This window comes from Cupressus sempervirens, chromosome 6 (genome assembly GCF_028749045.1).
Source record: "Cupressus sempervirens isolate cs-2001-9-10 chromosome 6, ASM2874904v1, whole genome shotgun sequence".
NCBI classification, from domain to species: domain Eukaryota; kingdom Viridiplantae; phylum Streptophyta; class Pinopsida; order Cupressales; family Cupressaceae; genus Cupressus; species Cupressus sempervirens.
Genome location: NC_143123.1, coordinates 476928464 through 477216821, shown reverse-complemented (window position 1 = coordinate 477216821; position 288358 = coordinate 476928464). Strand labels below are relative to the sequence as shown.

The window sequence follows — 288358 nt, the reverse complement described above, 5'->3', positions numbered from 1 at the left end:
CCTTCTCAAGGAAACTATTCCAAAATATTTATATATTGATTGATTCCAAGCCACAGAAGCTCACTTAACCTCACCTCACTATCTATCCTTCTCAATGGAAAATTATAAATCATTAAACCATTTTCATAATAAACTCTTACATCAGAATTTTTTAATCATAAGATTTTATAAACCTCTATCCTTAGTCCTATCTAGTATTGATCATATTGAGGTAGTTTATTGATTGTATTTAGGATCATTGATCATATAGCGGTGTATAGGAGAAAATGTGAACCAAGGAAGGTAAACCTAATTTAATCACATAACCATAAACACTCAAAAGGAAAGTCAAGGAAGTTAATCATTTCAATTTAATTTTTAGGTAACTAGATCTAGGAAGATTAACACCAACCAAGCGATAAAGGAGCCATAATACAAGCCACGATCTAGTGGTGATAGAATAAGAGAAGGGATGCAAAAGTCATTAACCCTAGATATAGAAAGATCTGTGAAATTAAGGTCCTATATATAGGAAATATATGTGCTAAAGTAATAAAGGTAATTAGAAGACCCACCTTAGGAATGAGGAACTTTGAAGTTGATTTTTTGACCTCTGCACAACTCCAATCGATGAATGATCTGAGCTCTGAAGTAGAAATTGTGACATCTCTAAAACTAAAAAATCATTTGGTTGTTTGACTTGACAGAGTCACCTTTTCTTAGAAAGGAAAAAAATTTCTTGTGCAAGGAATAAATACAACCCTGGTCAACAATGTCTAAACCTAAATCTAATTTTTCACTACCAAAGTTCTATGAAAAGGGTATTTGGATGTACAACGTACAATCTTTCTAAGATTTGCAGCCTTCAAGAAAAATGTTTTATTTTTTTGTTTATGGGGGGGATTTCCTTGGTCAAACCTCACTTTAGGAATTAACCTTGAATTGAAATAATTAAAATTATGAAATGTAAAGTAAATGTACAAATTCACCTTACAATGGTAAGATCTCTTAAATCAAATGCAATGGGCTCACTTTACCAATTGAATTAGATCAAGAGGAAGATGAATGAATTTAGAAGATGCAAAAAAGGAATGGATTGAGGGATATATTGAAATCTAGATAAACTACTTTAGTTTCTTGAATGTGTGAATCCTTGATCTTCAATGGAGGAATTGCTTGAATACTTGAAAACTTGAGTGCCTAAGAACTTAAATGCTTGAGTGTTAATGCACATGTGAATGCGATATGCTTATGTGATTATGGATGAAAAATGGAGAAAATTGAGGGGTTTATAAAGGGGTCAAAATTAATGTTCTCTTATAGGTTGATTGGACATAAAAATAAGCACCTCAAATCAATTCAAACATGGGACTTAAAGAGTGGACACAAGATAGGGGTCAGGTAGGGACACACTGTATCCTTGATTGGCCTAACAAAAATGCACTATATCTTGATTAAGCTGGGATGCACTATGTCCCTACCAAATAAGGCCTAGAACCCTCTGGATTCCCTTAGGGTCCCTAAATAGGTCTTGGATCCCAAAATTTAGGTGCAAAACTCAAGATATGATCGTTATGGTGCAGAAAATGGATTCTAAGTGATTGGATGCAGGAAAGGGGGAACTTAGATGGTTATATCCTTCTCTAATATTTACACCATGAAAATAGGAGAATTAAAGAGGATATATTAGGTCTTACCCTAATTTTTCCTAGGACAATTAAGAAGAAAGGAAGAGAGATGAAAAAAATGATGATTTGGCATCAAATATGTATTAAATCATCATTAAATTGAACTACTTCCAATTTAGGACTCTACACTTATCCCCCACTTTAGTGAGAAGGTAGAGTTGATCCAAAATCTTGGTAAAGAGCACAAGGAATAAGATAATATTATCACAATCAAGGAGACAAAGAATCCATCAAACCCCAAAGGAATTTATTCTTTTCTAACTCCAAAATCATAACAAGAGAGAAATTACTGACTGAGAGAAGCAGAAGAGAGAATGGGTGTGATTAATTCACTAATGAGAAATTTACATCCCATTGTGGATCACAAAAAAAAAAAAATTTAAATGTGTTACCCATGTATGGGAATTAGCATGTTGTACTTGAATGCATTACTTATATATGAGATTGAGCAAGCTTATACACATTATCCATATCTAAGTTTTAGCATATGTGTATGGAAATGTTACCTATAGATGATATTTAGCATATGTCTATGAAAAGGAGAGAGAGAACCAATCTCAAGGATGCTCTCTTCCTAAATTAAAGGTGAGTATGGAGAATACTTTCTTTTAGATTGTGAATAATCCATAAAGGTATTCACAAGATGTGTGCAAAAAAAGAGAGAGACGGTGATGAAGCACCAATACATAGATTCGAGGATAACCTAGAAATCATGCCAAGCATCCAAAGCTAAAGTAACCTAAGAGATACTCATAATAAATATTTACTACTCCATGATTGCAAGAAAAAATGAACAGAGCCTATGCCCCCACATTGAAGTCATTGCTAACACTTTAATAGGAGAAATGGCTTTAACAGAGTATACATACATCTACTAATAGATATTTCCATTGTGAAATGTCCCCAAGAGAAGACAAATCAAGGGAAATAAGCACATAAATTATAGAGAGCACAGAGGGATTTACTAACTTTGGGGTCAATATGATCATATGATAGTATCTATGTATGATATCATGTATGAAATAACATCATTCCCCAAAGGAAGTACAACTACAACACAATGGATGAAAGACACATAGGAATTACAAATAAGAGTCTTTTTGGACTACCATCATAGCGACAAAAAATTTTGGTGCTACCATAATATAAATCCAAGAAGACAAATACAAAGATATAGCTATAAACACTGACACATGTACAACATAACATATAACACCATATAGACTAAGTGAGATACAAATAGAAGAATAATATGACATTTTTATTCCTTGATCACCTTGCACCAACATAGAAACAAGGGTCATCTAAGGAAATATAAACACACATATAACAAGAACTGTATGAGGGAAGCACATCACAATAGGAAAACATATAAAAAGATACTATGCTAGAGCACTCACTCAATTGCATTTCCTTCCTCTCCAATCTCGGTTAATAGTATGTATAGAATGTGGAAAAAATTCAAGAGGAACAATATCCAACACAAAAGAAACAATAGATAAGTCTAAAGAAGGAGCCCCTTGAGAGTAGCTATGCTCAAGACTAGATGTACATATAAGTTGCATAGAAAGCATGTTAGTCAAATCAACGTCAAGAACAATAATCTAATGCTCATCATCATCTAATGCATCCTCTCCATAAAAATTAATAGCAATATAATCCAAAATATAAATTTCATAGTTATCTATCTTATTAGTCTGATTAACTCCCTCTATAGACATGGGTTGATGAGAAGTATGCATATGAGCTTGACAATTCTTTTGACATTCATGAACATGTTGGTTATATTTATTCTTGTTATACATTTGTTGAGAAGAAGAAGTATGAACAACCATAGGTTCCTTACCATCCTTAGATCAATTAACAAGAGGAACCACACTAGAAGGAGCATTAGATGCATGAGATGGTTGACCATTAGAAATGAAAGAATTAAAAGAAATATGTGTAGGAAAAAGACTACAAGTAATATCTCTAGGCATACTCAACAATATTTCTATATTTTTGAGCTTGATATGATTGGAAAATATAATTAGGAAGCATGGGAGGTGTAGTATGAATAAAAGGTCAAAAGAAATAAAGGGTAATACAATGTCTAGGCCTAGAAGGATGATAAAGACTATGATTGATTGTCTTAATCTCACAATCACAAGGAAATTTGACATGCTAATTAATAGAAGAATTATTGGTTTGTATGGAGGTAAACCAAGGTAACTAAGCTTCACATGGAATTGGTTGAAAGTAGGAATGACAAAAAATTACCATTCACCTCTTTACCATAAAGTTCAACATGTTATCCCTAGGTGACCTTGTGTAAGATGGAAATAACCTCCAAGTGTAGGACTTTCACTTTGAGGTTGAATCTATGGAGAAGGTTGACTTCCTTACTATCAGATGCATCTAAACTAAAACTTGAGAGGAAAAGGGAGGAGGAATACAAGAAATTAAAATGCTGAAATAAAAGTGGGTGATGCACCGGATTGAAATTTGGTTACTACCTCTGCCTACAATTGCACTAGATATCAACAAAACCCTCAAAACATACACAACTCTCAACTCTATTTCATTTCCTAAAGATTCATATGAAAATCCAAACAAATGAGACATTGCAAGGTATATGAGTTCACTTGTATAACATCCATAAGAAAGTAGATACATTATAAAAAATTGAGAGAATAAAAAAAGACAACATTTAGCATAAGGCAAGTAATAATAGATACAAAATAGTGAGAATAGGTTAAAAATAAAGAATTATATTACTATACTTACATATATAGAGCACAAATTCTATTGCAAAGAACCAATATAGAAGAACCTCAAAAATTATTTGCAAACTTTCCTTTATAGATCAGGTGTATGTCAAATGAAGCATTGAAGTTCAAACCCCAACCACAATGGAGTTAAGTTGTACAGGAGCAATAAATGAAAATAAAAAAGAAATATGAACATGAATGCAAGTTTCCCATTTGAAGTGATAGGAAAAGCCAAAAAGAATACACCCAACCAATAAAAGATCAAACCTAAAAAATTAGATCCTTACATTAGCACCATAAAACAAGGCCCAAAAAAGTTACCCAACATTAAAGAATTGGCCTTGAAGACATGTGTTAGACACAAAAGATCAAATCGTGCCACTATCAAAAAATACTAGAAGGGATAACTTATAGTGTTAACCCACCTACATACACTTGTAGAGTTGACCTGTGTGGAAAAGAAAAAAATTTCACTAGAAAGTGGTGGGTCATCAATGTAGATCTTTCCATTTAAAATGGACAACCCAAATACTGCAAGAATCTCCGAATGAACTATTAAAATACAATGGTTGATGAAGAAACCTTTTAATTTATCAGTCAAAACATTTCCCAATGCATAATGGAAGAAATAGAAAATACTTTTGCTATTTCATAGGCCATCCAAAATGACCTTTGCAAAATAGGGCAATGAGATAACACAAAACTCGACAAAACAATAGGTCAAGCTACTCAACCAAAGAATAGATTAAGCTAGTAACTGACCAAATCATCTCCAAATCATTAAAAAAATAATCTTCATTAGACTCTTCTTGCTCTTCTATAGTAAAATGCATAGGTTGAGGAACAACCTCATGCATATCAACATGTTCTTCCTCAAGGACAGAGTTATCCTTGTGATTCTCTTTTCTATCCTCCATATCATAGAGGACTGCTTGCTACAAAATTTGATCTTCCTCTTCCTCTTCTAGAGAAAAACCTCATTTTAGTCTAAAGGCTCAAAAGCCAACATTTGTCCCTCAAGAGAAGGAACAACCTTGTCTTCTTATTCCTCCTCAACAAAAGAGGGATGCTCTTCACATAAGAGGATCAAATCCTCTTCCTTATGCTCAACCTCCACCTCTTTTTCCTCCTTAATAGGCTACAAATCCTCCCATAGTAGCTTTTTTAGCTTTGTTTCATACTCCCAAAATGAAATATTAGGACCATCAAGAGTTCATACAATCAGTCCACCCTCAAAGAGTAAAATGGTAATAGGAACAGAAGGTTGGTAGGGCCATCCTTTTGCACAGGGAGTGGAGAAGCTAAAATGGAAAGCTCTTGTAATGAAGGGGGCTTCTTGAAGCTTGGAATGAAATATTTTGGAGAAGGGGTTGCCTCTGCTTCCTTGGTCTAAAAATGAGCCATCTTGAGACTCATTTCCTCTTCTTTTGATGTAGTAACTTACATAGCAAATTTCTCCTCAAGATGTCTATGTTTCTCCCTCTTTTGTTGTTGTTGTTGTTGTTAGAGATAGGCCTAGTATGACATTTACTCCTTTTGTCTCTCAAGCTCTTGTTGTCTCTCAATCTCATCAAGCTACCTATAATAGGCTAACAATTTCTCATTTTTTCCACAAAACCACATATATATGTGTCTACTCCTTTCATCGAACTTCTAGTCAATTTGCCTCTAGAATTCCAACATCATATCTTCAATCTTCTTATATGGGGGTATTGGGACTGGCAGAGTAGGGGTGGGAGGGTAGTAAGGATTTTAAGCATGCTACCTATAATCAGCTTGAGGCTGAGATTGAAATTGGCAATATGAGGGTTGAGGACTAAAATTTTCATGATATTGGGGGGCGGATAATAGTTGTTTCTATGAAATGGCTCCATGGTTAGAACTTCATAAAAGTACAGATTCATAGAAAATCTTGGAAATCACAAAAGATCAAGAATTATCTTTACATGCCAATATTGTTTCTTCTTGAAACTAATACATGTGTACTAGAGTCACCATGTGTTGGATGGAATGCCTCCAAAGATTGATTTCACTAATAATAACACCCAAATTTAAAATGAGTGCAGATTGAAATGGCTACCAATGGACTTATGTAGCTGAATTTTTTTGTCCCACTAGGCATACCAAAACTATTGACACAAAAGTATACACCCTTGCCTAACGTGTTATCCCTAGGTTACCTTGTGTAACATGGAAACAACCTCCAAGTATGGGACTTGTGCTCTAATGTTGAATCTTTGGAGAAGGCTGACTTCCTTACAATCAGGATGCATTTAAACTAAAACTTGAGAGTAAAGGGGAGGAGGAATACAAGAAATTAAAATGTTGAAATGAAAGGGGGTGATGCACCAAATTTAAATTTGGTTACTACCTTTACCTACAACTACACTACACATCAATAAGACCCTCAAAACATACACAACTGTCAACACTATTTTATTTCCTATAGATTCACATGCAGATTCAAACAAATGAGATGTTGCAAGGAATATTAATTCACTTTTATAGCATCCATAAGAAAGTAGATACAACATACAAACTTGAGAGAATAAGAAAAGACAAAATTTAGCATAAGGAAAGTATTATGCACAAATATAAAATGGTAAGAATGGGTTAAAAAGAGATAATTATATTACTATAAGGAATAAGGGAGTTACATACATAGAGCACAAATTCTATTGCAAAGAACCAATAGAGAAGAACCTTGAAAAGTATTTACAAACTTGCCTTTATAGATCGAGCATAACTCAAATGAAGTATTGAAATTCAAACCCCAACCACAGTAGAGTTAAATTGTAGAGGAGCAATAAATGAAAATAAAAAAGAAATATAATCATGAATAAAAGTTTCCCATTTGAAGTGACATAAAAGCCAAAAAGAATACACCCAATCGATAAAAGATCAAATCTAAAAAATTAGATCCTTACAAGCAATAAAGAGGTATGGGAATACATTAGTACCACAAAAAAAGGCCCAAAAAAGTCACCTACCATTAAAGAATTGGCCTTTAAGATGTGTGTTGGACACAAAAGATCAAATCATGCCACTATCAAGAAATGTGGGAAGGGATAACTTGCCATGTTAACCCACCTGCGTACACCTATAGAGTTGATCCATGTGGAAAATATCAAATTTTCCCCAAAAAGTGGTGGACTGTTGATGTAGATCTTTCCATTTAAAATAGATGGCCTAGATGCTGCAAAAATATCCCAATGAATGATTAAAACATAATCATTGATGAAGAAACCTTTTAATCTAATAGTTGACACATTTTCTAATGCACGGTGGAAGAAACAAAAAACACTTTCTCTATTTCATAGGCTACCAAAAATGACCTTTGTGAAATAGTACAATGGGATAATATGAAACTTGACAAAGAATAGACCAAGCCACTCAACCAAAGAATAGACTGAGCTACTTAGGAGAAGAACAAACTGAGCCACTTGGCCAAAGAACACCACACAAAAAAGTTAACTACCAACATATGTGTTAACTTGTTGGAAATATAAGAGGAGTAACTGAGATGAAAGGGGTGAATCAGTTACTACTAAAATAAATCCTAGATCCCTTAGATATCAGTACAAAAATTATAAATAGAGAACTTAATATTGTTGATGCTCGGTAAACACAAATAAAATGTTGTAACTTAGTAGTTACTGAATTTTCTAGGTAAATCCTTAGCATATAAACTTTAGATGTTATCTATGATTACCATTACTTGAACTTAGTTGCAAACACACAAAGGAAAATATCATGAACACATTTGACACCAGGATTTAACGTGAAAACCCAATTTGGGGAAAACTACCAATTACAACTAGTTACTATTTTCACTCTTCTAAAGTGAGCCCTCTTAGGAGCCAACCCTGTTAAAGGTTACAAAACACACTATTAGGTGTGACCCTGTTAAAGGATTTAATCACCCTATTAGGAGTGGCCTTATTATAGGTCTTTAGATAATTCAATAGAACTGCCACCTTGTTAGAGGATTTGCAAATAGTTGTTAAGACAACTTTGTTAAGAGATTTAGATCACTGTTACAATGGTTAGAAAGTAACAACGAGATGACCTGATTTGAATACAACTGAATTGCTAATTATAGATCTCTGTTCTAGCTTGTACTTGATTCTTCTAGATGGAATATAGCTTTTTTTCTCCACAAGGATGTTCTACTTATCCTTCAAATTCACTTCCTCTTCTCATCATTAAATCTTCAATCACATCTTCATTCTTGCACATCCACACTTTGAGGCTACAACTTGACCTTATACTTATATCCTTCATATTATCAAGTTGGCTCAAATACAAATTAGAATAATTAATATTTATCACCTTAGTAAGCTAGAATCAATAGATAAATTAATTGAGCTTAATATGCCAAAAAAAGAAAATCCTTCATTAGCCAATCCAGCTTGGTAGAAACTAACTTAAAAACAATTTCCTATGTTAACCAACAGAAGCTCGATTAACACTGTGAACTTGCAAAAATCCTTTGGCAATCAAGTGATCTTGGTTAGCACTAGTTTCATCCAACTTTCCTTCATTAACTGAGTGAGCTTAGTTAAGATTCATCTTCTACATAATTTCCTTTGACACTTGAGTGAACTCGGTAGTCACTGCTTTTTGATCTAGGCAACCACAGGAATGCTCAGTAGACACAAAAAATTGTCTTCACTGTCCGAGTGAGCTCGACATATACTAACTAATAATGATATGACATTTGTGTAACATCAAAGATAATACAAAATTAATCAATTGTATCCAACAATCTCCCTCTTTGGCATTGATGAAATTTTGGAATTTTTTCTTGAGAACTCCCTCTATCAGTATGAGCTCTTTCTTTCACTAGATTCTTCCACTATCTACAACAACTTCTACCAAGTTCATTCACAAAAATTTATCCCTCTTACAAAAAACTTCTCCTTCTTTGGAAAAACTTCTCTTATTAGTTTCTTACTTTATTCTCATTCCAAAAATTCTCAGATATATGACAGTAAACTTCTCCCTCTTTGACAACACATGCCAAAGATAATAACTCTATTAATACTAATGTACCTTAAGTACTAATTCTTTTGCAATGTGCCCTTGTCAATTCCACACCAACTAATTGATCTTGAACTTAGCTCTTGTTGATGCATCACTAAACTTTATTTAGTGGGCTTCAGATAGGGGAATGACCCCAGCTTACGTCTTCGATACAAAAATGTATCCTTAGGTAATGGCTTGGTGAATACGTCTACAATTTGTTCCTTTGTATTGACAAATTCCAATCTGACTTCTTTTTCTTGCACCAATTCTCTTAAGAAGTGATATTTTATTGCAATGTGCTTTGTTTTGGTATGCATCACTGGATTCTTTGATATATTGATTGCACTGGTGTTATCACAGTATATGACTATTGGATCCTTGATCTTTGTCCTCATTCCTTCCAACAATTGTTTGAACCAAACAATGTTAGAATAATTAATTGTTGTTGCTACATATTCTACCTCTATTGTGGATTGAGATGTACAATTATTTTTCTTGCTTCTCTAAGACACTAGCCTTTTACCAAGAAAGAATGCTCCACCACTAGTGTTTTTTCTGTCATCAATACTTCCTACCCAATCAACATCAGTAAATATCGTGAAGTCCAAATTTCCTCCAAGTTTATATCATAAGCCATAGTCTTTTGTAGCTTTCAAATATCTCATGATTCTCTTGATTTCCATCATGTGATTTTCTTTAGGATTAGCTAAAAATCTTGCCACTATTCCAACTACTAGAGCAATATTAGACCTTGTATGTACTAAATACTACAATTTTTCAATCATTGATCTATATGTGGTATGATCTACTTATTTGGAATAATAATTTTTGGAGAGCTTATGTCCAACAGACATAGGGGTTCCAAATGGTCTTGAATCCTCCATTCCAAACTTCTTTAGTATCTCCTTGATATACTTAGATTGAGTGATGTAGACACCATTTTTGTTTTGTTGTATGTGCAATCCAACAAAGAATTGTATCTCACCAAACATTGACATCTCAAATTCTTTACTCATTTCTTCAAAAAATGCTTTGCACAAGTCATCATTTCCTATAAATAGAGTATCATCAACAAATATCTCTTCCAACACAATCTTCTTATTTGGTCCTTCCTTGATATATAGACTACTATTATCATTTGTTCTTTGAAAGCCAATCTATACCAAGTAATTATGAAATCTTTCATACCAAGCTTTGGGAGCTTGCTTGAGACCATATAATGCTTTGTGTAACTTGCAAACCATGTCTCTTTTTCTAGGATCTAGAAAACCTTCTGGTTGTTCATTGTGGACTTCTTCATCAAGAATTCCATTCAAGAATGCAAATTTGACATCCATTTGATATACTTTAAATCCTCTATGTGTTGCATATGCTAGTATAATTCTAACACCTTCTAGTCTTGCTACAAGAGAAAATGTCTCACCATAATCAATACCTTCTTCTTGAGAATAACCTTTGTATACTAGTCTTGCCTTATTTCTTGAAACTTTTCCATCTTCATTTAGCTTATTTTTGAATATACACTTTGTACCAATTACATTCTTATCCTTGGGTCTAGGAACAAGAGTCCAAGTTTTGTTCTTTTTTATCTGTTATATTTCTTCATTGATTGCTTCAATCCAACTTTCATTTTCCATAGCATCTTTAACATTTCTAGGTTCAAATTCAGCAAGTAAACATGGAACTTTTAATTTTCTTCTTATCATTGCTCCATCATATTTGTTTCCAATGATCTAATTAGGTGCATGATGCCTTCTGACATATCTTTCTAACATAGGTTCTTTGGGCTTTGAATGAGTTCCACTATCTTTATTATGAATTTTATTTTCAAGCTTGGGTCCTTCTATCTATTACTCAAGTCCATCAGGTTTGGTTTGAACTTCTTTGATAGCCTCTGATTGTGACCCAAGTCTTTTAGACTGTAACTTGGGTTGCACTATCTACAACTCAGTAAATATTGGAGATTTTGGGGACTCAAGAGATGAAACTTCATTTCTTTCAAATAGATTTGGTAGGGTATCTGGTTCATAGTAAACAAATCTTCTATAATCCTTTGGCTCCTTGCTACTTTCCTTTTCACTCTTTTCTGCAAACTCATCAATTCTAACATGTGCACTTTCTATTATTTTATGAGTAGACAAGTTCAAAAATTTGTATGCTTTACTTCTGTAGGAGTATCCTAGAAATATGCCTTCATCACCTTTTACATTAAAATTTCCTTTTCTAGACTATCTCAAGATATAACGTTTGCTGCCAAATACTTTTAAGTAAATTGCATTAGGTTTGTAGCCATACCATAGTTGATAAGGAGTTTCGTTTGAATCTTTTTCAACTTTACTTTGTTCAAGGTATGGATTGTAGTGTTGATAGCTTCCTTCCAGTATTTGAGACCAACATTATTTTCCATCATCAGGGTTCTTGCACAATCCATGATAGATCTATTTCTTCTTTTAGCTATACCATTGTGTTGTGGTGTACTAGGGGTTAATACTTGTCTTTTAATTTCTCTTTCAATGCAAAAATTATTGAATTCATTGGAGATGAATTCACCACCTCTGTCTGATCTTAAGCATTTCAACCTTTTTTTAGTTTATTTTTCTACTCATGCTAGATACCACTTGAACTTTTGAAAAGCTTTTGATTTTCTTTTAGATACATTAATCATCATTCTAGAATAGTCATCAACAAAAATAAGGAAAAAAAATTCTCCATTATAACTCTCTATTCCAATAGGTCCACATAGGTTTGTATGAACAATTTCTAAGACTTCTTCTGACTGATAATTTTTTCTTTTAAAACTAGTCTTTCCCATCTTACCAATTTGGCAATTCTTGCATAGACCAATATTAGGATTCTTCAAACTAGGAATGCCTCTTACTCTTTTATGTTTGTTTATCTTAATCAGATTATCAAAATTTACATGGCATAGCCTTTTGTGCCATAACCATCTTTCTTCTACTTGAGCAATAAAACATGAACAATCACTGAGATCAAGATAAAATAAATTACCTTTTGTTTACTTGTCAGATCCAACCAGATTTCCTTTTCCATCTAGTAGTCTGGCTTGTTCATTCATGAATTCTACCTTGAATCCAATGTTATTCAACTATGACACACTCAGTAGATTATGCTTTAGTCCTTCAACCCAATAAGCATTGTCACATACAAGTTCTTTAGTCAATGAAATACATCCTTTTCCTTTTATGTTATAAGGTTCATTGTTTCCAAATCTCACACTACCTCCATCATAATATTCCATGTGCTCAAACTTTGTTTTGTCTCCAGTCATATGATGTGAACAGTCACTATCAATAATTCATATATAATTTTTTCTAACATGAGAGATAAGTGCCATCTTATCTCTTTCATGATCAAATTCATCTTTCATAGCAATATATACCATTTCATCTTCACTGTTATCAGAATCTTTAGCTATAAAACAAGATTTCTTACCTTTTTCCTTGTAGTTCTTGTAGTTCTTGGATTCCTGCTTGCCTTTGTCCATATTTCTTTTCTTTTCATCTTTGATTTCCTTATTTGGACACCTTGCTACGATGTGACCAATTTCTTCATAGGAAAAGCATATAAGAGGAACTTTACCTTTGTACTTTCCTCTAGCTTTGGAATACTTTCTTGCAAGTAGAAACATAACTGTTGATGAAGAAACCTTTTAATTTAACAGTTGACACATTTTCCAATGCACAGTGGAAGAAACAAAAAACACTTTCTCTATTTCATAGGCTACCTAAAATGACCTTTGTGAAATAGTGCAACGGGATAATATGAAACTTGACAAAAGAATAGACCAAGCCACTCTGCCAAAGAATAGACCGAGCTAGTAACTGAGCTACTTAGGAGAAGAAAAAATTGAGCCACTTGGCCAAAGAACACCATTAACAACATGAAAATTTAACTACCAACTGATGTGTCAACCCACCAAAAAATCCAACCCATTAAATATCTCTTAGATTAGTTATCAGTGATGGGCTAAATGAGGGCAAAAATAGCCAACAAGAATCATGAGGGGGATAAAAGAAACCATTACAAGTTTGAATCCAATTATTAGTTGAATCATAGAAATCATGATAAAAAATTTTAGTAAAAAATATATTCCTTAATGATAACATTAACCATGGAAGTAGGATCAACAAGACAACCATAAGAAGGATACTTAGAAACCCTAGTAGAAATATAGAGAGGACCATCAAGAGCATGAAAAATATCAGAATAAAATAGTAAGGTCTTTAGCATGCTTAGGATTAGTTTTAGGCTTAGGTTGATCATGATATTTAGATAAAACTTTCTTCTTAGGTGGAGGCAAAGGTTGAGGTATATGTTCCACAATGTTAATATGATCATTCTCTTCCCATAGTTTATCATAAGCGATGTTCATATCAAGGGAAGAAGAAGAAGGTTGAGAAATCATATTAGTAGTGTATTGAAGTAAAGGATTGGTATAGGTCTGAATATTTTGATTAGGAGGTACCACATATTTGTTTCCATTATCATGATTATCAATAGACAAAGTATTATAATCAATCAAGTCTTGAATCTTATGTTTCAAAATATAGCACACCTTAGTATCATGGCCAGGACCAAAGTGTAGACTTGATGTGGTAGAAGGAAGAAGTGATCTAACAAGAGGGAGTATAATAATATTAGCATTAACTAACCTTCCCACGATTGAATGTAAAGTCTCAAAAAGAGGAGTAAATTTACCATTCATTTTAAAATAGAGGAAGAAGTAGTGATGCCTTTGGATGCACCAACTCATCTATTGTATTTGAGGATTTTTTGATCTTGACATAGTTATCAAGTTTGTGGAATTTGTTGTGACTAGGTGCAACATCACTTGTATCAACAAGTATATGAGTAATTGGAGTGGTGCTCTCAAATTGACTCTCTTGTAATTGATAATGATGAAGCACTACACAAAGATGTAAAAAATAGGTAAATTTAGTAAGAAAAATCTTATCTCTAATGACTGTTGTGTTCCCTATCTAGGAATCAAATTTGATAAATAAACTATTTAAATCACTAAATAAAAATATAATAAATAAATAATGTATTATTAGTAATAGAATAAGTATTGACAATAATACATTTTCAATTACTTATTAGTAATAGAATAAGTATTGACAATAATATATTATCAATTACTTATTAACAACTATATAGATATATATTTATAATCTATTTTAGTAAATTCAATCATAAATTTATATCATATTCAAGATAGTAGTATTATCTAATTATAAACATATATATATATATATATATATATATATATATATATATATATATATATATAATCCCAATATACTATTTTATATTAAATGATTAAATAATAAAAAATAAACTTGATGTCCTTTGGGCTAAGTGGATTGCACATGAGCCATTGTGGCTATTAAACTAACCTCCCATCCATATTTATATGTCTCCCACTGTGTAGGGTGAGAGATATATAAAATACAACAAAAAAGGGAATGCAGGAGTATTAGAGAATAAAATATTATACTCTAAGAAGGATTAAGTCAAACCATAAAACCAACAAGGATCATAGTTTTTATAAGAAAGTAGTGAATGGATTAAATCCCATAAGGATATAACGAAACATATAAAAGGGTTAGTAAATAAAATATCTTAAGGAATGGAACAAGGAATAACATCCAAGATAATATTAGGCCAACCACCCCAAAAATAGTAATGTCATTACTATATGAAATAATATATAAGAAGAAGTTAAGAATCACTAATAAAAAATGAAAGATACTTTATATATTTATACAACCATAAAGATATATCCGTTTGCAATAGAGAGGAAGCTAGCATAGTTGTAATAAGTAATTGTGAGGAAAATTTGAATATATATGACAAAAATAAGGGGGAATCAATTAGGAAGAGGGGAAGATTTGGATATAATAAATTACACCTCATGACGAGAGGAATTTAGGCAACCGGCCAAGTATAGGAAATGGTGAGGTAAGCTTCCATGATTATACTATATTATACATGAAATCAAATGTATTTATAAAGGATAAAACACAAATATCAAGAAATAAAGTATAAGGGTTAAAGGTGGATAAATTTATTAGCACAGAGTGCTAAGAGTAGTAATTTCAAGGGAGATAAATAATTATGAGATCTATTAAATATATTTGAAGGTTAGTAAAAATAACTTTACTATTAGTCAAATTAACTATCCTCTAAAATATAGTTAAGAGTTATTTTTGAGTAATAACCGCACACACACATATGGCATTCTTATATGCTACATTATCAAGTAGTCATTCAATAATTATATTCGATAATTAGTCAAATAAACATTATAAGGTACCCTTTACAAGTGAAGTCCAAAACCCAAGTTGGGAATTAGAAATAAATTAAGGATAAATACCAAGGGGGCACATTACAAGTAGTATCAGAGCATGATCTTGTCATTCTATAGGGTTTACAACATGGTGACGAATTACAAATATTTCCTTTAAGACTAAATACATGAAAATAATAGAAAAAAATAGTAATATTTTATATGGAATTGAAAAATAAATTGAGTTCAAAGAGGTTATAAAAATGACAATGCCAACAATTTAAATTTTTGGAAAGAGTGGCAATTAAGGGAGAACCAGTAAGGGCACACTATTGTTAGCACCTTCCCATGACTGCAATTAAGGGAGAATCATGAGGGTATTTTATTACAATAGTATGTTAGGGAGAATGATGACAAGGGAACCCTACTACTTTGTGATTAAAGGGAGAATCTCTAGGGCACCCTATTATAGAAGAGACCTAGACTGCAGTAAGAAAAAATCATGAGGGTACCCTATTGTAGTAGCATTTTAGGGAGAATTTCTACAAGGGTACCCTACTACTCAGTGATTAAGGGAGAAACACTAGCGAATTAAGGGAAAACCACTAGGGAATCCTATTGAGAAAGAGACCCAAGCTACAATAAAGGGAGGATTGTGAAGGGCACCCCATAATAGTGAAAACTAAGGGATAACTATTATAAGGGCACCTTAGTGAACTATAAATGAGGGAGAACTACCAAGGGCACCGTGTTGTAGTAATAATTAATGGAGAACTGCTAATAAGGAACTCTAATATACTATGGATATGGGAGAACAATTAAAACACCCCACTACAGGGCAATATTACATCTCTGAAGTCCTAGGAGAAGTAATCTATCTTCTAGGAAGGATGGTTATACTAAACTTTGGATATCCATAAGAATTTAGGAAGATACATTCATAATAAAAAGATAATATAGCTCGAGGACCATTCTAGTTATCTAGAAACTAGAGCCACATGGATCCTATCAAGAAAGCTTGGAACCTTATTATTAAGCCTTACTCAACAAGGCTTATCATGGAACAAGCAAGGAAGGAAGTTCTACAAATCAAGATAAGTATTATCTTTTAAAGTTTTTTTAGTTGTTTTGATAAGTAAACGGTCAAGGATTTTTTTATTATATTGAAAAATAAAATAACATTACAATGATTCTCTATTCAAATGGGCACTGATAGGAAAGAATAGAGAAGAAAACCTCTAGTCTCGCTCGAGAATTTCGTCCTAGATACAAATTACACTTTAAAAGGGGCATACCCCAATTCATTTACAAAAAGATTGAATACATTACAATTTAGTAATTAAAATTTTTTGAGATTTTAAAGATAATTTCTTAGTTCCTCAGAAGAAAAGATGAGATGATTGATTTTGCCTTCCTTTACCTGCTAATCTATTTCTAAAACTTAAATGAGATATTAGTAATATCAAATTTTTTTTTTGCTTAGTTCCATTAATTTTTGGATTTTTGATCTTGATTTAATGACTGTAGTCTTATTTTATTTTAGATTTTAATGTTTGATTTGAATATTGTTCATACTACCCATTTTAGATTAAGATCTAAAAGAAAAGGTTAGAGATCAAAACCCTTCAAACAATAAAATTGAGGGGATATGTTTTAAACAACTTATAATATTGTTAACACAGAGAAAGAGAAAAATTCTCCAATACGAGATACATGGGTCCTCTAAGATAATCCAACATTTAATTCAAAGAAATGAAAGATATGTCTACTTTTAACACATAATACCAAAACCAAACTAGATTAGGATCTTACATGATGATCACTTAAAAGGTATCGATCATTGTTTGAATAGGGGAAAGGGAGAAACCCTCAAAAAAAAAAAAAAAAAATGTTGAAATAACTCTATTTACAATTAACATATTGTTCCAAACATGACAAAATAGAAACAAAGATATCCATCAAAAAAGAATGCCACATTCCACTGTCACCCCATGACAAATTGTAAAAGATTATAAAAAGAGTTGTATTATATATAGATGAATATTTATAATTTGAGCTAACTAGTGAAGGATAGAAACAAGCATCTATAAACTAATACCAAACCCTAACAGAACTAAGGATACTATCAACTATAAGAAGAAACCATATAACCCCCAAATACAAAGGGTCATCAATACTAAAGATACAAAATATTTATATTTAACAGAAAGAATACCAAGATCTAGCTAAAGGAAACCCAAAAAAGCCCTATGATCCAAAAACCTAAATCCAAAAAAATCCACCAAAACATCTAACTAAAGCTCCAAGCATTAAAGATCTAAACCTCATCCTTCTTCACACAGACTATAATGATTTCTGATGCTTCCTTAATATTTGACACTAGACACCTCGGAGGAAACACATAAGTCATCTTCTCTTTGCTAGACTTGAATAAGTTGGGGAGAATGAATTCCACATTTTCCAGATTGTCTAATTCCACCTCCAGCTCAATGTATGCAAAGTATAGGTTCAAGTAATTCTAAAGCCATTCCACATTTTTCTCATCCATGATTCTTCTCTAGTGCAAAAGGAAGTTAATATTGACTTCCATCTTTGGCCATGCTTGATAAAATATGACATTATCCCTAGTTGTCAAAATAGGATGCCCGCCTTAGCTTGCCCAAGACTACTAGGTGTTTGGTGTTGAAAATAGATTGATATAAGTATGAGAATGTGTTTCAATCATTATTTTTTCATTGATGTCAAACCTACTACTTGCTAGGAAGACAACTACTTAGATGATTTGAGTACTATCATCTATTTGATTGATGAAGAGGATTTGATCAAATGAGGTAATAAGAGCACTTAAAGGAAAGGTTGAGTTATGGCATGTAAAAGGAGTACAAAGACTAGTTAAGATAGTGATATTATAGTACATTGATTATCTACTTAAGGTTGCAAAGGATGGATACATTGTTTAAGTTCAGAAGAATAAATAAAATGAATTAAGTCTGACAAACTTGACAATCTGCATAGTACGTATCAAGTAATGTTAGTGTAAGCCGAGCACAAAATCAGTTGGAGCCAAGCAAAGTAAAATTTCAATGTATGCTAAGTGATACAGTGTAAGCCAAGAAGAAAACTAGTTGGAGCTGAGAAAAGTCAAATTTCAATGTATACCAAGTGATACAGTGTAAGCCGATTAAATTTTTAGTTGATGTCAAGCACTAGTAAACTTTAGTTCATGTTGATTGATTTGATAGTGGATGTCAAGCAACACAATATGTGCCTAGCATTAGAAGAAAGTTATGCCGAGTGATAACATTATGAGAAAGATCATGAATTCAATGAATCTAAGTCGACAAGTTTAATTTCTTGGATTGTGTGAACCATGTGGAAGATAAGCTTCATGAGCTAGTGGCATAGAATTCAAGATGAACCATTTTGAGGCAAATTCAAAGAGGATTGAGGGAGAATTTTATAAAAGGGAATGAAATGAAAAGATGGGTAGATTCATTAAATCCTACCTAATCCTACCTAACCCTAAAATGGACAATAGAGGATGTACGACAAAAGATCTTAATTTACTATTTATAGAGATGGTTGGTCATAAGCAAAATTTGGCATGTGCAAGAACCCAAGAAAGACAAGGAATCTAGGGTGTTGTTTCATATGGTGGCCAAACTATAGAGTTTAAAATTGGTAGGCAAAGTAAAAGGACTTAAGAGGATGAATGCTTGAAGGGTGAACAAGCTATCAGAGCTAAAGTTTGTGAAAGCCAAGCAGAATGGAGGATTGAAAAAAAAGATCTATAATTTGCAAGTTTGTTGTAAATTATTATTAGATGAAGCCTTATTATTACTTTCTTATCATTGTACCAGTCTAGGGTAAATCCTTGGATTAAGGTTGACCTAATAGTCATTTGTAAATCCTTTAACTGGGTGACATTCCAAGTGAACAATCTAAAGTCCTCTAAGAAGGCTCACTCCTAACAAGGTGATTGAAATCCTCTAACCAGGTCACATTTAATAGTGTGTCTTGTAACCTTTAACATGGTTGGCCTTTCATAGGGAATCACTTCAGGAGAGTGAGAATTAGTAGCATGTTACTGGTGGTTTTTCCCAAATTGGGTTTCCACGTAAAATCATTGTGTCAAATGTGTTATTGAATCTATTATGTTTCATGCTTACATTTCTGCAAATTTGATTTGATAGTAACCTACAGGTTTAAGTGATTGTATGATCCAATGGATGCATGCATGATGAATATGTTTTATGGATACATGGGTTCACTAATCTATGAAAAGTGTTATTTGTACATTTGGACCTTGCATAACTGATTCACCCCACATCTTAGTTATTCTAAGCTCATATAAAACTCAGGAAGAGGAATCCTCTATTGATGGTTGATACTAAAAACAATATGCTCTAAGTCCTCTAGACATTTAGGATAAAAAACATTATGACACAGACTAATAATCTTAGGATGACCTATGTTTGCCAAATTACTGAGTTGTTGGTGTGCCAAGTAATTTCATAATTGAAAAGTTTCTTTCCTAAGACCCTACTAACTACTACCCTAGATAATTCATCCATTGGGTTTAGGATCCTATTCCACCTTTCAAGCTTTGCATTGCCCCTAAATGCCATAGTTCTGGTCTCCAGGGCATGATAAACAACTACAACAGTCTCCATACTAACTCTAAGACATATACGATCCAAAACTATGAAGAAAGCAAAAAATTATGAACTAAAGACAATGACACCTAATTTATAAAGGGAGTCAGGCTTGAAAGATCTAGAAGAGCTCAAAATAGCAATGATTAAAATGTATTTATGTTTATGACCTTTCCCCACCAAAATTACCAATAAACTATTATGATATCAGTAATGATTATTAATTAAGCTCCACAAGTTAGTTGAGTCAACTAATCATAATTGATTAATAGATGAATATACTAATGATGATGAATAATATTAGATCTTAATTTTATAGGTATTGATATATTAATATATCCTCACCATCTGCTCCTTTGTTTTCTAGATAATTTGCTTTTTGATTACCTTCTTGAAATATATGCTAAATTTTTGTTTCTTTAATAAGATCAAATACTTTTAAAACTTCTTCTAGTTTCAAATTCAATACCCAATTCAAGGTATTCCTTTTCCTTAAGGCATTGAGAATGATTTGGGAATCCCCTTCTATTATTAGTTTCTCCATACCTAAACTTAAACTTAATTGAAGTCCATCTTGAAGGGCTTCTAGTTCTACTAAATTATTCTTAATAAATCCCGTAGGTTTGGCTCTTTTAGTGATCAATTTTCCATAATCCATATTAATGATACATCCTATTCCTGATTTTCCTAGATTACCCCTAGATGCTCCATCAAAGTTCAATTTTGACCATCCTCTAGGTGGCATTTCCCATTTACATTTTAACCTTGCTTCTTGATTGTTTTTGTTGTATATTAGTGGTGGATTAATAAATTTTCTCCATTTTATTTTCATTTCACTATCCCATTTTGTGAAGGATCCTTCCTCTTTTATTATTTTCCTTAAATGTGAATTCATGAATTCTAGTATGCATGCTTCTATTTTTTTAAGTAATGGTGTAATATTCATATTCGACTCACAGAAAATTTGCCTGTTCCTTTTTTTCTAGATCTCCCACATAAGAATGGATGGGATAATGTTCCAAAGTTTTCATAAATGTTATAAGAGATCCCATTAGGCCAACCTATCAAGTGGCTCTCAAGGTTTCCTAGCTGAGGTGATGTCCCACAAAGCTTTTTTCGAAGCTATTCCCAGCATTCCTTTGTATACAAACATTGAAATAATAGATATTCTATAGAATCATTTTCTTTTTTACATAAATAGCATCTTGAGGGTCCCTCAATACCTATTTTCCTAAGTCTATATATTGTTAATATCCTTTTTTGAAGAGTCTCCTAGAGGAAATTCTTACTTTTGGTAGGCAAGTTGTGTCCCAAAAGAGTTTGAGGGGCATTTTAATAGTTTTCCATCTTTGCAACTATATTATTAGGTTATATCCTTTTTTGACACTATATCTTCCATCTTTGGAGGCTTCCCATATGAGTTTGTCTCTTCTTTCCATTTGGTTAACCTTTCATTGTCGAAGCATTCCCTCAAAAGTCTCTTTTTCTTCAGGGTCAAGTTCTATGTTTTCTAATAATTTCCAAACCCACACATCTTTCCCATTTTCTTCTCGTAGTTGTTTATAATTTCTTACCTTAGTCCCCAATAACTTTACTAATACATTTTTTACATTAGCTAGTATCCCTAAGCTATCTAGGGAGGGAAGACTATCCCACAAATCTTTCCAAAATAATGCTTCTTCTCCCTTACCTATTGTTGGTGTTTTTTAGACTACCAGGCAGAATAAGGCTTGATACTAGGATTTAGAGGATTTATCTTAGTCTAAGGGCTAGCTACTTTTATGTTTAACTAAGAAAAACCTCAGATCTTGCTCCAACTTCAACAAAATCAGCAGGATTCTCCACTGTTCAAGCTCTACAAAGCTTAAGCAAGTACACCTTAGGGATACGTGGTTAAATAATTGATTATTTGATGATTTTCCACAATTCACTTAACTGATACTTCTCTTTTCTAGATCTATCCCTTTAAAGAAAATAATGGTCACATATCCTCTATACTTTACAACTAATCCTTGACAGTAATAGCTAACAATGACATTCAAGGTATTATTGCAAATAAGTGTTGATCAACATTCTAACTCTTCATATCTCTATGTAAAGTAAAATGATTTGATTTTATATTTCATGACTAATGCAACCTTATGACTTTTTCAACATGTAACTAAATGTATGATCAGTGTCATATCCATTGGGATTTAGAGTCTGCCTAGTAAAATATTTTTGAACTAATTAATTGCATTATAATTAATCTTATTAGCAATTGTGCCTAAACCCATTCTTATGAATATATGTGCTATATAACCCTATCAATTTATTGGAGCATTTACTTGATTCCTTGAATTAAAAGCAACAAAAAATTCATATACAACCTATCCTGGTTGCATTAAATTGCATAAAACTTGCTTACACAATCCTAACATAACTAGTAAATAACAATAGAAGCAGAATTCATAAACAAAAATATGGTAGAAATTCATCCTTTGTATTAATTTTCCATGAAAATTACATAATGCTAGTAAAATTACAAAAAAACTTCAAGATAAAACAACAAATCCTTCAATATTCACTTGTATTTTCAAATTTACAAGAGAATACATCATAAAGTTTCGCAAAATACTCAATGGACCAATAATAATAGCATAATTCTCAAAATTACAAAAAAATTAGACCTCTACTCCACATCTTGGAAATCCTTTTATAGAAAGAATTGCAACAAGCTTTAGATGGGAGGACACTTGTCAAAATCTTAATAAAAAACAAATACAAAGACATTCCTATTCTATTATAAAATAAAATATTTTTTGTATTTGGCCCAAAAAACTAAGATGCAGTTACAAAACTATCAAGTGGCACTTTTCAACAAATATCTCCTCAACGAATTCAATTTGTCTTTAGTTCCTATCACCATCCATGCCTTTTCTTTGCTTTTTCTATTTCTAAACTACATCTCAACTGCATCTAGTCACTGTTACTGGATGACAATGCCTTGATATCTGCAATCATCTCCCATATGGTGATGTCTATATCAATGTCAAGCCAGGTGAAATTTCTGATTGTATCCAAATCTTCTAGGCACTTGGTCCACTTGGCATCAGTTATGGCTTTTACCTCAACAACCACCTTAGACATCTTTGCCTCCAGCTTATAGAGCATATCTACCATATCATTAACAATAGTGGCACTTACTTCATTATTACAAAAAGATAAAAACTTGGGATGATCAAAGATATTTTCAAAAGATGATGAGCATTAACCTAGTTTTTTATTTTTCCCTCACTATCCAAAATTATAGGTACAAAATTTGGTCTACTTGGAGCAATTGTTTTCATCTTTTTTTGGACTAGTTGCATCTTCCCTCCAAAGAAACCATTCAAATCTCTCACTTTATGAATTGATTTCCTTGTGCTCACAATGGTTGTCTTTGGTAGGTCCTTTTTCTATGGAATTATAGTAATTATATTGTCAAATAATTGAATGTAAGGGTGCCATGTGTTGAACAGTGGAGATAACAGAGCAATTGCCTTTGCACATTTGTATTCCACTCCTAATGCAATGTAACTACCACACACATTCTAAGAAACTATTTTCAATGCATCGATCTTATGAATTAACATATTCTTCATAGCTTTGATCTCTACATCTTTACTAGGTTCCAACTTTTCTTCATTAATTTCCATAGCTTGGCCTAATGCTTCCCCTTTTTCAAAATTTTGGTCCTCTGTTTGCACATCTTTGTCATGAACTTCTGTGATAGTTCTAATATCTTTCTCTAATGATGCTTCCTCCATCTCCAACATAATAACATTTTCTCTTCATAACTCCTCCTTGTCCCAATAATTTTTTCATACATTTTTTCAAGCTGGGCCTGAAGTGTATCCATCTTGTACTTACTCATTAATCCCACTGAAGTATGCATCCCAAAAATCTAGTCACTGGAAGTAGACTACAAATGCCAAAATATAAGATTTCCCCTAGGGGATTCTTTGTTTTCCATGAGAGTGGGCTTATCCTCCTTTGGAGCTAAACTCCAAATTGCCATTGTTTGGGCATCTACATTGAACCTTGATCCCATCATCTCCCCCTATTGATTGTCATCCTCAAATGAGACTGATTTTTCTTGTCTTCTTATTTGATCTAGCAAAAAAGAAGAGCTTAGATCCCATCTTTGGAAGCTAATCATTCCACTCCTTGTTGCTAGATCTCTAGCCTTTTCAACAATAAGGATTTCACTGGTAGGGTCATACTCCTACAAATTTTGCACCAACCTAGCAATTACTTCATCTAAATCTCCAAGCTTCATCTACAACTTTAATTCATTCCTTTTTTATTTTGATTAGGAAGTATTTGAATTTATTTGACTTGATAAAATTGTCATCACTCATCAACTCCTTAACTTCAATGATTCTATCATTGATCATTTGAGCTTCTAGTTGTAGTTTCTGCATTCTTTGCTCATATTTAGATGCTAGGGACATTAAGAATATTCTTCTAACATCATCAAAGTATTTTCTCCCCTTTGGAAAAATTTGGAGAGCCTTTTGTTGAGCCTAATCTTGTATTTCTACCATTTTCTGCTTCTTATGTCTTTGTTATGCCCATGTAGAACTCTCAGGAACATCTTATCTAGGTTGGTCATCTTTATATTGATCTTCTTCATCATATACCTCCACTACATATTCATCATCTACATAGTTTGGGTCAATCTTCTTTCTAATTGCCTTTGGGACTTGAGACACCAACTCATCAAAGTTTTCTACACACTTATCCAATTTGACCCAGTATTCTTCATTAGGATAAAACCCTTTAAAAGATGGGTCTACCTTTCTCATTTCTAGTTCATAACCAACAATATCTCTACATTTAATCATTCTTTCCCAACAAACATCCTCACTCAATACATTAGCAATAACATATTCTTCCCAAATGGCTTTGTAGGGGGCAGATTATATCCTCTCATACTTTTTTAGGCATGCCTTACTACATTACAGGGGTCATAAGTTATGACCGGCCCAATTGGCATTTTATAATTTTGAAAAAATGAATTGGTTTGCTCAATGGCATATTTTACAATTTCAAAATCCCCCACCTTAGTACATCTACGTAGAAATGGTCCCTTTTTGACACCCTTTCCTAAGTATTATGTGTTCAAAGAAATCAACTACCAAAATATTTCTACTAACCCTAACCTCTCTGTAACATATTTAGGCAAAATTTGGGGTGGTTGAGGACATCCAAAAAATATTATAACAATATATTCTTCAAATAAGAAAACACTACCCCAATCATGAGTCAATTGTTTTCCAACATCAAAACACCACTTAGGTCTAACAACTTTCCTAACATTTCTAGGGACTCTTTCAATTATATCCTATCATTTTCAAAATTGGATGAACAAAATCATTATAGAAAGAGATAACATTTGAATATGGATAGTACATTTTCCATACCCATGTCCATCTTTCCACTGGAAACCTCTCTCCCCACTCTTTTGTTGACTCAAAAAAGATTTGATCAAAAGTGGTAGCATTCTTGGACAAGATAAGGTGCATTATCAGAGAGTAGTGATGGAACTTGAAATCCTTCAGCTCACCTTGCTGGGCAGTAGTGATTTCCTTGTGAATACTCTGAATGTTGTATTCTAAAAAACCATATCCAACATAATGATTTGGGTCTTGAATATTTAGAGCCATGACATAATATGCCCCTGAAGCATTCATGGTTCCATTTGAACCTAGGGTTTTGTCAATCCCAAACACAGTATTCTAAAAGTACCTTTGAAAGAAATCCAAGGGCATAATTTTCTCAACATCTCACTTCTTTGGAATCTCTCCTATATCCTTCTTCATCTTGGGAATGTCTTTGGTCATATTTTTACCCATGCAAAAACTTATGTTTTTTGAAATTCTCATTTAGCTCTTCAATATCAATGGGCAATGACATAGGTCCACTCAAATTGAATGCCTCTATGAATGTATCTTTATCCAATACTAGAAAAAAACTTTTATCCTATTGGTGTTTGAAAATGCTGGAAGGTTTTCAATTATCCCCATGACAATATGACATATCTAGGGGCAGCTAACTCCCATTCTCAACATATCATTTTAGACACATGGCCAACTATAAGGCTAGACCCTTCTTCACTTCAGGCTCTGCTAAACTAAGCGGGTGGACCTCGAATTCAATTGATACTGTACCAGTGCAAAAACATATCCCTGAATCTATTAAGCAGATGAGAACCCCTTTTATCTCCTAATAACTCATGCAATAACAGAGATCTACAATAGCTGAATGGAAATCTATGAAATGCAGAAGCTGAGTGAGGGTTAAACTGTTATAGCTCTTCAACATAAAATTGTAAAAATGATTTGAAATTGATTTTGATTTTATGTGGGTGGGTAAAGTGGATGAAAACTAGGTATGAAAAACAAACTTATGATCCTATAACAGATGAGTGCCTCAGATCCATTGGGAAATTCATGAATCTCCCTCATGCACTTTGGATATCTAGAGCACAATTCTCATGCCAAGACTCCAGATCTATCCATTTACCTTGTAAATTGGATATCAATGTTTAATTTAAATCTCATTCTTACCTGATATCCTCCTTAGTAGACCTGCAACCCTGTTGAATCTCTGAAGCATTTACATAATTCATTGAATTTAGAAATAATGAAGCAACATACAACCTTAAGGGACTGCAACTATGATCTAGGCTCTCTGTCAAAGACCATAAAACATCACAACTCAACCGAGAAAGGAGACAAGATTTAAATTGAAACTAAACACTTGTTGTTCCTTGTATTGATTTCATTGAAATAATACATAAAGATGCATGACATTAACTCACAAAGAACCTAATAAACCTGACTATTCAAAGAACAAATGTTGTCATACAAGAGAGGAAATGGCGGGAATGAGAAGTTGATGGGATGGGAAGGGGGTATCACAACCAAAGAAAAGCTTCATGGTCTGGAACCAACACATCCCAGGTCTTCCATTAAGAATTCATCAATTCCAGGGCCAATCCTACTAAATGTTTTCATTCCAGAGACTTTCCAATATTTTCCAACCCTTACAAAAGAGAAGAAGAAAGCATAAATAGAAAGGAAGCAATTCCTGAATTAAATTTGCAACTAACATGTGTCTCTTCAGAATTCCTTCCCAAGAAGATGAAAAAGCCTCTCTCTCCCTTCTCTTTGTAACTACACATCAAAAACCATCATTTGGCCTCTACAAGGCACAAAGAATCTCCAATATTTTTATTCAACATCATAACTGACTCTTGATGCTAAAGTGAACCCCTGGTAAAAGTGAAAAATAAGTTGAATATGGCCTTCAAAATGAAATAAAATCTTTTCCAGCTTATTTTTACCACATTCAGGCTTCAAATAGTCTTCATAACTACCCTCTAACCAATTCTGATGCCCCTTGACGAATTTTGCCCATTGTGCTGAGAATGCCTTGGATTTTACAAATTGGCTTATAGTGCAAACTAGTGAATACCTGTGCACAAACCAACTTCATATTTGGAAATTTTAGATTCTCCCAGTTTTTGTGGTATATTGGAGCATCCATTTTGGTTTAAAAATGCCCAAGTTATGGCCCTCTGAAGTTTATACCTTTGTCTCATGGCTTTACATTTTTAAAATTGCAAAAATTTAATTTTATCCTATAGTTTCAACTATATGATAAATCAAATTTCATTAAAAAATTTCTTGCACGTCGAACCTCTCAAAGACCTCTCAAGAAGAATAAAATAAATTTTATTTAGAACCTTTGAAGTTTTCGTTGCCCTTTCAATCTAGGTCAAAGTTAGTTTGACCATCCTGCTATGTGTCAACATATTATTGGTCCTGCTCACCGCCACATCATCAGGCCATCTGGATGCCACATCATACTTGCTATGTCGTTAGATTAACTGGTGTGCAACTTCACCTTAGTGACATAGCGAGAATCGTTAGATCTGCAATGTGGCACGATCTAGTACACTTCAAAAATCTGATTGCCACATCATCGCTGAGTCATCCAACCAGCTGCCACTTGGTGCTATTCGATTCGCTGCTCCATATCTAGATGTATCCAAGTGAGACCCATGTTGTATTTGACTTTTGCCAGATTCCTAAGTTTTTTGGTCATTCACTATGTCGCTAGCTGAAAAACTTTAGATTTTTTGGCTAGCGAGATAGCAACTAGCCAGATTTTCAAACTTTTCGACGAATTCACAATGCTGATGTCACCTCTTTCCAGGGCATATTTCCTTCAAAATTTATTGCTTTGTTTTGGGCGACTAGGACCCACAAAATCCACCATACATCACATGGCTTCCAAAAGCCTCTTCTCTTTAATACACAATGCATGGTGTAAAGAATAGTATTTAAAGATCAAAAAGTTTCACTCCCCAGCCAATGTGGGATATATGTTTTAGACTATTCTTTGCTTTATTCCCAGCTGCATCATTATTCTTCTTTATGCATTTTTTCTCTTCAAACATGGGAGTTCAGCACTGATTGTAAGGTCTACCTCTTCAAGCATTGATGAATTAAAAATCTCTTCTCTTCTCCCACATTATTTTCTTTGCACAAACTCCCTCTTTTGTTTTCACTGTGGCTTCTTCATTTGACTCGCAAATCTTCTTCTTATGCTGCTGCCTCTACTTCAAACTTAGTGGCTATGTGTGTTAAGAGACCCCTCTTCAACATAAGCTTTTCTATTTTGCACTAAGTCTCTACACGTGAGGCTCTGCCCTTGCTTTAATTTTGCCATTTTATTTGGCATCCAACCAAGCTCAAATTTTAGTGAGCATGGACTTTACTTGTGTGCAGCAGTATAGACAAACAAAAAGAAATATATATATATATATATATATATATGGGCTTTTCCTGCTATCACCATGCCTTGCCTCCTCATGTGGATGGCTTCTTCTACTCAATTTGATTTATTTTCCTGAGGCTTCCTTTGCCTACACGTATGTTGGAGACTTTAAACTTATGTCCAACATGTTACTCATGTCTTCCATTTATGCTGGTATTTTTATCAATTCCATTGCTCATCAATTTTAATTAAAACCCTCTGTCCATTTGGAATGTTGGTTGTTCTAAATGCATTCACGCTAAAATTCCACACCAAAATATTTGAGTCCCTCTCATTTGTATTATTACAAATCAATCCACTAACCATACTGAACTGACTAAAATAAGAATCAATCACTTAATAATCAATTAAAACATATTTTTAAACCCCTTTTGCAAACTGTGAAATTTGTGTCAGGAGGCCTGCCAACTGGCCTTCAAAACTGATTCAATCAAGTAACCAGGCCACAAAAATTGGCATGAGTGTTCAATCCTACACAGTCTATCATAATGCAAATTCTCAACCCACGACGAATTCCCAATCAAAAGATTTTAATTGTCGAACATCTACACTCCAAATATCTTGCAGGCAAACAATGTTAAAAAACATAAACTAGGCTCGGGTTCGGCATTATAAATTGAGTTATTGATCACTTGGGGTTCTAAAAACTAGGATATATGTTCTTTTCCATGAGGAGAATATAATTCTATGGTCTGGGCTCATGAAAAATCACAGGAAGCATTTGGCGAATTTCATAAAATAGGTACTTGAAAATTTTAACTGGGAAATGTGTCAAAAAGTAATTTTTGGCAAACGGATGAACATATGAAAGTATGCAAATGGATTTGTCATGACTTAAGAACTGGCATACTTCAAGGATTTTTAGGACACAACATAATGGTATAATCTATTTAGGCTCACCAATCACAGGATCAAAGTTATAATGTTTCGAACAAGGGTACAAATCAATCAGATACCTTAGCCGTAACAAAACAATGTAAACTGGGTTTTTAATCATGTTAGCAAACTGATCAAATGGATTCGTCATGATCTCAGAATTGAAACATATGAATTGTTTGACCCTTGGAACACAATACAAAAATAATTTCTTCATTTGGGTCAACTAGGTCAAAGATATGATTGGTCGAACAGGGCTTCCCAAAATTGTGAACAACTACACAAATGCACAGAACAGTAAATGACCAACTTTGAGGGGTTCAAAACCTAGTCAAACAGACTTGAAACAACTTGAAACTTGGAATTTAGGTTCTTTGGTATGGACACTAAGAACTCTCAAAGTGGCAGGTCATGACACATTCTTGGGTAAAAAATATTCAAATGCAAACTAGGCCTCTGGTCGCTATTTGACACTTGGGCAGAATTGCAAGTTTTGACACTAACTCAAAATGGGACTTCACAGAATGATTCGGGATAGAAAAATAACATTGTGGATCACATGCATATATCAAATGAAAGGTGTTAAGTCACTCAAACACCATCTAGGCCTCAAACTGACAACCAACTACGTATGCATAAAAGGCACTTTAGGGCATTGATTCTTCAAAATTTTCAATGTGTGACTGAAAATTGACCATGAAATTTTTAGTCCCAACATATCCTTCGTTAGAATGACTTATTAATAGGATTATAGCACTTGATTAATGTCTAGACCAAGTCCACATCTACAAATACTTCTGGCATGATCAATTTCCCAAATTTCTTAGCCAAGGGTTTCATATTGGAACTTCTTTTACTCCATTCTTGTAGAAAAACTAGAACAATTCATACCCATTTCTATCGGGGACAACTACATCTCTACACATTGCATACGGGTCTTTGAATGCAAGGTATTGGAATTTTAAGAATTCATGGAGCCAAGAAAAATGTGTATCCATTCTTCTAAAAATGTGTTGGGAGCCTTTGGTGGTGTTGTTGGTTCTTCAATTACTGCTTGTGCAATCAATTCACCTTCTCTTTGGACCATTTCTACAAGTAGTTTTACTGACTCTATGTACTGAAAACTAAAAAACACTAGGAATCACTCTACAATTCAAAATTTACCTTGGAAACTTTGAGAAGTTATGAAAATGATAAAGAAAACTTCTCTATCTTTCAAACTTTATATATTTCTGCAATGGGAGTGTAGCATTAATGACAATTAAAACCCATCACACTTGAAATCCTATCATGCTAAAAAAGCTGGTGAAGTCTTTACTTTTTTCAGATTTTTGTGCCTCCAGCTCACATTCTTTTATCTAGCTCAGATAATGGTCATTAAAACTATTTTTGTGCTTTAAAACTGGCAGTCAAAATGATGCAAAAAAAATAGCTCATTGCCTTTTTGCCATAACTTCCATGCTTTCCTTGATTTAGGTCATGACCATGCAATTAGGGCTTTCTTTCTAATGCTTCACATCCTAACACCTAATCTTTCTCATTGCTAAAAATGGCTTGCGATGTTGCGAACCTTATGTTTCTCATTTAATCATGGCTTTGCAGCTACATTTTAAAATACCTTTGTGACCACTGCAACCTTGTGACAAGCCCTTCCTTTATACACTTCACAACCTCACCATGGTTTATCCCTTTAAACATTTTATGCTTACGACCATGTGATGCTTTAGATTTCACCTATCACTCCTTTGCAACTCCAAAACTAGGCATTCAACTTAACTGTGCAATAGTGTGCTTTGTTGTCTAACTTAGCATTTCATTTACCTTGCAACTTCATAACTTATTTTTCTAATTACTTATGAAAGCTTGCAAATGTGTAGTTCAGTGTCAATCACCACTTTGCAGCTTAAAATGTTGACATCATTCGAAACCATACAAGGATGCAATATCAACTTTAACCACAACACATATTCTATTTGCATGCACACAACTCAACTTATTCCCTTTTGATTCTGACATGAAAAGGCATGATCAATGCTTTATTTGACTTTCAAGAGGTTTAAGCAGACATTGAGTTTCCTTACTCGTAATGATACAATCAAGTTCCTCAAACAATTCAAGATTATCTTCATTAGTATTATCAATCTGAATCTTGCCTCTTTCTTCTTCATCCCCTTTATTGGGATTGATCACACCACCTTCTTGAGCTAGTATTGTTGCCTCACTACTATGATCTAGAGGTACCTGAACTTGATTCTCCCCTTCAGCAATCACCTTTGACTGAGATACTTCCACTTGTTCAAATTCATTAACCACCAACATTCCCTTCACCAAACCACTTACCTCTTGGGTATTCCCTTCCTTGCAATTGCTTTTCTCAGCTCCACTCTGATCATTCAACCCTTTGCAAAACCATATTTTTTGCCCTTTTTGGGAGCTCCATTCAATGATGGGAATTTTTTAGACCAATGACCAGATTTTTTGCAATGAAAAAAAGCAAAGGGAATTGACTCATACTCTATTTTCTGCTTCCAGATACATAGTTTAGATTTGAGAGAAATAGCCTCTGGCATATCCGTACCTTGAAGAAATCCCACACAAATTCTAGCATAGGTCATTCTTCTTCTTGACATTGTGACTGGGTCCATAGAAAGGAGTTCACCAAAGGTATTAGCAATATCTTGAAACACATCCTCCATCCAAAACTCTAGCGATAACCCTATCAATCTAATCCATATTGGAGCTTGAATCCTAGATTCATCAAGAGAGTACAAGTTTGGTGCCCATTTATATAGAATAAAAGTATTTTTACCCACAATCTAGGGACCATTGTAGAAAATCTCTTGTTTATCTTCTTCATAAGAAAAACCAAAGGAAAGGCAACCTTTCATCAATACAAGAATGTCCACCTGGCCTTTTAAAGCCCATTTCCTTCAAACGAAGGCACGTACGACCTCAATGTTGGGCCTAGCACCTAAGAACCTCCCTACCAAAGTTGAGTCCACCTATAAATATTTGTATCAATGATTTGATCCAGGATTTCTAGAGTAAACATACCTTCATCAATCGAAGAAATATTCTTTACTGGCAAAAAGGAGGCCTTGCCTGTCGGTTTGATGCCGAGTAGATTGGACCACTTTTTTGTTAAAAAAATAGCCGACCTAGGACCCCCCTCCCCACCCCCCCCAGATCCTTCATTTTCCTACTATCATTAGGATCCTTCCCCTTTTTAGAGTTGTCCCAGTTGTCCCTAATTAAACTCCTGATCCAAATGATTTTGTCTCACTCCCCCCTAAAATTTTGAATCCATTCTTCCCGCCACCACACCTATTCTGCTCCCAGTTTTACTCACCATATTCCTTCAATTTTATATCATATTACTTGATTTCATGTTGTTTTCTTTCTCCAAGGATGATTTGGTTATTATGGTACCTTTCTATTGTGCAATCCTTGCATACTTGGTCTTCTCAAAGAAAATAATTTATTTTTTTTGTCTATCTTTCTCTCTTTCACCATGATTTTGTAAAATTCTACCTTGGTTTCCCTTGTTGATTTTTCACATTAGATCTGTCTGTTTTTGTGCATCCTTCCATGGGAAAAATTTCTTCCACCCTTCTTCTTCAACAATGTTTCTTTCATTATTTATAATTTTGAGTGTTTGAGGATTAGGGTTCTGTGTAGGCTTCCTACATATCTTTTGATGGTGTTCTACTATTTCTCTAATTGATTCTTCACGCCACTCAACTAAAATATCAAATTGATTTTTAAGGGAAATTTGTTCTGACTTAGATTTCTTCAGTACCGTAATGTTCATTGGTTTAGTAGTATAACCTAGTTTTCTTAGAGAGCATGACCTTTGTGATTTAGGGATACTATTATTACGATTTCCTAGAAACTTCTTGCTATTCATAATATTCACAATTTCCACTTTGTTTGCCATATTCGCAAGATAAAAACTCTAATTACAAATAATATTATTCTGTGTAATAGATAAAATATTTTTTAAAGTTATTTTTCATTTGATTAATAAGGTAAAATATTTTCAAGTTGATAATTTTATGAATATATTACATTTCTAACCTCAAGTTGAAATTTCCATTTCAGGATCATAGTTGCACCAAAGGATCTAACTACTTGAGGACAAACAATTTTGGAGAAATGAAGACTATCATTTCACCTATCTAGAAATTAAATTTGATAAATACAACATTTAAATAAATAAACAATATAATATAATAGATAAATAATATATTATTAGTAATAGAATAAGTATTGGCAATAATATATTATCAATTACTTATACAATAAATAACATTATTAATAACTATATAAAAAATATATTTATAATCTATTTTATTAAATTAATCATAAATTTATATCATATAAAATATAATAGTATTAGGTAATTATTATATAACTCTAAACATTAATAATTATTGAAGTTGATGAAAGATCAACCTCATAGCTCCCAAGGATCATTGTATGCAAACACTTACCACAAAAAGAGAGATGCAAAAGCTATGGAGGTTGGAATTCATATATCCATAAAGGAGACATTCTTGATGAGCAAAACAATAAATTGCTATTAATCAAAAGGTGTTTTATAATGATAGATCTATCCTTATAAAGGAGATCAAAACCTTAATAGGAATCCAACCTAGGTTGCATGATAATAATTAATGAAAGAATTAATTATTATATACCTAAAGTTTAGTTTAAGTAAAATAGAGTTAATAAGAAAACACCTCATTACTCTAACACTGACCCTTAAGATAAACTTAGGGAGTAGTTAAAAACCTACAAACTACTACTGAAAGGAAATTTGGGTCCCAACAACAAGGCCTTATGAGGTACCCAAGCACAAACAAATCTCTATAAAGAGTAGAAATAGAGAAAACCACATGAGAAAAATCCTACTCCAAAAAGAGATGGAAAGAATGCTAAAAGAAGTAGTGAAGGATGTTAGAAGGCTCTAGACTAGTGAATGTCCTAGAAGATAGGAACAAAAAAAATGATCATGAAGAATACCACATAAGCATAAAGAAGTTGCAAAGCTCTGTCAAAAGTAACTATTGATTTGAAGAATCTCCTCTAAAATAGAACTGAACCAGGTAGAGAAGATTATAATATTCATGAGTTCCCTCATAAGACACCACTTAAATCAAGAGGTACACAAAGGAAAACAACTAAACTCGAAGATACAGATGGTATGAAACACTAGTGCCTAAAGAGATGATAAATCAAACATGGAAGTTTTTTTCTAAAGTAGGAATGAAAATAAGAGTGTCTATATGGTAAATGATCCATCTCACCAAAATCCATAGGTACCCATCTACTACACTCATGTAGTACATACAAAAAATATTAAATACATAGCTCACTCCATTCAACCAATGAAGCATAAGAACCAACAGAAGAACCCCCCAAGTGTAGACAAGGGTGAGGTGACAAGAAACTAGAAAAGTGGGCCAATAGAACTGCATATCAAGGAACCATGATCAAGATGGATAAAAGAATAAATGTGTACACCAAGGTGATCAATCTCAGACACATCATGAGGCTAATGTCATGAAAGGAAAACCTACTAGACAAAAGAAGGTAGAAAATAAAGGCAAAACATTAACCCCCATTACACTTAATTAGAGTAGTACATGTACAATAAGGTACAAGATATAATGAATCCCAATAATACAATAAGATGCATGAGGTTCCTTAGATGCCACTCCTTGAATCAGAAGACAAAATAAGAGAAAACAACTAAAATAAAAATATAGATGGAATATGGCACTTTATCTCATTGTGTTTACAAAAATGCACATAAATGATGTCTACAAAGACCAAAAGAGACATGAGGCTAATATAATAGATACTACAACCCATGATGAATCATCTAAAGCAATAAAATTGACCCCTAGACCTTAAACAACCAAGTATCCACTAGAATGCAAAAATCCAAAAATTTGGATATAGAATGTTCCTGGGGCATAATTTGAAAAAAACAACTAGCATCATTTGAAAGAGTACAAAAGACCTTTCCCATGATATATAAAATTCCTAAATCAAAGATTAGATGCTCAAGATATTTCTCCCAGAGTACAAAATAGAACTCCCAACTTTGACAGAAAAAAAAAGCCACAAAAAACATCAAAACTAAAAAATAACTATATCGCTATGACAACCTCAGTACCAACTTTTTCATAATATCTTGTTTGTGGAAAACATAGTCTGTATGCCCAAGATCAAAGCTCTAGACTTTCATGACCATGTTCTCTCTATGAGAGATTTGGTAGTAGTTTTAAGATCTGGTTTTGCATAGGAATTTATTATTGGATCTATGGGGACCTTCATTTTGGGTCACTTTGAGTCTAAATGAGCATTGTAGTTGAGCTCAGAGTGCCCAAAAATCCCCATTTCCATATAAAATTTGTCCAGTTTGGAGAAAGTTTTTTATGAATGCTACATGTTTTTTTTGACAAAATAAAGTGAAAGGGAAAAGATACAAGGACCCATACAAAATTGACATCACATCCAGGTCTACGTCCTTCATAGTGGACCTTTTTTTAGTGGAGCATCCTACTCGTGTGCCAATATTTTTTATTGGGCCCAGTTTAGGGCTGCCTTTGTCCACCTATGTGTCTTGCGACCAATGTATGTGGCCAACATCAGTGTACATCTCCATGTGCATGGTACAAGGCATCAATCTTGGTTTGTACATGGTAGATGCCATCATTTACAAAGTTTCTTTGGAGATGAATTTTCTTGGGATTCAGTCCTGTGCAAGATAGGCATTAGGAAGGTCAAAACTTATAGTTCATGCAACCTTTTTTGGTTGGAGTTTATTTCCACCCATGTTGGCACTCCTTTGTCCTCTATCTTGGGAAATGTGGATCTTTCTACCCAATTTATGGCCTATCTGTGGTATTTTACATGCCCCCCTGCACCTATGATTTTCCTTGGACATCTTGACCCTTGTAATTCTCATACTTGTTGTTGGAAATAATTCTTCAATTGTATATTTTCATTGATGTTCACACAAATGTCAGTATTAACCAAGCAACGTCTTGTATATCTTAGTATTAATTGAGAAGTGAAGAAGTTTGCAATATCAACCTTACAAATCTTAGTATTGACTGAGTAGTACTGGAAAGAAGACTTTTCCAGTATTAACTGAGCAGTTGGTTAATGAAGGGATTCTTGCTTGCAGTATTGACCAACTGGTCAGGCATTAAAGGGGTTGTAGTATAAACTAAGTAGTCAGGCATCAAAGGAGTCACAATATTAATCAAGCATTCAATCCTAGTGATGACTGAGTGACAATAAAGTGCATTTGTCAAATATTTAATTAATTAAGGATGACTATTTGGATGTTTATTATTATTTTGGAAAGGTATTCAAGCTAACTTGTCCTAGCCTGTGATATATAATAAATCTCAAGTTGTGAAGATAAAATTAACAAGTGGAATGTGGAATAAAATGGCTATGTAAGTGAAGGAAAAGGTAAAGTAGGAAAGTGTGTAAGATAAGCTACAAAGAACATCTTATTAGGAAGGATCCAGAGGTCAAGCTAGAATAGATATCTAAATCTACAAAGGAATTTTCTTTATCAACCAGGTCAAAATTGTTGTTTCTTTCTAACCATTGTAGCAATAAAGAAATCTCTTAACAAAGTTGAATTAGTAGTCATTTTGTAAATTCTATAATAAGGTCACATTCAATGATTGAAGTGTTTAAAGACCTCTAACAAGGCCACTCCTAATAGGGTGATCTAAACCCTCTAACAGGATCATACTTAACAATATGTTTTGTGACCTTTAATCAAGTTGGTTCTTAATAGGGCTCACTTCATAAGAGTGCAAAATATTGTGACTAGTTGCAAGGTAGTTTTTCCCAAATTGGGTTTGCACATTAAATCTTGGTGTCATCTATGTTTATGCTATTTGCTTATGCTTTATGTTTCTTCAACTAAGTTACTAAAGGATAAAACAAATGAATAAATCTTAAGATTGCTTTGTTAACCAAGTGACAATAATATTCTAATGTTAACTGAGTTGTTCAGTATTGTACGATCAGTAAAAGTTTGTATTGACATCTAAGAGATAAGGAATTGTTTTTGGTGTAACTAATTCACCCCTCCCCTCTTAGTTACACTCTTACATTTCAAACAATTGGCATCATATTTTTTGGTGCTCGTAGGGAAGGTTTCAAAGACTTATGTTAAATATCAAGATGTCTTATAGAAGGGAGATTCCTAAGCTTAACAAAGGTAACTTTTCAACATGACAAGAGTTTATGAAGCTACATCTATCAAGAATTAGTGAGATTGGTCTATTCTACTTGGAAAACAGATATGTACTACCACCTAAACCTATGACTATGGAGTAGACAAAAGAGGCAAAGGATCACAATATAATGATGATTGATATAACTTCCTCTCTAAATCATTCTAAATTTGATGAGGTGAAATATTTGTCTACTACATTTGATATGTGGGAAAAGTTGTAGAGTGTCTATGGAGGAGATAAAAATGTGCAAAGAGCAATGGCAAAAATATTGAGAGGCAAGTTTGATTGAATGAAAATGAAAGAAGGTGAGAACATTGTCCAATATAGTGAAAGAATCAAAGAAAGCGTGAGTGTAATCAGAGGTATAGGAGGGAAAATTGATGATGAAACAATAGTTAGCAAGGCACTAAGAACACTTCTTCCTACTTATGCAATTAGATTTTGAGTAGTTCAAGAGATGAGATACAATCCTAAAAATGATATAACTTTGGATGCACTTGTGGGAAGATTAATCACTTTTGAGTTGGATAACTTTGATAACTTTGATTCTACTTATAAAAATCTTGAATCTGCATCCAAAGACAAACTAACCTTGGTAGAAAAGGAGGAAAATCAAAAGGCAATCAAGTTGACAGTAATGAAGAAGATTATTCAAATGAAGACCTTGAAGTTATTAAATCCCTACTTACAAAAAGAATATCAAAATGGAAAGGAAAATTCAAAGGTAAAATTTCTTTGATTTTTTTATCATGTGAAGAAGTTGGTCACATTGTTGCAAGGTGTCCAAACAAAGAAGACAAATATGAGAAAAAGTACAACAAGTTCAAAGGAAAGAAAGACTTCAATAGCTACAAGGACTACAAATACAAAGGTAAGAAATCATGTTACATTGCAAAAGATTTTGAGAGTGATAATGATGAAGATGAAGTAGTCTATAAAAAGTTGTTAAAGATGAATGTGATAATGAGGAAAATAAAAATATGGCACTTATCTCTAATGTTAGCAAAAATGATACATGGATCATAGATAGTGGTTGTTCTCATCACATGACTAGTGAAAAAAAAAATTTGAACATTTAGAACACTACGATGTCGAAAGTGTTAGATTTGGAAACAATAAACCATGTTATGTTAAAGGAAAAGGAATAATAGCATTAATAGAAAAAATAAAATGTGAAAATGCCTACTGTATTGAAGGATTGAGACATAATCTACTCAGTGTAGCACAACTGAACAATATAGGGTACAAGGTATAATTCATGAATGACAAAGCTAAATTATTGGATGGAAAAGGAAACCTAGTTGGAACTGGCAATCAGACAAAAGGATTTTTTTTAACCTAGATCCCACTAAAAGTACATGCTTGCTAGCTCAGATAGAAAAAAGTTGGCTATGACATAAAAGAATGTGTCATGTTAACTTTGATAACCTAGTTACCATAAGAAAGAAAAAAAGAGTAAGAGGTTATTAGCATGAATGTTGATGATACTATATTGGGGGAGTATCCTAAGCATTGAAGAGTATTGACATGTTGCATTCATGATTGTGTTTGTCATTGATGTCAACATAGCAATAAGTCTATAAAGACTACCAGAGTAACAAAGAGAGATCTTAGTTGTACGGACACGATTTTGTTTGTTTAGTGATGTGCGGTCATGGGAATGCTTAGTAAAATGTCTTGATGATGTGGTTCAATGTGCAACATGTAAATCAAAGATGTATGGAAGTTGTACTTGATTTACTAAGAGTAGTATAGAGACAGAGTGCTTGGAAAATAGTTTTTGATGTTTGTATTATATCTTTTATCTAAGATGTAATAAGAAGATGCACGGTCAAATAGTGACAAAGGATAGTCAGATGATGACATCAATGGATACACAAGCACTAGAATCGCACATGTGAAGTTTTGTATAGACTATGAGTTGACAGTGCTATTGTAATTGTAATTAATTAATTATCTTATTATAATCAATTGGGAAAGCCTCAAGGTTGACTCAAGGAATTATTTTGAAGATATGGTATAAAGGAAAGATGCTTTCCTTGTTTGTAAATGTATCTAGTATTGTATGAAGTGCAAAGTGCAAAAAGGAGCAGAGTGTTTACTGAATGTGAGTAAGAAATCCAAGGGATTATTGGATGTGATTTTTGTGATTTGGTTATAAGATCAAAAGGAACGGAGGTCGGGTTGATAGGAAAGAGGAAGGAAGTACTATTCATTTCTATTATTCTACAAGGAATAATATAGAGATCATTTGGATAGTGGGTTCATTGGTCTTAACCTTGAAGTTGTTTGGGTAGTGGGTCCAAGTGTCTTCCACAACTCCTAACATGTATTCAAAGTCTCCTAACAGGGATTGATATGTATTGAATGCTGTTATAGAATCCTAATAGGGTCCATCCTCTAATAAGGAATATTTATATTAGTACATCATCTTGTGGGTACCATCCCCATCGAGTTTTTCCCTCTGATCAAAGATTTCCCTAGTTAATATATCTGGTGTTATTGTGTATGAGTATCTTGTGGTGGTTTCTAATTATATTACTCATATGGTTAAGTTTGTTTAAAGTTGATAATTGTGATAATAGTTGGATAATTGATTCACCCCCCCCCCCCCCCCCCCCCACAACTCATTTTTATTGGTTGACTATATATTCTAACAGAGGCATACCTTGTCTAAAGAAACTTGAGATGGGCATGTGCAAACAATTTCAAATTGGCAAGATGAGTAAAAGAAGTTTCAGAAGTAAGTCGTAAAATTCTAAAGAAGTTTTGGAACTAGTTCATTTAGATATTTGTGGGCCAATAGGTGTGGAAAGCTACTATGGAGACATATTTTTCATTCTATTTGTTGATGATTATTCTAGGATGGTGATTATAATATTTTTGAAAAATAAATCTGATGCTTTTGAAAAGTTCAAATGGTATTTGGCTAGAGTTGAGAAAGAAATAGGGAGTAATCTAAAAGGCTTGAGATTAGATAGAGGACAAGAATTCATCTCAAATGAATTCAATGATTTATGCAATGAAATAGGAATCAAAAGATAGGTATCAACACCTAGAACTCTAGAGAAAAATGAAATATTAAAAAGAAGAATAGATATATCATGGAATGTGCAAGAACACTAATGACTAAGAAGAATGTTGCACCAAAATATGAGAGAGAAGCAATCAGCACAACAATTCATACACTGAACTGATTTCAACTCAAAAAAGGTACAAAAAAAACCTTATGAATTATGGTATGGGTATAAGCCTAATGTTTGTTATCTTAGAGTATTTGGAAGAAAATTTTATATCCTAAAAGATGTAAGGAAAGGAAATCTTGATGCAAAAAGTGAGGAAGGTACATTCCTAGGTTACTCAAATAAAAACAAGGCATACAATCTTTCTACTCACAAAGTCATTGAAAGTGCACACATGAAGATTGATGAGTTTGTAGAAAGAAGTGAATAATAGAGCAACAAAAAACCTAAAGACTACAGAAAGTTTTTTTATTGTGAGGAGGAACCTAAGACTTTACCTAAATTAGTTGTAGTAAATTAGCAGTTGGAAGTTCAACCCAAGTCACAAACAAAGCACCCAAGTTATAGATAGTTCAACCCAAGTTGCAACCACAAGTAGTGCAACCTGAGCCATAGGCAATATAACCCAAGTCACAATTAGAGGAACCTAAGTTACAACTAGACCATCCATAGGAGCTTGAGCATAAGAAAAAAGATCCTGGAACACCAAGTGAACCAAGTTCAAAATCAACAAATAAAGATCTAAGACTTGCTAAATATGTCAAAAGACATCATGCACTTGATCAAATAATTGGAGGAGAGATTGAACGCATACTGAAAAGGAAAAATTAAATAGTACATGTTTGCTTAGTGAATTTGAGCCTAGATCTATAAAATATGCTTTAGAAAAAGAAAGTTGGATAGAAGCAATGAATGAAGAAATTGAGAAATTTGTAGAAAAGAAAAAACTTGGTCTCTTGTACCTAGACCTAAGGATAAGAATGTGATTGGTACAAAATAAATATTTAGAAATAATTTGAATGAGAAATGAGAAGTAACAAGGAACAAGGAAAGACTAGTATACAAAGGTTATGCTCAAGAAGAAGGCATTGATTATCGAAAAACATTTTCCCATATTGCAATAATTGAAGGAATCAAAATACTTCTAGCTTATGCTACACAAAAAGGATTCAAAGTATATCAGATGGATGTTAAATTATCTTTCTTGAGTAGAGTCCTGGAAGAAGAAGTCTACATTGAACAACTTGAAGGTTTCATTGATCCAAGAAAAAGAGACATGGTATGTAAACTTCATAATGCCTTATATGGATTGAAGCAATCTCCTAGAGCATGGTATGAAAGGCTACATGGCTATCTAGTAAGAACTAGTTTTGAAAAGACAAATGATAATAGAAATTTATATATTAAAGAAGGACCACAAGACAAAATATTTCTTGTAGAAATATTTGTAGATGATATCATATTTGGAGGACATGAGATTCTATGCAAGTCATTTTCTAAAGAAATAAGGAAAAAAATTGAAATGTCTATGTTTGGAGAGATTAAATTCTTTATGGGTCTATAAGTTCATTAGATGAAGGATGGGATATTCATCACTCAATCAAAGTACATTAGGGAAACATTGAAATTCTTTGGAATGGAATATTCCAAGCCAATTGGAACACCTATGTCTACTGGACATAAACTCTCAAAGAATGATGATTCAAAGGAGATAGATTAGACTACTTATAGATCAATGATTGGAAAACTTCAATATGTAGTACACAAAAAACCTGATATTGCATTGGCAGTTAGCATAGTTGCAAGATTTTCTACTAATCCTAAAGAAAAGAACGTGATGGCAGTTAAAAGAATTTTGAGATATCTTAAAGGAACTAAAGAATATGGGTTATGGTATAAGAAAGGATGGAATCTTGAGTTAAGAGCATTTAAAGATGTAGATTGGGCAAGAAGCATTGATGAAAGAAAAATTACAAGTGGAGGAGCATTCTTTCTTGGAAAGAGGCTAGTGTCTTGGACAAGTAAGAAGCAAAATTGTATTTCTCAATCCACAATAGAGGCAGAATATGTTGATGTAGCAATCAATTGTTCTAACATAATGTGGATCAAGAAATTAATATTAAGGATAAAGGAAAAATTCAAGAAACTAGTGGTTATCTATTGTGATAACACAAGTGCAATCAATATATCCAAAAATCCTATGATGCACATAAAGACAAAACACATTGCAATCAAATATCATTTCTTAAGGGAATTAGTTCAAGCTAAAGAGGTGAGATTGGAATATGTGAACATCAAGGAGAAGATAACAGATATATTTACTAAGGCTTTACCTAAGGATGAATTCATGTATCTAAGAGGTAAACTAGGGGTTATTCCCCTATTTGGTGCTTACTAAATCAAAATATAGTGAAGCATCAACCAAGCTTTATTGAAGATCAACAAAGTTGATGCAAGTTGTCACACTTCAAGTGTGAAATGTAGAGCATATTGCATATGAATCACTACAAAGGGTACATTATAATTTTAGATTTTGTATCCTTTGGCATTTGATGCCAGAATGGGAGAATTTAGTAATGTCAACAAGGAAGAACAAGGGAGAGTTAATCAAGGAAGAGTGAAAGAGAGCTCAATGTCAGAGTGAAAGAGGGAGAGTTATTGTATTTCAAAAGAAGGGTATTCAGATGATGGAATGTACAACAACAATAGAGGCAAATCCAAGTAGAATCTTAGAGGGAGTTGGTATGGATGAGAAACATAATGAAACTAAGGATATTATCCAATTTATCATACTTTTATCGGTACATGTTGACATGTTGTATTTCCATCAATGCCAAAGAGGGGGTTTGTTGGAAATAGTTCTTTAATTTTATATTGTCATTGATGTCCACACAAATGTTAGTATTAAATGAGAAATATAGAGTTTGCAGTATTAACCTTGTATATGTTAGTATTAACTGAGTAGTGAAGAAGTTTGTAGTATTAACCTTGTAAATCTTGATATTGACTAAGCAGTCAGTTAAAGAAGACTTTTGCAGTATTAATTGAGTAGTTGGTTAATAAAGGTATTCTTGCTTGTAGTATTGAGCAAATAGTCAGGCATCAAAGGGCTTGTAGTATAAACCGAGTGGTCGGGCATCAAAGGAGTCACAATGTTAACTGAGTGTTCAGTCCTAGTGTTGACCGAGTGACAGTAGAATGTATTTGTCAAATATTTATTTAATTGACACCAACTATTTGGATGTTTATTATTATCTTGGAAAGGTATTCAAGCCAACTTGTCCTAGGTTATGATATATAAGAAAGGTCAAGTTGTGAAAATAAAATGAACAAGTGGAATGTAGAATAAAATGGCTATGTAAGTCAAGGCAAAGGTAGAGAATAAAAGTGAGGAAGATAAGCTGACAATAAAATTTGATCAAGAAGGATCTAGAGGTTAAGCTAGAACATAGATTTGAATCTTAAAGGAAGTTTCTTTATCAATTAGGTCAAAACTATTGTTGCTTTCTAACCATTGTAGCAGAAAAGGAATATCTTAACATAGTTAACTTAATAGTCATTTTGTAAATCCTTTAACAAGGTGACATTTCATGATTGAAGTGTTTAAAGACCTATAACAAGGGCACTCCTAAAAAGGTGATCTAAATCCTCTAACAGGGTCATACTTAACAATATGTTTTGTAACCTTTAATAGGGTTGGCTCTTAATAGGGCTCACTTCAGAAGAGTGAAAAATATTATGATTAGTTGCAAGGTGGTTTTTCCCAAATTGGATTTCCACATTAAATCTTGGTGTCATCTATGTTCATGTGTTATTTTCTTATGCTTTATGTTTCTACAACTAAGTTACTAAAGGATAAAACAAATGAATAAATCTTAAGATTTCTTTGTTAACTGAGTGACATTAATATTCTAATGTTAATCAAGTTGTTCAGTATTGTGTGATCAATGAAAGGTTGTATTGACATATAAGGGACAAGGAATTGTTTTTGGTGTAACTGATTCACCTCTCCCCTCTCAGTCACACTCTTACATTTCCAACACTACCTTAGAACCTGTGACTTTGCACATGATTTGAGGGGTTTACCCATTTTTTGAGGAAGAGGGAGAAATTTTCTTTAAGGCCCCATGCAACATAATTTTTCTTTAGCCAACATTTTTTGGTTTGTTAAAATTGATGAAAGTGTTGGCTCCTGAAATTACACAAAGTTTACACTACAAAATAACAACCACTACACCCTAGTTTAAACCCTATGAATTAGCCAAATTCAATAATGAGGAGACAACAAAATGGGGGTGGACCAACTAAAATATTTCTTACAAACCTTCTACATTTCAAACCCTGCAATACCTGTGGGGCTCCCTAACTCAATGATATTTCTCATACATTTAGCTAGCTCCACTATTCAACTACAACACACCCAAGATAAGAAAATTTGGCCAAGGAACCTTTAGATCTACATTTTAAAGGTAGAGGATGGAGCTAGAAATAACTTATAAATAAGTTAAACATGAAAGGGAAATGGTCATTTTGATAATTGAAGATTTTTAGCATGAACCAAATATGAAATACCAAGAACATACAATCTCCTAATTGAGATCAGTACATGATTATCCATTGGGTAATAAGAGTAACAAGAAATGTAGAAAATTAATGTAAACTTATGAAATAACCCTGATCTATGAAATGATGTATTGTAACACCTGACATTAGGGATTCGAATTCAACCTACTTATCAAATCCATATGTGATATCAATATTTCCATAATCTCTACCAATCATTTAATCAATACATTGGATTGAAGCATGACAAATGAATATGTATCTCAGAACAAGACACTAAAAGGAAAATAAACTATAATTCATTCATTTCAAAACCCTACTAATTTACATTGATCCAAAGAGCCAAAACTGAAATCCTTTTCATTAAAAACTATGTTATTCCTCAATTACAATGCATGCAAGACTCAACAAACTCACAAAACTACCAAGGAATCAACATAGATCCATAAATCTTCTCAAAGAAATGTACAACATGTTGTTGATACAAAAGAAAATGTTGAAGAATGGTGGAAGTGTAGGTTGGAAAACTTGTCCAAACATTTAGATCCACCCTCAAAAAACAAAAAAAGAGGATATAGAAAAGAGGAGAATACCATATTTGATCTAATACCACTTGAATCTTCCTCCACTTATAGAAAATTATCTCTCTTCTCTCTTCCCCTTTCAACTGAATAGTCAATCTCCATTATTTACCTCAACAAACTCACCAAAAAATCCTCAAATGATGAAGCAACTAACTGGAGGAAAGAAATAAAATTTTATGATAAAATTGTTAGCATTAATGTTGATGATATTCCTTTGGAGGAGTATCCTAAGCATTGGAGAGCATGTGGTAGTATTGATATGTTGAATTCATGACTATGTTTGTCATTAATGTCAACATAGCAGTAATTCTGTGAAGACTGGTAGAGTAACAAACATAGATTGTGGTCATACAGACAACATTTTGATGATCAAGTGATGCAAGGTTAAGGACATATTCCACACTGTGTCTTGATGATGATGTTAAGTGTGTGTAATATAAGTTGAAGAAATATGGAAGATATAAGTGATTTACAAAGAGCGATATAGAATCAAAGTACCTGAAAAGTAGTTTCTTATAATGATGTTAACGCGTACACAAGTCTTGAAGTTGCACATGTGAGAAGTTGTGTAGACTGTAGGCCAATAGTGTTATATGATAACAAAATAATTAATTATCTTACTGTGGTCCTATTATAATTAATTCAGAAAGACTCAAGGCTGAATCAAGAAATTGTTTTGAGGACTTGGTATAAAGTAAAGCATTTTCCTTGATTATAAAATGTGATTAAAATGCAAAGTGTTTTAAGGAAGTGTGAACAATATTAGAGTGTTTGGTAAATGTGATTAAGCAATCTAAGGGATTATTGGATGTGAAGTTTGTGATCTGGTATCGAGATCAGAAGGAATAGAAGTCTAGTTGACATGATAAAGAAAGAGGAAGGAAAATTACATTTAAATTCTATTATTTTGCAAGGAATAATACATAGATCATTTGGATGGTGGGTTCATTGGTCTTTCCCCTAAAGCTATTTGAAAAGTGGGTCCATTTACCTTCCACAACTCTTAACAGGGTTGGAATCTCCTAATAGAGGTTGATATGTACTGAATATTTTCATAGACTCCTAATAAGGTATATCCTTTAATAAGGAATATTTATATTAGTACATCATCTTGTGGGTGCCATCCTCACTGGGGTTTTCCCTTTGATCAAGGGTTTCCCTAGTTAACATAGCTAGTGTTATTGTGCATGAGTATCTTATTGTGGTTTATGATTATATTGTTCATATAGTTAAGATTTTATAAGGTTGAAAATTGTGATAACAATTGGATAACTGATTCACCCCTCTTAGTTATATTGGTGGACTATATTCTAACAAAAACCTCTGCCAAAATCCTACTAAATGATTTTCAAGGAAAAAAGAAACTAACAGGAACATTCCTTCCAAATTTGGAGACAACCCACTTCACCATTTGCCCAAAAATTCAAAATGAATTGCCATGGAAAAGCCTAAACAACATATTAAGAGTGCCCCATATTCACAAAAATTGAAATATTTTTCATCGAGTAAGACCTATACTCATTTAATCTATAAAATCATGATCTACACTTTGAGAGCTTTCCAACGGTATATGATAGTTGTATGTTTGGATCAAAATCATACCCCTGGCATCCATTTGAATCTATAGACTTGCATAATGAGCATAGCTCTTTGAAACATTCCAAATATTTCATTTATTTCATAGTTTAAGAAATATAATAAAACATCTTCATACAAGAGTATGCATAGGATATTTAAATGCAACATATCTCTAATAGGTCAACTTATTTCCATGTGGGCCCCACTTTATATTTTGCCTTCACCTTTAATCATTTCTATATGAGCACTCAACTAGGAAATAATATAAAGAAATATATTTTCTTTAACCTTTGAAATTCAAAATCCCTTCAACATAGTCAAACTTGGTTGACCACCCATTAGATGCCATGTGGAGATCTTTGATTGGTCAAATTTTCCTAATCATCTCTATTGGATCGCCACTATCTAGGACCCATACGCCACTTGTCAACAATGCATAACTGTGCAACCTTTATGGTGGGACTCACTCAAAGCCTGAAAAGGTTACACTTGCCTTCATTTCATACTAGGAACCATCAACCTTATACTACGAAAAATCATCATGAAGTTACCCTTGGACTACATGCGTAAGTGATCTGCTAATTTTTGAAGTTATGATCACCTCAATGTCTTCATTATGGCTTCAAAACCCTTTGGACTAACTACTAACTTTAAGCTATGAATTCACATTGAACTGGTCCTGCCTCAATTCAAGTGCCATGTGGAATATCCTATTTTCCTATCGAAGTCTCTATCATCTTTCATGTCACCATCAATCTCTGTCAAATGAATCATTAGTGTGCCAAACTAGTCTATGGGCCACATGTGCTAAAGGGTGTCTCCTATCATAAAGCACATAGCTTTAGAAACTTAATGGTCGAGGAAGCACATAAAGAAAAATATTAGTTCTCCCACACACAATAGATGTGGGATAATTGGTTTGAGCTTATTCCACAAAATTCTCTATGTGCCTAAGAAAAATTTACCATTACAAGTCTATAGGTGATCCCCACATTCATTTATATTAATCCTAGGACTCCCTTGCCTATCTGGTCAATTCCCCAATGTAAATTGATGCCCCCATGGCATCTGATTTCATATTATTCTCCTAATCAAGCTTCCTCAAGCTAATTATATGTAACTCATTTCCTTCACATCATGTCCCCTACACACTAAGAACATTCCTAGTCCATCTATGGTGTTGTTTTTCTTATGCTTGTACATCCAAGTCTGAAGGAATTCATTTAAACTATTTAAAGGAATCACATGTATTCAAGTTTTATCTATTGCATTTCCATAAATTCACCCACAAATAGCTTTTATTGATATCTTCATGCATGCAGTTAACATCTCCCAATCCATATCAAATTTTACACAAGGCTAAGGACATAGTCTACAATGGATAACTATTGAAACAATCTGTTTCAATTCTAGTGTATCACACAAGATTGGGGATATAATTTAAAAACAAAGGATTTTAACTTTGGTCACAACATGGACAATGCCTCTCTTGCATATGTACAAATCAAACTGGGAAACTACTTTAGGTTACAATGTTATTCATCCTTATCCATTGTAAATTTTTGTTGTTTCCATAAATTCATTCTATTACGTTTAGAATTTCCACCCCCAAATAAGACATTACATTGACAAAAACAACAGTCTTCCTATCCTAGACAAGTGCTTATGCAAATAAAACATGGGTGATATGAAATTATTTTGCCCCATCAACACCAAAATCTATCCATATTGAAATGGTGTCTTTGAAAACTTTAAAAGATATACTCAAAATTTTGGGCAAAAGAACCCCTGTATTCAAATCATGACATCTATATGCCATCCATCATGGAAACCAATTCAAATCACATCTCATTATTTCAAAACAAGAAACAATTCCTGCCCACTATGATTTTCATTGGAAATCTACAACTTTATTTAACAATGATAATGCTCCTCTGATAAAATATTATGACCATTCTATCATTTTTGCCTTCAAAATAAATAAAATTCTTCTATGAAATTTACAACCTTTCTCAATTTACATGGTCAAAATGTTGTGCCACTAATTTCACTTTTAAAGCACTCACATAAGAAGTCATTGCATTTTTTTTTTTTACAGTAGAATAGGAAATAATGTGAGTTCTTGACTTTGGTTAGAATCATGAGAAAAGTGATGTACCCTACCCTCTGGATTCAAGGTTTCATTCCACCATTGATGAAGATATCAAAACATATCTCATGAGAGCTTTTAGACAATAATTTTGCATGTAGAGCCATTGCTGATGTGCAAGCCTCGAGATCAACTTTAGAATGTTCAACTCTCTTATTGTTTGCTATGTGTAATTCCACATACCCATTTAATTTTGAATGTTGATATGTGAATACTGAAGGCTACTTTACAAATCAACTGCATTGACCACCTTAATTTTACTCATCCCTTTAATTTTATTCTTAATGCCAAATCATAATTTGAAATTATCATGCCCAAAATTTACAAGGCAAAACACAACCAACAATTTTATTTTTTTTGAAAGTTGAACTAAAGAATAAGACATGTAAACCTATACTTGTTATAAATATTCTATCAAACTATGGGTGGGTGTTGGAAAAATAACAACTCATGTTTTCTCAAGAACATTTGGGTATCACGTATTTGATCATCAAGTTGGAGGTAATGCTAATAAAATTTAGGAAAACTACCACCATATCCAAGGGTTCACGGTTAGAATTTCAAGACAAAGTTTGGGGATCATAATTCTAGTTAGTGAAGAAGAATTTGCTTCATACAGAATCCTAGACTTCAAGTTTTTAAGGGAATCAATTGGTTTGCTAGTATTTGTTGGTAATCAAATCTATCACCTAGAAGCTAGATGATGTTAGCATTTTGATAAATGTTGTGCTTAAAAATGTAAACCTTCAATTCTCATTTCAGTATGGGCTCCTCCCTTGATAATTCAGAGGTGTGTGAATTACCATATTATTCTAATCATTAGATTATTTGCAATCTATATAAATATATATTTATTTCCTTTCATCTATATAGCAACTTGGGTTAATTACTTTACCAAAGTTATTCTATTTTACAATATATACTCTCTCTTTTTTTAATGGACTCATATATCATATTTTAGTCATATGTGACCATGTTAATAGTTTGCCTATCACAAACTACTAACTAGACTTTTGATATCATTTACCAATCATTTCATTTCCAAACATTACCATATTTCATCATCATCTACTAACAACCTAATACTAACTTAATAATAATTTAATATAGTATACTTTTGAATTTTATCACTAACTAGGCTACCACTATCCACTAGCTCAACTAATCATAAAATTTTAACTACAAACCCACTAACCCAAAAAAAGAATAAAGGAAAACATTAATCTATCCTTAAACCCTTAACCTACTACCCATTCCTTTTCAAAGTACTAACATTTCTCTTTATCATTAACCACCTTGATGTCTACTCTTCTAATACTAATTCTATTCAATATTCCTAATGCACTACCATACACATCCTATCCCTATGTTTATTTTTAACTTAAGTTATTTTCCTAAACCCCATGTCCACCTAATAACTACTCCTCATAACATGTTTTTTTTTAACCTACCTTACTAGCATGTTGTCCTAGACGTGGTTCATGAGAGAGGAGGCACCTTGCCCATGTGGCCCCCCCTGGGCACTAAACCCCATGTTTGTAGAGTAGATCCTTGTTAAAGGATGTCTTGAATACTTCTTTTTTTCGTTTCCCAATCTCATTTTCCATTTTAATTTAATCTCCCTAGGTCACATGAATGGGAGGAATGGTCATGTCCCAAGAGGTAAACCTTGGCACGTGTGAGAGACTAGATGACAGACATCAACTTAGGGTGGTCGGCTTAGGTGAAGATTTTGATTGGATCCTTTTTTTTATATATGTTTTTTCTTAGTATATGATTATTTTTCCTGGGGTGGGTCATAATCCATCCCACTTTATTGCATTCTTTATAAACATATATGCATATGTTTTAAAATTATTATTATTTTGATGTGACTCGTGTGCTAACTTTGAGTCAAGCTCATTATAGTTTTATCCTTCTTATATATATATATATATATATATATATTGCATTCATATATGATATTAATTTTGATGTGACTCATTTCTCTAGTCCAATCATGGGTTCCTGACAAGACATATCACTTCTAATGCATTAATAATTTTATTATTTCTCTACCCACCAGATGCCAAAGAATATTCTCTTGCATATTTTAATGGTCTATAATAAAGGATGGGTTTATTTTCTACTCTCCATACAATTTCTCGAGAGGAAATGTGCATCTACAAGAAGTTTTCATTTTGTGTCATATGGCTTATACTTCCAATTTCTTTTAGAGAATCACAATTATGGAGTATCAGTGCTTTGACTTAACTTCCCTATCACTTTTATTTACAAGTTGATATCATTATTGTATACATCTAACCTATGAATTTATGGTAATCAAAATTTAACTCTTTGTTTTACATTACACAAAAATCAAATATAAGCGAACTGAGGGATGAGAGAACTCATATATATGAATTTACTTATACTAAAACCATATCAAATCATTTCCCCATGCATACATAAGAACCATTTAGAACTTGATATTTTCTATTGCACCAAAATACATACAAAGAATCTTTAAATGAAACTTCTCAAACTACATTTAATAGTCATTACAATATTCCTCCCACATTGAGAATTCCATAGGATTTAATTATTGATTGAATACAAAATCAAGGAAAGACAAGAAGCTAAACTACCTAACTTCAATATGGTTTCTACAATATTAGATCTTCTTTTACATGAAATGATCCTTTTTCTTCTTACTCAACTATGATAAGGACACAATCTCTCTCTTGTAAAGACATCTATATGCAAAATCTCAAATTTCACTTTACACAATTACAACAATGTACAATAGGAAGTAAATCCCCTTTTTATATTTCAACAACACAACAATAGAAACTTAATATCACAATACATTATGAGATGACATGGAAAGGATTTATCTCTTCACAAAATGCTTGGTTCTTTAACATTGCCAAAGGGTTCTATTCTCTCAAATCCTACAAAACAACACAAAACTTGGAACCATCGAGGCTCACCTCCCATCCTAGGCTTCTATGAAGCCACCCACCGAGCAAGGGAAATAAAGCCCAAATGGGATACACACATACAACATTTTCTAATGCATGAAAGAATACAACATGACACATAACAATCCCTTCCATGGTTTTCACATTGATTCACCATTGGAATCATGAACACATTGGGTGAAGGTGGACTCTTCAAAGAGGATAATGCCATATCCATAACACAAAATCAAATTGAAATTGCATTTTTCCCTCTCAAGGGCATCATAAAATATCCTCCTTCGTACACATACACTTATACCTCCAAAATAGAAAAAGGCATATGGCTTCAATAAAGCCCATACTCCATGAAAGAAAGAACAACTCCTCATCATGAGGTAGATTTTATCAACTACAATTTTGAGCCAAATTAACCCCTTCACCCAAGGCTTCTCTTTCCTCCCAAGGGTGAGTGAAGCCTTCACACCCATTAACAAATTTCAATATTCAAACAAACAAGAAAATCAGGGAAGAAAATCAAAAAATGCATGAACACAATGCACAATCACAACATAACACAAGGATTACAATAACAATACATGATCCCTTAACAACACTCCATACTTGTAGATTCATTATGCAATGCTAAAATAAAATGGTCTTGGTTTGAGCATCAACCTTGGTCCAAGCTAATGGAAATGTTACTTGATGAAGAGCTCCCTTAGCCTCCCTCTAAAACTCTAATTGTCTCTAAACTTAGAGAGCGGGTGAACACCTTGCTAGTTTGTCCAAGACTCTCTAAAAAGGCTTTCCCACTAACTATTTTGGCAAAAATACCTAGCTACTTCCTCTTACAAACTTGTCTCCCCCTAAGTTTCCTATATTTGACTTAGTGGAAACATGGGGAAGAACTCATGTGACAACTCCATTTTCGAGTTGGTGGAAGAATGCATGGGTAAAGGGGCCCTCTAGGCTACCTAGGCAATAACATGGTCAAATTTAGGTCCCTAATATGCTATACTATCATATGCGTAACTTATTTTCACACAAAAGACACTTTAGGACCACCTAATGACCCTTCAAAACCCTATGTTATAATATCTTATTGGAAAGAATGCTTCTGAGAGAGGGAGGGTGAATCAGAAGTACTAGCTTTTGACCTATTTTTTAAATCCTTAATAACATATCTTTGAAATGAACATGCATGCATATAAACATTAAGAAATCATGAGAAACAAATATGCATTACCACATAACACTTGAGATTTTGGTAACCCAAAAACCCTTCAAGAATAAGAAGGTAAAATTGGGGTGGGGATGATACCCACAAAATCACTGCAGTAATAATGTTTGACCACTTCTGATGATCTGCCCTATTAAAGGCTTTACACTATATCAATAGTGACCTAGTTAAAGGATTTACAAACACTTTACATGAAGTGTTACCCTATCAAAGGATTTAATCACGTGTTTAAAGGATCTACAAAACAGCTTTTAAGCTAACCTATCATCATAAGATTTCCTTTCTAATACAATGACTAAAGAGTATTAGGTATAATAAACCTGATAGCTTACAATCCTTGATTTCTGAATATAGGCACTTAATCTACTTTTTTCTTACCTTGATCCTCTGAGATCTGATACTCATTTGTATCCCCAACTTTGTTCTGATTAACTGGATATTTAACTATTGATCTCTTCCTTTAAGTCTTTTTATTCTTCACTCTAAACTCCACTAGTGTTTTTGTTTTCTCCTTCATCCATCTACATGATTCAATGAGATTTTTACTTCCTTATAAAGACATTCAAAGACTTAGGGTTAGACATGGATCTACGATCCATATTGAATCTTTGATTCTCGCTCATTCCTTGCACTTTTATCATTGGTTTCATGCCTTCTCCATTTTTCTTATTGGCTGCATGTAGATTGCATAGGAAATATAAATGATTTGATCTTATCACTTAAATCCTTCGAGATTCATCATATGTTGGCCATGAAAATGGTTTACATCTGAGTTTGTGAAGTTACAAACTCATATGTTGATTCTGAGTTACTCGGCACTTATAGATTCCTGATGGTCGACACCTTCTGTAACTCGGCTCTTGTATCGTTCCTATCTTGCTCGGCATTGTTTATGACTTGGCACCTGAATATTGCTCGGCACTTGGATCATGCTCGACACTTGTAGTCACTCGGCATTTGATCTTCACTTGGCACCTGAAGGCTTCTCGACACCTAAAGATCACTCGGCACCTAATGGCTTACCTGACTCGACACAAGTTGTGGCTCAGCATACATAGTGTACTCGACTTTAATGTAGAAAGTGGTTCAGTGTGTTGGCACTCAAGTGTCAAAACCATTCTTAGACTAACAATCTCCCCCTTTGACATGAGTGTCAAAAACACTTAATTAAGTATTATTTATCTGATCTTATGAGTATGTTCACTAATCTCAAAATTATTATAATTCCCCCTAAGTTGATCATGCCTTGTCATGTCATGAATTCTAATGTCTTGTGCCATTATGCCTAGTGTCCTCTTTAATATATCTTCACAATATTCACAATATTATCTCCCCCTTAGAATATTATCTCCCCCTTTTTGATACTGATGTCAAAGGGTCCTAAATAGTAATGCCATGCTTGGCCAAAAATGTCTTGTTGACCTCAAGGAGTATTTGGAGAGCTGCATCACAGTTATTTAAGGCAATATCCAATGACTTTTGTTGGATTGCAAGCTCTGCTACTAGATCAACAAGTCCTTCATGTGTAGAAATATTTGGATCCTTCTTCAGAACTATTTTTGCATACATTTTCTCCTTATGTAATACTTCCAAGTGAGGAGTGATGGAGGCTTGGATTTGCATCAACTTTTCTTTTATAGTGGCCTCTTCTGCTGATAATGTAGCTAATTCCCTCTAAGTGTGAAATGTTTGAGAAAATTTCTTTTCACTTTGTGCAGGATCTGAGGGTAGTTGCATGCTAGAGAGCTTTAATTTACTCTCAAGTTTCAAAATTTTCAGATTTATTTCTTGTGTGAACCTGGAAAAATCACACAATTTGCTATAAAGGGAAAATATGTTCCCTAATACACTCTTTACATTTTCCAATTTCTTAGCTAGGTCAACCTATCCCAAAATTATGTTATTAGCTATTTTCTAGTTGACTTTGCCTACAAACTTCTTTTCTGAACATTCCATTAGTTTAACATTAGTATCATGGTCTTCATTATTCACTTGGTCAACTGTATCAGATAGTTGCTCAAGTATTGGCCTATTTGCATCTAGAGGTTGAAGGCTGAAAGCATCCATGAATATATCTTTTATTCCATTCATTTCTTGCTTGTATTTGTAGTCTTTCCTCATTGCCTCTTGCCTCCTTCTCTTATCCAATGCACTCTGTATTTCATTCATCTTTTCCTCATTTAGAGTGCTTGAATCATAATAGGGTATTTTAATTTCTTCATCAAGCTCAGGAATACCATAATGAATGGTCTTGGCTACCCTAGTAGAGCTTGAGATTGGTGTACTGGCATGTAAGGTCATTGTTTCAGTACTCAGCTTATGACTGGGTTTGGTGGGAGTTCCTATTTTTTGTAATTCAACCAAAGTTTTTATTGCAGAATCCTCTTTATCTTGTGTTTCTTCTTCATCCTCTTCTTCTTGCTTGGCTTCTTCTTGTGTCACTGTTGTTGGAGGTATACTCGCTGTCTGAATTATTATCCCTGTGACTACCTCTGTTGTTGCACTCAGCTCCTGATGAGCTTGAATGGCTATTCATGGTGGTGATGGAGGTGGTAGAAATGTAAGCCCAGTAGTTTGAATGATTTGAGGTGGTTCTTGTGGTGACACCTTGGCTTCTTTGAGTTTGTCTACTAACTTTTAGAGATTATCCATACTGACCAATATAGGACTCGTACACAATTGCGCTTGAAGAGTTTTTTGGTCAAAGATCTTAGTAAGATCCTTTGCAGTTAATGGATTGATGTTTTGACATGTGGTGTCAACAACATCCTTAATCTTTACGATCTCTGTAAGTGTGGTAGTAGAGTGAGGCAGGCTAGGAGGTGAAAGTTGTGTTTCTTGCACACTTTGTTGTTCATTAGTACCTTTGTCTTCATCTTTTCCTTCCTCCTCTCTTTCTTTCTTGTTTTCCTCTTCTTCAACCTTTTTCTCTTCTTTTGTCTTCTCTTCTCTCCTCTTCCTTCTTTCCTCAGGTTTAGCAGCAGCTTCCTCTTTGTATTCCTCTTCAAGGACATCTTCAGTTGTCTTGTACAAGTTTTTCCAAACTCTTGTAGTTCTCTGTACAAATTCTTCAATTTTGTTTTGTAGGATGGAGAATGCCCTATATTTAGGTGTAAACCTTTTACTATGTCATTTGACTGCTTGAGTTACATGTTCCTTTGTTAAATCAAGTAGTAGGTTTGCTAGGGTTGATTCCCTCATCTATTTCTCCATCATTACACAGAAATGTCATCTGTCTTCTATAGTTTTAGACAATTCCTTTGGCAATTGTCCATCTAGTTCAAGAGGTGTATACTTGAACTGTGTCATTAATGCATAGACTGATTCTTCTATGCTATTTTGTTCCTCTCTACTGACTTATTGAAATCAATCTTTTTCATTTCACTTAAGTCTCCATTCCTAATCTTCTCACATAATATATCAACTGAAGATTTAGGAGGATGACTTACCCTTTCAGTCTGATCTTCTTCATCAGTATCAGGTTGGGCCACATATCTTTTCCTTTTCCTTGGCTCTTCCTATGCCTTTTTTACTGTGTTCTTCTTCTTTTTGGCTTCCTCTTTGGCCTTTTGGGTAGAGGTCCTTGTTGTAGCTCTAGTTGTTGGTTTCTTGGGCATTTTATTGGCAGCTTTCTTTGGTGAAGGCTGAGAAGCAGGAGGTGTCTTTGTCTTCCTTTTGATGACTCTGCCTTTGATGGGTGCTTCCTTGGTTTCTACTTCCTCAGAACTCTCATCTTTCTCTTCACCTTGACTTTGTGACAATTCAAGTGGCTCTTGTTCTGGCTCACCTTCTTCTTCTCCTTCACTAATCTCTTCTACTTCGCCTTCTACACTTGATTCTTCAACACCAAATTTCTTCTTTGTCTTCTTTACCAGCTTGTCCTTTTTCTTTACTATTGTGGTTGTCTTGAGTTCTGTAACAACTCTTGATTTGACAGTGTCAAATGTTCCAAATGCCTTGGCAGATTTGTCCATTTCCTCTGCAAGTAATGCTATGATGGCTGCAGAAGCTTGGTTAACATCAAGCTCATATCCCAATGGTCTAAGCCATCTTGTTCTTGGAAGGACTGCTTGAATGTAAGTATAATCAATATCAACAAGAAAACATATGTCATTTACATGCTTTTCTACCAATGAAACTGGTATCCTCATTCTTTTCTTCATTGCATTTTTGAAATCATCGAAATAGATAGACATTTGATCATCAAAGTTATCTCCCATTTGTGCAATGAAATCATTAATTTGATCAACAATGGTTCTATTCTAACTCCAGTTAATTTTGCCAAATGAAGAGAATTCCTTCATTACATAGAAGAACATACAAACCAACACTAAACCAAATTTATACTGTGCTCCCTTGGACTTTCTAATAGCTCCAAGATTTTCATTGATCTGTTGCAACAAGAGCTCTGCAAGGTCATAAGTGTGGTCTTTCTTTACAAGCTTATGTGCCACATCCACTACTATGCAAGGTACACTATTTAACCTGCTAGATTGATAAAACTTATGTGATATGATCCTTACAGCAAAGTCTAGAAGGGGATCAGTTATGGTATCTATGGTCGTGCCTCTATTGTTCCATTTTGCACCTGTGTTCTTCTCAATTGTTTCCTTCTTGTCACTTCTCAATGTCTTTGGCTGATCTATGGTTGGAAAACCTGTAACTCTATGAACCATTTTCTTGGTAATCTTGACTAGTCCTTGTTCTAACCAGAATGATCCATCATTGATTTTGCTGAGTATTATGTGTATCCACTTGTTTTTTAATATGATTGGAAAAACTAGGGCTTTGGTTAAACCCTTCTTTTCTATGACAGAAAACTCATCTTTCAGGATACCATTTTCATAGAGTTTTTCATAGGCATTAAAGATTTCCAAATCTCCTATGGCTCCTATTTTACAATTATAGCACTTTCGCACATCCTAAACCATAACAACTTTTTCAGGGATGGCAGATAGGGCACCAACAGGATCATTTTTGTATGCAACTTCTGGTATAGGTCTAAACTCAGGTTGCTTAACCTCGTTGTTGACAAGTTGAATCTCATGGATCACTATCCCTTGGGTCATCTTTGAACTAGATGTCATTTATATCTAAACTAGGGTTTAACGATTAAAGCAAACTTCTCAAATTGTAAAACTCGGCACTTGAAGGAAATAGCTGGATAAATGCTTAGATCGTTTGGGTAGATGTTGAATCGCTGGTTGAAAGCTTGAAAATCGCTCAGTTGTGCTCAAGGTAATCACTCTTCGTTTGAATGTCTCAAGAATGAATTGATTTTTACTTTTAAGCAACAAAAGAAACTTTACATTTAATGCATTTTAGTACCTGCACCTGTCACTCGGCTTCCAAATGTTTTTCAACTTGGCATCCACTCGGTAGCTATACTTACTCGGCATCTACTTATTTTTTTGATAACTCAGCATCCAAGGCAGTTTCACTCAGCATCCAAAGACAACTCGACATCATCTTTCAAGTTTAGTCTTAACATCTTGTCTCATGCAAATTTATACTTTGCATTACTTCTTCATGGTTTAGGGCTAATGTGTGATACTTCCTTATGTATCATCCCTATAGGCTTATCTTGTGATTAGTTAGATGAGAAATGATCACTTGACCTCATGGGTGAAGTGACCCTTTCATAGGATGTACTTGATCCATCTTTTTTCTACAATGTCTTCTTCATGTTTGTTCTTATGTGTTCCACATCAATCTTTTCTTTTCCCTTATTTACTTCAGTCTTGGATGCCTTAGCCTTTGTTGGACAATTTTTGCTGACATGTCTAGTTTTCAAGCAATTGAAGCAATTAGTCTGGTTCAACCATCTTTTATAGTTCCCCTTGAAATGTGTTCTTATGCAATTCTGGGGTATATGTCCATACACGTGATAATAGTGACAACTATACCTAGTTTTATAATCCCAATGGTAGTGACCTTCATTCTCTTTTGCTGGTTGATTTGATGTCCACATAGGCTTTGATCTGCATTCAAATGCCCTATGTCCATATTTCTTGCAATTATGACAATGTTCATTAAATCTTTGTGTCCTCAAGACTTTGGATCTACAATCTTGTGTCATATGTCCTTGCATGTTGCATTTGTGATAGTAACTCTTGCTTTTGGATGTGTTTGGTCGATTGATCCTTCTACTCCTACAAACATTAGTAGTATGTCCCTTTTTATTATAGTAATGACAAATGGGTTTATAATCCTTACCTTTGTCACTTCCTTGCTCAGCACTCTTTGATGATTCACCAACTTTAGTGTTGTTGTATCCAAGTCCTGATGTATCATGGGCGGATCTTGGGGATTTTAGCAACTATTCAAAGTACTTTATGGCTTCACTTGACTTGTTGAGATTCTCTGCCATTTCTTTTTCTTTGTTCAATTCATTCTGTAGTTGTTCATTCTGCATCCTCAAAGTAGATATCTCAATATCTTTCATATTAAGTTCATGATGAAGGTTCATCATTTGGGCAAGTGTATCCATTTGCATGTTTTAGATCCTTGTTAATTCAGTACATTTTTCTTCCAGTCTTTTTGCAAGATTCCTTTTGTCATCTTCCATCATGACTCTGTCCTCAACTGCTCTTTTCTTTTGTTCAGTGATTTCACATAACATTATGGCCTGTGATTCATGTTCCATCTTGAGAGATCTTATCTCATTTGCTTGAGCTTTGTTTTTCTCCATTAGTTCTGCTATTGTTGCATCAAATTCTTTAGTGTCTCCATTGGCAAACACTTGTGTGGTATCAGTCTCCTTGTAGTGTATATCATTTTCAGCTATCGCTATCTCCTTTCTTCTTTTCAAATATTTTCTTAATTCCACTCTAGCTTCCTCTACTTTTTGTAGAGCGAGATGCACATCTATCACCTAGTTCTCAATGATCTTTCCAAGTTTGAAAACTTCCATCTTTAGATCTTTTTCTTCAAGCTATTAGGCTCCTTCTTCAGAGAAATCTGCTTTGATACCAATTGTTATAATATCTTATTGGAAAGAATGCTTTTGAGAGGGGAGGGTGTGAATCAGAAGTACTAGCTTTTGACCTATTTTTTAAATCCTTAATAACATATCTTTGAAATGAACATGCATGCATATAAACATTAAGCAATCATGAGAAACAAATATGCATTACCACATAACACTTGAGATTTTGGTAACCCAAAAACCCTCCAGGAATAAGAAGGTAAAACTGGGGTGGGGATGATACCCACAAAATCACTGCAGTAATAATGTTTGACCACTTCTGATGATCTGCCCTATTAAAGGCTTTACACTATATCAATAGTAACCTGGTTAAAGGATTTACAAACACTTTACATGAAGTGTTACCCTGTCAAAGGATTTAATCACCTGTTTAAAGGATCTACAAAATAGTTGTTAAGCTAACCTATCATCATAGGATTTCCTTTCTAATACAATGGCTAAAGAGTATTAGGTATAATAAACCTGATAGCTTACAATCCTTGATTTCTAAATACAGGCACTTGATCTGCTTTCTTCTGACCTTGATCCTCTAAGATCTGATACTCGTTTGTATCCCCTGCTTTGTTTTGATTAACTGGATATTTAACTACTGAACTTTTCCTCTAAGTCTTTTTATTCTTCACTCTAAACTCCACTAGCATTTTCGCTTTCTCCTTCATCCATCTACATGATTCAATGATATTTTATCTTCCTTATAAAGACATTTGAAAACTTAGGGTTAGACATGGATCTACGATCCATATTGAATCTTTGATTCTCACTCATTCCTTGCACTTACAAACTTATATGTTGACTCTAAGTTACTCGACACTTATAGATTCCTGATGCTCGACACCTTCTGTAACCTGGCTCCTATATCGTTCCTATCTTGCTTGGCATTGTTTATGACTCGGCCCCTAAATATTGCTCAGCACTTGGATCATGCTCAGCACCTATAGTCACTCAACATTTGATCTTCACTTAGCACTTGAAGGCTGCTCGACACCTCAAGATCACTCGGCACCTGACGGCTTTCTTGACTTGGCACAAGCTGTGGTTCAGCATACATAGTGTACTTGGCTTTAATGTAGAAAGTGGTTAAGTGTGTTGGCACTCAAGTGTCAAAACCATTCTTAGAGTAACACCCTAGTTAGGTCTATATTCAAATTTCCTTTGATAATGACCCATCCTACCCCTTGTCAAGTGGGTTTACTTAATCATTAAAAAGGTAATTAGTTTTAGGGTAAAATGCAATCATGACCAAAAACCTAAATGACATTTCATTAACACACAAAATCCACAAGTGTCAAGTGACACCTAGAAGCACATTCCACATCATCATGACATGTCCCTAATGCATCTTCATGATTAAAAATTTAACACACAAGCAATCTTACATTTATGAAATAAAATATATCACAACAAGGCTTTTGGAATCTTCCAAAGATTTTCCTTGGCTAACCATGTTCACATAAATTTGGAACTTGTTTCTCCCAAAGATTTCCATGGTTCCACTTCCTACACACTAAAATCAAGTATCAATAATCCAAGGAGGTCATATAAAATACATATCATAAATGCATATGAATTTAAATGTTACATAATCCATATTAACATAATTCAATGGAATTCCTTTACTTAATCATTTCAAATAAGACATTCAAGACGTTAAAATATCAAAATTTGCACACCACATTTAATCATAAATCACCATAATCAATTTAACATTTCACATCACGTCATAATCCATTTCCTATCATAATGACAAAATGTTGAATCTATATTGCTAAATGAGCCAACATGAAAATTAGTTCCAATTACATACCTTAAATTAAAACCACCAAAATGTAATCATCACAACTAGTATACTTGATTTCACTGGATATAGTTTGATTACTAACACTATCTCCTTATTATTATGAGATATTACATGATAAGGAATATGTCTCTAAAATCACTAATGTCAAGAAATCAGGATGTTTTCATAATCATGTCTACATAGGTTCAAAATCAGTCATTAGGTAAACTCATTATATCTGTTAGTCAATATATCATATCTTCATCTTCATCATCATTCACTATAGCCTATCCACCTAATACTACTTGTACAACAATTGACTTATTATATTTACATCATGTCAAACTCTATCGAGTAGGCCTTTATCTAAATTCATAACATTTTCTATCTATAATAATTATTAGTACTCACAAGGGTGGGTGTTAATTCATCTTTTCACAATGACCACCTAAAACAACTATCCTAATAGATCATAACATACTATGAACCCATCAGCATAGTTTCTAAGTTATAACATCTCGAGTCTTTATTCCATAGGGTCTTAGCTTACCAACCTGATAAAATTTCAAATACGATACTTATGACAATAATGACTACAATGTATATCAATCTTAATAAGATCTTAGGTTCAATATTAATAAGAAGGATGTCAATCATGACATACCTAAATCCTGGAACCTACTTATCATTATTCTATCATAAGGTGTATGGTAATAGTCTATAACTCACATACCCTGCATGAGAGACAAAGACATGACATCACACCTCCTTACGCTTCCTAGTTCTAACCATATTCATGCTATTTATGGTTTATAATATGGTACTGGGGAAGGGGCCTTACAAAAATAATAATTATTTGAATACACAAAAGTTTTTTGCTCATAATTAGGAGTCCAAATTTTGATGATGCAAGCTAGGTCAAAAAGTGACCCGACTAAAAAATAATCTTGAACTCAATCACCTAACCTCATAAAAATGACCCAATAAAATCCTCATACTGATTTGAATCAAATTTTATTATTGGTTTATCACTAGAATATCATTTTTCACCTTTTCTACAAATTGTCACTTTTTGTGTTGAGAGGCCTTAAAACAATCTTTACAGACTAACAAAACCACCTAATCTAGCCCTACAATTCAACAAACTTAGTATCTAGTCTATAGATTTATCACCTAAAGAAAAATTCCCCATAATGATAATTAGGTGGAAATATATTGACCACTGAAGTTTCTCTTTCAAAACTATCCTGCATCCAAGCATGTCAAAAATAGAAAATTGCATTTGGATCTAACTTCAAAAACTAGTCAAACGAGCACTTATGAATTTGAAAAATTGGGCATAGATTCAATTTTATATGGATATTATGAAGGTTAAATTTTGGATTATGACTATAATCTAGCATGTTTGGAAAACATGCAAAGTTAGCTTCTGGGAATTGCAAAGTTGGGCAACTCATACAACAATGTTTTTTGGAAAAGATATGGATCTAGGAAAGTATGCAGATGGATTCATCAAGATTTAAAAATTGGCATTCTTGGAGTATTTTTAATATATAAGATATTGGTGTGGTTTTTTTGGTAATATCTATCACATATTCTAATTTATAACATCCTGAACAGAGCTACTAATCATTATGTGAATTAGGTCTACAGTAAAACTTTAGAAATTAAAAATAGAATAACACTTGAAATCAAGTCAAATGGATTCATCAAGAGCTGAAATATGTAGTGGAGAATGTATTTTATGAATTTAGTAGAAGATAAATTTCATTAATAGGGTCAAATGGATGAAAATTATAATTGCTCAAACACGGCTACTAGGTAACTGTCTTAATAAACAATTGGGCAGTTTTAAGTTTTTGCAAATGGAATTGGCTTGTGAAACTTATCAAATGGATTGATCAGGGATTCAAAATGTACATTGTGTATTTCATTTACAACTACAATACAATTACATGGCCATTTATTCAAAACACTCAACAGGTCATAAAATATTCATTGTCAAATAGGGCTTTCCAGATTAATGGACATATAGCAACATCATGACAACAATTAGCAACCAATTTTGGAAAACTCAAAACCCTATCAAAATTCATCATAGTGACTCAAAATATAAATCATAGGCTCCTTGATATTCATACAAAACATCCCCAAAGTGTTGGGTCATGAAACTTAACAGAGTACAAGATAATCAATTTCAAACTAGCCCTTTGAACATTGTTTACACAAATATGATAAGTGCTCAAAACAACACCTCACCAAATGATTTTGAATTGAAACCTAACATCATGGGACACATGCATATAATAAATGAAAGTCATGAAACATCTTAAGCACATTATAGGCCTCAAAATGACAACCAGATGCATATGCACTAAAAACATTTATAGGGGGTACTTGTGTGAAGTTTTCAAATATGGTACCCAAAATCCTCTTACAAATTTTGAGCCCCATCAAAAAGATCAACCCCATAGCTCCCAAGAATAATTGCATGAAAACACCTATCATACAAGGAGAGGAGCAAGGATATGTAGGATAGAATTCATAGATCCACAGAGGAGAAATTGCAATTGAATCAAATAAAAATATATTGAGAGAATGAAATATTACAAAGAGATCAATCCTTATAAAGGAGATCAAAACCCTAAAAGGTAAAACCTAGGCTGCATGATAATAATTAATAAATAAATAAATTATTATATGCCTAAAGTTTAGCTTAAGTTGAATAGAGTTAATAAGAAAACACCTTATTTCTCTAACACCCCCTTTAAGATAAACTTAGGGAGTACCTAAAAACCTAAAACTACTACTGAAAGTAAATTTGGGTCCCAACAACAAGGCCTAATGAGGTACCCAAGCACAAAAAAATCTCTGTAAAGAGGAGAAATGGAGAAAACCACATGGGAAAAACCCTACTCTAAGAAGAAATGGAAAGAATGTTGAAAGAACTAGTAAAGGACTACAAAAGCCTGCAAACTAGAGAATATCCTAGAAGATAGGAACAAAAGGATGGTCATGAAGAACACCACTAAAGCACATAGAAGCTACAAAAATCTATCAAAAAATGATTGTTGATTTGAAGAACCCCTACTGAAATAGAACATGACTAGGTAGAGAAGACTATAATCTGCATGAGTGCTTTCGAAATACACTACTCAAATAAAGAGAAACACAAAGGCAAACAATTGAACACAAAGATATACATGGCATGAAAAACTAAAGCTTGAAGAGCTAATAAATCAAACATGGAAGGCTACAACTAAAGTAGGAATGAAAATAAGAGTGTTTATATAGTAAATAATCCATCTCACCAAAATGCATAGGTACTTAGCCATTGCATCTACCTAGTACATTGGAATAGATATTGAATGCATAGCTCACTCCATCAAACCAAGGAAGCAAAAAAACTAAAAAAAGAACCCCTATAATGTAGACAAGGGTGAGGTGATAGGAAATTGAAAAAGAATACATATGTGTGTACAGAGGTGATTAATCTCAGACAAGTCACGAGGCTAATGTCACATACGGGATACTCAACAAACAAATGAAGATGATAAACAAAGGAAAAATATCAACCCTCCATGGTACTTTCATCATAGCAGTGCATGTATAATAAGAAACAAGATATAATGAATCCCAAGAATACAATAATCTACATGAGTGTCCTCAGATGACACTACTCAAATCATGAGGCAAAATAAGGGATAGACAACTACAACAAGAATACAAATGGAAAATGGCTCTTTATCTGAGTGCATTTGCAAAAATGCATGCAAATGATGTCTACAAAGACCACAAGAGATATAAGACTAATACAATAGATAATACAACCCATGACGAATCATTTCAAGTAATGAAATCAATCCCTAGACCTAAAACAACCAAGATATCACCCAAAATGCAAAAATGTAAAAAACTAAATTGAAAATACCTAGACCAAAATCTGAAAAAATAACCAACATCACTGGAAAGATCTTGGAAAGGCCTTTCTAACAATACAAATAATTCCCAAATCAAAGATTAGATGCTTAAGATATGTCTTCTGGAGTGCAAAATAGCACTCCTAACTTTGACAACAAAAAAGTCATAAAAAAGCATGAAAACTGACAAATACCTTTACCAATATGATAGGCTCGGAAAAAACTTTCCTAAAATATATCCTTGCCAAAAAATGAGTCTAAAGGAGTAAGATATGGCAAGAAAAACACAGATAGATCCAAACTGAGCCAGAAGAGCTTGCAAGGTATGTTGATGCAGTGTTAATATCAGTAAGTGATGAGCCCAACTTTGACGATCAAATGATCGTTGAGGCAAAAAAATTACCATAAAAATAATCCTCACTAGAAAAATAAATGTCATTGTTAGAAAAGTACCAAATCACTAGAAAAAGATGGTCAGTGTTAATAACAAAAAAATTGGTGGCCAAAAGTGTATGTGCCCGAAAAGGTCCATAAACTCCTAGAAAAAGATGTGTAAAAAATCACCAAGTTGAAAATGGCTATAAAAGGCCCAAAATTTCCCCCAAACCATGCATAATACAACATTCTATAAAGAAAGTGATGAGGCCTAAAAAATTGCCAATGATAATGGCATAGGCAAGTCAAGGGGGCGTGTGGGTTAGAGAGGACATCCTATCTTTGACTACATGGAAAAACCACAAAATCCTCTTTCCAAAAGGAGATTAAAAAACACCACCTTCTCCCAAAACATCTATCAAACTCCAAAAAAGGTGTGTTGAGCGAAATCATAAGTACTCCATGCCTATATGTGTACTTGCCCATAACCCCAAAAGTGGGTTGTCAAGCTTGGAAGACGCATCAAAGGGAGAAACATGTTAGAATGTTTACAATAATTGGTGGGGGGGGGGGGGGGGGGGGGGGGGGGGGAGGGGGGGTGAATTAGTTACTCAAGGTCCATAAGTACCATTTGAACAATCAAACAATGAGCAATATTTGTTTTGCTTATTCTATTGTAATTCGGTCTCTACTGTAAACTTAGTAACATAATTAACTAGTAGTTCACTATCCTAAGATAACTAACTTAGCTAAATGTAAACATGTAAATGTAAAACATAATAAAATATTCAACACAAGTTTGACACTAGAATTTAATGTGGAAACCCAATTTGGAAAAAAACCACCAACAACATGTCACCACTTTTTCACTCTTTTGAAGTGAGCTTTGTTAGGAGCCAACCTTGTTAAAGGTTAGAATGCACACTGTTAAATATGACATATTTAGAGGATTTAATCACCCTATTCGGTTTGACCTTGTCAAAGGACTTTGATCATTCCATTAGAATGCCACCTTGCTAAAGGATTTATTTAGACTATTAAGTCCTTCAATGATTGTTTGGTAAATCTTTGATTAAAGGTATTTCAATATAAAATATTTACAATGATTAGAAACAAAATAATAGGGCTTGATCTGTATGATTATAACTCACTTTTATAGTTTTAGATCTTTGTTTGGTTCATGTGTTGATTCTCTGATAAGCTTTTTCTATCACCTTTGTCCTTGATTTGCTTGGCAACCCTTCAAGAATTCACCCTTCTCTTCACAAAAAACTTAAGCCTTCTACTTAGATTTTCTTATCAACCTCAATAGGTTTGTTCCCTCTTTTTGGAAAATACACACAAATTCTTTGCTTTATTTTTTTGCATCTCACACTTCATGCTTATATCACCTTATTCATGCTCTCTCTCTCTCTCTCTCTCTCTCTCTCTCTCTCTCTCTCTCTCTCTCTCTCTCTCTCTCTCTCTCTCTCTCTCTCTCTTCATACAAAGTTTGGCTCTACACCTCCTTAAATAAGTAATTTTGGTCTTTTATCATTTTCATGATCACCATAGATCTTAGGGTTTACAATTTCATTAACCAGGCTCATTGTATCCGTTCATCTTCCTTCTATTGTAGAAACTTATCATCGAATTTGTTCATTAGATATGATACCTAATCCTCTCCTTGAATTAAATGATCCAACTCATCAATCTTATCTTTAACATGGTTTCCATATCCCAAGAAATCAACTAATTCAGTTGGAAATCATGATTTCACATATGCATTTGAAATACTATTCCTTGGCCATTACTGAGTTTTGACACTCGGTCATCATTGAATTGCTTGATTGTTGTAGAACTTGTAGCTTTACATCAACTTGTTTTCTCATTCGATACTAATGCTCGATCAACACTAAATTTTCTCGACACTTATTGTGGCTCAGTTGACACTAGAATCACTTGGCATGAACTTCAAAGTTCCTTGATCTTTTACTTTGTTGCTCATTCAATCTTTACATAAGTGATATATCTTAACTTGTATTGTAAAGACTTGAACATCAACATGATTTAAACAATCACTTTGTTTTGTCAAATTCTGACTAATAAAATTTCCATTGTAGCTTCCTTTTAATAACTCAACCTTTCCTCTAGGTGTTTTTGTTATGAGAAATTTTTTTAATCCTCTTCATCAATCAAATAGATATGACATTTAGGTCAGATAGAAAAATGTCTCATTAGTAGATTTGACATTAATGACAATACAACAATCGTTCCAATTGTAGTTTCCAACAATCTCCCTCTTTGGCATTGATGGCAACACCTCAAAACCTCTTTAAAAACTTCAAATATGTTGCATGATAGGAATGTAATCTCCCTCTTTGTTACTATGCAATCCAAAAGATTTTACTTTCATAAGTGACCAATATCCTTAGTTTATTTTCATTCTCATCTCTGCAATTTCAAAAACTCCCTCTAAGTTCAAAGTTTAAACATCCTCTTGTATCATTATTCACATTCAAATCTCTCCCTCTTTCATTATGTATCTCTTCCTCTTTAGTAATTCTCTGCCTCTATAGTACACCTCTCCCTATTTTACAACAATTCCAAAGACACTAGCTTTCTTGGCTTCATTTAGTGCATACATCTTAATTATGTAGATATTTGCATGTCTGGCTGAATTTTGTCATCTGTCTGTGACTAATCTATTATGTTGTTCTCCTTCTTCACTTGACTACCTTGGGCATCTCCCAAAGTATAACTACTTGTATCAATGTGTAAGGTATTATGATTAACACATTTGATGCAATGCACCATTTCTCTTTAAGTTTTCTTTGCTTAGGGGAATCACCCCTAGTTTACCTCTAAGATATTCATGAGCATCTTTAGGTAATTCTTTAGTGAATATGTTTGCAATTTGTTCTTTGGTATGTACATATTCTAACTTCACTTCTTTGTCTTGAACTAGTTCTCTCAAATAGTGATACTTGATAGAAATGTGCTTTGCTTTAGTGTTCATCACTATATTCTTTGATATGTTGATAGCACTTGTGTTATCATAATTGATAACCATTGGATCTATAATTTTTTCTTTCATTCCATTCAGCAATTGCTTGATTCACACAATATTTGAATAATTTAGAGCAGTTGTCACATACTCGGCCTTGACTATTGATTGGGAGATACAGTTCTATTTCTTTCTTGTCCATGACACCAATCTCTTTCCTAGAAATAATGCAAATCCACTTGTGCTTTATCTGTCATCAATATTTCTTGCCCAATTAGAGTCAATGAATACCTTTAGTTCAAATTTATCACTTCTCTTGTAACACAATCCATCGTATTTTCTCCCTTTTAGATATCTAAATATCCTTTTCACTACAATCATATGGTTATCCTTAGGATTTAGTAAAAATCTAGAAACTATCCCAACAACTAATGCAATATCAGATTTGCTATAAAAAATATATTGTAGTTTTCCAATCATTGATATGTATAGTCTTTGGTTCACATTAGCAGGTTCATCATTTTTATATAATTTATGTCCTATAGACATAGGCGTGCTTATTGGTCTTGATTATTCCATTCCAAAAAAATTTAGTATCTCCTTGATATATTTTGACTAAATTAAAAAATACCAAACTTCATTTGATATACTTGCAAACCAATAAAAATATTGATTTCACCAAACATTGACATCTCAAATTCCTTCTTCATTTCATTAGCAAATAATTTGCATGATACTTCTTTTCATCCAAATATAATGTCATCAACAAATATTTTAGATAGCAATACTTCATCGTTCTTACCAATCTTTAAGTATAGATTATTTTTATCATTTGTCCTTTCAAAACCAATTTCACCAAATAATTGTGTAGTCTTTCATACCATGCTCTTGGGGCTTGTTTCAATCCATATAGAGCTTTGTGCAATTTACATACCATATTCTTCTTGTCAGGGTCCACAAATCCTTTAGATTGTTCTATGTACACTTCTTCCTCAAGTATGTCATTCAGAAATGTGGATTTGACATTGATATAATACACCTTGAAATTCATGTAGGTTGAATATGCAAGTAGACTTCTAACTCCTTCCAGTCTTCCTATAGTAGCAAAATTTTCTCCATATTTGACTCCTACTTGTTGAGCATATCCTTTGCATACTAATCTTTCCTTGTTCCTTGTAACTTCACCTTTTTCATTCAGCTTATTCCTGAAAATCCACTTTTCTCCAATAACATTTTTGTCTTTTGGTCTTGGTACTAGGATCCAAGTGTTATTATTATCAATTTGTTCAATTTGTTCATTCATTTCCTAGATCCAATCTTCATTGTCTAGAGAATCCTTCACTGATTTGGGCTCAAATTCACAAAGTAAGCATCCATCATCTATGAGTTTCTTTCTTGTCATAACACCAGATTCTGCATCTCCAATGATTTGATCAGGTTTATGATGTCTTCTTACATACTTGGCTAGTACAGGTGGTCTCTTTCTCTATTCTTCAATAGGTTCATCTTGAAAAATAATCTCAAGCTCATCATTTCTTTCTTGTTCTAGTTATGCTTGTGGTACTACATGTTGGACATTGTCTATCTGATGGTTGAGATTGCTTGTCTATGACTCAACATCTTCTACATGTTTCTTAACAATTACTATTGGTTGCTCGAAAACCTATTGTTGCACTTCATCATTTCTCATCTACTGGGAAACTGTAGCTTGGTTTGCTTGTTCAATAAGACTGTTGGGAGAACCATCATCCACATATATGAATATACTAAAATATTTAGGTTCTTTGTTACATTCAATATCATTTCTTTCTATAAATTCATCAACTTTCACATTTAAATTTTCCACAACTTTGTTAGTGTTAGAGTTTAAACACTTGTAAGCTTTACTCTTGGTGGAATATCCTAAGAATATACCTTCATCACTTTTGGCATCAAGTTTTCCATTCCTATTATCTTTGAATATATAATATTTGCTTCTAAATATTTTAAAATATTTGACATTAGGAGCATATTCATACCATAATTCAAAAGGTGTGGCATCTGTACCTTTCTTGACTTGTACTTTGTTTAAGGTATAGATAGTAGTATTGAGAGCTTCTCTCCAATACTTCTATGATATATTCTTCTCCATTATTAATGTTCTTGCATAGTCCATTATTGATATGTTTCTCCTTTCAGCTATTCCATTTCAAGGATGGGTCCTTAGTGCTGACATTTGTCTCTTAATTCCTCTATCATTGCAGAATGTATTGAAATCATTGGAAATGAATTCACCACCTCTGTCAGATCTCAAAAAAATTAGTCTCTTTCCTATTTTTTTCAACTATGGTCAAATACCACTTAAATAACTATAAAGCATCATATTTATCTTTAAGAAACATCACAATCATCATCCTAAAATATTCATCAACAAATAGAATGAAATATTTATCTCCATAATAACTTTGAACATCAATAGGTCCACATAGGTCAATATGAACCAATTCCAAAATATCATTGGATGTGTATGTTTTGCTCTTGAAACTAGACTTTGTCATTTTTCCCAATTGGCATTGTTTACACACAACATTGTCAGGCTTCTTTAGTTTTGGCAACCCTCTTACTTTCTTCATTTTGCTAATTTTCACCAAATTTTCAAAATTTACATGACATAATTTCCTATTCCATAACCAAACATCTTCTTGTTGTGCGTATAGACATGTCTCATTAGATAAATCTAGATAGAACAAGTTATCTCTTGCCTCATCACCACTTCCAATCATCTTACCATCAGCGTCATAAATCTTTTCCTTTTTAAGAAAAAATTTGACACTATACTCTAATTTGTTTAACTATGAAACACTCAACAAATTATAGTTAAGTCCTTATACCAAGTAAACACTATCACACATTTTATCAATCAATTGAATTGTACCTTTACCTTTCACAACACATGGAATATCATTACCAAATTTAACACAACCACCTTTGTATGGTCCAATGTACTCAAATTTATTTTTATCACATGTCATATGATTAGAGCATCCACTATCAATTATCCATCTATCACTTTTGTTCACATATGAAATTAAAGCATTTTTCTCATCTTCATCAAAATCTTCTTTCATAGCAACATGGAAAACTTCATCATTGTTACTTTTAGATTCAGTGTCAGTTTCTTCTTCATTGATATAACAAGATTTCTTACCTTTGTCATCCTTGTTCTTCTTGTACCGGTCATCTCTCCTTCCTTTTTACTTTCTTTCTTTTCTCTCATCCTTTTCTTCTCTATCAAGACATCTTGTAGCTATATGACTGACCTTGTTGCATGAAAAAAAAATTGTGGTAATTTAACTTTGTATTTGCCTCTTCCTCTTCCAAATATTTTTTCAATAAGTTCATCAATCTCATCATTAGAGGTGTCACTGTCACTCTTCACATGTTTTCCTTTTCTTTTGCTAAGAACCAATTATGACTTGAAAGCAGATTCAATAGTAGTAGGTTTGTAGTTATCAAAGTTAGACATCTCAAAAGCAATAAGTCTACTAATTACACCTTCCAAAGTAAAAGTGTTACCCATAGTACATCTCAACTCTTGTATTGCATAAACCCTAATGGAATATGTAAGATGTAGAGCTCTCAATACATTGCTTATCATTATCTCATTTATAATTGTTCCATTTGCACCTCGAATAGCATTGAAAACTTTCTTGATTCTTGTACAATATTGTACTACGTTCTTGCCTTCCATCATTCTCATTTCATCAAATTTACCTCTTAGGCTCTCTAGTTTGGGTCTCAAGACATTGTTATCCCCTCCATATATGGTATTTAGTTTGTCCCACATATGTTTTGCACTATCACAATCTTTTATACCATCAAACTCAACATAGCTTAGGGCTGAAGCAATTTCCAACATTGTTTGATTGTGTTCTTCTTTTTCTTTTATATGTTGAGCAATTAGAGGAACAATTTTTATATTCACATATTCATTCTCCACAAATTTTATCGATGCATCACTAATACTAGATATGTGTAGCCTCATCAACATCTGCCATATAGAAAAGTTCTCCTTATTTAGCTTTGGTACCTTCCTTTTGTGTATCATGATCTTTAGTGTTAAGTACCTTCAAACTTCTCTTATAAGCACCATTTGAATAATCAAACATTAAACAATATATGTTTTTCTTATTCTATTGTAACTCAGTCTCTATTGTAAACTTAGTAACATAATTAACGAGTAGTTCATTGTCCTAAGATAACAGACTTAGTTGAATATAAACATGTAGATGTAAAACATCATAAAACATTCAACACAAGTTTGACACTAGGATTTAATGTGGAAATCAAATTTGGGAAAAAACACCAGCAACATGTCACCTCTTTTTCACTCTTTTGAAGTGAGATTTATTAGGACCCAACTTTGTTAAAGATTACAATACACACTGTTAAATGTGACCTAGTTTGAGGATTTAATCACCTTGTCAGGAGTGGTCTTATTAGAGGACTTTGATCATTCCATTAGAATGTCACCTTGCTAAAAGATTTACATAGATTATTAGGTCTTTCAGTGACTATTAGGTCAACCTTTGATTAAAAGGATTTAAATACAAACTATTTACAATGATTAGAAAGAAAATAGTAGTGTTTGATCTATATTATTACAACTCACTTTTACAGTTTAAGATCTTTGTTTGGTTCATGTGTTGATTCTCTAATAAGCCTTTTTTGTCACCTCTGTCCTTGATTTTCTTGGAAACCCTTCAAGAATTCACCCTTCTCTTCACAAAAAACTTAAGCCTTCTTTTTAGATTTTCTTATTAACCTTAGCAACTTTTTTCCCTCTAGGTACATATTATTTTCTCTGTTCTTTTGTGTCTCACACTTCAAGCTTATATCACCTTATTCATGTGCTCTCTCTCTCTCTCTCTCTCTCTCTCTCTCTCTCTCTCTCTCTCTCTCTCTCTCTCTCTCTCTCTCTCTCTCCATGTAAATTTTAGCTCTTCACCTCCTTAAATAGGTAATTCTAGTCTTTTTTCATTTTCATGATCACCGTAGATCTTAGGGTTTATAATCTGATTCATCAAGCTCATTGTATCCATTCATCTTCTTTATTTTCTAGAAACTTATCATTGAATTCATTTATTAGATATGATACCTAATTCTCTCCTTGAATTAAATGATCCAACTCATCAATCTTATGTTAAAAATAATTTCCATATCCCAAGAAATCAACTCAGTTAGTTGGAAATCATGATTTTACATATGCATTCAAAATATTGTTACTCAGTCATTACTAAGTTCTGACACTCAATCATCACTGAATTGCTTGGTCACTGTAGAACTTGTAGCTTGGCATCAACTTGTTTGCTTGGTTAATACTGATCCTTAGTCAACACTAAATTTGTTTGACACTTATTGTGGCTTGGTTGACACTAGCATCACTCGGTATGAACTTCAAAGTTCCTTGATCTTTTACTCTATTGCTCGATCAAGCTTTACATAAGTGATATATCTTGACTTATACTATAAATACTTGAGAATCACATGATTTAAATAATCAATTTGTTTTGTAAAAGTGCAACTAATCAAATGTCCATTGTAGTTTCCTTTTCATAACCCAATTTTCCTCTAGGTGTTTTTGTTATGAGCAACTTCTCAAATCCTCTTCATCAATCAAATAGATATGATATTTAGATAAGACAACAACATATCTCATCAATATATTTGACATCAATCACAATACAACAATTTTTCCAATTATAGTTTCCAGCAAGACATTGGGGTCAAGCAGCCTAGTTGGAGAGATGTGCATGTCCACATATGCAAAAAATGTCCTTCCTTTGATAAATTCAACACCAAACAAGAACAAATATTTACCAAAAAAATCTAGTAAATAGTGAAGTAGGTATTCATAGGGGTGTGTGAGGGTACTATTGGCCATTTTTGCCCCCATTAAGCTTAGTGTTGACAACTAATCTAAGAGATCTGCAATGGGTTGGATTCTTTGCAAGGGGATAACACAACTTTTTGGGTTAATATTGTGTTTAACAGATGTTAACATCATGTGTTAACCTGATCTTCCTTGTCCCAATTGGTTTAGACTTGTGTGCATCAAAAACTAATGCATTTTCATGAGATGGTCTTCTCGTCTCATGAAAATGTGAGATTGTGACACAGGCTGAAGAGATAACATCATGTTTATTGGCAGATAACATTTTTTGTTTTCCCACCCCTTCTCCCAAGCTCACTAGCTTGCAAATCTAATGACTTGTATTTTTGTGTACCATCTCAATTTGGCATTTCTTCATGTTACAATGCTTCTTTGATGTGATAGAATCTAGAATTGAGCCACATGGCAAAGGATTTAATGACTCTCATGTTTTCATGTGATATATGTCCATCCTCCAAAAAGTGTGAGATGTTATCACATGTATTCAAGTGGTCAATCTATGCTATTTGTGTGGGTGGTTGACTCGATGCGTCATCCAACATCATGGTGCCACATGTGTCTATTTTGACATTTCTTCATAATGTAGTGTTTCCTTGAGGGTCTAGAACCCATAATTGTGCCATGTCGTGGGATCCCACATTTCATGTTGTTTGCTTCCCTCTTTGCTAAGATCACCTTGATCTGATGGCTCTCACATTTTTAGGTCTCCATTGTTTCCCTTTGCAAAGATGTGATAGTCATTAGCTATGGTGCATCTTTAGGATCTCCTCGTTGCATCTTAGTCATCCATTTTGAAGGGAGAACCTTGATCCATGGTTGTGTTTTAATTTGTCATTGGGGGAGATCCTTGCTACATCTTAGTGGTCTATTGGAAATAAAGCTCATCTTGATTGATGATGGTGACTTAATCTCTTATTGGGGAGATTCTCATTACATCTAGGTCATCCCTTTTGAAGGGAAGATCTATATTGATGACCAGAATTTATTTTTTGGGAAATTAGATTCCCTCTACATGTTGTGGGTGGGTAACATGTCATGTTATACCTCCCCATATTTTTTTCTCTAGCAGCACGAATCAACTTCTTGCGGCCATGACACATTACCAAGGCCAGTCCTTCAATGTTGACCAACTTCTTGAGCCTTGTTTGCATGAAGCCAATGCCCTCCATGCCTCTTTAATGCATGAAATGATTAAATCTTTGGAGATTTGACATCTTGCAGCTAGGTGCATCATTCTTTGCTTTTCCTATCACTTCTAGCAGTGATTGCACTTCATGATCAGATCTCATTTTGATATTAACAAATCAACTCCACCTTGATTAGGGTTTGAACTCCATAATTAAAATTAGAGTTATGCCTAAACTCTTTAAAATGCGGCTCTAACTATTTCCTAAGGGTTCTTCTCTGCTTATATTTTGCAGTAGTGTTATGCTCTACAACTTTTTCCTTTTCATTAATGAAACTTCTCAATTTTACCTCTTCTTTCGATTCTACTATCTTGAGCATGTTGTTTTCCTTACAGTGAATGTTTCTTTTATAGTTTTTGAGGTTTGCATGTTGTGTTCAATTCACTAGTGAAGTGTTGTGTTGTGAAGTTTCTCCTTCCTTTTAACACCTAATTAGTTTCCAACCTGCATGTGAGTTATTTAAAGGTAGATCAGAGTTTGGATATGTGTATTAGAGTGTTTCATTGATATTTTGTGTAGTTGTGGGAAGAGTTGTAACTACAATTCTATCTTGGTGTATCACCCCCTTTCCCTTTCTACATTTTTAAATTATGTTATCCTTCTCCCTTTTCCTATCAAGTAGTAGTTTAGGTGCATCTTGATAGTAAGGAAGGTGGCCTTCTCTACAGATTCAACTTCATAGTGCAAGGCCACACTTTGAGGCTATTTCCATGTTACACAAGGTCGCTTGAGGGTCATACCTCAAGCAAGGGTGCATACTTTTGTGTCAACATTTTTTGGCACGCCTGGTGGGACAAACAAATTCAGCTACATAAGTCTACTAGTAGTCATTGCAAACTTTATCCATTGATAAATTGGGTATTTTTCTCAATGTCATCAGCCTTTAGAGGCATTTAATCAAACATTTTGGTGACTCTAGTGTAAATCTACTAGTTTCAAGATGATCCAGTACTGGTATGTAAAGGTCATTCTTGATCTTTTGTGAATTTCAAAGTTTTCTATGAAATTACATCTTTTTATAAAGCTCTAACCATGGACCCATTTCATAGAAACAACTACTAGCTCCCCATATCATGAAGAGGTTATTCCTCAACCCTCCCATCTTCTATCTCAACCACAACCTCATTATGACCAATATGATTACCCAGATCACCAAGAGGTTAATTTTACTCCAACCCATCATGTCATCTATGGCCATGAATATTTGAAAATTTCCCCCTCCAAGTTCATCATAGTCAAAGAGTTCCAGGAGCAGCAAGAGAAGAGGATCAAATCAGACCTCAATTCAAAGCTTTTTGAGCTTTAAGAGCATTTAAGTAGTTTGGGATCTGGGTTTGCTGACCTTTCCTAGTTTTTTAACTATGCTAATAATTCATACCTAGATATGAATTGTGGGATTTTTTCCTATGTTATGCTCCTTATTTCTTCTTGGCTTAAGGAGTTTCATGATGATAGGGAAATGTGGTAGCATGACCCTTATGTTTGCAACATGATGTCTGAAGCATTTTTCATTTCTAATGAGGTTCTCTAGGTCCTTCAAGGGTTGTGACAAGAGGAAGAGAGGGAGAAATAGAGATACATTGAGGAGAGACTTTTTATGCAAGTTGCTACAGAAAAATAAGAGGAAATGAGGCTCTAGTTAACTCATTTTTAGACCAAAGAAGCAGAGGCAACTCCTTATCCAAAGTATGTCATTCCAAGCTTCAAGAAGCCCCCTCCATTACAAGAGTCTATTGTTGTAACTTCTCCACTCCTTGTGTGAAAAACATGGCCCCATGAGCCTTCCATACCCATCACCATTTTACTCTTTGAGGGTGGACCATTCTTATGGACTCCTGATGGTCCAACAATGAAATTTTGGGAGAGTGTAACTTAGAGCTCACAAAGATGCCATTTTGGAAGTCGTAGTCTGATGAGGAGGACAAAGAGGTAGTGGTTGAGAAAAAGGAAGAGGATCCAATCCTCTTATTTGAAGAGCTACCCTCCTTTATTGAAGAAGAAAAAGAAGAAAAGGTTGTTCCCTCTTTTGAGGAACAAATCATGGCTTTTGAGCCTTTGAAAGAAAATGAGGAATTGATGCAAGCTAAGTAAAAAATAAGATCATTTGTTGTGGTAGATAGTCCTCCATGATATGGAGGATAAAAAAGAGAGCCTCGGGGATAGCTTTTTCCTTGAGGAAGAACATGTTGATATGCATTTGGTTGTTCCTCAACCTATGCATTTTACTGCAATAGAGCAAGACAATTCTAATAGAAGAATTTTTGGTATGAGCTAGAGATGTTTTGTTCATCCTTGGACATTAAGAAATCCACCTGTTCATTAGATAATCATGAGTTGCAACAGCAAAAAGTGGAGACTCACACCATACCAGTAGCTACTAAGGAGATGCTTCATGAGCAGCATGAAGAAGATGTAGAGATTATTTCTTCACAAAAGGAGATGGGGCCACTTCTAGACCAGCATAATACTACCATTATAGAGCACATTAGCATGGTCAAGGATAATTTCTTAGACCAAGTGTCATCAAGAGGATGCCCCATAACGCATCTATCTCTACAACACATCAGTAGGTTGCCTCGGGGCATGTTGTGTTCAATTCACTAGTGAATGTGTTGTGTTGTGAAGTTTCTCCTTCCTTTTAGCACCTAATTGGTTTCCAACTAGCATGTGCATTATTTGAAGGTAGATTAGAGTTTAGATATGTGTATTAGAGTATTTCATTGATGTTTTGTGTAGTTGTGGGAAGATTTTAACTGCAGTTCTATCTTGGTGTATCACCCCCTTTCCCTTTCTACATTTTTAAATTATGTTCTCCTTCTCCTTTTTCCTCTCAAGTAGTAGTTTAGGTGCATCTTGATACTAAGGAAGGTGGCCTTCTCTAGAGATTCAACTTCATAGTGCAAGTCCCACACTTTGAGGCTGTTTTCATGTTACACAAGGTTGCTTGAGGGTCATACCTCAAGCAAGGGTGCATATTTTTGTGTCAAAATTTTTTGGCATGCCTGGTGGGACAAACAGATTCAGCTACATAAGTCCACTAGTAGCCATTTAAAACTTTATCCATTGATAAATTGGGTATTTTTCTCAATGTTATTAGCCTTTGGAGGCATTTAATCAAACATCATGGTGACTTTAGTGTAAATCTACTAGTTTCAAGATGATCCAGTACTAGTATGTAAAGGTCATTCTTGATCTTTTGTGAATTTCAAAGTTTCTATGAAATTACATCTTTTTATAAAGCCCTAACCATGGACCCATTTCATAGAAACAACTACTATCCCCTTATATCATGAAGAGGCTATTCCTCAACCCTCCCATCTTCTATCTCAACCACAACCTCATTATGACCAATATGATTACCCAGATCACCAGGAAGCTAATTTTTCTCCAACCCATCATGTCATTTATGGCCATGAATATTTGAAAATTTCCCCCTCCGATTTCATCACAGTCAAAGAGTTCCAAGAGTAGCAAGAGAAGAGGATCGAATCATACCTCAATTCAAACCTTTATGAGCTTCAAGAGCATTCAAGTAGTTTGGGATCTGGGTTTGCTGACCTTTCCAAGTTTTTAAACTATGTTGATAATTCATACCGAGATACAAATTGTGGGAGTTTTTCCTATTTTATGCTCCTTATTTCTTCTTGGCTTAAGGAGTTTCATGATGATGGGGAAATGTGGTAGCATGACCCTTATGTTTGCACCATGATGTTTGAAGCATTTTTCATTTCTAATGAGGTTCTCCAGGTCCTTCAAGGGTTGTGACAAGAGGAAGAGAGGGAGAAATAGAGACACATTGAGGAGAGATTTTTTATGCAAGTTTCTGTAGAAAAATAAGAGAAAATGAGGCTCTGGTTAATTCATTTTTAGACCAAAGAAGCAGAGGCAACTCCTTATCCAAAGTATGTCATCCCTAGCTTCAAGAAGCCCCCTCCATTATAAGAGTCTACTGCTCTAACTTCTCCACTCCTTGTGTGAAAAACATGGCCCCATGAGCCTTCCATACCCATCACCATTTTACTCTTTGAGGGTGGACTAGTCTTATGGACTCCTAATGGTCCAATGATGAAATTTTGGGAGAGTGTAGTAGAGCTCACAAAGATGCCATTTTAGAAGTCACAGCCTATTGAGGAGGACAAAGAGGTAGCGGTTGAGAAAAAGGAAGAGGATCCAATCCTCTTATTTAAAGAGCTACCCTCCTTTGTTGAAGAAGAAAAAGAAGAAAAGGTTATTCCCTCTTTTGAGGAACAAATCATGGCTTTTGAGCCTTTGGAAGAAGATGAGGAACTGATGCAAGCTAAGTAAAAAGAAGATCATTTGTTGTAGTAGATAGTCCTCCATGATATGGAGGATAAAAAAGAGAGCCTCGGGGATAGCTTTGTCCTTGAGGAAGAACATGTTGATATGCATTTGGTTGTTCCTCAACCTATGCATTTTACTACAGTAGAGCAAGATGATTCTGATGAGAAGAATTTTTGGGATGAGCTAGAGATGTTTTGTTCATCTTTGGACATTAAGTAATCCACCTATTCATCAGATAATCATGAGTTGTAGCAGCAAAAAGTGGAGACTCACACCATACCAATAGCTCCTAAGGAGATGGTTCATGAGCAGGATGAAGAAGATGTAAAGATTATTTTTTCACAAAAGGAGATGGGGCCACTTCCAAACTAGCATAATATTACCATTACGGAGCAGATTAGCATGGTCAAGGCCAATTTCTTAGACCAAGTGTCATCAAGAGGATGCCCCATAAGGCATCTATCTCTGTAACACATCAGTAGGTTGCCTCGGGGCATGTTGTGTTCAATTCACTAGTGAAGTGTTGTGTTGTGAAGTTTCTCCTTCCTTTTAGCACCTATTTGGTTTCCAACCAGCATGTGAGTTATTTGAAGGTACATTAGAGTTTAGATATGTGTTTTAGAGTATTTCATTAATGTTTTGTGTAGTTGTGGGAAGAGTTGTAACTACAATTCTATCTTGGTGTATCACCCCCTTTCCCTTTCTACATTTTTAAATTATGTTCTCCTTGTCCCTTTTCCTCTCAAGTATTAGTTTAGGTGCATCTTGATAGTAAGGAAGGTGGCCTTCTCTAGAGATTCAATTTCATAGTGCAAGTCCCACACTTTGAGGTTGTTTCCATTTTACACAAGGTTGCTTGAGGGTCATACCTCAAGCAAGGGTGCATACTTTTGTGTCAAATTTTTTTGGCATGCCCGGTGGGACAAATAGATTTAGCTACATAAGTCCACTGATAGCCATTTCAAACTTTATCCATTGATAAATTGGGTATTTTTCTCAATGTCATTAGCCTTTGGAAGCATTTAATCAAACATCGTGGTGACTTTAGTGTAAATCTACTAGTTTCAAGATGATCTAGTACTAGTATGTAAAGGTCATTCTTGATCTTGATGGTTCATGAGCAGCATGAAGAAGATGTAGAGATTATTTCTTCACAAAAGGATATGGGGCCACTTCCAAACCAGCATAATACTACCATTGCAAAGCACATTAGCGTGGTGAAGGTCGATTGCTTAGACCAAGTGTCATCAAGAGGATGCCCCATAAGGCATCCATCTTTGCAACACATCAACAGGTTGCCTCAAGGCATGCTCATTCTAGACCATGAGGGTGAAGATCACAAGGAGGAGAAATTAAGATTTTCTCAACAAGGTAACACTGCAATGGTAGAAAGCTTCATTGTTTTCAACATTGGGAAGAAGGTGTTCCATGCAGAAACATGCTTGTCATATTTTCGAATTCATTTGGTTGCACACATGCATGGAAGGAAAAATCAACTTGTAAGGAAGGGCAACTATTTCAATAAGCCAGTCAATGGCTTTGTTTAATTTTTTTCTTGTAAATACTTGTATATAGTAGAGTAGGTGTTTTTATCTTTCCAAGAAGTGTGAAAGCACAACTATTCCCTCTCGGATATAGAAAGTTTTTTAGTTTTTTGGTTGTCGAGGTAGATTTTTGTGGAGTTGCAGGTGGGACAATGTGTCATTCTCTTTGGTGACTACATGCCCAATGGATTGATTAATGCCATTGATCTATTCTTAGCAAGAAAGCATCCCATCTAAGTCACCAAGGATGTGGACCTTTTTTTCCCCCCATTCAGCCTAGTGTTGGCAACCAATCTAAGAGATCTATAATGGGTTGGATTCTTTGCATGCAGATAACACAACTTTTTGGGTTAACATCATGTTTGGCAGGTGTTAACATCTCATATTAACCTGATCTTCCTTTCCCAAGTTGGTTTAATTTGCGCACATCAATGACCGATGCATTTTTGTGAGATGGTCTTCTAGTCTCACAAAAATGTGAGATTGTACCACATGGTGGAGGGATAACATTATGTATGTTAGCAAATAACAATTCTTGTTTTCCCACCCCTTCCCCTAAGCTGACTGGCTTGTAGATCTGATGGCTCTCATTTTTTCTCTTACCATCTCAGCATCCTCCCAAAAGTGCCAGGTGTTGCCACGCATCTTTATTTTGGTGTTTCTTCATGTTGTAGTGCTTCTTTAATGCTCCAAAACCTAGAATTGCACCACATAGCAGAGGTTCCAATGACTCTCATTATTTTGCGTGATATCTTCCCATCCTGCTGAAAGTGCAAGGTGTTTCCATGTGTCTTTGGGTGGTTAGTCTATGTTGTTTGTGCGAGTGGTTGACTCAATGGCTCATCCAACATCATGGTGGCACATGTCTCCATTCCAAAAAAAAATTTATACTACTGTGTTTCCTTGAGGCTCCAGAACCCAAAATTATACCATGTGGCAGGAGTCCCCAACATTTTGTATTATCTTCTTCCCTCTTTGCTGAGATCACCTTGATCTGAAGGCTCTCACATTTTTGCACCTCCGTTGTTGGCCTTTGTGAAGATGCGACAATCATTGGATCTAGCACATCTTTAGGATCTCCTCGTTGCATCTCAACCATCCATTTTGAAGGGAGAATCTTGATCCATGGCTACATTTTAATCTATTATTGGGGGAGATCCTTGTTACATCTCAACTATCCATTGGAAATAAATCTCATCTTGATCGACGATGTTGACTTAATCTCTAGTTTAGGAGATTCTTGCTGCATCTGAACCATCCATTTTGAAGAGAAGATCTATATCAATGACCAACATTTATTTTTGGGGAAATCAAATCCACCCATGGTCAACTCTGCATTTTGTGGGTAGGTAATATGTCATGTTATTCCTCCCCGTGCATTTTTTCTCCAGTGGTGTGAATCAACTTCTTGCAGCCATGACACAATACCAAGGCCAGTCCTTCAATGTTGAGTGACTTCTTGGGCCTTTCTTGCATGATGCCAATGCCCTTCACACCTCTTTAACGCATGAAATGATCAAATCTTTGGGAATTTGACCTCTTATAGTTGGGTGCATTGTTCTTTGCTCTTCTTGTCACTTCTGGCAGTGATTGCACTTCATGGTCAAATCTCATTATGATATTTAGTTATTGCTTCCTCTACATCTCAACTCCACCTTGGTTGGGTTTTGAACTCCATAGTTACAATAAGAGTTATGCCTGAACTCTTTAAAAGGACGCTGTAAATATTTCCTAAGAGTTCTTCTCTGCTTGTATTTTGTAGTAGTGTTATGCTCTGCAACTTTTGCCTTTCCATTAATGAAACTTCTCAATTTCACCTCTTTTTTCCATTCTACTATCTTGTGCATGCTATTTTCCTTGTAGTGAATATTTCTTTTCTAGTTTCTAAGGTTTGCATGTTGTGTTTAACTTGCTAGTGAAGTTTTGTGTTGTGAAGTTTCTCCTTCCTTTCAGTACCCAATTAGTCTCCAACCTACATGTTAGCTCTTTGAAGGTAGCTTAGAGTTTAATTTATGTATTGGAGTGTTTTATTGATATTTTGTATAGTTGTGGGCAGAGTTGTAACCATAGTTCTATCTTGGTGCATCACCCCCCTTTCCATTTTTGCATTTTTAATTTATGTTCTCCTTCTCCCTTTTCCTCTAAAGAAGTATTTTAGGTGCACCCTAATATTAAGAAAGCTAGCCTTCTCTGGAGATTCATCCTCAGAGTGCAAGCCCCACACTTGAAAGTTGTTTCCATGTTACACAAGGTCACTTAAGGGTCATACCTCAAGAAAGGGTGAAAACTTTTATTTCAACAAGTACTGATATATAGAAGTGATCCATCAAAATAGCATAACCCTCCAAAAAAAATTCCTCCACTTTTAAGAAGAAATGTATGCAAAATATGGCATCTTCAAAGGCATTGCATGATCTCTGAGTCCAAGCTCACACCTCAAGAAAAGCTCAAAGTAAGAGGTAAAAGTGCCTTAATTTGGTCATAGGGCCTTTCTAAATAAATGCCCACATAAACCATTGGCTTGTGTAACAATTGGGCCCCCTAAAAGGAATTGTCAGCTGATAGAGGGCTGACAATTGTCAAGGGGGTTGTATGTTACAATTAAGGCATGACACCCAAGGTACTAGCCTATGTGTCCCATGAAAACACCTCCCTTGTGTGTTTACTTACATTAGGTATGCAAGAATTTTGTTTGTAAAAATTAAAAAATTAAAAATCTCCTCAAAATTATTTTTTGGAAAAATAAAAAAAATAATTCTTGCATCAAATTTGTGTGCCTAGACCATATGACCCGGGTATAATTTTTTTTCCTCATAAACAAATTTGTCCAAAATGGAAAAACATTATATGGAAATGAGTGTTTTTAGGAGCTCCAAGCTTAATTGGTAATGTCTATTTGGGCTCAAATTGAGCCAAATTTTTTATAGATATAGTGAATCCAACAGTGGTCTTTCAATAAGATCCACAACAACTAGCTTTTATCATGAAGAACAAGCGACGGGATTTTGTGGCGCATATAGCCATTCCTCCTCCTTATGTAGATCACAAACAATCTCTCCCCCCCCCCCCCCCCACCAAGATTATCAAATGTAAGAGGTCATGTTGGGGAAGGCCACCAAGGATATGGCCAAATATTTGACAAACATGGGTCTTAAGCAAGTGTTTCATCATTCTCTTTGTCCTTCTTCAAGCTTGACACTTAATTTTTTAAATATTGTATTTCTTCGATTATAACTTCTAAAGGTGGAGTTTTAACCCTCTAGAAACTAGATGCTTGAATCATTGGTTACCTTTTTTCTCTAAGGTTTTTAGCATAATTTTTTGGCAATGATCATCTTGTTAAAATTTTAGGAGCTCCTCTTCAATAATTTCAAGATCTGGTTATTGCAATGTTGAGTTACATGTAAGGCATACCTACTAAGTGAAGATCTTGGAGGTGATTCAAATCCATTGTGTTGTGACCTTCGAGAAGATCTTGGAGGTATGTTATTTCCATCATTTCCAAAGATATTGACATTGAATTGTTCAGCCAACTAATATGCTTGTTCCTCCATGTAATATTTTCTCCCTACCTCAATTTGTCTTAACCTCTCATTGTGCAAAAAAAGTTCATTCAATCTCTTGTCACAATCTTCCCTAGACATGGCGAGAGATAAATTAATTTAAGAATTTGGTGAGGAAAGAGTTGTCTCAAAGGTACTAGAAAAGGTACTTCCAAAGTTATTAAAATGATCAAACCAAGTGTGAATATTATCCTCTTCCTTGTTAAAGATAGTTTGAGGTTCTATGTCTTGATGGCACTAATGTCTAGTTGGGAAAGGTAATTCTTCAAAGATAATTGGAGGTTCCCTTCATTAACCAATTTGGTATCTATTTATTACTAGCATGAAAGAAAATGTAAAGAGCTAATAAGATGACACAAGACAACTTGATGTCCAAGCTAGAGAAGCAAAGTGTTCGATTATCAAAAAGAGAAAGAGAGTAAAAAAGACATCAATATGACTTGTCACAAAGTGTCCAAGATGTGGGTAGATACCCTATGTATGGCACTTGTAGTGAAAATCAAGAGATAAAGCCAAAGAAAATAGAAATATAGCCAAAAAAGATAAACAAGTGAACAACTCTACTAATTAAGAAAGGAGCCAAGGTATCTAGATTGTCCTTTTCAGCTAAAGACACTCCCTATATTTATATTTTAAGACCAAGAGACCAAGAAAAGTTAGGTATAAGCTTCCTAAATCAGCTAAGAGAATATTTGAGGTAAAACCAACTTGGATCAGCAACTAGAAAATAAACCTCAATAAGATAGACAATAGTAGGACAATAGTGATAAATCATACAATACTTCATAGTAAATCCAAATGATAGTTTTGGATAGAATGATACTCTATTAATACATAGATGACAGTTCATAGTATAGACATATGATATTTCCCTAAATGGTAGATTATTTTCTAGTAGGTTTTATGTTATTTCTCACCAAAGTAGATGATGTTTTGAGGTGAAAGAAAACTTGAAAGTATAGTTTGACTATTTTTTACCAAAAGACCTAGTTTGAGTGATCATTTTACAATTTAATCAATGATGACTATGGTAATAACATTCAATCTTAGTTTGATAGCAAATTTGAAGTTTCAAAGCCAATTTTTCAAAGAAAATATCATAGATAGAGTAGTCTTCAAACAATAGACTAAGGAACAAAGAAACCTTGCATGATACAAGCACATGTGAGGTCTCAAAATGAAATCCCTAAAGCTATCATCATGTGTATGTTTAATAATTTCCATGAGTCTTATCACAAATGAAGACATGTAAAGTAATTTCTACCTAAAGGACATGACTCATTACTCAATACCTTGGTTCACAACTTAATGTCCCTTTGCCTCACACGAAGTGGTTTCCCATAATAGATATTGGCTTTGTCAAAGAGTGTTTTTAACACATCTAAAGGAACTGTGATGATTCGAATCTTGGGGTGATTTGGGTAGTCCACTAAGATAGATCTTTGCACCAAGATATTGCATGGCTAAATAAAGTGGCTTCTAATCCTAGGTTCCTAGTAAGGGTATATGTTCATAAAATCCCTCTTGCATCTAATACAAAATAGAGTCCTCACAGCCACAAGAGGATTCCAACTAGCAATTTCCCCATGGTTGCAATCCCATAAGCCTCCTCACTAGAGTGAATGAAGATACTATGTCCCCCAAGGATCTGGCCTTTATCAAGGGCTTTGCAATTATACCAGGTTGGAGAAGTTAGGTTCATGTTTTACCACTTGGGTCATTCCTATTGAGCTTTTTCCCCCAATAGAAGACCATCTAAAGGTAATAATCTCATAAGGAGACTGAACATAAAATGGATCCACACAAGAAGGTCAAGATTTGTGATTCACCTCAAGGAAGAAAATAGCATACTCTCCTACTCTGAATGTTTCTCCCAAACACACCAAGCAAGGTTAATTAGAGCCACTAAAGAGTGACCTCTCTGCTCACTTTCTATGATCCACATGAATGGGTCAAGATTTTTTATATCTTAGAACAATAAGAGCATACTCTCCTACCATAAATATTAACCCCTACCCATAATTTATTAGATGCCTAATGAAAATAAAATCTAATAACAACAAGAAAAAGATATAAGTAACTAAAACACAATAAAATCTTTTTTTTTTGCCTTTTTCCTCAAGGCACCTTCAAAACCACTTGTTAGTATTTAAGCAATGCAACTTTCCCTTAGCAAGCAATCCCTACAAAACCAAAAGTTAGGGAAAAAATAAGAAAATGAAATAAAGAACCTTACAAAAAAACTAGTTAGGAGTTGTTAGGAAACCAAAAAAATTGAAATACAAGGAAAATGCAAGCAAACTAGACTAAAGAACTCACACTATGCAACCAATCAAATCTGGGTGATACTTCACAATCTGTTAGAAAATTGTATGCTATACCTCTAGAAGCCAAATGATATTTTAGGTTTATATGATAGAATATACTAAACCAAGATGATACTCTATCATAAGATAGATGATACTTCATAAAGAACAAAGACGATATTGCAAAAACTAGTAAGTATCGTATGGTAGTTATGCGAAGTACCATACCATAATTACCTTATATGTCATAGAATTATCTTAGTCTACAAAACAATGATATGAACTTGTGAAAATAACATGAGAAAAATGCAAGAAATATAGCTACATCCTTGAGTCGAGCCCCACATTGAGCGCCAAAAATGTATACTGAAAATGGGTTGCACTTCTATAAACCATTACACTTGAGTGAACCCGTAGAATAGGGAAACTCGAGAAGTGGCTTATAGCTTCCTATGTATGATGTACAAGAATCTAAAAGAGTGTGAATGTGGCTCTCAAATGAACCTCAAATTGAGACCCTTGCAAGATGCCCCACAGAATGGAGGACTCAATGATAAGACAAAGAATATTAGTATCCAAGAACTTCAAGTGAATGCAAATGCAAGCTAGAATGAGAGTGAAAAAATAAGCTAATATGAAACACAATAAAAAATAAATTAAATATAATATAACAAGATGATATTCACAATCCTCCTAGTTAAGCTAGATTTTTTAAGCTAAATGCCATTTGAAAATAAAGTACTAAGTTAGTATACAAGTAAACTAAATGAAATTTCAAAGTGCTCAAGTGCTTAAATGAAAGTGCAAATACATAACAATAGAATGATAGTCTAAGATATGAAAGAGTGAGGAGAGAGCCTCCTCATAAAGAGAAATGGATGGTAGGAACTAAGAGGAAAAATCTGTAGTGGCTAAGCAATCTCAAGTTGACTTTTGTGTGCAAGATTCTCAAGAGGCAAAATTAATGGATATGTTTAAGAGGCAAAAAATGTGTGGAGGAGATTAAGAGGCAAAAGAGATTCCTCTCACCTTGGAAAGTATGAATTCAATGTGTAGACAAAAAGTCTTTTTCTTTTATTTCTAAATTAGGAAATTGCTTTTCATGTACACACATGTGATAAAGGGTGTTTTATTTTTAAAAAAAGGGTGCATGTTCTTCTAATGAAATAAATACCTAGGATAAGGAGGTCAAACCATAGGTTATAATCGAATAAATTATTAAATGATGATTTGATCAAAGATAATTGATTGATAAATTATGCAAAATTGATTAAGCGCAAGATATGTAGCCTAGCATAGAGATTAAAAATATTGAAAAGAGGGCTTCTAGTTTAGTAGACCATTTCTGGGTGATTATAGGTCCTACTAATTAACAAAGGTCTTGTGGTTATAAAAGATGGATTTGACCATGTTACAAAGGGTATGGTTGAGAGCCTTGTAAGAAATGAGTTGAAAAAACTATACACAATAAAATACTTATCAAAGTTAACAATTGAAATGTTATTTTTTATTTAACATGAGAAATTATGTAAGAAAGTTTTTGATTAAGTAAAATAAGTTTTTTAAAGGGGCTCCTGAAACCCACCAGTTAACAACATAAAAAAACTAATAGATTGAGTCTTGCTACTAAGCAATAGATAAAACAACAACGTTGACCTGACCAACAAACAAAAGCCAAAAAAAAAGGCGAAAAGCTAGGGAACAAGCAAAAACTAGGAACTGTGGTCAAGGAACTAGATCTTTAGCCCACTCCTAATTCTTTAACTCCTCTTCCTTAGCCTCATCGATCTTTGAGTGACTATCATCCTAAGAAGCCAACTCTTCCCTCTTTCTCTTTTCCATCCTGCTCTTTCTGCTCAGGTTCTCCTCCTGTAAAGACTCCTCCTCCTTAGTCACCCTAGTTCCCTCCATGTCCTTATCCTCCTTACCCCTTTTATTATTCCTCCATCATCTTGTGCAACTAAATGATGTTATCATTTAGACCTTTAATAGCATTAAGGCTCTAATTAGCTGAGCTATGAAGTGTAGTCTCCATCCTTTCCACCCTTTTTTCAACCTTTGAAACCCTAGCCACTAATTTGCCAATTTTGACATTCTCTCCCACCCCTTCCAACCTATCTTGTCCCTATAATCTGAACTGTATTTCCTCAATTTCATGAAATATCCATTTTATGGACCAAAAATTGTCCACGAGGTTATTTCTGGCATTGTTCAAGAAGTTCATACCTGTCTCCTAGGCATGTCACTAAGAATCACTAGGCCTGGATCAATAAGATCTTCCAGCTAAATTTTTCCATCCCTTCCCTAGAGAACCTTTGGGTTAATATGTTCTTTGACAAGCCCCATCTTCATCGTACTAGCATGGAAATTCCTCCATACAATTTTTCTTCCCTTTTCATCCAGAGAAATCGTAGTTTTTACCAAGCCCTCTTCATCCTTCCTTTCTCCCTAAGCTTTAGATCATGTAAGAAAGTTAACATTCCTATCATTGCAATTTTTGCGAATATTGTTAACAAGAGATGAAAACATAGAAGACCTACATTGGTAGAATAATGGAATTTATGATGACAAACAAATAGTTGATTTTGGTTCATTTAATAAATGATGAAAGAAAAAATCCTTAGATAGTTTAGGTCAACAAGGATAAAAATCCTTAGATGGTAGACAAAATAGCCAAGCTCACATCATTTAACAAAAAATAAACCAATGGTTATGAAGGCCCCTAGAGGACAATAATATAAATCTGGAAGAAGGTTCCTGGTTTAATCCTTACAAAGTTCAAAAAAGTGTGACAAAATATCTTTCTTATATAAAATTAATAGAAAAATAGAATAAAATCCACAAAATAAAGTAGAGGAATAAGAATGGCATACCAATGACCTAATTGGTTATCATTGTGTGCTTTCATTAAAGAGAGAAAATGTCATAAAATGAAAAGGAAATGGAAAAAAATTACAAGCATTTTTTCTCTAAATTAATTGTTACCTTGCATGTTTCAAGAATCTAACATCTCTAAGATCCGAAATGTCGCCTTTGGAGTGGATTTATTAATGGTGAGTGAATTTTTGGGCTTATTTTAATGTGTTTGAAGTAGAGAGAGGTTGACATCGAAGCCCTTTTGTGATATAGGAAGAAGGAAAAAGCTATATTTTTTTGTTTGGAAAGGATGAGCCAATGACAAGATAGGAAAGGAAGAAACACAATCAAGCCATTTAAAATTATTTCCTTGTTTACATGTATTTGCATTATGTCTTGTATACATTACCAACACTACACGATGTTTTACATGCAAAGGATACATCTAAAGACATAGTGCTTCCAGAAATATCTCCTATAACATTAGAATATTTTTATAGATTGTGGAAAATAAAAAAACCAGAAGGAAAACCCTGAAAACCCTGAAAAAAGAAATGAATGTGAATTTTTTTAGTTTAATAGAATAATTTTTAAAGACCATATGATAAAATAGTTGTGAATTATTTTCAAGAAATGAATCAATTGGAAAAAGTAGAAACTATTTTTAAGAAATGAATTAATTGGACAAAGTAGGATGAAAACATAAGTCTCCCACATTAATAGTACGGACTAATAATGTGATGTTCATTTTTTCCACTATTTTTAGTCGATGTAGAATTATAGGTAATTCATTTAAGTGGTAATCAACATTCACTCATTTTGTTCCTTTCTAACTTTGAGATAAATATCAAGCTATGATTTGATTAGTTAGAAGTTGTGTTTGTTATTTCTCAAGACTTGTATCTTAAGGTTGTGACATGGATTTTTATTTTTGAAATAAGAAATACTAGAAATGAAATCTACATAACATATTGTTAAGGCGGAAACGATAATCAAGGATATAAAACCCCAAGTTCATCACATTACCACACTTACACAACTCAAAGAGGGGGTCAAATAATTTTATCATTTCAATCCCAATTCTAAAGCACTATATCTAAAAAAAAGTGCTAGCTAAGTGAGAAAAGAGAACCAAATACAAGCTAGATAGAGTGGGGTGGGATAGGGGAAAAATACCAACATCCTTGAAATCCCCATGAAATAATGTGACCTAGCCTATATGGATATGTAAATGAAATAAGTAGATATGATGAAATGACAAAGAGGGTAGGGGGAAAACCTTTTAGATCTAATTTTATGATTGTTATGTTGCTCCAAAATAATAAATAATGATAGATCTAGACCTAAAATGCTAAAATCTACAAAACCCAAAAATCATTCAACGATATGATAGGGGTGACTTCCTTTTGCAAGGGTGACCTTGTGCAACCTTGAATTCAAGGGTGACCTATTTGACCCTATAAAACTATGTGTGATGTTGATTCTAATTTTTTAGTTCTAAAGAAAGTCAAAAAGGGTATATTAATTTGCAACTTTTTCGTCAAACCGAGATCCGCAACCTACAACAAAAGAGGGGTTTTTTTGTTGATGGGGGGGTTTCCTTGGTCACCCCCTAGTTTAGGAATTAACCTTGAACTCAAATAATTAAATTTAAGAAATGTAAAGTAGATGTAAAAACTTACCTTACAATAGTAGGATATCTCAAATCAAATGCAATGTACTTACTTCACCAATTGATTTTGATCAAGAAGATGAAGATGAATGGATGTAGAAGATGCAAAAAAAAACCTTGAATGGACTAAAAGAGATTGTTGGTGTTTGAAAATGCTATAGGTTTCCAATTACCCTAATGAGAATAAGACACATCTAGGGGAAGCTAAATCCCATCCTTAACACATCTTTTCAAACACCGGGCCAACTATAAGGCTAGACCCTTCTTCTACTTTAGGCTCTGCAAAACCTAGGTGGGTGGAACTCAGATTCAATTAATATGGTACCAGTGCAAAAACATACTCTTGAATCTATCAAAGTAGATTTAACCCTTATATCTCCTAATAATTCATGCAATAACATAGATCTATAGTAGAAAATTGCAATTCTATGATATTCAAAAGTTGAGTGAGGGTCAGACTTTTTTAGCTCTTCAACATAAAATGTACAGATGATTTGAATTTGATTTGATTTTATGTGGGTGGAGAAAGTGGATGAGAACTAGGTATGAATAACAAACTTATGATCGTGTAGTTGATCAGTGCATCATCCATTGGGCAACTAATGAATCTCCCTCATGCATTTTGGATATCTAGGGCACATATCTTATGCCAAGACTCTAGATCTATCCATTTACCTTGTAAATTGAATATCAATGTTCAATCTAAGTCTCATTCTTAGATGATATCCTCATCAATAAACCTACAACCTTGTTGATTTCCTTGAAGCATTTACATAACTCCTTGAATTATAAGCAATAATGAAACAACATACAGCCTTAAGGGGTTGCAATTATGACCTAGGCTCTTTGTTCAAAGATCATAAAACATTACAGCTCACTGAGAAAGGAGACAAGATTTAAAATGAAACACACATTTGTTGTTCTTTGTATTGATTTCCTTGAAACAATACATGAAATTCATGAAATTAACTCATAAAATACCTAATAAACCAGACTATACAATGAAAAAATGTTGTCATACAAGAGAGAAAATGGTAGGAATGAGAAACTGATGGGATGGGAAGGGAGTATCACAGCCAAAGCAAAGCTTCATGGTCTGGAACCAACACATCCTAGATCTTCCATTCAGACTTCATCAATTCTAGAGCCAATTTTGCTAAATGTCTTCATTCCAAAGAAACTTTCCAATATTTTCCATCCCTTACAATGGATGAAAGAAAGAAAGATATAAGAGGAGAGAATTCTTGGATCTGAAGTGAGAATGACAAGTGTCCACTTGGAAAACCTCCTAGCAGTGTTAAAAACATCTCTCTAATCTCTCCCCTCAATTTTCTACACATTCAAGCTTCAACAAGCTTTCATATCTATCTCCTAGCCAAATTTGATGCTCCATGATGAAATCTACCCGTTTTGCTAAGAATGCCCTAGAAATCACAAATTCGCTTATAACTCAAACCAATGAGCACTTGTACAAAAATTGGCCTCAGAAATGGATAGCTCGTCTCTTCCTAATTTTGACGATATATAAGAGTGCTCATTTTGGTGAAAAAATGCCCTTGTTATGCCCCTCTGAAGTTCAAGGTCCTTCTCATGGCTTTCATAGCATTTGCACAAATATTTTACCCTTTATAAAGTTTGAACTATGTAATAATCTCCAACTTTATTTAAAATGAACTGCACATAATTTTTAGGGAAGATATTTAAAATAACATTTAAAAATCATTTTTATTTTTTTCCACTTTGGGTCAACCCTGTTTGACTGAGGTGCCATGTGTCGTCACGTGATTGGCTTTTTTCTTGCACAGCTATCAGACCCCTCCAACTAGGACCACTTGTTAGCATCTGATTCATCCTTTTTTATACCACATCAGCACACCATGTCACTATGCCATGTCATCAATCGCTATGTCACTATCCTAGTCAACATCTGCCATGTCATCAGTGACATAGCGATAGAATGACATGTGTCACCTACTGCCACCTCAGCACCTCAAGAATTATGCCACATCTGGAACCTCCACCATTTGTCACTATCAAAATGGTCCACCTTGTCACTACATTAGCACCATTTTTCATCTTTCTATTGGGTCTCCATGTTGCTATGTTATCCGTTGAGCAACTTCATCTTGGTGACCTGGCGACAGCCATCAGATGTGCCACTTGTCACCATCTAGTTCATCTGTGAGATATGCCCACCACATCACAACCTTCCTTAAAATTTGTGCCACATGGCACCTTATGGTTGGTTTGATCATCACCACATCATCATCTTGTTACTGTACACACTGCCTGACTGCCACTTGTCATTATCTGGTTCGCTGACTGCATTGTGCGAGCCCCACAACTACTCTTGTCGAGATTCCAAGGTTTTTCAGTAGGTCACTATGTCACTACCAAAAAACCTTTCCATTTTCCAGTGGTGACATAGCACCTTGCTAGATTTTGCAACTTTTTTGGTGATCACATCAGCAATTTTTTGCATGCGTATTAGGTCAAAAATTTACTCCTTTGGTCGTCCACGAGCCCACCATTTGAGCAAGCCTTACAAAAGGCACCTTGTCTTAAGACATCAAACATATTGAGTCCAATAGCATTTAAACACTTAAAAATTTCCCATATAATCAATGTGGGATATATTTCTTTCATTGTTTTACCTCTGTTCATATGGCTTTTTGAAAGAAAATGCCTTCCTTTACTTGCATGCGAGTTCTCCTTCATTTCAATCTTATCATGATTTTGTCTGCTCCTAGGCCTACATTCATGGCATGGAGGCTCCTCCTTTTTAATTTATGGATCTCCCTACATTGGTTGTGAATTCCCTTCTCTGACTATAGGGTTGTCTTCACATTTATGCATTATGTATGGACTCAATGACTATTGAGGAAAACTTCCACAGTTAAATTTGGGCATGCCCAAAGCATTCCAATTCCCATCAATTACAAAGAATTTGCACTGAAGTTTTTTATATGTCAGTTTTCATGCTCATTAGTATCCACCTTCTATCCTTCCCTTCCCTCAAAACAAAACCATCCAACACATTTCCCAGATAACACAAAGAAGGCACAAGCCGCTTCTAGCAGAACAATGGGTGGAATGAAAAGTAGACAAATGCAATTGACCTGCCAAGTACAATATAGTTCTTTCCCACGTCTGAGGGGTCATCATCCATGCAGGGGAGATCCCTTTTTTTTGGATGAGTAAGGCGGCACAGACCATCTCCATTGCTTGTCACGGCTTGCTCTCAACATGCCCATGGAGACCTCCTTGGGTGTGGGGTATGCCTTCATTATGCTACCCATTCAACATGGAGTTCCTGCTGATGTCACAGGTAGCTTGGCATGAGCTCCTCTACTGTGGGTAGTCTCTATGCTTTTGCCCTTTTTTTAGCTATGGCTTCCTTGAAGAATGTTGCCTCTTCTTGTGGGCTACTCATCTTATACCAATAATAAAAAAAACTTTGGTGACTTCGCTTTGACCCTGACAAAAATAAAAAGTGTTTCAATATGACAAACCAATGATAATAATATAGCTGCCTACTCTCGATACAGTGCCTTGCACAAAACAAAGTCATGGTTGAAATTGCAACCAACAAAGAAACAATAAGTTTTGTTTTTGGTTTTTTAGCAAACATCAACTTGTAAAAGCCGATTTATTAGTACAGGCCTTTGTAGGTTCCAAACAATCTCTGAAGCATCCTTTAGTTATGAATTCATAAGTGAAAAGGGAAATGATTTCAAAAACTTTCAGAGTTAAAAGTGACCATTTATCAATACCAAAGCTTCTAATTTCAAGACCTATTGAATTCTCAACCAAACCATTATTTTTGGTGTATGCTCTAGTCAGCTATTGACACAAAAGGAATGCTATAGGCTTAAAAATATGAAGGATGACAAGAATTCAAATCTAGATTGACTGGTTCAGTTTAAAGCCAAAAGCTGAAAATCTTTGCTATGTACTTTTATCTCGGTGGGGTGTTAAATTCCTTAGGCATGGCAGCTTTATCTGTATGGACAATATAAATTGTAGTAGGCTCTAAGCTTTTACTTAGTTGCTTTAACTCTACAACTTCTGATGCTCTTTTCCCTTCTAACTGATGACGAACACTAAGAACCTACGGCTATCTGGTTTGCTTGAACTTTAGTTTTATTAAAATGCCATGTTTTTTGAATTCCATAAAATGCTCATCAAGTGTAACTTATCCAACCACTTAAAATTATTTGTGATCATCGCGTTAGGCAACAACCATAATTTCACCTTCATTTTTTAGTGCAAAACCATTACATGGATTCGAAAAAATCTTCCCACCTTGGTCTTCGAATTTAGTTGCATAGGGAACTACATTTGGAAGGAAGTTGAGATGTCTTCAAATTTCATACCATTCAAGATGTGAACAAAACAAATCTTCTTCTCATAACATGGATACTGATAGAGAAAAAGACCTCTTTTTAATCACTTACTTTTATTAATCTGGTGCAATTAGTCAGGCCCCAAAGTGGGTTTGGCTATATTAAAAAATCATTTTCAAACACCTAATTTCTCAAATTGACCCACTAAACATTTGATGTTGACGGGATTCAAATTTGATCAATGTTTTTCCATTAAAAACTCATTTATCATTGATCTACAAACTTGTGATTTTCAGCTAACAAGGTATGTAAACTACCTTTAAAAACTGACCCAAACAGATAACTAGGCTCTAAAATCAAATGCACTGAGTCTTTATCCCACACTATTGCACCCCATCGAATCTAATCTCAAGACGACATCAAGGTCAAAAGATATCGATCATCAAAGTTACCCCTTTAAAATTGCCTGCAAGAAAACATGTCAGAAAACAATAAATCGTGTTTGGAATTGGCTTTGAAAGCTAGGTAAACTAAGACTTGGGGAAACAAAAATTGGGGCGTTGATTCATTGTCACAAGGAGAGTATAAATCTAATATTTGGGCTCATGACAAGTAACTGAATGCAAATGGTGAGTGGTCAAAGTGGGCTACTCAGAATTTCCAGACTAGAAACACTGATAGAAAAGCATTTTTTGCAAATGGAATTGACCTGGGAAAGTGTGCAGACGGATTCATCAAGACTTGAAAACTAGCATACTTGAAGCATTTTTAGAGTAAAACATAGTGGTACAGTTCATTCAATCTCACCTATCACGAATCTCAAGATATGACATTACAAATAGGGGTTCCAACAAATTCACACTTCTTGACACCAGTAAAAAGTTACAAGTTGCATTTGGAATCGCATTTGAAAACTAATCAAACGGATTCGTCATAAGCTCAAACTTCAAACATAACATGTCTCTAACCTCTAGAATGCAACACAATAGGAATTTCATCATTTTGGTCAACTAGGTCAAAGTTATAACAATTCAGATAGGGCTTCCGAGAATTTAAAACAAATTACATCATCATGACATCAATAAATGACCAACTTTGAGGTCAAATAGACTTGAAATGACTCAAAATCTGAAACATAGGCTCTCTGGTATGGACGCTAAATACTCCCAAAGTGGTGAGTCATGAAACATTACTGGGTGCAAGATATTCACATGCAAACATGGCCTCCTATCGTTGTTTGACACTAAGGTAAAAATGTAGAATTGGAGAATTGCTTAAAACATAACTTCACAAAATGACTCAAACTGGAAGTTTATCTTCATGGGATGCATAGATGCATTAAATGAAAGGTTCTAGAAGCATTAAACACCTCATAGGCCTCACAAGGATAGTCGAGTACATACGCATCAAAAAGTATTTTTAGGGCTTAATTTCTTCAATGGTACTCAAAATCAAGGCTACAATTTTGAGTGCCAATAGAGATCTTGAAGATAAACTCCTTCAATTTCTTGAATGCTTGAATCCTTGATCTTCAATGGAGGGATTTCTTGAAAGGTGCTTGGAGACTTGAATGCTTTAGTGGTAGTGTGCGAGAGTGTTTGATCATAATTGCTTGGATATTGTAGATTGTAGGTTGTTGATGAAATGGAAAAAATGGAGGGTTTTATAAATAGCTCAGAATTGACTAACTCCTAAAGGCCAACCCACCTAGAAGTTAATATGCCAAGACTACTTGGACATGGGACTCAATTAGTGGACCCAAAGTAGGGCCCAAATAGGGATGTACTGCATACCTAATTGGCCCATCAGGGGTATACTATGTTCCCGATTAGATAGGGGCAAACTACAACCCTATCAACTAGGGCCTAGAACCTTCATGATTCCTTCAAGATCCTAAAATTGGTCCTAGATCACAAAAATTAGGTACATAATCCAAGATATAGTTGTTTTGGTGCAAATAAGAGATTCCAAGTGATTAGATGAAGGAAAGAGAGGACCTAAGAGGTATATCCTACCTCAAGCATTATACCATAAAAATAGAAGCTTTTAAACATGACCAATTAGGTCTTACCCCAATTCCACCTAGGAGAAAAGAGAAGAAAGGGGAAGAAAGGAGGAGAGATTTGAGGATAACATGGGATGCATACCAAGTGTCCAAAGCTAAATTACCCTAATCCATACTTAGAATCAATATTTACCACCCCAAGGTTTGAAAGCAGGATGAGTAGAGTGTATGTCCTCATGTTAAAGTCATTTCTAATACTTTAACAAGAGTAATAGCTTTAACAAAGTATATTTACATCCACTAAGAGAGATTTTGAATGTGAAATTCCCCCAAGCGAAGATAACTCAAGGGAAATGAGCACATAACATTTATAGAAAGAACAAAGGGATCTACTAACTTTAGGGTTAGTATGATCATATGATAACATGTAAATATTATATCAAGTATGAAATATCATCATCAAATCCCAACAGAAGTAGAACTACAACACAATGGAGGAAAGATCCATAAGAGTTATGAAGAAGGGTCTTTTTAGACTACCATCATGGAGACCAAAAATAATTTTTGCTACCATGCTATGCATCTAATCAGAAAACACAATGATATAAGTATGAATAATAGCACATGTACGACATAACATATAACAACATATAGAAGAAGTAAGATACAAATAGAAGAATGATAGAACATTTTTATTCCTTTATCAACTTTTTCCAACAGAGCAAAAAAAGGTCATCTAAAGAAATCTAAAAAAACATAAAACAAACATATTACAAGGGAAACACATGACAACATGCATTCACATTAAAAGATTTTATGAAAGAGCACTCATTTCAAGTGCATTTCCCTCCTCCCCTATCTCGATTAATAGTATGCAAAAAATGTGGACAACTTGCAAGAAGAGAAATGCCTGACACAGTAGGAACAATAGCTAAATCTAAAGAAGGACCCTCTTGAGAGTCATGCACTATATTAGATGTAAGCATAATTTGTTGGCCTATGTATCTTGAAGACTGATCGATAGAAAAATCGATAAACTTCGTCATCAAAGGTTTTTCATTGTTGACAACACATATAAAGGAATCAAGACCGATTGAGAGATATGACTAGAAAAGCACACTAATGTGTGATTCTAACTCACAAGGTTAATCACAATAGAGAATATGTGGAAACCTAGTAGAGGCAATGAAAAAGGTGATCCACTTAGACAAAACATGCCACATGAAGTTCACATAAGCATAAGCAAGCAAAGAAGAAGGAAAAGAAAACATATCTAGGAGTTGAACCAACTAGGTCATCATGATGAACATGAAGAAAGAAACCCATGAATACCTAGTCATGTAGCAGATAAGAGTGCACTCAAAATCACATTTAGTGGTGATGAGGGAAAGGATCAAGGAACAATTGAAAGAATTCAAAATTTTAATTCTTTCTAATAATAGAAATCCATCAAGAACACATGGCACCTATGACTCCTATAGGAGCATGCCATAACCTAACAAGAGAAGCACACAGATGCAATGGGAGGCCTAGCTAGTAGTAGGATGGGAATTCAAATTTTGATTTCTCATATCAAGTCTTCTAAGAGAAGAAAAAGGAAAATATAAAAAATAGATTTAGAAGAGTAAAGTTTAGATATCCAAATGAATAGAAAGAGAGCCAAAAGAGACGAGCTAAAGTGGAATTTCATAGAGTGAAGGAGAGTTATCAAAGAAAGGTCATCTTCAAGGAGTGATTATGCTAAGAAGAAGAGAGTGAGCCTCAAACATCATAAGGTATATTGTTTGCACAAGAAAAGAGAGCCAAGCACACAAGTTATCATAGTCTAAAGTTGCAGAGTTGAGAGAAGGTAGAGCCTAGTTCCAAACCACTCAAGAGAGCTAAAAAAGGATCTATGTGAAGCTAAGTTCAATATCTAAATTGTTAGATCATATTCTTTTGTTTACTAACCTTTACAACAAAAAATCCCATCAAGGCTGGACCCTAATAGGTTCTTTTTACAATTCCCTTAACAAGGTGACACATTAATTTGTGTTCAAAATGTTGAGATAATGGGTGTTGCACACATTGCATAATATTGTTATTTTATTATTTTATTTTATTATGTAATGTTGTACCTAGATGGACGTGCAATATGTAAAGATTCCCATGGAATATTCTTGATGAGTTGTATTGTAACATTGTGAAAATATTTCATGTAATTATTTAATATTGGGGAAAAAAGAATTAAATGCCCAATATTAAATGTGGGGTCAGTGGGTTAGGTAGCACATGGTTTTAGCACATGGTTTATGTAATACCACTTGGTGGTTTTGTGGGACTTGCTACTATATAAGCAGCCACAAGGGTAGTTGTTGTAGAGAGAAAAAGAGTGACAAGGAGAAGACAAAAGGCAAGAGTTGAGCGGGACAAGGCTTGACAAGTTAGCCAAGGGAGCATTTGTGAAGGTTGAAAGCATGGCATGGGATGTGTGGATTCATGCTTGTTCACATAGTTTGCTCGGTTGTGGCTATGGCCATGAAGGCTTCCATGGATGTATGAAAATGGTAATTTTTTGCTGAATAATACATGGTGATGGATGCTTTTGGAGGCTGGGTTTTTCCCTCAATGAGAGTTTCCCAGAGTATATCTTGTGTCACAATCTTGTGGGTATGTCATCTATTCTCTTGCATGTGGATTTTAATTCCGTATTTATTTCAGATCTATTATGGGTTATGTGGAAATGGTTATATTCTTTATTGTCAAGTTTCCTTACAAGTGGTATCAGAGCTATGGTTTTATTATTGTAACCCTAGATTGAATCCATGGGAATGCATGAGAGGATAAAAGAAAGGGCAAGATATATGAATGATTTATTGCAGGTCTGAGGGTTTTGGATTTGCTGTTATGATGGGATGTTAAAAGATTTGGGCATGTGAATTTGTTGGACAAAAGATTTTTTCGGATGTTTCATTTAAATGAGGGTTTTGGGGGGTAGCATGTAGAAATGACCTCCTGGGTAAAAACAGACCTCACCATTGGATCCGGGTCAACATTTCCATAAATTTTGATATATAATATGCCCTAGTTTGGCCATGTCTAGAAGAAATGAAAGAGTTTTTTGGTTTCAGCCCATGATGGCCGTCAAATTTAATCTTGTCGGAATTTTCGTCACTGAAAAAAAAAATGAAAAATCTTACTAAAAATGGTAAAAAGACTGTCTTAGTAAAATGGCCATAACTTTCTCTCAGAATATCGGATTTCAGAGTTCTTACAAGCGTTGGAAAGCTAATTCAGAGCACTACAACATGGTGTAGGTTTGGTTCTATGATTTTAAAATTTTGTCAGGTTTTCAGAGCCCTAAAGTCAGATGTTGTTTATTTTGAGCATGGATTGGGGCATAACTTGGGCATACAGAGTCAGATTTTGGACTTCGAGTAGTCAACGAAAAGCTATTGGAGAGCTCTACACATTGGTTCAGATTTGGTGTAGGTTTGGCATGATTTATTTATTGATATATTGATCTGAACAGTTTATAGGTATATTTTGACTATGGTAACAATGTGAGTTTATGGCATTGGAGATTTAAGTTTTGATGTCATTGTATATTCAATTCATATTTAGATTGGTCTCATGATGATATGGTTATCAGTGTTTGATTTGGATATGCATGATGACTTGTTGGGTCTACAAGTTGTGCAATGTTGTAAGCGGTCTATACTTACAGGTTGCATTTATAGCTTGGTTATGGGTTGTCTTTGCCCATTGATCTTTCATTATTGATGCATATTCAGATTGGTGGCTTGGATTTGGGTTGTCTATGCCCTAAGTCACATGATTTACTATTTTCTTCATGTAGAAGGGATGAGATGTTGTTACCAGGTACAGTCATGGTAGAGGATTGTGGTTGACTATGCTGACAGGTTGGACATATTGAGAGCCAGATGCTCGGTTCATGGATGTGATCATGGTGTCATGGATTTTGACATGAAATGATTGGTTATACAGGTACATCCTTGATGTTCGTTAGCTTGGATTTCTAATTTGGTTATGGTGGTATATCTTCTTGGTTGAGGATCATGGTTATTTGGTTTCTTTTAAGGAGCTCATGATGTGCACTTTGAGTTCTTTGATGGTTTGATGCCTTGGTTGATTCTCATGGTTAGAGGATGGGTTTTCATCATGATGTCATGGATAGCTTGGATACACGGTTTAGTGGAAGCTTGTGACAATGATGGGGTGATAGTGCAGGATTAGTTCCTAGTTTGGTTTGGATCTTCAAGTAGGAGATGGATTTTATGATGCCATAGGTGACTTGGTACCACGGTTGAGTGGGAGTTGTTGGCATTAATATATTTATTGAGTGTTTGCAGATGTTAGAGGTTTGTCTTAGATCCTGTTGCTACAGAAGCATCTTTGACATTTGCATGGTGCACTTGTTATCTTTATGGTGTTTGAAGATGGTTAGATCTTGAGGACTCATGGAGTTCTTGGTTATCTTTATGGTATGTGGAGATGGTTCTTCCTGGTATGTGGAGATGGTTTCTTCATGGTGTGTGGAGATGGTTGCATCTTGAGGACTCATAGGGCTCTTGGCAAAGGTGTGGTTTATGCTTTTATTTGGCATGTTATCCTTGGTATGAGGATGGTTTCATTATTATGTCATGGTATACTCTTGATACGTGTTTAGAGTTGTGACATGTTATGATGTGTTCATATGGAGCATGTTATCTCTTTAGTTGAGATGGTAAGATCATGTTGTCATGTTTATGTTCCTGAGGCCATGGTTGGAACTTTGACATTGATCTTGGTTTAGTTTCTTGGTATTGAGTACACTGATCATAAGCTAGATACTTCATGTTATTGCTATGTTGCATTTGGATTTGGCATGGATTGATTGGTTACAGGTGCTCATGGATACTTAGAGATGGTGGTGACGCTGATTTCTCTTGGATTAGAGAAGTATTTGTTGGGATGGTTGATGGTTTCAGCAGGAAGTTCAAGGGGCAGTCACCTAATATGGACTTGAGAGGAGATTGTTCTTAGATGAGTCTTGGTTGGAGACTTGGGTATCTTGATGAGAATTCTCATTCCCCACTCTTGGTCTACTCGGCGGTTTGCTACTTGAGAGGTATAGCCCATTATTTTTTCTCTCAGTTGCATTATATTTATTCTTGTCTTTCATGGATATGGATCTTGAGCTATGGTACATGAGTTAGTTCTGGAGGGTTCATTTGAGAGATGTTTTAGCATTGGTTATCTCCATGTGCATATGTTGTTATGTTGGTTGAGTTTGGGAGATGGTTTTATTGGGCACTATTCCTTGGTTTAGGAATGGTTTATTGAGTTTGATCTTCTTGTGAGAGGCTTACATCCATGATTAGTTATATGGTATGGTTTGGGTGTTGTTGAGGCTTCTTGTTGGGGTTTTATGGAGGAGATAATACTTGCACAGTTTACATCTAGAGGTGTGTGTAGAAGGACATGATACAATTTATGATTTGCATGGTTTCTCTGGTCTTGGTTATTTTCTTGGATGTTCAATTTTGCCTACATTGAATTTGAGATTGGTTGGAGATTGTGATCACTGGTTTGTGCTCATGTATGCCATGTGAGAGATGACATGGTTATTTCTTTCTCTTTCCTCTGTTGGTTGTGAAGAATTTGGGAGACTGTTGGAGACTTGTTATGAGAGTTTTTTCTTGCAGGATATTGGTCTATGTATTGTGGATGTCCTTGATATTACATGGATTCACTTCTTTGAGATGTGTTGAGTGGATTGGTTATAGATTTGACATTGTCTTTTGTAGTGGGAGCTTCTTGGTATATATGTGGTAGGTATTGCTTTTGAGGCTTATGATTACAGGTTGCAGGTTGGATATGTCAGTGATATAAGATTCACTTGTTATACCTTTGAGGTATGGATAGTTGGATGGGTTTGGCACTTTGCTGTGGGTGCTATTTCAGCTATGGATATTTTGACAACTACGGATACATGTGATTACCTTTGGATCAGGTTTTTGTGCTTGGAATTTCAGTTGGTACAGGATTTTATGATCTTCTAATGCAACAGGTTGGGTGGTTTTCTCTTTGGATGGCTTCTATGTATGTCCAGTGGGAGTGGCATAATAGGAGGTGAGATCATTCATGTTTGAGATGCTGGATACTTTGATTTTGTTGTGGGCACCAGGATGGAGCACTTGGTGTATTTTGATCCATGATGGTGGATGTGCTTGGAGGGATTGTTCCCTTGTTCATTTATGTGGCTACGGATTGACCCTATGCAATGTATACAACAAGTGGGAGATTGTTGAGATAACGGGTGTTGCACACATTGCATAATATTGTTATTTTATTATTTTATTTTATTATGTAATGTTGTACCTAGATGGACGTGCAATATGTAAAGATTCCCATGGAATATTCTTGATGAGTTGTATTGTAACATTGTGAAAATATTTCATGTAATTATTTAATATTGGGGAAAAAAGAATTAAATGCCCAATATTAAATGTGGGGTCAGTGGGTTAGGTAGCACATGGTTTTAGCACATGGTTTATGTAATACCACTTAGTGGTTTTGTGGGACTTGCTACTATATAAGCAGCCACAAGGGTAGTTGTTGTAGAGAGAAAAAGAGTGACAAGGAGAAGACAAAAGGCAAGAGTTGAGCGGGACAAGGCTTGACAAGTTAGCCAAGGGAGCATTTGTGAAGGTTGAAAGCATGGCATGGGATGTGTGGATTCATGCTTGTTCACATAGTTTGCTCGGTTGTGGCTATGGCCATGAAGGCTTCCATGGATGTATGAAAATGGTATTTTTTGCTGAATAATACATGGTGATGGATGCTTTTGGAGGCTGGGTTTTTCCCTCAATGAGGGTTTCCCAGAGTATATCTTGTGTCACAATCTTGTGGGTATGTCATCTATTCTCTTGCATGTGGATTTTAATTTTGTATTTATTTCAGATCTATTATGGGTTATGTGGAAATGGTTATATTCTTTATTGTCAAGTTTCCTTACACAAAAGCCTTTGACGAAGTTTCTCCAAATAAGGAAAGTCTTTAACAGGTCTTGTCAAAATCCCCTAATAGGATGACACCTTAAAATGTCGTTGTAATCTTTTAATAGGGATAAGCTCTTGACTGGGCACACTTCAAAAGAGTGCAAGCTTGTGAGGATCAACTCACATGCTATAGTTTTTACCCTAGTTGGGTTTCCATGAGATAAATATTATTTTATGTTATGTATTTTTCCTTAAACTTGACCAGTTGAGTTATAGCTAACACTAACTCATAGACAAGTGAGAAGTGTGATTTGAAGTAAAAAGTTGAGATTAGTGAGTATACTAATTCACCGCCCCCCACCCCTCGGTATATTGAGCAGTAGTAGGAATAACAATTGGTATCGAATCTTAGGTCCTCGAGAGATGAGAGTTTAACTCAAGGAAAAGATCAAGATGTGTAAAAGGGATGTACCAAATTTTTCTAGGGAAAACTACAACTCATGGCATAGGAATATGTGTTTGCATGTAAAGACACTTGGAGATGCTTAATGGACCCATGTAGAAGTCAAATATGTTGAACCAGTTGGTCAAATCAATGATGATCAATTGAAGGAGAAGGAAATAAACACAACCACAATAGATTCTCTAGAGAGCACACTATCACAATCTGAGTATAAAGATGTGAAGAAACTGTAGACATCATACAAAATTTTAGAGAAGCTGAAAGTTGTCCATGGTGGTGACAAGCATCTCATGAGGGCTAAAGTTGAAAGCTTGAGAGGAAAATTTGAGGACATGAGGATGCAAGAAGGTGAAGAGATTGAGCTTATGGCAAGTGGGTAAAAGACATCATGCTATCCATAAGAGCATGCAAAGGAATAATAATAAAAGATGAGCGTGTGAGCAAGGTGTTGAAAACCCTATTGCCCAAATATGCCATAAGAGTATAAACCATTCAAGAGCTAAGAACTATAGGCAAGATGGAGGTATCACACGATGCCTTGATAGGAAAGTTCCTTGTATTTGAACTTAGAAACTTTGACAATAGTCAACCACCTAAAGTTGAAATTGCATTCAAAGCCTTAGTTGCACCAATTGTAATATTGAGAGAAAGCAGAGAGCCAAGCACATCTAGGCACAAGTGAGAACTAGAGAGCCTTTACACTGAAGAGGTTGAATAAGAATAATTGGAGACTTTGTTTGCAAAAAAATGGTCAAAGGAAAAGGGAAATACAAGGTTAAGCTTTCTTTCAAATGTTTTAATTACAAAAAGGTAGGATATCATGTTACCAAATGTCCAAAACCTGTCAAAAAAGAGACCAATGACTCAAGAGAGAACAAAAACTCGAAGGATACCAACAAGAAGTGGTCAAACTCCAAAGCAAAGGAGAAGAAGTGGTGCTACATCATTGAAGAAGGTGTGACTAATGAAGAGTTAACTAACAATGAGGATGAGGATGAGGATGAAGTATCCCTTGTTTCCATTATAGAAGAAAGGGTAGAGAGAGCCTCGATAACTAGTACTAGTATCCACAACAACTGCATAATAGATAACAATTTCTCACACCATATATCAAGTAAAAGAGCAAGCTCCACAAGGTGGAAGCCTATAATGGAGGAATGGTGAATTTTGGAAACAACTCACCATGCACGGTGATATGTAAGGGTATTTTAGCCCTAAATGAACCCACTACTTTTGAAGATATGTATCTAGTGGAAGCATTAAATTATAACCTATTGAGTGTGGCTTAACTAATACACAAAGGTTCTAAGTTTGACTTTAACAAAGGATCTTGCAAAATATTTGACAAGACGGTCAAGCTGCTACCTATAGGAGAGCAAAGAAAAGGCAACCTCTTTTACCTCAATATTTGTGGTAATAATTATATGGTAGCTAGAAAAAATAATAGATGATAATGGCATAGGATCTTGTGTCATATAAATTTTGAGAGCATTTTTAGAGTAGGAAGGAAGAACTGTGTAAGGGGTCTACCCCCTAATATCCAACTTGACAATGTTATGTGTAAAGATCGTTAATTAGGAAACTTGGAAAGTTCAAGAGTCTCTAGCAAGTCACTTCAAAACATGTATTCAATCTAGTTCATACAGACTTGTGCAGTCCCATGAGGATGAAGAGTGTATCTAGTGACAAATAAATTATGTTGTTTAGTAATATTTTTTCGAGAATGATGTGAACATTTTATTTGAAGGAAAAGTTAGAAGCCTTCCACATGTTCAAAGTGTAAAAAGAAAAGGTAGAAAGAGAGACCAATGGAGCATCGAAGTGGTTGAGATCAGACTAAGGAGGTGAGTTCACCTAATAAGAATTTGAAATTTACTGAGGAGCATTGAATCAGAAGGTGAATGCCATCACCCAAGACACCTCAGCAAAATTGTGTTGCTAAAAGAAGAAACAAACTATCATAGATTGTGCTAGAATATTGATTATCTAAAATAATGTTGCACAAATATAGTGAAAAGAGGTTGTAAGAACAATTGTGTATACCTTGAATAGAATACAAGTAAAGAAGGTGGCAAAGAAGATTCCCTATGAATTGTAGTTTGGTCACATAGCATCCATTAGTAACTTCAAGGTATTCGAAAGAAAAATCTATATCAAGAGGGATGAATACCAAGGGAAGTTCAAACCTAAAAGTGATGAAGGCATATTTCTGGAATACTCCACCAAGAGTAGAGCATACCAGTGTCTAAATCTTTAGACAAAAAAATTATGGAATCTGTCAATATAAAGGTGGGTGAATCCTCGTAGAAGAATGAGGAAGACAATAAGAAGAAACAAGAAGATTACAAGAAATTTGAGTACATCTCACTAAGTGATACAATAGATAGAGTACCAGTTGAAGTAGAACCTATACATGAAATTATACCGGCTCATACCAAAGAAGCTCAACTTGAAGAGAAGAGAGTAGTGACACTCAAAGGAGAACTAATAATAGAAAATTATGTAAGAAGGCACCACTCAGCTAATCAAATCATTGGGGATAAGGATACTAAGGTAATAACTAGAAGAAAACTAAGAGAGACAGTGTGTCTACTCTCACACATGGAGCCTAAGGATAAAAAAGAGGCTTTGAAAGATCAAGATTGGTGAAGGCCATAAAGGAAGAAATTGACCAAATAGTGAAAAATGATACATGGACCTTGGTCTCCTGACTAGATGATAAGAACATCAATAGTACAAAATGGTTTTTCTAAAACAAGATGAATAAAGAACAATAAGTGGTTAGAAACAAGGAAATACTTGTTTGCAAGGGCTATGTGAAAGAGGAAGGCATAGACTCTAGAGAAACCTTTGCACTAATAGCCAAATTTGAAGGAGTTAGGATACTCCTAGCATTTGTAGCACACAAGAATTTCAAGGTATATCAGATGGACGTAAAGTATGCATTCTTGAATGGAGTCCTAGATGAGGAAGTCTACATTGAGAAGCCTAAGGGATTTGAAAATAAACAAGGTAGGAATCAAGTATGTAGACTGAGAAAATCCTTGTATGGAATGAAACATGCACCAAGAGCATGGCGTGAGAGATTATACTCATACTTGATAAAAATTGGGTTCATAAGAACCAATGATAACTGCAATCTATACTTGAAGTAAGAAAGAGAAACAAGTTTGTTGATTACATATATCTTTTTAGATGATATAATCATCGGAGGAAATGGTAAGTTAAGTGTTGATTTTTCTAAAGCCATAAGGAAGGAGTTTGAAATATCCATGATCAAAGAAATCAATTTCTTAATTGGACTTCAAGTCTTAAAAGGAGTAATCTTCATAGGGTAGACTATGTATGTGAAAGAAATACAAAATTCGTTTGCTATGGAGGAAACAAGACTAGTACGTACTCCAATGGCAACCAATTGCAAGCTATCAAAGGAAGATGAAAGTCTTGAAGTGATGAGACACTTTACTAATCCATGATTGGTAAATTATAGTATGTTGTGCACAAAAAATTGATCATAGCACAAGAAGTTGGGTTAGTGACTAGATTTTTGGCCAACCTAAAGGAATCACACATGGTAGCCGTGAAGAGAATCTTTAGGTATCTAAAGGGTACTAAAGAATATGGTCTATAGTATCCTCACAAAGGTAAATTTGAACTTAGTGTCTTCATAGATGTTGATTGGGAAAGAAACATAGATGATTGGAAGAGCACAATTAGAGTCACATTCTTTCTTGTAGGAAGATTTGTTTCTAGGACCAGCAAGAAGTGAAATTGCATATCATAGTCAACAACTAAAGCATAATGTGTTGTTGCAATAATGAATTACACTCAGATTGTTTGAATCAAATAAATTCTTGAAGGAATTTAGGAGAAAATGAAGGAACCAATACTTTTCAACTATGATAATACTAGTGCAATAATCATATCAAAAGATCTAGTTATGCACTCAAAGATAAAGCACATATCCATCAAATACCATTTTCTACGGGAATAAGTGCAAGTAAATGAAGTCAGGTTGGAATATGTACCAACTAAAGATAAATTGGTTGATATCTTTAGAAAGCCTCTTTAGAAAGATACTTTCAAGTATCTAAGAGAAAGGTTAGGGGTCTTACCCCTATCTATCTTGAACTAAGACTAGTTAGGCATGCATCAATCCATGATCCAAAGTAGACTAATTGTGGATTGATGAGAACAAGGGACTACTCCTTAGGAGAAGTAGTCAAGAGAGAAACATGTGAGAAAAGATTATCTCCTTTGACATTTCTATCAAAGGAGGAGAAGTTGAGAGGAGCAAAGGAGTTGCAGATGATCAAAGCATGAAAATGAACTATCTCTGGTGGAGACAGTGGAAAGAAGGAAGCAAAGAACCTACACAAAATAGAGAGTGCTAAAATGACTAATTATTGTTATCAATGCCAAAGGGGGATATTTTTGGTCAATATGTCTTCAAGATAGATCGGTAGATAGACTGATGGACTTAGTCATCAAAGTTGTTGTCATTATTGGCAACACATATGAAGGAATCAAGACTTGTTTAGAGACACAATTGGAAAAGCACACTAATGTGTGATTCTAACTCACAAGGGTAACCAAAGTAGAGAAGATATGGAAGCAAAGTAAAGGAGATGAAAAAAGTGATCCACTTAGACAAAACATGCTAAGTGAAGTTTGCATAAGCAGGAGGAAGAAAAGCTGAAGGAAAAGAATTCAGAGTAGTGAGTTGAATGGGCCAAGTCAACATGATGAACATGAAGCAAGAAACTCCTAATTGCCTAGTTGTGTAGGGGGTAAGAGTGCACTCAATGTCACATTTAATAGTGATGGGGTAAAGGATCAAGTAATAGTCAAAAGAAATCAAATTTTAATTATTTCCAACAATAGAAAGTCATCAAGAACACGTGGCACCCTTGACTCCTGTATAAACACACCATGACCGAACAAGAGTAATGTACTGCTACAATGGAAGAACTAGCTAACAGTAGGGTAGGAATTCAATTTTTTTAATTCTTCGATCAAGTCTTCTAAGAAAAGTAAGAGAAAAATATTTAAAAACTAGAGCTAGAAGAGTAAAGGTTAGGTTGTCAAATGAATAGCCAAAGAGCTAAAAGAGTCGAGCTAAAGTGGAATCTCACAAAGTAAAGGAGAGTGATCAGAGAAATGTCATCTTCAAGGAGTGACTATTCTAAGAAGAGGAGAGTGAGCCTCAAAAAACATAAGGTGTATCATGTGAAAAAACAAAGAGAGCCAAGTACACAAGTGATCAAAATCTAAAGTTGCAGAGTTGAGAGAAGAAAAATCCTAGTTCTAGACTAGTCAAGAGAGTTGAAGAAGGATAAATTTCAAGCTAAGTTTAGTAGCTAAATTATTAGATCATTTTATGTTGTTTATTAACCTTTACAACAACAAATCCCATCAAGGATGGACACAAACAAGTTAATTGTACAAATCCATTAAAAGGGTGAAAATTTGATTTGTGTTTTAAAGTCCTTTAACTAGGCTACTCCTAATAGGGCAAGACTTTAATAGGTCTTATCAAAATCCCCTAACAAAATAGCACCTTATAGCTTCATTATAATTTTTTAACAAGGATAAGCTCTTGATTGGGTGCACTTTAGAGGATTGATTCATACAACATGGCTTTTACCCTAGCTAGGTTTCCATGAGATAAATATTATGTTATGTGTTTCTATTTTCATGTAATGTATTTTTTCTTAATTCTAGCTAGTTGAGTTACAACTAGCACTAACCCATAGATAAGTGAGAAGTGTGATCTAAAGTAAAATTTAAGATAAGTGAGTATACTGATTCATTTCCCCCCCCCCCTTAGTATGCTAACTTGTGGTAGGAACAACATAAGTTTTTTAGAAAACATGTTAGGAAAATCAACATCAATATTAATAAGATTATTCTTATCATCATCTAAAGTATCTTCTTCATCAAGATTAATAGCAATAGAATCCACAATAGGAATATCAAATTTATCTATCTCATTAGTACTTTAAACCTCCTCTACAAATATGGACTGATGAGAAGTATGCATACAAGCTCTAGCACAAGCATGGTGAATCTTTCAACATTTATGAGCATGTTGATTATTCTTAATCTTACCAAAAAAGATTTGAGAAGAAGAAGGATCAACAACCATAAGTTCCTTACTATCTTTAGACAAGTTAGTAGGAGGAACAACAACGAGTTAAGAACTAGAAGGTGGAACCACACTAGGAGGAAGAACTATTAGAAAGTAAAGTTCACTAGGATAAGTAAGAGGGGGGTTGAATTAGTTATCAGATCAATATAACTTTTATCAACTATATTAAACATTAAACATGTGAATAATATAATTAACAACCATAAGAAGATATGCATCACAATAACACTAGCTATGTTCACTAGAGAAACCCTTGATTAGAGGGAAAACCTTGGTGGGGATGTTACCCAAAAAATGATGTACTAATATATAAGTTTCTTGTAAGAGGATGAACTCTATTAGGAGCTAATGAAATACATTCAATACATATCAATCTCTATTAGGAGACTTTGAATCGTTGTTAGGATATTCCAACTCTATCAAGAGTTGTGCCAACCCTGTTAGGAGTTGTGCCAACCCTATTAGGAGTTGTAGAAGGTAGATGGACCCATTGTCCAAACAACTTTAGGGGCAAGACCTCTAAACTCACTGTTCAACTAGTCGTTGTATTATTCATTTTAGAATAATAGAAATGAAACTAATATCCACAACCCAAACTCTTGCTCTGTCCTCTTAGTGTGTCAATACCACACCAAATACCTTCCCATATACCAATACCAAATCTTCAAATTTGCATTATACTAATCCCTTTGATCGCTTACAGACATTTACCAAATTCACATATCCAATACAAGTTCACTTACACTTTCATTACTTTTCATACATCATTACAAGGAAAATAACCTTCCTTTATACCATGTCCTCAAAATAATTCACTGAGTCAACCTTGAGGCTTTCCCAATTAATTATAATAGGACCTCATTAAGATAATATAATTCATTACATCTTTTCACAATTACAAAACACCGTCAGCTCACAGTAATTACAACTTTTAACATGTGCGACCTCAAACCTCGTGGACTCACTCACATCATCATCAAGCTATCTATTGTCATTGCCTAACTTCGCTCATCATGATTATATCCCTCTTAAGAGATACAATTCGAACACAAAAAATTACGTCTTAGGTACTCTGTCTACATATTGTCTTATGTAAATCATAAATAACTTTCAGATGTCTTTGACTTTCTCCATGCACACTTTTCCACATCATCAGGACATACTATATAATATATCCTCAACTACACTTAACCTCATCATCAATACTCAATCCATAAGACCCTATTCTTTGTCTTCTACTTTGTTAATCTTTACATAAATAATATTGTATTGATATCAACAACAAAAAAAAGTCATGAATGCAACATGTCAATCATGCTAACAATCTCCTCAACTATTCTAGTAATTCTTATGATACTCCCCCAAAGGAATACCATCAATATTGATGTTAATAAGACTCTCACTACAAGAAGGGACCACACTAGAAAGAGGAACCACGCTAGTAGGATCAATAGTTGAAAGAGGTGGTTGACCATTAGAAATAGAAGAATTAGAAGAAATAGTCATGGAAGGTGTAGGAAAAAAACCACGAGAGGTATTTCTAGGAATACTCAATATAACAAGCTTTCAACATTTATGAGATTGATAAGATTGATCAATAATAATAAGTATGAGTAGGAAGTCTAGTAGAAATGGAAGGTTAAAACAAATCAAAAGTAGTGTAATGCCAAGGTCTATAAGGATAATAAAGGCTATGGTTGATTGTCTTAATCTCACTATCATAAGGAAATTTAATACATTGATGAATAGGAGAAGCAATGGCTTGCATTGAAGTCAACCAAGGTAAACCAAGCTTCATTTGGAGTTTATCAAAAGTAGGAATGACAACCAAAGTACTATTCACCACTTTATCATAGAGCTCGATAGGAAAAGAAATGGAACCTTGAGGTCATGATGTATTTGTTTAGCATATAAATGGTTTTCAATGATAACATTAACCATAGATGTAGGATAAAAAGACACCCATAAGAACTTATAAATCAAAGTAGCAATATAAAGAGGACCATTAAGTGCCTTGAAAATATTAGAATCAGTAAATGAAATAGCAATGGCTCTAATACATTTATGGTTAGGTTTAGGTTTAGGTTGATTATTAGATGTAGATGGAACTTTCTTCTTAGGTGAAGGCAAAGATTGAACTACACATTCTACAAAGTTAATAGTACAATCATTAGTTTACTACAAAGTATCATAAGCAACATTCACAATAGAAGAAGAATAAGAAGGTTTAACAATCATATCAGTAGTGCATTGAGGTAAATGATTGGTATAGATTTGAAGGTTTTGATTAGGAGGTGCTACATATTTGTTTCCATTATCACAATTGTCAACAGATAAAGAATTAGAATCAATGAAGTCATGAATCTCATGCTTCAGAGTATAACACTCCTTAGTATCATGGCTAGACTGATGATGATATTGACAAAAGGATTTAGAATCAAAGTGCAAATTTTATGTAGTATAAGGAAGAAGTCATCTAATAGGAGGAAATGGAATAATATTATTACTAACCAACCTTTCCATGATAGAATGTATAGACTCATAAAGAGGATTAAATATATGATTCATCCAAAAAATAGAGGAATAAGTAGCAATACCTCAGGATATAGCATCTACTTGTTCATCTATTATAGTCATGGCATTATTAATCTTGACATAGTTGTTAGGTTTTTGGGTTTTTTACGATTAATTATGACATCACTCTTATCAATAGGTACATGAGTCATTGGATTGGTGCTCTCAAATTGACTTACTTGTAATTGATAATGATGAAGCATTTCAAAAAGTTATGAAAAGGAAGCAAACTAAATAAGCAGAATCTTATCTCTAATGGCTTTTTGTAAACTTGCAATAAACATATGTTGAATATCAAGATCAAGAATAGTATGAGAAATATGAGCATGAAAATGCTTAAATCTACTAAATTAGTCACTTTCTCCTTAGGACCTTGTTTACAATGCATTAAATCAGTCAAAGATATTGAAGGACCATTGTTATTTTGAAATTGTTGGATAAATGTATTACCAAGTTTATGAAAGGAATCAATAGAATAAGGTTGCCAAGAGCAATACCATTGTAGATATTTTTCACAAGAAGTAAGAGAAAAAAACTTAGCTAAAATCCTATGATCATGAGCATAATTACTACATAAAACTTGTAAAGTTTTAAGATGAGTAATAGGGTCACCTTTACCATTATAAGTATCAAGATGAGGCAGATCAGCTTGTTGAGGAGTAGTGGTATAGATAATGTCCAAAGACAAAGGGCTACAGTAGTTGTTGCAAAGAAGAAACGGTCTAAGCAAGACTAATGATAGTGGAATCATTAGAAGAAATAGGTTGCACAGACACATTCAATACACTAGGAAGTGTGCATGAATTAGTTGGAATAGAAGGTGCTATGGCTGGGACACTAGGAACTATAGTAGAAGGATTAGGATAACTGAAAGAACCATAATTCTATAAAGGCTATGATTAGGTGATAAAGCAGACAAAACACTCACATGTAAAGAAGTAATTGGAAGACTACTAATAGGAGGATTATATGGCTGAATAGAAGTAATCACAATAGGAGTACTATAAGCATAAATGCTAGAGATTAGTGTAGCAATAGGCAAGGCAAGTTCAACAGTAGTAATGGGTGGAGTCATCCCTATTTTAGATAAGACTTGAGCCAAATAATAAACCACAATTCTAGAAAGGCTATAGAAATCAATATATCACCTTAAAACGAATATGTGAGGCTATGAATTGTGGTATAAAAAATGAGGCAAATCAAAGTTATCAAAATTAGTATAGATTCAATTTTAAGTTGCAGATAAGCAGAATCAACAAATAGGTAGATAGCCATTATGTTAGGTAAAATTAGGAACCTTCTCATCATGATTCACATATGAAATAATAAGTTATTTGTACCTAATTATAAATTACAACAGATTAGCTAGCCAACAAGGGAGTAAATGGTCTAAACTTTACAAAAATACTAACCTTAGTTCAAGATCTTTGATTAAAGTAGAAAAACAAATACCTATAAATTCAAATTAAAAATTCATATAAAAAATGATAGATAAATTATAAGTATAAACTTTCATTCAAGTATAAGAAGTTCATAAATGAACATAAAGATATCACTTCAAAGATCTTGAAATACATAGTACTATAAGGTCAATATATTTTGTAACCTTCTTGTACTCTTTAGACTTATTTGTACACATTGAACCTATTTCAATTTACATGATAGTATTCTATTAATTGTGCTAGTTGATTTTTTTTTTATACGTGATGGCTATATACATTTTATTGTGCTTATAGATTTGGTATTAATAGATACAAATTGATATGCATGTTTTAGGATTTATTTAATATGATTTTCATTGGTTATTGGTTATGACCTTATTTTGGATATTAACTATTGATACGTGAATCTAAGAATGATTGTTAAATAAATCCTAAAACATGCATATCAATTTGTATCTATTAATACCAAATATATAAGCACAATAAAATGTATATAGCCATCACGTATTAAAAAAAAATCAACTAGCACGATTAGTAGAATACTATCATGTAAATTGAAATAGGTTCAATGTGTACAAATAAGTCTAAAGAGTACAAGAAGGTTACAAAATATATTGACCTTATAGTACTATGTATTTCAAGATCTTTGAAGTGATATCTTTATGTTCATTTATGAACTTGTTATACTTGAATGAAAGTTTATACTTATAATTTATATATCATTTTTTATATGAATTTTTAATTTGAATTTATAGGTATTTGTTTTTCTACTTTAATCAAAAATCTTGAACTAAGGTTAGTATTTTTGTAAAGTTTAGACCATTTACTCCCTTGTTGGCTAGCTCATCTGTTGTTTTGTTTCCTTCTCTATATATGTGTTTAAATTATAGATCTAAGAAAGTAAGTAAGAGATATAAGATTTATTATAGGATGGAATGAAGTTTTAATTTAGGGGTTTTCCAATTCTTAATACATTGATAATAATACAAGAACCTCCTTCTATTTCTAAAGATTTGATACCTAGGTCTTTGCAAACTTTCATATAATTGAAAACACTAATTGCTTCTAGTATATTCATGCACAATTACCTATAAATACCATTATATATTATAAATCCTAATTAAGATGAGTAATAGGGTATAAGGTTAATTAAGGTATTCTAACCTAACTCTATATCTCTATATGATACAAAATATGATCATGCAAAAAAGGATATTGATTTTATTTCAAATCATATGATATGTATTCAATATCTATTAATGTAAACAATTACATAGAAGATAAATTAGTCTGAAGTAATTGGATAATATATAATTTAAACATGTGAGTAAAGTTTTACTATATTATAGGTATTATTTTAGACTAGGGAAATATTAGCAAATAGGTACCATTCTACTTCACATTAATAAATGAATTAGTAAAAAAGTTAGTACTTCTTTACTTCTAATAAATGTACCTAGAAATAGAAGGATCAATTGTAGGTATATAGCCTTATGATAAGGAATAAGCTATATGGATTAAGCAATTGGAATAGTGCTAGCTAGAACCTATAGGTTAGTATAGGTTTATTATCATTAGAAGAAATCATTAAAAATAGCTGACACTAATTTCTTATATGTTACTCTCTATGATATATAAATTAGCACTATACTATATAAAATATAAAAGTCTCAAAACCAAAATTAGATAAGATCTAATTTAAATCTTTATATACATAATATAAAAGTCTTTATAATATTACCCATATTATAATAGCCAATGATACATTTACTTATATTATGAATAGCTATACTTTTGGACATATCACACTTTGCACAAATAGTCTCTTGAAGCCTATTAAGAATCCTCTTCCACAATTGAAAACTTCCTAATTTGGAGTCACAAAAAAATTTGCGGTTCCTCTCTAGCCAAAGGTTCCAGAGATAGAAAATCGACCCAACCATCCAAGCAACGTGCAAGAAAGAAGTCTTCACTAGAGGTTTGCCCAAGCTTTCCCAAAAATTAATTAGAGAGGTAGCATGAATACAACCATGACACCAAGCCTCCCACCATCTATGTCATATCTCTCTTGAAAAAGGGCAAAGTAAAAACAAGTGAGAGGTACATTCCTCATTTTGCAAACAAAGGAAGCAAATAGAAAGTCCCTAAAAACCTTGTTTGCAAAGATTCTCCCAAGTGAGGCATTTCTTCAGAGCCAACAACCATAAGAAAAAATTACATTTGGGCCAAGAAAAGTTGTTCCAAACCTTCTTCCACCAGTGCACTTCAACTGGACCATGTAAGTTCCTATCAAGTATAGCATAGCCTTGAGCCACAATATATGGCAACCTATTTCTTCTAATGATAGAAAGTAAGTAATTAAATATAATAGCTATATATTATGAATAGCTTCATAATATAATAGCTATAATGAATAGTTATGATAGAAAGTAAGTAATTAAATATAATAGCTATAATGGTTTTTATAATAGCCAATGATACATTTATAAGCTATGTCTTAAAGTAATACTTTAATAAGATCTTGATTTGTTGGGTATATTTATAATATATAATGAACACTTTTATATGTGTAGGAACAATGAGATGATTTTTGGATCCAAATCCAAGAGTCTCAAAACCATTTGTAGGTTCATTGCAAATTTCTATCAATTTTTATAATAGCCAATGATACATTTATAAGCTATGTATTAAAGTAATACTTTAATAAGATCTTGATTTGTTGGATATATTTATAATATATAATAAATGAATTAGATATTGATTTTAAGTAATATATAGTATATTTATAATATATAATAAATGAATTAGATATTGATTTTAAGTAATATATAGTATATTGACTGATTGATATTTATACCTATAACCTATCCATATTATCTAATAAACATAAGATTTTAGATTTATATTCATTCATATATTATGTGATTTAGTAGATTTAGTATCCACATATTCAAAGATTTAAATGAGTCTGAATTAGGTTAGTATTCCACTTAAAACTTGTTCATCTATTATATTGAGGAGGGATTATTAATTCATATCTTGTAACCTTCTTGTATTCACCTTATCTCTATAATTAGTAGAATACTATCATGTAAATTGAAATAGGTTCAATGTGTACAAATAAGTCTAGCTATATGGATTATAAGCTATAGTGCTCATTTTAATGAAAGTTTATAACTTGTTATACTTGAATGAAAGTTTATACTTGAATAAAAGTTTATATTGATATCTTTATGTTCATCAGAACTTGTTATACATATATCACCAAAAAGTTAGTACATAGAATAAATTTCATAGTATACTAATGGAGGCTATATAAAATCATCTTGAACTTATAGTTGTGTTAAATGAATTCTCTAGCATTTATGAAGCTTTATATTTCTACCTTTTTGTATATTAGATTTACTTATATGGATCTTAATATAAATTAAATCATCTATGTATTAGTATTAATAAAACTTAAATTATAATCCTCCTATTAAATAGATAATACTATATGTTGATATGATCTTGAATTAACCTTGTTTTAAGATACTAATAGGTAGACTAAGAATCCTTGTGAATTTAAATTAGGAACTAAGAAGCTATTAAATGTATCTATTATCTTTATAAGGTCGCATTAATTTAACATTGATCAATAGTACTTATTGATAGCATATTCATCAATGTATTATAGTATTAATGATATATAGTCAATTTATTAGTATAACTATCTAAGTATAATGGTTCTATACAATAATTCTGATGAATTCTCTAACTCATAATAGCTAGCACTAATTTCTTATGTGTTACTCTCTATGATATATAAATTAGCACTATACTAAGTATTATAATAGCTTATTCTTAGAGGTATAATGAACACTTTTATATGTGTACGAACAATGAGATGATTTTTGGATCCAAATCCAAGAGTCTCAAAACCATTTGTAGGTTCATTGCAAATTTCATCAATTTTTAAGTGAAAAAAACTAGGTCAACTTTTTTGGACTAGGGAAATTTTTTTGAGATTGCCCTTGGATAGTAGATTTTCACATATGGAGGTTATAGGTATTAGAATTTTAGATCCAAAACCATACCTAATTTTTATGGCTCTATAATAGTCAAAATATGATTTAAAGGTCAATTATCCTCTTCTTATTTTCAAGGTTAGTTTATTACTCCTATTTAGCTCTCTAACTTACTTTTATATATCATATCTACATTACTTTCATCAGACTGGTTTATTGATAAATAATATTGACCTTAATTGGAAATAATAATAAACCAGATAACTAATAATGTCAATTATCCTCTTCTTATTGTTTATACTCTTTATACTTTGAATATAATAGCTTAATTGGAAAAATCCTTAAATGAATCAATTAATAATAAAGAAAAATTCATAGCTCTAACAAAATGATTGAAAGTTTGCAAAGACCTAGGTATCAAATCTTTAGAAATAGAAGGAGGTTCTTGTATTATTATCAATGTATTAAGAATTGGAAAACCCCTAAATGAAAACTTCATTCCATCCTATAATAAATCTTATATCTCTTACTTACTTTCTTAGATCTATAATTTAAACACATATATAGAGAAGGAAACAAAACAACAGATGAGCTAGCCAACAAGGGAGTAAATGGTCTAAACTTTACAAAAATACTAACCTTAGATCAAAATCTTTGATTAAAGTAGAAAAACAAATACCTATAAATTCAAATTAAAAATTCATATAAAAAATGATATATAAATTATAAGTATAAACTTTCATTCAAGTATAACAAGTTCATAAATGAATTTACTATGTAAATCACCCATTATATCGATGCTTAATTCTATTTAGATATTATGTTGTAGCCTGCATAATCTTGTACAAAATAAATGATAAGATTATCAAGCTACGAGATCATAGATATTAGTATTTATTTTATATTATCTATTATGTATGTGTTGGCTATGAATTTCTCAAGGTATTTCAATTTTTAGTCTCAAAATTAGTATAGAATAGTAATTAGTTTTAATTTAGCAACTATGTTTTCAACTATTATTTCCCCTCAATCACCCCATGATGAAACAATGTTAAACTAATAACTTGATCTTAGTTGGATAAGGATGCTTAGTTTGTAAGTACATTCCAAGAGCAAGGTAACCAAAAATATAATTCTCAAACACTAACACTAGTTCTATCGTGTAGTCACTAAACCTAATCAAAGAGGTGGAAGGGGAGATACATTACTTCTTATTATGTAATCATTGTTTAATACTCACATATGTAAACTTATTTTGTCAAATTTGTTATTAAGTTTGCATCAACTAAAAATTTGTTAAAGCTCCTACTAAACAAGGGTGGGTATCTATTGTACCACGAGTGTAGGACTGAAAAATCTTGGACTACACTGGGGGTTTTCTTGCCCCATTCTTTTCCCCTAGTGGTTACAATTGAATGGGGTGTAAATTGTAAAATTATTTTTATAATATATATTAAACATGAATAGAAGGAATTCTCACTAGCATAAGGAAATGGAGTGGAACAATGAATACATGCAAGATGTTCAAGTCACATGCATCCCCATATGGAACAAGCATAACAATGAAAGTTCTTATAGAGATGATACAAAATCAATGCAATTAGCATGGGGAAGAAATTATATCCCCCTTGTGACATATCCTTAGTTTTTATATTATCAGGAAGATTCATACCCTTCCCTAGGTGAACACGAGAATGGAATTTGTTAGTTAAATTGATCAATGAATGAAGGTACTCATTTTTCATATCTTAATTGTGATAAAAAAATATTTTTATAAATAATATTAGTATTCTTACATATTCCTTTCAAATTATTTACTTTAAATATAATTATATTACCTTAAGAATAAATTTATCTCTAATTATTCTAAGCAATAGAAGAGTTGTTGCATTAGACAATTATTTTAAAGGTTTGTAAGTTATCACTACATTTGAAGATATCTATATAATATAGTTTTTATATGACTTCAACTTAATGATGAGAGACAATCTTATCCCTTATAAGACCGTAAGTAAAGTGTAGGGGATGAGATATAAATATACTATAGAAAATAGTGAGAAATGCTAAGATGTAGATCACTCACCAAGGTCTTATTATGAAATGTAATGTGAACCCGTCCTTAAACCAGTCTGATTAACATGATCTTGAAAGGATGAAGGGATACAAATCTAGGATCTTGGTATTCCTTATGGAACATAGTGTGTTTATGTAATGTGATTGAACTATGTAAATTATGAAAGTAATGTAGATATGATATATAAACGTAAGTTAGAGAGCTAAATAGGAGTAATAAACTAACCTTCAAAATAAGAAGAGGATAATTGACCTTTAAATCATATTTTGACTGTTACAGAGCCATAAAAATTAGGTATGGTTTTGGATCTAAAATTCTAATACCTATAACCTCCATATGTGAAAATCTACTATCCAAGGGCAATCTCAAAAAAATTTCCCTAGTCCAAAAAAGTTGACCTAGTTTTTTTCACTTAAAAATTGATGAAATTTGCAATGAACCTACAAATGGTTTTGAGACTCTTGGATTAGGATCCAAAAATCATCTCATTGTTCCTACACATATAAAAGCAAGGGGATTTTTATGGAAACGAGCTTTCCTTGGTCAAGCCCCTATATAGGAATTGACCTTGAATTTTAAATTAAAATTGCATGAGGAAATGTAATCTAAATATAAAACATAAATAACCTTATACCTCAATGATGCAATGCCTCTTTGGAGATGATCCCAAGTGTTGATGCAATAGCTTGGACTCTAAAAAAATCCAATAGGAAATCATGAAACCAAACCTATGAATGATAGATTTTTTTAGTTTGCCACAATGTTGAATTGAGGAAGAAAGAGAAGAAGAAGTCTTGATAGATTAATATAGATATCCTCCCTCAATTGTGAGTCCCTTTGCTTGATCTATGATGGGGGAATAAGCTATATTTTTGGAAGGGGATGCCTTTAATGCACAATGAAAATAATGGAATGTAGGATTGAAACTCATGATGTCTTCCTTTCACTTTAATGCTTGATGGGCTTGAATTCTTGATAATGGATATTTGTTTTCACTTGAATCTCTTGCATGCACAATAGATTTCTTGATCACATGAGTATTAATTGTATAATAAATGATTAATGGTAATATTGGATGTCAAATTAGAGGATTAGGTCTCCTTTTCTACAAAATTTGAGGCCTAGATTTTGTGAAGTTGATCCCAATTAAAGATCTAAAAGATAATACCTTGCACTGTGCCTAAAGCTCACTGAAATTCAATGCTCTAGGATAAGGTTGACTTAGCCAACCTCATCCAGTAATTTTTAAATTTATCTTGTTATCTAGGGGTGTGCACTAAAGGGGGTGGTGAAATTCATATCCATTAGGAAATTATGACAAATCCCAAAATCTGAAGAAAAAAATGAATGTAAAGGACCTAGGTGGAAAATGAAATATGTTATAAGATGAAAAATGGGAAATCATGCATAGACATTAGAGCCATTCTTGAGTTTTAAATAAATAATGTTAATTTAAAGGATGCATAAATGTCGGAAGGAGGTAAAATCAATGTGGGAACCCATACATACTCAAATAGGGATAGAAATGAACACCTAATAAGGGTGCTTACTTTTTTAGGACGATATAATAAATAACATATTTTTTTCACTTTGTTGAAACAAAAACAAGGTTGTCAACATTTTAATTTGTCACTTCAATGAAAATATAAAAAGAATAATGTGTATGATAGAACCAATTTTTCAAATTAAATGAGAAGCTCTCAAAAATCTAACGAATTGGGGTAAGACATTATTGATCCTCTTTAAAGCTCCTATTTTCATGGTGTAAAGCTAGAGGTAGGATCTATTAGCATGAATGTTGGTGATATTTCTATGGAGGACTATGTTATAATTTTTGGAGATATGATTTAGTGCTAATGTTTTGCATTCATGATGGTGTTTGTCTTTGATGTCAGCATATACACTATTCTGTGAAGATTAGTAGAGTTGCAAAGGAAGAAGTGTTTGGTGAAATCAATGGTCAATGAGTTGGGTTCAATAGGCTTGGGAATATATTTAATGATATTCACATATGCTATTGTTATGAGCACAAAAATAAATATGAAGATATGACAAAGTTATGTGATGTTTTTTGGAGGTAGCTTTCAGAGAGAGTTTTTGGAAAGTGGGTATTGGTAAATCAATTGTATCTTTTAGTAGAGATGGAATTTGGTTAAGAAATCTTAGAAGATGGTCAAATACATGTTTATGATGCTATGTTAAAGATGGTGAAATTATATGTTCATTCTGCAAGGTTTGGTGAAGATTGTTCAGTGTGTAATTACCAAGAGGTTGACTATTGATAAAATCATTATGGAAAGTTTTGATTGTAATGTATTGTGTAATTGTAATATCTTAATGATTTCCTATATTATTCATTATAAATTATGAAATACTCAAGGATGATTCAATATTTTTTTAGGACTTCGTATAAAGGAAAGATTTTTTCAAACATTGGGCTCAATTGTCCTCTTTTCAACTCCTAATAGGTTTTGCATAGCTCCTAATAGGGTCAAAATCTCCTAACAAGGATTCAAATTCTCCTAGTACCAATTTCGTTTCATTGGCTCCTAATAGAGTCCATCCTTTCACAAGGAACTATTATATTAGTACATCATCTTGTGGGCATCATTCCCATTGGGTCCTTTGATCAAGGGTTTCCCTAGTTAACATATCTAGTGTTATTGTGCATGGTTATATTTATATGGTTGTTGCATCTATTATTTACATGTTTCAAAATTAATTAAGATATTGGGAGTTGTTTTAAATGCATAACTAATTCACCCCCCTCCTAATTAACTTGGTGAACTTTATTTTCTTATAGGATCCAACCTCTTAGGTCATTGCTTTCCTTCATCTAATCACTCAGAATATCTTATCCACATCAAAATGACTATATCTTGGATTCTATCCCTAATTTTCAAGATCTGGGACCTATTTCAGGATCTCGAAGGAATCCCATAGGTTATGGGCCTTTATTGACAATGTCATAGTGCACCCCTATCCAATTAGGAATTAAATATGCCCCTAATGGGCCAATCAGGGATGTAATGCATCCCTATTTAGGCCCTATTTTGGGTCCATTTCTCAAGTCTTGTGTCTAGGTAGTTTGGGGTGTTAACTTCTCAGTGGGTTGGCCTATAGGAGTTAAAAAAATTTGAGACCTATCTAAACCCCTTAATTTTCTTCATTTGATCCATAACCCACAATCCATAATATGCAAGCATTCTATGATCAATCACTTTCACACACTAGCACTCAAGCATTCAAGTCTTCAAGTAGCTTTGAAAAAATCAAGCAATCAAAGGAGTTTATCTTCAAGACTTCTTTCAATCCTTTTAAGTTCCTTTTTTGCATCTTCTACATCCATTCATCTTCATCTTCTTGATCCAAGTTAATTGGTAAATTAAGAACACCACATTCGATTCAAAAGATAATACTATTGTAAGGTGAATTTGTACATTTACTTTACACTTTTGCAATTCAATTATTTCAATTCAAGGTTAATTCCTAAAGTGGAGTTTGACTAAGGAAAACCCCCCATTAACAAAATAAAAAAATATTGCAACTTGTGGATCTCACATTGGTGAACATGTTGCAAATTTGGATACCCTATTTGGCTATCTTCAAAACTGTGAAATGAGAATTAACATCACACATAGTTTAATAGGGTCAAAGAAGTCACCCTTCAAGTTCACACGATATCACCCTTGCAGATGGAACTCGCCCCTATCATATCACCAAATGGTTTTTGGGTTTTGTAGATTTCAACATTTTAGGGCCCAAATCCAACATTATTTATTAGTTTTGAGCAACATAAAAATCATATAATCATATTTGAAAGCTTTGTCCCCTACCCTCTTTATCATTTCATCATATTTACTTATTTCATTTACACATCTATGCCTAGCTCACATTATTTCATAGGGATTTCAAGGATGTTGGTATCATTTTCCCTATTCTACCCCACTAGATCTAACTTATGTTCAGTGCTCCTTTCTCAGTTGGCTAGCATTAATCTTTCTAGATCTAGTCCTTTAGAATTGGGGTTGGAATGATTAGATTCCTTCATTCAAATTTCCCCCTTGACATCTTTGGTGAACCCAACTTTTGACATTTCCTCTTTTGATGTTGGAGTTAGATTGTTGCATTTCATTTTATTATCATGTGATATATCTTTGCATGCTTTATATATTCACTAGATCATATTATGTGCTTTGTGATTTAGTTCATATCATAAGGTTAGATTTATTTTCCATCTTCTTACCTTGTTTATTGTATGATCTTTATTACCTTAAGTGCTACTTATAGTACTCACATTAGGAGAAGTCATTGGCTCGTGGCTCATTTTTATCCAGATTCATCTTCTCCTTTCTTTAGGGACCTTAGTGATCCTATGGTTTCTCATGATCCAAATAATTCTATGGAGCATGACACTTCTCACTAACCCCATGATGAGAATGAGTCCTTAAGGGTTCCACTTGAACAAGTTGATAAGCTTTCTACTAATATTGATAAAATGTATGATTGAATTCTTCAAGTAAACCAAAATATCGATACTATTGCTACTTTTGATACTTTTAAGAAAGTGATTTGTAATGATGAACATGGTGTTAATCTGTTCCATAGGATTACTCACCTTGCCCATTTTCATTTTAAGCATTTGGCTCAAGTCACATCTAAAATAGGGATGACTCCACCTATTACTACTGTTGAACTTGCCTTGCCTATGCTACACTAATCTCTAGCATTTATGCTTATAGTGCTCCTATTGTGATTACTTCTATTCAGCCATATAATCCTCCTATTAGTAGTCTTCCAATTACTTCTTTACATGTGAGTGTTTTGTCTGCTTTATCACCTAATCATAGCCTTTATAGAATTGTGGTTCTATAAACCAGTCTTATCAGACTGGTAAGAGGATAATTGACCTTTAAACTACTCCTATTTAGCTCTCTAACTTACTTTTATATATCATATCTACATTACTTTCATCATTTACATAGTTCAATCACATTACATAAACACACTATGTTCCATAAGGAATACCAAGATCCTAGATTTGTATCCCTTCATCCTTTCAAGATCATGTTAATCAGACTGGTTTAAGGACGGGTTCACATTACATTTCATAATAAGACCTTGGTGAGTGATCTACATCTTAGCATTTCTCACCATTTTCTATAGTATATTTATATCTCATCCCCTACACTTTACTTATGGTCTTATAAGGGATAAGATTGTCTCTCATCATTAAGTTGAAGTCATATAAAAACTATATTATATAGATATCTTCAAATGTAGTGATAACTTACAAACCTTGAAAATAATTGTCTAATGCAACAACTCTTTTATTGCTTAGAATAATTAGAGATAAATTTATTCTTAAGGTAATATAATTATATTTAAAGTAAATAATTTGAAAGGAATATGTAAGAATACTAATATTATTTATAAAAATATTTTTTTATCACAATTAAGATATGAAAAATGAGTACCTTCATTCATTAATCAATTTAACTAACAAATTCCATTCTCGTGTTCACCTAGGGAAGGGTATGAATCTTCCTGATAATATAAAAACTAAGGATATGTCACAAGGGGGATATAATTTCTTCCCCATGCTAATTGCGTTGATTTTGTATCATCTCTATAAGAACTTTCATTATTATGCTTGTTCCATATGGGGATGCATGTGACTTGAACATCTTGCATGCATTCATTGTTCCACTCCATTTCCTTATGCTAGTGAGAATTCCTTCTATTCATGTTTAATATATATTATAAAAATAATTTTACAATTTACACCCTAGTCAATTGTAGCCACTAGGGGAAAAGAATGGGGCAAGAAAACCCCCAGTGTAGTCCAAGATTTTTCAGTCCTACACTCGTGTTACAATAGATACCCACCCTTGTTTAGTAGGAGCTTTAACAAATTTTTAGTTGATGTAAACTTAATAAAATTTTTGACAAAATAAGTTTACATATGTGAGTATTAAACAATGATTACATACTAAGAAGTAATGTATCTCCCCTTCCACCTCTTTGATTAGGTTTGGTGACTACACGATAGAACTAGTGTTAGTGTTTGAGAATTATATTTTTGGTTACCTTGCTCTTGGAATGTACCTACACACTAAACATCCTTATCCAACTAAGATCAAGTTATTAGTTTAACATTGTTTCATCATGGTGTGATTGAGGGGAAATAATAGTTGAAAACATAGTTGCTAAATTAAAACTAATTACTATTCTATACTAATTTTGAGACTAAAAATTGAAATACCTTGAGAAATTCATAGCCAACACATACATAATAGATAATATAAAATAAATACTAATATCTATGATCTTGTAGCTTGATAATCTTATCATTCATTTTGTACAAGATTATGCAGGCTACAACATAATATCTAAATAGAATTAAGCATCGATATAATGGGTGATTTACATAGTAAGTTCATTTATGAACTTGTTATACTTGAATGAAAGTTTATACTTATAATTTATATATCATTTTTTATATGAATTTTTAATTTGAATTTATAGGTATTTGTTTTTCTACTTTAATGAAAGATCTTGAACTAAGGTTAGTATTTTTGTAAAGTTTAGACCATTTACTCCCTTGTTGGCTAGCTCATCTGTTGTTTTGTTTCCTTCTCTATATATGTGTTTAAATTATAGATCTAAGAAAGTAAGTGAGAGATATAAGATTTATTATAGGATGGAATGAAGTTTTCATTTAGGGGTTTTCCAATTCTTAATACATTGATAATAATACAAGAACCTCCTTCTATTTCTAAAGATTTGATACCTAGGTCTTTGCAAACTTTCAATCATTTTGTTAGAGCTATGAATTTTTCTTTATTATTAATTGATTCATTTAAGGATTTTTCCAATTAAGCTATTATATTACCTTCTCAGTCATGAATTATACCTCCAATCCTTGAAGTCCTTAGATTCCCTCTAGATGCCTGGTCAAAATTTAAATTATACCAACCCTTCTTTGGAGGTAACCATTTATAATTAGACATTTCTGCTTTGCTCTTGTCTCCTCCCTTGCCATATTGAGGAGGGATTATTAACCCACACTAATTTTCCCTAATCATATTATCCCTTAGTGTAAATACACCTTATATATGATGTGCATGTGTTACATCTTGTCATTGTATAGTGCTTTTTCATCTTTTTTTAATATGTAGTATCTTATGTGTATTTTGTATCTTCAGTTTTGGAAATTACATTATTGATAATTAAATCTCATAATCTATATTCAATTACAAAATCTATTCTTTTGGTAATGTTAAATTCACCTAGAAATTACCACAAAATATTTATATTGATTTCACATCAACTATACATGATTGAGTTAATTAACATCACAATCATTCTTAGATTCACGTATCAATAGTTAATATCCAAAATAAGGTCATAACCAATAACCAATGAAAATCATATTAAATAAATCCTAAAACATGCATATCAATTTGTATCTATTAATACCAAATCTATAAGCACAATAAAATGTATATAGCCATCACGTATTAAAAAAAAATCAACTAGCACAATTAGTAGAATACTATCATGTAAATTGAAATAGGTTCAATGTGTACAAATAAGTCTAAAGAGTACAAGAAGGTTACAAAATATATTGACCTTATAGTACTTATTTCAAAGGTATGTATTTCAAAGAGAAGTGATATCCATATCTTTTTTATTCAAGTTAAAAAATAATTTGACTTTTTAGTTACTTGTTTTCACCTTAACATGCATTCTTATGGTAGTTTGTGTTCAAGTTGAAGTGATAAAAAATTATAATAGTGAGAATCACAAATAGGTCATACATCTTCCATTTATTTTGGATTCACTTTGACCTGCCTATTTGTTTTATAACTATAAGTGCACATGTGGCATAATTTATATTAGAATTAAACACATAAAAAAAAATTGACATGTAGTCATTCATACCTATTTCCACTAGATGGTCTTGATCTTCTATTTTTTTTATTTCTCATCCAAGGTTAGATCCATATTTTAAAAAAGATCTAGGTTAAAATTTCAATCCATGGAAATGATTCCTAGCTTTTAGTTTGTGAATCTTTCCATTTGTTTATTGATAGGAAACATCAAATCATTTACTTACATTGTTTGGAGTTGTCTTGATAAACACTAGATCACTTCTATATGCAATGCCCTCAAATGACAATATAATCTCATAGCTATAACTATTCAAAGATTAAGTTATAACACTCACTACTATAATATCTACTTGGATCAACATTTAGGGCATTCTTTTCAACTTTGTACACTGTTGTATCATCTTAAAATGCATGCACTCTATGCTAGAACATTATTTTAGCCCCCCTTTACAAGATATTTTGGACATGACCTAAATGCCTCGATTAGGTTAACAAAAGTATATATGCTTTTGTAGCTTTTTAGGCCCCGATTCTGCACATTTTTGCCTTTCCATTCACTTTCCCCAAGACCCTAGAAGATTTCCTAAGGTCCCATTCATTTGGGATAGGGATGAGATTGACCCTATCTCATGACAAGGATGAGATCAACCCTATCCTAGGAAAAAGATGAAATTGGTCCTATCTTGGTGAACAAAGTCAACTTCGACTCTGTCCTCAAGGAGATAGACTTCGTGGATCTAAAGCCTAGGTCTCAAAAAATTAAAATACTTTCCTAGCTCATCTCTCTTATGTGTACACTCAAGATTTGGTATAAAAGTATGCCTTTCCTCTTCATTTGGAAATCCATTATTGATAACATACTTGGGCCCAAGCATTCAAACCTTCAAGAAACCAAGCATTCAAATCATCTTCAAGATAATCCAAGGAGACCATTTTGCAACCCATTGGAGAGTAGATCCCTTGCATTCAAGGTGATTTGAAGGAGCTTCAAAGGAGTTCATTTGGGGCTTCATTATAAATCTTCTAGGCTCATGCCACATCTTTTAGATCTAGCTTCCTCCATTGGTGATAATGGAGCTTTTCATCGAGAGAGGGCTTCAACATTCATCCTTCTTCTACATCTAATTTGATTCAAGAGCACATTCACATCCTCTTGGCATATTAAACTTGGTAAAGTAAGTTCATTGCATTTGATTAAGAAATCCTACTCTTGTAAGGTGAATTTATTTATTTACTTTACATTTCCAACATTGTAATGACTATTTCAATTTCAAGGTTAATTCTTAAACTAGTGTTTGACCAAGGAAAACCCATAACAAAAAAATAAAACCCCCTTTTCTGGGTTACATGTTTCAAAAATCAGATATAGTACACATTTGGATACTCATTCCATCGAATATTAGAGATCCAAAATTAGTTTTATGATCATGAATAGAAGAACTAGGACACATTTCTTCTATGTCCTAGACTAGGAGACATTTATTTGCCATCCTAAAAAGTCATATTAGTCTTAGAGTCGAACAATTTTTGGGTTTTGTAGATCTCACAATTTCAAGTATCAAACCAGGTCAATTTGCCTTCGAGAATAATATAAAGCCATAAACTCAGATCTAATCTCTCATTGAACTTTCAAGGTTAGTCTTATAATTGCTTATTCATTTAAGTAAATTTACTTTCTAGATCTATAGTCTTTAATTGTAAATCATAGCTTCTTCCTACTTCTTTGCTTACATTTTCTACAATTAAAGTTGTAAGGATCTTGCATCCTTTCTCTAATTCTATACCCATTAGATCTTTATTTGCATTAGTGTTTCTTCATCACTAGATTACATAATCTACTTGAATCCAATAACCTTAGAGTTGGAATTAAAAGAGTCTATCTCCTCAAATCCCCTTTGAGGTATTATTAGTTTGTGGTGACTGATCAGGGAAGTATTGTACATACTTCATAAATTCTTTGAAATTTTTTTGGGCTACTATTCGCTAATGGTTGGCTACTATTCGCCAATTGGCTATTGTTTATATTCGCCAATTTATGGCCAACATGTTGTAACTAATTTTAACCCTAAAGTGGCGAAAATACTTGTATAAAAGGGCTTAGGGTTAGGGATTGTTTCATAAGGTGTGATGCAAAAATTGGTTCTTGTGACGGTATTGAGCTATAAGGGATTACAGATTGTAATCAGGTTGTAATCTTTGGATCGTAATAATATTGGACTTGTTGTTTGGTGGATGTAGCCCAAGGATTGGGTGAACCACGTTAAATCTTGGTGTCTTCTGTGCGATCTATTATTTTTTGTTATTGTTTATATTTGCATGTTATTATTTTTCTGTCCGTGGTTTTAAATCCTAATAGGTATAAGGTCAAAAATCCCCATAACGAAATGTGAAGTAATTGAGAGCTTTTCTATTGCTTCACATTTCACCTTATACAACTATATTCAATTATTTGCAAAAACTATTGATTTGGTATCTTTTGAGTTTGAATAAGAGAGAAATAATATCTATTATTAGTAAAAATTCCAACCATGTAACCATATTTTTATTGTAAAATAGTTTTAGTTACTCAAGATAATTTTTGTAGATATTAGCTATACACTTCTGCAATTTGAATCTACTAGTGCATGTTTGATTTTCTCTTGTTATAGAGATAACTTTATGATGATCTAATAAATTCCAAAACATTGATACAAGAACTATTCTATTTCGTATTCATTAACAAATTATTTTCAACCACCAATCGTAACATATCTATAGATAAAAAAAGATGGAGAATTTGGGTGTGCCAAGAGATCTTTCAAATTCTAGAGAAATATAGATGGTGGATTAGGATAAAGTTTATGAAATAGGTGGACTTGAGAAAGGTTGAGAGGTATTCTTGTATTTGAGTGCATCTAGTGATACTTGTAAGTTTGTCTCTTTTTGGTTTTTAGCCCTTATGTTATGGGTCAAGCCCCTATTTTTTTGAGTCTTGGGCATCTTTTGGAGTTCAATTATGGTGGGCCTTTCTTGGTGGATTATTAGCATCTTAACTAGCTTGACTGGGGTTTTTTTCCCAACACTTGTCCTCATGTTTGTCACTTTTCCTAAGTGTTGGGGTTTAAAGACTACAATGGCCTTTACTTCACTTGCAAGGCTAGAGTTCTCCACCCTTCACTGTGATTGCAATTTGGAGGGTTTGTTGAGTGAGATAAATTATTCATTGAAGGTTGCACTTGTTAAGGGCAGTAAAAGTCTTAATTTCCCTCTTTCTATGACTAGAGGGCCCTTTGTCTTCTTTGCACTCAATGTTTGTCCCTTGTTGATGGTGAATGTAGATGGTGCATTACCCTTTTTCCTAATTTGGGGTGTTTTGTTTAGTTGCTTTCCCTTTTAGTGCATTTTGGTGTAAACTGAATTGCCCCACTTAATATTTGTTATGGTTTTGGGATTTTGATTCTTAAAGTTTGTTTTGATTGTGTTAGTTATTGGGCTAGTTTTTGTGAGCTATGCTGATTTTTTCCACAACTCCAATGAATTGGGTGTTTGTTGTTGTGTGGTGGAGTTGGTTGGGATATTTTCTCGACTTTATTTTGAACATTTAGAATGGATCCACCATATGGTTTGCTCATTGTATGAGGTGATGTTCTTAGTTCTTAGGACGGAGCTTCTTTCTATAGTCTATATCCATGCTCTTTCTTGGATCCAAAGTTAGTCTTTTGTTATGAACTTATTATGTGGAGATGGTGCTTATCACTTTTGGGTGGCACTTATCTTCTTTGGAGTGCTTTGTACAGGGTACAAAGAACTAATGGCTCTCTAGTGTTTTTAAGGATTAAAACTAATGGTTTAGAAAACCTTGTGATTTTTTGTGAAGATGAGGAAGTAAAGATGTTGGACGACTCTCCAATGTCATGTAGAGTGGGGGAGATGCATTATTTTTTGAGTCATGTGGCTCTACTAGAACATGAGACCATTGAATTTAAGGAGAGGATTTTGGGTGTCTAAAGAAAGTTGGATTCCCCGATTGTGTTTTCTATTGTTGTGGAGGTGTTATTATAGTTAATAGAGGAGACCATGCTCCCATTGTACAAAGAACTAATGGATCTCTAGTGTTTTAGAGGATAAAGACTAATGTTTTTTCATGAAGATGACGAAGTAAAGATATTGGACGACTCTCCAATGTTATGTAGAGTGGGAGAGATGCATTGTTTTCTGAGTCATGTGACTCCACTAGAACATGAGAGCACTCAATTTAAGGAGAGGATTTGATGTAGGAGAATCTTGGGCTTGCTTGCAATCCTGCATGATTGCAAGTATTTTGGCTTAAAGTTGTGGAGTTTGGTAGATATTGGTGTTCGACATGGTATGTTGAACTTGACAAGGTCTTGGAGCTCGGCCTGGTCTACGAAACTCAACATGGTCTTAGAGCTCGACATGGTCTTGGAGCTCAGCATGGTCTTGGAACTTAGCATGGTTTGGGAGCTCGACAGAGCTTGGGGAATTCACTGATGTTTGGCTTGGTCTTTTTGACACTCGGTTTGGTCTTGGCTCTTGTTGGTGTCGAGTTGTCTGTGAGCCGATTTTTGACATTTAATTTACGGATGGGTATTTATTTTTTGTTGCAGCCAACTTGTGGCTCAATCTATATTTAATGTAAGGGATTTAATTTAGTTTGTAATGAACTGGGATGACTTGTGGTTTAGTTGGGTATAAGTAGAGGGTTTTGTGGAGTTGTTAGGCATTACTAGGAGGATTTGTCTTGGAGAAGAGGATGTGAAGGGCTAGTAGTTGCAGCTTTATAACCGCAAGATTGCTTGGTGGACCTGAGGGTATAAGTGTGGATTCTTCTTGGTGTTCTTATCTAGTTATGGATCTGCACTAGTTGGGATTGTGATTGTAAGTTGGACCTTGTGGGATCTTGCATAATTGATATTGTAATTGTAGTTTGTATTTGGCCCTAACCCGAAAGGCCTTATAGCTGGGCATATTACATGTAATCAATTATTTATGAATAAAGTGATGTGATTTGGTATAAGATCTTGCATTATTTTTACATTGTTGTTGTGTTTCTGTTGTGTGGTTATTTGCTAGGTTTTTGGACATCTCCTTTGGGGATTGTCCTACCTTGCATTGCATTAGGTGGTATTAGAGCGAGGTTTTCCTGAGTGTGTGGATAGATCGCCAAAGCTAAGGTAGTTTGCATAAGGACTTGAAGTGAAGGTTGGATCTGGTTGTTATTGCTTAAGGTTTGCAAAATTTTTGGAAAATGCCTCCAAGAAGATTGGACCCTAGGGCAATTGATGATCTTAGTGATGTTGTGGAAGAAAGGATCTAAGAGAAGATTTGAGAAAAAATCAGATTTGAGATAACATTGATGAAGAGTGACATGATTGCTGAAATTGTGAGTTCTTTAGGTGGTGTACCTAGGCATGTAGGTACTGAAGATGGCTATGAGGAATTTGTTGAAGACTTTGAAGTTATTGGATCTAGTGGTGAGGATAGAACTAATTGTGTGGAGAGACCTATTGGAACTAGGGCTGGTCAGTTTGCTAGACTTGGATCTTAGTTGAAGCTGAAGCATAAGATGGAGGTTTCTAATTTCTCAAGTACTTTGACTCCTAAAGACCTAATTGATTGGATTGGTGAATTTGAAGACTACTTTGAGCTTGAGGATATTGAGGATCCGCTCAGAGTGAGGTTGGCACAAACTAAACTGAAAGGACATGCTGCTCTTTGGTGGAAAGAATTGCAAAGAGATAGAGAAGAAGAAGGTGAAATGAAGATTACTAGATGGAGAATGATGGTAACTAAGTTGAAGGCTAAGTTCATTCTTGTTGATTATGAACTTGAGTTGTTTAAGAGGTTACAAAATCTGAAGCAGATGGACATATCTATGAAAGATTATACCAAAGAGTTCTACAAGTTGACTATTCGGTCTAGGCATAGAGAATTGTCAAAAAAGAAGGTTCCTCAGTACATTAATGGTTTGAGATTCAATATTTAGGATAAGATTGGTATGCTAAATATTTCTTTAGTTGAGGTTGCTTATTAGTATGCTCTAAAGGTAGAAGATAAGTTGAAGAGGAAAATTTAAGGTAATGCTAGAGGGAAGGAAAAGTAGGATAGCTCGGCACAAGCTAAATTGAGTGTAGAAGGTGAACCAAAACCTATTGATTAGAAAAGAAGGACAAGTGGAGGTGTGTTCAGAGGTAATTGTTTCAACTGTGGTCAAGAAGGGCATAGATCTTTTGAATGCTCGCATGGTAGGATAGCTAGTGTTATGAATGAGATTGTAGTCCAAGATAGTCAACTTGAGCAAGGAGAGAGTTTGCTAGCTCAACGAGTACTAGTTGGTCAGAGGACATTGGATTCTTGTTAGAGGACTAGTTTGTTTAGGACTTGTTGTAAGTCTAGTGGTAAAGTCTGCAAGGTGATTGTGGATGGTGGTAGTACTAATAACCTTGTTGTTGAGGAGATGGTTCAAAAACTTGGTTTGAAGAGAGTGAGACATCCTCATCCTTATAGGATTGGTTGGTTGCAAGGTGAGCATGCTTTGGAAGTAAAGGAGCAATGCCTTGTTGATTTCTAGATTGGATAGTATAAGGATCAAATGTTGTGTGATATTGTGGACATGAATAATTGTCATGTGTTACTTGGTAGACCTTGGTAGTATGATTGCAGGGTTGTGCATGATTGTGTCAAGAATGTGTTTACTGTTGAGAAAGGTGGCAAGAAGTTTTCCTTGATTCCTTTGCAGAATGAAGAGCTTAGTAGGAGGAACTCAAGTATTGGTAGTTGAGTTGAGTTCAGAGATTTTGAGAAGGTTGGAGATCAGTATGAAAAGTAGACCTGTAGCACACCGAGGATGGATGTGAAGAAGCATAAGAAGAACAAGGGAAATAGTGTACAAGTTGAGGACTTGGAGGATATGTATGTGAAGAACCAGTTTGGGATTTATGTGTTGAATCCTAGAAGATGTTCTTCCTATTACTAGAACAACTTTTCAAACCTGGGGTGTCTGATGTAGGAGCATCTTGCGCTTGTTTACAATCGTACATGTTTAGAGGGATTTTGGCTTAAAGTTGTGGATATTGGTGTTCGACATGGTCTGTGGAACTCAGCAAGGTCTTGGAGCTCGACTTGGTTTGTGAAACTTGACATGGTCTTAGAGCTCGACATGGTCTTAGAGCTCGGCATGGTCTTGGAACTCGACATGGTTTGGGAACTCGACAATGCTTGGGGAATTGTTAAGGTTCGGCTTGGTCTTTTTGACACTCGGTTTGGTCTTGGTTCCTGTTGATGCCGAGTTGCCTGTGAGCCAATTTTTGACATTTATTTTATGTATGGGCATTTAATTTGTGTTGTAGCCAACTTGTGGCTTGACCTATATTTAATGTAAGGGATTTAATTTAGTTTGTAATGAACTGGGCCAACTTGTGGCTTAGTTGGGTATAAGTAGGGGGTTTTGCGAAGTCTTTAGGCATTACTAGGAGGATCCATCTTGGGGAAGATGATGTGAACTTTGAAGGGCTAGTAGCTGTGACTTGAGAACAAGAGGATTGCTTGGTGGACATGAGGGTACAAGTTTGGATTCTTCTTGGTGTTCTTATCTAGTTGTGGATCTAGACCAACTGGGATTGTGATTGTAAGTTGGATCTTGCATAATTGATATTGTAATTGCTGTTTATGGCCCTAACCCAAAAGGCCTTACAACTGGGAATATTGCATGTAATCATTTATTTATGAATAAAGAGTTGTGTTTTGGTATCAAATCTTGCATTATTGTTGCATTGTTGTTGTGTTTCCTTTATGTGGTTATTTGTTGGGGGTTTGGACATCTCCTTTGGGGATTCTCTTGCCTTGCACTGCATCAGGATTTTGGGTGTCTGGAGAAAGTTAGATGCCTTGATTATGTTTTCTATTGTTGTGGAGGTGTTATTGTAGTTAATAGAGGAGACCATGCTCCCATGAGATGATGATGGTGCTATAACTTATTAATATGTCATGATGTTTATGGGCGGTCTATCTACCCCTTGTTATTTGGTCAGGAGGAGTGCTATATTGTGGCAATTGTTTTTGAATCATTAAGGGGTCATAGTTAGTATCACCCTTTGTAGGGAAGGTCTTATGTGGACTATGGCATGGAGGGAGGAGTGTTAGGTGTCCCAAGTACAATGGGTGCACTTTTCATGATTTCTAGTTAAAATGATTTTTTTCGAAAGCTAATAAAAGGGGTTATTTATCCATTTGCTACTGAGAATGAGATAGTTTTATGCTCTATTCACTAGGGTTGGATGTTGTATTTTTGGGTTACTCTTGTAGTGACTAGAGGTTCAAAAGGTAATGGCTTGATTGCTAGAAAGTTAGGTGAAATCTCTTTAGTCTCTTGGAGAGTTGGAATTGGGATTGGTTGGCATACCATTTATAGCTTGTGTGGGATTGCAACTTTAGTGGTTTAACAACTATTTAGGTTTCCATTTTTGAGAGTTCTGGTAGGTGGCTTGGGAGCTATTCCCACCTGATGGAGAAGGGGGTATTTAGCTTGCTAGGAGGGTGGCCTAGTATTGTTGGTTTGCTTTCTCTTCTTTCATGGGTCTATGGAGGTGGATACCATTTCATTTGTATTGTCCATTCTTATATGCATGAATACTGATTCTATTTTCTTTGGTGGCCAATTAATCGTTACACTTGGTTTGGGGGCTATTCTTGACCTAGTGGAGAAGGGGTGTGTTCATCTTGCCAGGAGGGGAGCAATTTGATTGGTTTGCTTCTTCTTCCTCCACTATTCCCTTGAAGGTTGAGACTGTTTCTTTTGGACTATCGATTCCTATCTACATGGATAAGGCTTTTTTCTTTGGTGGCCAGTTATTTGCTAACAATCTTCACGGGGTTGCTTTGGTCTTTTGTTCTTGGTTGTCTTTAATTATTGGTTTGGGGGCTTTTCTTGTCTAATGGAGAAGGGAGCATTTAACTTTCTAAGAGTTGGGCCTGATTCTATTGGGTTGCTTCTTCTTCTTCTTCTTGCATGATTCATATGGTGGTGGATGCATTTACTTTGGAGTTGGAGGACTATATTTTAGAAAAGCGGTGACTCTTCAACATGGAGTGTAGTTTGGTTGGCATGTTACTTGTATCTTGAGTTTGTTTTTGGCTTTTGTGGTGTTGGAAGTGGCTTTCACTTTTAATTCTCTCTTTTTTTTTTATGGGTTGGACCATCCATTTTGTTAGGTTTGAACAATTTTTTCTTTTACTATGTCCAATTGACTATTGATAGTTTTCTTGGGCTCAATTTGGTTTTCTATTTTTGGTCAAAGTTTACAATAGGTTTGGCGGTTATTCCCAACCCTGAGGATGAGGGGAGTGTGTTGTTAACTAAGAGGTGGGCTTAATATTTGTGTTTTGCTTCTCCTTTCACAATTCTTGTGGAGGTGGATGAGTCTCCTATAGAGGTGGAGACTATCTTCATGAAAAAGGAGGCTTGTAACTCTATGTAGGTTCTCTTTTATGGATGTTTGAGTGAAAGGTGGTTTATTGGTATGCCTCTTGTTTTATTGGCCCCCCTCTGTTGCTCCTCTTGTAATGGGCTCCTTTGTTATTAAGGTGAAAATGGTTTTTTGCAAGTAAGAGGTGAATATGTAGTTGGAGTGATGCTGTTTATCACAGATAGTCTTGGACAACTCTACATATCCAAAGGAAAATTAAAATGTCAAACTAGTGGTTCCTTTTAATTTTAATTTTATAGTTCTTAACAAATTAAAGGTAAAAATCCTCATAAGTCATGGAGAACTCGCCCTTCCAAACGTACACTTGGTGAGTAAGAGTATTTTCAAAATGGGATGGTCCTCCCTTGCATATCGTTCGAACTTGCAAAGCAATGACATTGGGTTATAAAACCTATTAACAATGGGAAAATAAAAAACAATTGAGTGAAATTGTTTCGAAACTTTCAAAATTAAAAACAATTGGGTGAAACTTGTTTCGAAATTTTCAGAAATATAAAAAACAACTGGCGAATTTGGTTTCAAACTTTCAGGGAAAAAACAAATGTAACCTCTCGCTGCTCTGTTTATACAATGATGGTGCGAGCTTTCTTCAAACCCTCGCGGATGTTTTACAACAGCTTGAAAATCTTCCCAGTCGAATAAACATAATTATACATTTTAATTGACTACATAAAAAATTCAAGTTCCCAGGGTTGGATCTTTCATAGTTCAGGCTTTTTGAGTATGGAGGAAGAAGATAAACGCTGCAAACGATCAGATGGCAAACAGTGGCGGTGCCATGCACTGGCCATGCCCAACAGGACGCTTTGCGAAAAACATTATTTTCAGTTGAAGAAGAGGACTGCTAGTGCAGCTCTGCGTGCCAAGCAGAGAAAAATGAACAAAGCATTAGAGGAAAATAACGACAATTTAATGATTCCGAAACCAGCTGCCCACGCATCTGCATTTACTGTTAGTTCACAACATGCGACGGACGTGATTTCAGCTCCGAATATCTGCAAAGGTAATGACTATCTTTTGACGATCCTACAATTATTTGTTGAATGAGGATAGAGTTAAAAAGCCCTAATAATACGACTACGGTTATGCTGCATTCAGAAAAAAACACTAGGAATAATGCAAACGTCCTTCAGTATTGTTTGCCCAAATAATATTTATTAAAAAATGATATAGAATTTTATAATACTAACTGCTAAATTAAGAATTTTTTGACACCAATTAAACTTCTACAACATATCTGCTGAGATAAGATATTTTAAAGCCAGAATATAAAATCCCATGATGTTTTTTTTCTTAAGGATCTTACAACAACAATGTAAAGTTCTGCAGTATTATTTACTGAAATAAGCCATACCTATGTGAAATTGATCCGTTTTCATTGAGTCATAGGCTGTAAGAATGTCTGCAGTTGGCCAATTACAATAAAAAACTAGGTTATGTGTTTTAGGTTGTGATAATGGTTTGAATCAGTAATTAGAATTGAAAAACAAGTTATTTGTATTTTTGGTTGTGAGAATGTCATTAGTTGGTAGTCAATTACTATTGGCAATTAGGCTCTTTGTGTTTTATATTGTGAGTGTTCCGATTTGGTAAGATGACAGTTTCTAACAACAATGTGAAAATGGTATGTCTATCTGTGTTTTAAATTGGTAGAATATTGGCATTATATATAGGTTGTGAGAATATCTGTTTTTGTTAAGAACGAAGATTCTAACAACAATTTAGAAAGGATACATCTTATTTGTTTATGTTGTTGAAATTCGCTTGTTTGGGAAATTAGGTTACATTAGGCTAGTTGTCTTTTGTTTATGTTGTCAAAATTCGCTTGTTTGGGAAATTAGGTTACATTAGGCTAGTTGTCTTTTGAGTCATGATATTATTTTCATTTGTGAAGATGAAAATTTCTAGCATTCATGTGAAAATGATGTGACTTATTTGTGAATTAGGTTGTGAGAATATTTGCATTGGTTAAGACCTATGATTTGATAATGCTTCCTAACAATAATGTGAAAAGGGTATGTCTATCTGTATTTTAAATAGTTAGAATTTTGGTATTATATATAGTTTGTGAGAATATATGTTGTTAAGAACAAACATTCTAACAAAAATGTAAAAAGATGCATCTTATTTGTTTATGTTGGCAAAATTTGCCTGTTTGGGAAATTAGGTTACATTAGGCTAGTGAAGATGAAAATATCTAGCATTCATGAGGAAATGATGCAACTCATTTGTGTTTTAGGTTGTGAGAATATTTGCACTGGTTAAGACCTATGATTTGATGGTATTTTTGGAATATGGAAGTTCAAACGACAAAAACATAGGGATGACGAAAATGATAATAGACCTTTTGGTTTTTTTGGAAAAGGAAACAAGAATAAGAGGGCTTTTCTTCCGGGATGATGATTAAGAAATAGAGAAAATTTCTATTATTCACATAATAAGGCATTCACCTTTTTCATTATATAATATGTAATCACATCACACAATATTAGAGCTAAGTTGAGAATCAACACAAGTTTTGACTGACAAATCAACAAATTAAATTGTTTTCATTGCCAGTGTGCATACCTATAACATAACATATACAACAAAAGATTGAAAGGCTATAACTACAGAATTACAGAAGTAGAAAAGCAATGTAGTTTTTCTGTATCAAAGTTGGAGTCTAAATTTGAGTCACTCTCAATATGAGAGACCAGCTCATTCAATGGTATCCTAACTAATCTCTCCTTTGCTTCATCATCACTCTGTGTGTCATTTTTGGCATCTATATTTTAACATGTGGTTGGAGTCTAACAAGATTGAGGAGTTTGTTGTACCATCTTGTTAATTCATAGAGAGGTAAGCCAATTCCTCTTAGCTGATGGAATGAAGTTGTATATGGACCAATTCCTCTTTGAATAGAGGAATTGACAACTTGGGAATGAAGTGAGTGGCAAATATTCTCAACTCTGAGACGCATCCTTACAATGCCATGTCCATTTGATAGTTTTGGTTTGGGCTAATGTAGCCCTAGGTTTTGTTGCCTCTAGTCTGCTGAAAGTTGGACTTTGAAGTTTTGAAATGTAATTAACTGTTGTCAAAGTTTTTCTGCATTCTGAATGCTAGACATCTTCTTAAGGATGCTTTATGAACCCTTCTTTCACCTCTTCATCTTCTGAAGGAGGCATCCTCCCATCCCTTGGTACATGCTGCATACCATTTGGGATTTAAAGTACTGGTCAACACATGAACCGAGTGTTTGTAGTTACCACCATTTATTCACAATGGGTGCAATATGCTACTCATATTACCAGGGTCCCTACATTTAATTGCTTGCTTCATTTGGCTAAGTATATTGTCATCTGTTTCATTAAGCTTTTCAAGAATGGGGAATTTTTTATGTAAACACCCACACATTTTTTCACATGAAAGGGCATCACTGTCTGTAACAAATTGTAACAAAAATTCCAATAGAGAATGAAGTTCAAATGACAGAGTTAATGCTAAAATGTTCAAATTTTAATTTTTAAAATAAAAAAAATGAAAATAATTTATTGAATACAAGCATTAATAAAATAAATTTAATAACCCGTGAATGGCTCTGGTGAGGTTGATCTCTTTTTTGTTCCTAGGAAACCAGTGGCGTGGGAAAAACCACAAGAGGGATGGTGGAATTGTAATTTTGATGGGGCTTCGAAAGGCAATCCAGGACCCTCAGGGGCAGGTTTTATAACCAGAGATGTGAGTGGTGATCTTGTTGCACTAGGGGGTAAAAGGTTACAGGATGGTACCAACAATGTTGCAGAAGCTGAGGTAGCTCTGTCGGCAATAAGAGCATCCAAGAAATCAGGGGTGTCAAAACTGCATGAGGGGGATTCCCTAATCATTATCAAGGTTAGCATTAAAACATCACCAACATTATCCAAGAGTTGGCCTCTCTGGAGGATTTCAAAATTAGACACATAAAAGGATTGGGTAACAATGAAGCGAACCGAATGTCCAATTGGGCTTTAGGCTTGAGTGTAGGGGAGATTAGAATTGAAAACTTTCAAGTTCTAAATCCACATGATTTTGAGGAAACAAATCTATGTACTTAAATTGGGATCAAAGGAAGAGCTAAAAAGGGGGCAACTAATTTTTGTTGTGATGTGTGCCACATGCAACATTAAATGAGGGATGGGAAATGTTATCATTAGATCGCTCAATACACCTTCAGAAACAACCTTTTTTGAATCCTTTCAATGAATTCCTTTCAAAATTGAAATATTTTGATTGGAGAAGCCTTGAAGAATGGAGTCATCCTTTACCCTTACCTGCAAGCATCAATAACACTCGTTTCATGGTGTGGTCAAGAAGTAGCAAATGGACTAGATGTTTGAGTTTCGACATAAACGGCTCACAAAAGTTGTGGAGCTTTTGCTGGGTTAGACGTTTTTTAAGGTGAAGAATAGACATAGAACAAACACATACATTTTTCCAATGATAATGGCTTGGGAACTGCAACTAGGTGAGACGAAAGCAAGGGTCAGGTTCGTCATGGAGCAGCTTGTGCTGACCATTTCGAGAAGTGGCATGGAAGTAATTCTGCAAATTTCAATCCCAAAATGGGGTTTGATGATGGGGACAAGAAACAGGAATAGAAAAAATTGAAGGGACAAAAATAACACTATTTGTGTGGCGGTTCGTTGAGAAATAGAGGCATGTGAGATTTAAACAGGCTTGCTTGGGTTGGTATGCCATCAAGCTTTTGATTATGAAGCACATTCTAGATGAAGACGTTAAAGCAATGAAGGCTTGGGTGAAATGGCGTCTGGAGGATGAAGCGGCAATAGTGTTGAGAGTGCAGAATCGGGCACAAGACCCACAAACTCACAGGGAGGATGAGTCATGGTTGAAATGGAAGATAAATGTACTTATTGATGAAAGGATTGGTGGGCCTGTTACCCCAACCCAAAGGTGAGCTACTAAAGCTTGGTTAGCCCTTAAGTGGGTTCTTTTGATTGTGCAGTGTTATTGTTATTGTGTTCTGTGGTAATGAATTGGAGAAGTTAGAGAAAATGTTTGAATTTTGGGGTTTTCTGGATCAGGGTGGTTTGGTGTTTATTGTTTTTGAATCTTGGCGATGTTGCTACAGTGCTCTTGTGTTGGGAGGAGGCATTTACAATTTGAAAGTTGATAAGTTTATCAAAGGAGTTGGAATCCTAGATTTTGAGATGGAAGAATAAGTATTTTATGCTGGGGTAGGGTTTTCTTTTTTGCATGAGAAATGCGAGCTTAGTAGCCAAATTTTTGAAGGCAACAAGTAGGATTTGAGAGTAGCACGCATGCAAATTGAAAAGGTGGAAGGCACGAGCAAATGAATAACAATTTTTTTTTGTGTGAAGAAAGTTTGTGCAGTTGTTTTGTCCAACATGGAATGGGTAAAATCGGTGTCTGTTGGTACTTGCTTTGTTTGTCCTTTTTTGATAACAGGCAAGGCTTTTTTTGGAATGTTTTTGGCGGATTTGAAGATGATTTTAATGTAAATATAATTGCAAATTCTGGCGAAAGTTAATCTGAGGTGGTACCCTTATATTTAATATGCAATCATTAACTGTACTGATCTGATGCAAGAGCATGAGGGTACACATATAATCTTGCTTTCCCAGAACCATGATAATTCAATTTTTGGCTTCTATTCAAAATTTTGGCCCATTTCCTAGGTCTTGTCTCCTTTGGAAGATGCGCAAAATCCTCTACCTACTTCAGAAGAGGAGTCCTTTATTATTGAAATTTCTGATAGCAATTAGTAACTTTGAAAGCAAAATTATATGCATATTTAAAGCCCTTGTTCATGTGGGTCTGATTATTGATGGCAAATGACTACATCTTAAGTAGATTCGTGAAGATATTAGATAAGCTCTAGGGAGCATAGGTGCTATCCAAAATCTTTAAGTGGGTGATGCTTGTGACAATTGTCACGTCACTTGTTGTAGTCAAAAGAATATTAGCAAAATGAAGGTTGGTACTTCCTAGCATGGTAATAGACAATCAAGAATGGTTGATGACATTTGATGTTGGGTGTGGGGTTCTATATTCCATGCTGAAGCAACGATGGCCTAATGCAAGGATGGTAGGGGAAAGGAGCCAAGTCCAATTTCCTAACACCTTCCCAAGAGTACATGTGGAAACAAACACATATTCAACACCAAGAACCAAAATATTTATTGATTGATTAGACAATTCTCATGATAAAATATACTCTTAACATGTTCGACTGTGAGGCCTTCTGGGTTGTGGCTAGTACAAAGAAATAACAATCAAAGAGCTAAAAGCTTCCTTCTTCATCTTCCATCTATTCTCTACTATCTTTCTACTTCCCTAAACTTCATGATAATTCCCTAGAGCTAATCCAAGTTCCTATATAGCCAGCAAGACCACAGGTCGGCCTGTTAGGTATTTAATTACAAATAGGTCTTGCCTTGGAGGAGAAAACAAAAGAACTATCAAATGATCAAAATAGAATCCACGCTCTTAAGGGTAGGTCCACACGTGATCCCAGAGATGTCCTTTAACTGTGCAAGATGCTACGTCATCATAGGAAACCACACTGAAAGAAACTCCACAATGCGTTGCATGGAACACACAATGAAAAGTGAGTGGAAAAAGAGGCATGTAACTCCAAGCACAATGGACATTAGACTTCGTGCACTTAGGGTAAGGATCACCACCAATAGGTCCACAATAAGATGCCAGCTGCGCACAACTTGTAATGATGAGCAACAATGGCTACTTCTCAAACAACAAATTGGTACAGAAAACAAAGCAATATTTTTGGTTGATGCAAGATTGCTCATTGACACAAGATGCTCCTACATCAGACACCTTGGGTATGTAAAGAACTGATGTCCACATCATGAAACCCTAATGCTCTGACCTGAATCATAAAGATCCAACTCAACTTGTGTTATCCAGGAACTGTCTTCAATTGTTTTGTCTTTCCACTAAACAAGGTACTCCTTGTAGTCTTTTCCTTTGGTGCTCTTACTTTGCTATCCAAAATCTTCTCAATGCTACCAACCTTCCTCTTGGGATAATCTAGGTTATCTTTTAATTCCTCATCTGATTCAAAATACTGAAAGATGTCTGCAATATTGAATATTGGTGGAATATCCAAATCTTTTGGCAATTCAACTTCAAAAGCATTTTCATTGTTAAACTTTCTCAAAATCTTACAAGGACCAAACGTCTTCATTTTCAACTTACTATAGGTACCAACTAGGAATCTGTTCTTCTTCAAGTGAACCATAACCTCATCACCACCCTCAAAAGATTTATGTCTTCTTCCTTTATCTGCCCTCTGTTTATTCTCTTGATTACTTGTCTCCATATTCTTCTTCACTTCCTCATGTAGAGTCTTCATGAAATCCACAAATTCCTCTGCTTCAACACTTCTTCATCTCAATATTCAAATCTCTCAACTCAGTAGTTCGTTTAGGATGCACTCCATGTACTATCTCAAAGGTGTTTTCTTAGTATTCCTATTCAGAGAATTGTTGTATGCAAACTCTGCTTGTGCTAAAATCAAATCCCAATTAGCAGGCTTATCTCCAACCAAACATCTTAGCAAATTACCGAAACTCTTGTTCACAACTTCAGTTTTTCCATTTGTCTATGGATGAAATGTTGACTTAAACTTAAGCTCAGTATCCAACTTCTTCCAATTTGTCCTCCAAAAACAACCAGTAATCTTAGTATCCCTATTTGAAACAATAGTTTTAGGCAACCCATGTAATCTCACCACTTTCTTAAAGAATAGTTCAGCCACATGTCTTCTCACAAGGTATGAAATGAGCCATTTTAGAAAATTTTTCTACTACTACCAGAATAGAATCATTACCTCTCAGAGTTCTAGTTAAAACAAGCACAAAATCTAGTGATATCTTCCCAAGGTCTATTTGGTACAGGCAATGGTACATACAAACCCAAATTCTGACTAGTTCCCTTTGCTGTTTGACAAATTCTGCAATTCTTAGCCATCTTGTGCACATCCTTATATATTTGAGGCCAGCAATATCTAACAGAGGTCATCTTCATTATTTTGTCAATTCCAAAATGTCCAGCAAGTCCACCACTATGCTTCTCCTTCATAATGTTATCCCTCATAGATCCTCTAGGTATGCACAACTGAATTCCTTCAAACAACATGTCTTCCTGAATGAAATAATCAGTCCACTTATCTTCTTTACTCATCATTTGACTCTTACAAGCCTTCCAAGGTTTTGCAAAATCAGAATCAGTTTCATACAGATGCTTCAAATCCTCAAAATCAAGTGCCTCAACTCTCATCTTTGTCAACAAATTCCTTCTTCTGCTCAAAGCATCAACAGCTTTGTTAGACTGTCCACACTTATGTTTCAACAGAATCAACACAAAGCAAAAGTTTTGCAAAATCTCTACCCACTTCATGTGTCTTTGATTTAACTTATTTTGACTTCCCAAATACGGCAAAGGTTTTCAGTGTACAACACAAAATCTTTAGGTGTTAAATAGTGTCTCCATTTCTTCAAAGTTTGAACAATAGCATAGAATTCTTGGTCATAAACTGAATACCTTTTCTTAACATCATTCAATTTCTCACTAAAGAAAGCTATAGGTCTTCCTTCTTAACTCAAAACAACTCCAATGACACTTTCATTAGCATCACAATCAACCTGAAAAACCTTAGTCAAATCAGAAAAAGCCAGTGTAGCTAATTCTGCCACCTTTTGTTTTGAGGCTTCAAAACTCTTCTGTGCTCAATGTGTCCACTTGAAATCCTTTTTATCTCCTCTTATAGTCTCTTTCATTGCATTGCATATTGAACTGAATTTTTTGATGAACTTCCTATAGAAACTCACCAATCCATGAAATGATCTAACTTCTCCAACATTCTCAGGTGTAGGCCAATCAAGGAGAACCTTAACCCTTTTAGGATCCATCTTCAAACCATCAACATAAATTACAAAACCAAGACACACAATTTTCTCCTTCATGAATGAACATTTCTTCAGATTAATCAACAACCTTTCTTCCTTCAATCTTTGTAACACTTGTTTGATATGTTAAAGGTGTTCTTCCTTAGTCTCACTGAATGTCAAAATGTCATCAAGATATACAATTACAAACTTACCCAAGAATTTCTTCAAAGCGTATTCATCAGCCTTATGAAAGTACTAGGTGCATTAGTTAAACCAAAAGGCATAACTAACCACTCATACAAACCTTCAATAGTCTTGAAAGTAGTTTTTCATTCATCTCCTTTTCTGATTCTTATTTGATGATACCCGCTTTTCAAATAAATTTTTGATGAAATATCTTGCTCCACTCAAACAATCCATTATGTCATCCATCTTAGGCAGTGAAAATCTATATTTCACTGTTATCTTTTTTATAGTTCTCATTAGGTTTCTCTACCAAAGACAACAATACATGTTTCTTCCCATCAACCCAAATAGTATACTGATTCAATCTACCATCATCGAAAGCTTGTCTATCATACTGCGAAGGTCTACCCAACAAAATATGACAACAATCCGTAGGCAAAATATCACACAAAACTTCATCACAATAATTTCCAATAAGCTCTTTCTTAGAACGGGCTCTTCATTAGTTTCCTCATTCCACAATATTCTTCTCAACATGAGATTCTCACCATGCTTAGGTTCATTAGGTGATTCAACAACTTCTTCATAGGCCAAAAGTATTTCTGCTGCTACCACCAATCTTCTTGCCAGAATTAGTACATTCAAAGGCACCATGTCCTTCTTGTCCACACTTAAAACAAGTGCCCTTAAACTAAGATCTCTCTTCTCTCTTACCGCAATTATTATTATTCCTAGAGTAACTAGTATAGCAACCTCTAGTATAATTACCTCTTTTACAAGCAAGTTCCTCTTTCCATTCTGACTTACCATTATTTTGCATTGCATTGTCAGATCTGCTACTTTCTCCATAGGTGCTACCTTAGCTTATTTGATATCTACCACCTCTTCTTCTTTGTTTTTGATCATGTTTCTTTGCCATCTTGCCCTCAGCCTTTAAGGCATATTGATTTGCTTCTTCCACACTATCCAACTTGACATAACTAATCTCTTCTTGAATTGATGTCCTCAAACCATTCAGCTATCTAGCCAGTTTCTCAACCTCATCATCCACATGTCCAGATCTGATATCCAATTTGTAGAATTCCTCAATCTATTCTTTTACAATCATATCCTTTTGCCCCACATTTTGCATTCTTCTTAACAAATTAACCTGGCAATTTGCAAGAAGGAACTTTATATTCATTTTGCTGATCATCTTTACCCATGTCTTGATCTTTTCTTTTCCTCATTTTTGCCTTTCAGCTTGCAAATGATCCCACCAAAGTGAAGCATGACCCGTCAACTTGGTGACTGCTATCTTTACTTTCTTATTATCAGGGGTATTTTCATACTAAAAGAACTTGTTCATTTCAGAGATCCAATCCAACATTGCATTAGTCTCAAGTCTATCATAGCAGACAACTTCAACAATGAGTCAGGAGTTTTCCCTAGACAAAACTCTTAGAAGCCTCTTCTCTTTTTGTTCATCTCCAGGTTCAGGATTTGGATTAGGGGCCACTTAATCATCACTAACATCCTCAAGACGTACACCTCTTCTCTGTGTTGTCTAAACAACTTCAAGTATTGCTGCAATCTGCCTCAACATATTCATAATGGCATTATCTGCATTTTCTCTACCTCGAACTATCTTGTCAATAGTTCCTGCAAGATCGTAACCTACTGCAAGTTATAGGTAAGATTTCAGAGCTGCCACCCTACAACCAATCCAGTTAAGGGTCTCCATGATCCTTAATTCACAAGGTAATAAAACATTGCTCTGATATCACCTAACGCAAGGATGGTAGGCGAAAAGGAGCCAAGTTTAATCTCCTAACACCTTGCCAAGAGTACACATAGAATCAAACACATATTCAGCAGCGAGAACCAAGAGATTTACTGATTGATTAGATAATTCTCATAATAAAATATACTCTCAACATGCTCCCCTATGAGGTCTTCGGGTTACAAAGAACTAAAAGCTCGTCTTCTTCATCTTCCATCTATTCTCTACTATCTTTCTACTTACCTAAACTTCATGATACTTCCCTAAAGCTAATCCAAGTTCCTATATAGCCAACAAGACCACAAGTCGGCTTGTTAGACATTTAATTACAAATAGGTCCTGCCTTGGAGGAGAAAACAAAAGAACTATCAAATGATCAAAATGTTGGAAATCTAGGATGTTGAGAGGGGAGGAGGGTGAATTGGGATCTCTAAAACTTTTACCACCCTTAACATAAACCTAATTTAAACTTAATTCACCACACATCTCAACCTTAACCTTAACCATGCTTCATCATGTAATAACATGTAACATCAGATCTAACATCTAATAACATGAATTTAACACATAAATAATTGATCAACACATAACACAAGATGTGGTCATGCAGAAACCCTCCAATGTGAAGGTAAATTGCGGTGGGGATGACACCCACAAAATCTTCACTACTGCAGCAATAAAGTATGCCTGTTAGGGCTAGAATTTTGATCACTTCTAATGATCTACCTTATGAGGGGTCTGCTCTGTTAAAATGTAATAAGACTGTCAAGTCTACTTTGATTAAAGGATTTTTACATCACAATAAAGTGAGCACTCTATTAGGAGATTTATAATAGGCTTGATAGGACCACTTTGTTAAGAGATTCACTTGATACATTGGTTAGAATGTAATCAATACCATGATCCTTTGGTTTGTAGTTGATTGCTAATGACAAATCTTCTCTTTCCAATATGTAATCACCTCAATGTGACTGATTTGCAATATCTCCCCTCTACACTACTCGACCGCCTTAGTCCTCCAATTCATGTTCAATTTCATAGTCTTCTTTCTAACAACTACAACAACTTGAAATTCTGTCTTAAACCCTTGCTTCTTTGCCATCTAAAGAAACTTCTATATCTTGATCAACGATTAGGTTTCATCCTTTTTTACGCTTAATCCTTTCAATTTTCTGATTGTTTGATCATACAACATAGGGATTAATGAAGCGTAATCACAAGCATTATCACCTCCATGATTCTCTCCTCGAACATAGAAACTCGTTTCCTACTTGGCAAAAATGGTTTAGATAGGATTTAGTGCCATTCCAAACTCAAATACAAAAACTGTATTACTTGGCACATATACCTCCTCACGCTTGGCTATGCTTGTTTCTTTGTGCTGTCCCTCCTCTTGAACTTTGCTCGGCTTGAACTGTTTCAACTCTAAATTACTTGGCTTAAATGGTACTCGGCTGATATGACGTGTTGCCCTGAAGCTGCTCAACAACAAGTAAATCCTCGGCTATGCTTATGTGCTCGACAACCATGTATGCCTCGACACACACTAAACTTGTAAAGTTTTGTACTGTATGGCTCGACCTCTATTGTGGCTCAGTCGTAGTGTTGACTAACCAACTCTGCCTAGTAAATGACTAAGTGTTTTGCACTAATAGACAATACTGAGATTACCTTCGGGGTCAACAATCTCCCCGTTTGGCATTAGGGGCAAAAACACTTATCATGCTAAAAAATCTTACATAGCATAACTTCAAAACATTAACTCCCCCTTAGGGTGTACTTCATACCTGTAGCTTGGTCATCATATCGCTGTAACTTGTGTTTTCAAAACCTTTTTCAAAAGTCTTATTTTTGGTTTTCAGCTCTGGCTCTGTCTCCTTATTAATCCTTTCCATTAGACACAGTATACATAACATGTCAATCAAAATCTGCAAAAACTGCATACATTTCCCCTTTAGTATACTAATACAATATTCCCCCTTGTTTTTGTCACAAATGCCTAGTAGTGATATGCAATTGTGGCCTGGGGAGTATTCCAAACTCTTTCAAAAATGGGTGGTGCCATTTCATAACAATAGACACTGTATTGTTCCAATTCTTCTAGATTGTCTCAAGAGTTTACCCCTCAATCTTCATTCTAGCAGCAAGATCCACCATGTTATCTGCTGTAGACATTTGTGGACTTCGCATGAGACCTTTTGCAGTCTGTAAATGCCTCTGCATAACTTCCAAATGAAGTAATAATAAGACTTGAATAGTAGTAACCTCATTCCTTATATTGCACTTCTCGTACAACAACTCTGACTGCTTGCCCTGCAAAAATCTAATCTTTGAAAAATAAACTGAACTGGAACTAGGATCCATGTTCAGATCTGATCCACACTTCTTTAGATCTGCATCTATTTTGTCCATTTTTTCCCTTAACATTACATATTTTGCCAAACAATATGTTGGCACTAGTAATTAACTGTTCCAAATCAATGATGAGAGTGGAAAGCTCAACCTTTTTGATTGCAATCTCTGTAGCCACTTTCTCCAATACTTCTTTCTGATTATTGCATGAATTTTTCTTGAGTATCAATGTCAAGGTTGTTGACTCTCTCAACAATCTTTACCAACTGATCAATGTTGGGATCTTTTTCGTCTAGGTTATCAACAACAAAAGTATCAAGAAATATATCTTTGATATCATGTAATACTGACCGATGTTGATGACCTTTTCTCATCTCTGCTTGCTAAGCCTTTCTATCTAGCAAGTCACTTCGTTCCCTCATTTGCTCAGTGCTTAAATTTGTTGGATCCACAATAGGAATCACAGTCTCCTCATCTAAAGTGACAGGCTTGTGGTGATTGCTTCACCTTCTTCTTCAGTCTCTTGCCTTTAGAGTTTGGTGTGCTGGAGCTTGACATAATTTGATGTTCTTGAATTTTAATTTTCAGACTCGGCCTTTGAATCTCATCTCTTGTTTCCTTGGTCTTCTTAAGCTCTTCATCTCTCTTCTCCTCTGGATTGTGCTCTTGTTGCACTGGTTAATCTTTCTTCTCTTTTTCTTCACTAGTTTTGAGTTCATGGTTGAACTCAGCTGTCTTGCCTCCTTTTCTCCCTTGTAACATACCATTTTTCATAGGCTGAGATCATAATCTAAGAATGACTGATTCTCATAACAGAATGACATAAAATGGTTATATGCGCTACTTCTTTCAAGAAAAAACTATTAACTGATTTCATTTCACAAGATAAAACAACCACTAAATTTCAAATTCACACAGAGGAAACTAATTTAACTCCCATAACTAACTTCCACAGTTACACTTGATAGCAACTTAATGAATAACCATATAAACGAACATGCATTACAAAAGTACATAAAAAGTAAGTACAAGCAAAGATTAGGAATCATACATGTATTAAAATAAGTGTCAACATGTTGTGCAGGCCTCGACATCTGCTAAAGAGGAAAAGAATTGACCTTAACATATCCCCACACAATCTCATACGAGAAAAGCCCTCCATACCCTGGGGTTAGGCTTGGGGTACCATAGTCTTGCCACTCAAGCATTCCGGTGTTAAGAGTGTCGGCTAAGCATCAGACAAGGCTGTGGAATTCCTCCATTAACCCCCCCTCTGTCAGCTATCACCCTGACATCTAGTGATCATTTGCAGCAAGCATGTCTCTAACCTACCTTGGCCAATGATTTAGATGGGCAAATGAATAGCCCAATCACCGCCACTCAACTTGACTACTGAATATACTTTGGACAACCATGAGCTGACTTGGTCTTAGCAGTTTTAAGTCTTAATTTACTTTCATTACTGACATTCAATTTGTTCTTGCAAGGATACCTCTCCTCCTCATTCATTTATGTTTGACTCTACAGGTCTTGGGTGCATCCTAGGAGATTTTCTAGTATATGCATTCAGTTTTATCAATAAAAATTTATTAACAACAATCTAATTCTATCTCAATTGGTATATGGATAATACCTCTGTATAAATCAGACATATGGCTCATAAAAAAATTAAAGGAACCATCTCTATGTAAATCATACATGATTATGCATTTTACAAGTGTTTGCTCAATAATTACAATGGAGTCAATTCCGAGCTTGAATGTGCGAGTCTGTATTAGCACCCGATATGCATGGATAAATGGAACCAAAATAAGATAGAAACATTTCTTATCTTTTCAGGATTCAATACCCTCTTGAGCCTTGGTTATGGCTAGTATGCTTATCCATGATCGTGGATATAAATTACCATAGCATTCATTCATTTCTGTAATGGAAAGTCATTATTCAAACATTTCGAAAAAGAAAACTTGAGTAATGATTTCATGACCTGAAAAATGATGGTTAAGATAAGTTGTCGTTGGTCTAACAACACAACTGCAATACGTGAAAGAGCTTCTGGTATTGGTGACAATGGTGCGACTGATACTGCAGCTGCAGTACCATGATATGAAACAAGAATGATGACGAGTCTCTGAAAGGAATCATAAGTAAGGAAGATCACTTGCTGCCTACCTTAGAGAAATCATATGCAAAGAAAAAATGGAATCACCGAGAGCTTTTATTTCTCCTTAGCCACGAGATGTGAAATAATATCTTCCACATGCTCTATCAGTTACAAAGGAGTGTTGAGCAAGGCCACCATTAGTTACAAAAACTCCTCATATCATTTGAAAATTAAAAAAAAGAATAAAGGCCGATGTAAAAGGTGGCATTTGCTCATCGTCATTGAGCCAAAATAAAGACTAAAAGATTATATTTCTCAAGGTTATATAACAATATGTGTGTGTGTGTGTGTTGACATCATGCTATTAACATTACCTATAATTGTATGTACACATATACATATGTATATGCGTGTATAATTATGAGAGCACATATAATTCTTTTTTATCAATATAATGATCATGCATGCAGGCATATACATATATATTCATGTAGGTGGAATTTGTAGATGTTAGCATATATACAGAGTTACATCTGACAATCACTCCATGGTCTCAAAAAAAATAAAAAGAAGGTAATTGTTCTCTTATGTTATCAAATGTTTAATGTTTTGCTTGTTTTAAAAAAACAACTGGGTAGCTCATGACTTTCCAAGGTATACCCTGTTGCCTCGCTGTTAAATATTTCACCAAGATAGTTAGAACCCATACTTGATGGTCTGACGATGAACTTAATTGGTGCCCCACTCCTTAAATCTCGTTTAGCAATGCTTCCCCCCTTCGTCTGCTCTTGCATCCAAAAAAAAATTTCCATGATAATAACATATTTCTCAATTGTAACCAAAAGTATTTCATAAAAATCATAATGACTAACCACCAAAAACCATTAACTTATTTTCAAAAGAAAATATTAATCATTCTCAATTATCTTGTAACTAACAACTAACAAGTCGTCTTCATGAGAATCAAACAATCAACCAACATTATCCATTTCCCATGATCATAACATTCAACTGATTTTAACTAACTAACTACCAGTCACATGAAATGTATGTGGTTACATGATTACTTTAGGAGACAATAATTTGGGATGTAACATCCCTCTTGCTGAGGTCTTGAGGCATGTGATCTCTTACCATTGATCATTCAAGCTCTTCTCATTCTTCTCTCCCTCTGTATCAGCATTGGTATTGCCCTCAGTGGTATCATTTTTCTGTTTTGTTATTTGTGTGACTTGTCCTTCATTTGGCGTTAGACTCTATTGCTTGGCATCACTCACATGTACATCACTTTGATTATCAGTTGGACTCAATGAAATAATAGGTGCTGAGTCAACCTATTGTGCGATTACCTGTGTGTCAACCTTGGGATAATCTTTGACTTGTATAATCATAGGGTTTGGATCCATTAAGGTCTCATGTGCTGACTTAGATTGTGGAGTTTCCTTGCTCCTCTTTGGCTCGGTTAGCATGGTCTTCTTTTCTGGTACAACCTCTACATTTTCCTCATTTGTCACCTCTTTGACTCGACTTCCTTTTGGTTCATCTTCAATTGTGACTGTTTCTACTCGATCTTCCCTTTGTTGAATAGCATCATCATTGAAATCTTTCGTGTTGTCCAATTCAACTTGTTTAGGCTTTGCATGCTCAACCTCTTCCTTCTTCTCATCATCAATCATAAGTCCATATATCTTCTTCCATGTTATTTTGCTATCTTTAACTGCATTTTCTACATTGTGCTTCAAAATAAAAAATCTTCTACGCTTAGGAACAAATTTACTATTGTACTTACTCATTGCCTTTGAAATTTGCTTTCTGCTCAAATCAGGCATCACATTAGCAAGTGTGCCTTCCCTTATCTGTCTTTCAGTCTTCAAGGCATATTGCCATCACTCATCAATCTTATTGTACAACTCATTAGGTATCGAATTACCTAGCTCCAATTGCATATACTTGAATGTTGCCAATATATCCATAACAACCTCTTCTATCTTTGCCTTGTCTGTGGTGCCCAAAGTATCGTACTTGATGAATTTGAAACTTGCTATTCTAGCACACCCCCCTGATGTTTTCATAGAGTTCATCAATAGTCTTGGGTGGCTTATGCACTGCAATCCTAAATTGGCTGTGTCATTTGACTTGGTCTTCCCTTCATCATCTTAATCGTCATCCTTGGCCATAACTACCTTTCTTCTTGGCTTCTTTGTAGGCTTACTCGGCTCGGCCTCTTCTGTAGTATCTTTCCTCTTTGTTAGCTTCCTGTCTTGAGCAGGCTTTGTAATCTTTGCAACTCCTTTCTTTGGCTCGGCCACAGGTGTAGTAGATGCCTTAGTCCTTTGTCTTGTGACAATTTGTGTGGTGGGGATAGACTTGGGGACCTTCTTGACACTTGCTTTCCTAAGGCTCGATAGCAACTATCTCTTTTCCTTTTCCTTTTGGTTCCTCTTCTTTATTTCCTTCTTCCTCTTCATTTCCAACATTGACAACACATACTTAGATCTTCACAAATTTGCTCAACTATGCTCAGGAATCGCTCAAACTTTGTTAACTCTTGAAAACTCGAATGCAAGGTGCTTGAAATGATTAACAAAACTCGTTATAAGGATTGAAAATTTGATTTAAGGCCTCATAAATGTTCTGTACACATGGTGGGTGCAATAAGTGTTGGAAATGTCTCCTTCATGGAAGGAAAAATGGCTAAGTATTAGAAATTTCTCTTTCATGGAAGAAAAAATGACTAAGTGTTGGAAAATTTTCCTCCATGGAAGAAAAAACGGCTAAGTGTTTCAAAATTTCTCCTTCATGGAAGAAAAAACGACTAAGTGTTGGAAATTTCTCCTTCCTAGAAGAAAAAATGACCAAGTGTTGGAAATCTTCTCCTTCATGGAAGAAAATATGACTAAGTGTTGGAAAATTTCTCCTTCATATCTCAAATTTCACCCTCTCCATGAGTGCAACCATGGTTCGAGAGATTATTGATGATGATCAAAAAACGAGACAAATTCTTTGAAAACATAAGAAAAGGCATAATAAAGTAAATTCAAAGCATTACAAGAGAAAGGAGGAGAAAATTCCAGTTTTAGAAATTCAAGAAAGACTCTCAAGTCGCAGATTCTAGTCCCAACATCAAAGACATCCAAGTATTGATTGATTGAGTCCTAGGGATTCAAAGTTAAAAGTTCAAATCCAAAAATTTAAGAATATGGCGAAGGAAGTTCAATATGAGGAAATTTGAAAGTGATATAACAATCAGCAAGGGATTCTAATCCATTTCAGGGAGTTAAATTTCCAAGCAGGTACATGGAAGATGAGAATGTTTGAGGAGAGATATTTCAGAAAAGTCAGCCAAAGTTGGATCTTAGTTACAAAATGATGCAGTGAGAAAATAATCAAGCTTACATGGCCTCCATCATGATTTCATGGCCCCCAATTATCTTTGCTCATGAGTCAAGTTCTCCAAGTCAAACTTCTCCACATTCAAAGAACGGAATCAAGAATAATCTATTCAAGGAAGACTGATCATTTATCAAGTAATGTACATGCATAGTGGACATTTATTGCACCTCGCTCTCTTTTTATGCAAGCATGCATAGTGGGCATTAATTACTCACTATGGTAGTGCATTCCTTATTGTATTAATGTAAATTCATTTTCTTTACCCTAACCCTAATTGGGGCTGATGTAGCACGATATGGGCCGTCGGTTAGTGTGATCATCTGGTCCATCTGTTGTAATCGAGGACCTATATAAAGGCCTCACTCCTCATTTGTATGTTTTGAGATTGTTGCTATGAGCTACTGAGATAATAGAGTTTTCGTTGAAGCTTGGTGAATATTTGATGTGTCTTGGTGCTTGCTTGTTCTCTTAAATTCCCTCATTTAGATTAATTTTAGTATAGTTAAAGTGTTTTGATTGCAATGAAATATGATGGTGTATTGATGAATTCCTTTGGTTCATTCTTTTGATGTTTTAGTGATTCTAAATCGTTGTGCAAAGTGAGCCTGAACCCCTTTCATGCATATGTTTAACTTCTACCATTCATATACATTGTTCTTTATGATGGTGCATGTGGTGGTTTGAAAATCTTTTGCATAATCTTTGAAGATTGCGCCAATTCACGCTTAGTTGTAGTATAACTTGGCAAAGCGGAGCTTGGTAAATTGAGGAATGTGTCCACCAGAGTACGATTTGTTGCCATCATTGCCTTCAGGATTAGAATAGAATTTCTAAACCTTATCCCATTTCATTTCTGTATATTTCATGAAAACCCAAAAAAGTACTTCATTGCAAAAACTTTAGATAGCTCCCACATCTAGTATGGCTAGAAATGAATTTGAGTAAACACACGTAAGGCCTCTTGTGATCATTAGCAAACCACATCAACCATTGAGCTTATCCACAGTCAAGACCTGATGTTGAAGGAACCTTGGAGTCATCGCATGATTTTCTTGCAATCTCAGCATACACAAGACTTTATTCAAGAGAGGATAAGATGTTTTGGTATTTTGTTCTACTGCTCGGTGGGTCATAAAACACACGTCAACACTTACCAATACATGCATTTGTCATGGGTTAGAATTGGTATTGAAAGCCATTATAGGAGGGGACTACCCATAATTATCCTAGTGATGCTTAAGGATTCTAGGCATTTACGCACTTGTGATGCCCTTCTTGGCACTGCATGTGATAGTATGACTAATGGTCCCATTATATTTAATTCATCATTGAATTTCTCAGTAAGCCTGCAGGTTGATAACCTTGATGATGTCCTTACCTATAAATTCAAAACCGTGGATTTTCTCATGAACAAGGAATCCATAGACCATACCATTCATTTTGGTATTTACTTCTGTTTGTTCAATACTACCATGCCCTTTATGGATGATCCTCGTAGAGATCTTTCCCTCATTGAGTAGTTTTCTACCATCTGGACCTCTTCTAGAGTCACATCTCAATTATGAGCTTCTCACAATATCAAATGGAAGGATATCCTGTTACCCAAAGAATGGTCTGTAGAATTGTTCAATGAAGATCAACAAGAATCCAGGATTGTGCAGTTGTGAGGCATTTCTATTCGTGAAACCCTAAGCTCTGTTGTTATTAGTTTGCTGAATCCAAATCCAATGACTCAATGCCTTTGCACCCACTTGCCAAGAAAAATCAATTAAGCACTTTACAACCTCCTCCGCTTGATAGAAGACAACCCTTGGAGCCATTTTGTTTGCATGCTTCTTATTCTGAGGTTGATGATTCCGTATGGCTTGAATGTGGCAATTGTCCCTATAGATTTTGTTGGTTATGTCTGAATGCTTTCTGCTAAACCCATTTCCATTCCCGACTCTGATTTAGCACTTTCGGAAGCCCATGATTTCAAAACCTCCAAGCTGTATCTCATGTTCCTAGATTAATTACTAAATTTTGTGATTTTATGCACATTGATGAGCCCCAAAAGTTATGTATTCCCTATTGGCTGCAACATGCTGCTCACATAGGAGATGATATCCCCTCTGGAACTGAGTTGCTTGATTGGGCAAATCTCTGCTTGCGCAAACAGCTCCTTATTTCCAATGATGCTTGTGTTTCCTAACAACTTGCTGAACATTTGCAACAGAAGTTTCGAGCCTAGCAGATGCAACATAACCATGACATCATTGCTTGCTTAACCCTGCTTGAAAAACAACTATTTGATTACCACTTTTAATCTCTCCAAGCTGACGTTGCCGCTCTGCATACTGATTATTGTACCTTTAAGGCTAAAGCAAAAGCATGGTGGGAAAGTTCTGACATCTAACAGACCTTGACTATAATCTCTAAAAAGGTTTCCCAAACTTATTCCAACACATCCATGTCTTTCCCTTCGAGAGCAACTAGCATGGAAATTGAAGAACATTCACATTTTCTTGCTACATTAATCCATAGAAGGGAAACACCTCAGTCTTTGAAGGAATGGGCTGCAACCACAGGTACATATAAGGATATTACCACAAAACGACATGTTACAAATATAAAAAATGGAGATATGGTAATCAAAGTCCATTCCACAATTTGCACAATTTCAATGCGGAAACTCCTCCATGGTCCAATTTTGACTCTTTTGATCATATCATTAATCTTAGGAGTATTGAAGCCCTGAGAGCATGGACAAAACAATATCAGCACCAATCCTACAGCCCACCAAGAGAATATATTTTGTGAGCCTTGAATGGAATGATCAGATTGGCTAGAAAAGCACGGGATAGATTGGATGTTCAGTATAGGGAGGACCTATTAGTAGCAGGATTAGATGCAGTGTGTAATCAACTTATTCTCATGTTTTTCGGTCATACTGATGCCATTCAGCGCATGACATACAATGATTTTATGGAAGCCAAGTGTTGTGATCTCACACAACTAGATAAATGTTTCAATGATCAGTATCAAAATTTCTATTATTCTGGGCATGGGCAAAATCACGATGCTATGTATTTTGCATTTTTCAAGAGCTTTGGTAATAAGCTTGGCAACTATAACTTGCAAAAGTATTTGGAACATTTAGTTCTCAGCAACTGCACTGTGGCGGACATTACATTTCCTCAAATTTGTAATTTTATTACTGAAGTGAATTGCGAAATTTGTCGGGACTATAAATAGGAAAAGCTTAAAGAAAGGATCATGCCTGTAATTGCTAAACCAGTATGTAAACAGTTAGTACTTGATTATGGTTGTGATGATTTCTCAAGCTCATATAAATCCAAGAAATAGAATATATTATAAACGACAGTCAAAACAAGTTGTCCAATGTTTTTAAGTCACACAATCCATTTACAACTTTGGCTTCAGAGTATGCAACACATGTCATATCACTAAATGACAAAATCAAAACATTGCTGATAGAGAAGGTAAGGGTGAAGAATAGGATAAGTGAACATAGAGGATGAACTCACACTGATGTTGGATAGCCTATGAAACGGTTTGAAAGAAGCAGATGCAACTGATCTTGTTGCTGCAGAGAATCTAGACTATGCAATTTGTGGACAAACATTAATTATTGAGGGTATGGTAAAGAGATGGGACTTAGATTTTGGTGCTCCAAGAAGTAACTTCTCAGATATCTTCAAATTATTATAAGTATGATAGATATGCTTTGTATATATGCGAGTGTGTATTCCTAGTGTTTTGGTAGATGATTACCCCTGCCATTTTCGTTAATGTCAAAGGGGGGAAAGTATGAGTGAAATAGATTGGGAGAGAGTTATTCAGCTTGAGGGGAAGCATATATTTTTGAGTGATAGGAAGTTAAAGAACTTTGACAAACACTTAGTCATTTTTCACTAAGTGCTGCCATCAATACAAAAGGGGAAGATTGTTGGAAAAAGAGATTGAATTTTGGCTTGTATGTTGTCAATGATTGCAACACTACATGTTTCCCATGACCACTTGTTAGTGGGAAGGGTTACCAAAAGTCTAAAGACAAAAATGACTAAGTATTGTAGAACATGGACAATGAGCAGGGTACAGTAAAAGCTTCAGTGCAATCCATTCTATCAAATTATATCTTCGATTTAGTTGGTGATATTTGGTGAGAGAGTAATGACAATTGAGTATCAGTGTAACTAAGAATAGTGGGGAACAAAGACAATCGGTAAATTGGTTATTGACCCTAATAAGTTGATGATCTATATTGGCGAGTGAGATCGAGATAATAAAGCCGATCCAATAGAAGAGGTATGTTGTGATAAACAAGGTTGGGTGAGTGTTGTGTGCAAAGATCTAGCTGACTCTTTATACACAACATGTTTTGTTCTTGGGCTGATCGATGAAGAGTATGGTCTTTGGTGAAAGATATATAAAGAATGACTTTTTGAGTTGATCAACAATACTGACGGTTGTGTTAGAAATATGATGGAGTATGATACTGGTTATTCGAAGGAACAAATGACAGAGGATTGGTGAACAAAACAACAAGGTTTTGGTATGTAATTAGAATATGCTATTACATGGAACTGTTCAGGCGTAGTTGATGTTGTCATTCAGTTCATCTGTTGGATTGAAATCTATCTTTGTATTGTAAGATTGTGAGCCTTCCTATATTGTAATATGAGCAGTAAGCTCTAGACAATGGGCTTGTATGCAAGTGCATTCCCCTTATACTAAATCCCCTAAGTGGGTATTACATTCAATAGAGTAATCTGTGGGTTCCATGTCCATCCTAGTTTTTCCCTTAAATTCCATGATAGAAAACATGGTGTCATAATGTTGTGGATGCATATTTTATGTTTATGTTATTCACTTCTTATTGCATTTGGTTTATGTTTACAAAATTAGTTTGGTAAAGTTAAAAAGTGCGGAACACTGATTCAAACCCCCTCGTAGTGTTCCTTGATTCTAAAAAAAAAGACGAGCACGACCATGGCCTTAGTTTTACCATTTAGTACTCTCTATGATATAAAAGATCGTGGCAACTATGAGGAGGTAAAATGAGGAAGTTGAAAAAGAGTAACAAAGTTAACAAAGAAATTTTTTGCCAAATGGTTACTGACAGACAAAACTGATTTGGTCTATTTTGAGGAAGGATACATCCTACAAAGACTGATGATTGGACAAAAGACGAACCCTAACGACAAGAGGTATTTAGGATGACAAGAGAACAAAGACACTCAAGGATTTGTTGAAGCACCAATTGAATAGCGACCAAGGTCTTGATGACACAAGGACCAACAAACACAAAGGACCTAAAGACACCCAAATGAACATCAGTGGAGAACATAACTAACTTTGTAGAAGATAATATTTACAAGATGCGCAAGGGCTTGAGATGATGGACAATGATGTGAAGCCAAATATGATGTTGGCACAGTCAAATTGAAAAGCCAAGATGGTTTGATGGTCGATGGGGTGTTGTTGATGTGGGAATGATATATCTCAAAACAACACAAGGATTGAATTGGTGGCTGACAAAGTGTTGTTGATGTGTGAATGGATATCCCTAAGCAACTCAAGGATTGGGAAGGATACATCTCGATGATAATGATTGGATTGTGATCAAGGCTGGAAACAAGACCAAAGATGTGATTGGGTGAGCTCATTGATTTTTGATTTTTGATAATTGGAAGAGGTGAATAGGAGATGCATGCAATTGCGGATATGGATATGAATGACAGTGGACTGCATTGGTGTAGCCTAGAGCTAGATAGCAATGACAAGGCATGTAATTAGTGATGAAATACCATAATAGGGGGATTGAGAGATGGAGGAAATGATGGTGTATTTGGAGATGGAAGCATTATGAGACAATGATTGATGGATGGTTGGATTATGTATGAAGGGAAGGATTGGGAGATGAAGGGTTTGAGACAAAGGGATAAAGATAGACAAAGATGAGGAGATGAAAAGACTGGGGATGAAGGGATGCAAGTAGATAAGGTTTTGGGGGGACAGGAGGCTCATGAAGAAGGGATGGAAAGGAGTAAAGATTAAGAAATGAAAGAATGCTGGATGAAGAGATGATGGTAGATGAGTTGTAGAAGATGGAAGATGGATATGATTGTCTCCAAGGACTATGCTCTTAGGGTATGAAAGATAGATATCTATAAGTTATATGCAAATCTAACAAATAAACCAAACAAATAAAAACACACACAACTTGGCACTAGAAGACACAAAGATTTAATGTGGTTCACCCAATCCTGAGCTACGTCCACCAAACAGAGAGTCCAAACTTATTATCCAGTGAATCAACTTGATTACAATTTTTAATCCCTTGCAACTCAATACTGCTACAAGAAGCTACTAAATTTTCATATTAAAATCTCTAACCCTAAGCCATTTTAACAAGACTTATATTGGTTACAAAGTAAGGGTTGGAATATGTCAGCCAATAAAAAATAACTCTCGATGCCTTTTACAACAATAAAATCATTTTTGGCTTTGCAAGGGCTGCCCCTTGACCTTGCCTTCCATCACAGGGCTCTTCCCTTAGACCTTGCAAGGGGTGCTGTCACTTGACCCCATCTTTAGCCCCCAATCCCCCATAGAAAAATCTTGGGGGAACCATGACAATAAAAGTGGGGAAAAATAATCTCCGAGTCTGATTAGGCTCCATATAACAACATGTACCACCAAGGAAAAAGATGTCCCCACTTAGGATAGGTCATGCATGATGAGACATTAGGACGGGTATGATAGGATGGAAGATGAAATGACAAGAGGATGAGACAGATAGATGGAAGATAGGATGATGAGTAGATAAGGATAATGAAGGTGCGTGTAGGGATTATATGTATGGAAGGATGGGTGGATAGACAGATGAAAATTGTGTTAGGAAATGGATGCCAAGAGGTGTCCAAAGCATGTAGAGATGTGCGCCTCTATTTTTATCATGAGCCAAAGGAGGATGGAGGAAAGTGAAATGGATAAGATATGATAGGTATGTTAGGCATATGTGATTGAGATATGATGGATGGATAGCTAGAAGAACTTACCTCGAAGTGTGGAGAGGAATGAATAGGAGGGATTACACATGATGCTTGTTCACCAAGTTTTCATTATGGCACTTCGGTAGGGCGCCTATTTTCCAAGTTTTCACTACTAGAAGAAATCGTTTCTTTTTGAAATTTTCTGATTAGTTTTTGAAAATTTCCAAATTTCAGGAGGGAGTTTAGGGATGGATATCAATGTGGATAAATGGATTTGGAAGATAGGTGATAAAGGAGATGAAGGGATGACTCAAGCATCAAGTTTCCTATCAAGCTAGTAGGAGCATAGATTAGATAATTTTGATGGGGGTTATATGCGGTATAAGGGAAAACATGGTGGTAAGTATTTGGATGTAATGATGGCGACTGTGATAGGGAGATGTTGGTTAGGACCAACATTGGCACATGTTGTGAGGGCCGTGGAAAGAGTGGATTGGAAATGGATGGTAGAAATAAATAGTATGAAGGAATAATGATGGGGAATCTTGGGACATAGGGTCCCAAAATTGGTTTAGGAGATGAAGGGGAGGAATTCTTGGTGGATTAGCAACTTTGGACGCAAGTGAGAATTTTTCTTTTGGATGTATTATTGCATTTTACGTTGGAATTTGTTGATGTGAGTTTTATGCCACTACAACATGCAAAACCAAAAACTTAATTTTCCAAGATAAGATAAGATAAGATAATGATAGTAATGTCCAACTAAAGACCACCAAAAGGTCTATGGGATTGGAGGATTACAACAAGAAGGCTGACAACAGAAGGAGCACCAAATGGTGTCTGAAAAAGACAACATACAACAAAACAAGAAGAAAAGAAACAGAGAGAGGCCAAGGCAAAGACTAGGAGTCCTTTCTAGGCAGAAAGAAATCAGTCACAAAAGGATATGCCTGCCGATGGATGGAAGCTCTGCTCTGTCTCTGTGAACTCGTAGAGGAGTGTCGCTGATGCAAGTAGCTGGTACGAGGTCTGACAGACCTGAAAAGACTGGAAGAACTGGTAGAACTAGATGACCTTTTCACAAAATGCAGAGGAGATAAGGGTGTGAAAAGGTTGTAATGAGCTGAGTAGAAGTATGCCGGTGAAGAAGTAGTGACTGTAACATACTATCACAGAGCATAGTGGCCTCCTGAAGATAAAGTGCAAGACACCGCTGGTCACAGTAACTAAAAAAATTAGAAAGAGAGAAACACTCTCAGAACAGACAGAAAAATCTGCATCTAATCTCATAATAGATAGGGCAACGAAAAATAAAGTGAGTCTCTATCTCAATCTCATCTAAAGTACACATCTTATAGATCCGCTCCTCGCTGTCAATATGATGATCGGTTTGAGCTCGAAGATGGTGAGAACCAACTATGAAGGACCCCAGGGAGATACGCAAGGCATGAGACCATCGTCGAGAAAGGTAGCTAGGATGAACAATAATCCCATCAGAGATCTCCAAAAAGTGCTCCACATAGAAAGACTTCCTCGGATGTAAGCCACCAGGCAGGTTAATCTAGGTAGTGGCAATGTACTGTTTATAAATGTCAAGTCTGACATGCTCATTTAATTCCTACCATGAGTGGAGGAGATGAGCATGGGCATTCAACAATAACTAGTAAGGAGGGAGGCGGTCAATATCAAACCCAATCGACCCCAGCAGAGAAGAAGCCCGTGCATACTAGCAGCGAGCTCGAGAACAAGAATTAGAACTCGCAGTAGTAACAAAAGAACAATATGCCAAGAGTATTGATCATGTTCACCAACCAAATCTGCAAAGCTACATAGATGGAAGGAACCAAATTAGATCAAATATGGTCGCGAGACTGAAGGGATGAGCATCGAACTTAGCAAGAATGATACTATGAGAAGTGAACTTGTGGCATCTAATGATGGGCCGCAATAGCGAAGTCTAAACCCGCTCAATTGAGGCGCAATCAAAACCAAGGAGAGACGGGCCCCAAACCACAGATCCATAAAGAATTGTAGGCCACACAAGGGAGTCCAAGAGGGATAACTTGGATGAGGTATCCTGAAAGTGATGTCTAAAGCACTGTTTCTCAAGCTTAGCAAGAGAGTCCGTACCCTTATTGACTCTGGGCTAAATCGCCGGTCTCATACTGAATCGAGGTCTAGAAAACTTTAACCCCCAGATATGTATAAGATGAAGTGATCTCAATCTTCTGTCCCTGAGAAAAGAAGTGAAGATGAGAAGTCTTTAAGCAATTAAAGATCATAACTCGAGTCTTACTCAGGTTAACCACAAGCTGCTGCTGGCCACAAAAGGAAGCCAAGCCATCAAGAAGCCTCCGTAAACTCTCTGGAGAGGAAGCAAGAAGAACCACATCATTCGCTAAGTAGCAACCATCACCTGGGAACGAAGACTTCAGAAGGAAGTCTTCAAGCTCATCAATATGTAAATTGAACAAAGTAGGGGATAAAGGACATCCCTGTTTGACCCTAATGGTGCTATGGATCGGATCTGAGAAATCCTCAGGGGTTCTGAATTTGCCAATCACAGTCTCATATAATCTCATAATAGCGGTAAGTAACATCTTAGAAATCTCAATCTCTCGAAGGCTCTCAAAAAGAGCCATCCTAGGAACAAAATCAAAAGCCTTGCGGAAGTCAACAAAGTAGCAGTAAACTTTAGCTGCTCTGTATCTAGCCTCCTCAATAATAGCTCGTAAACTAAAGATGTGATCCATGGTCTGATAGTTGGCTTGGAAACCTGCCTGCCTTGTAGCCCTACAACCTTTATTGACAAGTTCGCTAGATAACATAACATTAAGGATTGTCTCATAAAGTTTGGCAAACGTGTGCCCAATTATGATGGTTCTGTAATTCCCCGGATTAGAAACAAGTTCGGTCTTGTGAATAGGATAAATCAGATGCCTAGACCAAGAAATCGGGAACCTAGTGCAAATCACTCTATTGAAAAGAAATTAAAGAATAAAGGGGCCCAAAATCAGGCACCAAACTTGAAGAGCTCAGCCTGGAAACCCTCCTGATCCGCAGCTCTCTTACATCTCATGGATCTGATGGCCTCATAAATGCAAGAAGGGGTGAACAAGTGGCAGAAAGGAGGTGGAATGGGGTGGATAGAAGGCTACCTAGGGATGTCATAAAGAGCTGTGGTGTGAGAGGTGAGGGAGCGAAAGTCAAGGGTGGAGGGCGGAGGGGAACAACGGGGGAAAAGAGTGTGCCAAAAAAGTTGGGGGAGTGAGCCTCGAAAGGAAAATGCACAGAGCGATGGAAAGCTTTGCAATCAACATCAAACCATTAGTTCATGGGACAAGTATTACGACATTTTTTGTGGAGGTGAAGCGAAGGACGGTGATGAATGGAAAGGATGGTAGACTTCTGAATGACCGTCGCAAGCAAGTCAAGCATGGAGGCAGCCTCACAAGAGTTAGAAAAACACGCAGGATTGAGGAGTCTGGAAAGATGAGAAGAAAAGAGCTCACAATCACCGTCGAGGAAGCGAAAGCGAATGGGTGAACGAGCAGCGATAGAAGAGAGATGAGGTGACTGAAGGGGAGGCAAAACAAGACGAGAAATGCGAGTACGAATACTAAGGAGAGCATGATCCGCAAGAGGATGGCATAAGATGGTGAAATTGTGGATGAAGGGGATGAAGGAGGGACAAGTGAGGGCATAATCAACAATGTTAGCTCCACCACAATGAGGCTAGCAAGTGAAGAGCTCAGATCCAAGAAAGCTAGAAAGACCGTTCAAGATCACAAGACTAGAAGACTCACAAAGCTACAACAGATGGCGACCATAGCAGGAAAATGGTCCAAGAGCATCATTAGAAAAATACTGAAGCCCCAAAGTAGTCGGATCTATCTCAGTGGAGCAAATGGAATCAGAACTATGGTCATAAAGCAGAGTCTGGAGTTCTCTGGTCCTTGTATTGAAATCACCAAGAATAATGATGTCCCCTAAAGCAACAAAATGAGATATAGTCTCGTTAAGGTCAACAAAAGGGTCCCCGTCCTCAGTGCTATGGATAGCATAATGGGAGGAAGCTAGCGGGAAATAACAAACAACCAAAAAGAAATCTTTCTGACGGTGACTCTTACGGTCAATGCGGACCTACAAAAATCTGGCAAACATATCAAAGTGGACAATAAAAGTGCAACTGAAAATATCATCCCTAATCAAACAAGCCATGCCACCAGACCCACAGACTCCACCAGAAGCATGAACCTCCTCTCTACACACAAATAACCACTGATAACCTGTAAACCCTGGAAGAGGACGCACAGGGCTCTCATGAGTCTCGATAATGACAAGAATATCCACGGACCCCATGTCATCGCTCAAAAGACTAGGTAATGACCGTAATGAGCCATTACCATTCCAACAGTTAACAAGAAGGGAGCAAGTGGGGGTCTCCCTCTTGTCCGACTACTGGCAGGACCTTCATTTGGCCTTGGGGGCATATCTCACTTCCCAACCATTGGGGAGGGAATCCCAAATAACTGCTATGAGATTTCTGATAATTGCCCATTTACCAGCCTGCCTCGCCTTTGCCACAATACCATGAGCATGTTTCAGCTCTGTAACCTGAGTCTTCGTGAGATCTTCATCTAGGAAAATCTTGAAAGGGAGAGAGAATGACTTCCTCTTAGCTCTGAGAGTACGGAGCCTATCAACAAGTGAGAGAAACTGGATGAACAAGACATCACCATGGCCAACCCAACACTTATCCAATGTGATGTCGGAGTGACCAAGTTGATCATTGAGGAAAGAGCGTTCGACTGAGAGAGGATCAGATGTAGGAGGGAGTCCATGAACCCGTAGATTGAGCTTACGAACCTGTCTCATCCGCTCATCTTCAATCTTCCCTTGAACCATCTTGTCAAGACTAGCTAGAGGTGTAGTATTTGTGCTATTACAGAGGGAGGCCCACGACTTAACTTTCTGCTCGGTTTTAGAGATAAGAGAAGAATGCTTTGTTGCAATAACTGATTGTTGCTCTTTGATGGTATCAAGTCACTCAAGTTGCGCGATAATGGAATGGATATTGGTTTCCAGACTTGTAGTCTCGGAGGTGAAAGTATTCGAAAAACCTTGAATCAAAGACGAATTGGAGATTGTGGTAGTCTTGAGTCCAGAAATGGTATCAGTCAAGGAGCTAATTTGCTCTCTTAACTGCAGGTTATCCATCTCCAGCCTAGAAATCCTATCACAGTTATAAAGATGTGATATTTTGGGTGTCATAAAGGGACTTACACTGCTCAATTAATGCATATCAACTACTTCGACCACTTCAAACAAACAAACTGCAAAGGAAAGGGTTTAAAAAGCTACTTTACTCCTAGAATGCAACAAACAATGGATGTCCTTGTGCCTCTACTAGATTTAGGTTAGTCATCGACATTAACCAAGTTAGTGCGATCTCGTAAGGTAATATAAGATGTTCAAACTATTACCAATATGTTGACATCATCCATCGATTCATGTTACAGTATAAGCACTAATCAAAGTAAAGCTCATAAATATGGCATTTGACCACACAAGGCAAACTGACAATCAACAACAGGGGGTTTGGTCTAAGAGAGTCCAGAAAGATGCATCTCAAGTATCTTCCATTCAACTATCACAATTTTTAATCAACATGAAATGAAATCCTAATCTAAGCGAGGAAATGTGGAAACCATGTAATGCTCCAAAGCAACACAAATAATCCGCCATGAAGACCAACAATGAATTAGCAATTACTTTGATTGGATTATGGTAGCATTTTCTCCAAGTCTCTCTCAACTAATCTAGTCTAATATAATCTTATTCAAATGAGTTACAAATGAGAAAGTCTTGGCCTTTCATAGTTGTTCAATTACAATGAAAGGCAAAGATCAATTTGAATGGCCAAGATATCTCCCTCAATGCCCTAATTCAACTAATAGCTACAAGCATTAAATGCTTATCCAGTTGTATGAATGACCACCCCCATGGGCCAATAAGATAATTACATTGCTTTTATTGACCAATCATGAAATAGGTTGGATAGAGGCATTAGATGCCTAAACATTTACACTTGGCATAAAATGATTGGATGATTTTGGACACATGCAACTAAAACTCTCTAATTAGTTGGAGTTGGATAGGTGCCACATCAACATTCTTATCTTGCAATCTTTGTTTTATTTACACTTTTCCATCTTTGTAATTTAGAAATCCTCTCATTAACATGCCCTTGAACTTGCTTGTACATGAATTCTTGTTGTTATCTTGATGTACTTGCTTGATCAATCCTCATGTTTATACTTACATTGCTTGTGCATCATTATTTTGTCCTCGAACTTAGTTTACATCTTGGCTAGGGATTGTGGATGACGGATTGAGTTGAACTTCATACTCTTTTTTTTAAAAACAAATTTGATATATATTTTTAAAATTTTGTTTGACTGGAATAAGTATTCAATATAATTTAAAATAAATATTCGTTTTTTGTAATTAGTACTTTCCTCTCCATCAATTTTTGAAGCTTATATTTTAATTAATTATTATATTTTTAAAGCTATTTAAAAAAAAATTGGTCTAACTAAAAAAATATAATATTTCTTAATATAGGTTCTTTTTGATTGGTAAACGGCCAAAGCCTTTTGATTATATTAACTAAATAAAAATACATCAAAGTATCTCCGTTCAAATGGCCACTGGTAGGAAAGAATGGAGAAGAAAACTTCTAGTCTTGTCCGCAATCGTAGTCCTTAAATATTACATGTTTAAAAGGGGTATACCCCAGTTTTCAACTTTCCATTTTAGATTTTGTGTACAGTATCAAAGCTTGATAGCCATTTCTAACAATACAGTGCAAAATCGCGATACTTCTTAGCTGTTTTTAGGATCAGTATTGAAGGCTACAATACGATATCACGAATCACATTTGGAGCGTAGTGACAAGGGAGAGAAGAGCAGGAGAAAGAAACATCCTCTTCTTTGTTTACTTGTAGAAACTCTACTATCTTTCTGGATAAAATAGTTTCTCCACGCTCACCTGCTACTAGGAAATGCAACTTAAAGTGTTGTTAATTCTGTTAGAAAAAAGTCAAAAAATATATCCTTGGTTACTAGATTTGTTTCATTTTAATTGAAAAAAATGTCTATTGATTAATTAGGGCTGCTTTAAGCTAGAGTTAAGGTTAAATATATAATAATACCAAACTAATTGCTTATTACCTACAGAATGAGTCTGATTATTTTAGTGTTACCTGAGAGAGTTTAAGCTAATTCAAAATAATCAAAATCAAATTCACCATTAAACAAAACCACCACAGAAAAAAACAAACTAGAACCATTTCAGGCCGAATAGGATCGGACACGGGTTAAGTCGATAGACTTAACAATACAAATATAGGGAGAATATAACATGCCAACGAAAGGGGCCGAGCTCGAATTAGTAAGGTTAAACCAGATAACCCCATGAAAAGATAAAGACAGATATAATGTTTGCTTTATATTCATATTAAGATAGATATACATCGTAAACCAGAGATATAGAAAAGAACCATACAAGCCAAAAAATAATCCACAGCTAAGAAACAACCGAGATAACTATCCAGGACAAAATGCAGAAAACCTTATATCCCCAAACATACAAAGTATTTAAAACACCACTGCCCTAACCGAGGAACCCTAACATAGTATATCCCAAAAATCATATTGATACCGCAACCCTAATACCAGACCATTCTAAAAGAGCAGGAATCTCCTCAACATCTAGAAGCACCAAAAACACCAAAACATCCATCATAGCCAGACCAAAGACCCCATCTAGGATCCTTCTTCCTTCTTCTAGAATACCATGATGATTTCAGTTGCTTCCCTTAGGTCTTTAGCCCTAGATCTAGGAGGAAATTCAAAAGTGTTTTTGGCTTTGCTCGATTTGTCTAAATTTGGTAGGCAGAATTCCACTGCTTCCATGTCTGCAAAATCCACTCCTGGATGAATGTAAGCATTGAAGGTATGCAGATAATGTATGAGCCAATCCTTGGAGGGATGCTCCACGATACCTCTCCAACGTAGGAGGAACTAAATGCTGGCTTCCATCCTTGGCCATTCTCAGAAAAAGAGGATATTATCTCGAATGACCAATGAAGGGTGTCTAGGCACAATTGCTAGCTCAAAACTCCTTGGTGGGTGAGACATGTAAGCTTTTGACAGAGGAATCTTGAGCTTATAATCAATGCTGAATACCACCTGTCTTAGTCCTACCAACCATAGTGGATCAAAAATGTTATAGTAGAGCTGAATAATATCCCATTTCTCGACTTTTGCCCTAAGTACGCATCCAATCCAAGCACCTACAATGTCGCTATTTGTTCTCCATGAAAAATCATAATTAAAGACGCCTTCACCTAGCACTTTGCTAATGGCTACCTTGCTTATATCGTCTGCGGGATTGAGCAATCGATTCCATCTCTCAGGGTTCACATTACCTCGAAAAGCCATAGTGCAGACCTTTATAGCATGATAGAGACTGATATTTGTATCCATACTGACACCTACCCTAGTTGATAACTAGACATCTCAGATTGATCGCAGAGGTAAAATGACAACACAGATTTATAGAAGCTTTCTCCGGAGTCAGGAAAGATCTAGAGTGAAGTGAGCGATGACGAAATCACAAATCATATGGGTAAGGATTAAAACAACACGAAAGATTAATGATTATAATTGGATACTTGATTGTCACAAGTTTTCTGAGTGATGAGAACTACTTTTGATGAGAACAAGTTACTGAATTCGCACGTAATGAGTTAATCATATATCCTAGTTCCAAAGGAGAATGCTTTAAAAGGCCTAAGATTCATGATTAGCTAAGAGAACTAGATTTTGATCAACTAAATGAATGTTCTCTCCATCCGTTCCTTTATTAGCCAATAGGTTTGCTTCTATATTACCTTCTCTGTGTATATGTATAAATCTCACTTCTTCAAATTTATCCAAAAGATTGATAGTTTTTTCTAGTTTTGAATTCATTATCCAATTAGGGGTTTTCCCTTTTCTAAGAGCATTAAGGATGATCTGAGAGTCTCCTTCGATTATAATCTTTTTGATTTTTAATTTAATACTTTGTTTTAGTCCTTTATGTATAGCTTTTGATTTTGCTATATTGTTCGAAGCTATTCCCAAGGGCTTAGCTCTTTTCATGATCCAATTTTCGGATTCCTCCTTGATTATACACTCGATTCCTGCTACACCCAGGTTTCCTCTTGAGGCTCCATTGCAATTAAGTTTCTTCCATCTTTTAGTTGGGGGTTCCCATCTGGACTCTTTTTTGGCTATACTATTCTTTTTTTTATAAATGAGAGTTGGATTAATTAGATGTTGCCAATTCTTTTTCATTTTTGCATCCCATTTTGAAAAAGAACCTTCTTGTTTTGTAATTTTTCTAAGATTGCAATTTATAACTTCTGTGATACTTGCTTCAATCTTGTTAAGGAGAGATGAAGTTTTGAGTTCTTCGTCATTGAAGATCCATCTATTTCTTTCCTTCCATATCTCCCATGCTAGGATAGCTAGGGTGATATTCCAGAGTTTTCCGTATACTTTGTTATTTGTCTCTTTAGGCCACCCTGAGAGGTGGTCTTGCCACTTCCCTTGGAGTGGGGCAATCTAGTTCAGTTTGAGTTTAAGCCATTCCCAACATTCCTTAGCATATTTACATTGATACAAGAGATGCTCTGCTGTTTCTGAGTTTTCTTTGCATAGGATGCATCTCGTTGGGCCTTCAAAACCCATTTTCGTGATTCAATCTACTGTTAGGATTTGATTTGGGAAGCTGCCCAAAGAAAGATACATGCTTTAGGTAGTCCTATTGGATCCCAACATAGGTTTATTGGCATATTTATTGCTTCCCACCTTTGTGAATTAATTATTTGGTTATAACCCTCCTTTACCTTGTAAATTCCGTCTTTGGAAGCTGCTCAGATGAGCTTGTCTTCCCTATTGAAATAGTTGATTGGGCACACTCTAAGAATAGAGTCTAATTTCTCTTGGTCTACTGGATTAAGATCTCTATTTTCTAGGGATTTCCATCTCCATGCGGCTTCTTCATTAGAGGGATCATATAGGATATAATCTGCAACTTTGGTTCCCCATACTAATGTAAGTAGAGTTTTGGCATTGATAGCTATGTCAGATTGATTTGGGGGGGTGCCCATTCCATGAATCTTCCTAGAATAGGATTTTGTCACCTCTACCTATATCCCATGTTACAAATTTCGAAATCAAGGGGGGCATTTTAGCATGAAATTCCATGCTGTAGAACCTTTGGAAGGGTTCCTAGTTCTCAATAGAGATGTGTTGTCTACCACTTTCAGATATTTATTATACATAATTCTTGCCTATTTACTGTCTCTTTCTTGATATATTTGCTAGACTTGTTTTGCGTCGAATGCTTCATTCTGCCATTCTAGATTTTTAATTCCTAATCCCCCTGCTTCTTTTGGCCTAAATTTTTTTTCCGATCTTATTAGAGCTATCTTCTTTTTATCCTCTATGCCTTTCCAAAAGAAATCTCTCAGTTTCGTTTCTATTTTTTGATTGATATTCTTAGGTAGTTGGAGACATGATAGTTGGTAGGTGGGTATTGCTGATAAAACTGCTTTGATTTTTGTTGCTCTCCCAACTTTGGTTAACCATTTTCCTTTCCATGCTTCCATATGGTTATATATTCTTTCCAATATTTGCTCACAGCCTTGATTCTCATTTTCCTTTCCATGCTTCCGTATGTTTATCTATTCTTTCCAATATTTCCTCCTAGCCTTGATTCTTTTTAGCTCTTTTTCCAAGTATATTCTTATATACTTGCATGGAAGGTTCTTTTCTTATATCCTAATTCATTGTAGATATATTCTTCTCTTTTTAATAGTGTATTAAGGAAGAAAATTTCTGATTTTTCTGCATTAATTTTTTGCCCCGATGCTTTTGTGTTGTTGTTTAGGATTATTTTAAAGTTGTCTATTTCTTTTTTAGTGCTTAATCTAGCTGGTATTGCATCATCTGCAAATTGCTGATGTGTGGTACTAGCAACATTCTCTGTTACCTTAATTCCTTTAATTTTCCTTTCAGTTTGTGCTATTTTTATTGTTCTCCCAAAGGTTTCAGCCATAATGATGAAGAGGGAGAGATAGGGTTACCTTGACGGATCCCCCTAGATATACTAAAGAAACCTTCTGGGGTTCCATTTATAAGGAGTGATATTTTTGGGGTAGATATACACTGATAAATGATATTAATCCATTGGTGTGAGAATCCAAATGCTTCGAGGGTTTTGCAAAGGAATCTCCAATCCACCATATCGTATGTTTTTTGTATGTCTAGTTTTAATAACATGCATGCCTCCTTATTCTTTGATGCTGAATGGATGGTTTCTTAAATGAGTGAGATGCTGTCTACAATAGATCTCTCGGGTACAAATCCTGTCTGTTCTTCTGATATTAATTTAGGGAGATATTCTTTAAGTCAGTTTGCTAAAGCTTTAGATAGGATTTTATAGATCATATTGCAAAGTGCTATTGGTCTGAAGTCTCCTAGTTCTTCAACCTTACTTGTTTTTGGGATTAGTGTTAGGAATGTGTGATTAATTTCTGATAGTAGTGTCCCCCCATTTCTTGATGCTTCAATTGCTTTCCACAAATCTTCTCCTATAATTTCCCCACATTTGTGGAAAAAAAATGTGTGAAACCCATATAGTCTTGGTGATTTATCCGGATTTATATTAAAAAGAGCTGTTTTAATCTCTTGCAGAGAGAAAAGTTTATTGAGAGCTTTATTATCTTCTTATGTGATAACCTTTGGAATTGCTTACAATATTTCCTCTTGTGCTACTCGGTTAGAGGATTCATAATTATTAAGAATATCTTTAAAGTAATCAACAAAAATTTCTGCGATTTTGGCCGGATTGTCTACCAAATTTCCCTCGATATTTTTGATTTTTGATTTTTGATATATTGTTAGTAGCTTAATGTTGTAAAGCACTTGTATGAAAGTATTTCGTATTACGATCTGCTTCTACCAGCTTTCTCCCTAGATTTTTGTTTCTAGAACACCTCTTCTTTAGCTAAAATTTCTTCTTGTTTTAATAGAAGTTCTTTTTTTTGTGTGCATGTTTCATTATTCATTCCCTTTTTAATAACTTCTTTATTTAATTTTTCCAACTTTTCTTCTATATCAAGTTTCTCTTTAAATATATTGTTGAATTGTGATTTGTTCCATTTTAGAATTTTTTCCTTGACCATCTTTAATTTAGACACAATGCAAAACATTTTTGATCCTTGGACTTGTCCTTCTTGCTACCAATTTTTATGAAATTTTTGTCTAAGAACCACATTTTTTCACATTTAAACGGGTTTCTAGTAGGTTTAGATGGTTCTATAATATCTATTTTTACTGGAAAATGATCCGAACCTACTAGTGGTAGTATTTTTGCCTTGATCTCTCTGTTTAAGCTGCTTAAGTCTTTTTAAAAAAAGAATATATCCAACCTTTCCACTATATAGCTGAAGCCTTTTCTTCTATTATTCCATTTAAATGTTCCATTCTTGGTTGGAATATCTATGAGTAAGTTATTTTTTGCCCATTCTCTAAAGTCCACTGTTGCTCGTGAAATTTTTTGAATACCTCCATATTTTTCTTCTCTTTTTATTATTGCGTTGAAGTCTCCTCCAATGATAAAGTTCACATTTTGATGATTAATTATAAAGGTGCTGATCTCATTCCATACTGTTAATTTATTTGCTGTTTGGGTAGGCCCATAAATATTTATCGCTATGATCTGAAGGTTATTTTTAAGACTTGAAACTCTGCATCCTATCCAATTAGAGTTTGTAGCTATTATTCTTAGATCGATCTTATGAGTCTTCCATAGTATTCCCAATCCACCTGAGGCTCCATTTGATTCTTTAAATTCTGTTTTCCATATACTTAACTTCTGTCCTAACTTGGTTTCTTCTTCTTTATTTAATTTTGTTTCTTGAATAAATATCATTTCTGATTCAAATAATGTGAGGTTACGCTTAAGCAAGCGTTTCTTGCTAGGGACGTTTAGGCCCCTAGCATTCCATGTTATTCTCATTGGTCCTTGGGAAGGATCTTCCCCTTTCCTACTTGTAGTATTTTGCTTATCTTAGTTTGTTCCTTTGCTTGCCCTGCTGCCTCCCTAAGCTCTTTTAGTGATTTCCGTCATTTTTTTAGTTTTAGTTTTCCACAATTAGATGTTTTTAGACCTTCCTGGTTAATGGATATTCCTAGATTTTCCAAATTTGACTGATGTCTGACCTTAGTTGAGACTTTTGACTCTTTTGCTTCCTATTCTCCCTTTGTTAAAAGCTCTCTAATCATTTGATTCTTTAGTGAAGTTTCTTCTTCTTCTACATTCTTACCTTCCTCCTCAATTCTTGCACTTTTTACTCCTTCCCTGGTAGTTTTTCCCCCAGGATTCTAAATTCTTCCCAGTTTGTATTGCCTCCTAGTTGATTTTCCTGATCTTCTATTTGTATGCTTGATTGACTGATATTCTGTTCTGCTTCTCTAATTAGAGTTTCCATCTCCATTGGTATTAGGGGCTCTATAGAAATCTTATCCTCTATCTTGATTTCCTCTTTCTTATCTAGGTCAAAAATATCCTTATCATTGATGGGTGTCTGCCAAAACTAGTAGCTTTTTTTCTTTGGTTTTTTCCTAATGGTCACATTACTCCATTTAGTTGAATCTGTAGCCGGTATGCTAGGACTCTGTTCTTGCTTTTCAAATATTGCTTCTTTCTTGTCTGTTAGGCTTTGTTCTTTAGTTATGTGTTTATTTGTTTCCCCAATTTTGCTCTTATCTGTTTCTGACTCCAACTTGCTTTTTGATGTACCTTGTTTCGTGTTTATCTCCTCTTCTGATTCTTTTGTCACTATTTCGCATACCCTTTTTGTGCTCTTTTCTGATTCTAATCCCATAACTGACTTGCCTTTATGCTCTATATGATTACAATTTGCAAGAATAAATTGATCTTCTAGATCATTTTGGAGGAGTAAGACCTCATGAGAAAGCATGTTCAATTTTTTCATATTGAGCTCTATTTCTTGTAGAGTTTCCTTTTTTTATCTGCACCCTTCACAATTTTTGTATTTTTCCATTGTGAATTGATAATCCATGCTTTTCTTCATCTCTATCTCTGGATCTTCTATATCCTTATATTTTCCCTTTGTTCTTCTTGCACTGCCTCTTTTGCCCTCATGGCTTGAGTGTTTGGACTCTCTTTGTCAACTGATTTTCTTTTTGGCTTGCTGTCTTTTGCCTTCTTCTTCCTTTTTTAGATATTCCTTAAGGCTTCTTTCAGATTGTTCTTTATATTTTCCGTTCTGAAGTTTGCTCCTATTATTTTATTGATTTCTCCTTCATAGTTAGTGAAGGTTAATTTACAAATCGATCTATTCGTTATGATATTTTTTCATTATGGGCTCATTTTGTTTTGCTTTCATAGAAACTAGGAATATAATCTTACTTGATTTATAATGGTTTACTTCAAAACCTATAAGATTTCCTAAAGCTTGCCCTATTCTTTAATGATGTTAATCTCATTTAGTTCTGGAGGAATATTTGCACATTCCATCCATTTTGTTATCTGTAACTTCTTATTACTGTTAGCATTAAAATTAGGTTGCCATGCTATAAATTTGATTGGAGTGCCCTTTATAGTAATAATTTGATATTTCTACCAATTCGCTTCTAGTTCTATGATCTTGACATTGAATATACCAAGAATGATTATCAAAAGGGGTGATGTTACTTACCTTCGCACCGCAGATCTTTATTAGGTTCTTTTCCAATTTAGCTTTATATCTTTCTGGACCGTTCTAGATCGCATATACTCCTAGATCAGAGCATTCTTGCCATTTTGCTTCATTGTATTTATTGCTAATTATGATCATATTTACTGCATTCAACATGGTTTATTTCTCTGGGATGAGGGTTTCAATTTGCTTGTTTACAGCAAGCTATTTCTTCTTATGCGGGGGGATATAAACAAGGGGTTTGGGGGCAATTGCTGTTGTCTTAATCGATCTATCAGTTAGGTTTTTGAGTAGAGGGGAACTAGGTTTCTTACAACCTAGTTCAATACTATCAGCAACCAAGACCTTTGTAGGTCGAGAGATGATTTGTGTATAAAAAAAGGCTTGCGATTACCCTCTATATTGTCCTTTTTTGCCTGGAGTTCTTTTGATTTTGTATACTTGGTCTGTTTGAAGAAGACTTTCTAGTTCTTCAAATGCTCATCTTTTGCTTTTTTATTGATACTTGGGGCCAAGTTGAGTGTGGCGGAACCTAGTCTCTTGTTTCTTTGACTTGTGACCTTCTGCCATTTATCTCTGTTTTGAGATTCACTGTTTGGTTGCTTGATGGCAATGGCTGCGTTTTAGCTTTTATGAAGCTGAACTAGAGCTTCAAAACTACTTGTTTTTGCTAGGTGATTTCGTGCTACTGGTTCTAGAACTAGCGCATTATATTGGTCGTATTTTTTTATATTATGTTTTTATATTGCTGGCAATTTTTGATCTTCCCACTACAGGTTTCAAAGTTCATTTAGGGCACATTCCATATTTTGTAATGTTCACTTGGGAGCGAGGATTAGGGTTCGAGTCTGCTTTTCGCAAGTATGTTGCTTTTTTTGCATAGTTCACCATAACATTATAAAAATGGGGAAAAACAAGAGTTAACAAGCTATATAATATTTCTTAATATTGTTAACATTATAAAATTAAATATAAAATATGTGAATTTTGAAATAGATAATATAGTTTTGAACACAAATCAATTGTAGTGGATAACTCTGCTCATTGCATTATGAAGAACAAAAAATTGTTTTTCCATCATATGTAGAAGCATTTTTCAATATTTTCAACAAATGTTGAAATACATTGATCAATCCAAATTGATTCGTCTTTCATTCTCACTATGAATTTTAAGGAGGCATACATATCATTTAAGATTACTTTTTGATCAATGTTTTCCTTTGCGAGTTACAGAAAGATGCAAGGTAACAAGTGTACAATGTTACAGAAAACAAAAGAAGCTAGCTTGCAGAAACTTACAATGTGAATTAAGTGGAGGCTAGCAAGCTAAAGTTGTCATTTATATACATGTCTAATGTCTATAGCTATTAAAATGGTCCACGAATGAAGAAGAAAATATCATCTATATATATGTCTATCGACGCAAGTATTGCACCTCCTTTAGTTGTAAATGCTAGTATTATGATTTTCACTTTTTAAGGAACTTCTTGGCACAACCTATGCGGTCACTTTTGGGTCGGGGTCCACGTAAGGAGATACTCTCCATGCCTACTCAACGCACTGAGTCCTTTGACTCAACATCAAAGGACAAAGTCCAAACAATAAACTTGTTCGCTTGGTCTATATTGGGGACATAAACAAAGATCTTCGTCTACTTGGCCTACACCAAGGGCGAGAAATAGGGACTTCGTCCACTTGGTCTATAGGAGGACAATATAACCCAAGGATTGTCCACTTGGCTTCTATCGAGGTCCAAGCACAAGATGCATCGTCAACTTAGTCTCCACCAAGGATGATGGCAATCATTGGAGGACAAATCCACTCCCAAATACTCAAGGTATACAAGTCAACACAAGCATAAGACAAATGACAAATTGCTTGATTGGCCACTTTGCCAAGAGCACGGATTCCCATGGGATCCATCACACATCGCATTAGGACACAAGGAAGACTCATAATGCTCAAAAGCAACCAAATACTCAAATTTGGAGAAAATCTGGTGAAGTGAGCAAAATGATATTTTAACGTAAAATAAATAGATTCGGATGGCAATATCAATTATCTTTGGAGTCCTCAAGTCAATCCGTTTCCACAATCCCATAAAAAAATTGGAGCACTATAGCCTCTAATAGATCAATCATGCTGAACATAGCGGCATACAAGTTCTAGACAACATGGAAAATGAGGTGAGCTCAAAAATTCACCCAAAAATTAATCATCAAATAAACTCACGGAATTAAAACCCATGTGCCCTTAGGCACCCAACATCACCTTTCTACAATAAAATCCCAAATCCGGGCACATACGTAAAATTGAGCAGCATAACAACTCGAAAACTCCAAATTTGAACTACACACACATAACTCACAAAAACCCAACTTGGTAATGAAATCAAGCAAGATTGTGTGGGAATATTAATTCTCAGCCCACTCAAGTATTGCAACCAAATTCATTCGATCAAATAGAGTAACTAAAAAATGGTGAGATGCCCTACCTTAGAGAAAGTGGAGAAAACTTGGAATGAAGAGAGAAATTTCAAGACTTAACCAAAGTGGATGAACTCTTCAGCAAAGTGGAGCAATCTTGACATGTATCCAACAAACCACTCTTCATAAAGATCCAGTGAGTGGATCAAACCCAACAAGCATAAATGTGATTTTCTCCAATGAAATTTGGAGCAAAATCCAAATCCTCATTAATGGCAAAAGTGAGAAGTGAGTGAATAACTCACTTCTTCCAAAATAAAGGCACTTTCCCAAAATGACTTTTTAAATGAGTCAATTAAATAATTTGAGTGAATTATTGACTTTTCCCCAAAAATCAAATAAATCAATTCCAATAAAATGGAATTCAACAGCAAGGAATTAAACCGGTATTTAAAAATAATTTCTAAACACATCAAAATCAGCATTCAAATTTAACCTTTGTTGTGTTTATGATCATATTAATAGCATTGTAAATATGAGACAATTTAAACTAATAAACATAACATGTACCCTAGGAAAACCTTTCAACTTGAAGGTGAAAAACCCAACAATAATCTCTCTAGTATTGAAAAGGTTCATTATAATATGAGCAATAATATGACCAGTCATAATGGTCCACTCTGCAACCATAACAATAATAATGCTGGTAACAGTATATTTTGAACTGCTTGAATAAATATATAGTAAGATCAAATCTTTGATGAGTATTAATCTCCAATATGTCTTCGATCTGTATTACTTTCCTCTCCAATATATGCTATGATCACTATATTTTCTTCTGCTAGATTTATTATCCTCTACAATATACTCAATATCTTCTGTGATATATGCGATCTCTTATGCGATCTGCTTACAAGATCAGTTATCTCCAATGTGTATTGATGTCTTCTATATTCTTGGAAGACAAGAAGACTGATGTCTTCTACCAATATGAGGCGTCACATGATTGAATGGATTGCATCCATTCAATGTTGAATACGTCCCTTTGAGAAGCAAAAGTTTGATTATTATCAACCATAAATGGTGATCACTATTTAGTTCACGTAACCAATTTCATAGTGATTGGTTTGAGGTCAATCAAGTATTTAACTAATTGCTTGTAGCATTTTGGTCTTCATGATAATGATTATAAACTTAATGTTGAATAGTGATCACAAAAAAGCTTACAGCTATAGCAGTTACTCTCGACGTGTTAAAACGTGAATACTCCCTCTTTGCTAGGAAAGAATCTACTCAGATATTTGAGTTATAATATCCACCATGACTACTCTCAGAGGGTGGTTCCATCATGGCTGCTCCCATGCATGAAAATGCAAACAAACACACGTGTTCATCACGAAATCACTCATGTGATGTCATATCATTACAATACTCATCGTAGCTTTTCCCAAAGGGTGAATCAACATAAGTATTTAGTCATGGAGTCTCTCACATGACCTCCACCATGGCTACTCCCAGAGGATTGGTCCATCATGGCTACTTCCATGAATGGAAATATAAATGAGCACAAGTGCCCATCACAAAATTACTCAACACGATATCGTCGTCTCATCAGGACATTCATCATAGCTAGTCCGAAAGGGCGAATAAACACAAGTGCTAAGTTATGGATTATCTCTCATGACTTCCACCATGGCTACTCCCATGAGTGGTTTCACCATAACTACTCCCACCAAGGCTTTCACCTCAAACTCCTCTTTTATTTAGAAGAATAGTACATCATAAGTAATCATTGATGTTGAGACAACTCCAAGCTTGTCTCGAAAATGCACAAACTTTACTCTAGCAAGTGCCTTGGTGAGAATATCAGTCATCTGGTTATTAGTGCTAATGTACTTCAACTAGATAGCATTCCTTTGCACCATATATCTAATATTGTGATATTTGATCTCTACATGCTTTGTTTAGTCATGAAACAAAGGATTGATAGAAAGCTTCACACAACTCTGGTTATCTTAATGAATAACTGTAGAATCCAACGGTTGTCCAACATTCTTGCAAGAAGCTTCCGAAGTCACATTGCTTCTCTTGCTGCCACATTGGTTGCAACATATTCAGCTTTTGCTATACTTTGGGCACCAGGAAATCATAGTGGATCCCAAACTGAAACAACAATTGAAGGTGCTCTTCCGATCTTCGTGGCCAATCAGAATTTGTATAAATCTAGAAGTCTAAGCCCACACTAGAAGATACTTCAAGCCATATCCAACTATGCCACGCAAGTATCTCTAGATATGCTTGGCTGTAACTAGATGTATCTATTTGGGTTCACGCATTAACTATCCAAGTCCACTCACATCATAGCAAATATATGGGGTCTAGTATTAACTAGATAGATCAAGGACGCAGTCAATTGGCTGGACATTGTAGGATCTGCAAGGTTTGTACTACTTGCTGATTCACTCAATTTCTTCTAGTTGGTTTCCATCAATGTAGACATAGATTTGCAATCCAACTTTGCAAATCTCTTCAAGATGTTTACGTCGTATTCTCCTCGACTTAGGATGATATCATGGCCTCTGGTATACTTCCAATCCTAGAAAGAAATGTATGGGTCTTAGGTCCATCTCAATTTCAAAGTCAACTCCGTGTTCTTTCACAACAAGAAATAAGTTATCAATGTATAGTACTAATATTAAGTCTTCACCATTGACTACCTTGAAGTAAATATTCAAATCAGCATCATTCTTGCAGAATCCCAAACTCATAAAGTATCGGTCTATTCTTTCATACCATGCTTGAGGACCATGTTTAAGACCATACAAAGCTTTTTTTAATTTGCATACATGAGATTCTTTCTCGTGAATCTCAAAGCCTTGAAGTTGCTTAATGTAGTTGTCTTCTTCAATAACACCATTTAGAAATTGAGAAAAAGAAAAGCAAAGGGAATGAGGACAAAAACCTCAAGGAGCTTAAAAGTAAAATGGTAAGGCTCCAACAGAAAATATTAGTAAAAAGGGGGAGGAAGGGACCACAAAAAATAAAGCGGACTCTGTGATGGAGATCGTTACGAAGAAGGAAGCAAGATCTTCATGATGACAAGGACAAAAAGTCGCAGGAGTTTTTGGTTGGCCATGTTGATGATCATAAGGATAACCCACCAAATGAGAGCTAGATTGTCGGTGAGCCGGATGAAGGTGTGAATGTGGTGGAGGAAAATGATTTGCTTACTGCTCTAGATGATACCAAAATGGAAGAAATTAATACAGAGCATGGCTAGGGGCAAGGTAATTATGTAATTGATGAACTTGATGAAATGTTTGGGGAGGCCTGTGAGGGAAACTTCAAATTTCTTTATAAAGCTGCTAACATTTCTCTCATGGTTGATACCTAGATGCATAACGAGGTGAACTCTTTGAAAAGAATGGTCAAGGATTTGCAGGTGAGCCTGGGCACAGAGAAAAATAAAAGGATGGAGCAAGAGGCTATGGTTGTGGACATACTAGGTAAACTTCTGGATTATGAGGCCAAACTTTGCCAACTTGTTATGAATAGTGAGCAAAATATGAACATGATGACATCCAGTCTTTGTGCTATTGCGACTAGTTTGGGCAAGAGAAGTGCGGAGGAAATTGTGTCCCTTGTTGCTGTCTCTTTAAGTGGAGGACCAAAAAAGCATACCGAGCTGAGTACAAAGAAGGCAATTGAGGCAACTCCTAGTTCGGTTTCAAAGGAATCAATTGAAGAAGTGGCCAGCCTCGGCAAGAATCTGGCTAAGGCAGTGAAAGGACTAGTATAGGTCTTTACTTCTTTTTTGGCTTTTTGGTTACTAGTCGTCTGGGTTTTGGTCTTTGGTCTTGGTTGTGTCTGCTAGTCCCTTTCGCCTCCAACAGTTTTATAGTTTCTCATTTTGTGGGATTTTGATTTGTGCTTTTATGTACAATTTACTGAGGCTCCAGGTCCTTGTAAAACCTGGTATTATCTACTACTTTGATACTATGGGCTGAATGCATATTTCATGATGCTTTTTGTATGGGATTTCGGGTCCCCTCAAAACCTGTTTTAACATGAATCCAAAAAACACCATTTAGAAAATTTGTGTTCACATCCATCTGATGTAGCTTCCATCCCTTAGCTGCTGCAATAGAAATGATGATCCTGATGAAAGTATATCGAGCAATTAGAGCTAAAGTTTCTTTGTTGTCTGTTCTTTCCGAGAGAAACCACGTGCAACAAATCTAGCTTTGTATTTCTCAATGCTTCCATCAACTACATGCTTAGTCCTGAATAGCCATTTGGAATATACAACTGTTTTCCCTCAAGTCTAGGTACAATATCCCAAATGTCATTCTTAATAATAGATCGATATTCTTCATCCATAGCATCTTTCTAGACTAGCCTTATTTAGTCTCAATAATATTACACATCAATGCTACATAGCTAGAGAATCCATGTGATCTTTTACTTTCTCTAGAAGTGCCTTTAGGAGTTCCAAATTGTTATGCCTCTTGCATAGTTTAGAGGTCTCTTTTTATTTACAATAATATCTCTAGGCCCATCATTAGGATACAAAGGCTCAATTGGATCATCATTCTCTTCAGGTTCTGTGGACTCTCCCTGAATCTCAGTTTTGTGATCAATGTTCATGTCTTGTGGAGACTCTTGGTCTTCATCTATTTCCATGTATGAACCTTTAGATTTGTTGAAACCAATACCTTCCTCGATGTAACGTCTCTGCTTACTTCTATTTGTTTCTAGTCAGGAATGTAAATCCTGTAGACTTCAGAGTTTTCATTATAACCAACAAGTATCCCTTTTTTGCCAAAAGGTTCCAACTTGGTTCTTTTATTTTTACTTTTTAGTTACATGGATATATACTAGACAACCAAAGATTCTCAAATGACTAACATTAGGCTTAACTTTTGAAAAGACATCTTCTGGAGTCATATTTTGCAATATTCGATGAGGGCATCTATTCTGAACATAGACTATAGTTTTGGAGGCTTCTGTCCAAAAGAAGGCTTGAAGTTCTTGATCGTGGATCATGGCTTTGTAACTTCAATAATGGATCTGTTCTTTCTTTCTGCAACTCCATTTTTCTATGGGTTGCAAGGGACACAAAACTCCCTCTTGATTCCTTCCTTAATACAAAAATCATAAAAGCAACCAAAAGTATATTCACCTACATTATTGGACCTTAAAACTTTAATTCTCTTTCTAGACAAGTTCTCTACTTGTGCCTTAAACTCTTTAATTCTGTAGAGCACTTCATTTGACTCTTTAGACCTTAAGAAATAAGTCCAAGTCTTCCTAGAGTAATCATCTATGAAAGTCACATAATACAAAAATCCACTTAGGGATAACATTGACATTGGACCACATAAAGAAGAATGTACAAGTTCTAATATTCCCTTTGATCTACTCTCACAAGTGTGAATTGGTCACTTAGTATTTTTATGTATAGCACACCTTTTACAAGTACCATTTTGTACATGACCAAGTTTAGGGATTCCCTTTACCATTTTCTCTGATGATAGAAGAGCTTTGTAGTGTAGATGTTCGGGTTCTCTATGCCATAGTTCACTGGAACTAGAAGAGTTATGTAGAAGAGCTTGAACTGGATGCATAAAAAGCTTGCGCAAACTCTTGTGTTGATTCCCAATTACACGTGTAGACTTGATGCTTGACTTCTTTGGCCATACAAGAACTTTTCCTTCTAAAAATGCTACCTTATAACCGTCATTTTCCAAAGCTGAAATAGATATGAGGTCCCTCTTGGTTCGTGACACAAATAAGACATTACTTAGATGAAGAGAAATCCTAGATTCTAGTTTGAGTGATGTAGCTCTAAATTCTTACACTGAATAGCATGCATCATCTCCAATGACTACTTGAAGGCTAGACTCCTTTTCTATGAAATCTGAGAGGTGTTCTTCACAGCTTGTGATGTGTTGAGAAGCTCCACTATCAATTAGGTAGGTGTCACTATTCGTAGGAACACTGCTTGATAGGGGAAAAAATGAAGAGAAATCCTTTTGAATTGTTTTGTGTTTCCCTTGAGACTTCATTAATGTTTGCCAACTGTTGCTTAGGCTTTGAAACACAATCTCTTGCATAGTGATCAAACTTGTCTCATCTAAAGCATTGAATGTGAGAGATCTTTTTTCATCTTCTTAAAATTAGATGCAGAGTCTGATCTTTGATCTCTCCTCCTCTTGAAGTTGCCTTTTTTCCAATTTCTCCCTTTCTTTTTGTAGTTTGAGTGGCAGAACATAAGTGTTTTCATTTTGAGATCCTTTGACAATTCCGCTTACTGTCATCCTAGACTCTTCTTGAATGCAATCAGTTTGCATGTGATCAAACTTAGGTAGTTTAGATCTTGCACTAATACCTTGGATAAAAGGATCCCAAGTTTGAGGGATACCATTAAGTGGTATAATGGCAATGTCTTTATTCATAACCTGATTCCCAATGACACTTAGTTGATCTCTTAGCTCTTAGATCTTCATGAAGAAAGATATGACTGATTGTCGTTTCACCATTTTGACTTGACTTGATGTTGCCTCAAAGCAAGAGCCCTATTTGTGTTGTTGATCTCATATAGACTCTTCAAGGTTTTGAACATGTCCTTTGCATTTGTCATTTTGGAAATGATAGGCATTAAGTGATCCTTTACGGAGTCAATCAAAAGCTTCTTTGCTTTAACAACATTCTTCTTGGATTGAAGTCTCTCCGTTGATCAGTTGTTTTATTCCACAAACTGAAGATCATTTTCTTCAAGTGCAATAAGTACTCTAAACTTCAATGAACTGAAGTTTGACTTCATGTCTATCTTCGACCTTGAGCGCAAACACCATTTTCATGTCTCGATATTGCAACTTGAAGATGGGAGAGAAAGAAGAACTTTGCTGCTAAATTAATCTGGTCATGATTTTTTTAAATCCAGCTCTGATACCATGTTGTGTTTATGATCAGATTAATAGCAATGTAAATATGCGACAATTTAAACTAATAAACACAACATTTACCCTGGGAAAACCTTCCAACTTGAAGGTAAAAAAACCCAACAGTAATCTCTCTCGAGTATTGAAAAGATTAATTACGATATGATCAATAATACAACCTATTACAATGGCCTGATCTGCAACTGTAACGATAAAATGCTGATAAAAATATATATCAAAATGCTTCAATGAATATATAAATACCAATCTGTGATGAGTATTAATCTCCAGTATGTCTTTGATATGTATTATCATCCTCTCCAATATATGCTGCGATAATTATATTGTCTTCCGCTAGATGTATTATGCTCTGCAATATGCTCAATATCTTCTGTGATATATGCAATCTCTTCTGCAATATATATTCTGGATTCTGCTTACAATATCAATTATCTTTTATGTGTGTTGATGTCTTCGATATTCTTGGAAAACAATAAGAGTGATGTCTATACCAAAATGAAGCGTCACTTGTTTGAATGGATCACATCCATTCAATGTTGAATACATCCCTTTGACAATCAAAACTTTGATTATTATTAAGCATAAATGGTGATTACTGTTTAGTTCATGTAACTGAATACGTAGTGATTGGTTTGAGGTCAATTTAGTTATTTACCTAATCACTTGCAGTGATTATAGTCTTCCTGACAACGATTATAAACTTAATGTTGAATAGTGATCACAAAAAAAATTGCAGCTATCGTGATTAATCCAAATCAACAACCTTTTCTGCGACAACTGCAAAGCTCTAAATTTATGGGCACACTCATAGGTCTAACACAATATGCATGATGAGAGTTGACTTTATCAACACGTAGTAGAGGAAATAATCTATCAATTACGGATACATCGTCCATAGAGAGATTATATTGGCTCTAATATGAAAGGCTGGTGAAACTGTCTCCTATGCCATTGCTGGGGATATAGATACACTCAAACCCTGTAGCTTAGGCGGAATGTATCTGGTAGCTATTCACTATAATACCCCAGCCCGTTATAGCTTTAGCAGCATTGATTTCCTTTACTAATCAGTTGTTTGCATTTCGTCAGACGCATGACAAGCAAGCTCTGATTGATTAAATATGTTGTTTCTAGATGGTGTTGTATTTAATCAAGATTTCTTTGCAAACAAACATGAAATGAACCAAACCGATATGAAACAACAATTGCAACTAAAGAAGTACAGTATATTACTTTGCAGATGAAATTTACAACCAGAGTTAAGCTGAAGTGTTCAATGTTGCAATAATGTTCAATTACAATGTCGCCAAACTATTGCTTTATAACAGAAAATTATATCAATAAGCTGGTAGACTTGCAGCAGATTTCTTTGAAGAAGAATGCTCCCAATTTGCAGAAGTAATGCCCAGATTTAATTATATCAATACTCTAATTGCATATAGCAACCACACCCAGGTTGCAGATTAAACCAATGCATAACAGCATAAACAATGATGCCACACTAGAGATAAATCACCAATCCCAGGTGCCCAATTTGCAGGACTTAGCTGCCTAGAAACGCGGCGTCTATGTGCATTTAATTCCTACGCTGAAACTGATAATTCTAGACACCCAGCTGGGCCAATTACATCATGTATCTAATGTCCTCAATTGCAAATATAAGAATGATCACCATCAGCAATCAATGTTGCCTCCCAACCATAGTAATAACAGCCCAAAGAAGACAACAACAATCTCAGAAATCTATACATCTCAGCTACAATAGACACAGTTTGAGAAGACCTTTCAAATCAGGTTGAAAATCAAATCAATACCACTTTACCTCAGCAGTGGATTGAAGCACAAACTCAAACCCCAAACCCTCAGAGAGAATAATTAAAAAAACATTAGACAAGAATGATCAATTCTCATAATGGGAGACATATTTATAATCTCCATCATGCAACTTGGCTTCAACTACACAACTTTCACTTAAAAGCCTTTTTGCTTTATACTTAGGCACATAATATATATTAATTTGCTTTTGGCTGCCAAAAATGACCTTTCCAACCATATCATGAAATTCTGACACGCGAGGTCATTGTTTTTTGTGCCCAAGAGTTAAAAACTTAAAACTTTTCAACCCAGTTCCAACAAGCTATGACACTAAGGTTGCCAACATACAATACCAACAAAAATACAATATATTTAGTTGAATAATAGTAATAATTCACCCGTCTTGCGAAAATGATTGAAGAAGCATCATAATTGAAATTTGACAACATAGGAGTGATCTTGATTAAGAAAAATGATGAAGGAACCTAATGGGGTGACTTACTAAAATAAGATGCTCCCTCCAAGATTCTTGGAGCCCAAACTAAAAGCCAGAAATAAAAACTAAGAGCACCATTCAACTCCTCTAACACAATCGAGCTCATTAGAACCAATTGTTGACTTACTATAAATAGTAAGTCCCTCAAAACGAAGCCAAAACTCACAATAGGCCACTAGAAAGCCTAATAACTCTGCAATTGAGACCTCAAATCCCATTGTCAGCTCATGAGGGTCGTAATGATGAATTGACTAAGCCAACTGTAGGAACCTGCTAAAAATGGGGACATTACATTCACTAAAACACACAAACATCAAGTGTAGCTACTCACAATATAAATAACCGAAGCACATGGAACTTTGACACTCTAGTGATTTGATTAGACATAAAGAATGTCACAACATTAGTCGTCCCATTTTCTACTCCTTAGTGTACATATAATTTTAATAAACTTTGTATTCTACATAAAATCTTTCATTTAAATATAAAACATTAAATTATCATTTATGACAATAAGAGCAGATATTGGCAAAGATCAATAACAAAATATCCAACAACATATTAGGCACATTAAAATTGTGAAAAAATCATCCTAATAACATAATGAGTAGTCTCAAATATAAAATACACCAGATATCATCCTAAGGCACCGTGTCACATCAATAACATCGTCATTCACAAAATGATCAAAATTGTAAATAGCTTCATAATCTTAACCATCTACCACAACAAAGATACTGACAACAAAGATAAGGTACTATCATTGAATGCATTTGATCATGTAGATATACTCACAACAACATAACTAGAGTATATCTGTGATCAAAATAATCATGGAAAATAATCCAACCATGAGAAGCACTATAGGAATGACATGACTCTGTGGCTTGAAGAATTGAATTTTGTGGTGGCTTCTCTGTGGACTTGCATATTTGAGGTTGAGGTGGATTATTAGTGTATGTAGATGGGAAGCTAAGATGGTCCACATATAAAGGTTTGGTAGTGTCTTGTGAACCTAGTTGATTGAACAATGGTGGAAAAGAAAATGTGGAGGATGGCTTTGCTAAGTAGTTCACGTAATTAGGTGCAAAAGTGACTTGTGGACTGTGTTGACTAATTGATGGGGCAGAGGTGACGGATTGGAGCATACTGCATGAAGTGGGTTGAGGGATGTAGGTCAATTGTGAAATGGAAGTTGTGGTAATGTATTGGGGAATGGAAGATGGGGGATTGAGACAAGAGGGATTGGATGGTGGTGGGTTGAGATAAGATGGAGTAGATGACGGTGAATTGAGATGGGATGAAATGGAGGACAATGTAACATGGTAGGAGGTAGTGAGTAGTAGGACAGAGTGGATGGTGGATTAGGAATAGTGAAGGGATTGTAGAATTAGGATTAATTGGAACTAGGAGTATGGATTACAAAATAGGTAATGAGATGGTGTATTTGGATTAGGGATGTAGCTGTTGGTATTGATATGAAAAGATGGAGGTATAAATGTCACATGAGGGGAATATGTGGGTGTGACAAAGGAGGGTGACATGAATAGATGTCCTAATAGATTTCCCTTGTTAAAGGTATGATAAGGAGTACTAGTGGGTATGCAAGGAGGCATGATGGGGTAGCTCATATAAATTATTGGAATTTGGAGGACGCTTGGAGCAAGCTTGCTATGGATGATGACATGAATGTTTTCAATGACCTCATTGTGATCAAGAAGACTCTAATCATCATCAGGATGAGATGACATGGAAAAGGTAGGGTGGCCAAACTCATCATAATAAAATTGTGACAATGATTAGTGGATGAGTTAGATTGGAATGGAGGATCAACAATAAGATCAGAGTAGGACGAGAATTAAGCTTAGAATAGGAGGAAGGACTGACTTTGAATAAGACAAGGTGATGAGGGATGATGAATGTTATGAACTAAGGATGATCTAATTGACCAATGCTAGATGGAGATTGACCGATGCTAGATGAAGGGTTACTTGATGCTTAGATGTGAGTTGAAACACCTAAGATGCTTTTGATGGATGGGATTGCCACTGTAAGACAGACTGATGGTTGAACATAACGAGACACCCAATGTCAACTAAACCTCTAGACCAAGGTGATGTGTCAAAAACAATGGATTAGCTACGCTAGACATTGTGAGTCTAAGAGGGAGCCTTAAGATGATGATTGATTTAAGGTGTAGGTATGAATAACATAGGGATATGTGGTCAAGTGTGAACTAAGATTTGGTTGGATTGATGATAATTTTGAATATGATTTGGATAGTACAATGTGATCCTAAACTAGGTAAAATATTTGAATGATGTGAGATGGATGCAACCCTATAGGGGAAGTGGAACTTGCTTGCAAAAAGGATATTTTGGTATCAACTAATGATGCTTAGAGATATCCTCTTGGGACTGTGTAGAGGGGAACAAATCTGCTAAAACACAGAGAAAATTTACCTAGACTCGAAGCTTATCCATTGACAAAGTGAACTAATTGACTAGACAAATAACCGGCAAAACGCTGAAAACATTTTTTCTATTTGACATGCAGATGATACAAGTCTAATACAAAAAAAAATGCCTCCAATCTTGCCCTTGATTTTGGTTAAATGAAAGTCAAATCTGACTTTTTGGAGTTTTTTGGATACCGTGGAACAACTAAAAGTGCCGATAAGATTACTAGATTCCTACAGATGCCTATAATTTGTTAATATTTGCACAAAAAACCCTATGGATCAAAAGTTTTTTCAATCTTTTTTGATTCTTTTGCTCACATGATAATGCAGGAGAAGAGCATACTGGGTTTTCAGGAAACCTGTTAGACTCATTTAGCCCCCTTAATCTTTTGAATAAGGAAACAAAAATCTATTCTTGCACTAGAAATGCTGTAATACCATGTTAGAATCTGAAAAGATGAATAACCCAAAATATCTAGTGCAAATGTATATAAATGAAATGATGAATGTAAAGATAGAAGATCAAAATAACAACACAAAGTTAGCCTCCAAGAGAGTTGAAAATGCTAAAGGAGCAAAATGGCATTAGGAGAATGCAAGATAAAATAGCTGCAAATTGCACTACATTCCAACAGAATGACAATACTAGCTAGGAGGTAAGTAATATATAAAATGAGTGAGTGGAGAGATGGCAAATACGATGAATGTGATGGGTTACCACAATGGTGTAATATAGGCAAGTGCAACTCTCATGGAAGATGGCTACACCTTGCACCCACTGACACTGATACTCACATTATTAATCCTAAGCAAGCTTAATTGAAAGTGTAGGAAAAACTTAGGAATAAGAAAATAATTCACCAACTAGAAAATAAAACCTGCACTATCAGTTTTTTCTGTCCAAGAATAGCCAGTGGTTCATGATTTGGTTGAGGGATGCCATCAATGCCCTTGGCCATTTAGGGGATAGAGACGAGGATGGCCAATCATCCCCAAATGTTTCCTGCTGCTTGGTTCTGGTTTTTGGGATGTACTTGGTTTGGCATGTAGACTTGGAACAACTTGGGGATGTTTTTGAGCCACCCTTGCATCCCCAAAATGTTACGAGGGTAGGGACACTTGGAACAGAGTTGGGATGCGCTCCCATGTATCCTTTGTTAAGACAATTGTTTTAATCAGATGCAAGGGAGATATTTGTCTTATTTTAGATTTACATTGTGAGAATATCTGCACTTCATTAATTACTGTTGATGTTTAGGTTTTTTTTTGTTCTAGGTTATGAGAATTTTCGCGTTTCTTAAGAAGTAAATAATGCCATTTATGTCCCTGCTTGTTTGAGGGATGGGACAGGTATGCCCAAGCACATTTCCCATGGCTTTGGTGCTGTTTTTGGGATATGCATTTGTCATGGCAACGTGAACAACCTAGCTACAATTTTGAGCTCTCTACATTCCCAAAATGTGAGGGGGACTGGGTTTGTTTGAAAAATGCTGGGGGCACGTTCCCATTTATCCCTTGTTAAAACAAATGGTTTTAACATTCATGTGGAAGATATTTGTCTTAATTTTCAATATGCATTCTGAGGATGTCTGCAATTGGCTAACCACCATGAGCATTTAGGTTAGTTTTGATCAAGGCTGTGAGAATGTTTGCATTTCTTAAAAAGAAAATTCAAACAATAAACTTTAAAGGATGGATCTTCTTTGTGTTTAATAAGGTTTTGAGAATATCTGTCATCAGACAATTGCAATTGACAATGTGAATATATCTGCATCTGCTAAGAAGAAAAGTTCTAGCAATCTTGTGGAATGATGCATTTACTAAGAAGAAAAATTCTAGGTTATTTGTGTTTTAGGTTGCAAGAATGTTCGCATCTGCTAAGACAAAAAAATTCCAACAATAACATTGAAAGGATGTGTCTTATTTGTGTGTTAGGTTTTGACATTATGGTTATGTGTTAATCATTTTCTGGAGAAAATATTTAGTACAGTTGACAATCAGCTACCTGTCTATCTGTAAAATTATTTGTAGATATGGAATGGTTTCAGCTACTTTTCTGTAAAGTTGGAGTTTATCTGCACTGCTTGCTGCAGCATGGAATATTTTCTGTAGAAAGATGTCCTTATACAGTGTGTCTGTTTAGCAAATCATTTGCAGCAACATAATAGTGGTGCATATGCTTTTTCAAATGGTTGAAGTGGACATGTAAGAATGTTATGGTAAACATGCTTTTCTGCACAGGTGGATCTTGTTTTAAGATTCATCAATATTATTATGAAGCTGATTTTGAGATGTCTTATGAATTTTTTTGCAGAATATTCGAAGGCAAAGTTGGCAAAGAGTTATGCCAGAAAGGCTCTTCAGGTTAGTTGTGGATTTTATTCAGCAACTGTGATTAACGCTGTTTGTTCGTACTTTTTACACTGTTTTAGGCAGAAAATATTCTTTTTGACTAGGAGTTCATGTTGTCTTTGGACTGCTTTGTGCTAATGTTATTTTTCTCTCTCCTATATTAATAGAGGGAAAAACATCCCCCATCATTTATATAGACTTTTGAATGGAAGAGATAAAGTTCAAATGCAACTCTCACTTTCAATCAGTGATAGAAGGGAGCCTTAAGTACCATTGAACTTTGGGTTCTTGCTTAAATACATGGGATTCCAATACAAAGAAAACAAAGAAAGAGTGAGAAACTGAAGCAAGAAATAACCTAGACAACTACCAACACATAAACCCTTATATCATTTATTGAGATGGGGATAGAAAGGCATCTTGCATTGGCCCTAAGGGTCCGGTCCCATGAGGGGGGCTATAGGATCTATTTTGTGGAGCTTGTTGCTCCCATGAAGCAAAAAAAAAAGTTTGCTACAGGACTAATTGGAATCTTCTCCTTAAAAATAGCAGCCCCTACATTTTAGGGTGCAAATTTGAGCGGGTTGAAAAGGTGGGGGGCTAGTAATTGCCCCACCAGTTTAGGCTTTTCTTCTGCCACTTGTCAATTGAATAATAATTTTCAATTCATATCAATAATATTTTAAAAACATTTGAATTTATTTAGTAAATAAATTGAATATATAAAACTAAGAAATATCATGAGACCACTTGCTTCCATAAATTATTGGGCTTAATTTTTTTAAAAATAAACAATAGTACAAAATTCATGGACCACCCACTTCAAAAAACTCCTAAAACATCTCAATCAACACCTGCTGAATATTTTTTGGAAGCCTGCCTCCATGGGGCCATACCCTAACTTTTTTATAATTGATTTCTCTTTTTTAATTATTTCCAATTATCTGAACATTTGTTGCCTATTTGTGCCCTGTAGGCCATGGATTTGGATTGCTTTTGAGCCCGGTTTGGATTCTAGGTTGATCTGAGTGTGGGTTCTGATTGAGCACACTTTTTCAATGTGGTTTTATTTCAAACGAACCGCGACATACCTAGGACAAACTTGCAAGAACCCAAACGAATCCAAGTTGAATCTACCAGCACAATGTGAGTTTTTAATTTTTAATATATTTTGCTTTTATACATTTTTGGACTTTGACTTTGAATAATATTGACAAAGATAGGTTTCTTAACATAAAGGTTCCTTGTAAAGCATTTGAACCATTAAAAAAAGTCATTTTACCTCACTTAACATAAAGGTTCCTTGTAAAGCATTTGAACCATTAAAAAAAACTCATTTTACCTGACTGTGAATGCAAATGATAAAACTTATTATTCTTGCTTGCCATCACACAAATTGATCCAATAGTTGATTATTGAAGGCTTCAAAGTGGTTTGATTGCTATTCTTACATGTTACAAGAATCCATTTCTTCGTTTTTGTTCTACAAATATATAGAGTTATTTTCAATTGTTCGAAATTTATTGCATACCAAATTGTTGCCAACGTATTTAATGGCAGCTAGTAGTAGATACGTACAATGACCAATACAAACCCAATCTCTTTGATTTAGAAGTATTTTGAGATGATACAATAGGTTGAAGGTGGTGGTGGATATGTTCGGTTTGCAAAATGTGTGGTGTCAAAGACACAAGTTCAACATCAATAAGAATGAATGGTGGTACCCTAGAAAGAATGGTGCACCTTTGCGACAAGCTCAAGTGATAGAATATGTTAAATAGCAAGAACAATCATTTTTTTTTGATAAGTAATATTTTATTGATTTTTAAAACTATTACATTGTAAATTTTGTATGGCTTTGAGCCATGATTTTCAAATTCCCGCTATAACATTGCAGCCAAAAACATGCCTTTAATCAATGATTTTTAAATTCCCCCATAAAATCGCAGCCAAAATATGCCTTTAATCAATGATTTTCAAATTCCTCCCATTACATTGCATCCAAAGACATCTTTAAACTCCTTCTGATATGGGCCTGAACACCCCTTTAACTATTTGGAACTAGCAAAGACACTACCAAACACTAACTTAAAACTTGCAGAGGACGTAGACACAAATCAAACAACAGGGAAATGGCCCTAGTATAGAAAATGGGCTACTGAATGAAACCCAAACTGAAGCTCACCTATTATGCTCCCAATGCGCCATCGTGTCCTCCCTTGACTTGTTTATCATCACTCCGCGAATTGTGTCCATTTTGCCCTTCTTCCCACCCAACACAGGTGATGGCACCTCCCTTGTAATTTCACTAGAATCTCGTTCCTTGACCTTTCTTGGAGTGATCTTCCTTTTTCTCTTCCTTTTCTTTGCCATCCACCTTTGGTCCTCCTCCCATTTGACCATGAAGTGAAGCAATTCCATCTAGGCTGAATGAGCCTCCCCTGTCCTCTACCAAACTGGTGTTGAAGTACTGAAAATGATGAAAGGTTGCACTCCGTGCTCTGGTCCTTCAACATGTCTCCAAACACCCTCAATAGTGTGAATTACATAGTTACGGGACTCGGACTCGCCTCTGACTTGAAAAGTCAAAATCCGACTTGGACTCAGACTTGGCGACCGGACTCGAAAAACTGAAAAGCCTGTGAAATTCAAAGATTTTAAAGATTTTTTCATGCATCTTTTAGTCAATTAACATCAAATACACAATAATTGAGATAAATAGAAGTTACTTAATACACACACAATTTTGCATAGATCACATAAGTATAAAAGCGAATTTCTGAAGGAAAAAAGCTGAATAACACAATATAAAGTAATAAACATATTGTCATTGTAGTGTCAATTGTCAAATGTTTACAATATTCATGGATTACAAAATCCATAGTATCAAAAGTTCAAAACATGTATCAAAATAACTAGTTAGAATAGTAGAAGACAAAGACTCATAGTAGCCTATGTCCTCCTACGAGTATGCCTAAGATAAGTCATGGAAGACTGTAGAGCCATCCTCTCTCCCTCTGTCTGAGGTTGAACCTCATCCTCATCCTCATCTCATCATCAAACTCAGATCCATCACTCTTAGCTTTAGGGTCCTGCACTCTATCTCCTCGCATTCTAGCCTACTTGACTGCCGTCGCTATTGCCTCAGCCTCCCGATCCATTTGATCAACCCACTCCACGTCTTCATCACTTAAGACAGGATCAACAATCTCTGTGTTCCACTCTGCGTGTGGATCAACATTCTCTAATACAATTGGTGATATATCGGTGCCCAGGATCTGTCTATGGCGAAGGCGAAGGTTGTAGTGAACAAAGACAAGATTATTCAATTTTTGCACTGCCAATCTATTGTGCTTCTTCGAGTGTATATGCTCGAATAGAGTCCAATTACGTTCGCCCCTGATGCATTAGATGGCTGGCTCAAGATGCGAATTGTAATCTTCTATAAATTTGGCACCTTAGTGCCAAACGTATCCCACTATGCATTTGAAACAAGAAAATTTTAAATCAATTCAATAAGTTTGACTTTATCAAATTAAAACGGTAATAGAATTAGAAATTAGGATGTAAAATCATAGATTTTTACGAGGCATCAATTCTATAGGTCCCATTGAGCTTTCTTAAACAACTCAATCTCATGGACTATAATTGTTCCAACTCTTGAATTAGGTGACATTCTCTCTACAACATCATAGAGGCCACTCCACACCTCATCATCAGCCTTGGAATGTGGGCTGAATTGGTATGCTGGATTAAGGAAGTAGGCCGTTGCATGTATAGGCCTGTGAATTAGATTGTGCCAACCTCTATCAATGACATCCCATATAGGCCCATATCTATCTCGATTCCTTGCAAAAAAAGAGCGAATAACCTCTTTCACCTTATCTATGCCTTCATAAATGTAGCCCATTGAGGGCTTTTCTCCATCAACAATTCGTAGGAGAACAAGCGGCTTTATGAATTGCAATCATTATGAAAGTTGAAAGAGAAACAATCAGCTTTAAGTTTTTCTTTAAAAAGTGAGCAGTAATTTATAACATAATTTCATAAACAAAAAAGTTGAAATGAGGACAAAAAGGAAAATTACCTTCACAATATTAGCGATCAGTGTCCAAAAGGAAGCCTCATAAAAAATGTGATCAGCTGTATCAGTCCCTGCAGTGGTCTTTGCATATGATGATGCAATCCACTCCTCACTTACAAACGTGCGTCTCAAACCTCCCTTTGAATCAAGCAAAGATTGCAATGTGAGAAAATTGGATGCAAATCTAGTGACCCCTAGTGACCCCTAGATGAGACAACTCCTTTTGTTCAGTGTATTTTCTCATGAGGCTGAGGACCCATGTATGATTATATATTAATTTGCATACACTCCTTCCTTGCTTTATAATTGTTTTTATCCAAGGGAGTTTACCAAAATCCTCTAACATGAGGTCAATGCAGTGAGCAACACAAGGGGTCCAAAATAAGTGAGGGTGTCTCTCCATAAGAAGCTTTCCTACAGCAACATAATTTGCTGCATTATCTATAACTATCTGCACCACATTCTCCTCACCCACGTTTTTTATCACTTCATCCATTACTTCACAAAGACATTGAACATTCTTTTTTTTCCTGAGGCATCAATTGATTTAAAAAAAAATAGTGGCACCTAAAGAAAAAAGAACAAATTAGTATAATGATCAATGATCAATCATAAATTCATAATTTATAAACTTAATCACTTAGGTACAAGTTCTACTTCTTAATTTTTAATGTCTACAATCACCTGATGAGGAGATAAGAAAGTTGAGGAGTGTAATACTTCTATTAGTCCAAACATCGGTCATGATGGTGCAACCCTTCGTCTTGCACACCTCACGCTGCTCCTTGATTGCACCTTCTACATCAGCCACCCATTGGGTCAAAATAAAGTCTCTTAGCTCGTTAGCACCCTGGGCTTTGGACCCCAGACCATAAAGAGTAACATCATCGATTGCAATTTGCCAATAAGGGGATCTAAAACAAATAAAATAAAATTTAAAGTTAAACAAAATAGTATATTATTTAATTACTATTTAATTTGAAAACAAATTAAAATAAACAAAATAAACATATTATTGTCTTTTGAAACTTGAAAGCAAGAGAAGACATAAATTAAAATTTAAATAAATAAGTACCTTGCTGCATGGAATGAAATGTTGCTGTAGATGAAGAAGTCTCCAAGTGCCAATTTTGCATTATCATGCTTCTTCTCGTTCCAACCCATGCTCTCAACCTAGAGCCGTGCGTGAAACAAAGATGGAATCAAGTGTCAATTTTTGCTTATGAATGCGAGGCCCAATGGTCACACTCGTAGAAGCAGTAAGTGGAGTAGGGGATAATGGAGAGCAAAAATTAGAAGATCCCTGTTGAGCTAGTTGTGCCATTTCTTCTTGTTGCTTTTTTTCAATTCTTTTTTCTCCATTTTTTTCTCTAGAAGAGCTTGTATATCTTGCATAACATCCTGGGGTACTTTGCATTTTTTAGTATCATGCCTAGGTATATGTGCTAGGTGATACTTCAATCTATTTATGCCTCCCCCATTATATATTACACTACAATGCCAACATGTAACAACTCCCTTTTTATGGCCCAAGATGGCATGTTTCCAAGCGCTATCCCTTGTTATTGCAGCTGGGTTTGCATTAGGGTTACATGCAACCTTAGTTCCACATCCACAAGGCTCACCTTGAGGCATGATGTCAATGTGTTTGCTGTTCCAATATGAATATATTATAAATAGAAAAAAGTTAGCATCAAATCAGATTTTTAAACTTTAGGACCTTCTTACTTATCAAGTTTGTTATCGAGAAACAACTGAAGCCTTTTAGATATATTATAATAGAAATAAAATTGCAAATGTCTCCGTTCAAACGGGCACTGGTAGGAAAGAACGGAGAAGAAAACCTCCCGTCTTGCCCAGGACAAAGGTCCTATATAGATACAAACTTGAAAGGGTCATACCCTAGTATCTATTATTTTGGAGGTCATCCTTTATAATTCTTTATCCTAAGCTTGACTAATTTTTGATCATTTTTACAATCTGCCCAAATCTTCTTTCAATACTTTGGAAGGCATACTTTCCTTTACTTCTAGTTTCAATAGTATTAGTTACAAAAAATCTCATGACAAACGAAGGAAAGATTTAAGGATGAAAACTCTCCCAAACTCTCGCTGGATTTGCTTGAGAATTGAGTTTCCTTCCTGTCATTCTGCATTAAGACAACTTCTTTATACACATTAGATGTTAGCACTTCTTTACTATTAGTTAAACTTATGTTACAAAGTCTTCTCTCTTTTAGATGATTCCATTGCTTTTTCTCAAAAAATTAACCTATCCAAATTGAAACTTGAATTTTATAGGGCGTGGATTCCTTTAAGAAGTATGACTGATTATTTTGGTGTTAAAAGGAATGCAAAGGATTAAGATTTCTAAAAAACCTTACTGATTCAGTATAAAGCAACGATATGATTAAACATATATTGAAGAGAAAACAAGGAAACATCTCAAGAACTACTAGATGCTCATCTACAACAACAAAATGCTTAACTTTTTTTTAAAGCTATAACTCTACCATGGAATCCATTTATGATAAATTAAGAAGCAGAGTTCAAAATATTAGATGCTAGAGAGTAACACTCAACTACTTAATCTAAAAGAGTATCTTATATTGATATTCATAGTATGTACATTTATATATTATGAACAGGGACACTAGCAGATAGGGAGTGAACAAAAACAAACTAGCAACTACGAAGGAAAAGGGACAAAGACCGAACTAAGCAAAGCCCACCTGCCTGAACAGGGCCATCAAACGGAGGATAAACCGATGAAACGAAGATCACCAAAATGACATAAGGGAACGAAAAAACAACAAAATAGGGAAAAAAAAACCTAAGGAAACCCCCAACTAGAAAAGAACCACAATTAGTTATCCACACTAGATTTCCATGTCACCATGATGATGTCGGCCGCTTCATCCAAATCTTTAGCCCTAGAGCCTAGAGGAAAGACGAAAGTTGTTTTCTCCTTGCTGGATTTGAACAAATTTGGCAAACAAAAGTCTAGATTGTTGATATCATCAAAAACTACCCGTGGTTCAATGTAGGCATCAAATGTCCGGAGATAATGCAGGAGCCAATTCTTGTCTTGGTCTTCCTTAATTCCTATCCAACGAAGCAAGAAGTTGATGCTGGCTTCCATCTTAGGCCATTCCTGGTAAAATTGGATATTATCTCGAATAACCAGTATAGGCCACCTAGAAACTTTGGCTGGTTCCAGAGTCCCAGGAGGATGGGACATATAGACTTCGGGTGAGGGGATCCTTAATTTTTCATCAATACAGAGGTTTGCATGTTCTAAACCCTCAAGCCAGATAGGATCAAAATTATTCTGGCATAGCTGAATAATCTCCCATTTCCCTAAATTGGCCCTCGACAAGCAATGAATAAAGGAACCTAAGATGTTGCTATTAGTTTGCCAAGTGAAATCGTAGTTAAAAACCCTCTCGCCAAGCACCTGACTGACGACAACACTAGTCATATTGTCTACAGGATTCAATATCCTATTCTGTTAATAATTGGTAGCTTTAGTTGGATAAACTATAGTGCAAATATATTTTATATGTATAAGTATGAGATATAATATATATATTAATATATTTTATATATGAGATAATTATTTGTCATTATATTAATTACATTCTAATGAATAGACATGTCCTGTGAAGAGACATGTCTACCCTTACTTCATCCTATACTAGAGAAATGGCTGCCATTTGGAAAGTACATACCAAAATTATGGCAGTGCTATTACATTTGTAGTAGATCAGGAAAACAATAACATGGTATCAGAGAAGTTTTGTTACCTGGTCTGTGAAGTCACATTGATAGCCATGAGGGAGATATTTAGTAAGAGAAAAGAAACAAAAAATTTGTGGATAAGAAATAAAGAGAAACAAAGAGTTTATAAACGGGTACAACATCGTTGGATATAACCAACGATGAGTTAGACTCCTAATAGCGGAATTCGTATTCTAGGGCATCCATCAAACATTATTCATCTCTAATTATTGCAATCTGTATTCGAGTACATATGATGGGCATTGTTGGTGATGGAGAAACTCTCATTCTGTATAGGCTTCATCGACAGTGGACAATTCTATAAGTGAAGATGTATAATGTAATTATAGTGTAAATCATGTGATAAGTATTCATATAAGTCAGAATGAGATGGAGAGTTAGTGTAATGTAATATTGAATAGTCTGACTTGGCAATGATGGTCATTGTGGATCGATGTGAATGACTTGCACACTGGATGCAAACGATGTTCAATTTGGTAGAGAGTGCAATGTGTATATGTGCTTATGAAAATGAGTCAAAGCCGCAAATTGCTTTGCCTAGGCTGTTTGATCGATGTCTGAAATTCGATGTCAACGTGTCATCGTTCGGCTCCAATCCTGGCACAATGGGTGTAAATAAGGGCTCGGGAAATGAGTGCTCACTATGTGTGAGAGATCACAAGCCTGCGAGAGCTCCAATAGTTGAATTGAAATGTTGCTCGGGGGATGAGAATGTTGGATAATGCAAATCAAGGTCTCCAAGCTGCAGCAATTAGTAGAGATCAAGAGTGATCAAAATGGTGCTCAAAGTGCTCAATCTAATGTAATGTGATCTCCAACAAGGATTAGTTCTGTAGAGATCACATGCAATATAAAATATGGAACGCTGAAGAGGATGCAATAGAATGTGCTCAATGTGCCTGATGGAGCCAAAATTCCCGAGTCTCCATTCTAATTTGAAGAGTGCAGCATAGGAGCAGCATTAAGTTTTTGTGACTTCAACTTCTGTCATTTCCAATTTTGTCTACCTAACTAATGCCTCTTTTCAATCATGTTTTCTCTTTTAATTACATAATCAGGTTACCAGTATTATGAGTTTATATATTTCCTCCCTGTTCTTAACCATGTATGGCTTTTCTCCATTCAGATATAGTCACTAAAAGACATCAGATTAATGTTATAGGATTATATGATCATGTGAGAAACATTTTAGTCAGGAGAAGCCAAACTCAAATTCAAATCCAAATCGAAACTATCTAGATATAGTGCCGTCAATGGAGATTGTTCAGATATTATCATGCATGGTTCACAGAGAAATAACATTATGTGATAAATTCTTGTTGAAGCTTAGTGAATACGAAAGGAATAATATAGTTATTGATTTGCTAGTACCTGGATAATTTGTCCATGGATGAGCCAGGAGGAAAACATGTTTTTATTTGTCACAAAAATAGTTCTTAGTAATATATTCGTATATGAATTGTTTTAACTCTGTATTTTGGTGGCAGGAAGAGCCGTTAGAAAATTAGAAAAGTATTACGGGTGGAGGTTTTCGAGTATAGTTTGGACTAAAGATGGCATCATCACGAGTATTGATATGTGTACGGGATTCTGGAATTTGATCATGCTTTAATGGAGGGATCTTTGTGCTCGGTTTGCCCAGTGCTTTAACTCTAGAAAAGACATAGGGAGTCATGGAAACAAATGAATGTAGAAGACTTGAGGACAACTGTGCTATGTGTTCATGGTGGCTTTCTCACATAAAATCAAAATGTTTCCCAGATCATTATTTTGTATTTTCCCTTGAAGATATGGCATCGAATGGAATCAGGCTAATATATATGCAGAAGTTATCACCAGAATTATAACCGATGACCACCTTGTTTAAGAGTTTCATTAACATTCATTGATTAATTTTTAATGAAGAGGTGCAAGGTTTGGAAATAAAACCGACACCCTTCAGCCCTTTATAAATATGTGATGGAAAAATCAAACAGATGACCATTTATTCTTATTCTAAAAAATTATCTGCATTCCTGAGGCATACAAGTTATTATAATTCCTTTTTTGGAAGAGATTGAAGTTGAACTAAGCTCTTGGAGATTGAAATTATTGGGCATACATTTCAATATTGCGTGATATAAAATTGTGTTGGGTGGAGCATCTACATTTGAGTGAGTTCAACACAAATTTTTCCATAGTATAATCAGTAAGATTTTTATTTGCTTTAGAGTTAAATACTATATAGTTCGTCCTTTGTGAACTTTTTTTGTTTTATATTAATAATTTATTATTGGGATAAGTGGATCAAATTATTCGCTGCTATTTAAACCCGACATATACAAATATTATGGAATATTATAATTGTTTCCTTATTTGTATCTATTTTGTCCCTTTAAAGGTTAAAACATTATAGATTGGTTTAAAAACGCATAAAACGAAATAATTTGACGCATCTTGATAATTGAATTGTTCATAGATTTAATATTCATAATATCATAAAGTTGTATGTGAAAACATATAGTTTTGACTCTATCGCCCTTTTAAATTTCAGCACTGATCATTAACTCACTCATATTTCTCAATCTTTTTGCTGGCAGTATTCTAATCTTTTTCTTTTAAGGGTTTAATATCTATTTTTTTAGTAATTCACTTTTAATCTTATTTCAGCATTTCACAAGTTTATTAAAGTAATCATATTTTAAAGATTAATATTCATCATCCGCAATCCAGAAGTTTCCTTGAAATCTTGTCATTTAGGGAAGTTGTCTTTGCATTGTATCTATTTGCTATAAACGTCTTGGATCCAAGTTTGTTGTCCAGTATTAGGTGTATAGGCATTGGTTTTGCAGAGCCAAAAACGTAGAGGATCTAAATCATTGATCCTGTCAAGTTGGCCACAACCGATTAGATATCCTAGCATTGAGCAAGCAAGGTTCGTAGGACTCTAATCAACGGTTTTGATAACCAACAGATTGGTGACTCTACTGCGAAAATTACAAGTAAGCTTTGCATACTTAAAACACGATTTTGTGGTAAGTTTCAGATTTTGTCTTTTTCTAAGCATTTGCCAAAATCGTGAATACATTATTAAGTTTAATTTTAGTATTTTTCATTTGCTGTTTTATAATTTTCAAATTTTGTAAATCAGTTTTCTTGTCAGCATTTAAGCATAAAATACATAGCATTCTTTTTGAGGTTAAAATTTCTGATTGTGTTCAAAGCTCCGAATCTTGTTTATTCTGAAGTTTTTATTTTATCTCACATAAACTTTGAAAGTAGTTAACTCTAAAATTTTATTGATATTTTCAAAAAACCATTTTTCATGTTCAAATTATTATTGGCATTTACTCTGCTGGGAAAACACCTAGACATTCATTTCTTTCAATTTTAAAGAAAGGGCGACTCTATTGTATATCATTAATATATTTCATTGAAGAGTTAATATCTGCATTTGAGGTGTATGTGGGGAAGAAGGTTAGTGAATACCATACCTAAAAGGCTTGAGCAACTAACTTTTGAGAAAAAACCAAGAAAGAAGAAAGGTAAAAATAAAAAATAAAAAATAGTTTACACAGGACATAGAAGTTTTTAGGAGAGGACCAACAAGCAAACTAAGAGGGACAATTCAAGTCATAATAGTCTTGAAAGTGATGAATAGAACTGTAATTCATTTTTCCATATTCCTAGGGTAGATGAAGAGCCGGATTGCGAGATAACTCATATTGAGGATGACGAAGAGCATGAATAGATAATGCAATGGGATATGATTATAAAGAAAATGGCTGAAACAACAAATGGCAGTAGTGTAATATTAGCGAAAACATAAAAAATGCAGCAAGATCATATCCTTGAAAAAATAGGGATATCAAAGGATCTTATTGTTTCCCCACTTAGGAAAACTTGCAATGAAGAGAAGTCAAATAGGTGGAGAGAAGAAAGGTCTGAACAAATGCAAAATGAAGTAAATACGTCATCAAAGTATATTCCACCTCATAGAAAGAATTTGGAATCACAATTCACCACTAGCCATGTTAATCCACTATATGATAACGAAAAGGATAATAATCAAAATAACAATTTTAATAGGCATTTCAATAATAACCAACGGGCTTGGAATGCTGCACAACACACCAGAGGAGTTCCGCAAAATAGTGGGAACATTAGACAACCTTATGGTATGAATCAAAATAATAACAATCAAAATACCCAAGGTTATATGGTACAAAACCAAAGGATTAGGAATCAAGCAATAAGGCAGCCAATGACAATTGAAAGATATAGGCAGCTTGATTTCAGTGGGATAAGAGGATATCCCAATCCAGTTTCTAACGATTTAAGGAATGCTATTCCAAAATTTTCAGGAAATGAGACAGAATCTGCTGAGTGGCATATGATTAATTTGAAAAATATAATTGAAGATTTTGAAGAAGATCATGAGGATGTATTCATGAAACTTTTCGTTTAATCATTAACTGAAGATGCTGTAGAGTGGTATGCAAGTTTGCTAGATGGATCCAATTCTAGATGGTGCGATTTTGCTGATCAGATTATTGAGCAATTTGGTGATCACAATGACAAATATTTTGCATCACATGAATTGACAAGTACTAAGAAGAATACAAATGAATTAGTATCAAAATTTAATAAAAGATTTAACAAAGTTTTAAACAGGATCCCTAGAGAGACTAGACTAGTGGATTCATTTTTGATTGATTTCTACTTAAGTGCATTTGATAGTAAAACTCATTATGAGATAAGATCTCAAAGACCCTCTTCGCTGCCACAAGCTTTCAAAGTTGCTATGACGATTGAAAATGATGGGAAAGCAGCAGGCAGAATCAACAAAAGGGATGATCCAAAATTATATAATCCTAAAAAACTTATGAAGGATGAATTAAAAGAGATCATAGACATGCTCAAAAATATGAAGGTTAAACAAAATAGAAATGAAAGGCCATCATTCCACAGAAATGATAGAGTGAGACTTGAGGACATGCCTTACACTACAAATTGGAAGGATGGAAAACCAGAAAAATCGAATTATGTTAAAGACACCCTTGATCCTTAGAAGAAAATCAACATTTTTGATGATGGGCCATGGTGTGATGTATGTAGGCTTCCCCATGATACTAAATATTGCATTGTTGCACAATCTATTTTTGAAGAGGAAGACCAAGAAGGTGAAGAAAAACCTATTGTTAACACTATATCATCAGAACCATTATGGGGTAGAGACGAGGATGATTCTACAGAGGAAGACCAAAATTTTGATTATCACTATAGGAGCTTTAATCAGCAACATTGTATCCAGCAGGTGCTTTCAGATGAGGAAGATATACCTATTTTACAGAAATTGACAGTGGAAGAAAAGAAGGCTTATACTATTGCTGCTGTAGAACATGCTAAACACACCTATCAAAGGAGAAATAAAGACAACACTGCTGATCAAGGTAATCCTGCTAGTATATTTGCAAAAAATCAGCAACAGGTAGAAACATCTAAAAAATGTGGAAATCAAGTTTAGGCTAAACAAAAGGAAAGTAACCAGTCCCCTAAACTAACCAGAGAGCCGATCAAGCACAATAGTGGTAAGCAAATATCTGACTGTCATAATTTCATTAATCATGCATTATCTCAATTGAAAATTATTGTTCCTCTAATGGAAATGATGAAATTTCCTGATTACAGAGAGGAAACTTTGAAGATATTATCTAGCATAGAGGATATTAATAGTAAAAATGATGCAAGAAATAATAAAGAACCACCTGTTGTGTATCTAGGGATAACATTGAATAAAAATTAAAATCTAGTAGACCCATTTTATTTAACATTGCTGATAAATAACAAATTGGTAAAGAATTGTATGACCGATTTTGGCGCAACAGTTAATATCATGTCTGCTGATGTAATGGAAGAAATAGGTCTCAAAGTAGATACTCCTTATGGAAAATGCTATGCTATGGATAATAGATCTATCCCATTAGTTAATATTATAAAAAATGTTGAATTTCGTTTTCCATCATTTCCACATATATCATACAGGACTGACATCACTGTAGTCGAGATTTCAGCGAGTTATGGCATTTTGTTATCTAGATAGTGGTCGAATTTGGTTGGCGGTCATGTATAGCTAGATTTGTCCTATGCTACTATACTGGTAGGGGGCAAAGAAATCAAAATTGAAAGGGAACCCCAATCGTATTACCTTGTTGAAGATTACAATCCGGATCCTGAAGTCAACTTCTGCCATTCTGACATGGATAGTTTCCAAGTAAGTATAACTGAATATGCTTTTCAAGTTGCTAACCCAATTTCAATACATGCTAAAGAAGATTGTGATAACGTTTGGCAGATGTTCTTTGATGGTGCTTGTAGTAAGGAAGGAAATGAGACTGGTGTTATATTTATTTCACCATTAGGTAAATTTTTATAATTTTCATTCCTATTAAATTTTGAGTGTACTAACAATATTGCTACATATGAGGCTTTGATTATTGGTCTTGATATTGCTAAGATTTATGGGATTAAATTACTCACTTTTTTAGGAGACTCAGATTTGATTGTGTCCCAAATTAGGCATAAGTTTTCAACTAGGAAGCCAAGATTGAAACAATATCATAATTATGTATGGGATTTGTTACAATTTTTTGATGCTTTTTCTATAAAATGGATTGATGGTTCAGCTAACTACTTGGCTGATATAATGGCCATCCTTGCTATTAGACAAATTGATCTTCCATTTGATGAGGTTATTCAAGTAGAAATGAAAAAGACCTTCAATACCTGATAATGTACAAAATTGGCAAGTCTTTGAAGATGACAAAGATCTCATTAGGTTTTTAACTTGTGAGGAGGATTATGAAAATCAATTCATTGATTGGAACGGATGTGTGGAAGAAGATGATGGCAAGGAAATGTTATTTGGAAAAGAAATAGTTAAATTAAAGACAAACAAAATACCTAAGGGTCTAGTAGCCTTAGAAAGAATCTTTGATGAAAGAGAAAGTGCAAAACCTAGCAAATCTACTAAAATCCAAAATGATATTGAGGAAATAAACTTAGGAAGTGAAAATTCTCCCGAAAATGTTTATATAGGGAAGAAGTTATCATCCAAGATTAGGGCTGAGTTGATTTCTTTGTTAAGGAAGTACAAACATGTTTTTGCTTGGAGTTACGATGAACTAAAAGCTTAATAGGGAAGACTTATTTCAACATGAAATGCCATTAAAACCCGATGCTAAGCCTTTTAGGCAAAGATAACGCCCAATCAATCCTACTCTAGCCCCAAAGATGAAAGATGAACTAATTGAGCTAAGAGATGCTGGAATCATTAAACCTATTAGGCACTCTACATGGGTTTCAAATTTAGTGCTAGTTAGAAAAAATAACGGCGATATTTGATTGTGTATAGATTTCAAGAATTTGAACATATCTTCTCTAAAAGATAATTATGCGTTACCTAATATGGAAATCTTACTGCAAAAAGTTATTGGTAATGAACTATTATCCATGATGGATGGATTTTCGAGCTATAATCAGGTTAAGGTCAAAGAGTCTGAACAATATAAAACTGCTTTCATGACATCTTGGGGTACTTACGTATATGCTAAGATGCCTTTCGGGTTAACAAATGCAGGAGCTACTCTTCAAAGGGCAATGGATGTCGCCTTTGATGGACTAATTGATCTAATTATGGTAGTTTATTAGGATGACCTTATTGCCTATTCCAAAAGAGCAGAAGATCATTGCAAACATTTGGAGAAAATTTACATAAGAGCTCTTGAATTCGAAATCTCCTTAAACCTTAAAAAATGTCATTTTGGAGTTACTGAAGGGAAATTATTAGGGCATATTTTCTCCAAGGAAGGGGTAAGGGTAGATCCAGAAAGAGTAGCAGCCATCGATAATATTTAGATGCCTAAAGCAACTAAGGGTATCCAATCATTCTCTGGGCAAATTAATTTTGTGAGGAGATTTTCCAATTTTGCTGAGATTATTAAACCTATCTCTAAAATGCTTAAAAAGGGTGCAAAGATAGCATGGGATAATGAAGTTGTAGGAGCTTTTACTAAGATAAAGAAAGCTATAAAGGAAGCTCTAGTTCTTAAATCTCCCGACTCTAAGAAACCTTTTCAAATATTCTCATTTGCTTCTTACCATACTATAGATGCCATTATGTTGTAAAAGAACAATGAAGGACATGAGTAGCCGATTGCATTCTTTAGTAAGAGTTTACAAGCTGTTGAACTTAATTACGATATAAATGAAAAGCAGGCTTACGCCCATGTTAAAGCTGTTAAGTCTTTTCGAATGCTACCATTAAAGATATATTTAGGCAGTTTGAAACTACCAGAAGACGATGCCGTTGGATAAATCAAATCCAAGAATTTAATATAGATGTTCAAATCACAAAATTAGTCACAAGGCAAGGATTGGCTAAACTTATGGCAAAATCAAATTTGGAAGATGTAGAAGTCAATCAGATTACTGACAATCATACTAAGGTTAGTATTGAGAGATGTCCTTGGTATACTGATATAGTTTACTATTTACAGCATACAAAATGTAGAGATAATATGAGTGACAATAAAAAGAGAACTACTAAATTACAGGACACTAAGTATGTCCTAATTCAGGGAGATCTATATTGCAAAAACCAAGATGGAGTTTTACTTTTCTGTTTGGATATTGCTCAGTCTACAGTTATTCTTAGAGAAATGCATGAAGGGTTGTGTGGCGGTCATTTTTCAGCTAGGATTACACGCATAAAATATTGGGAGCAGGTTATTACTGGCCCCAACTTTTTAAAGATTGTCATTCTTATGTGTGAAAGTGTGAGGCTTGTCAGAAATTCTCAGGTAAGTTAAAATATGATGGTCCCCTTCCCCTAAGAACATTACAAGTAGAAAAGCCTTTCCATATGTGGGGAATTCATTTTTGTTGGGGAAATTAGTGATAAATCGAGTGGAGGACACAGTTGGACTCTAGTGGCTACCGATTACTTTACCATGTGGGTAGAGGCAATACCCACTCGACAGTCTACAAGTAAAGTAGTAATTAAGTTTCTTACTAAGAATATACTAACTAGATTCGGAGTCCCTAAAAAGATCATAGCAGACAATAGTATATGTTTTAGATCTAACGAGTTTGCTGATTTTTGTAGGAAATATGGCATAACTGTATCATACTCATCTCCATATCATCCCCAAGGCAATGGACAAGCTGAGTCTAGTAACATATTTTTTTTGAAGATTATCAGAAGAATGTTAGACAACAAGTAGCATGCCTGGGATTCAAAGTTGAATTTAGCATTTTGGGCAGATAGAATCATAGTGAAAAAGTCTACTGGTTTCTCTCCTTTTAACTTGGTTTATGGCAAGGAAGCAAAGCTTCCTTTAAACAATTTACTGCCTGTTTACAAATTTGTTACTGAGGAGCAATTAGAGGATATCAATTTCATGGAAAATAGATTAAACGCACTAATTGAGCTAGATGAAATAAGGAGGCTTGCGCAGGAACAAACTATTAATAAACAAGAACAATTTAAATTTCTTCATGACAAGAAAACTTTAAACCAATCTTTTAAGGTAGGTGATTGGGTCCTCAAATGGAACGCAAAAGATCAAGACAAATGAAAACATGGTAAGTTCGAGGCTTTATGTTTAGGACCATTTATCGTATTTGAAAAGGATATAGATGGTCGCATGCAAGATTTTCTAGTTCATGGACAGTACCTTAAGCCATTCTTTCAATGAGCATATAAAGGGAGTTCCTTTTCCTTTCCATTTGTTGTTGTGTTATTATTTTTAGGTTTTTATATGTATTATTTCATGAATTGACTACTCCTTATGTTTTGACAGGTCTGCTCCTTGAGAGATAGCTAAGATGCTCACTATGCCCGCAACGGGCATATGTCCCCAATGAGAGCCACTAATGGATCCAAAATTACTGAGTCTCCATTCTAATTTGAAGAGTGCAACATAGGAGCAGCATGAAGTTTCTGTGACTTCAACTTCTGTCATTTCCAATTTTGTCTACCTAACTAATGCCTCTTTTCAATCATATTTTCTCTTTTAATTACCTAATCAGGTTACCAATAGTATGAGTTTATATATTTCTTCCTTGTTCTTAACTGTGTATGGCTTTTCTCCATTCAGATATAGTCACTAAAAGGCATCAGATTAATGTTATAGGATTATATGATCACGTGAGAAACATTTTGGTTAGGAGAGGCCAAACTCAGATTCAAATCCAAATCGAAACTATCCAGATATAGTGCCATCAATGGGGATTGTTCAGATATTATCATGCATGGTTCATAGAGAAATAACGTTATGCAATAAACTCTTGTTGAAGCTTAGTGAATACGAAAGGAATAATATAGTTATTAATTTTCCGGTACTTGGATAATATGTCCATGAATGAGCTAAGAGGAAAACATGTTTTTATTTGTCACGAAAATGGTTCTGAGTAATATATTCATATATGAATCGTTTTAACTCTGTATTTTTGTGGTAGGAAGAGCCGTTAGAAAATTGGAAAAGTATTATGAGTGGAGATTTTCAAGTATAGTTTGGAGAAAAGATGGCACTGTCGAGAGTATTGATATGTGTATGGGTTTGTGGAATCTGATCATGCTTTAATGGATCGTGCTCGGTTTGCCCAGTGTTTTAACTCTAGAAAAGACATATGGGAGTCATGGAAACCAATGAATGTAGAAGACTTGAGGACAACTGTGCTATGTGTTCATGGTGGCTTTCTCACATAATATCAAAATGTTTCCTAGATCATTATCTTGTATTTCCCCTTGAAGATATGCCATCGAATGGAATTAGGCTAATATATATGCAAAAGTTATCACCAGAATTATAACCAATGACCACCTTGTTTAAGAGTTTCATTAACATTCATTGATTAGTTTTTAATGAAGAGGTGCAAGGTTTGGAAATATAACCGACACCTTACAACCCTTTTTATATATGCGATGGAAAAATCAAACAGACAGCCATTCATTTTTATTCTAAAAAATTATTTGCATTCTTGAGGCATACAAGTTATTATAATTCCTTTTTTGGAAGGGATTGAAGTTGAACTAAGCTCTTGGAGATTGAAATTATTGGGCATACATTTCAATATTGCGTGATATAAAATTGTGTTGGGTGGAGCATCTACATTTGAGTGTCTTCAACACAAATTTTTCTGCAGTATAATCATTAAGATTTTTATTTTCTTTAGAGTTAAATACTATACAGTTCGTCCTTTGTGATTTTTTTTGTTTTCTATTAATAATTTATTATTGGGATAAGTGGATCCAATTATTCGCTACTATTTAAACCTGACAAATACAGATATTGTGGAATATTATAATTGTTTCCTTATTTGTATCTATTTTGTCCCTTTAAAGGTTAAAACATTATAGACTAGTTTAAAAACGCATAAAATGAAATAATTTGATGCATCCTAATAATTGAATTGTTCATAGATTTAATATTCATAATATCATAAAGTTGTATGTGAAAACATATAGTTTTGACTCTATCGCTCTTTTAAATTTCAGCACTGATCATTAACTCACTCATATTTCTCAATCTTTTTGTTGGCAATATTCTAATCTTTTTCTTTTAAGGGTTTAATATCTATTTGTTTTAGTAATTCACTTTTAATCTTATTTCAGCATTTTGCAAGTTTATTAAAGTAATCATATTTCGAAGATCAATATTCATCATTCGCAATCCAGAAGTTTCTTTGAAATCTTGTCATTTAGGGAAGTTGTCTTTACATTGTATTTATCTGCTATACATGTCTTGGATCCAAGTTTTTTGTCCAGGATCAGGTGTACAGGCCTTGGTTTTGTAGAGCCAAAAGTGCAGAGGATCTAAATCGAATTGATTGAACCTGTGAAGTTGGCCACAATTGATGAGATATCCTAGCATCGAGCAGGCAAGGTTCGTAGGATTCTAATCAACGGTTTTGATAACCAACAGTGCCCACGCCAAGGTTGATTCGCAACTGCTGAATCTACTTGGCAGTGTGTTGATCGCATGGATATGCGATGTTCGAAGGATGCCAACCTCAGACTTGCTACCAAAAGTAAAATTGCGGGATCTTTATTTTTGCTTCGGATATATGTCACGGCTGCTTGACTCTCCAATCTGATCGATACTAGGAATGACATAGGAAGTACAACACAGGCAACTGGTCCAAGCACTTTGTAAATGATTAGTGAAACATTAAATGTGGCAGTGATGTTTGAAACCAACATGTGTTAATGAATTGTCAAACAAATGCAAACTTCCATAACTAATCCAAGTTGTGGCATGAGTGAGGAGCATGAGCCATTTGAACAAGTAATCATGGATTGGAGATAAGGAGAGCGCATGCGGAAGTATAAAATATCCAAATTGGAGCTCCAACAAATAAGTCAAAATTGCAAAGGAGGGACGTGGAAGTTATAGCTACTTTATCGTAAGATGCCATGTCTCCCTTACACTTAGTAAAGGAATGAAATAGGATAGAGGATTGGTCTTGGTCGCTATCTACTCTATCGTAAGATGCCATGTCTCCCTTACATTTAGTAAAGGAATGAAATAGGACAGAGGATTGGTCTTGGTCACTATCTACTCTATCGTAAGATGCCATGTCTCCCTTACACTTAGTAAAGGAATGAAATAGGACAAAGGATTGGTCTTGATCACTATCTGACAAAGACTTATATAAATTGCCCAAAACTATTGAAGAATGTGTGTTGACGACCAAGTACAAAGAAATTTTTAAGGAGACTTTGAACATTATTTGACCTGCCCAATTTTATATACAGGAAAGTATTAATTCGATATATATTATAAAATAGGGAGGCAAACATAATATTGTCAATACTCATATGTGACTAGGCATGAAGAGGATATGGGATCGGAATATAATAAACAAGTTAAAAGGGAAGCGGGTCCTATGAGCATAAGTAGCATTAGGTCCCACACATATGTATTTAAGGTGGAATGAAGGATGAAAATTGATTAATGCGTTATATTTCCTATATGGGTTCGCCTTATGAAAGGAAATATTTGAAACACAAGGACGAAAGTATATGGAATTCAGATTCAAAGGTAGATTTAGAGAGAGTCTGTCATCTTCAAAGAGGTCAAAATGTCGATGAACTCGAGCTTTAGAGGGAGCAGATGGGTTTAGTCAACTTGTGACAATCTCGATCATAGTGATTGAGAGGGAGCTTCATCATTGAAGGTGAAACACTTATGAGGTAAACTTGATTTAATTGATTATTATACTATTGAAATCAATCAATGCCTAATGGGCCCTGTGTAAATCATGAGGAAGTGACGTTTTCCAAATGATTATCACTTGTATTTGTTGATGTTAGACAGTCTTATTATAACTTAATTTTCTATCATGATAGACATCGTGTGTTGGCTGAAACAAATCATGATAGATGATTTCTAGCATGGTGGATTCAGTTCCTTAAACAAACCATGATCTTTTAGAATGTGATAGACATGTGATGGCTGAAACGAATCACATTAGATTATGAATGTTCCTATGGTAAGTGCACTTTACCTTGGAACAATTTTTGAGTTATGGTGAATATCATGAGATTTGATATTCTTGGTCAGACCATATCTCTGATATCATATTGAGATGATATCTAAAACTAGGTATCATGTGTTAAGTGATTCCTCATATCACGAGTTAGGTGATATGTAAAACTAGGTATCACGTGTTAAGTGATTCCTCATATCATGAGTTAGGTGATATGTAAAACTAGGTATCACGTGTTAAGTGATTCCTCATATCAAGAGTTAGGTGATATGTAAAACTAGGTATCACGTGTTAAGTGACTCCTCATATCACAAGTTAGGTGATATGTAAAACTAAGTGTGTTGATGTTTGTAGCATCGATCAAATGTCAAATGAGTTGGCATTTTAGAAACCATTATTTACGTTGAGGTAATATGTTATTCGTATTGTGTATGAATCTTCTTTATCCTCCCTAGCTAAGAGGGAGTGTTAATAATCAGTAGCTTTAGTTGGATAACCTATAGTGCAAATATATTATATATATAAGTATGAGATATAGTATATATATTAATATATTTTATATATGAGATAATTATTTGTCATTATATTAGTTACATTCTAATGAATAGACATGTCCTGTGAAGAGACATGTCTACCCTTCATCCTATATTAGAGAGATGGCTGCCATTTGGAAAGTACATACCAAAATTATGGTAGTGCTATTACATTTGCAGCAGATTAGGAAAACAATAACATATTCCATCTCTTTGGTTTGACATTACCCCTAAAAGCCATCGTGCGTACCTCTAGGGCATGATACAGATAAATGGCAGATTCCATGCTAAACCTAAGAAACAAAACGCCTATCAAGCACCTGTTGAAAACGACAAAAAATGACCCAGAACCGAGTATAAAATACTCATCGGCCCTAGAAAGATCTAGAAGAGAAAGAGACATTATGTCACATTCTGATCATTATAATTCGTGAATTTTGCTAAGTGTATGAATCATAATTGCTAGGGGCGGCACTTTATCCATTTCGTTATCGCTTCTATATTAAGTGATTTGAAATGGTTTAGTATATTACTGCATTTTTATGTTTGATTTTAAAAATGTTCCCGGTAAGGTTTACGGTTAGAGAAGGGTAAACCAATTGCCACATTAAGCTATGAGGTATGAAATGTTAAGTAACATCAATCGTTTTCCAGCAAATGTACTAACATTGCCAATGTGATTGTGGTCTTCCAAATGCAGATTTGAAGACTCATAAATATGAGAGGAGACATGTCTCTATGTTAATCATCATTAGTTAATATTATTAATAATATAAATAACCATTAGTTAATCATCTGTAAGCATATATGTAATATGTTATAATATATTATTATATATATAATATATCTTATATTACATATATAATATGTATTATACATATAAGATATTTATTTTAAAGATGATTTACCATCAATAAGGTATCTCATGATAAAATCAATCCGACAGAAGCTACAACCTTAACACTCCCTCTTAGCTAGGGAGGATTTATAGAACACATTATGCTCTCAAGAATAAGAAGAGATATCATCTCACTATGATACTCAAATCACTATGAGGCTAAATTTCTCACCTTTCATAACACAAAATTGAAGCAATTTCCATAACTTTAGAAACACCACCTTAAGTGTGGTCTATATGGTGTCTGGCAAGATCCGGTCCAAATAAATAACAATTTGGTTATTATGGTGTCCGGTAAAATCCAACCCAAAGAACCATGATAAAAGGTCTACCATTTATAAGATCACCACCTTACAATGGTTACCTTCTGTCTGTTTGTTATCATGATTTCCAGCACTCTAGGACAACAATTTTAATGAAGTCTATCATGATAATAGGTCTACCATTTATAAGATCGTCATCTTATAATGGTTACCTTCTGTTTGTATATGTCAACGAAAGATTGTCACCTTTCCTTACGTATCATACCAACATAATGTAGTGATGTACATGATATCCACCATGAACCATCATGAACCACCATAGTTGCTACTGGAGGGTGGAACAAGGATTTTTACCTCAAACTTCTCTCTTATAGAGAAGAGCACATTACAAGGAATTTCACTTAGAACTTCTCCTCATAGAGAAGATATCATCCACAAGGGATTGCATCTCAAAATTTCTCCTTCTGAACAATGATCCTGGTGTTGACATTAAGGTCAATTTGCTTATTAGTGACTCAACACTTAGTCGGCTAGTTTCAGTTGCTACCGAGCTAAATAGTTAGAGTGTAGTTCATGCCGAGCTTCACAGTATCTACCGAGCATCTGAGACAATTCACTGTATTGCCCGAGCATTGCAGAGTTTACTGAGCTATTTAGTAGAACTTTGAAGATCTTAGTGTTAACCGAGCTCTGTAGTGTTAATCAAGTTCTACAGTGACTACTGAGCTCGCAGTGTTAATGAAGTGAATCCAGTGTTGACCGAGTCCTGTAGTGTCAACCGAGTGATTCAGTATCTACCAAGTTTCTTAGTGTTCACCGAGTCATACAGTGCTAACCGAGTTCGTGCTATTCGAAGTGATCAGTATGGACCGAGCTTCAACTTCAACCGAGTGCTAGAGTTTGTTGAGTGTTGACAGCGTTTGCCATAGGTTCTTAGTCCTCTTTTTCATATCTAATGTGATTTATTTAAACTTTGATTCAACCCTTTCTATAATTGACGACGTCCAACTATACAAGGATGTGTTGTGATTCAACCGTTAGCCAACTCGCCGATTCTATGTCATCCTTTGAGTTCTTGTTATCATTTGATTTTACGTTTCCCTTGATAATATTAGATTTTAATATTTTTGCCAGTCGACGTTCCTTTCACTGTCATATGGCTTAGCAAATTCATTTCAGAACCCAGACAGTTACTATTATTATTGCTTCTGCGTGTGTCTTCAATGCTGTATCCTGATTCCTGCCTATTGAAATCCATAATCTTTACTTGATCGCTGCATATACAGAGTCTGTTTTGGGAAAGTAAATGATTGACTCATGATGACTTTGGCGTAATACATAAATTGTTTCAATTGTTTTGTATGTAATTCAAAGCTGCTCCCGATGATACTAAAGCCTCAGAAAACTCCGCTTTGTCCATTCTCGTGGCTCTTTTTGCTTTGTGGTTTGAATTAAATTTTTATTGCTGTATATTGTTACTCCTTTTATACATGCTAATGGCATCTCCCTGTTCGCTGGAACCATTGCGAGACCCTTTTCATGTGTCCGCAGTCCATAATATGCACTCAGTGCCTGTCTTACATGTGATTTGTTTTACAGAGGACTGTGTTTGCACTCGCTAAATTAAGATATCTCACATTATGATTCCCTTCATGTGCGGTTACTGTAGATGTTGCTTGGTTTCCATTATTCAATTACTTCTGTATCAGATTTATAAATTGCTGCAACTAATAGTCTTTGACCTGTCGATTGCTTATTCCTGGGAAATATCTTCTTCACATATTTTCTTCATATGTTAATTCTGTTTTTGCCTCAGATTGTGTCTTTTCACCTGTTAGTATGAAGTCCTTAATCATGTTGTCCATGTCTAAATTTATGCCCCTGCAGGTAATTTAATTTTGACAATATGAGCTGCTTATTATATATATCTGGAGTTTTATCTTGCAGTGATCTACGAGCAAGTTGTTTCCTGTAGAACATTGCGAACACATCCTTATTTTCAATGTGGTAAAGGATTCTCACCACGTTTTCAAGAGCACAATCAGTCTCGTCATCAGTATTGCCCTCATTATTATGTGGAATAGCATATCATTAGCTGACTGTTTTCTTTAAACACCTGTTATAGACACATATACTTTATTTTTAAAATCTTCTTCACACGCTACTTAGAAACACTTTGGAATACTTTATATTAATTATGAACTTCCGTATTATGATATTTATCTTCCATCGGGATCAAATGTTTCATCGGGCCCCATCACTGTGTACATACAAACTCATTACTCAAACTTCTGCTATGCTAGCTGCCCTTACAAATTTCATCAAGTTTCTTCAAGCACTTTGAAGCTGTCCATATTCTACGTCCCTGAAATTGTTGACAGTTATTGCATATACATGATGACTTTGCTAACTCATAACTGAACACTCACGATGATTGAGTCAATTCAAATGTCTTCTTTCTTTCATCTATAACTGCTCCTTACTGTAATATGATGTTTCAGCATGTTCCCTGTCTTCTCAGTGTTGGAGATTCCCGTCTATTTTCAGTGGTCTTTGTAAGTTATTGCAGTATGATCATTGCCTTATTTTGCAGTCACTTCACTGATTATATCATATTGAACTTTGTCTTTGAGACTTTACAGCATACTCTGATTGCAGATACCTCCTTAGCCTGATGGTCTGTGCAGTCTTTCTTCAATATGGATAATGATTATTTTAAATGCAGATCACTGACTTGGTAAGTGATGATTTGCTACTCTGTAAATCTTTGACATCAATGATTATCTCCTTTCAAGTCTCCAACATCATAAATGTAGGCCCAAATTTTTTGGAAAAGGGCTCCATCAGGACATTCATAGTTGGTGCCTTCCCATGACCAAGCATTAGAATAGTTGCATCCTCATGTAACCATAGTGTTATTGCAGGTAGGTTTGTAAAAAACAAAAAGACGCATTTTTCAAGTTTGAAGTTTCATTTATCATTTTAAAAATTTGTAAGTCTAACTCTACCTCAATAGGCTGCTACTACTTCAGCATCTAAACAGATTTGAGGCACATACTTTCTCATCCACTCTGTAAAGCACAATTTTTGCACTCAAGAAAGGTAGAAGACTTATAGAGGAGTTTTTCCAGAAAAAGGACTTACAATTTTTGGAAATCCACTCATTCGAATTGGCCCAAACATTTGAAACTGAAAAATAAAGGTATGCCCCATATGTACCCTTTTGGCCTCTAGAATCTCATCCCCAAACTCCACAATTTTGTCTCCTTGAGTTGAATCCATAATAAGAGGAAAAGTCTTGTCCTGTATTGAGAAGCTCAGGATTGGTCCAAGCATTTGAAAATTATTTCCTGGACTCGGTTGCTCTGGGAAACACATAAGCATCCAAATTTCACAAAAAAATGACTTTGCTTTTGAATTGCAAAAGTACGATGTGGAAATCCTCAGTTGAAAACCGCTACTGAGTTCACTCTTTGATTCCACTGGAAGAGAGAGATTCCTCTTCCTTACATTAGCCATTTTACCTGGAAAAGAGGAGTGCAAAAGTTATCTTTCTGGGATATCAACAGAAACACAAACAAGCCGAGGATGATCAAAACTGTCTGAGGTTGCAATTGCCAAATACAGGGGAGGGAGGCCAGAGTCAATTGGAGAGTGCACAGAAACCCTGCAAGAAGCATGATTGCATGCAAGAGAAATGGAGTGATAGGAATCTTTTCCAATACAAGTATTTCTTCATCTTGCATCACACTGATGTTGTGCATGCATACAAATTTGATTAAATTTGTAAACTAATAAAATTGATTGGGACAATCTTTCAAGTTGCCAACTATATTTTAATTATATATAATTTACTCCAGAAGGCTCATATTTCTTATAATGTGATGCTGATTTACATTCATTTATAAGTGAAGGATTCTGATAATGCAAATGTGCCGAATCAGAATGTATTAAACAACTCCTATATTCTAACACTTGCAATTATATAAATCCTAAAATAACCACTTTGTGTATGCAACAAAACATAGGCTGGAACCTGGAAGCTTTTGAATACTTATTAACACGTCAAATCTAGGTGAAGATGGATGTATATTTGACTATATTTGTGGAAAGTGCGTGGTGTTTTCACATTTCTATGTTTCTTCAAGCAAAGTTTTTTTGGATCATCCTTGTAAACAATGTTGTGTCTAAACAAGTGTGATTTTTGCACCGCATTGCTGATATGCATAGTTTATGTGTAGAAAAATGATGGATGCAAATTCAGCCCAACTTTGCTCCAATTTTGTTATACCGATTAATTTAAGATTATTTTGGGCAGCTAAAGTCTTCTTGGAGCTAGAATTATGTTGAGGCACAGTTTAAAAGGACATGGTTAAATGGCTTATCTTTTGTTCTATTGCTGAAGTTCTTTTTTTTAAGATTGAAGTATTTTAGAACTCTAGTAGCCACAAACATAAATTGGTTGATGGTATATATAGTTTCATGTGCATAGCTACTTTTATGCTTAGTAGCCGGATTCGTCCTTGACAGGTCGGATCTGGATCCGGATTTGGATCCTTGATTTTGCATGTGGATCCTTGAGGATTGAGGATCCTCTGCCTGCTCAAGGATCCACAGGTGGAATCAAGGATCCTGTGAGGATCCTCAATCCTCAAGGATCCACAGGTAGAATCAAGGATCCTGCCCGGATCCTCAAGGATCCAAGCCTCAGCCGGAGGATCCAGCACGAATTTGTGGCAATACAAGGCACAAAAACATAAAATCATGAATGTGAATGTACTGATTATCTTTGTAATCATGAAAATAGATTAATTATCAAGTATACTAGATTCATAGATGCATGCTAGAATCATAGATTCATACTATGAAATGACTTAGTTTTAGAATTATGTATATTTCTCATATTTTTTAGTATATATAAATTTATAATGCATACACACACACACACACACACACACACACACACACACACACACACACACACACACACATGAATCCTCCACTGATCATTATTGGGAGAAAAAAAATCCCAAATCCGCAGATCTGATTCGCGTACCCCAATCGGATTCATTTCAGCTAAGCTTTTATGGCTTGGGTATGACATACAATCAATCATAGGCCAACTTTTGTGGTAGTTTAAAGCATAGTTCCAAGAATCACGACGATTCATGCGATTCACACGATTCGGCGATTCGATTCAAGCCAAACGATTTTTTGTGAATCGGTGAATCGAATCAGCGATAAAGGGTTTATGAAGTAAGTTACTCACTAAATTTCAAGGGTTTTTTTAATTTTCTGATTCATGGCCGATTCGATTCCGATTCATGGCCGATTCACGATTTGATTCGGCCTTGCCGATTTCGATCCGATTTCGATTCTTGTTACTTTGGTTTAAAGTACAAGGAGAATATCCTAGAAACTAGATGTGTAAATTAACTTAATGCTTCTACTAGTATGTGATGTCCCCACTTTCTGATTAGGTTTGAATGCTATAACCTGTAACCATTTGTTAGTACAATATCGAAAATTATATGTAAAACATATTAGCAATATTAGATTTAAGTAAATACTAATCTAAATACTACCAAGCTACCCTTCCAAATCCTTCAGGAGAGATTCTTTCTCTAGTCACCTAACCCTCTAGTGAGAATTTATCTCAATTAGGTAATTGTCATAGAAAGAGCTTTTCCCTTAGGCCTCTTTGGGATCTCTGGTAACTCTACCTGGTAGAGATCCTACCTCTACCAAGTCTGTTATTTCTGACATATGCATATGTTTGACCACTACAATATATATTGTCCCTAAGAGATCCTCTACAAATCTCTCTCTAGAATTCCAATTTGAAATCTTGACATTCGATTACGAATGCCCTCTAATCTCTGAGTTCTCTTTACAAGAACTCGACATTCCATAATTGGATGCCCTCTACCAAGATTTAACTTGGTCTCTATAAGAACTATAAAGTTCTCTAATATATATATAAAATTGGTAATCATTCTCTACACTAGGTATGTTAAGTTTGTATATATTAAATATTACATTCCCCTTCAATGTATACAGTTCTCTATCTTTAGATATTAATCATCAACCCTGTGGCTTACTGCACACATCTTGTAGGTGCATCTACTGAATATGAATTTGGTCTTTGGAGTCTTCTTCTCACTATATCTTTTATCACTTAACTGAAGTCTATGTTTGGCTATCATTCAAGTCTTATTGTTTCTAGTTAGAGGGCTTGCTAGGTTGATATTGCCTTAGTCCTTATCAAGTTCCCTCTTTCTTGAATCATTGTTTGTTCCTCCAATCACCATGTATAGTTTGAAGTAATTTTGATGTACTAATGTCAATATGTTGATGAGCTCTCTGTTTAATGTTTTTTTTTATTTAGACTTTACTATCATTATTCTTGTATTCGGATAGGGTTGATTGACAAGTTTAATGGTATACTGGGGACATTGCCTCCTATTTGCTGTTGACCACGATAGCTCTATGGCTTATGGTTCTTCTTTGCTACTGGTATCACTTAGTGCCTTGGCCAATATTACCGTTCCATAATTGCCGTCAATGACAGGTCTTCTTCCACCAAGATCGTCTTCCTTGTATTATATCAGGTGAGGCCACTGGAGTTTGCCGACTTCCTCTTTCCTTTCGTGAACGCTAATATTGGATTATTTATTGCAGTCTTGTCTTTCTCGACAACCACCTTCCTTACTTGCCCGTGGCTTAGTCCCAACGTTGATGCTTGTTATTCTCGCCATTTTTCTCTACCTGTGCGATGGCTTGTTCACTGCTAATGCTATTTCCTTTCTTATGATATGTTCGATGATATGAGCTTGTATTCACACCATGTGTGTTGGATGATCAGGTGGTATTGATCCCTGTCCGTTTGGCTAGGTGCTCAGGAGCTTTTCGTTCCTTTACAGATGTCCTTCCTGCACGTGGATGCTTGTTTCTAAACTCGGGCCGAGACTCTAACAATCGGTATCTTGCTCTGATTTTTCCTCCGTGGTGTCTCTTATGTGACTGCACAATACTCTCTGCTGAGCATAAAGCTGAACCATATTATCCATTATATTTTGGTGTATATCCCTTCTCGACGTTTCTACTTACCGTACTTGTCTTTAATGTAAGATGAATTAAGGATTGACATGGCTCCTGTCAGGTATAACTCTGCAACTTATGAATTTGCATTTTTATTTTGACTACGTTCTGTTCTCCGTTCATGCCCTCTACATTGGGCTGTATTGTTTTCCACGTTGGCAGCTATGTATTTTTGTCTCTTTAGTGCTTTTAATGTGCGATCCTTATGATATCCGGTTGTTTGCGTTTGATAGGTTTCCATCGATATCTTTCTATCCTCCCCCCCCCTCTCTCCTCTTTTACCATCCTTGTTATATACATGGCCTGAACTTGTTCGTGTCCCTTCATCGAGGGGATGTGACTCTTGATTGTTATATTATATACTAATGGTTTGTTATATTAGATTGTGTATCTATGTAATGTAATAATATTATTGAATATTATCCATTATGTTTATTTCATGTCATATATATATATATATATATATATATATATATAATAATAATCAATATATTTAAGTATCTTATAGTTATCATAGTTTCTTACTAATAACTTTATTATATTATAATTATTGTCTCTTACGATTTTGAATTGTTTATATATTTTTATTTTGACTATTATATTTAAATTCCATTACTAGGGGGATATTACATAGTAACTTCTTTCAATCTGCAAAAACGAGATTTGATGCCTTATTGTTAATATTATGTATAGTGCTGAGATATAATTCCGCTAGGACTTCTCTGTTGGCATTATATTGTATTTGTCATTAGTGACAACACTTATTCGATTCTGAATGATTACCGAGTTCATCACTCAGTCTACAGTGTATACCGAGAATTCAGTGGTGACCTTGTTTTCGTCACTTAAGCAGTTCATGCCGAGCTTAGAAGTGTTCATCAGTTTACACCGAGCATCTCAGTATCCACCGAGCATCTCAGTATCCATCGAGCATCTTAGTGTCTACCGAGCAGTCAGACTGTGTCATGAGAATTCAGTATAAATTGAGCATGGAAGTTATAATGTTTACCGAGTAAAGCAAGGTAAACTCAGCATGGAGTATCTACCGAGTAACACTATATCTACCGAGTAACACTACATCTACTGAGTCACCAGTGGTCACCGAGTTCAGAACTACGTCGAGTGATTAGTATGGACCGAGCCTTTACTTCTACCGAGTGCATGACAATGCCGAGTATCAAAAGGTCATCGAGTCAGTTCAGTGAACCCGAGTTATTTACTGTTGGGCCGACTCAGTAATGTTTTGTTCACTTGTGTTTTAGCCGACCTTGCAATTATAATTATTGGAATGATATATATGTAATGTATTATATCATTTACAATGTATGCATGAGAGTATCAAGAGTGACATGTAATGTTTTGAGAAGTGTAAATGCGAATCAGTAGCAGAGCAGAATACTCAACAAGGTCAACAAGGAACAGTAAAAGATTCATCAATCACAAAAGGTGATCTGTACTTCAAGGATCTAATCAGCAATCAAGTTGTAAGTCAAATCTATTGTTTCATCCTAACAGGTGAACCAGTTTCTAAATCCTTTAACAAGGTAGATTTAACAGTCTTTTGTAAATCTCTTAATCGAGTGCATACTTCATTGTATGTTTGTAAATCCTCTAACAAGGTGGACCTAGCAGTCCTTTGTGCTCCTAATAGGGCAGATCATCAGAAGTGGTCAATGTAAACCTTAACAGGCCAACTTTATAGTGCAGTATTGAAGTTTTGTGGGTATCATCCTCACCCCAGTTTTACTTTCTATTTGGAAGGTTTCTGGGTTACCAAATCACTGTGTACATGTGTTATGAATGTTTGATCTCTCATATATGTAGTAGATTATATGAACGAATGGTGAAATAGTAGATATGGTTAAAGTGCTGAATTGTTTTAAAGTTTTGAAGTTACTAATTCACCCCTCCCCTCTCAGTAACCTGTCATATCTTGACTATTTCCAACAATTGGTATCAGAGCCTTGTGGTTCTCAGGATAAAGTTTGACAACTTGAGCAAAGATCAAGGACAATGGAGATATTCAGACTCTACAAAGCTATTGAAAATGAAAAGCTAGATCTGGAAATGGCTATGGCTCAACTCAAAGAAGCAAAGGAGCATCTTTCCCAATCCTTGAAAAGAAGGAAGGAACTTGCAAGGCAAATGTATGACCATCAGTATGTTGAAGAAAAGATTGAAGACCTTTTACCATTAAGCAGTTCAGATGAAGCCAATGAGGCAATCAAGGAACTCTTAGCAAAAAATGGCTCTCTGCTGGAAGAAGTAAGAAAGCTTAAAAGAGAACAAGAAATCCAATCAATCAAGCTATGTGAAGTTTTGGAACAAAGAAACAAGGCAAATGAAGACTTGGAGGCAAGAAATAATCAATCCAATCAGCATGAAGATCTTATAGATCAACTATCTAATGCAAATGAAGAAATTATGAATCTGAGATCTGAAAATGAAAGCCCAAGGAATGATTTAATCACTGAAAGACAAATCAATGAAAGCTTACAAAGTGACTTAAGATTTGAAAGACAAATCAATGAAAGTTTGGAAAATGACTTAATCATTGAAAAGCAAGTCAATGAAAGGATAATGAGATCTCAAGCAAACACGACTCAATTAAATCAGCAAAATGAACAGAATTTTCATAGACAAAAAGGTAAAGCTGGTCTTGGTTATAAGGAAGAAGGTGAAACCTCCAAACAAGGTGCCCAAAGGAATCAAAGACCTACTTGCAATCACTGTGGTAAGTTAGGTCATACATCAAACAAATGTTGGAGTAATGGAAAAGCAAAATTCAATGGAAAGTGCTACAACTACAATTAGCATGGTCACAAAGCTAATGAATGTAAGGAAAAACCAAAATTTGAAGGCAAATGTCACAAATGCAAGAAGCATGGTCACAAGGCATTCCAATGCAGATCAAAATCATTCAATCTAGCTGAACAACTTGTTAAGGCAATCTTTGGATGGGATTACAATACCTGGTGCAGATTTCATTATTGTGGAGAATATGGACACGTTGGCAAAGACTGCTCAAGGCATCACTTGAGAAAAAGAGATACAACAGTAAAATGTTATACATGCATTGAACTCGGTCATATAGCTAAAAATTGCATGAATATAGGAATAATTGAAGATGAAAAAAAAGCTAAAGCTGATAACATTCGGAAGCAGATGAGGCAACAGTGGATTCCTAAATCTATCGAGCATAACAGTTCAAATGATGGCCATGTCACTCAAGAAGTGGGTGAATCCACCATTTCCAATTAGATCCATAAACAAGGATATGAAACTGCATCTTCAAGTGATATCTAGTGCAGTTCCAAATGAAAGAAAGCAAAAGATCCAATCAGTATTTTAGATACAAAGGGTCACAAGGAATCGGGTCATACCGAGCAAAGTCAGTCTCAGACTCAACCGAGCTAGGTCGAGAGTTACTAAAGTTTTGTTCAATTACCGAGTTGCAAGCTTCTACCGAGCAAGTGAATGAATGACAGCCTGTCAAGCACTATGTCATCTTAGCTACCTTCGTATCGAGCATTTATGGCAAATTTTCATCAAAAGGGCAGAATTTGATTTCATTCTTCATCACGATTTCAGAGCTAAAAGGTTTCCAGGTGCACTCAAGAAAATTCCAAGCAATTCCAAGTGATTTTCTAGCGAAGAATTTGTTCAAATTTTTCTTACACCCACCGAGCAGCGATGGCATCCGGGAGTAGCAGCAACAGCAAGGCAAAGAAGGGTTCTGAGATGCTGGTAAAGGGTGTAGAATGGAAAGCACCTAACTTCAAAATTGTTCCGGCCATTGCAGAGTCACTTGACCCTAATGGAGCTCAATCTCAAATTCCACCAAAGGTACTCCTCATAAATGACATTCGTACTCGTTTCAAATGCACTATTAAAGAAATAGGTACACTAGAAATGGAGAATGCCCTGGGAGAACTGTGTGCTGATGGAACCCTAAAACCTGAGCATAAGCACTTAGAAGAAAAAGGCTTGACCCATATCCCGCATCTGCCAAGAAACTTCCAGATTAAGTGGATTAGGTATATTTTGAGCCGTGTGCACAATGGTCAGTTATGGTTAGAGCAGCCTGTTGTGATAACAAAGAAGATGATTCACAAAATCACGGGTCTCCCTATGCTCAACAAAGTTAAGGTTACCAAAACCCTAGGTAGGGATGAGTTACAGAAGAAAACCCTAGCCAAGTGGGACGATAGAGGACTGAAGATTAGCAATGTATCTGACACAGAACTTAGGTTTTGTATTCATATCATTGCACATAAGATATACAGCTCCAACAGACTAAATAGTGTGCCGTGTGAGGCTGTGGACTTAGCATATAAGATAGTTAAAAGGAATTTGGAGTATGACTTGTCTGAGCTATTGCTAAAGCAGCTAAACAAAAACATGGACAATATCAGATCGTCAAAGAATAATCCCTGTGAATTTGGCTCCTTGTTAACTTGTTTATTTTTCTATGTTCAAAAATTCTTTCCATCCAAAGGAATTGTTGTGTGGAGAAAAGATATTCCAATTCTATATCAGATTAATGAGTTTATTGCTGACATGGGTGAGAACTTTGAGAAGGTTATTGATAATTATTTTGAAGACTTCAAGGAAAGAATGAATAACAGGTGCCGAATTCCACCAAAATTGGTTGAAAACTACAAAGATGATGTATGCTTCATGGTTGATTGTGATGGAGTATACATTTAGGTAGTCAGACCCTGAGTTGCATGGGTAAAATCTCTTCCTTATGAGGTCCATATTGATGAAACCAGGGACATTATTGAAGCACTGGTGAATGAGCCTATAGATCCTAAGCTTCCTGCCTTTGGCACTTATGATGAAGCAAAGGCTAGAATTGAGTTTGAAATCAAGCTACCCCAGGGTATAAGCAAAGGCAAGAGGAAGATAGCAAAATTGAAAACTGCAACTGGCCCTCTAATGCTCACTGAAGGTAAAGGAGAGGATGAAGAAGAAGAAGAAGAAGAAGAAGAAGAAGAAGGCGAAGAAAGAGAAGAACACGAATCTGGAAAAGAAGAGGAACCGCCAAAGAAGAAAGGAAAGGTGTTTATCACCAAACCTCAGAAGAAGCCAATTGCAGTATTCTCAAGGAGAACCAGGAAAGGCAAGAAGGAAACTTTACTTGTCAAGCCTTCACTCACATTTGAGGAAAGGCTAAAATAGTTAAGGATTGGAGCAGGTATCAGCAATTTTAAAGCTCTCAAGTATGAAACTCGGAACAAAAGGAGATTGAAGACTTGGTAATGGAAAAGTTAGGAACTTGGAAATTCTCTCCTGATCAATTTGCATCTCAAATTCCAGCAGTACTTCTTGACAAAATAAAAGTCAGATGGGAGAACATGGTACAAACTGTCAGATATATTTGAGCAAAAACTGAAGGAATTAGTACCCAGTCTGACAGATGCAGAAGTCAAAAAGGCATTGAAAGATCATGAAGGAAGAATGAATAAGAGATTCAATACTTCCTCATATTATTAAAAGATATAGAATCAGTTGTCAAAAATGCTACAGATGTTTGGAGTGATGCATATCATCTCAGGAAGCCATCAAATGATCTTGTTGAAATTAAGGATGACGATAGCAGTGACAATGATGATTTTGATAACACTCCATCTGTCATGGTTACACCAGGAGAGCTGCATGCACTAATGGAAGAAAAAGAGGAAGAAGACAAGGAGAAAGAAGCACTTGAGGAAGAAAAAGATGAAGAAGATCCAGTAAAAATTGCAGCAGAAGTTATTGCATCCCTTCCTCACTCTCCACCAAAAACTGTTACATCTACTATGGAGATAGCTTCTGCAAGTGAGACTGTGAGCACAATTGCCACATCAATTGCTCAATCTTCACCAGCCACCTCCCAGCTCCAGGTATCTGAAATAGAACTGCCAAGCACTTTATCCACCGAGCTGCCTGTCACTTCTTCAGCTACCGAGTTAGCTTCCTTAGCTCCTTCACCATCAGTTAGTGTAATAGTAAGTTCTACAATTATGTCTCCATCTATTCCAGTAAGTTCTAACAGTTTTTTTTTCATTAGCATTATTTGTATCCACTTCAACTCCAATCAGTTCAGATACTACTATGGGTACTCTATCGAGTGTGACACCATTTTTGGGAAGTGTTTCAGTTTTTGATCCGGTTAGCACTTCTATTGGCATTCAATCTTCGATTCCTATCCCATTTTTCACTGCTAGCCCTTCTATCTCCACTATTGTGTCTATTCCAAAGGTCAAACCAGTAATCACAGAAGTCAAACAAAAGCATCCATTAAAACTTCTGATCATTGGAAAGGAAATTGAAGAAGACATTGACTTAGACATAGAAATAGTGATACCAAAGATTGACGTTGACACTGCTACCATTGAAGAGATGAGGTTAGCCAGTCAACTCATAGAGATAAAAACTACGTAGAAGCAGTTAAGGTCTGAAAGGGATAAGGAGTACATAATAATTGAGAATGCCAAGGATATAATACAGAAGCTATAGGTGTTGAAGTAGATTCCACTCAACACATTTTGATTCAGTTAGAAGAGGCAGTATAGAAATTTAATGAAGATCCTTCCGGACAAGAGAAACTGATTGAAAAGGCTGAAAGGAAATTTGATGACAAGGTGCTAGAGCATATTCCTCAATAGATAGCAATCAAGCAAGTTGAATTGTCCACACTTTTGGGTAATTTTGAAAGTTCTTTTAATAATGCAGCATCACTTTTTGCCAAACTTTGTGATGTTTCTGGTTTTACTAAAGAAATAAAGGATAAGCTAAATAAGATTGACATTGATATGCAATCAAGTGCATCTGAGCTAAAGGTGGACTCCTCCACAATCTCTCATTACACCAAAATCAGATATCTGGTAGACGTGCAGGCAAAACTATTGAGAAAGGAAGCAAGGATCTAGTCTACACTAATAGACATCTAGAACATGATCCTTCCTATCATGGATACAATGCAGAAACATATTGCTCATTGCAAAAAATTGATCCAAGATCAAAACTTCTAGTGGCTGATCACATGATTCATTTATCAACAGAAGTTCAAATTGCTCTTTCCAACTGTCAAATTTTGTAGCAGACTTGGGATAGTACTTTTGCCACCATCCCTAAGGTACATCAAGATTTTCTATCTCACTTTGGTGTAACCATATAAACTATATATATAGTCCTTTGGCATTATTGTCAAAAAGGGGGAGAGATTCAGTATAATAAATGAGGAGAGTTATCAGTATAAGTGAAAGGGGGAGTTAGCACTCGATTGATTTAGCATGTGTACATAACTATCTTTGTATATACATTATAAGTCATCAAGAAGATATATAGAAATGTATATGCAGCAGTTCTACAAAGATCAATTCTAAAAAACCAAAATTCAGTAAGTTAGGTTATGTACATATGTTTTGGCTTATAAGTGTTTTGTCACTAATGCCAAAGGGGGAGATTGTTGGCATTATATTGTATTTGTCATTAGTGACAACACTTATTCGATTCTGAATGATTACAGTGTATACCGAGCATTCAGTGGTTATTGTTGTCACTTAGGTTTGCACCCTTGTCCAAGGCCTATGCGCGAGGACAACCTAGTGAAACATGGAAACAACCTCCAAGCTGTGGGACTTGAACTATGAGGTTGAGTCTCCGGAGAAGGCCGGCTTCCTCTTACTGTCAGGGTGCACCTATCTATTCTCAAAAGGGAAAGGGAGAAAGAGAGCGTTAAAGCAAATCTACCTAGTCTAATCTAAGGCGGTGATGCACCAAAATAGAGTGTTCAGACTCATTCCTGCCCATATATGCACTACAGAACTAGGGTAACATACAAAAGTCATACACGTCCAGACTTATATCGATCAATAATCACATACAGATCAGAAAACCAACTGAATGACACCAGGAAAAGAAGATTTCACTTGTATATTATCCAATAGGCCAAAGATAGATACAGTATGTGGACCACTAATCTCAATAATGCATCAATGAGAGGCAAAATGAAGCACATACACATTGACCACTGAAGAGAATGACACAGGATGCTATGTAGCTCAGAGACACAGGGATTCTACACTGCAAGTCTGCAAGCAGTAGCAGAGAAAATCAGGAAGAGTCCCCCTAAGAACAAGTCACCAAATTGCCTTTATAGATCAGGCATAATTAAAGATTTCTGTGTCACACTCACTTCTTACCTACTGGCATTAACTTCCCATCTTGAGAATCCAATCGAAGATCTGATTGAATCCTGGCCTGCATACCAAGAAGTCTCATATCTTTCTGAGAAAGAGCCTGGAGAAGATAGAAACGGCGCCACAACATTCCCTGACATGGTAGATGGATCGACTGGATAGATGGAGTGTCCCTCTGCACTTGATATTCACTCTGAGTTGGTGGCAATTGATTATGAAATCAGATCCACGGCAAAAATAAATAAATGATTTCTATCCTTTCTGGTTCACAAAACAGCAGGGTCAAAAAGGTCAACCAGGTCCACATGCTGACTGGGCCACGTGGGGCAATCACTTTCCTCCCCTTTGCCACCCTGGCAGTCCTCTTCACGCGCTGACCACACCTTTATGTTTGACTGGGCGCTATGTCGCTATGGGCGCCATGCCTTGAAGTTCCTAATAGCGACATAGCGCCCAACAGTTATCTCTATCCGTGGTGGTACCAAACTGTGACTGCGATGCCCCAACCAGACTGTATCATTGACTTGGCAACTTAACTGTCAATCGTAACTGTGATGTTAACTGCGCATCCAAATCCAGGCCCACGAGGACACGCGGCGCATGGGCGCTAACTCGCTATCATAAAATTTGCGCGGTTTCTCCATGGCGAGATAGCGCCCGCCGTTGATCTTCACAGATCTAACGGTGTAGAACTCGCCCCTGCAACGTGCTGGTTGCGTTGAAGATCTAGTGCCACCTCATGTCTATGTTCTGATCTGGCATATGTGGCAGTCCTTCATTGGCCTGACGTAGCACCATTCTGGCGAATTCCCTAACACTTGGCTCCATTGACCTGGCACATGGTACTAAGGCGCTATGTCGCTATGGGAAAATCGAGGCAATCTTCCCATAGCGAGATAGCGCCCAACTGCCATCTCACCCTTTGATGCAAACGTGGCGTATTCTGAAATGCCACCGTGGTAGATGAGGTACCACCTTGACCAATCACGAGGCCACGACGTTAGATAGCTCATCCCACCTGTCCTGTCCTTCGGTCCCACCAAGCCTGAGAGTCCGTCATGGTCGGTTTTCCGTTTGGGCGCTATGTCGCCAACGGAAAACTCGTGAGTTTTCTGATGGCGCCATGGCGCCCCACCAGCATTTCTAAACTTTCCGGCTGCCTGACCTCTTCCCACCGCAAAATTGGCCCGTCGTAAACTTGCTTGCCGTCACACTTCCCGGCCGGGCGCTATGTCGCCAACATAACCTTCGCACATCTCTGCCATAGCGCGATGGCGCCTACCGTCGATCGGCCTCGATCCAACGATCATGGAGTTCCGCAACTCCCTTCCCTTGTAAGTCACTGGGCTTGCGACACATGTGGCACTTCCCTATTGGTCCGACGATCGCTTAATCCTTACCGCGCCAGCTACGTGAAACTTGGTTCCATCAAGACACGTGGCGCCTGGGCGCTATGTCGCCAACGTTAACTCTCGGGCAGTTCTCGATGGCGAGATAGCGCCAGCCGTAGATCCCTGCGGATCCGACGATCGTGAAGACTCGCCATTCCTCCCGAAATTGCTGGGCCTGCTGAACGCGTGTCGGCATTTGATTCGTTCTCCTGACGCCGATGGGTAAGACCTGATTCCCGCCGACACGTGGCGGATGGTTGCTATGTCGCCATGTTAAAACCCGTGCATCTCTGCCATAGCGAGATGGCGCCATCCGCTGATCTGGATCGATCTGACGGTGGAGATCCTACCCTTCCATGTTCCGGTGACGCTGACTGAACTCTGACTTGGAGGACTTGGTCGCTCTTTATTGGCCCAATGAGACACCTCCCTGGTCTGACAAAGCACCAACTCGGAGGGTCTGTATCGCCTTGATCCCACTGATGAATACGTGGCTACATCTGATTCGCCATCTTGACGCCGGGCTGGCAAATTGCATTGCAGAGTACCGACAGGACCCATTTGCCTGACCCTTCCTCGCCACGGTGGATTTTCCGATTGGGCGCTATGTCGCCATCGGAAAATGCATTGGTTTTCCGTTGGCGCCATGGCGCCTTGCCGTGTTTTGAAATTTCCGGTCCGTGGAAACGTGTCGCCCGCCGACGTGAGCATCTCCGCCGGGCGCTATGTCGCCATGGAGATTTTTCGGCCGGCGTGTGATAGCGACATAGTGCCTACAACGCCGAAAAACTTTCCCGACCCGCCCTCCGTTGTAGCCCGCTCGCCGGACCCACCAGACACGTGTCAATTGGGCGCGATGTCGCTGATGCTAACTCTCGGGCAGTTCTTGATGGCGAGAACGCGCCGACCGTCGATCTTGCTGAAATCTGACGGAGAAGATCCTGCGGGCTGCGAAATACATCATAAGGTCCGATCTTGGCATAAAAAATAATATTTCCGCAGCTAGCCGTTGGACGAGCCGAGCATTTAAAATTTAAACCTTTGGCGGGTGAGCGAAAGGTAACAGTTATCTTGTAGGTTCATCACTTAAGTAGTTCATACCGAGCTTAGAAGTGTTCATCAGTTTACACCGAGCATCTCAGTATCCACCGAGCATCTCAGTGTCTACCGAGCAGTCAGACTGTGTCATGAGAATTCAGTGTAAACCGAGCATGGAAGTTATAATGTTTACCGAGTAAAGCAAGGTAAACTTAGCATGGAGTATCTACCGAGTAACACTACATCTACCAAGTCACCAGTGGTCACCGAGTTCAGAACTACGTTGAGTGATTAGTATGGACCGAGCCTTCACTTCTACCGAGTGCATGACGATGCCGAGTAATGCGGTGGACGCCGAGTTTCAGAAGGTCACCGAGTCAGTTCAGTGAACCCGAGTTATTTACTATTGGGCTGACTCAGTAATGTTTTGTTCACTTGTGTTTTAGCTGACCTTGCAATTATAATTATTGGAATGATATATATGTAATGTATTATATCATTTACAATGTATGTATGAGAGTATCAAGAGAGACATGTAATGTTTTGAGAAGTGTAAATGCGAATCAGCAGTAGAGCAAAATACTCAGCAAGGTCAACAAGGAACAGTAAAAGATTCATCAATCACAAAAGTTGATCTGTACTTCAAGGATCCAATCAGCAATCAAGTTGTAAGTCAAATCTACTGTTTCATCCTAACAGGTGAACCAGTTTCTAAATCCTTTAACAAAGTAGACTTAACAGTCTTTTGTAAATCTCTTAACCGAGTGCATACTTCATTGTATGTTTGTAAATCCTCTAACAAGGTGGACCTAGCAATCATTTGTGCTCCTAACAGGGCAGATCACCAGAAGTGGTCAATGTAAGCCTTAACAGGCCAACTTTATAGTGCAGTATTGAAGTTTTGTGGGTATCATCCCCACCCCAGTTTTACTTTCTATTTGGAAGGTTTCTGGGTTACCAAATCACTGTGTACATGTGTTATGAATGTTTGATCTCTCATATATGCAGTAGATTAGATGAATGAATGGTGAAATAGTATATATGGTTAAAGTGCTGAATTGTTTTAAAGTTTTGAAGTTACTGATTCACCCCTCCCCTCTCAGTAACTTGTCATATCTTTACTATTTCCAACATTCTTTGTTAGCCAGATGAAATCACAGGGCATATAGTAGGATAGGTGATGGTTTTGGGAGAAATGACAGGGAGGATGGTTTATCCTCCACTACATTTTAAAGAAACAACAAGAAGCTTAAGGCACATTCCTTTGAACATGGTGGTCCCCAAATGCCTAAAAGACTTGATTGCATTCTAACGGAACTAATCGTGCTTGGTTTAAATTGGAATGATAAGTGCCTAGGGAAACTAGTGTAATATACCAATGTCCCCCTAACCCTTAGTAACAGGTTCGTGCATGTGTGTGTCTGAAGACTTCCTAAATACAATCTACCACATGCGACAGGAAGGCCTAGATAAGTTGTATGGTACCTTATTGGTTTGTTGTGGAGGTCGTACGGTGTGTAGGATGGGGAAGTAATAAACAGACTGGCCGTATGTGGTGGTAAGTGGACCATACGATAGATAGGAAAGGGATTTATGGATGGCAGAAAATGTAGCATTTGGATGGCTATACGGGAGGGGCCTGATGGCCGTATGATAGGCAGATTACAGTCTGTACGGTGAACTTGCTTACCAACTTGGCCATATAGAAGGGTAGCTAGCCGTACGATAAAGGAGGAAACAACATGGGAATGTGTGAGAGTTGTACGAATAGGGTGTGGGAGCGGAAAAATGATTAAGCCATCGGCTGTGAATGCAATCTAAACTTAGGAATCCAAATTCATCAGATAGAACCAAACAACAATGGAGATTAGAACACAAATGACCTTTAATTAATATTTGCCAAGAGATGGTGCTCCGATTTTCCAGATCCGAGCGAAGTGTTACAGGCGACGGAATAGGGTGAGGGTTAAATCCCACTGAAACTGAACAAACCAAATAGGGAAGGTCTTTCACTTCTGAAATGGTGAACAATAGAGAACTCCAATAGGAATTTGCAGTATAGAGAAAATAATCCAAATTGCATACCTAAGACTACCTACAAGCTGTGCTTAAATACCCGTCGGGAAAACTTTCCGAGGGTGTACAAAGATAGCCAACAGCTACATTGACCTACGGAAACAAAACTAAAATGGGTTCGAGATATTTTACATCAATTGGCCCATTAACAAAGATTTGATTAATAATCTATTTTATGACGGGGATATTACAACCAGTAGGGTACATTGCAAAAACTCACCTTGTAAGTAAAGTGTTTTTGCATGGAGATGTTGCTATGTAGTTGATTTCTTTTTTGAGAAATACGAATAGTATATTTTGTACCTAAAAGGCTAAACCATGTGAATTAATGTTGTTTTTCAAAAGGATATTGGACAATATTTTAAATAAAATGCTTTTCATCTTCACAACTTGACTTATATTATTTGCCTACAGATTAGTAGAAATGATGAATATAGTGCAGACAAGATGCGGCACCTACATTACTTGCTTTCTTTGGTTCTTCCTGTGCTGAAGCAGATTCACCATGAGCAATGCTTAGAAGAGGAAGTGGAGGCCAGAATCCAAGGTAAGGATGTTGCAAGCTGTCTGGTGGTTAAGCATTAAAATTTTAGATATTTTCCTGAGGTGTGTACATTTACACCATTAGAAAGTCTCTAAATCATATGTTGTGGTTAGCAGGAGCAACATCAAAGCTGGAAGTGCCCAAGGCCAACGTCAGTGTGGAGGAAATGCTTTATTGGTAATTTGAATCTCTCTTTGTGTTTTGAGTCATGTATTTGAAAGTAGTACTTTAGCTTTTTGAGTTATTACAATATTTGAATTCTGCACATGCATATAATAGTCAAAAGTTTTTAATTTGCAGCTTTTTTAATTGTCATGCACATTATCTAATGGTGCATTTGTTCTGGTCCAGTGATAATTGTTATGCTTCAATTGTCGATTATCACAGAAGCTGCCCAAACTGTTGTTATGATCTCTGTGTCACATGTTGTCAAGAGCTTCGAGAAGGCTGCAAACCAGGATGTGAAGAAGCCAATATCTCCCATCAGCATCCAACAAAACAAAAAAGCTTGAAATTGCTGAATGGAAGACCCAGCTGGGAGCTTCAGCCTCACTGTGCAAAGAATATTTCGGAGCCTTCACACATGCTACCTGTTTGGAAAGCGAATAATAATGGTAGTATTCCTTGCCCACCAAAGGAGTATGGTGGTTGTGGCAGTCAGTTATTGGCTATAAAGCGCATCTTCAAAATAAATTGGATTGCCAAACTAAAGAAAAATGCTGCAGAAATGGCAAGTAGCTGTAAAGTTCCAGATGCTTCAAACACTTTTAAGCGATGCACTTCTTGCTTCAAATCAGATTCTTATGCAAAGAATGCAATTTCTGATGGCAATTTGCGTCAAGCAGCATATAGGGAGTCTGGAAATGATAATGTTTTGTACTGCCCAACAGAGCATGATATTAAGGATGAAGGTTTTGAGCATTTTCAGAAGCATTGGCTCAGAGGTCAACCGGTGGTAGTTCGAAATGTGTTAGGACATTCATCAGGTCTGAGCTGGGATCCCATGACGATGTGGCAGGCTGTTCAGGAGACTAATGGAATGCTTAAGGATGACACAAAGGTGAAAGCCCTTGACTGCCTAGATTGGTCTGAGGCAAGTTTTCTATTCAAATTTCCACCTAAACATGTTCCCTTCTCTTTTTTCATTTTGTGTGTGATTTTTCTGTTGGTTTCTCACTGCCCTGCACTAACCTCTATATTATTATTGTGTTTTACAAGCACTTTGTGCATGTGCAAGAAAATGGTTGTAACTAGTAGATTAATCCTTTGAGTAGAACTCAGTCTTAAATTAAATGATAATAAAATTGTTTTATGACTTATCAGTTGCTTTATGACTAGTCTTAGCACTTCCTCATGGATGCATCCCACTTTACTGGTGTTCTACTGTTTGTGGATCACTTATTTTGTGTGGATCAGCTATAAATTTCTCAAGAGATATATTAATTTGCCAAGTTTTGCCAAGAGGCTTGTTTTTCTGTTTATAACACGCACACCCGCATGCACACGCACACCCGCATGCACATGCACACGCACACACGCAGACGCACGCTCACACACGCACACACACGCACACGCACGCACACGCACACACACACAGACGCACATGCACACACGCGCACACACACACGCGCATACACACGCGCACACACACACACACGCACACACACAGACACATTATGTTGGGTGAAATGAATTTAGATTTTTAAAAAAATTACCATGAGTGAGGAATTAAAATAGGTAATAGCATTTGGGTATTCTAGTAGCATTACAACTCAGTATTATAATTTATTAGATTTTTTACATCAAGATGACATTATTTTGTTTTCCACATGTAGAAAACGTGCATTTAGAAAGTACAATTTGTCATAGACCTTCAGAACAGACCTGATGATAAAGTCTGTTGACCACTTTATTAGTTGATTAATCAGACTGGAGTGGCCAGCTTTATATCCTTTAATGCTTTGCTAGATGATAAGAACTTGTATATACATCATTATATTTGGTTTTCAATCTATTTTACTTTAACCAAAGTAAAAGTATGTTTCATATATCTTGTGCAATATTGAAAATGATTGGCAATATTTTTGTTATTATTTGACTTAGTAACTGTCAGTTTTAACTCAAAATTAATTTGTCTCTATGTTTCATATATGTTGAACACTAGTGCAATTTTGCAAATGGTTGACAATATTTTTTGATTACTATTTAACTGAGCAACTCTCAGTTTTAACTTGAAATTTATTCATGTAATGTTTGATCAAGATAGTTTTAGTTACCTTTGAATGTTTTCTGTTTAACTGAACTTATTGTTTTGCCCAGCACAAAAACGCTTCATAAAGTCTAATATGGCATTTCGTTTTGCAGGTTGAGATAAACATTAACCAGTTTTTTAAAGGGTATATAGAGGGTCTTACTCATGATGATGGCAGGCCTCAGATGCTGAAGTTGAAGGATTGGCCTCCTCCAAATTTCTTTGAAGAATGTTTACCACAACATGGAGTTGAACTAATTAGTATGTTGCCTCTTCCAGAATATACCCACCCTAATGAGGGTATATTCAATCTGGCATCAACACTTTCTCATTGTGGTGGCTTGAAACCTGACTTAGGGCCAAAAACATATATTGCTTATGGGACTCATGAAGAACTTATCAGAGGTGATTCAGTCACAATGTTGCATTGTGATATGTCTGATGTGGTAGGTGCCAATATTGATTGAAAATTTCTGTATTTAATTGCTTGAACTTCTGGCTAAATGAGAGACATATAATGTATATAGTTTAGCCTAAATTCTGTCACATGGATTGTTGAGAAATTCCTAAGGGATTTTATGTCTGTTTGATTGCTCAAGTTTGTGTTTATTGATATTTGTTGTTCTTAATTGCTTAAAATTTGCCACACATACTAATTGATCACAGTTGCAAGATTCCGAAAAAAAAAACATTCACATGGTCAGGGTTTGGATTGGGGTTTCCAAAATAGTATTTGTTGAATTTTTCTCAAGGTCTAGTAGCTGTTATATTTACAGGCTCTGCATCTGTTAGTACAAAAATAGTGTGATGGTGTTAGTTCTGCTCAAGCTATGGGTGCTTGAATAGTGCTTGTGTTTAAGAATTTCAATGATGTCTGCGAGTTTCCTTCTATGATGACAGTCTATGACTTTATCTTGGTTCTGCTGTGTAATAAGGCATTAATATTTCATTTTTCTCCTGTTATTGCTATTGCCTTTAAATAGAAGTGTATTATTTATAGCTTCGAATTTTTCCTTTCAGGTAAATGTTTTGTCACACACTGCTGAAGTCAATTTCTTAGGTTGGCAGGGAGCGAAGGTTGAGAAAACAAAGGAATCCTTAAAATCATTAGATTTGAAAGAGGATCACTCAAACTTGAACGAACTGGGCAGTAGTATCAGGCAAGAAGATTCAAGGAAGTCAGCTAGACATGAAGATTCTGAAGCAAAAGAATATGATGTTTTAGGTTCTGATTGCAATACTGACATCGACTACTCCTTACGAAAAGAGACTGAAGTTAATGCAGCAAAGTCAAATGACTCACACAAGCATGAATACTATTATGATTGCAAGGCAAATGGTATAGTGAAGCCAGGAGTGGAAGAAAAGATTGTCTGCAAGGAGGGAAAGATAGATAGAATATTTGGAGGAGCTCTTTGGGACATTTTTCGTAGACAGGATGTACCAAAATTACAATGCTATTTGCAGAAGTACTGGAAAAAGTTTAGTCATAATAATGCCTGCTGCATTGATTCTGTAAGGATTGGATCATGCATTTTCTTGCTTTTAATTCAGAGTTGGATATTAGCTTTCAAATAGATGATTCCATTTATTTGAAATAATAATTTGTGTGCCAGAAAATAAATCTCATTCATGATCAAACAGTATTCTTGAATGAAGAACATAAGAAGAAGCTGAAGGAGGAATTCTGTAAGTAGTAGTTCAATTTTCTGAAGGAAGTTAGTCTTTGTTGGCAGCAATGGATAACTGTTTTCAGCCAGTGGTTAACATCTGGAAATGGACTTCTCATTTTATATGTAGCTGTGGAGCCATGGTCATTTGAGCAACACCTTGGTGAAGCAGTTCTTGTTCCAGCTGGATGCCCTCACCAAGTTAGAAATTTGAAAGTGAGCTTTTTTATGCTTAAAAGAACTTTCTACTTTCTGTAGTTCTCTGTAGATAATTTCATTGCTCCATGTTTGGTTGATGTAAGTTACTACTTGCATGTTTTTACATTCCTGATAATCTTTGCATTTTTGTGCTAAAAGCACCCTTGAGCTTTCAATTCTGCTCGATGCCATGGTTTTTTTTTTAACAATTTCATTTTGGTTTCTGAATTAATCATAAAACTACTTTGAAGGAGACAATAAACATGGAAGCAGTTTCCATTAGCTTAGAATAAAGTTCAATATCTATGTTTCAAAATAAATCCCTTAAACTTATATTCTTCTTAGAATTATCTGATGGTCACACCTACGCAGAACAGTATCAAACTTTTTAACACCCTCTTCTGTCTTGTTAAGTATTTTCTTGCTTCACAATAAACTTTGATGGATGATGGATGAACATGCACACGAGATAGAAGATTCTGTACAAAACATATAAAAATTCCGAAAAAGAAAATATAATAGTATGTTATCCCCATCTTACTACCCTTCTAATTCTTGGGAAGGGATTGTAATCAGGTTACTTGACTCCTTGTGTAAGGGCCTCCTAGTTCTAGTCACCTTTATGGTCATCCTAGAATGACCCTTAAAGCTATTTCACCATCTCATTATGCCTTATCTCTTTCTAAGGCCTTATGGATGCCCTATACTTTGTCATATCCATCCTTATCTTTATAATCCTTGGGATCTCTTCCCAGGCCTTATGGATATCCTACACTTTTGTGTATCCATCCTTATTTACGTTTGTACATGTCTTTTATATTTAACAGATGGATGATCTCTGACTTAATTCTGTGCAAGGAATTATAACATTCAGCTCAATTGAGAATGGCCTTGATCTTAAAGGCTCACCTGGTAATTCTGATATAAATTCTTATTAGATAATGCTTATTTCCAACTAGATAATAAGGACTGAGTTGTGATCAGCTTTGCAATTTCTTCTCTATTTCTGATATTAATTCCTATTCCTTGGTTCTGAGAAAAAATCTCATGGTCAATGATCTTCAGCAAATCCAAGTGGAATAAATAAGTTGCAGCACTGAAGAGGTAGTAAATTTGGTATTGCTGATTATGACAATCACAAAATTAACATTTGGTTGTCAATATCTTGCTGTTTGTTCCTCCTGATTTCCAACTCCTATTCTTGATGTTGGTCTGCAAGTTTTATACACTGGCTCAAATAAAATATTCTGATCTACAATGATCTGAATTTGAACGGAATTCTTATTCGATTCTGTGCTTCCACTTCATTCGCTGATATATTCCAAAGTTCTGTTTTATTCTGCGATGCCCAGTGAATGACATGAAATGATCTTGTTAGCTCATGCTTGAAGTGAGGAGTCATGTTGTAAGGGCGTGACTCATGTCTTTATAATTCTTCCTAATTGAACTGTTTTATGACAACTTAAGACTTGTATCTTCAATCAATTAGGTTTATGATAAACACATCCCTTTCTTTCTTATGTAATCTGTTTAGCATTGATTTTTCTTGTAATCTTTAGCTCGTTCCTTAAAATAGTGGATGTATTGATTGTTAGCATCGTTCGTATTTGTCAAGAATAATCTCCTAACTTGCAATTTCTGACAAAAAGAATTTACATAATGATAATAATTTGTGTTTACCGATTGTTAACACTTCAATATTGTTTTAGTAATCTATCAATTAAGATGATTGAGTGCAAGTTGGGCCGAGATTGTGGCCAAGATTGTGCTGGTCGATACTTGTATAAGTTGCTCTTTTTGTTTAACTTAATCCTTTATCTTTAGTTGACATTATGAAGATCATGTCTGATACCTGAAACAGTATGTCTTCCTGATATTGGTGGATCTAGTCAAAGGCCATCACAAACCTTTGGCAGTTCTGCTGCTATGCTGATTGCCTGTAGATATGAATCTTTTGCTTATAATTTGTCAAAATGATTCTTAACATACTGGATTATGCTGCTAATTGTGATGCCTAAGTGCTGAAATATATGACATTGTTTGCATAGAGTGAAAATTAAATGTAAATGTCTCAAATGAACATGAAAAAGGGAGCTGATTTTTTTCTTCTGTCTAGAAACTCAGTGTAGGAAAACGCTAGAAAAATAAGGCTGTACCTCTTGTTTTATAAAATTGGCAGACCAATTGCCCCAAATTGCCAATCACTGAAGAGCACCTGGTGCATAACTAGCTTTCTTGAAACCATTGATATTAATACAAAAAGATTTTCTATGAATGACAAGCAGCTATTTTATTGAGCTAATTATGAACTTACCACTAAAAGCTATGTGGAGTTTGAAATTAGCAGACCTCTATTTATGGAGGGAGGTAAACCAGGCCAGTCGAAATACTTTCCAGGTGATGAATACTGATTTAATGTGTAAATTGCATGGTAGCTTTCAAGTGCAGTGGCATGCACATCCACCAAAGTGCACTAAGTGCACACCGACAACCGAACATTTTCACAATCAAAATAGGGGTTGGAAAACCAAGGTTGAGTTATCTACCTCAGCAGAATCTAAAATAATTAAGCTTATGTAAGTTATTTTTAACATTATTTTTGTATTACCACTAACATCCCCTCTTTAAGATTTCTGAGGGAATATGAAAAAGGAGGCTAAACTTCATGTATGAGGCCAGACAACTAGGCTGATGAGGTACCTATTTACAATATATCACAGGTGCCAGTTTATATCTTATAGCATCACATTTCTGCCATTTTAGATCTCCTGATGACGTTGGGGTGTCTTTATGGTAATCACCCATCTCTTCAAGTTGCACGAGTGATCAACTTCTACAATTGCCAAGTAATTAAGCAATGGTCATGTTGCTAGGGTCACTATATGTTCTTCAATTGCACTACTGTTCTTGTTTTTTCATTGTTTGGGAATAATGTGTGCTAGAGAAATGCCATGCTAGAAGTTGAATTTGTGGGCATGTGGGTTCTCACAATTTAAACAATTATATTAATGTGGTGGATTTGCTGAAGGAGAAAAATAATCTCATTATTGTCAGTCTGGTCCCCACACACCAATCTTTGATTGATTGGAGGTTGAAAAGTGGTCTTCAATAGAAAGTGAAGCCAATGAATTTGGTTCTCAGGAGTTCACATAATTTCCTTATCAGAGCCTCCTTGTGTGTTGAAAGGGGCAGCTCCCTTATGCCAAATACAAATAAATTGCATCTATGTCTAAAGCTCAAAAGAGATCACTTCTGCTGCATGGGTGGTGCTGAAGGAGCTGCAGGTGCAACATCCTCAACAGGTTGTTCTTGAATAGGTGTCTCAGACTCAATAGAAGCCTTTGATGGATGACCAAGCTCTTGTTCTTTCTTACGTGCTGCCACTTCTGCATTCCAGTCATCTGCCTCCATCTTAATCTTAGCTAGCTGCTCATTAGTCAATAAAGGATCATCCACATGTGCATCTATCTCATCACCATCAAGAGGAGCAATCCAATCAGCTGAATATGGATCAATCTCATCCAAGTCAAGTGCTTGATATGAAGCTTGTCCTTGCACCTTCTTTTCGTGCAATTGAAGGTTATATCACACAAACAAAGTCATTCAAGCGCTTCTGAGTCAACCTATTATGCTTCTTTGTGTGTATTTTCTCAAAAGTACTCTAGTTTGTCTCACAACCAGAAGCACGACAAGGCTGCGATAGTTTCAGATGTCAAAACTTTTGAAGATTAGATGGTGTGGCACCATAATCTTCGCACCACTGATTTGCAAGGATAAAAAAAGCTATTTATAATGTGGTGAAGATTCCAATAAACTTAATGAATGAAATGCATGGTATAATAAAGCTAAACACATGTTCTTTTTTACTTGGCTACAAGGTATATCTCGTACGTTTGCAATTAGAAGAAGAAAAAAATGCCCCCTCTTCCCTCTTGTAGCTTTGTAACTCATCAAGTACGAGGTCTCAGGGTCCAAATCAACAAGCAGTCTCCAAATACACCTGTCCAAGCCAACTTGAACCTCTGCATCTTCGCTAGAAGTGTCAGAGAAATAGAACTTGGGTTCAAGTAGTAGACAATTGCATGAATATGTTGGTGGAGTTTTCGGTTTCATTTATGATCGATTATGCTCCGTATGGGTCTATATTTTGTCTCATTTGACCTATACAAGTGCTGAATGGCCTCTTTGGCCCTATCCATGGTCTCATATAGATACCCGATGGGGTTTTTTTCTCCATCCGCTATTTGTAGAACCTTACCAACAACTTTGACACTTGGACATAATAAAACATACAAAAATCAATATGTGAAAAAAGGTTGCACGGGGACGGGGGTACTTGGGGTACTATAGGTACAGGTATGGGTTCGGCTATTTTTCATAATAGGTGATAGGGGCACTTGGTTATGTCAAACTTTATTTTTAATTATACTTTTATATTTATAGAAAATCTGAAATTATGTCATGACAGTGGTTTTTCAAAAACAAGAATAGTGATAAATTTGCAAATGTAATGTATTCTTTTCAGTTTCAGATTTTCTATATGTTTGTGATAATAATATATGATAAACATTTAGATGTATAACAGAGAAGGCAGACCTTAAACATGAACAAGAAGATCATAAATCATATGACAATGGCATATTGCAAATGATAAACTTCTGACTTGAATAGTGATAAAGTTTATTGTTAATCAATACTGTATCAAAGTATCAAACTGATTAGGTACTGAATTAAGCTTGATAGATAACAAGCTGATACGCAAACACAAAACCGAAAAAAAAAATCAGAAATCTTAATCAAGGTCCTAAGCTATGATGCTCTCCACCGAGTACTAGGTACTTGGGTATGTGGTTATGAGTACCAGGGGTGTGGGTAGGAGTACCCATCCAACCTTGATAATAAATCATCAATCAAGACTTGAAAACTTACATTGATGATCTCCTCCATTAGCTTTCCAAATCTAACATCAAACACAACCTTTACAACCTTCTCTGCTTCATCTTCAAGTTGGGCAATGTGTCTAATATGCTCAACAACGTGAGAAAATTAGTAGCAAAGTGTGTGACCCCCGATTCCATGAGATTCTTACCATAAATGTGCTCTTTCATAAGACTAAGACCAATGTGTGGTTCTAGATCTACTTTGTGATATTTTGTCCATCTTCAACTAACTTCTTCACCCAACTCAGCTTCCCTATGTCCTCTAGGAGCAAGTCAAGACAAGGGCTCCAAAATAATGTGGGATGCGTATTCATCAAAGTCTAGTGGAAGCCACATATGTAGTTGCATTATGTAATAACCCCAACAGGTTATAACTTCTTCAAACACCAAAAATCTTTATACTTCAGTGGTTTGACATTTCGTCAAACACTTTGCAAGCAAGCTCTGATACCACTGTAATAACCCCAATAGGTTATAACTTCTTCAAACACCAAAAATCTTTATACTTCAGTTGTTTGACATTTCGTCAAACACTTTGCAAGCAAGCTCTGATACCACTGTAATGACCCTCCCCAAATTTGCTCTCAAAAAATGCTGATGAAAGCTCAAGGAATTTCATCAAACAATTCACATGTAAGGGACGTATGACTGATATAGTTTTTCAGCTGGCTTTAAATGACTTTTTTCAATTTGCATCAATGAGATTCTTATGCTAGAAGACTCCAAATGGACTACACAATGGCCTAACATGAGTGTGCTACTAATTTTGACAATATTCAGTGCATATATATGATTTAAGCATGAGAAATGAACACCTACAGCCAACTGACATTTTTACAAACAGTTGGTATGCAAACTAACTAGCTGATAAATAATGATATAAAATTGCTTAAATGACACCAGCAACTATTATCTTCTTAATTGCAATGAAAATTACAATGCTCATGAAATATGGCCAAGACTTTGGCATTTACATGGATTACAAAATGATAATGCTGGTATAATGCACACTTACAGTTGAAAGCTTATAACACTCTAAAAAACAATACTAACAAAAGAACTTGGTTGTAGATGGCTGTAATAATTTCCTTCTATGCTGCCCCCTCTGCTTTGCTTTTTTCGAACTGTTTTTTTGGCCTGCTTTTTTCGGTTTTTCTTTTTTCGGACTGCTTTTTCGTACTCGCTTTTTCAGCCTGCTTTTTCGGTTCCGCTTTTTTCGGACTGCTTTTTCGTAACTGCTTTTTCAGTCTGCTTTTTCGGACTGCTTTTTCGTATCTTCTTTTTCGGATTGCGACTATGTTGAATCTCAAGACCATATCTTTCAATGGCGTCAAGATTTCTAGCTTGAAGGGATTTCGTCCTCCAAACTATTGAGACATAATCTCCAGAAAATTTTCCAATTTCTTTGATATTTCCAAGCATGCTTAAAAGAAGCTCTTCCATTTTTTTTATAGTGTTCTCACAAGAGCTCCATCCTTCGTTTTCTCAATGTGGGATAAAACATAACTCCCTTTATGTAACTTATGTCTCCAATGTGTTATAAAATAAAGGGGACTCTTTTAATTTAAATATTTCTCACAAACTATAGTCTATGCATTAATAAAGTTAAATATTTAAATTTAACTTTATAAAATAGCTTTATCAATGCAAAACAAATCTTATCAACGATAAACAAGTCTTCTTGCCGATTTTAAACAATTACCATCGACATACCGCTGCCACTGGATGTCCACCCATGCCCAAGATGACTTACTATAAATAGTAAGTATGCCGAAAGTTGCCTCAAAACCCCTCAGAAAGACTTGCAACTGAAACTATCTAAGTCAAATGGCCTCTAAGCCCCTTTAATGTCCTGGTTAGCCTACGGGACCGTGGGGAAATAGGCTAACGACAACATCATGCTATGAATGCTAAAAAGGAGACATTACAGTCCATCCTTCCTAAAATTGCTTGTCCCCAAGCAATGGCCGAACAACAACCCAATCAATCCACCTGGATCCCAAATGTAGTCATGAACTATACTGCTGTTAGTCAACATAGGCTCCTGCAACAACCTCTGAAAATTAACCAAGAGGAATCCATAATCAAATTGGCGAATACAACTCACCCAAACTCCAAAGTCAGGAACCCATGAGAAACAAGCTCTCGAAATATTAGAACCCAAGTAGAGTAGATAACCCAAACTGCCAACACAGTAAATACCATCAACGCATCCCACTGGTCTATATGGAATGTACAATCCAACTCTGCAACAATGGTGACCACTCCCACATGAAACTGCACCAAATACAAAGAATCCACACACTGTACATCTACTGCAGTTAACACAACTCTGTAGATTACGGGCCACTGTCTCATAACCATAACTCCCATGCACCGCTGATGGTGAAAAGACATCACAAGATAAACAACAAGAAATGGAACCCAAACCAAATCTGCTTGCCACCAACTCCTCAACACAACGATCAAATGCTAACTGATGTACATACCCTGCAGTATAATGCTGATAAAAAAAACCAACCCCAGTCAACAGCTCACCATGAACAAGTGATACAACCCACTGTGACTGATCACCAACTAAGTTAGGAGATGTCATAACCAAAGGAGTAGAATCAATAACAACAACCGCTGAAGCATCACTCCCAAACTCCTGCTCTAAGTCATGTATTATCAAGCTATCAACCGCAGAACCTATTGCCATGTCATGCCCATCACAACTCTCATCCTGTGGCGTCAAACCATCCCATAACTGATGACAAGCACTAGAAATCAAAGTATATCTCCATATCATCATTTCATCAACATGGTCATCAAAGGTAAATTGATGAGCATACCTCACAGTGTAATGCCGATAGAATGCACCAATCTTAGTCAGTGGCTCAAACTGCAACCCAGATGAAACTAACTGCAATCGATCACTAACCAAGCTGGGACTAACTACTACCTTCGAAGACATCGCCAAGGGAGTAGTATCACTAGCAGGAACCATGCCAACTGCCGGCTTACCAACATCACACATGATCTTTGATAGAACATCTCTAGTCTTCGTGCCATCAGTACTAGAGGCCACCACCATGTCAGGCATACCACAACAATCCGCTATAGCACCCAACTCAACTGAACCTGACTCTAGTAGGAACGAAACCGATATGCTAATGTTTGTATCAAGGGTGGATGCATTCCCATCTCCACTGTCTCTGACAATCTCGACCATGGACATCCTCGGATCACTAGACACCACAGCTTGTGACTGTACAGAATCTGGTAAAGACTGCAGTCGCTCTAACTCCATGGTCACCTTAGCCAAATGAAACTGTGACTCCTCGAAAGCCAACTGTGTACTCTCAAGAATCTTAGAAGTCACCTCAAGCTGCTGAGTAAGCTCACTCACCTCATCTTCCTTGGCCAATAATGCATCGTATGCTGTCCTCCCCCACTCCATAAGATAATCTCTGTCAGCTACCAACTGCATATAATCCTGTCTCAGAATCCGAATAGCCTCCCATAAAGAGTGGATCTCTGTCAAGGAAAGATAACTACCTCCCTGCTCATCACTAGTAGGACAACCCCATCCATAAACTGCTAACAACTGACGAGCAGCGTCGAAATGCTGGCAAGTGATAGAAATGTCTCGTTCATTAACTCTCAACTGACTAGACACATGATGACATTGGCTAGACTGTCTCCTACAAACCTCCTTTGACACACTGTCTAAAGGAGCATCCTCAAAGTTACTGGTCTCTAGACTATTACCATCCATATCCTGCGAATCAACTCCAAAGCTCATATCAACATATGTTGTATCAAAAACTGTAGCATCGCTGTCCAACCCCTCCGTACCATAAAAAACTGCTGAGGAAACTAAGTCCTCAAAACTATCCACAACATCCCCCTGGGTGACGTCTGTAATAATTAGATCATGGGACTCTCCTGTAAACTCTGTCATCTTTGAGAAATCATCAACATGTGACCTGACTGTAAAAGAAAACTAAGTCCCTGCTATAAGCGCTAACTCCCGAACTGAGCTCACCTCAAGACAAAGCTCGTCCACATGTCTCTCAGAATCCTGGAGAGCTAACTGAATACACACCAAAGAATTCCAAGTATCCTCTAGCTCATGAGAAAGCTGGTCAACCTCCTCCTCCTTCTTCTTCAATGCATCTAAATAGATCCCTGCAAGATTAAGGAGATGATCGCGATCTGAAAGTCGATGTATGTAACTTACCTTCATTGCCTCCATGCCTTCCTTGATCTGCTGTAAGTCGTCACAAGAAGAACCTGTTGTGACTCCTTTTTGTCTCTCCTGCCGTTGAATCATCCAAATGTGATTCTCAATTAATCCATACATCCTGTCATGATGAGATAAAGTCGTGACAATATCCTTGTCCCTTGTCTTCAGCTGGCTTGCCAAACCAAGTGAAGAGCTACTAGCCTCTATCTCATGTGAAGAAGCATCCAACTGTACTTGATACTCATTTTCTGCAAAGTCCTGAATGCTCACTTTCTGATCAACTGTACTATCCTCAAACATGATAGTATCCTCAACTGCTGTAACTTCATCCAGCCCAACTGTACTGGAATCACTATCTATGTCAATCATGCAATCCGATGTGCCTATGATATCACCTTCTGATGCAACTGGCTCAACCTGCACAACATCTGAAACCCCTTCTACCTGTGAAGATGATGCAGATAAACCATTACCTGAAGATATGCTAATGTCTCCCTGTATCGAATCAGCATGTCTGTTAAACTCCTCATACAAGTTTTTGCCTGTCATAGGGAAGGTACAATCCTTAGGCCTATCAAAACGTTCAATCAGTCTCTCCTTAAACTCCACCTATGAGGTAATGTGTGCATGACCCATAGTGACCATACCATGATGCCACCACTCGTGTGCTAACCCATCCAGGTGAATTGCTGCATACTTAATAGTTTCTTCCTCAGGCATAGGGTTCATTTGAAAGTATGTGTCAAGCCTTTGAACCCAAGCTCTTGCTGTAGACTTCCCCGAGCCATCATAATATGGTAACTGAAGTTTCCCTACTCTCTTCCGTAGCTCATAGCTCTGGTTCTTGTCATGTCCACGTGGCATATGCTTCATCCGCACATCTATATACTCCCTAAAGGTAATTGCAGCTATAAAATCTGGACCTCCGGCTTCCCAATCTCTCCTCAACTGGTCCTGTATATCAGTGATCTGGGGCTCTAGTACGGGCTGCTCTGGAGCTCTAGGAGGAAATGTTGGAACCATGGGCCTCGAACTCACTGTCCTAGTTTGCTGGGGTGCATGACCGAAATTGTTCTCAACTTGTTCGCCTCCATTATGTGCCCCATCCTGATTATTACCATTCTGATTATTTTCTCCAACCACATTAGCATTCAACCCCATTTGACGAGCCATCATTTGCATCATAAGCTCAAATCTTTGACTCTGTTCCTGTGCTCTTTGCTCTGCTGATTGCTGTCCCTGTGCTAAGGTGTCTAATAATTGTAAGAATCTTTCCTTTCTCTGATTTGGACCGGCATTCATTTTGTCAAACATTTTTCTCTCTATCTGGCTATTCCAAATTCCCTATAAGACCTCCACAGGATGGCAGGACTTATAGCTCTGATACCACTGTAATAACCCCAACAGGTTATAACTTCTTCAAACACCAAAAATCTTTATACTTCAGTGGTTTGACATTTCGTCAAACACTTTGCAAGCAAGCTCTAATACCACTGTAATAACCCCAATAGGTTATAACTTCTTCAAACACCAAAAATCTTTATACTTCAGTTGTTTGACATTTCGTCAAACACTTTGCAAGCAAGCTCCGATACCACTGTAATGACCCTCCCCAAATTTGCTCTCAAAAAATGCTGATGAAAGCTCAAGGAATTTCATCAAACAATTCACATGCAAGGGACGTATGACTGATATAGTTTTTCAGCTGGCTTTAAATGACTTTTTTCAATTTGCATCAATGAGATTCTTATGCTAGAAGACTCCAAATGGACTACACAATGGTCTAACATGTGTGTGCTACTAATTTTGACAATATTCAGTGCATATATATGATCTAAGCAATAGAAATGAACACCTACAGCCAACTGACATTTTTACAAACAGTTGGTATGCAAACTAACTAGCTGATAAATAATGATATAAAATTGCTTAAATGACACCAGCAACTATTATCTTCTTAATTGCAATGAAAATTACAATGCTCATGAAATATGGCCAAGACTTTGGCATTTACATGGATTACAAAATGATAATGCTGGTATAATGCACACTTACAGCTGAAAGCTTATAACACTCTAAAAAGCAATACTAACAAAAGAACTTGGTTGTAGATGGCTGTAATAATTTCCTTCTATGCTGCCCCTTCTGCTTTTTTTTTTTCGAACTGTTTTTTCTGCCTGCTTTTTTTCAGTTCTGCTTTTTCGGACTGCTTTTTCGTACCTGCTTTTTCAGCCTGCTTTTTCGGTTCCTCTTTGTTCGGACTGCTTTTTCGTACCCGCTTTTTCAGTCTGCTTTTTCGGTTCCGCTTTTTTGCATTGCTTTTTCTTATCTGCTTTTTCGGATTGCTACTATGTTGAATCTCAAGACCATATCTTTCAATGGCGTCAAGATTTCCAGCTTGAAGGGATTTCGTCCTCCAAACTATTGAGACAATCTCCAGAAAATTTTCCAATTTCTTTGATATTTCCAAGCATGCTTAAAAGAAGCTCTTCCATTTCTTTTATAGTGTTCTCACAAGAGCTCCATCCTTCGTTTTCTCAATGTGGGATAAAACATAACTCCCTTTATGTAACTTATGTCTCCAATTTGTCATAAAATAAAGGGGACTCTTTTAATTTAAATATTTCTCACAAACTATAGTCTATGCATTAATAAAGTTAAATATTTAAATTTAACTTTATAAAATAGCTTTATCAATGCAAAAAAAATCTTATCAATGATAAACAAGTCTTCTTGCCGATTTTAAACAATTACCATCGACATACCGCTGCCACTGGATGTCCACCCATGCCCAAGATGACTTACTATAAATAGTAAGTATGCCGAAAGTTGCCTCAAAACCCCTCAGAAAGAGCTGCAACTGAAACTATGTAGGCCAAATGGCCTCTAAGCCTCTTTAATGTCCTAGTTAGCCTACGGGACCATGGGGAAATAGGCTAACGACAACATCACGCTATGAATCCTAAAAAGGGGACATTACACATTATTAGTCACATTTTGGATGACATTATTCACTCCCACTTCCACCACCACCTCATCCAAGATGTTGCACAAAGCCTCTACATTTTTCACTTGATTAGAGACATCACATGATTTTAGAAATACTAACTGTTCGCCTAAAGCAACTAGAAAGTCGACGAGTGCCCTATTCCTACCATCTATCCACCCATCAGATATAATAATACGACCTCTCTATTCCTGAACTCTTCTTTTCTCTTCGATAAGTTGATGAATGCTTTAGACCTCATCCTGTAACAATGGTCCACACACCTCATAATGAGTTGGGGGCTTGAACCCCTTACCAAACATGGTCATTGAGTGACCAATTGATCCCAATATGGACTACAAAGAGCTTGTAGTACCATAATCTTGCAACTGTCACCTGTGTCTTCTCATGTATCTCTTTGTTCCATGCAATGCCTTGCAATTTAGGTTGAGTACCAACAATTTTACATGGAGCCCAAAAGTTTGATATATAACCATTTACATTGTCTGATGACGATCCTCGTATCCGTGGCCCAATGGAAGTAGAAGCCCTTGCACCTATTTTTGACGCTGTAGAACTAAAAGCTCCCATTGGGGCTTCCACAACATTCGCTATCCCAATTTTGCTACCTTCTTGTGTTCAAGTGCTTCAAGGCTTTGTATAGCCTCCTTGGTAGCTTATTCAGGGAAATTGACACATGGGGTGATATCATGGCCTGCTATCTTTCCAATGTAATATTTTAACCAAGTTATGCCTCCACTCATCAACTTAGGACAATGGTTACATCTCGCATCTCTTTTCGGTATTGGTTGCCCATGTTTCGAAAACTCATCCCTAGTTCTGCCACCACCTATTTTGTATAGACATTGATTTTGTTTTACCTATAAATCTGCATATGCAAGGATAAAGAATCAGAAACATTGGAAAAAAATTAATGAATATTACTATCCAAATCTAAGATCAAATATTAGCTAAGTTTGCAAACTGTGAACTTATGAAGTAATTTACTGAACTTTGAAGAAATATATATTTTGAAAATGTAAGATTGTTGTCATTGATATCAAGGTATTTTTGTATGTTGCCATATTTTAAATAAGTATTTGATTCTGTAACATGCTAAAAATCTGAAATCTAATTGTTGGTTTTCTGAGGATTTGCTACAAATGTACTAAGCACTGCCATAATGTCTGGTATGTATTTTCCAAATGGCAGCGACCTCTTATTTAATTGAGAATAAGCCATGAAGAGACATGTCCCATTCTATTCATTAATTAGATAATTAATATAATAAAAAATTAATCATTGATATATATATATATATATATATATATATATACATATACCAATTACATCTCATATATAATTTATATATAAGTTTATCTGACAGAAGCTACTAAACATCAACACTCCCTCTTAGCTAGGGAGGATACACACACGTATTATCTCAAAGTAATAGCAAGTTAGCAAGATTAAGGGTATCTTTGATCCAAAAATATCCATCATTTTGTGTAATATCCCTTGCAATTCTGATTTCTTAACTTGAGAATTTCATTAAACACTTTGCACACAAGGAATATATCTTTGATCTAAATTATGTCTTTTGTCTAAATGCCAAACTTGAATTGATACACTTGCGAAACTCCAAACAACCAACAATAAAGATGCAAGTATTTTATGTATTTTTTTTGAAATATATAAGCATTGACTACAAATGAGAAAATATGCATCTACAAGAATAAGACATTAAGGAAACGCCTTCTATGATGTTCAATGATATCCTAATCCCTTATAACAAATTCTGATGTAAAACTCTGATATAAATCAGATTACAATACCTCACAATTGATTTCTAAATTCTTACGCATGCCCTGCAATATTCAAATCTATCCTCTATGCAATGTGAAATGAAATGGATAGTAACCTGGCAACCGCTCAAGAAATCTGGATTTTATTGTAGCGAGTCATTGTAGCAAATCACTGTAGCAATATCCAACTTAATCCTTTAATCGTACTCCACAATCTGGCCCTACACAATAAATTTGGCACAATGAAAAAACTGATTTGTCTTCGCCCGTAGCTGCAACCCTTCAGAGAATCTTTCACCAATATGCTCGAATAGAACACCTTTATGATGTCCTCCCAATACCAAATTCATTGGGTATTTCACCAGCTCAAATGGAGGCACACAAAAGAATTCCATTCTCTGGTGGCAAATGCTGAAACCCTTGCTCAGAACTCAAAGAAATCAATAATCAAATAAGCAAAGAATGGATGCCTAGCAATGAAGCTCTCACCTCTATTTTATTCTATTCCTTCACCCTTCTAGAAGGAAATAAAATATAATTTAATTGCACTCTTTGGAAGCTTCCCCCTTTCCAATACAATAATTAGTTGTGCTTATAGAAAATACTCTCTAGAAGCTTCCCCTTTTCCAATACAATAAATAGTTGTGTTTCTAGAAAATCAAATTTATTAAATATAAAGTCACCTTTAAATTTATTTATTTATTAACTTAATTTATTTCTTCTTATTTCTCCACTTAGCCTTTGGAGAATGGAAGGCTAAGAACTCCATTGAGGGTCTTAAAGATGGGGGACATTACAGTCCGCCCTCCCTAAAATTGCTTGTCCTCAAGCAACTTTAACTTCGGGTGCTGCAAAATCTCCTCATTCTCTCATGTTGCATCCTCTACCGGTAAGTCCTTCCATTTCACCAAATACTCCCTTATAGTACGCTGCCTCAAGTTCCTTTCCCTGAAACCAATGATATCTTCTAGCACCAATACCAATATTTCTTCATCATGGAAGCACTGTAGAAGGAACAATATGGTGTCCTAACGCTTTTTTGAGAGGTGAAAAACATTATGAATTTTGCTTTTTGTCGGCAAATCCAACTCTCTTGATCACCTTGAAAGGCCCATAATAACATGGCTTAAGTTTCTTGGCACCACCCTTTTTGGGAGTGGACTGGCGGTAAGGCTGCAACATCAAATATACTATATCGCCTACCTCAAAAGTCCGCTTAGTCCTTTTTTGATCAACATACCGCTTCTATCAATTTTGTGCCTTAGTGATATTCTCCTTAAGAGCCTTTACAATGTCCTGGCTCTCCTATAATAAGTATCCAACACTAGGCACTCTACTATTGGATAGCAACAAATCCATGAAACAGGGTGCCTCATATCCATATAATGCCATGAATGGTTACATCTGTATAGACATGTGATAAGTGGAATTATAACAATACTCACATAGATATATTCACTTAACCCAAGACTTTAGCTGCCTTGCTATGTAATTCTTGAGGTATCCCCACCTATTTGTTCACTATCTCTGTCTGACTATTTGTTTAGGGGTGGTAGCTAGTACTCAGAGTGAGCTTTGTCCCGCACAATCTAAACAACTCCTGCCAGAAGTGAATCATAAACCCACTATCCATGTCATTGACGATGCTCCGAGGTAAGCCATGCAACCTGAATACCTCTCTGAAGAATAAATTTGCCACCTGCGTTGTGTAGTAGTGTATGTAGTGTTGATCTTGAAGAAGTGTGCAAACTTCGTAAGCCGATCAACAACATATATACAGTCTCTACCTTGGGCTCTCGACAATCCTATGATGAAGTCCATGGACAAACACTCCCACTTCCTATCAGGAATCAGAAGTGGTTGAAGTAAGCCATCTGGGTAAGAGTGCACTTGTGTATTCCACTGGCAAGTAGGACACTCTGTAACATACTACAACACCTCAACTTTGAGCTCTTTCCAAGAAAAATGCTCACAAATCTGTGGGTAGGTTTTGTAAAAATTCTGGATGTCCTGCCATGGGTGAGTCATGATAAAACTCTCAACACCATCCTCCTCACCTTTGACCCTGGCACCAAATAAATGCGCCCTTTGTAAATTATGAGCTCATTTACAAGGGTGAAATCATTATTCTGGACCGATCCATATATGAATCCCGATGCCCATGTATCCTTTGCATACTTTGCAAGGATCAAATGTCTCCAATCCTTTGATATCTCCATCATTAAGCTCAAGTGAGGTCTTCGTGATAAGGCATCTGCTATTACATTCTGTGTCCCCTTGAAATAGGTAATATCAAAGTCATATGCCTGTAATTTACTTACCCATTTCTGCTGCTTGTCATTAAGATCTCATTGCCCCAGGAAATGTTTCAGGCTATTATGGTCGGTTTTTATGCTGAATTTTCTACCCACTAAATATTGCTCGAATTTGGCCAAAGCATGCATTATGGCCAATATTTCCTTATCATAAATGTTGAAGCTCCTCTCAGGGCCCCTAAGCTTCCTACTCTCATAAGCGATTGGGTGCTTGTCCTGCATAAGCACCACTCCAACACCTTCACCAGATGCATCGCAATGCAACTCAAAAGGTTTGCTAAAATATAGTAATGCTAGCACTGGACAAGAAGTCATCAACTCCTTGAATTTATCAAAACACTCCTGTGCCTCAAGAGTCCATAAGAAAGCTCCCTTTCTCATCAAGTTTGTCAAGGGTGTTGCATGCTTGGAATATCCACTAACAAACCCTCTGTAGAGCCCACACGACCCCAAAAATCCTCTCAACTCTGTCAAGCTCATTGGAGTAGGCTATTCAATAATAGCACGAATATTTTCATGATCCATGCGTACTCCTTGAGCACTGATAATGTGGCCCAGATATAATAACTCTGATAATTCCAAATCACATTTGGATTCCTTTGCATACAAGGACTCCTTGCTCAGAATGCTCAACACAGTGTCTAAGTGTTGCACATGCTCATCCCATGTCCTACTATACACTAGGATGTCATCAAAGAAAACTAACACAAATTTCCTCAACTGAGGCTGAAAGACCCTGATCATTGTGGACTGAAAAGTAGTTGGAGCATTAGTTAGCCAGAATGACATAACTACAAACTCAAAATGGCGACAATGACACTTGAATGCCATCTTCTCTATATCCTGCTTTCTGACTTAGATCTGATGATAACCTGATCTCAAATTAATAATGGAGAAGAAACATGCTCCATGTAGCTCATCTAATAACTCATCAATCTATGGGATGGGATACCTATTTTTGATAGTCTTCCTGTTAAAGACCCTATAATCTATGCACATCCTAAGAGTACCATCCTTCTTCACCAAAACCACAAAAGAAGCGAAAGGAGACGTACTTGGTCTAATGAGCCCCATAGCAAGTAGTTCCTTGATGGTTTTCTCAATCTCATTCTTCAATCTCTTTGGATGCTTGTAGGGTGTGATCATGATGGATTTAGCACCCTCCTCTAACTCAATAATATATTCAATACCTCTATTTGGAGGTCTACTTGGTGGTATGTCACTGAAAACCATTGTAGTGCTTGATTCTTAGTTCCTGTATGTCTGGGTGATATTCTGATTTTTGCTGCCCCTGTGATGGCATTAAAGTGCAATGAGTTATCCACTCAACCTAGTCATGTCTCAACAAGCTCTCCATGCATCTGCAAGACATCATCCTAAACCCATTGTCATGAATGGCTTTAAGTATATGCGTCTTCCCTTCTGATTGAAACTTCATCTCCACGTCTCTTAGATTGAGAGTGAACTCTCCAATATCATGTAGCCAAGTCATGCCAAGAACTAAATCCGTAACACCCATGCTAACAACATAAATATCTGCTTTGAAATCAAAGTTGTTGATCTTTAGGGGCAGACCTGTAATCTTCCTATCACTTTTGATGATGTAGCCATTAGCTACCCTCACTCTCAGACCCTCAAACACCTCTATTTGTATCCTACGCCTCTCAATCAACTTAGAATCAATAAAATTGTGAGTAACACCTGTATCAAGCAAGGTGATAACTTGCTAACCAGCCAATACCCTTCTCATCCTGTATGATCCCTCTTGTTGGACACTAGTGAGACGGGCCTCCTTAAGTCTACCCCGAGTCTTCTCATCACCTGTAGCCATTTTGTTCAACTTTAATCATCTGTGCCTTCCTTTTCTTCAATTGATTTCTCATTTTCAGATTGCTGGTCCAAATTTTCAGAATTAGAATCTTCATAATAAGCCCACATAACCTTGTTTGCATTCCCCTTTGGCCTCAAAGGATAGTCCTGGTTCATGTCATAGGGTCCTTCGCAATAAAAACAATGTTTTTTTCTTAAATGATTCAATGTCTCTCTATCCAAGGGAGCAAATGATTTATCTTTATTATCAACCTTTGTTTCATTTCTCCCAGAATTCTTGAAAAATTGTTTGTTGTCTTTGCTAGATGATGCACCCGTTGACTCAAATTTATTTACTGGGGCTTATTGTTCCATACTTCTAGCTTTCTTAATTGCTTCTTGCCAATTGAAAGGATCAAAGGCTTTTACCCAACCCTTGAGTGGTTCGGATAATCCCTCAGTGAATAAAACAACCAATCTCCTATCTGAGATATCTGACACCATAATAGATAGCCTCTGAAAGTCACTAATGAAATACTCTAATCTGCCTGTTTGTCTTAGCTATGCCAAGTCCCTGAAGTAGACTTCTGGATCCTTCTTATCAAACCTCTCTACCAACTTGTCTATGAAATCTTGATTTGAAGTCATGTGGTTATGCTGAAGGGTAACCATCCCATGGTACCACCAATCATGTGCAACTCCCTCTAAATGTAGCATGACATATTTTATTGCCTCTATTTTTGTCATAAGTCTCAGTGCTAGGAAGTCAAGGAAAGCTTTCTTGTAACACGCTTTAATTCATTATCCTCGCAACGAGGTCTCCTATCCTGTCTTGCTACCCTGTAATGCTCTCTCCTTAGGTTAACAAACTGCTCGAATGTCATCCTCCCTCGCACCTGTGGAGCTAATAAATCCCATTTGTCATTTGCAGCCACGAGGGTATCTGCAAACGTCTCCTCTCCTGCTTCTTCTGTAGATGCTATCTTAGGCTCATCTCTCATGAAGGTAGGATGAGCAAGCTTGCCTACTATCTTGGAGTGCGTCCTATGAACTCTAGGCGACTCCATTGCACTCCTATTATCCCCTTGCTCTTGATTCTGTCTTTCGTGTGGATTCATGCGCTGAACCATGGTGGTGAGTGCTTGCAAAACTTGAGCCATCTGCTCCTATCCTGTAACCATTGCTCTGAAAACTTCCCTTGTTTCCTAATCCTCATTCCTATTGCCTCAAGGTGGGCTACCCTCTTGCCTATCACCCATGGTGCCCGACTGATTATCAAATTCTTGTTCCTTGTCAAAGCTTGCCTACAAGTGTAAAATCTGTGAGAGCCAACCTCAAGCGGATGCATGCGATTGCTTAGCCCTCAGGATGACAGGATTTCGCTTTGATACCAATGTAATATCCCTTGCATTTCTGATTTTAATTTTCTGATTTCTTAACCTGAGAATTTCGTCAAACACTTTGCACAGAAGGAATATATTGCTGATCTAAATTCTGTTTTTTGTCTAAATTCCAAACTTGAATTGATACGCTTGCAAAACTCCAAACAACCAACAATAAAGATGCAAGTACTTTTTGTATATTTATTGAAATATATAAGCATTGATTACAAATGAGAAAATATGCATCTACAACAATAAGACATTAAGGCAACGCCTTCTATGATGTTCAATGATATCCTAATCCTTTATAACAAATTCTGATGTAAAATTCTGATATAAATAAGATTACAATACCTTACAATTGATTTCTAAATTCTTACACATGCCCTAAGATATTCAAATCTATCCTCTATGCAATGAAAAATGAAATGGATAGTGTTGTGAGGTTCTCACACCATCGCCCCAAAATTTTGGGGACCCCCTTTTTTCTGGACTGCCTTAGCAATTTTTTTTTCTCGGAGTTGTCCAAATCTTTTATTTTGAAAATTGTACGCTTTGGACGCCTTCAGGCGAAGAGGGATGTGGTTGGATTTCTTTCTTCACCCGGTCTTAACTTGATTTTCCAGAACTTGTAATCTTATCCTTAGGCCGAGCAAATTTCAGAGGTAACATTTTCGATGGTTAGAACAATACCTGACAGGATAAATTTACAAATTTTTGGACTTAGACGATTTTATTTTGAAAATTGGATGTAATTATATAATCTTTAGCATTTTCAAAATGAAATTTTTTAGATTTAATTGTTTCGAAATTTTTTTAATTTTTTGGCAAAAAAAATAAATTTTTGCGAGTGAAATTAAATTGGAAAAATTGATTTTGAATGCTAGAAAAAATGGTTTCTTTTTGGTAAAAAATTTAAATTGCATTGAAAATTCAAAGATGGATTAGATTGCAAAATTTTGCATTAAATTGGGTAAATGTGCCTTGAAGATTTTAAAAATATTTAAAGAGGTTGGTAAATTAAAATTGAAAATCGATCTCAATCCGATTGTAATGATATTTTAATTACCAAAACATTATTAAATGAAATTTTTTAACATCTCCAAGGCTTTCTTAATTTTATTTTGCAAATTTTGGTCCTAACCGGCAATTAAATGTGCAAATTTTACTATATGCAAAATTAATTTTGGCTTGGCATTTAAATTGGGACCATTAATGAGACTAATTTAATTTTCTTCTCCTATAGGTGCTAGTCGGCTAGCTTGGAGGAGTAAAAGGAAAGTGGTATAAGAGGGCTCCTCCCTCGCCCATTTCTTCATTCCATCACAACCTTCTCTTGTTTGGCGATTGTTTTTTTGGAGCAACTTTCTTCTTTATGCTTGGCAATTTTTTCACAAAAGGAGACAATTTTCTGCCCTAGCTGATTTTCCTTGAGGAGCAGGTTTTCATGTGTTTGGCATTCTTCTTCCTCCAAATTGAGCAAATTTCAAACCTTGCCGATTTTGTTGGGGCAGATTTAAGTGCTCTCTTCTTGTTTGGCAATTTTTGAGGAATCTGATTTTCTTCCTAGAACTGTAATTTCAATTTCAGACCTGGACAATTTTGTTTGGTAGAGGATACATATTTGAAGATCTGATTTTTGGGCAGAATGTGGGCAGTTTCCAAGAGATTAAAATTCTGATTTTGCAAGGATGCTTGAATTTTTTTCATAGTTTGATCCGAACTTCAAAGAGAGCCCGGCTATTGATAAAGGTAAAATTAAAGTAAAATTCAATTCATTTTAGGGCTGAAGATTGGTTCAAAGGCGGAATTTACTCCTTGTTCTTGCTTGGTTTCGTTTCCCTTATGTTCTTGCATTCATCATCCACCACTTCATCATCCCATTGATAGGTTGAAGTTTGGAGAGAAGTGTAGATTTCATGATAGGACACTTGGCGAGGTAGAAATAAGCTAGATTCCATTGATAGAAAGAGGTTGGAGATTGATAAGGGTAGTCCATATCACTTAGAACGAAGGGGCAGAAATAAGTGTTTAGGATGGTAGATGTTAGTGCAAGCAAGAACCCAAAAAGAACGAATGCCAAGAAAGATAAGGAAGACATGATGCCTAAGACCACTTTCTCGAAAGTGAGGGGAATAAGTGATACCAATATCGGCACAATAAACATGATACAACTAAAGGACACACTGAAGGAAGGACAATGCCCCATGGCAAAGAAGATCTACAAAAGCGGAATTGTACATGCGGCAGCCTTCCCTCCTACTTTGCCTTGTCTAGAATTGGTAATGGAATGTGCATTTCGGTTTGATTTGGTTAGTAAGTCCATTTTTGATGAAGGGAAAAGAGTGTTAGCCAACATCGGCGGACAAGTGATCGAAGAAGCATTCAATATCCCCCAGTACAAAAGCATGACAGTGGTAATGATGGACCAGGCAGCTAAGTTATTCCAGGACAACTAGGAGGCTTATTTCATTCATCTAAAGCAGGATTGGCTACATGAGCGCAAGAAGGGAGTTACCAGATTATCAGGGCTCATCGTGTCAGATTTCAAATCAGAGCATGGCGATCTCATTGTGCTTCTTAGCCAGATCATGGGCCTAGCTCAAGGTATGCAATTTGAAAATTGGATGTACTTCTTTATTGATGAAATTGAAAAAGGAAAAAGAAGATTTGATTGGGCTAGGATCATAAGTGAGAATCTAGAATAGCAACTTAGGACTGTACAAAATCAAAAGCAATTCTATATGGTGTCCTATTTGTTCTATCTAATTGCGAGATTGTATGAAAATTCGGGAATTAAGGCCTTAGGAGTAATTGGCAATGGGCCGGGGCAATGTTTGGTATACGAGTGCTATCCACAGCTTCATTTTCACAACACCAAGGATTATAAGATATTTTGTGATGCCTTTGCCATGAAGACAGTAAGGATATTACAAGGGACACCTGCTAAGAGACTTTCAGTGGAAGCGGAACCAAAAGTTAAGAAGTATGGGAGTTGGTTCATCCAATTTCCGGAATTGTAGCAGGAAGTACAGTTTGTCCCGAGAGACTTCCAAGGTACCCACCGACAAGGTAGTTTTGATGGAATTGGCTAGGCAACTTGAGCATTATGACAAAATGATGAAACTCAAAGGTGAGACAGGCATTACCTTCTCATTTGGAATTGACAATGATAGTTGTCCCAATCCTGTCACCTTTGCAACTGTGGAGAAGGAATTAGAATGGTATCATCTAGCATGGTATAGAGCAAGGCAAGGATTTGATCCTAATGGTCTTATCAAGGCATCTCATGGAAATACATTCAAACATGGTCCTACTATAGAAGATTTTTGGGCCAATGCACAGGATGACTTTCATGTGAGAAAGCTAGCTTTCTCAAGATTGTCATTGAACATGATGAGGGCAATCAGATGGAGAGGCCTTGATATTCTCGATCAACTGGAGGATGATGAAAATGTGTTGATAGAAGATTATAATACAATGGAGGGAACAGAGTTGAATCTAGTGGATTGGAGTGATCATCAGGATCCTTCCTTGGAGGCAGTTACGAGGGTAGTTGATTTGTACACCGAGTCGTAGTACAATGGGAAGTTGAGGAAATTACAAAGTCAAAAGGTACGCCTTACTTATGAAAAAATGAAACCAAAGGAAGGTCCAACAGAGTTAGTCGGACAAAAGGGTGAAGGAAGTAGTTGGCGGCAAGGAACAGTTGGAAGCAAGAAGAGAGGTTTGGAGGTTGAGAAAAGTAGAGAACATCAGGAACCTCCAGCAAAGAGATAGAATGTAGCGCCATCAAGAGAGAGCATAATTGAGGCTTGAAGCCAAGAAGATAATACAAGTGGACAAGGGGGCTACGGTAGAGGTGAGCTCTAATTCAGAATCAAGTGGTTACAACAATAGCACCGAGTACTCTCCTCTCTCAGAGAACTAACATGGAGAAGATGTGATAGTCACTAGTGAAGAAGAGGATCGGGCAATTGATATTGAGGAAATGAGCTAGGCGCTCGAGGCCGTTGGTGATGCTTTGCTAGTCGAACCGAATCCAGATTTGGGGAGATGCACTACACCACTATGGTTAAGGCAAATGCTTATGCCAAGAGGCGAGGTAGTGACTATCCAAGGATTAATGGAAAAGGGTGATAGCGAGAACCATAAACAAATTGCAAAAACAGTGGCAAAGGTAATCAGGAACGACAATGATGGTCACCGGAAGGTTTAGATGGCTATACCAACAGTTAACAAGGCATTGGATGAGATTGTAGCTTAGGAATATGAGATAGTTGAACATAACTTGGGAAGAATCAAGGATGACATGAAATGTGAGGAGATCCAGGAAGGCATCATATCAATCAGGGAAAGGTTGAGGAAGGCAAACAAAAGGATTGTAAAGTTGGAGGCCGAAAACAAGTATTGGAGAGATTGCCAGCCTATCCATAGTTGCACCAGGTAGCCTTTCCTCAAGACAACAGGAGAAACATAGAAGAGATATTGGCTCAGCTGCATGAAGCCAAGGATTGGATCCATGATATGATCCAAGATGGGCAAAATTTCTTGCCTTCCTTTGTCTCGACATTCAAGTCATTGGTGGCTATTAGAGATAAATTCAGAATATTTGAAGGTGAATGGAAGGATTTCCTTCCAGTCAAGGATTTAGCTATTCCCAGACAATATGCATTCATTGAGCTACCAGAGAAATATTTGAAAAGGGCCAAGTTGATTGATGAAGGAGGATTGAGTATGGTGAAGTCTTGGTTTGTTGCCTTGACTATCAGATTGAGAATACTTGAAGAGGTATAGAACGAGATTGCATAGCACAGCCCAAGCGTTGGCACTTCCATTTTAACAATGATGAGCGATGTTGGGGCTGCGCTTGATTTTGAAGATATCAAAGAGGAGAACATCAATGAGACAAAATTCAGATCGAGATTGGATGAGTTGGGGAAGGTTGCCATCAAGAAGAAACATTTGGGCACCCTTGCCTCCCTCAATGCCTTTATTGGATATGCGAAAGAGTACGAGGACCATGAGAAGACACTGCAAGCAGCATGATGAATTCAGCTGAGCTCAAGATGAAACACATACCTTGTCCTCCCATGAAGGAAGTCAACGACAAGCTAGCCAAGTTCATTACTTTGGCTAAAAAGATGAAAGAAAAGGGTAGAACTATATTAGAAGATCATTTGATGTAAGCCCAAGTGGCAATTTCTCTTTGTTCTTGGATAGGACAAGTGTCTGGTTTTGATTGGCTACCATTTTGGTGCCTTCTCATTGGTTGCCACTTTTTTTTTTTTTTTCATTGGTCCATTGACAATGTCGCATCTTCTCATTGGCCAATGGGGTGGCAATCCTAATTAGGGTTTCTAGGATCCAATCTGGATTGTTGGTTTTGCCTCTTTATCTCTACCGTCGGTTGTAATTTTGGGCCTCTATATAAGGCCATTTGCTCTCATTTGTAAAGGGTCAGAGAAAATTGTTGTTAAGATAATGCCAAAATCGCTTTTCTTTCTCATTGTTGTGACTTGCATGGTGGTTAAGAACTTTTGGTGTTGTTGCATGGTTTCTACTTCCAATAGTTAGAATAAGATTTTCTTTGAAATTGTTAAAATAGATTTCATTTCAAGTTGTTAAGTAGAGAGAAAAGTAGATGGATAGTTGCATGGTAGTATTAGTGGATGTTTGATAGGGATCTATAACTAGACCACTAGCATCCTAGCGGTTTGTTGGGAAGCCTTGTGTGGTAAACTAGTTCCTTTCCCTTGAATCATTACATCTATGGAGGTGGAGCTATTGGTTAGCTTTCATTAGATTCGATCCCTGTCCATTTGCTAATCTTTCCATTCATAGAAGTAGGAGTAAAATAGCAAGTAGTAGTTGGAGTTTTGAAGAAGAAAGTTAAGAAGGCGTAAGTCATAAGAGCATTCACCCTCCATCACCATCACCATCTCCATCTCCATCAACATCATTTGGAACTCATACAAAACCATCATCACCACCATCCCACCAAAAGTCCAAGTTGTCCTCAAACAAATAGCATAAGGCCGCCTACATGATTACTAGAAAATCACATCGATAACTGAGTTAGTATCCACAGATGTAAGGAACATTGGAGTTTTTCTCATGTCTTCATGAGTATTAACTTTTCAAGAGAGGAATTGAGTATTTGATATCCCATATCAAGTGTTCAATTGCTATATGTTATGTAGTGGTACAAAATCGACATTAACAGATAGGAACTTGGAAACTACTCAAAAAATTTGGATATTACTGTAGCGAGTCATTGTAGCAATGGCGGCACTGAAGCAATATTCGACTTAATCCTTCAATTGTACACAATTTGGCCACAAATTTGGCACAATGAAAATATTGATTTATCTTCTCCCATCGCTGCAACCCTTCGGAGGATCTTTCACCAATATGCTCAAATAGAATACTTGTATGATGTCCTCCCAATACCAAATTCATTGGGTATTTCACCAGCTCAAATGGAGGCACACAAAAGAACTCCGTTCTCTAGTGGCAAATGCTAAAACCCTTTCTTAGAGCTCGAAGAAATCAATAATCAAATAAGCAAATAATGGATGCCTAGCAATGAAGCTCTCACCTCTATTTATTCTTTTCCTTCACCCTTCTAGAAGGAAATAAAATATTATTTAATTGCACTTTATAGAAGCTTCCCTCTTTCCAATAGAATAATTAGTTGTGCTTTTAAAAAATTAAATTAATTAAATATAAAGTCACCTTTAGATTTATTTATTTATTTGACTTTAATTTAATTTATTTCTCCTTATTTTTCCACTTAGCCTTTGGAGAATGAAATGCTAAGAACTCCACTAAGGGCCTAAAAGATGGGGGACATTACATTTTGATATCACATTTGATATCAAGAGTATTGGTCTCCAAGAATATCAACATATGATATTCACCAAATACTCAATAAGGTTTGATATCACATCTGATATCATTTGCATTGGTCTCCTTGAATATATGATATTCACCAATTACTAAAAAATCTTTTCACATTTGGTATCATGAGTATTGCCCTCCCAAAATATCAATGATATTCACTAAATACTCTTTGAGTAATGACCTTCCAGAATGTTGAGATGTAAGATACTGACCAAGTTCTATGAGTAATGGTCTTTCAGAACATCAAGTTGCATGATATTCACCAAGTACTCTATGTAATAGCCTTGTAGAACATCAATTTGCATAACATTCACTATGTACTCAAAAAATGTTAATAAGGTATGTGCACATGCATTCTCATAATGCTTACCATATAAACATCCAACATGCAAAGCATAATCTATCACGTCTACATAGATATTGTAAGATATCCATCATAATAGAAGATTAAGTTATTGTAAGATTGTTACCTTTCAATAATTTATGCAAATACAAGTGACAAAATTTGGAAGTCCTCACTTCCTCATGATGTACACAGGGGGTAGGCCCATTAAATCATGCAATCACACGCATGACACCAAAAGTTTACATGAAGTCAAAACTCCCTCTGATTCTAATATGATAAAGATCTCGAAAGATCAACTGAAACATATCCTCTATCTGCACTTTCAAATGGATGTGTTAGACTCCCTCTAAACATCAACCTTCCGAGCTCCTTTACCTTTGAAAAATTGTTAGACTCCTTAATCTGATATCAATCTCCCCTTTCCTGCAATAGCATCCTTGGAAAAGATCAAGGCAAATAGCTCGTACAGAAATACAAGTAAGGTAAACATAATACTTAATCTTTTACCTTTCGTACTCCATAATAGATTTCTTTATATTAACAAACATTATTCAAGTTATTCAATATCATTTTGAATGAATGTATATAATTCAAATACATATATAAATAATTCAAATACATATATAAATACATCTATACAAAAAATATACATCTCTCTCTCTCTCTCTCTCTATATATATATATATATATATATATATATATACATACAGAGATATATATACATAGCTATCATATTCTTATTAACTTTGGAAATCAATCTCATTTAACTATAACAAGATATATGGTAATAATATTATTCCATATTAATATTGCTTATTATTTTATATTAATAAATATTTCATTGTAATACTATATGAAGAAAATATTTAACTTACCTCATTACTTTTATGTGTTTGGGTGGTGATCTAAGAGTATGAGGTAACCTACATCTCCTCTTTCCACATTCAAATCCTTTGGCCCAACATCATCACATGGAGCACATTGGATGTTTAAATGCATTAGGTTGGACATATTTTCCCTACATCTTTCCTTGTAATATCTTTTGTTCCTTGTATTTACTAAGGTGGCACTTTTTGTCTGGAATATTCTTCCTTTCTCCCAAATAAAGGTGTGTCCTTCCATAGTGCACAAACCAGCTGAAGTGGCTTTAGTTTTCAAACTATGTTTTATAAGTAACCATAGACAGTCAGGTCAGTTCACTAATTCTTTACTTTAAATTCCTTTAACTCATTATGTCTACAGTCGTCAACAATTGGTCTTCACATGCCCACAATGGATTAACAAATTTTCACTCTTATACATGGCTTGAGCAGAAATAAGGTGTGTTGGGGTTACCAACTCCATGGGGGCAAAATTACGTGGTTCACAGGTATTTTTTGGTGGTTTGACCTCTTGTTTCCAAACCTCTGTCATCTAACTCGGTATGGCTATCTTGCCCTTTGACATGGCTTGAAATCCCATTGTTTGATGATGCTTTTAATATCTTCCTTCAACAGGGGTACAACCTTTCCTTGCCACTGTGGGGTGATTTCAGGTCTCTTACACCATTGACTTCTGTACTTTCTATCTTTCAATTGTTCTCATTTCTGCTGCATGGTATTGTACCTGCCTAGTTATTACATTCCATGAGGTGAATAATTCTTCTTGAAGCGATCTCTGTAGGTTTGCATTTGAGTCATGTCATGCATTTATTTAATGCTCTTCATTAATAAGTAATCGATGGTTTCTCCTTCAACAACACCCCTATAAATACACACACAACTATGGCCGGCTTTATGTTAAACCGCTGCGTTGAGGGTTTTTTGTGTCTTAATGTTCTGGAACTTATGTTTCCTAACATTTGTCTTTTCTGGCAATGTTTTCTTGGTGATCCTATAGTGGCTGAATAATATCTCACGTATATCCACATGCTCTCAATATCATTACAATGTATTTTTCACTGTAACAGAAGATATGTATACCTCCTTGTCAATATTGTTCCTACAATGGCCCACTATTAATATATTGAACTTGCTTCAATCAATGCTTTTATATTATTGGTGGTAGATCTTTGCTGCGACTGCCAATATAGTTGCCTATCAAGACTTCATCTATCAGCAATAATGATCCATAGAAGTTATGTAGAATGAATGATTCCTTGTTTGCTTAAGGTTGATGCAAATACTTTCATATCTGAAACAATTTTCAAGGTTTTACAATTTTTTGCAACATTGCTTTTGTAACTTGTAATACTCCACATGTTCCCAACGAAGGCCTGCTCTGATACCAAGTTAATTTTCAGAGGACTGCTGCAAATGTTCTAAGCACTGCCATAATGTCTGGTATGTATTTTCCAAATGGCAGCGACCTCTTATTTAGATTGAGAATAAGTCATGAAGAGACATGTCGCATGAATGGGACATGCCTATTCGTTAATTAGATAATTAATATAATAAAAAAAAATCATTGTTACACACACACATATTATATTAATTTCTCTCATATAACAATAAACATATATATAAAAACTATATCTCATATATAATTATATAAAGGTTTATCCGACAGAAGCTACCAAACATCAACACTAATTAACTGATTAAATAAAGGAAAAAGTTATCACAATCTTAACTAAATGAAAGAGATACAGTTATATAAGTTATTCTATTCTTTCACATGGACGGAAAATACAAATGAACTATAAATTATATTTCCAATTAACTAGAAATTAACTACCATTTCAACTACTAGATTCACTTGACATTCAGTTAACTTGCTTTTCATAAACTAAAATATTGAAGTACATGATAGTAATATACTCATCAAATGAAATATGAGAATCATGAAATAGATACCAAAGGATAAGCGGATGATGTCCCTATGTTGTGCAAGCGTTGGCATCTCGAAGAGAGGAGAAGCATTGCCATGGGCTTAACTTTCCAACCGTGGACCTTAAGTATCCCCACACAATTTTCATTGAGAAAGGCCCTCCCTACCCAGGGAGTTGGCTTGGGACACCCCTGTCTACCTATTGAGCATCCTGGTGTTAGAGTGTCGACTACTCAACTCACGAGGCTGTGGACACTTTCCAATCAACCTATCTTACAACTACTAACACTCTGACCTCTGGTGATCACAACGCAATCATGCCATCAACTAGCTTGGCCAAGGATTTCGGATGGGCAACTTAAATGCCCGATCACCCGTCACTCAACTTGACAACAAGAATTTATACAAAGGATTTGCATGAGCTAACTTGGTTACTGATTTTGAATGTTATTACTGATTAAATTTTCCTTTCAGTGCAGGATTATTCCCACTCTCTCCCTTCATCTTGACTGTGCTGGTCATCATGGATAATTACTAGGGAGTTTCCTTACATGATATCTGGTTCATAGAATACTTATACATTTGCCATCATTCATGCCTGTTCTGGCCTATGGCATCATATCATAAGTGAGTTAAACCTTCATTCTGATTATTATTTTGTCATATGGAGCAGCACCCCATTTCATAGATATATTGACCATATCTCTGTATGGGTTAGCATTCCTTGACAAGACGCATGTGTTTTCAAATTCAAAGTATTATCATAAGTAAAGCCTTTCGACAATCAGATAGTTCCTTAATACCAGTTTTCTTTGATAGAAGAACACTCTAAATAACACATTCCAAATCTGGACTTTCAAGGGAAAAATACAGAGGCCTGCTCTAAGAGGCAATCGACAAGTTCAGATTTCATGAAGTAAGCACGATGAACAGTACATAAATATAATGCATGACCTGATTCAATAGATGTGATTTGAGAAATATGAATGGTGCTAGCATCAGGTAGATGTCACTTGCCTACACTATCCAGTGTGACAGAGGATTCTCCAAAATCCTAACACCTACTTTAAGGCAGGATTGGTTGTGACAAGAGAATTTCAAATTTTCTTCCAATCGTGCCACAAGAATGCAAAAGAGAAGGGTACCCATTTTGATGCGGTGGTGGTGTGGAAATGCACAACAGACCATTGCCTTTTTGGTGATTGATCTTGCTTGATCACATACTCCTAACCACATTATTTAGGATTGTTGAAGTATTAGCTTGACTTCAATCATAGTCAAAATGATCTCTTTCCTTGTCTTAGACTATTATTGATCAATAATATATGTTTAAGAATTTATATTAACATGCTTTTAATATTAAGAACTGATTACTATTATTAAAATGTACATATCAAATTATTATTATCTTTTATCTATTTTAATACTATTCTTAGTCATTATTAAATACTATTTCTAAAAGGAGATATTATCATTAAGGGTTTTAATGGGGGACATGACATATTCAACCCATAGTTGAACCTGAACCTAAGTTGGCAACTTAGGTGCTAACTTTACAAGTTTTTAAAAATTTGTTTGATGAATTTTACCTCGTCTGTATTTGTTTGGTATCCCTATTTTGGACATTTTTCAACTTCCTTTGAGAAGACAATTTTTGGAAAAGTCTTATTACTTTTGGGTTGCTAATTTGTTTTCCAAAAGATTTTTGCAACCATGATGTGAACCCTCATGACATGTTCCTTGTCAACAACTGTGAACTTTGGTCCAAATCATTGATCCGTAAAGACAAGCAGGTTTAATGGTTTCTTTGTAAAGGCACATCTTTTAAGGGATATGCTGTAAATGTTATTAAAAGAAGAGGTTCTCCAAGACAAGAACTGAGTAATATGCCTCACAAGGATGAGACTGAATGAGCTAATAACTGGAACTTTCAAAAAGATATTTGCTGTTGTGGTTTCTACATGTTATCCTTTGTAAGAGAAGTAAAGGCTGAAGAAAAGATTCCTCTAGTAATTGGAATTCATGACATCAAGCTTTCTCAAGTTTATTAGTTGCAGGTGAAGTTGAAAGAAGAGAGCATGGAGAGCATGGGCATCAAACTATTTTATAAGCTCTGACTAGAATGGGAAAGGAGATATTTTTTATCAACAAAAGTTAGAATAGTGATCAAAACATGATGCATTTACACAATTATCAAGCTTATCGATATTAAAACTTCCAAGGGAAATCTGCTGGGGAGAGCACTCTTATTTGGCTCCAAAAGTGCTACTAAAAGATTCAAGAGTCTGTAGGAAGTACCAAGCTGGGCCACAACTGTATTTATAGAGCCTCGTACTGGCAAAACGCAACCTTGGCTCTATGATGGCAGAAATGTCTTAAAATCAAATCAAGGGCATTATAAAGTCTGTTAAATAACAGAAAGAGTTAGAGAATGATTGACAAACTTTCACAATAACAGTTATAAGAGAAAAAATAAGATCACTAGTCTACAAGATTTTCATAAAATCTGACTATCCGTGTCTGCTCATTCACTTCTAAGTACTGGTAAACCACCATGTTCAACAGTGAGCTCTTAATGTTATCCAATGCCTAATTATGAAAGATCTGTTATCTTTTTCGTTTTAAACAAATTAATTGTGAAGGGAATGGATGATAGAGAGAGGTACAGAAGGAACTTCAGGAAACCTTTCTGAAGTATTGGCAATTTGAGAACTTCATTTTCTCTCTTTGTTAGGCTTGATGTTTAATCACATTTCCTTCATTCTGTAAGAGTTCAACTAGAGATTACTGTTGATTTTGGGAAGATTATTCTTTCCCAGGTTGTTTCTTTGAACATATGATGGAAGAATTATTGTTTGCTCGTTGTGTTGAACTTATAAACTTGTTCTTTCAAAGTTGGTCATCTTAATCATATAAATTTTATCTCATTTTATCTTCATTCTGCAGTCATGTATAAAACTCGCATTCAACTTTGTTTCTCCGGAAAGTGTCCAAGAATGTGTTCGTTTGACAGAGGAGTTCCGCCTGCTTCCAAAAAAGCATATGGCTACAAAAGATAGTTTTGAGGTATGGCAATAAAATCATCAAGTCTTGTAATTATATGAAAAGTTAAACGTGTGTTGGATTTTGGCATTATTGTTTTTGTGGTTAAGTCTATTGTTTACTTGTAAAGTTATGAGATAGAAATTCTGAGTGACGTATGGTTGGCTGTCCTAAACAGGTGAAGAAACTGACACTTACTGCAGCCAGTTCAGCAGTTAGAGAGATTAGGAAGTTGACACTGGATCCAAGGTAAGATAAGCATCAACGGTTTCATGTGATTCATTTTGGATGACTTCACTAACATTATGCAGATGATAATGCAAATCAAATTTTCTATTCCTTTCAGATGCCTGAGCCTTGGAGGAGCGAATCCAAATCTAACAGATTTGGTTCTACAGAATCTGGAAAATATGAATAAAAGAAAGAGAGAAACCAGCTGAATGTATATATGCTTATTCGTTTATTGTAACTTGGTTAGTATTACGGTAAAATGTAAATTTATGTGCATTATAGCCCAAGGCTTGGAGATATAGTAAATAGAATGTATTGGTATCCATTCAATCAATTTGGTGGTGCAAAAATCAAGCATTCTTTCTACAGGGGATTGACAGGTCCAGTTTTGTTTGATTTCATCCATGTTTATGTCCATCTCCACTTGATTATTGTCTTTTTGGTGTTGACCTTCTCTTCAAGTACTCAAGGTGATTACTTAGTACAGTTGCTGAGGGACATTCGCTGAGATGGGCTTAATCTGCTGAAACCACGGAAAAGTTTAGGAAGTGAGCGTTGCGTAGTTGTTGATCAATAGGAATGCAAAATCTCATTTTAGCATGATACAAACACTTTCGTGAAACTATGGTGTCAGGGTAAGGAGAACACAAGGGGTGTGGTCTGATAAAATTTAAATGGCATGTTGTATGATAACAGAGGACATTATGCAAGTGAATATAGCTATTGGAAGAACACATCCAAGAAAAGAACTGTGGGGGTGCTATGAAAAATGTCATATCCCCCTCATAATATGTTTAATTGATTAATATTTATTTGATAATTAATATTTAATTGATGATTAATAGTAATCAAGAGGGTTGCACAATTGTTGATCAATACAATTGGCACGTTGTATGATAACATAGGCCTTTATGCAAGTGAATATAACTACTGAAAGAACATATCCAAGAAAAAAGATGCGGGAATACTATGAAAAGTGTCACGTCCCCCTTATAATACATTTGATTGAATCATATTTAATTGATTAATATTTATCATCAATATACTTACTAGATTAATACCAGCTGATATGTTTTTTTACATATTTAAAATATTTAATATGTTTTTATTGATCATTAAGCAACATATAATTGATTGAAATATAAATTAAATGTAATTGATTGATTAATATATTAAATCTGTATTAATTACATATCTAATATATTTAGTACATTCCTTTCTTTGATATTTTAAGCAACTATAACTGATTGTTTAATATTCCATATTAATTAATGCTAGTTACATATTTTGTTTACTCTATGTTTATTACTACAAGCACGTAATTCAATTAGATATCATACCACTAAGAAATCATATATGGATCAATGCTTTTTAAGGAAGGGTGCAATTTAAATAAAGCCCCATGGGAAAGGACATGCATCTTCCCCAACTAAGGGTGAGTAAAATTGCATTGGAAATATTCAGCTCATCATATCTTCTTATTCATCCCTCGCAATAGTTATGGCCCATAAAGGTTGAGATACCACACATGTTTTCTTACGACGTCTTAAGTATATTATATATTTGCATATTTTTTTATTAATTTAGGAGTAATTTACAATTTAATTAAGTTGTATATGCATATATACACGTACTTATTTCATGGTTGTAGGATTTGTATCCAAACACAATGAAATGGATTTCTTACTTTGTACGATAACTTTCTAACCCTAGCTTTTGTAAATGTGTTGTGGAATATCAACTTGGGTGTATTTTAGAAGAGACATTACAAGTGGTATCAGAGCATATTTTTGCCAGTTTGAGGGGAACTATTTAATATAGCCTAGTTAACAAGCAATTAGGGCTCAGAAAGGGAAAGGAGAAAAGTTGCCTCCTAAAACAATATAAAAATCCTTCAAATAGAACATGAATTGAGGGCTTTCTTGGAAAGAAATGAGAAGACAAACAAAGCCATGCTCCAAGCACTGCAAAATAATACCAACACCTTAAACAGTGGGAATGGAGGGAATATAAATTCTAGCCAATTTATAAGTGATAATGAGATTGCCTCTAGAACAACCCCTAAGACATCCATACCTCTTTTTATATCTAGGGAAAAGTCCCAAAGAGAAGATGAAGTTAATAATCCAAACATGGGAGGACTCACCATGGAATATGCTAGGCTTGATCGTGTAGCAAAAAGGAGCAACTCCATTGAGGCTTTTTGTGGATGCAGGATGAAAACCATTTCAAGAAAGATGAGCGATCAAGCAAACAAAGACACTCAAAACAAAATAGGGAAGCTATCCCAACTTTGATGGGTCGAGAATGATCATGACCCATACGCAGATCAAAAAAATCAAAACCTATTTCACACAGTCCTATGGTTGAAGAGGATACCGTAACATTTTCTGTTTTACACCTAAAGGGGTTGCCTATGATTGGCGACATCATAGGATGGTTACACAAGACAACAAAAACATAAAAACTTATGAATCCTTCAAAAAGGAACTCATTGAACTATTTGATCAAACAAACACAAAAATACTTCAAGGAACTAAAAATGATCATAAAAAAAGGGGACCATGAGTATATAATCAAATTGTGAAGGTTATTTAATCATGGTACCCAAGATATCCCAAGAAAGAAAGACATTTTTATGGAGGGGTTGTTAGACACTACTTGTGGCTTAGTAAGTGCTCTAGGTTTGCCCACATTTGAGTATGAAATTTAAAAAATTGTAAGGCTTGAAAATGCCAAGATAAAAGAAAGGGGTTATTCAAAGAGCGAAGAAAAACATTTGTACACGAAAAAGGAAGAAAAGAAATCCTACCTTTCTAAAGATGAGTGATTGAAGCTTCATAAGAAGAACCATTGTTATGCTTGTAAAGAGAAATGGGAACTTGGACATGTGTGCAAGTTGAAGGAAAATAAAAGGAAAACTTTATATTCAAATGCAAAGATCCCTGGGCACCTAGGCTTAGGTGTAAACTAAAGGACCATAGATAGAAAAAGTTTCGTTTTAGATGTTAGGAAAAATGGGAACCAAGTCCATAAGCGTGGAAAGAGAAGCCAAGCATGTGACATTGAGGCAATGCTCCAAGAATCAAGAGAAGAGGTAAACACAAGTGAGAAAAGAAAGGTCGGTGAAGAAGAGGAAAAAAGTGGAACTATAGCCTACATTTCAAGAACATCCAAACACCATTCTCTTTGAATTTGAGGAGTAATCAAATAAAAAAAGGTAACAACCATAGTTGATAATGGAGACACTCAATTGTGATTCATGAGAACTTAGTAGCAATGTAAGGACTAGAAACAAAAGACTCTAGAGGGTCTAATGTAACTTTTGCGAACAAATCCATAACTCCCAGTAGGAAGAACTCCCAACTTAACATCTTGTTTTGAAGACGCCTAGTTAAAGACATTCTATATTGTGGATATGGTGACATTAACGTAATCCTAGACATCCCATGGATAGGTTTGTTGCATATTTGACTACTAAAAGATAGATATATGCTTTTTACATGAAGGAAAGAAGGTTACTATACATGGAATATCTAATAGGTCTCCTAGAATAATCTCATAAAAAAAGATGGAGAAAACCCTTAGACATGACCAATTTGAATAAATGTGTACTACCTCTTCCATTTGATTTCTGTAAGTCATTCGAAAGGATGCAACTTTGAATCTATTGCTTTGTGAGTGATCTTGTTAGGGCCCATGAGTGGTCTACACCCTTGGGATGATGTGATTATGTTATTGTATTGGCAAGTTGATTATGCCTATGCTTGGTTTATGAGATTATGATGTTTGAGATGATTTCATTGAAGTTTGTGCTAGTGGTTACCTTGATTGATATGGTATCATGATGTAGTTCTGTGATTATCCTGAGACGTGAACAACAATTGTATTGTGTATTATTTGTTCCGCTGCACTTGACTAGGTTCCTACGACAATGTTTACTCATGTGTTTGACCATGTTGACTTATATGTTTGCAGTGTGCCACTTATGCTATTGAGTAATTGTTATTACTTCCATTATTTAATGCTTAGAATAATTGGAAGTGAGTTATGCATATTAGATTCATGGATTTATGTGCTAGAAATATTATCTTGTTCATACAATAGACTTATGTTGTGATGCAATTTGATTATTTTAATGAGAATAATTAGATGCTTTATTACACGATTTCACGTAATAGTTGCCTCGACTGTTATATATTGTGCATCTACACTTGATTGTGTTTATTTGTAGTGTTGTATATCCCTAGATAGGTACACATGGAGTTAGCAATTTTGACCTTTCATGTTGAGTCAATGTCATCCCTGTATGGGCGATGTATCTTTATGTTGATTACTTTAACTCTCTAGTAATTGGGAAATTTGGATTCATTATGCATGTGTCTAGACCCGTGAGTGTGTCAGTGCATTTAGGAATTCGTAGCGGTCACGAGAAATGTTAATTAAATACTGATTTAATGGGTTAGAGGGATTTCATTTATTTTATTTCCCAGCTAATTTTGTCATAGTTGAATTCTAATTTAATTAGAATTGTCTGATTTAATTTGAAAAATGAGCTAATTAGTTATTAATTCATTTTAATAACTTAATTTATAAGTCATTTTGGAAAAGTGGTTATATTGGCAAAAAAAGAACTTTATTGTTCACTTTTATTTTGTTATTTCTTGCTTTGGAGAGAATATTGCAAAAACCCTCTTCATGGCATTTTCTTCATTTGGGCATTGAGAGGGATTAGCCGACAGATCGTTGCGAGGTCAGTCTCATTGGATTCATGGCAGGGAAGACTTGCCATGTCGAGCGTTTCAATGCATTCGGCGGGCTCGTTTATTTATGGCTTCATTTCCCATATTAGCCCTTTTAGTTGCGAGGTAGGGCCTTCTCATTTTTATGGTTTTACTTTGTTTTAAGTTTCATTTCATGTCGCTATTTGATTGGAAGATGAGAACTAGTGTTTCCTTCCATTTTTATGCTTTGGTTTGACTCGATTGGATGGTTGTGAGTTTTTTAACGTTTCAGCATGTGGGTTTGTAAGTTTTTCTACTGTTATGTAGCTCAATATTTTATTTGAAAAGTTTGATGTTGGGTGGATTTAGACCAATGGGTTTTAATTTTGTCGATTTATTTCACGTTTTATTTTTGGGTGTTTTGACATTGTCTCATTTTACGTACCATTTGGTTTTCACCTGTTTATCTACTTGGCTTAGTTAGAGGTTGGATCTTGTAGCCCTTGACTTAACGATTAGGATCGTGGAATCAAAATGGTTATAAGACATTCTAGGGTATTTTATTTCGTGATCTAAATTCATGTCTTCATATTGATTTTTGTGGACTTATGTCTTTCGTGGGATTTGCTGGATTGAGTTTTTGAGCCCGTTTTGTGAATTTTATTGGACCCTTGGTCTTGTGACCATATTCTAGAGTTGGGGTTTCCATTTCCTTATTTTATGAAAAGTTTGAATTTTGGACTTTTTATTCTTGCCTCATTTTGAGTACCACCCATATTTTGTTGGAAGGATTTGGTTGTGTTTTATCTGATTGTGGAAATGGATTGTATTCTATGTTTCTTTTCATGTTATGTTTCTACTTCATGGACATTGCGATTCATGTAGAATCCATACTCTTGGATTTAGGTTGATTGAGTGAGTTCATGATACTTGGTAATTTATTGCATTATTAAGATTCATGTTAAATCTATACTCCCATATATAGGCCTGTTGAGTGAGTTTTTAATGATTGTATCATTGTTTCATTTCTCATATCCAACCCTTGCATTGGTATTACTTTAATATATTCTTGAAGTTGGTTGTGCCCACACATGAGCATGTGTGCTTGCGTACAAGATCTTGTGAGACCCAAACTCCTGGATATAGGCTGGTTGAGGGATTGTTCATTTGGGGGTTGGGTTGGGAACTTTCATTGCCTTTGGGCACTCATCGTGTGATGAGCATGTGTATGTAGGGTAGAGATGTGGAGTGGCTTTTCTCGTGTACTTTGGTTTGGAAGTGCCTAACAAGGTAATGTGAAGACGTTTTAAAAAAGTGATAACTTACTTAATGAATGAGATACATAAAATTAATGAAAGATAAAATAATGGAACACTTGGTCTCCTGAAGGAGTTGATAGAAGGTGTGCGTCTGGCCTCCTGAGGGAGTTGATCAAAGATAACTTCTGAGTCTGTCCTCTCGAGGGAGTTGATCGAAGTCTTGAGGTACTTTCTCTAATTGAAGCAAGTATTGACACTCCACTAAAGTTCCTACATAGTTATCCTATAGTGTGTCTGACCAATGGCCTATGTATTACATTGTCTTCGTGTGCATATAGATGTTGGTATCATACTTGATTGGCATGTGTATTAGCCATGGGTGATTTTCTTATGTGATTGTAGTTGGGTCATTATCTCTATCAACATGGCAAGAGTGGGCCTACGGGTACCTTGTGGTTGGGAGGTATATCTACCTATACCACTGCTAGGGACCAGTGTAGAAAGATGATCTGCTTCCAGTTTGAGGCTAGAGATGATGTTTTCTTTGTGCTTCATTGTATTTGGAGTATGTTTCCTTGTGATTTATGTTTTACCTTGTATGCATCTGCTATCATATTTTAGATGATGTTTAATATGTTTACTTGTTGCATTCATTTATTAAGATGTTAGATCTTATTGCTTAGTTGATGTTTCTTATCATTAGTATGGATTAGCAAAGCGATTGATATAATAGCATGTTGAATGTTGAATGTTTCATTGATGGTATATATGATGGTTTGTTAAGCTATAACTCATAAGGTAACACCAACAGTCTTGTTTGCGAATTAAGATTTCATGCTTAGGCGTATGGTTAGGATCCTTAAGGTCTCATGATGCCATTAAGGTTAGGAGGGAATGAGCAAGGTTGATTTGGTTTAGTTGCATCTTGTGCTTATGCTTTCCCTTCATTGTGATGTTGCTTATGTACATGTTTTTATGAGGATGTCGATTTCGTAGATAAGAATAGTATGATGTTGTGTGAGGTTTTTTGATCATATTTATGCTTATTGATGCTCTTGAGTGTTCGTTCCTTGACTTTGGTGGTTCTGGTACTCCTCAGTGTGGAGGTTCTAACCATTTTTATCTCCTTAGTTAGCTTTTCAATTCTAGTTTTTAGCTCGAATAACCTTGGGACAACAAAACTAGACGATATTGGTAAAGTGTCTTCCCGCAATGCTAAGAAATAAAGCTTGACTATTATGAGAAATATTGCTTGGTTGAGAATTGCTGACAATACTGAGAAATGTCTCTTGGAATTTCTTGAGAAACCTATACATCCAAACAATAGGTACTTTCCAGCATGTCTAGTGAATGTGGGTAGGTGATATGGACACCCTTTTGAGAGTTCTTGCTATTGGACCTTGACAATTTTCCTATGGGATGCATATGATTCAGATGTTAGTTTTGGACATCTTCTTAACGCTGTTATTGGTAAATTGAACTTGTATGGATTAAACACTTAGGAACTTTGGATTTGGGATTTAAAATCAACCTCGATTATAATGTTAGATTTTATCTTGAGATGAACCTTGTATGATTAATTCATATAGATGGACATGGTTGCATTTGTAAGTGATGAATGCTCGAGGATCTTTGGTGGTTCACTTATTTGTCTTCCATTGCAATCTCTTTTATGTTTGTAGTTGCATGTATCTATGCTTATCTTTAAAAAATATATGTTAGTCTTTGTTTATCCTTGCTTCCAAGGATCTCCTGGCAAGGCATTACAAGATGGTGCAATGCTTGATCCTAAATAAAACAAACCCAACGCGAAAATATGTTCGTATAGACATACAATTCATACTAAAAAAAAATACAAAAATGTTTTCAGTAATATTCCTCTAGGTCGTGATGTCCCTAAAATAAATAAATAACTCAATTAAATTAATTGTTTGTATGCCCCCAAAATTAATAATGATATCTTATGGGCCCTTTTTATTAATTAGTTATAAATTACTAGGTCTCGTTGACCCATTCATAACCCTTATGGAAACTTCTTTGAGCCCTTTATAAGGTCATATTCAACATGGTTGAGTTTATGTTTCTTATGTATTTGTGAATTCCAATTGGAATTTAGTACTGCATGTCATTTTTGAGGTGTGGGATCCTACCTACTCTAGTATTTGCAATTTCGGCAGGAGTCACTCCTTGCCCTGTTCTGCTTATGGGTTTAAATCTATGAAGGCTTCACTTGAAGGAACAATTGTAATAATTGTGGAATTCAATATTATCTAGAAATATAATTACTTTGTTAACAACAATTCATTGTTGTTATATTCCCTGCATTGATTCATTGTTATTGTTCTATACAATATTATTGGTATTACCTTAATTGCTTAAAAGATATATGATGGTTTAGTTTCATGCACGATATCTTACTGGAGTAGCTTGATACTATATGAGGACATTATTGTGTTGAGTGATATTGTATGGGAACATGATCTTGCATAATGGTTGGGTATTATATAAGAGCATTGCCATTAGAGGAGGTACTTGGTACCATGCAGTGACATGCAACAAGTCTTGGTATTATGAGTTGTTTGGAGTGTGATTTATTGATTGTATGTGTGTGCTCAACATTCTACCATTTGTGAAGGGAGAACTTGTTACAAAGGATGGCTTATTCTTCCATACATATTCCACTATACGCGTAAGGCTACCACTGTACAAGATCAAATGAATTACAATGGTATCAGAGCTATTGATCTTTCCATTCTGTTGGGTAACAAAGGATACAAACAAGTTCCCAATTAATAGTTAGTATGGGGTACCAATTACTAAATGATGACATTGTTACAAGAGCTAACAAGAGGACAAAACAACTTAGTAATTCCTTGGTGCAAGGGAAACAATAACTCTATGAGGCTTCGGATAAAGGAAAACAAAAAACTACTGGAATACTATGGATTTTGTCGGAAGGAAAGACAATGGGAATCATAATGACACAATGATGATTTTGTAAATGAGAGATCTAATACTCAACATGACAACACATGCTTAATGATGTTGACATTGCCTTAAAGGAATGAACCACTTGGACAAAAAGAGCCTACCTCCTTGGAGATGCAAGATTAGTTCACCCAAGACTGATTTGATGTTGAAGTTGGAGTAGAACTATCTTTCAAGGATTATGTGGATTTGTAGATGAGAAATTCTATGAGACATGGTTGTTACAATAATAACGTCAAGCGATCTGTAAATGACCTTGATTGGTTTAAGCCATTAGTTATTCCTTCAAATCCAATTGTGTGGACAAAACTAGAGGAGGGGTGGTGGAAAGTGAACTTTTCTAGGGCTTCAAAGGGAAATCTTGGCCTATCAGGCGAATGATTTATTATCAGGGACTACATTGGCAATACTATAGCTTTAGGTGTAGTGCCTCTTGTGTTTGCATTCTATACCTGGGCTTATTTTGATTCGAGAGATACCTTGATGAGTTCATGTATATTTGCATTTGAGATGCTTCGACAACTTTATGATTATTTTGATGCTCAGTATCATAGCTAATAGATGTTAGTTGCTATACTATTCAATTTGGTGC

At 35.4% G+C, this 288358-nt stretch overlaps 1 protein-coding gene across 8 annotated transcripts; it reads left to right on the top strand.

Moving 5' to 3' along the window:
• The first annotated feature begins 141824 nt into the window (after positions 1 to 141824).
• LOC149553113 (lysine-specific demethylase JMJ27-like) lies at positions 141825 to 279643 on the top strand. 8 transcript variants are annotated; one of them, XM_089788623.1, is made up of 12 exons: positions 141825 to 142354; positions 198388 to 198437; positions 241746 to 241878; positions 241992 to 242052; positions 242227 to 242968; positions 244240 to 244572; positions 245147 to 245641; positions 245743 to 245815; positions 245927 to 246012; positions 278469 to 278588; positions 278743 to 278813; positions 278911 to 279643. In XM_089788623.1, exons 1-12 carry the CDS (start codon positions 142075 to 142077, stop codon positions 279002 to 279004), a joined length of 2538 nt encoding a protein of 845 aa, XP_089644749.1. In that variant the 5' UTR covers positions 141825 to 142074; the 3' UTR covers positions 279005 to 279643. The 8 variants fall into 8 exon arrangements, 6 of the variants coding, with proteins under 6 accessions (XP_089644749.1, XP_089644750.1, XP_089644751.1 ...); XM_089788625.1 differs by having other exon boundaries at positions 141831 to 142354; positions 242227 to 242935; XR_016353033.1 differs by having other exon boundaries at positions 141872 to 142354; positions 245771 to 245815.
• Positions 279644 to 288358: the final 8715 nt, after the last annotated feature.

Coding starts and splice junctions, on each gene's coding strand:
- LOC149553113 (XM_089788623.1), top strand. CDS start 142,075: ATGGAGGAAGAAGATAAACGCTGCAAACGATCAGATGGCAAACAGTGG. Junction 241,879..241,991: donor AGTGGAGGCCAGAATCCAAG/GTAAGGATGTTG, acceptor TGTGGTTAGCAG/GAGCAACATCAAAGCTGGAA. Junction 244,573..245,146: donor ATTGTGATATGTCTGATGTG/GTAGGTGCCAAT, acceptor TTTTCCTTTCAG/GTAAATGTTTTGTCACACAC.